At 41.4% G+C, this 288,358-nt stretch overlaps 8 protein-coding genes and 1 long non-coding RNA gene across 15 annotated transcripts; 3 read left to right on the top strand and 6 right to left on the bottom strand.

Moving 5' to 3' along the window:
* The first annotated feature begins 25,840 nt into the window (after positions 1-25,840).
* Positions 25,841-26,510, top strand: LOC134208065 (protein lin-32-like). Its single transcript, XM_062684161.1, has one exon. The coding sequence runs from the start codon at positions 25,841-25,843 to the stop codon at positions 26,330-26,332; it is 492 nt and encodes a 163-aa protein (XP_062540145.1). The 3' UTR covers positions 26,333-26,510.
* Positions 26,511-90,762: 64,252 nt separating this feature from the next.
* On the bottom strand, positions 90,763-92,043 carry LOC134208064 (protein atonal). The gene has a single exon (XM_062684160.1). The coding sequence runs from the start codon at positions 91,899-91,901 to the stop codon at positions 91,131-91,133; it is 771 nt and encodes a 256-aa protein (XP_062540144.1). The 5' UTR covers positions 91,902-92,043; the 3' UTR covers positions 90,763-91,130.
* A 16,501-nt stretch (positions 92,044-108,544) lies between these two features.
* Positions 108,545-109,123, bottom strand: LOC134208063 (uncharacterized). Its single transcript, XR_009978483.1, has 4 exons — positions 108,957-109,123; positions 108,809-108,900; positions 108,665-108,733; positions 108,545-108,607 (listed from the first exon to the last, which is right to left on the bottom strand). It is a non-coding gene; the product is annotated as an uncharacterized LOC134208063 (long non-coding RNA).
* Positions 109,124-109,328: 205 nt separating this feature from the next.
* Positions 109,329-110,498, bottom strand: LOC134205940 (uncharacterized). Its single transcript, XM_062681643.1, has one exon. The coding sequence runs from the start codon at positions 110,496-110,498 to the stop codon at positions 109,329-109,331; it is 1,170 nt and encodes a 389-aa protein (XP_062537627.1).
* Positions 110,499-113,728: 3,230 nt separating this feature from the next.
* Positions 113,729-115,748, bottom strand: LOC134205939 (transcription initiation factor TFIID subunit 11-like). The gene is made up of 4 exons (XM_062681642.1): positions 115,587-115,748; positions 115,439-115,530; positions 115,295-115,363; positions 113,729-115,237 (listed from the first exon to the last, which is right to left on the bottom strand). Exon 4 carries the CDS (start codon positions 115,136-115,138, stop codon positions 113,729-113,731), a length of 1,410 nt encoding a protein of 469 aa, XP_062537626.1. The 5' UTR covers positions 115,139-115,237; positions 115,295-115,363; positions 115,439-115,530; positions 115,587-115,748.
* Positions 115,749-145,441: 29,693 nt separating this feature from the next.
* On the top strand, positions 145,442-146,074 carry LOC134205938 (uncharacterized protein K02A2.6-like). Its single transcript, XM_062681641.1, has 2 exons — positions 145,442-145,911; positions 145,987-146,074. Exons 1-2 carry the CDS (start codon positions 145,442-145,444, stop codon positions 146,072-146,074), a joined length of 558 nt encoding a protein of 185 aa, XP_062537625.1.
* Positions 146,075-148,175: 2,101 nt separating this feature from the next.
* LOC134208062 (phenylalanine--tRNA ligase beta subunit-like) lies at positions 148,176-150,511 on the bottom strand. Its single transcript, XM_062684158.1, has 3 exons — positions 150,279-150,511; positions 150,001-150,214; positions 148,176-149,721 (listed from the first exon to the last, which is right to left on the bottom strand). Exons 1-3 carry the CDS (start codon positions 150,334-150,336, stop codon positions 148,221-148,223), a joined length of 1,773 nt encoding a protein of 590 aa, XP_062540142.1. The 5' UTR covers positions 150,337-150,511; the 3' UTR covers positions 148,176-148,220.
* A 7,526-nt stretch (positions 150,512-158,037) lies between these two features.
* On the top strand, positions 158,038-288,074 carry LOC134220753 (ankyrin repeat and KH domain-containing protein mask-like). Of its 5 annotated transcripts, none has more exons than XM_062699867.1 (19): positions 158,038-158,824; positions 219,259-219,297; positions 241,220-241,355; positions 241,418-241,591; positions 256,379-256,445; positions 256,714-256,870; positions 256,954-257,253; positions 258,117-258,531; positions 258,596-260,037; positions 260,108-260,210; positions 267,910-268,334; positions 268,396-269,236; positions 269,302-269,438; positions 269,503-269,790; positions 269,857-270,150; positions 270,221-275,272; positions 275,335-276,654; positions 276,723-276,887; positions 285,190-288,074. In XM_062699867.1, the coding sequence occupies exons 1-19, from the start codon at positions 158,207-158,209 to the stop codon at positions 285,217-285,219; spliced, it is 12,003 nt and encodes a 4,000-aa protein (XP_062555851.1). In that variant the 5' UTR covers positions 158,038-158,206; the 3' UTR covers positions 285,220-288,074. The 5 variants fall into 5 exon arrangements, with proteins under 5 accessions (XP_062555851.1, XP_062555844.1, XP_062555861.1 ...); XM_062699860.1 differs by having other exon boundaries at positions 256,693-256,870; XM_062699877.1 differs by lacking the exon at positions 219,259-219,297 and having other exon boundaries at positions 158,039-158,824.
* Positions 195,271-197,306, bottom strand: LOC134220791 (uncharacterized). 3 transcript variants are annotated; one of them, XR_009982062.1, is made up of 3 exons: positions 196,063-197,306; positions 195,459-195,997; positions 195,271-195,377 (listed from the first exon to the last, which is right to left on the bottom strand). XR_009982062.1 is itself a non-coding variant. In XM_062699901.1 (3 exons), exons 1-3 carry the CDS (start codon positions 197,300-197,302, stop codon positions 195,607-195,609), a joined length of 1,569 nt encoding a protein of 522 aa, XP_062555885.1. In that variant the 5' UTR covers positions 197,303-197,306; the 3' UTR covers positions 195,388-195,606. The 3 variants fall into 3 exon arrangements, 2 of the variants coding, with proteins under 2 accessions (XP_062555885.1, XP_062555877.1); XM_062699901.1 differs by lacking the exon at positions 195,271-195,377 and having other exon boundaries at positions 195,388-195,626; positions 195,689-195,997; XM_062699893.1 differs by lacking the exon at positions 195,271-195,377 and having other exon boundaries at positions 195,388-195,997.
* Positions 288,075-288,358: the final 284 nt, after the last annotated feature.

Below are 288,358 nucleotides of genomic sequence, written 5' to 3'. Positions count from 1 at the left end.
ATCGTAGATTATTGTCTAAAATATGTGAACTACTTGTTTTGCAGGTCATTATTACTTCTAAGGTCTCCAATTTCCCTGGAATACAGACCTTTGATCTCTATGGAATATATCCCTTTTATCTACGAATGTACCATGTACACAGCAGTCTATAGATGTGTATTTTATTGCAGCGCAGACCTGTAGAGTTCAAACTAGAAAATTGTATACTGTTTTTATGTGAATTGAGTTGTACAGATGTTCTAAGTTGCACAAGGACTCCGTCAAATACAGGCCATTGCATCTACATACGTAACAGGTTGTCTTTGTAGGATTTTTCAGATTGGTTCAGGCTCTTAACCCGTAAAACAAGTAAAGGGAATACAATATAAAGCCTCTATTAAAGCTAAACGAACTCCATGCAATAAAAGCTTCAAGATATATAAGTATACTGCAACAACATTTATTTATTCATTATGTACATGAACATCGTTGGCTCAACCAACAAAATCATCATTTATTTCTTCAAGATCGATTAAAATATCTGCTATGGCAGCGGTTCTCAACCTTTTTCCTGAGAGGTACCCCTTCGAACTTTTGCATTAATTTAGGTACCCCCTCTCGAAAGTAGGCTTCCAATCCTCTTGAAAAAATAATTCCAAGCCCTTTGAAGCTCCTTTCAGCTTTTGAATCCCCTTAAAGTAGGTTTCCGTGCCTTAATTAAAGGATTCTGAGCCTCTTGTAGATAGGCTTCCGAGCCTCTTGAAGACGATTTTAGAGCCACATAAAAGGAGGCTTCCTTTGCATCTTGAAAGGAGGCTTCCGAGCCTCTTGAAAAAAAAAATTCTGAGCCTCTTGAAAAAGAATTGCGAGCTTCTTGAAAGAAGGCTTCCGAACCTCTTGAAAAGAGGCTTGCGAGCCTCACGAAAAGAGCCTTCCGAGCCTCTTACAAAGAAGCTTCAGAGCTTCTGAGCTTCTTGACAGAAGCCTTTTGAGCCTCTTGAAAGAGGCTTCTGAGCCTCTTGAAAGAAGGAGGCATCTGAGTCTCTTGAAAGGCGGCTTCTGAGTAGGCTTTTGAGCCTCTTGAAAGGAGGCTTCCGAACCTCTTGAAAGGGAATTTTGAGCCTTTTGAAAAGAGCCTTCCGAGCCTCTTGAAAGGAGCCTTCTGAGCCTCTTGGAAAGAGGCTTTTCAGCCTCTTGAAAGGAGGCTACTGAGCAACGAAGCAAGAGCTTTAGTGAAAAAAAAATCATTTTGTTCATTCGACGTTTTGTTCGTTTGATCTTTTGTTCCGTGCTGATTGATTTGACATTGTGGAAGGCAGGATTCAATTGGGATTTATTGAACGCATTGCATATTATGTAAAATATAAATTTTTGAAATTAAAAATACGCAATTGTCAAAACTTTATCAATAAGTTTTGATTGGAATTATAATACGTCCGCCATTACGCATCTTTGTCCGAGGTACCCCCTAGGACCAGCGAAGGTACCCCCAGGGGTACATGTACCCCAGGTTGAGAACCGCTGTGCTATGGTATATTTTTCTGTACTCGAATCTGTTGTATTGCAAGAAGTTTCAGTCACTAAAAAACTTTGAACATCTTCTGGATATTCCAGATTAGATTTATTTTGATGTCGCTTACCTAAGTTGAGGGAGCTTATCAAAGGATCCGACGAGTTCATAGCACGAATGAAAACGTCATGTAAATTTTCTTCTCTTGAGGCTTTCCTGGCATGATGAGTCCGACTTTTTTTTAAGTGCTTGTGTTGACACTCAGCTGCTTTTTCACCCAACATTCCAAGTGGTGCTGGTGAATGAATAATTATATCCCCAGCATGGGCAAGGACTTTATGCACCGTAGCAGGAATTTTATACCAATCATACAGCTGCAAATATAACCGGTAGGTTGCTTTACAATAACTGTCTAGCTTTTCAGGATTGATTGGCTCTTGGCAGTTTATCGCGATCAGAATGTTCCAGAACCGGTGAATTAGCTCTTCGTTGACATTTAATGCTTCACTTAACAGATTTGGATTCGAAAACGCTCGTCGACAAATGTTTCCAGTTGTACTTGATCCTGCTCCACCTTGCCTTGGCTGGTCGACTCTCACACCAAAGCTATCATAAAGCCTTTTCTGTATAAGTTGTTTTCTCTTCAAGTACGCTTCCTTTAATATCTTTGATACCTGCCACTTTTTAAAATCCATTCGGTAAGATATGTGAAGAAGGCACTCGAAAAATCGCATCCATGCATGTAATGGAGATATTCCATAAATAAGTGTCCCTATCTCTGGTGTATATCCTTTTTCAAACTCCTAGAATATTTGAAAAACAAAACAGTTTTTAAAAATGTACAAGTATTTCTTTAAAAAAAATAATACCTCTAGGCTTGTCATTACATTTGGAGTGGCTTTACAAATTGGGCAATGTGCTTAGGTACAGACATTTTTGCTTCTTGTATTCACATATTGGATTTTAATTAATATCAAAATTTTACTTTTTATGAAATAATTTCAAATGAAGCCTAGAGTATTTTCGTAACCCTCAAGAGTATATTGTTTTTTTTTTCATATTTATTTGCTTGATACTTGATAGATAATGAGTTGCCTCCTCTAGATGAGCCTACGCCAAATGGAGTATCATATAGCTGCATAAGCTATCGTGTACACGGCCTACCAAGAAGCCTACGACACTTTTCGTGTTATCTACTATCTCTATTTTAACTGTTCTTGATGCTCTTTTGTCATACGCATGGGATTTGTATCCAGCCCATCACAGTCTGCCGTGTATTATGAGAATAATTACATTTAATGTTTCAAAATTAATGACTTTTTTTCGAAAAAGTGATCGGAATCGCAGATTTGCAGCCATAAGCAGCTGGAATTTGTTTTAATGCCTTCTGGGAGGTCCAAAGAAAGTCGTAGTGGTAGTCGCTAAGCGAAACTTTGAGAAACTTTTTTTGTATGGAACTTTTCGTATGAAAAAAAAATTTTTTTTCTTCGGGTCATTTTCGGATGTTTCACTACCTATTTTCCCATAACTAAGCCGAAGATATTGACAGTTGAATAATGCATTGATTTTTCAAGAACTAAAAAGTGTCTGGCTCTAATGCCTATATCTTGATAACCATATGGCTTAGAGTGCTAATATGCTGGGGTTTAATGCTCCAAAGCATTAGCATTTAGTAGGTCAACTTGAATTACGAATCAGAGAAAGTCGATTTTTTTATTTTCGGCCACCTGATTCCCCATTGTGCTGTGGCAGCGTTGTGGCTTGCTTGTTCCGCTTGGCATTCGTGGTGGGTTCTTTCGCGTTAGTTTATCAGTCGGTTCACCTGCCCGCTGGTAGAAGCAAGTCGCATTGGACAGGGTTCCCGGTAAGCGGGCGCGAAACCGCACAACCTTACCAGGTCCTTATCCTCAGTAACAAGCGTGCTTGCCCACACACCGCGTGTGATCCTGCGAATTGGCTTCTGGGTCTCGCTAGTCGTGCCGGTGACTATCCTTTGTTCGTCATCCGTCATCCGGATATCCTTTGTTCGTCACTTAGTACCCATTATGTTGACCGAAAGTTAGCCCGGTCGCGACTTCCCGCCGACGGATGCTAAACGCAACAGCGGGCACGAAAGCACACAACATTACTCGGTCCTAACCTCAAAAATGGGCGTCTAGCAGTCACATGACGTGCGACGTGCGACCCTGCGAAATTGGCGAATGGTACTCGCTGGTCACTGGCAAGGAATGCGGAGACGAAACGTGCAGTAATCCTCAAACTGGAACATCACTCCACTACCGGATACGAGGGTGTAAACGGACTTCAATTCATACGCGGTAACGTCCCGGAATAACGCTCCACTCATCAACGCCAACAAGACCAAATCATTGGGTGTGAACAACTCCAACTCCACGGTAGTCTGATTAACAGTAGAGAAGGTAGAAAACCAAAGCCAGCCAACGTCGGGTGGTGGACCAATTACTTGGAAATTCAATCGGTCCAGGCAATGCACCAAACCTCGCAACGCAACTCTAACGTAAAATCTGTGATGTTATACGCCAGTGAGACTTGGTGCATATTAGCAGAGATCGCATAGATTTGCAAGTATTCATCAACCGATGTCTGCATTTTACAGCTCGGGCCTGTAAAACAACGACCCCACAACGGGATCCCGAACGCTGAGCCCCATCGACGATGCCTACGAAATTCGATATGATCAGCAACCAAAGTATGATTGAACGTAGGCCGGCCACACACCACACACACACACCTGGCGACGAAACCCTAAAAGAGAAATGAACGAAGTCGATAGGAATCTGACTTGAGCCCAAGTCATGGATGAAGAAGATGCTCAGAACACAAGAGTGAGTGTCTGAGACTTGGATACCACTTAATGTAGCATTGTACATGGATGCTGAGAAGGAAACCAATCATAATGCCTTATGTGTTGTGTAACTTTGATTTGCTATTTTTACAAAGTAATATAGATTTATTTTATAAGTTGTTCGGAAATTTTTTTTGTTACCCTTTTTGGATTTAATTTACAAAATGATTGTTTGGACGATAAGATCCCGACATTCAAGACATCATCGTCGATAAATACACCTATGCCTGGCGTATTGTAGATATCGTATTGTAATCGTCGGTCTTGGGCGATGTTCCTCCAGTTTCCCCGAACGTTTAGAGTCCCCAGGTCTGATTCCACCGCGTGTAGACAAAGTGTTCGTGGCCTTTCGCAAAGTCGACGGCCTCTATCTGGTTCTCTGTTGAATATTTTTTTCACTATTCTTTCTTCCGACGTTCACACTCAGTGACCAGCACACTGATGTCTGCCGTATTTTATACGATTCACAATATTTTCTTCTTTGCATACTTGATACAGCTCATGATTCATGCGTCTGCGCCACACATCATTTTCTAGTTTCGCTCCAAGTATGGAACGCCGCATTTTTTGCTCGAGAACCCCGACAGTTCTCCATTCCGCCTCTTTTTTTTGGAAACGACAGCGCAGCGGGCCGGTTTCACACTCAAACAACCGCTCGGACAGACCTGTTCCGAAATTCGCGTGATGCGAAGAAAAATACTTAAATGCGGAATTCGTTTTTCGACATCTATTAACTTTCTATACGGTACGGACTATTTATAAAACTATACATTAACAATTATACATCATCAGTCAAAAGATATTATTCTACACGCATACATTAATAAGTACATTCATAACACAGTTACTTCATCATACCAGGGGGCTGTCAGTTGTCACTACTATATGCTAACACTTTTAACGTCCATGATTCGTGTCCATAAAGGGCTACTGCAAGAATCAGAGTTTTATATAGAGCAAATTTAGTTCCCATCTGCATGTTGCGGGACCTAAGCTGGTTAAGTAATCCGTAGAAGGCCCTATTCCCACGAAACCAGTACGCTAGGCAGGTGCTTTCCCTACTAAGCTACGAAGGACCTCCGTCGTCCTCCGCAGCTTAGCGGGTACTGATGAAATCAAATTCCCAGCACCGGGCACGTAGCCGAACTCTCGCAGTACATTTTCAGAACTAACTCTCTCATATGTATTTTTGTACAAATGCCAACCAAGTAGGATGAGTATTTAGTATTGTCCGGCTCCTACACACTTGCTTCATCAGCAACGGCGCTTAAGGAATTAGGGTTGTGTGAGGTTGTGCCAGTTGGTCGTCAGATACCAACCCGACCACTTACTAAAGTTAGAGTTAGTTCTGAAAATGTACTGCGAGAGTTCGGCTACGTGCCCGGTGCTGGGAATTTAGTTTCATCAGTACCCGCTAAGCTGCGGATGAACACGCGAGTACATTTAGTTTTGGATTCCGGGAGACTTGTCCTAAACTCCACAGTTCACCCAACAATAAGCAAACGACAATCTCGAGTGGCAAAATCTATATACATAAAAATAAAGTTCTGTCTCCCTTACAGACTCGGAAACTACTGAACCGATCGACGTGAAAATTTGTATGCAGAGGTTTTTAGGGTCGGGGAAGGTACTTAAGATGGTTCGAGACCCTCCCTCCTTTGGAAATGGGGAGCTCCCATACAAATGAGACACCAATTTCATCATAACTTGAGAAATAATCAGAGAATAAATCAATTTTAGGCGAAACAAAGTTCGTCGGGTCTGCTAGCTTTAAATAAATTCAAGTAGGTCATTTTCTGCATCTTTCTACTGTCCATCAGGGTTCTTATACGTCTAGTCTATCCAGGTCGACACCACCGTCACTCAAGTTAATGTTAATTAATTTAGAGCAACATCAAGATCATACATTTTCTATTCGAATATTCCACAAGTAAAAGAGATTTACTACTTTTAATACAAATCATTGATCAAGATTCCGTTTGGTGCAAAACATCGAGAACAGTTTCTTGACCTGTGCTCCTCAAGTCGATACTGGGCTTAAAAAGAGAATCTGATTTCCCTAAATTTTAGGTTAAACTCGACCCGCGCGAACAATCGCAATCTGACTGCCACTGCCGGCCAGAGAGATAATCTTTTCCAGGGAAGGCCATTCACTGACTGACGTGCTAATTGGTGGCAATTTTACCTCCCGATCGAACGGTGTAGACTTTTGGACTACTACCCTACCATTTCTGGCACAGAAGTTGCACAGCAGTGCTCTTTTTTGTGCACTGGTGCATCGACGAACTTACTATTACAGATTAGACTGTGGAATCGGAATGGCTATTTCGTCTAATTTGCCATGTGATGTAATCCAATGATTTACCTGCATATCGCACCAAACGGCCTACTCCGGTCCGATTAATGTCTTCGGTATTCTTTTGCACGTCGTTCTACCATCTGTGGTCACAGATGGAGAGGGCACTTCATCAATCCATATCAGAAAAAGGACGTGGGCATAGAAACGTTTAGGAGTCCGCTCCGTTTTCGAGTGGCGTTTATATTTCTGAAGGATTTTGCGCATGCCGCCGCTCCTATCGGTCGAAGCTCGGTTCGCGTGGCCTGAGCTACCTGCTCCTTTGTATACGTAGGCACTTATCTATTCGGGCCAAGATCATTTAGCGCCGTCATAAATTTTCCTATCATGCAATAGACAAAACAGACCTTGATGTTGAATCCTCCTCTTGCCAATTGAGTTTTTCAAGCATGTGTTGCAGCTAAAACATGACGTTGTGTTTGTTTTCATAAAAGCCCGATATCATAGTAGGCTTTCTTTATACGAAGGCGTTTCCAAGGAACTATCATTACTGTCAATTTGAAGGATGTGATCGACAGTAGTAACATTCGCTTCTGAAGCAGCGATTCGCAGAAACGTTTATATTCGCTTGTGATCTGTTTTCTTTTGATGTAAGTAAAACTGAAAGTAAGTAAAGCATTCAAAAAAGACATTTGAACAAATTTCTGGAATATCACTTTCTTGCAACATAATTGAAAACCCGATCGATGGCGGCATGGAAAAATCCTTAGAAAAAAGTCAAATGTTTTCCATGGTTTCTGAGCAGCCTTATTACAGTAATGAGGATCCAATTATATATCCAGGAGCTGCTTAGGAAATACAATGCGCATAACCTTATCCGTTGGTGATGCCTAATTCTTTTTGTTTCAATCATAACAATCATCAATGGAAATGGACTGTTTTTGCAGTTCGAATAATTACCTGCTGTGCGCACGCCGAAAACTCTCGGGAGGAGCCCATGAATACTACATTGTAATTTGGCCCATTTCCAGAGGGCCAATTAACGACGCTGCAGCCAGACCTCTGGAGTGCGGCACGAGCAGCACCAGCTCATCGTATGGGTAAGCCGTGTGCAAATCTTCATTGGCTTTCAAAAGTCATTACGAATACATTTCAATTTCTGTGTCCGAGGAATTGGCCCGATGGAAACGCAGCAGACAACACGAGGTTGCATGACGTGTAAATCGGGTTCAAGCCAAAACGCATGGCATGCCGCTGGGGTCGTTTGTTCTATTGGGGTCATTTATAAATCACATCAACAATAAATACAGTCCGAATCTGGAGAAATATAGTACTAGAGCAAAAGCTCCAATAGTCGTGGGTGTTCCTACAGTTGCAGTAATGTAGTTTTTACAGAATCTAGATCAAACGTACAAAGCAATCTACAACCAAAGCAATTAGGTGAACTTTCATTATCGGATTCGCAACTATAGGAAAACGAATAATAAACCGCAACTATTGGAATATTGTACCAATAATTGGAGGAATGATTTTAGGCAACAGTGATAGATTTCCAGAGCCGTAGCGTAGACTCCCGGCGCCCTTGGCGAAATCTTTTTTGGGTGCCCCTTTTTTTCTAAGGACAAATTTGCAATATTTTACACTCCAATAACAATTAAAATCCCACCTTAAAGTTTTATAAATTTTTATTACGAGATTTTCTTCTCTATGTTGGCTCATCTTGTAGAACAATAAGATTAAAAAGTTTAGTGGATTGAAGATGCTTCATATAACAAGCAGTATATTAGGCGGCATGTCCCTGGACAGTTTTTAAATAATGTGAGCTTTTGCACTAATTTGCAAAATATGGTAAGATATGTTAGGAACTTGGCAGAGTCGTGGGCATTTATGGATCCTCGTACGGAATCTGTTGGAACATTGTTAAGTTATTTACTTACAGCTCATAGTGTCCTAACGGCTTTTTCTTGCTCTTAGTGGAATGAACTAACGAACATGCCACTACACAGCAGAGAAAAGAGATTTGAGAATCGTGACAAATCATATACTAATGTCAAATGGTTGGAACAAGAAAATCCAACTCTGAAGTGGATCGGTCGATGATCGAAATCGGATTTCGGATCAAGAAAGATATAACATAAGAATGGGTCTGTCACTGGTTTGGAGGTACTTTGATGGGTCAATAATATCCAACTTTGAAGTGGTCGGAATCGACATCGGAAGCAGGAGGGCCATGTGGTGAAATGAGGCTATGAATGCTTTGATAGCACATGCCTTGGCACATGTTGTATGTATTGCGGATAAACTTTGCTAATCTACGAGAGATTTGATAAATGATAACTAAAGTAGTCATTTAAGCAAGCCGCATTATAACTGCTTACCGTAATCCCGCCAGGTCAAATGCGGCCATGATGATAATTTTTCGAACTAAAAGAAGTTTTTCTGAATGAAATGAGCAAATTCGTCTTAAATCTACACCATCCTTACCCTTACCCCTACCCGATATAAGTCATTAGCGCAAAAGGTCCTTCACAATTTTAGTCAACATCTGTGGCAGTAATTGTGCTTGAAAATCCGGTAACAACCCGATCTTCTTCTTCTTCTTCTTCTTCTTCTTCTTCTTCTTCTTCTTCTTCTTCTTCTTCTTCTTCTTATTGGCATTACATCCCCACACTGGGACAGAGCCGCCTCGCAGCTTAGTGTTCATTAAGCACTTCCACAGTTATTAACTGCGAGGTTTCTAAGCCAAGTTACCATTTTTGCATTCGTATATCATGAGGCTAACAACCGATAACTAACCCGGCTAACCCGATCTACAATATTCAAATAACTTTTTAAATATAAGTTTTCTAGACTTGTCCTTAGCCCCTTGTAACCGGTTCCGAAAGTCTCAGAGAAACCGAAATGGCAGTCAAAGTTAAGACCAAATCATTCGACTTGTTTATTTAAGATAGAAGAAAGATTAGATTCCTTGAAATATCACCGCCATAGATCTTTGAACTTTGTCGGTTTGTTATTATTTGGTCATGTAACGAATAAAATTGTTCTGTTTCCCATACCGTAAAGCCCCAAACGCAATACAACGGAACGGCGACGGAAACGGAAAATTTGACAGTTAGCCCATATATTTTCTGTCAAATTTGCCGTTTCCGTCGCCGTTCCGTTGTATTGCGTTTGGGGCTTAATTCTTGATTCCGGCGCCCCCTGATGGCTGGCGCCCTTGGCGGGGGCCAACCCGGCCAACCCCACGCTACGGCGCTGTAGATTTCTAAACGGTTGGGACATATTCTGCAAAAAATAGTGTTAATGAGCTTTTGTGCATTCAAAAGGTAAGCTGCAATATACAATACCGATCAGGTGTAAGCGATTAAAAAGTGCTTATTGCCTCCCTATTGGATATATTACCCTACTAGGTGAATAAAACAATTGTGAAACTACAAAAAACCAATAATGATCAGAAATGTAGAGTGAACCTACCCTAGCAGCACAAATGCGCAATCAAGTTGCTGCAACCAGATTTGCCTGACTTGTGCTGTTCGGGTAGACTCACAAAAAACTATATACAGGTCACAAGATATCTTTTTCGTACCAATATTCCAATGCGTCAAAATTAGAACGCAATATATGATCAACCCAGAAGCGCACACCATCTTCAAGAGTTCAGCTGATAACAGTCGAAGAATCCTAATGATGATTGATTATTGAGAGAAGGAAGAATTTGCAAGGAAGCAGTCGAGTCGTTTGCAAGTCGTTTTGTCAATGTGTTCTAATGACAGTTTTTTTCGCTTCATATATAAAGACATTTGCTACATGGATTGTCCTTGAACGCGTTTTCCGAGCAATAATCACTGTATGTACGGTTGCGTGTAAACCGAACCAAACTGCCATTATTACAAGTCTCGAGTTGTTCTTAATGAAGAGACCGGCACAAGTAATGACTAATTTTCAGCCAGCCCTTCTAAATTATAGTGCTGAACTTGTTGTAATTGTGAGTACGAAATATGTTCCACGAAATTCAAAGCTGCGGACAAAGCAATCCTTGCTTTTCTGTAAGCAAGGCATTCCGACCGATTAAAACCTTTTAATGTCAATCACGTGGTTCGCCGCCTTACAAATTACATCATCGATAGCCTAGATTTCTTCCTATCTATCTCGAAGCGCCTAGTTTCCGTAACCTTTAGCCTCGCTGCCGGTGCGAGGTTTCCCTCTGCTTTGTCGATCTCTATAATTAAACCCCACATTAAGTGGACACATTAATAGCGAAAACAATCCAATTTCGAATCGTTTGATTCCGATCGGTTGGCGCGCAACTGCTTTCGGTTGTTTTTATTTTCCAGTCCCAAAGTGAGAGTCGATTTAGACGTTTATCAGAACAAATATGCCGAAATTACCACCTCGATGAATCCTTTTCCATCACAGGATCAATTCTGAATTTCCGGTGTCCTCCTCGGAACCGATCGTCGGGATAGATTTTTATTGTCCCACCAAATTGGATTAGGCTGCTAGAAGGCAGCGGAATCGAATCGAAGAGAATGATGCTAGCGGATGATGCAGACAAAATATCAAATCGAATTTTCTGCCCACGTCTCAATATAGGATCGTAGCAAGCCGTGCATCCGATGGAAGGAAGAGAACAAAAAAATAGCAACCTCATCGCATGATTGGATCATCAGGAAGTTAAGCTTAATGTGATCGAGTGAATTTATTATTAAATATAGTGAGATGATTTTGTTTTCTTTTTTTACATGATTATCAAAATCTTATGAATATTTGGTCATTTGCTCCATTGGTTATTTACTCTACTGGGCAGCTCAAAAAATCAACGTAGTTGCTGTTATTACCTGCACGGGTTAACTTTGTAACAATTGGCGTGTGATCATGATGAGGATGAGATTTCGCTAGTACCAAAGATGATCGCTGAACGAGTCTTTTTTTAAGAATTGTAACTTACATAAGTTACTTTCGAAGTCGAGTCAAGTACGAGATACTGAAGACGACCACACAGTTGTGGTCGAAATACGTATCTGCAAAGATAACGAAAATTAACTGGTGGAATTAAATGGACAGTACTTAATTCGTCTTAGACGGTTGAATACATTCCACTAAAAGAGCTTTATATATTTTTCTGATGTGAAAATGGATGGATCTCTGAATCCATCCAATTCAGACCCAACGATACCTACCCATTAACAAATGTCCCTTCCTGTTATTTTTGTTGAGACGTAGAGGTAAACACGGTCGCTTAACATCACAATTCACCTACTAATGTTTCTTTCTTTTTGCCTTTCGCGTATACAAAGTATACGTAAAGGCTATAGGATCACTCCAAAACTGAACTTTTGATAGAAGGCTCGGAGACCCATAGTGTTATATACCAATCGACTCAGCTCGACGAATTGAGGTGATGTATGTATGTGTGTATGTATGTATGTATGTATGTATGTGTATGTGTGTGTGTGTGTATGTGTGTGTGTGTGTATGTGTGTGTGTACAAAAAAATGTGAGACACACTTTTTTGTACTTACCTTCATCCGATTTGCTGGCAACAGGTTGCATTCGACGCGGAATCCTTCCTAATTTTTTGCTATTGAACATTAGCCTAATCGGTCATTGCGTTCCGTAGTTATTAAAAAAACATTGTTTTTCCCTTATTTTTCCCTAAGGGTCCCCCTTTGGGAAATCCCCCAATTTGAAAATCGAAAAAAAAAATTTTTTAAGAAACTGCTGCAATGCATTCAAATAAACGCAAATACATGTGAATTGATGGAAATAACTGAATCTATCCCCCTAAAGTGCAATTTTGACCTCTCTTATGTGCTTTTCTTGTTACTATTATGAATTTTCTTGGTTTATAGTACACGAGAAAGGCACCATCACCGCTAGGTGGATTATTCTGGGTTTTTTCTAACTGACCGTATGGTCGTGGCTGGCACCGTTATTGGACTTTGTGTTCATTTAGTTACAGAAACTTGTACTGTTGATCGAATGATTGACTAATCCTAGTAAGCCGTTCAGTTTATTCATTGTGCAATTTCACTAATTCTGGTCAATCTCTGAGTAGCAAGTGCAGTCAGTCAAAGCTAAGCTAAGCTAAAAAGCATTAAAACCATTTTAGGCGCAATTCATTGCTAGCACACGCAAGAGTAGGGGAAACGTTCATTTTTTTAAATACATCGAGAAATGTTTATTGGCGCACTCGAGCACGTGGAACGGACACAATAGAGGCACATTCCGAGAGATTCATTGCACGCACTCAGCCATCAAACGCATCCCAGGACACTAGAGCTCATACACGTTCCTGTGGCAGGTGGTGAACCAATGCAGATGTAAGAGTGGCAAAACGAGCCTCACGCTGTTTGTTAGGACGTCGCGAAAGTTAAAGGCCTTCGAAAGAGGGCCTTTTGTTAAAGCCTAACTAGCCACCATCACTTGGTGGATTAGCCATCCTAAGGATCGCGAGGAGCAAAGAGTGGAAATACTCGAGTGGCTAACGAGATAGGCTCTCACTCTGCGGATCGAAGTTCGATTCCCCATGTTGGCAGTTTTTTGTCCCGCTGCACTGGGGATTTAGATACTTTTGAGCAGTGTGTAGCGGTGTAAATCTGGTCATATCATCAGGAGCACTTCAGTGCAGCTAATAATATGGCGTCCCTTCACCCCTAATCCTATGGTATCAAGCGACCCGTTCCAAGGGGATGCATGGTCTGAGGTGAAATAAATAGCAGGCCGCTAACGGAGCCTGTGGGGTACCTGGGTATTGCGGGTACCACAGTATAGCGTTCCCTTACCACGTTATTGCGGAGCTCTTGCGTGGCGGATGTTTATCTCGCGCGACTCGTGGGACCAAAATGTTGACCAAACCAAAAAACAAATTTTAGTGGAGAGAAAAGCGTCTAACGAAAGGGTGAATCCCTTCGCCAGACGAAGTGGTCTTAACAGGTGGCCGATCGCCAGGGGCTAGCGATACTTAAGAGCGTGGCAGATCGGAGGAGCCGCCCATTGAGATCAAGATATACGGAGCTCACCTGACCAGGTGAGAACGTAATCATGTCCTTTCTGGACAACGACTGGAAGTACAGCAAGGACCTTAAGAAGTCCGTGCTGATGCTGACCGAGGAGAAAGAGTTGGCAGTGAGCCAAGCGGTGGAGGAGGAGGTGGAGAAAAGCAGCTGGCAGAAATCCAGACTGCAGAACTCCGCAGACGCATGGCTGTTACTGGAGCGGAGCAACTCCAAAGCTCAGTAAGGTCAGTATTGCATCCTACCTGAATAGAGCTAGCGCCAAGCCGGTATTGCACGAAAAAAAGGCTACTAAAATCCGTCGGGAGAAGGTTGCCGGTCCTAAGGAACAACGGAAACCAATTCTTTCTCCTTCTACGAAGACTACTGCAGTTGAGTTGTGTCCGGAATAGTGACCATTTGGACTTGCGGGAGGTACCCCATCTAGGAGATAGTGCAAAGGTAAACGGATTTTTTGCAGCTGCTACTGTCCTCCAAGATGGAGCATATAGCAGTATACTAGGGTGTTAGATAATCTTGTAGCGAGATTAACTGGTCTTAAACCATTAGTTGTAGCAGGTGACTTCAACGCATGGGCAGTGGATTGGGCATCTCGGTTCACTAACGCTAGAGGTCATGTCCTGCTAGAGTCTCTAGCGGTATTGAACGCAGTCCTGCTGAACGAGGACCAAGCGTCAATGTTCAGAGGACCGAATGGCGAGTCATGCATCGATGTGGCCTTCTGCAGCGCGGGATGGATGGTGTACCCTGAATGGAGGGTTCACGAAGGGTATGCTGCTAATGAGTGACCATCAGGAAATACGTTTTATGGCCAGCTATACCGCCAACAGAAGCACTAGCTGTTACTTTATTTCTGATTGCGATGGATGGCATTTTCGGAAACATTCCCAGAGGAATTAGGATCTTCCTCTATGCAGATGACATACTTATTTTGGTTACCGGATGACATCCTAAATCTACCAGGAGGAAACTACAATCAGCAGTTTCAGCGGTTTACCGTTGGGCTAACGCTGTCGGTTTCGACATAGCGGTGGAAAAATGCGTTAGAACACATATAATGTAAAGCAGCACATCGCCCACCTACCAAACCCATCAATATCAATGGCTGCCCAATTGCCACCCGTAAAACATTGAAAATCCTCGGGGTCACCCTGGACCGCAATTTAAATTTCCAGAACCATTTTAACGGGGTGAAAAAGAGCTGCAAAACTAGGCTAAACCTTTTACGAATTATTTCAAGCAAAAATACCCGAAGCGGTCGGTATGCTAGACTGCGGGTGGCTGACGCCATTATTACCAGCCGACTATTATATGGGGTCGAAATTTCTTGTAGAGCCGAAGCTGAAGCAAGCCTGGGTAGAACGTTTACAATCCAAATACCACCTTGCAGATATCCGTTTCTCGGACGCCTTTAAAGCCGGCGGAAAAGTTGGTATTGAAGTCTTCAAACGATGTGGCGACCAAAGCTTCAGCCTACTGCTAGACTGCGTGTCAATATTCTCAGCCGAGGCAGCTGCTGCATTCCAAGCTGCCATCAGCCTCTCCAGTTACCGCACTTTGATAGTGACAGACTCAGCCAGTGTCATTGCGACACTTATTTCTCCTACCAGCCGTCACCCGTGGGTTCAAGCCATCCAAGACGTGGCAGATAATTTGGAAAAGTGCCCCATCACGTTCATGCGGATTCTAGGGCATTACAACGTAACTGGAAACGAGGCCGCCGATGCTCACCCAACCACCTCATAAGAAACGTTCCCGGCACCGATGCCAAAACTTGGCTAAGAAACATCATAAGAAACCCTGGGGCTACCGAGCGGCATAACAACCGAACGCTATTTATCCGAAAAATGAATGGGATAACGACTCCCTGTAAGGGCCGAACCAATCGAAGGGAGCAGGTGGTACTCTCCAGATTACGTACTGGCCACACCAGAATCTCACACAATTTTGCTGGAGGTCCCTTCTTTCGACAACGCTGCGACACCTGCGGAGGGCCTAATAGTGTGGAACACTTTCTCGCGGAATGCCCAGTCTTCCTTCAATCAAGAACAAAATATCAAATCAATAGCATTCGCGACGCCCTTAGAAACGATGAAACCGGTGAGAAAATCCTAATTTCATTCCGGAAAGATACGGTACTCTTTCCATCTATTTAAAACCACAGGTAACACTTGATGGAATCCTATGGAACTATCTGACATCAACGAATGAGACTAAACGGAACTTACGGAAAAACAAATCACTTCCCTCATCCTGGAACATGGACTCTTCCATAACGAGACGTAAATAATTACTTACTTAACTAGAAGACTTTAAGACAAAAATTGCCAGCATTTTTCTATGTATAATAACTGTTATATCTATTTGTAACCACGCTCTTGTAATTGGCGAGGGTGACCCTTAAGGCCCCTTTCCATTTTCTTTAATCCCTCAATGAGGAGAACCAGCCAAGGGCTGAATCCTCTCTAATAAAGAAATATAATATATATATATATATACAGAAGCACTAGGCGGGTCAGTAAGGCTGATCTAGGATGGCGTACCTCGCAGTTCGACCCAGAACTGCTGAAAGAATCACTACGGTGGGAAAATCGGACTCTAGGCCTTAGTGGTGATGAGTTATCCGATGTCCTAACACGAGCAAGTGACTTGACAATGCCCAGAAGGTTTAGGGTCATTTGGCCGAACGCCATTTGGTCGAATAGTTGAAAAACGTTTCCTTATTAAGTGTGAAGTGAATAGTAAGAAGTAAGTAAGTAAGAAGGGTTTATAGAGGGAAGCACGAAGTGAGAAGTGATAAGTGCGATAGCGAGTAACAAGGTAAGAGGAAGATGAATGAAGGAAGAATCAAGGAAGAAGCATAAAAAAGGAGGAGAGAAGAAGAAAGAAGAAAGAAGGAAGAATGAAGGAGGAAGAAAGAAGAAGAAAAAAAAAGGAAGAAGAAAAGAAGAAAAAAGAAGGAAGAAGAAAGAAGACTGAAGGAAGAAGGAAGAAGAAAAAGGAAAAAGGAAAAGGAAGGAGGAAGAAGGGCGTAGGAAGAAAGAAGAAGGAAGAAGAAAGAAGGAAAAGGAAGGAGGGCATAGGGCATAGGAAGAAAGACGAATAAAGAAGAAAGATGGATGAAGGAAGAAGTTCTCTGTTCTCACTTCTGAGTTCACTTTTCTTTTTTCACCTTTAACTACTCATTTCCTACTTTTCATTTCTCACTATTCACCATTCGTAATCTGAGGTCAATTTTTTTAACTTTTCGGCCAAACGACCCGTTCGTTCAAACGGCATTCGGCCAAATGGTGTTCGGCCAATCGGTATTCGGCCAAATGGCCTGACACCGCCCAGGCGGACTATGCCAACCGGCAACCGCAAACCGGTGCACTGCTGGATGAGCACGATAGCTGATCTTCGCAGAACCTGTCTTAGAGCTAAAAGAAGGTTGCGACGTGCTTGAACCGAAGCGGACAGGCTAGAAAGACGCCGGGTGTTCCAAACAGCGAGCAGAGCTCTGAACTACGAAATCAAATGTAGTAAGAGAGCCTGCTTTGAAGAGCTGTGTAGGATGGCCAATAATACTCCATGGGGGATGCATACAGGATAGTGATGGCTAGGACCAACAGCACACCTCCTGAGAAATCCCCGGAGATGTTAGCCAGGATCGTTGAAGGTTTGTTCCCGAAGCATGACTCATCGGACTGGCCCGCCACACCGTACGAGTCAGTGAACGTGGTACCGCTAGTGACTAACGATGAGCTTATCGCCGTTGCAAGAAAACTTAAGCTAAACAAGGCACCAGGGCCGGATTGTATTCCTAACCTGGTCCTTAAGCACGCGATTCTTGCCGCTCCAGATATGTTCAGGAGCTGCCTCCAACGTTGCCTGGACGAAGGAAACTTCCCAGATCGTTGGAAACGGCAGAAGTTGGACCAATTTGCCTACTCGACACAACTGGTAAGTTGTTAGAGAGGGTGATCCTGAATAGATTGACGGACTATACGGAGTGTGCTGGTGGCTTATCAAGCAACCAGTATGGGTTCCGTAAAGGCCGTTCTACCATCGAAGCAATTCGGTCGGTAACGGAAACGGCTAAGATAGCGCGTGGTTTGAATAGGAGAGGTATTAGGTACTGTGCATTGATTACACTAGATGTAAAGAATGCATTTAATAACGCTAGCTGGGCAGCTATAGCTGATTCCCTGCATCGCTTGAGAGTCCCGGATTATCTGTGCAGGATTCTGAAAAGCTATTTTCAGAACAGGATATTGTTAGTTGACATCGTCGCTGGGATCGATTCTCGGACCAGTTCTGTGGAATATCATGTATGACGGAGTATAACGCTTAAATCTCCCGACTGGTATGAAAATAGAAGGCTTTGCAGATAATGTAATGCTAGAGGTCAAAGGTCACAGTGAAGATCGCTAATAAGTTCAATTGTACGAGCCACGTCAATTACGTATGCCAAAGGGCTTCATTGGCAATAAAATCTTTATCGCGAATAATGTCCAACGGATCGGCGGTGCAAAGTCAGGTGCAAAAGCTTATAGCGGGGGTATTATTATTTATTTAATCAGACTAAGGCCAAAGTGGCCTGTGCGGTATATAAGAGTCTTCTCCATTCGGCTCGGTCCATGGCTACACGTCGCCAACCACGCAGTCTACGGAGGGTCCGCAAGTCATCTTCCGATCCACCTTGCCCGCTGCGCACCTCGCCTTCTTGTGCCCGTCGGATCGTTGTCGAGAACCATTTTCACCGGGTTACTGTCCGACATTCTGGCTACGTGCCCGGCCCATCGCAGTCGTCCGATTTTCGCGGTGTGAACGATGGATGGTTCTCCCAACAGCTGATGCAATTCGTGGTTCATTCGCCTCCTCCACGTACCGTCCGCCATCTGCACCCCACCATAGATGGTACGCAGCACTTTCCTTTCGAAAACTCCAAGTGCGCGTTGGTCCTCCACGAGTATCGTCCAGGTCTCGTGTCCGTAGAGGACTACCAGTCTAATGAGCGTTTTGTAGATTGTCAGTTTGGTACGGCGGCGAACTCTATCCGATCGGAGCGTCTTGCGGAGTCCAAAGTACGTACGATTTCCAGCCGCTATGCGTCTCTGAATTTCTCTGCGGGTCTCATTTTCGGCAGTCACCAGTGAGCCCAAATACACAAATTCTTCTACCACCTCGATTTCGTCACCACCGATGCAAACTCGCGGTGGGTGGCTCACATTGTCTGTTCCTATCATGTACTTCGTCTTCGACGTGTTGATGACTAGTCCGATCCGCTTAGCTTCCCTCTTCAGTCTGATGTAGGCTTCCTCCATCCTCTCAGAGTTAAGTGCCATAATATCTATGTCGTCGGCGAAGCCAAATAGCTGGACGGACTTATTGAAAATTGTATCACTCGTGTTAATCCCTGCTCTTCGTATTACCCCTTCCAAAGCGATGTTGAATAGCACACACGAAAGACCATCACCTTGCCGTAACCCTCTGCGGGTTTCAAAGGGAGAATGCCCCTGAAACTCGAACTACGCACATCACCCAATCCATCGTCGCTTTGATCAACCGTGTCAGTTTATCCGGAAAACCGTGTTCGTACATTAGCTGCCATAGCTGGTCCCGATCGATTGTATCATATGCGGCTTTGAAGTCGATGAATAGATGATGTGTGGGCACTAGAGTGATTCAAATTTTGACTTTTTTGCCCCCCGATGCTTAAATGATTGCATTTGCCATTTTTATAATCCTCCTAGATTTTTAGCAAGTTTGGATGCAATTTGACTGTGCACACGTCATTTGAAGTTTGTATGGAAATTACTGTGAAAACTGATCCTTATGTGGAAGAACATTCCGCGAGGTGGCCCATGAACTATTTAAATATAATCAAAACATTGCCTACACAGAATACTTCTCAAGCTGAAAGGCAGTTGTTGTTGCGAAGCGATTTCTCGTTTGGAACCAAAGTTATGAAGAAAACAAAAATGCTCATTATTGATATTGATGTTATTCTTTTACGTGTTAAATTGAATTTCCCACGATTCAGTATTTCCTTAATAACTTTTCTTACAAGCATCAAATCGTTTCGCAACAAAGACGACCTGTTTCCTTGTAAAATTTCTTATGTTGCCGATGTACTCATATGTTGTTAGAGCTTAAAGGGAAGCGTTAGGGAACGGTTTTCCATGAAAGTTACTGTTTTCATAGCAATTTTCATACAAACTTCAAACCGCGCGTGCTCACTCAATTTACATCCAAATTAGCTAAAAATTTAGGTGGGTTAATAAAAAGGCAAATGCAATCGTTTAAGCATCGGGGAGCAAAAAAGTCAAAATTTGAATCACTCTAGTGGGCACGTTGTATTCGCGGCATTTCTGCAGTACTTGGCGAATGGCGAACACCTGGTCCGTGGTGGAGCGTTCGCCCATAAAACCCGCCTGGTACTGCCCAACGAGCTCCCTTGCAGTTGGTGCTAGTCGACGGCATAAAATTTGGGAGAGTACCTTGTAGGCGGCGTTCAGCAAAGTGATTGCGCGGTAGTTGCTACAATCCAGCTTATCGCCCTTTTTGTAGATGGGACACACGACACCTTCCATTCACTCCTGCGGCAAGACTTCCTCCTCCCAAATATTGGTAATGACCCAGTGTAGCGCTCTAGCCAGTGCCTCACCACCGTGTTTAAATAGCTCTCCTGGTAGTTGGTCAACCCCAGGGGCTTTGTTGTTCTTCAGCCGGCCAATCTCCTCCTGGATTTCCTAGAGATTCGGATCCCGTAAGATTAAGTCCTGCGCGCGTTCTCCCAGGTCCATCACCATACCGCCATCTTCGTCTGCCGCATCACCATTCAGGTGTTCTTCGTAGTGCTGCCGCCACCTTTGGATCACCTCACGCTCGTTGGTAGGAAGGTCCCGTTTATGTCCTTACACATATCAGGCTGTGGCACGAGGCCCTTACGTGAACGGTTCAACTTCTCATAGAACTTTCGTGTGTTATTAGCGCGGTACAGTTGCTCCGTCTCTTCACGGTCTCGATCTTCCTGCTGGCGCTTTTCCTCCGGAAAATCGAGTTTTGTCTGTTCCGCGCCTGTTTATATCGTGCCTCGTTCGCCCTCGTGCGGTGTTGCAACAATCTCGCCCATGCTGCATTCTTCTCTTCCACTAACTGCTCACATTCGCCGTCATACCAGTCGTTTCTCTGATCCAGGGCACCGTGCAAGTGCAGCGGTCGCGGTGCTACCAATGGCGGATCGAATATCTCTCCAGCCATCTTCAAGAGACGCTGCGCCTAGCTGCTCTTCCGTTGGGAGTGCCACTTCCAGCTGCTGCGCGTATTCTTGGGCTAGTTTACCGTCTTGTAGCCGCCCAATGTTAAGCCGTGGCGTCCGACTTCGACGCGTGTTGTACACCGTCGAGAGTTTTGAGCGCAGGCATACTGCAACGAGGTAGTGATGACGATTTTGGCGTCCCGCAGTGGACATCCATCGTATGTCTGCTCCAGCTGTGCGTAGAACGCTTCTTTCTCGTCGTCGGGTCTCCCTTCGTGTGGGCAGTGCAGTTGTAGCAGTAGTATACTTGATACAGCTCATGATTCATGCGTCTGCGCCCCACACCATTTTCTAGTTTCCCTCCGAGTATTGTACGCAGTACTTTTCGCTCGAAAACCCCGAAAGCTCTTCAGTCCACCTCTTTTAACGTCCATGCTTTATGTCCATAAAGGGCCACTGGTAGAATCAGAGTTTTGTATAGAGCAAATTTCGTTTCCGTATGCATGTTACGGGACGTAAGCTGGATACGTAATCCTTAAAAGGCTCCATTTGCAGCAGCAATACGTCTTTTAACTTCACGGGAAACGTTATTGTCACATGTCCCAAGCGTTCCAAGGTAACGCACCAACTCCACTAGGTCTTCCTCTATCTCCACCTGCCGCCATGTACTTTGTCTTGGTAGAGTTAATAGTTAAGCCTATCCTCGCCGTCTCCCTCCAAAGCTTCCACTACTGCTCTGCGATCGATTCCAATAAGATCGAAGTCGTCCGCAAAGCTCAGGAGCATATGCGACCGTGGGATGATAGTGATGTTCCTCTGCACTCCAGATCTCCTAATAGCGCCTTCGAGTGCAATATTGAACAATAAATTCGAAAGTACATAACCCTGCTCCAATCCGTTAAAGGTCACAAACAAGGTTGACACTTCTCCGAGTTTGAGAAGCTTGACCGGGATCTCGTCCCTCCCAGCAGCTTTACTGTTTAAATTTTTCTTTACCTCATCCAGCGTTGGTGGTTCCACAGCTTGTCCGTCGTCGACTATATCCATGCTTCTCCTTAATACACCTTCATTTTCACCGTTCAATATATCTTCGAAGTGCTCCTTCCACCTGGCTGCCACCATAGTCTTGTCTGTCAGCAAATTCCCCTCTCGGTTATTGCATATGGAGGGCACTGGCGCAGTCTTATGCAACGCAGCATTGACAGTTGCATAAAACCTATCACAGCTATCACACTCCCTTCGTGTTGTTTTTTTCTGCGGTGGATTCGTTTCTCTTCTGCCCTTGCTACACTGTACCGCTCTCTGTTGGAACGGGTACGAGCCACTAGCATTCGACTCCTAGCAACATTTGTCTCGTCCGTCATTCGCTGGCGCTCCTCATCAAACCAACCATTTCGTTGGCGTCGCTGTGCAGTGCCTATCACATCCTGGGCTATTGTAGTCATAGCTTCGTGGATATTTTCCCACAATCTGTTGACGTCGCCAGATCCGGTGGCATCTCCTATCCGCTCGTCCAGCTTCTGGTGGTACTGTTCAGCAACACCGTCAACTGACAAGTGTGGATATTGAAACGCATCGTTGTTGTTTCGTTGTTTCGTGAATTCGTGACGCTGGAAAGTCGCTCCCGAATTTTTGCAACTACAAGGAAGTGATCCGAGTCAATGTTCGGACCTTACATCTATAACATCCGAGAAATGTCGTCCGTCGATCAGCACGTGGTCTATCTATGAGCAAGTGTCTCCACTCGGATGTTGCTAGGTGTGTTTGCGGATATTCTTACGTGCGAAGTAGGTACTGCTTGTTGCCATCCCTCTAGCAGCAGCAGTTACAAGTCGCAGACCATTATCATTGGTAGCGGAATGAAGGCTTTCCGTACCAACGACAGGGCGAAAGAAACTTTCTCTTCTGAGGAGAAAGTCGGGGAGTCTTAACACGTGCGGGTTCATTTAAAGCTCTCAAGATCCGACTTTCCAATCATTGTTCTTTATTCGTTTACGGGTCTGCTGCCGTTAAATCAATCCGCTTGCTCTACTTTTGCCTTTCTTGGTAACTGTAGAATCTTCGGCTACCTTACCAGGTTTGCGCTACCTACAAGGGGCTGCCTTCTTGATGCTGACACGATACAGCATGATTTGCATAGTTTTGTTTAGAGTCCCTCGCTAACACTCGGACGATGATCAGCCGTCCTTAACATGGGCAACAGACGCTGTTGTAAGCCGCTCCTAACATGGAAAACAGACGCTCGATCAGATTTGCACCTCCGGAGAGGAGCAAATCTCCCTTTCCTGTTAGCATACGATCATAGTTCCAACCGGGTTGGTTACCTGATCTTCCCTAGGGTTGCTCGTATTCCGGCCAGCACCACCTGGATGAGAGGCTAAGGACCACGAAATGGGATCCATTTTATTCCTTCAGGTACGCGAAGTACCAATGGTACACTTTAAAATTAAAACGCGAGAATTGAAATGTATTGAATTTGTTCTAGAAATAGCATCAAAATACTTCAATACACCCCCCAATAAAGTAGCAACAAGAAACTTACGTGTTGGCACTTTTAGTGATGAACTTTATTTTCAATTTAAAAATCACTTTAACAAAGATTAAAAAAAAAACGTGTTTGCACTCTGTGGATGACTTCAGAAATGAACACTCCTGTGAAGTCACATGAACGGTTGAACAAAAAGTTTCCAACAGAATAACAAGAGCATCATTCAGAATCAGTGTAAGAAGATCTTGCGCAACTTTATAATCAGAAACTTTGTTTGGAAGCGTCCACAAATTACGTAACGCTTAGAGGGGGAGGGGGGTTGCCCAAAGTGTGACGATTCATACAAAATTTATAGATTTTTCATACAAAAAGTGTGACATAGGGGGGAGGGGGGGTCGAAAATGCCCAGTTTCTGCGTTACGTAATTAATGGATCTTCCCTTTCTGACAACATCGAGCTAGCGAAAATTACTTCGACTTAGAGAATATCGAATAAGGAAGATATCGACTTGCAGACGTAGTCCTACGTCAAAAAAAGCAACTTACATATCCCCACAAAAATTATCGTTCACTATCGTTCATATTCGATATATTCCACATATAAGTTTTGAATGTTCCCTCGTTGCATTTATCATTTCTTTCGATGAATATGAAGGAGCACATTTGGTTTCTTCAAGTGTTATTATTTATTACTCCACTTTAATTACACACAAACAGCGACTGTTAGATTTTCCAATGTATTAGAACCTACCAAAACCTGTATAAGAACTGGGCATATGGGAAATTGTTAGATTTTTAAACAAAAAATTTAAGCTCTAAAACAAATACTTTAAGAAAAGCATGAAAAATTGAAAGGTTTCATACAATATTTGTATAAGAATCTAGATTTTTCACATATTGTCAGTTCTTATACAGGATTTGTTAGGTTTTGACGTAGAATACGTCTTTCGGGAAAACATAGGGGGGTCATTCTGCAGAATCAAATTTGAGACCGTCACGAAAAGTGGTCAGGAAGTATGGGCTAATAACTCAACCATCTTCCAACCGATTTTGATGATTTTTGTATCAATCGATGGACAAACTCTTTAAGATTTTGCACAACTATTAATAACAATTCAATAAAGACGCTAAACTATTGAAAAATTGAATTTCGCCAGGCACTGTTAAGGCAAGGCACCTGTTCTGCGTCGCTGCACTCTAATTAATGCGTAATTCTACGTTTATTTCTCTACTTCTCTACTGTCTTCTCTGATTCTACTTGTTATAATAAAATTGTTATCAAATCTAACAATCACTGGTTGGGCGTATAACTGCGATATTTTCCATGTTTTAGGTTCAATGCATTGCCGGCTGAGCGATATAAATCAGCAATATATTGGATACAAGCAGATTAGTTTGACAATATTTACCAAACTATGTGTCAAATAAAAGTAGTCTGTTCGTCCAATATACTTCGAGAGGTAAGCTACCGCTACCACAAACACTACAAGTGGTCCATATCAAATCCACCACCCTAGCGCAACGGTCGCATCCACCTGTCCACAAAATTCTCACATTCACATGACTCAGCCGGCTCGTGCACTTTACTCCTCGATAACCCTCATCAATATTTATGCAAATTGGTTCCCATTGTTTCCGTAAATGCGATAAATACGATTTTTCCCACATGCTCTCCGCACCAGCACCGAAAACTTGGATAAGCAAGGTGCTTCGGCACGCACCAAAAGCGCGCACTTCAACATTCCCCCACTTTCAGTCAAAGTCCCCTACAGTGCAGAGGACAGTGGGACAGAGTGCGCACTCATCCAAGCAATCGATGTGACACATATGGCGGCGTTCGGCGCGGTGGTGGTGGTCGTCACCTACTACTTCTCTTTGCGCGCGTTCCGGTACATAACCTGTCTGCAATAAAAACAACGGAACGAGCACCGGCACTCGCCAGCAAAGAGCAGAGGAGGGTCCTCCCCAATGGCAGTGTGTAGTCAGTCGGTACACAGAGTGGGCTCTATATGATATTCCACTTTTCTCATTGGTCGCGTGGCACGTGTCTGATGGATCGCACTATTCTTCATATACCAGTCATCATGTGTGGATGCCTGTTTCGTTCCTCGTTTCATCTCAACGCCTCTGGGCTTCGGTTAATCCCCCGCGAACGATGGATGTCCGATGGGTGAAGCGAGTCCGATCGGAAATGTAATATGTATAAGGATATGAGGAAAGGACTAGTGCGGTCGTTCCATCAACCGTATGTTCCACTTTTTTTTGCGTTGCTTTACTCGATGATTCAATGGAATGAGGGACCTCAGTTGTTTCCGATCCTTTCGGAGACGGGAGAAACATGGAAACGTAAGAATGACAGAATTTTAATCGATAGGAAATTACTTCCACGAATTGATAGAGCTTTGGAGGTCAGTTCACGTTTGAGACCGGTGACGAGACGACAATGTCGGAATTGTACTACTTTCCTTCGCCTCCGTACAGTGACGATCTGCGTTCTCCCAGCCCAAGTGCAAAAGTAACAAAACCAGCGTCATGCCCACAATATATTCCGCTGACCGCGTTAGAGTACGTTCGCAGCTTGACCTATTCTCAGCGAGTCAACATCAGTGTTGAGACTTGCGAACGGATTCCCACCCCCCATTGGATCCACCGAAGTAGCCCACGGAAAGTGTCGTCATCCTCGTCGTCGTTGCCGAAGAAAGAGAAAACAAAACAAACCCCCAGTAGGCGAAAGGTGATACCACCGGTGATTCGGAAAAAGCGACGCCTGGCGGCAAATGCTCGAGAACGGAAACGGATGCACGCCTTGAACGAGGCGTTCGACCGTTTGCGACAATATTTGCCCACGATAGGCAACGATCGACAACTGTCCAAGCACGAGACGCTCCAGATGGCCCAGAGCTATATCACAGCGTTGAGCGAGCTACTGAAATAGACGCGGAGGGTAATTGTACGCAAATAGTGGATCTTTTTTTGTAACGTACTGATTAGGTTGTAGATTAGCATAACAATTGATGTAAAGTGAGGATGATATGAGGATGGTCAAGATTCTACTCGGTTCGATGTTTGGAAGTCAAAGAGCACCAAAGAGAGAAATAAATGTTAAGTTATTGAACCCGCAAAAGTGTTTTTTTTTGTTTTCGTTCGTGACTCAAGTGTGTGAAATTCATTGATAGTAGAAAGTTTGTTCATTACCTATAAAGGCACTATTTTTATCTGAGCAAATAATACCGCAATAACTGTTGAAATGGTGAACAACATTACAATCAGGACAACATCAGCACAAACATTGCATATAGTATATGACGAATTCGCACAACAAATTTTTGCCTTTCTCGGATTTTTTTGTCTATCTTGGATACTTGGTGTACCAAAAAGCTAAAGAATGATCAATTAAACAAGCACAACATGAAACAACAGTTCCCCATTGTAATAGCCCAAATTGGCTCAAATAGTATGGAAAATACTATTTTTTATTAAATACATTATCGCTAGGTGGATTAATCAGGGGTTTGCTACACTGTTCGAACAAAAAATCAGTCAATAATCGATTCTAAATGGCTCACAACGGCACCCGTTGTCAGATTTTCATTGCAACTGAGGAGCGCCACAACAATGCGGCTTTTGTTACTCTCGGGATTAGATTCCTAAATTATTGCATTCTTTTGTACTGTGGGTGGTAGACCCAAAGTTTCCTTTCGCGTGATAATTATTTTCGCTGGGACAAAGAAACATTCCAGCCGAGAATCCACATGAAATAAAGCGATAAAATTTGCCACGGTCCACCAGCGCAGGAGAATGGTTGATCCTTTCGGATTTCTCACCTTTTTCTGTAGGACACAGTCTCTTTCGTTCGTTCGAAAAAAAAAACGATCTCATTGCGCATCAACTCCCAACAACAAAAGCCTACTTTGTGGGCGATCCTTCACGTGATGTGCGCATCGGAAAAAATAAAGCAGGAGATCATTGGCCATTGTTATGATTTACGCTCGGCAGGAGAATTTTCCCACTTGATTAAGTTTGGAAGACAAAAGCCGGCATCAACCACCAACGAACGATCGAACTGAAGAAAGCTCTGCGCTGGTGGCGTTAACCGGCCAGAACGAGCCAAAATTCACCTTACGCCCAGAGAAAAAGATTTCACGCTTGTCTGCATCGTCCCTCTACTTCTTCCATCGTCATTTCAAGCACTTTTGGATGGCGAAAAATCCTTACAAATTGGCTTACGACTCCCGAAAGTGTGTAATGTGTAAGCAAGCATAAAAGCCGGAGCAAACAATGTTCAAATTTGTTGGAGGAACAAAAAAACTGCCAACAAGTCAATTTTCGGTTGTGTAATTCAATATTTACCCACCGAGACGTCACAACTTGCAAAGAATTGTGGATCGTCTTCTGACCTGCCTCTGAGGTATAGGACTGTTACTTCAAAGGTGGTCTGTGAGGATGGCGAGACATCGCGTTAGGAAAAAACATCATTTCGCTACCGTCTTCTTTCGTTGTACACGTGTTACTTCTATTTGCCAAGCAATATGTCTATTTTTTCTCGCTATAGTTTTATGTTGTACAACAGATGTACTCAGAACACTGCACACGAATCGAAGCCCAACACCGGTAAAGGATTGATCCTAAAGCGAAAGAAGCTGATCACTGATCAGTCATCTTGATATGGATTTCTCCCGCAGCGCTTGGGTTTAGTAAATGAGAGCACCCTTTCCCAGTAATCTAGTGAGCATTGAAATCGCCCAGCAGGCGGCGTTTAATAATTTCATCTCACCGCGCCGCAGTTGGCCATGCCTCGAACGAAAAGGAGAAAGGCAACAAATCTCACGCCGGATTACAGACGTTTATGGTGCGCGTACTTCCGAAAAAAAGTTAAAATCGACGTGACGACCGGAAATGGAAGATGTAAATTTCGTGCCTCCTTCGTTGACCTTTCCTTCCGGCAACAGGATTAATTCCAAAAACAATTCATGCTGAGCATCTTTCATCCACGAAAGTGCAATAAGAAAACTTTATAAGTAAGTGCAAGAAAATTAATGTTTCCTTTTTAAGGCGTAGCGTTTAATGCTCTCTCCTGCGACCAACTCATCTAGTTGAAGCATGAAACGCATGAATTTACAGTTAGCTGGACCGGAACCAACACGGAAACCACCACCATGATCAAGGGGTTATGGGTCAATCGTACCTCGTGCCATCTGACGACTTCGAAACCACTCTGAGCCCTATAATACAAAGTAGTAGTCCATCAACAGGTAGAAAATAGGGCGGTAATTATAATTCCACAGGATTGCTATTAATTTGTGTAAGGGTTGAATGAAGGCAAATGGTCCCTTGCAAAGGGTACAACTGCACAGGTACACATGCCTACCGTGTAGAGGGCATCAGCTGTTGCGGTTTCAAGGACATTTATCGCTAAGGAGGAATCTAGGGCATCACGTCCGAATGCGAATGCGGTGCAATGATGCGTGTCTATGTCTGTCCACTTGATTTACAACGCGCACTCAGAATCTGGAACATGCTTGGATGGAAAGCACGTGTTCTGTCATGTGGTTGAATTCTGTGCCTTTAAACGTTTGTGCCTATTAATGAAATGGCAATTCTTTTTATTATTTTCCAAAGCTCTCATAGACCGCAACGCAGATTGATGTGGCCAAATTTTCAAACCTTACTAAGGTATTTAATAGATTACAAATGATCGGTTTTCTGCGAACGGATCCACATCTCTTACCCAGTACACCAGACGGCAGTGTTCAATCCCGATCATTTTCGATTAGGATCAGTAAAAACCATTTTTGTTGATCCCAGCGCATATGTTGATAGGTTTGATATGCGGAGATCACTTGATCGAATAATCAGCCTTAAGTTTGGCTCGTGTTCAAATCTCATTCATACAATGTTACGAACAGATTGTCTTTTAATTCAAAAATTGGCATCTTTCCTTCATAATTTTTTCACACGACATGCGAAATATGTTCTGACACTTTAAACACAGAGCAATCAATCAAACGATATTCCGCCTATTTATCATCACTGTGCTCGGGCCGCAGATTCCGCTGCTCGGTGGCCTGGCAGTTGACCGACGGTTGCCTGTTGGCACTTGGTTAGCCCATTTGACACATGATGACCACCACGAACGGCTGGGCCGGTCCGAGGAAATGACCCTGAGATGGAGAAAAAAATCAAGGAGTCGCAAAATGAGGCATCATTAGCCGAAAATTGCCGTGATTGCATGGTGGCTAACTAGAACCGGATGCACCGATCGATGAAAGTGACAACGAAAAGAGAAAGAGAGAGTGGCCGGTTCTAAGGACCTGCTCTGTAGTGCGATTCATGCAGAAAAATAAAAAATAAACTCACCTATGGAAGACTGAAATCTCTCTCATAATAATAAAGAAATTAAGTTCAATTGAAATAAACAAAAAAAACAGAATAATCCACCTAGCGGCAGGCTTGGAATATACTCGCACAATGAGCTCAATGAGCAAAAAAAGTTCATCAAAAATGAGCAACCAAACATCACGGACATGATCAAAACATAGAAAAAGATGCTCTTCGTTGTGGGAAAAATGAGGAGCGGCTCTCTTTGAGAGAAACCGTTTGTCTCAATGTGTCTCTTTGAGGAGCATCATTTTTGTTGTTCTTTCCAACTGAACGTACAGAGCACACTTCTGTCATACCAACGCTGCCAGCACAACAGCCTCGCACATTCGTACCTTTATGAGACCAGCATGAGAATAGGAACCGTGTATAGTATCCATGAACGGGTAGAAAAGAACACCATTCTATGTTTACATTAATTATTTACTGCTTCTAAGCAACAGGCAGCTTTATGTAGCCAATTCTGCATTTATCTGGTTAGCAATTACAATTTGAAATGCAAAGAGATTATTGACGAAATTATCTTATACCTACTAGGTGAACCTGCCCGATCTCGCTCGGGTTTTATTAGTGATATGTCAATCATTTAGTTGATTGAGGCGTCGCACTCTAGATCGATTTCAGTTCGAGCTTGATGGCTTTCTTATGAAACCGTTGCATTTAGTCAACTTCTCAACTTTCCCCGGCAAATTGACCAACTATTAGTATGTACAAACACAGCTGATCCCAAGACGATTCGATTAGTGAGAAAATCTTGCAATCAGTCCATCCGTTCGTTCTCAAACTCGCAAACTCATTTTAATATATTATAAATTCAGTGCAAATCCGAATTATAGCCGCTAACAAAGTTGGATTTTTCTCACAATTCGTACATTAAACCTAACTTCGGAAGTGGTGCGCTGTTTTTATTTGGTGATGTGCTATACAGCGCACTACTTCCGAAATTAGGTTTAACGTATAGATTGTGAGAAAAATCCAATTTCAATAGCGGCTATAATTCGATTTTCTACTGAATTTATAATAAAGACTAGTCGAACCTGCCCGATCTTGCTCGGGTTGTTTTTATTTCAACCTAACTGTCAACCGATTAGTTGATTGAGGCGTCGCCCTCTATATCGATTTCCGCTCAAGCTTATAGATTTCTTCACAATAACGTACTATTTTTACATTTGTTCAACTTTGCCAGCAAAATGCTCTATCTTTTCATACATATAAACACAGCTGACCTCAAAACGTATCGATTAGTAAGGAAATCTTGCAAATCGGTCCATCCGTTCATGAGTTGCCTCAAAGGAAATACAAACTCATTTTTATATAGATAGATGAAGATGATGATGATGATTAAAGAAGATGAAAAGGTAAGAGCCAGGGAGCGATTCCTTGATCTTGATCATAAAGGCACCAAGACCTTCTTAAAAATATTGTGTAAACGCGTTATAACGCGTGAGACTCAAAATCCGCATAAAAAGGAAGCCATATCATATCAAACCGCATGAAAAGCGACTTCAGTGTATACCGTTTTGACCAATTAATACAAGATTTGTTCGACTGCTTCAATTTTGAATGAAAATTAGTAAGTTCTTTCAATGTCTTCAACGTGTAAAAACTAAATGGAACAGTCCTAAACACGCATTATGACAGTGATTGAATTGTTTACTTTTTACTAAGCAAACACGATAAATACAATAACTTACTGGTTACCGTTAGATTAGCCAACTAATTATCATAAATTTATTCGCCACCACCAATTCCATCCTTCGGAAAGAGGCTCAAAGATACTCAATGAGCAACTTTTTCCTCACCTCACTGAGTCAAACCATTCAGTTATCATTGAGAAATGAATATATTTCGGAGCTACCCGAAAAAGAGAGAAACGCAAAAGTGCAAAAGAGACGAGCAAAGATTCGTGTGTCGAGAGCAGTGAGCATTTTTTTTCTTCTCCTGATTCGCTCTGAGGAGCATTCCATCCCTGCCACCTAGCGGTGATGGTGCCTTTCTCGTGTATTATCAAATGTAATGAGAAAAGCACATAAGAGATATTGAAATGACACTTTAGGGAGATAGATTCAGTTATTTCCATCAATCGACAGTAATTCGCGTTCATTGCATGCATTCAGCATTGCAGTAATTTTTGAAAAAAAAACCAGAATAATCCACCTAGCGGTGATGGTGCCTTTCTCGTTCGTTCAAAAGGTTTGGAAAAATCTCAAATACCACCAATATGTGGATAGGTATTATTTTTCATATTTGTTTATATGCCTAAAAAAAAATTTCGCCAAACACAATTTGTTGCAAACAAATCGGATGAGCATAAGAGCAAAAATGGCATTTTATTTTGTAGTTTTGAAATTAGTATTTTCGCCATAACTTTTGACTCAATTGTACGATCCGGCCAAGTTTCTATAGGAAACAATGGGACAAGATTCTGTGTCGAATGCAATCTATTGCGAACGAGCGACCTGAGAAGCACACATATTGCACATGTATCACAGTAACTTATATATGACCGGATTCAGTCACAATATGGTTACTGCAACCAGATTTGTTGAACTTGTGTTCCTTGGGGATGAAGTCTAAGTGCTAAAAAAGTGAGCTAAACTTTTTTGAACTTTTTTTCACAATAAATAGTAATTTGACCATAACATCTAAGCCCATAGTCCGATCTGGCCAATTTTCAATAAGAAAATATGAGACATTCTGCGTCGAATGCAATTTAATGCGAGCAAATCGGTTGAGGAAAAGTGCCTGAAAAATGAGTGACATTTTTTACGCGATTTTTTTGTATGAATTTGAATGCAATTTGTTGTGAGCAAATCGGTTAAGGATATGTGCTCGAAAAATGGATGACATTTTTTACGCGATTTTTTCGTATGAATTTGAATGCAACTTGTTGCGAGCAAATCGGTTGAGGATAAGTGCCCGAAAAATGAGTGACATTTTTTACGTGATTTTTTCGTATGAATTTGTATTTTGGCCATAACTTTCGATCCCATAGTCCAATCTGGCCAACTTCAAATAGGAAACAATGGGACAGGATTCTGCGTCGAATGCAACTTGTTGCGAGAAATCGGTTGAGGATAAGTGCCCGAAAAATGAGTGACATTTTTTAAGCGATTTTTCGTATGAATTTGTATTTTGGCCATAACTTCGGATCCCATAGTCCGATCTGACCAATTTCAAATAGGAAACAATGGGACAGGATTCTGCGTCGAATGCAACTTGTTGCGAGCAAATCGGTTGAGGATAAGTGCCCGAAAAATGAGTGACATTTTTTGAGTAGTTTTGCGCACACACACACACACACACATACACACACACATACACACACACACACACACACACACACACACACACACACACACACACACACACACAGACATCACCTCAATTCGTCGAACTGAGTCGATTGGTATATAACACTATGGGTCTCCGGGGCTTCTATAAAAAGTTTGTTTTTGGAGCGATCATATAGCCTTTACCGTATACTTAGTATACGAGAAAGGCAAAAATAATGACAAATGAGTGACATTTTTTGCGTCGTTTTGTGCGCACACACACACACACACACACACACAGACATCACCTCAATTCGTCGAACTGAGTCGATTGGTATATAACACTATGGGTCTCCGGGCCTTCTATAAAAAGTTTGTTTTTGGAGCGATCATATAGCCTTTACTGTATACTTAGTATACGAGAAAGGCAAAAGGTATTTTGGCCATAACTTCCGATCCTATAGTCCGACCTAGCCAATTTTCAAATGGAAACAATGGGAAAGAATTCTGCGTCGAATGCAATTTGCTGCTAGCAAATCGGTTGAGGATAAGTGCCTGAAAATGAGTGACATTTTTAACGCGATTTTTACGTATAAATTTGTATTTTAGCCACAACTTGCCATCCCATAGTCCGAGCTGGGCAATTGTCAACAGGAAACAATGGGAAAGGACTCTGTGTCGAATGCAATTGGTTGCGAGCAAATCGGTTGAGGATAAGTGCCCCAAAAATGAGTGACATTTTTAACGCGATTTTACGTATAAATTTGTATTTTGGCCATAACTTCCGATCCCATAGTCCGACCTAGGAAACAATGGGAAAGGATTCTGCGTCGAATGCAATTTGTTGCGAGCAAATCGGTTGAGGATAAGTGCCCGAGAAATGAGTGACATTTTCAACGCGATTTTTACGTATAAATTTGTATTTTGGCCATAACTTCCGATCCCATAGTCCGACCTGGCCAATTTTCAATAGGAAACAATGGGACAGAATTCTGCGTCGAATGCAATTTGTTGCGAGCAAATCGGTTAAGGTTAAGTGCCCGAAAAATGAGTGACATTTTTTACGCGATTTTTACGTATAAATTTGTATTTTGGCCATAACTTCCGATGCCATAGTCAGACCTGAACAATTTTTAATAGGAAACAATGGGAAAGGACTCTGCGTCGAATGCAATTTGTTGCGAGCAAATCGGTTGAGGATAAGTGCCTGAAAAATGAGTGACATTTTTTACGCGATTTTTACGCATAAATTTGTATTTTGGCCATAACTCTCGATCCCATAGTCCGACCTAGGAAACAATGGGACAGGATTCTGCGTCGAATGCAATTGATTGCGAGCAAATCGGTTAAGGTTAAGTGCCCGAAAAAAGAATGACATTTTTAACGCGATTTTTTCGTATAAATTTGTATTTTGGCCATAACTTCCGATCCCATAGTCCGACCTGGCCAATTTTCAATAGGAAACAATGGGAAAGGATTCTGCGTCGAATGCAATTTGTTGCGAGCAAATCGGTTGAAGATAAGTGCCCGAAAAATGAGTGACATTTTTTGCGTCGTTTTGTGCGCACACACACACACACACACACACACACACACACACACACACACACACACACACACACACACACACACACACACACACACACACACACACACTATGGGTTTGGAAGAAAACACAGGGAAGTTTAAGCGGCGACGAACTGGTTGCGGTTCTGTCACGAGCTTGTGACGCGACCATGCTGAGGAAGGTGCGACCACGGAACTGCAGGCCACAGGTATACTGGTGGAGCGATGAAATTGCAGCCCTTCGAGCAGCCTGTCTCCGGGCTAGAAGAAAACGCAAAGGACACGCTCGGCGGACGTGAGGGAGGAACGCATCGAGCTATTCAAAGCGGCGAGACTGGCCCTAAACAAGGCCATCAAAGAAAGCAAGAAAAACAGCTTCGACAGACTGTGCAAGAGCGCAAGAACCCATGTGGGAAGCCTATTGGGTGGTGATGGATGGCTAAAACAAGGGGGGCACTGGCTTCTCTCGAACGATGTCCAACGAGGCTGAAGACTATAATCGAGGCACTATTCCCGCACCACGGCCCAACCCACTGGCCGCCAGCAGCGAGGGTAGCAAATGATGAAGCGGTGGAGAGGGTGACGGTAGAAGAGATATTGACGGTGGCAAAGTCCCTCGACCCGAGTAAAGCACCTGGTCCGTACGGGATCCCGAATATGGCATTGAAGGCAGCCATAACGACTAACCCGAACATGTTTAGGTTGGCCATGCAGAAGTGTCTGGACGAGAGGACATTCCCGGATATATGGAAGAGACAGCGTTTAGTCCTGTTACCGAAACCTGGCAAGCCACCAGGAGACCCCTCAGCGTACAGACCAATCTGTCTTATAGACACGGTAGGGAAGCTACTGGAGAAGTTGATTCTGAACAGACTGTCGCCGTACGTCGAGGAGGTGGGAGGATTGTCGAGCGCGCAATTTGGCTTTCGGAGAGGACAGTCTACTTTAGGTACAATTAAATCGGTGGTTGACACTGCAGAGGTCACCATCGAATGCAAGTGGCGCGGTAAACGTTACTGCGCAATAATAACACTCGATGTACGGAATGTGTTCAACAGTGCGTGCTGGATGGAGATCGCGAACTCGTTGCTTCGGCTGGGAGTACCGGTAGGGCTGTATAAGATTCTGGGAAGCTACTTTCAGAATCGATTATTGATCTACGAGACAGACGAAGGCTTGGCTACCGCCCCCATCACGGCAGGTGTCCCACAGGGATCAATTTTGGGTCCATTGCTGTGGAACGTGATGTACGATGGCGTGCTGCGGTTGAAGCTCCCGCCAGGAGTCAAGTTAGTGGGATTCGCCGATGACGTAACCATGACCGTGTACGGAGAATCCGTCGAAGAGGTCGAATTGACTGCAGCCTATTCGATCAGCCTAGTGGAGGAAATGGTTGCGCAGCAAGAAGCTACAGTTGGCGCATCATAAAACGGAGATGATAGTCGTTAACAATCGGAAATCGGTTCAGGAGGCGACAATTAGAGTCGGCTGCTGCGACATCACCTCCAAGAGATCTCTGAAACAATTGGAAGTGTTGCTCGACGATATGTTGAGCTCGAAAAGTCAAGTCAACTATGTCTGCAAGCGCGCGGCGACGGCGATGACGGCACTATCGAGGATGATGGCGAACAACTCTAGGGTGTGCTCCAGCAAGCGCAAGCTGCTGGCAAGCGTGGCGGTTTCAATACTACGATACGGAGGACCAGCTTGGGTGTCAGCGTTGAGCGTAAACTGCAACGTGCGAAAGCTGGAGAGTACTCATAGGCTAATGTGCCTGAGAGTTATCAGCGCATATCGCACCGTATCTCGCGAAGCGGCATGTGTACTCGCGGGCATGATGCCTATCAAACTGGTGGTAGAGGAAGACGAGGAGTGCTACGCCCTCAGGGGCACCGATAACGCTCGAAGGAATATAAAGGCAGCAACGGTAGCCAAATGGCAGAGAGTGGGACAACTCGCCTAAGGGAAGGTGGACCCATCGCTTAGTCCCAAGTGTGTCGGCATGGATTAGCAGACCTCATGGGGAGCTAAACTTTGGCTTGACCCAGTTCTTAACAGGCCATGGATGCTTCAAGTGGTACCTACACAGGTTTGGTCACGCGGCTTCTCCCACCTGTCCGCAATGCCCAGACGTGACAGAAACGGCTGAACACATCCTGTTCACATGTCCTCGGTTCGAAACGGAGAGGAGTGCGATGTTAGGGGCATGCGGAACGGACACCAACACCGATAACATCGTCATAAAAATGTGCCAGAACCCAGAACAGTGGAGAGCGGTTGCAAGAGCGACGTCCAGGATAGCCGACATCCTGCAACGAAGTTGGCGCATAGAGCAGCAGCAGGCAGCCGTTACGGATAGCGGACCATGAGTCGTGGAAGTCGTGAATATATATGTCGATAATGGATGGGAACGACAGCGTCGCAACTGTATTCAGCTTGCGGCGAGCGCGTAGCCGCAGAACGTGGCGAAACGGCCGGGTTCGGAGGAGCTCCCGCTTTCGGGAACTTCTCGTCGGAGTAGGTTAGATCCGCCGTCGGGGACTATCCGAGTCGTTCGCGACCGCGATCGAGGCGGGAGCTAAATGGCTCAATGAATAAGATGAGAGCTGAATGGCTCAAGGCAAATGAAACTCGGTTATCGGAGTAGGCTAGGTCCACCGCCGGGGATCAGCTGAGTAGACCGTGGCGTGCGAATGTACCGGCTTCGGGTCGTCAGGGGCACCATTGAACTGGAAGTTATCTCCACCCGGAATCTTTGGATTGACCTCGGCACTCGCCCGGTCACCCGTTGAGACGGGTCGTCGGTTACGGGGAGCTTCCGACGTCGGGGAACTCCCTGTCGGAGTAGGGATTGATCCACCGCCGGGGACTATCCGAGTAGTCCGCGACCAAGGTGAGAGCTGAATGGCTCATCGGTTAAGCAAGAAGCTAAAAGGCGCAGTTGATGGGAAATCTGTTAATCGGAGCAGGCTAGGTCTACCGCTGGGGACCAGTTGAGTAGATCGTAGCGCGCGAACCGGCTTCGAGTCGTCAGGGCACCGTTGAACCGGAAGCTATCTTCACCCGGATCTTTGGCCTGACCTCGGCACTCCGTCCGGTCACCCGTTGAAGTGAGAATGTGCGTAGGACTTGAGCGGATCTATGAACATGCATACCAGGTGAATGTGTAGTGTTGGTAATGTAACAGCCATCCACGAATGCGGGTCGTCGGTATCGGGGAGCTTCCGCCGCCAGGGGACTCCCCGTCGGAGTAGGGTAGATCCGCCGCCGGGGACTATCTGAGTAGCTTGCGAGCACGTTGAGAGCTAAATGGCTCTAAAAATAAAAAGGAAAGTAGATGCGTTGCTGAATGGCACAAGGAAAAAAAGTAAAGGGCTTAAGGGCCCACGCTTTTTGTGTGCTTGCTGGCACCAATAAGGGAGCCAAAGGGCTCAGACGTACGACAAAACATCGAAGAGAGGCACTGTGAAAGGTGTTGTTTTGGGAGGAGTACTTTGAGTAGTGCTTTTCCCCACGGAAGTAAGACTGAAAGGGAGTCCCGGGGGGGAGTGAGCATTAGAAGAGAGGGTAACTCAAGTAACCTTCTGTTACTTGGGTGGGTTCAGTGGGTCCGGCGGTCTGGCCTTCTGCCTACCGCATCAACCCCACTCCCTGAGTGATATTTTCAGGTGTCTGTATCAGTGTTGGTAAAAACTCAAAATCTCAAAACTCATGGATGATTCAAATCAAGCGTGAGTTGAAACGCACCCAACTCAGCTCCTAAAAACTCATGGATGAATTGAATCATCCATTTGAATCATCGTATGTTTTCTTTTGTTCTCCTTCGTTAAAAACAATGAATTGACGTTTGTCGCATAAAATATTAGACACTCTTTTATGTATAAGCAATAAATTGCCCCCAAATTGATTTCAAATGCGTTTTAAACCAAAATGATTTTTTGGCAAATGAGTGAAATGATGCGTTTTGGCATGAAAAATTCAAGCGTGATGCATTCCTTTAAAATCGCAGACGATTTCGTTCGCACGGGAGCGCTCGTTGATTGAGATTTATGAGTGATTTTACCAATACTGGTCTGTATGCAGATTTGCCTTAATTCCTCTATAAAAAAAAAAAAAAAACACACACACACACACACACACAGACATCACCTCAATTCGTCGAACTGAGTCGATTGGTATATAACACTATGGGTCTCCGGGCCTTCTATAAAAAGTTTGTTTTTGGAGCGATCATATAGCCTTTACTGCCTTATTTTTTTTCCAGTGAGAACCCTGGGGAAAAATGGAGAAAAAAAACAATGTTTTTTCAATAACTTCGGAACATAATGGCCGATTGGGCATTTTTTCCGAAAAATAAGGCAGGATTGCGTGTCGAATGGAACTTGTTGCAAGCAAATCGGATAAGGCTAAGTACGAAAAAGTGTGTCTCACATTCTGCAACCCAGGTTACCACTTTTGCCTTTCTCGTAATAAGTATACGTAAAGGATATCGGATCACTCCAAAACCAAACTTTTGATAGAAGGCTGCAAGAAACGACGAAGATAGACGGAGATTAGGCGACAATGTTAGAGAGGTGTGAGGCCCGCCAGCTGACTTTGTTGGAATAAATTGTTAGAGTTTAGAAGGGAACTTAAAACCCGGGTAGAAGGTCACTGGGAGGGGGCGGGGACTTACAAGCTTGGAAGAATCTAAGTTGAGCCCGAGCCCAAGCGAAAATCTTATCCCGCGATTACCCTCGGGATGCTCGTTAAGCAGTTTGTAGTAGATGTGCCTGTATAATTCCTCATCTGTGATACTGACTGCATCATCCGAAAACGCGTCCCTGACACTGGCCGGTATCCCATAGATAGTAGAGTAGTATAGTATAGTAGTATAGTCCCATAGTAGTAGTTTTCGTTTGCCACTAAGCGTATTGACTTTACCTCAGATTTCGGCAACGGATTGCGCCGAACTGACCGGATCAGGGAAATCCTTCGACTATTTCCTCTTGGCTTCATATGCTTTTCTTTGTAGACCTGAAGGATACTTACCTTATCAGGATGATCATAGGAAAGTCTCCGTAGCACTCCGACTCCGACGTCGCCCTCTCACGTCGATCAACCGCGTGACAGGCGAATCCCAAGCAACACCGACTGGTAACCCACGAAGCAAGCCGAAGCACCCGACAAAGCTCGACCCAACCGCGGATGAGCGAACATCATCATATCTTTCCCCCCATCGCAATCCTTCGCCGGCCGGCCCAACCACACACGAACACACACCCAGCCTATTGTAAGTACCCGAGAAGAATAATAAATACTGTGTTCAGAGGGCCACAACTGGTAGCGGAGCTCAGAGAGAGTCCCAGCAAATAATAGATTGTGGCGCGTTTTGTGCAAATGTGCGTCGGAGGTGGAGGTCATATATGCCGCCCAGTCGGTGGCATCGTAGCGTCATCTAGGTCTCCAGGTGATGTCTGGGGGAGGCCTAGACGGTGACCAAAATCGGAAAGTGGTTGCTCCCGATAAGTCTGCACTTGAGAGCGAAAAGAATATATGGGAGAACGGTCCAAAATGCACCCTTTAAGTTTTTGACGTAGGACTACGTCTGTATTTTATGTATCCAGTTTTCCGCGAACGGTAATGGCCGCCAGCTTGCCTGCGGGTCAGTCTCTGATTTGACGTTTCTGGAGGTCAACTGCACCCACCGCTCCGATAATTTTGGCCAATGTTGCATTTAAGAAGGTGCTGATTCAGTGAATTCAAGCCTTCTATATACCACAGAAATGTCAAATCAGAGACTAACCCGCAGGCAAGCTGGCGGCCATTACCGCTCGCGGAAAACTGGATTGGGGTACACTTTGCGATTGCGAAAATCGGAGACCGTCACGAAAATATGATAGACTTTAAACTTTAATATCTCAGCCGTTTCTCGATGGATTTTTAATTTTTTTGGACCATTCGATCAAGAATGAGTCAACGCTCCTTTGTATTCATGCGAAAATACTGATTTTTCACTATTTATTATTCACACATAGAAAATTTGACCGAACTCGGTTGAACTTGAACCGAGTTTTTATCTGCTGATCGCTCGGTTGTCGGCTCGATTAATAAAAGACAACCGATCACTCGGTAAACTCACTTTGATTTGTATTTGTTAAATTTACCGTAATTACTCGGTTGGTCAGAAATAATTTTAACCGATAATCGGTTTGTGGATCTCACCGAGAGTTGTCGGAAGGAATCGACTGAACTGTAAAAATTGAGAAACTTCGGTCCTTTGTAACACAATGCTTTAAAACGTTTGGCCAAGAAAACACTTTGAAATATTTTTAAAGTTCATTTTTTTATTATTTAAATATGGAACTGCAATTCAATACTCATGGCTCACGTATAACATAAGACAAATTTAGTTTGGTCCTCCAATATGATGATATGGAAATGCTAATATCATCTTCCAAACTTGGACGTATATGTTCATGATAGCATTAGAGGCGAAAGTATAGAATTGATAGTTCCGTTAGGATACGGCAGGCATGAAGAATGTTTTTTTATAGAAGTCGATTTGAAAGCGAGCGGAGGGCAATATTTGTGATGGCATATATCGCACGACCTTCCTTCTGCCAAGCTCCCGTATGAAGGGGGAGGGAAGAATATCAGTGTGGAAGCTGATATATCTCCACTGGCAAAAGGAAGGTGGTTTGATTTGCTCATATGCCATCGCGTGCGGAAGGATTTTCTTTCGACGAGTACTGTCTCCAAATTTCTAATATGATATCAGCATCTAGTCGAATAGGATTTGTATTGCACAGTTCTGTTTTCTCATTGCGTCCGTCTCGTCGCAACCAACTTGGCTGCCTCGGAGAGAACAAAGCAGAGAAAGGCACTGCTGCTGTACCGTCGACCAATAACAGCTGAATTGATGGGTGCCCCCACCGAGGGTAGTACACTAAATTAATGATTTCGTGTGTGTTACTTCTACGTGAAGTTAAACGATTTACAATGATATGGAAATGCTAATATCATCTTCCAAGCTTGGACGTACATGTTCATGATAGCATTAGAGGCGAAAGTATAGAATTGATAGTTCCGTTAGGATACGGCAGGCATGAAGAATGTTTTTTTATAGAAGTCGATTTGAAAGCGAGCGGAGGGCAATATTTGTGATGGTATATATGGTTTTTTTCTGCAGACCAATATCGACATTGGTTGGGCAATTTGAATGTTTTTTACCGACAACGAAAGACAAATACAATGGATCGATTTGTAATCAAATTGAATAATGTTTACCTTGTAATTCATTCATTTATTTAGTTCACATCTGAACAGATAACACTGAATCGACAATTTGACGCCACAATACACGGTTCGAGGCCGCATCTCTCCATCCTCGAATGCGCCCACGCTCGCCAAGTCGTTTTGCACCTGGTCTGCCCACCGCTGTTGATGTCCGGCATTCTGCAACATGCCCTGCCCATCGTACCCTTCCGGCTTTAGCTACCTTCTGGATACTGGGTTCGCCGTAGAGCTGGGCGAGCTCCTGGTTCATTCTTCGCTGCCACACACTCTCTTCTTGCACACCGCTAAAGATGGTCCTAAGCACCCGTCTCTCGAATACTCCGAGTGCTTGCAAGTCCTCCTCGAGCATTGTCCATGTTTCATGTCCGTAGATGACAACCGGTCTTATTAGCGTTTTGTACATGACACATTTGGTGTGATGGCGAATCTTTTTTGACCGCAGTTTCTTCTGGAGCCCGTAGTAGGGCCAACTTCCACAGATGATGCGTATTCGTATTTCACGACTAATATTGTTATCATCCGTTAGCAAGGATCCAAGGTAGACGAATTCCTCGACCACCTCGAAGGTATCCCCGTCTATCGTAACACTGCTTCCCAGGCGGGCCCTATCGCGCTCGGTATCGCCCACAAGCAAGTACTTTGTCTTTGACGCATTCACCACCAGTGCAACTTTTGTTGCTTCACGTTTCAGGCCACAGTTCTGCCACATTTGCAAATGTTCGGCCGACAATGCCCATGTCATCCGCGCAACAAATAAATTGACTGGATCTGTTGAAAATCGTACCTCGGCTGTTACACCCGGCCCTCCGCATGACACCTTCTAGCGCAATATTGAACAACAGGCACGAAAGTCCATCACCTTAGTTCCCGGCATGATTCGAACGAACTGGAGTGTTCGCCCGAAATCTTCACATACAGTTTTGCACACCATCCACCGTGGCTTTGATCAGTCTGGTAAGATTCCCAGGGAAACTGTTCTCGTCCATTATTTTCCATAGCTCCTCGCGGTGTATACTGTCGTATGCCGCCTTGCAGTCAACGAACAGATGGTGCGTTGGGACCTGGTATTCACGGCATTTTTGAAGGACTTGCCGTACAATAAATATCTGGTCCATTGTCGAGCGACCGTCAACGAAATTGGCTTGATAACTTCCCACTAACTCATTCACTAATGGTGAAAGACGACGGAAGATGATCTGGGACATCACTTTGTAGGCGGCATCAAGGATGGTGATCGCTCGAAAGTTCTCACACTCCAGCTTGTCGCCTTTCTTGTAGATGGGGCATATAACCCCTTCCTTCCACTCCTCCGGTAGCTGTTCAGATTCCCAGATTCTGACTATCAGTTTGTGTAGGCAAGTGGCTAGCTTTTCCGGGCCCATCTTGATGAGCTCAGCTCCGATACCATCCTTACCAGCTGCTTTATTGGTCTTTAGCTGTTGGATGGCATCCTTAACTTCCCTCAAGGTGGGGCTGGTTGGCTTCCATCGTCCGCTGAACTGACGTAGTCATCTCCTCCGCTGCCTTGACTTTCACTGCCTGTACTCTCAGCGCCATTCAAATGTTCCTCGTAGTGCTGCTTCCACCTTTCGATCACCACATGTTCGTCCGTCAAGATGCTCCCATCCTTATCCCTGCACATTTCGGCTCGCGGCACGAAGCCTTTGCGGGATGCGTTGAGCTTCTGATAGAACTTGCGTGTTTCTTGAGAACGGCACAGCTGTTTCATCTCCTCGCACTCCGCTTCTTCCAGGCGGCGTTTCTTCTCCTGAAAAAGGCGGGTCTGCTGTCTCCGCTTCCGTCTATAACGTTCCACGTTCTGCCGGGTACCTTGCTGCAGCGCGAATCTGTCTGCACTCTTCGCCGAACCAGTCGTTCCGTCGACTTCGTCCCATATACCCGACGTTGTTCTCCACTGCGTCGTTAATGGCTACTTTGACTGTATTCCAGCAGTCCTCAAGAGGGGCCCCATCGAGCTCACCCTCTTCCGGCAACGCTGAGTCGAGATGCTGCGCGTATGCAGTGGCGACATCAGGTTGCTTCAGTCGCTCTAGGTCGTACCGCGGCGGTCGTCGGTACCGAACATTGTTGATGACGGATAGTTTTGGGCGCAGTTTAACCATCACCAGATAGTGGTCAGAGTCGATGTTAGCGCCACGATATGTCCTGACGTCGATAATGTCGGAGACGTGCCGTCCATCAATCAGAACGTGGTCGATTTGTAATTCTGTCTGCAGTGGTGATCTCCAGGTGTACCGATACGGGAGTCTGTGTTGGAAGTAGGTGCTGCGAATGGCCATATTCTTGGAGGCGGCGAAATCAATTAGTCGTAGGCCGTTTTCGTTCGTCAGCCGGTGAGCGCTGAACTTCCCAATAGTCGGTATAAACTCCTCCTCTTGGCCAACCTGAGCGTTCAAATCTCTTATGATGATTTTGACGTCGTGGCTTGGGCAGCTGCCGTACTCACGTTCCAGCTGCGCGTAAAATGCGTCCTTCTCATCATCAGTGCTTCCGGAGTGCGGGCTATGGACGTTGATTATGCTGAAGTTGAAGAACCGGCCTTTGATCCTCAACCTGCACATTCTTTCATTGATCGGCCACTACCCGATCAAGCGCCTTTGCATATCGCCCATCACTATGAAAGCTGTTCCCAGCTGGTGCGTGTGTTGCCGCAGCTCTGGTAGATTGTATGATTACCTCTAAACGTTCGCACCATTGATCCCTTCCAACAAACCTCCTGCAGCGCTTCGATGCCGAATCCACGGTACTTGAACACATCGGCGAGTATGCGTGTGCTCCCGATGAAGTTGAGAGATTTGCAGTTCCACGAACCGAGTTTTCAATCGCTAGTCCCTTTTCGTCGCAGTGGTCTTCGCCGATGGTTCCGGTCCGTACTCTCTTGTTGATTGTTCGTTGCTTATGTTTTTTTTTTGCTGGCTTGCAGGGCCTGACACCAAACCCCCTAAATTTCCGGAGGACCATTCCTCCTTATTTCCGGTGGACCATGGTGCACAGTTTCACTTAGAGTCTCTCGCTGGTGCTCGGACGATGATCAGCCGCCCCTAACATGGAGAACAGACGCTGTTGTGAGCCGATCCTGACATGGAGAACAGACGCTCAATAAGATTTGCACCTCCGGAGAGGAGCAAACCCCCCCCTTCCCTGTCAGCATACGACCATAGTTCCCACCGGGGTTGGTTACCCGATCTTCCCTAAGGTTGCTCGTATCCCGGCCAGCACCACGGGGAGGTAGGGATAGGAGTTGCTGGGTAAGGACCGCGAGATGGGGTCTATTTTATTCCTTTAGGTACGCGAAGTACCAATGGTACGCTTTACCCAGCATTTGCCGTGCCATTTGCCTTGTAATAATATATTCGAATATTAAATTCCGATAGCGTTTGTAGAAACTGTTTGAAACTAAATGAAAACAGTACATAAGGGCTGGCTAACACCACATTGTTTTTCCCCGAGGTTCTACAGTTATAAACGTCAGGTTGGCTTTGTTAAAAGAATGTTCGGGTCTACGAATCAGATTTACCGAGCTTTCTCGGTCCTGGAATACCGAGATCATAAACAAACATAATTAACCGTACCTTTCGGTTCAATTCGCTTCCTCATCTGTCAATTTTCTCTCACTACGATAGTCGGTTTCATGTGGCATAATTTTATTTATTCAGACTAAGGCCGAAGTGGCCTGTGCGGTATATAAGAGTCTTCTCCATTCGGCTCGCCCCATGACTACACGTCGCCAACCACGCAGTCTACGGAGGGTCATCTTCCACCTGATCGATCCATCTTGCCCGCTGCGCACCTCGCCTTCTTGTGCCCGTCGGATCGTTGTCGAGAACCATTTTCACCGGGTTACTGTCCGACATTCTGGCTACGTGCCCGGCCCACCGCAGTCGTCCGATTTTCGCGGTGTGAACGATGGATGGTTCTCCCAACAGCTGATGCAACTCGTGGTTCATTCGCCTCCTCCACGTACCGTTCGCCATCTGCACCCCACCATAGATGGTACGCAGCACTTTCCTTTCGAAAACTCCAAGTGCGCGTTGGTCCTTCACGAGCATCGTCCAGGTCTCGTGTCCGTAGAGGACTACCGGTCTAATGAGCGTTTTGTAGATTGTCAGTTTGGTACGGCGGAGAACTCTATTCGATCGGAGCGTCTTACGGAGTCCAAAGTACGTACGATTTCCAGATCATGTGGCATAAAGCTATATTTTAAACGAAGTGTTCGGAACTTTGGTATAAAGCGATGCGGTTCGGTTGGAACAAAAAACCGTATTAATAATACGTATCAATAATACGTATTTTGAATAGCTAACATTTCATAACCAAATTCAGGATTGGTCCGCTCACTGCGGAATCCCGATCCCGATCCCGATCAAAGCGTCTGGATGCAGTTAGTTATTGGAAAAGGCGCATTGGGAAAAAAGTAGAAGGTTGTATTAAGGACACGATGTTATCGGTTTGATGTCAGGCGTAGTTGACCTGGTAGATCAATTGAACTCAGCTTCCGGATAATTTTGGAGACTCTGCGTACATCTGCGTTGGACTTTTTTGACTGGTGAAGCATTCACAGGGGCTGTAGGGACTTATATGGGAGTAATTCTCGCTGAAACCGGGCCACTATTTGCACGAGGTTCTTAAAAATGCCTAAATTTATATTCTTTCGAAAGCTTTCGGCAAGTATATTAAGGATCCGAGTCAAATTCTTCAGAATCCCCTCGTTAGTTATACACGAAATCATTTTTTATTTATAATTTTATAACTTCATCTTTCTGGAGAATTTAACTCGGATCCTTAATATACTCGCCGAAAGCTTTCGAGAGAATATAAATTTAGGCATTTTTAAGAACCTCATGCAAATAGTGGCCCGGTTTCAGCGAGAATTACTCATGGACATGTTGGATTACAGTAGGTTCAAATAAAAATTTCATTTATTTAGAGCAACGTCATCACAATCTTCCAGAGGTATTGGAGGCCTTATGATAGTTCTTGTTACATTATTTGCACAAATCTCATACAATCGAATTATATTGAAGAGCCCTGTTCATACGGGCTGATAAACGAATCATTAAATCGACAAATATGACCAGTTCTATATATAATTGCCAAAAAGAGCTGGAATCCAGCCGAAAGAATGAGCTGGATGAAGATGATGGAAGACGTATGTATGACTTACAATGGAGTGCCTGGGAGGCCTCAAACCAGAATTTTTCTCTAGAAATTTTTCTGAAATTCTTTCAAGAACTTTGCAGGTATACCATCAAAAATGTTTTCCGAGAATATGTACCTCCGAAAACTCATTCTGGATTTCCTAAATACATCTTCCGAAATTTAATTCAGAATATCTTCCTTGAATTTCTCCAGAAAAAAAAATCGTGAAGAAATTCTAGAGTTGGGCATTTTAAAAGAGAAGGCTTAAAAGAGCTCCACCACCATGGCGAACTGATAGTCAGAGCGCTTACACATCACTATCTTATGCAAGTAATACCGCTCGAAGAAACATTGTAGGAACTGTCTCAACTTTAGCTACCGAACTATATGTAGGTTTGCTTTTCAATCTTTACCCAGTATTCTCACATTGACTTCATTCTACATCAAACCATCACCAAGTGCAACCTTCTAAGGACTGTATCGAAAAAAAGTTATCCACTTTCAAAGTGTTACTGCTCAGAAGCTCATGAAGGTATTGGTTTGTTTTACCCTGCATTCGATGTATTCATATGTTAAGTATCAAATCAAAATTAGTTTGATTGTTGAATATTTGATGTTTCCGATGTATCGCAAATTGAAAGTGATATTAAAATTCTATTTTTGGACACATGGCTCCGTAAAAATGGCATCGAGATGGATAATTTGACCAAGCATTTCGCTATTCACCCCGCAAAGGTAAAAACTCATTGTCAACAAGCTTGGGGAATAATACACGTTCACTACCCTGTTAGAAAAAGAAGAAAATCAAAATCAAGTGGAATGTGGACCAGAAAGTAATCATGTTATAAAACGAGGCAATTTTATACCGATTCGTGATTCGTGCAATTTTATACCGTGCTTGAATAAATGATGGAATAGTGCAATATTTATTCAGTATTATATTTTTTCATAAAACTTAACAAGCAGAATTAACATATATCGCTAGACAAATCTTAATAAATTTTTAAAATTTATCCGGTTTTACTCGAATAAAATAATGTGGATAACTTATTTTCCATACAGTCCTTACTCAATCGTTTGAACCAAGACCATAACCCGTCATTCTCGCGAACTAATACGACATGCAACCCGCTCTGAGGGCAGATGCATTTTTTATTCGAGTAATAAACTTGACTTGTCATAAGACGAGTTTGTACAATCCCATTGAATTCCACTACTTAATTGTATCTTGACAGATACGTATTTGTATTATACGTACAGATACGACTCGAAAGTCGAGTCAAGCACGAGACACTGAAGACGGCCTTATTGTTGAGGTCGAAATACGTATCTGTCAAGATACAATTAAGTGGTGGAATTCAATGGGATTGTACAAACGCGTCTTATGACAAGTGAAGACATTCCACCAAAAAGCTCAAAATAATTTTCTTAACAAAAAATAAACTTGTACCACTCGCGAGAAGTCAGATATACTCGAATAATTCAGCTAAAAACCAAATATCGTACCTTTCCCTAAATTTAGCAACAATAAAATAGAAAACTTACTTCGATTCGAATGGAATCCCCTAAATGCATCGGAGCTTGCGTCATGCCTTCGACGATCATTGCTGCTCAGGACAGGATAACAGTTGGACCAGCGCGTTTTCCACTTATGAAAGCGACCATGCAACATGTGGCCTCCAGTGGAAGGAAAATGCCGGAACATGAAAAAACGCGGTTTTGGAGGTCGTGCCGAGTGCACGTGTTTTCACCCTAGGGCGCATCAGACTCACAACAAACACCGGGGGTAACCGTTTGAGAGCGGTCCGAATGCAACCCTTTTTCTGTATGTAGCATTTTTTTAACTGCCTTACTATGCAGGAAGGACGCATTGATGAAGGGGTTAATAATCAATCAAATAACAGTTATTAGGGATGTTTCTGTACCCTCTGTTTGAGGATTTGTTTGATCTTAAACGAACAAGTGCTCAGTGTTTCAATCTTCTTGTTGCTATTTTTTGAATTCAGAATTTTGATCGAGTCCTAGAATCATTTTTCAAAATATCGGACCAACCGGGATTTTTGTTTTGCTCTTGACGAATAGGCTGCCCAGGGGGTTGAAAATCGGATTCGGTAGCCCTCGACCAAAAGCTGACCGATATCTTCGCAGCGTGTCGTCTTGGCACTGAAAAAAAATCTAAAATCTAAAGAAGCGCCATTCATTGCTGGAGAAAGAGATTGCAATTTTTCAACTTGATGTTCCACTTCCAAACAATTGAATTAGAAATAGATTAATTTTTACAGCTTCCGTAAATCTTTTTTATCCCAACTGAATTGCCGCAGGATAAAGCGAAGACAACAACGAAAATAATAAAACGACGATCTAAGGAGTCATGTGCGTGACTTCCAGCGCCGTCGTCGACAGAATGTTACACAAATCTAGGTGTGCTTTGGTTTCCTCGCCCGCTTTCGAGTGGATCGCCTCTGGAAGCAGAAAAAAGGACGATCTTCTTGCGAGATACGAAATGAAAATAATCATCAACAAGGAGGTAGGCACACGACCCATCGATGCTGCTTCGTTTTCCCCCTTCTGTCTGTTCTGGTTTATGCGCCGCCGATGAAGTGCGCCTCAGAGCCCAGCTCACAAAGTCGCACAGATGTGATGATCCTGATCGCAGCTGACGCCCAGCGAGGAAACTTGAACTAGGAGTATGTATTCGAATCGATTCTACAGGCAACGATACTCGTTGATTTCGTCTCCAAATATGAGCACACTGTGGTGACCCTACATAGGTGGTGACTAAAGTTTTGGCATGCGTGATCGTAGTGAGCTGCACCAAAGAACGCGCGTGTCAGCCACGCTTCAAAATTATGCAAAATATGGGAAAATCATGCCCATAAGCTGACCGGTTGTACAAATTATTCTCCTTTCCTCTGATTATGGGTTTCGAGTGGAGGATGAAGAAGAAACTAGAGCTTTGCTAACAAATTGTTTTGGACGCGCGCGCTCGCGTTCTGGCTCCGTCTGGCACGGAACGTGCAAAGGAAACGAACAATTTCCGAATTTGTGGTTCATTTGTTTCATTTGTAAGTAGTTAAACCCCAAAATAAACGGGCACATGTGTCCGTTACGACTATTGCGATAATTGGTTCCATTGTGCATCCTAAAAAAAGGGGATTATCTATCTATACCAACCTCTTGGGTAGATTTTGATTCTGACCCAAATTTTGTTTTTTTTTATAAAACTGGAGAAAGTTAGCGATCTGATTTTTTTTTTGCATACAAATGTCAATTAAGTCGTACTCTACATATGGTCTCAATTTTGTTCAAAAGGTTGCCATCCAGAAACAACCTCACCCAAACTGCATGGGTTCTACACTGCCGCGATTCGCATAAGAGTCCCATGTCGATTTTTAACGATTTTGATTTTCTTTCAGAAATAAGCTTAAAATTAACTCATCTTTGAGAAAAACTGATAAAATAGGCTTTGTTCTAGAAATTTGAAAATCAAAACCCACTTGTGTTGTCCCATCTGGCTATTCATTCGCATAACAGTCGCATTCCAGATTTTGATACATTTTAGAACAAAAGATAAATATAATTATGGTCCATTTCATATAGAATTATGGTTCCATAGCAATGTATAGGGGAAGGTGGGTAGACTTGATCCCCGGGGAGACTTGACGGTCTCTTATATTTTAGTCTTCTTGCCCTCAGGTACATTCAATCTCTTCTACAAGCATTCTAAGTACTTGAAACAGTGACCCATTCTCACCCCCATTTGACCCATTATTGTCACCCCCGACGACGGTATTTGGATTTGAAGTTATTGCCTCAACATGGGGACACTTGATCCCATACACAAATTTGACGAAAAAATTCAAAAAAAATATAAATCTAATCTCAGGCTTCTAATTTTTTGAAGATTTGACAGATTTGATGAAGGGTTGTCAGGAAAAAATATTGATTGTGCAGATATCATAAAAAGGGGATCAAGTCTCCCCAAATAATAAAATTGCATGTGCTGTCGAATTCAAGAACAAAAATCATTCACGTATACGCACAGCATTTCGAAAATTCCGCGTATTTTGAAGTAAAAATATTTAAAAAATCTGAGGGCGCCTTTCTAATTTTATCAAAGCAAGTTCTTGGAGAGGGATCAATTTCCCCCGAATATTTTAAAAGTCAATTTTTGACAGCACTCCAAAAAATCGATTGTGTATCAATATCAACAATAATTTAAGGACTGTCATAAAGTTAAATATTATTATTCTTAGGGAGTCTGTTTGGAAATCGCGCATGTTTATTTATTTTTGGCTGTGATACATCGGATATCAGAAAAGGGATCAAGTCTCCCCAGTCCCCCCTACAGATAAAGAATATTATGCCAAATTTTCAGGTTTGTTTTTCTTCATGTAAAACGAGTTTGAAAAATTCAACGGCATATTTCTCAAGTTGTTCTATTTGTTCAATTTGTTCCATTTGTTCTATTTGTTCTATTTGTTCTATTTGTTCTATTTGTTCTATTTGTTCTATTTGTTCTATTTGTTCTATTTGTTCTATTTGTTCTATTTGTTCTATTTGTTCTATTTGTTCTATTTGTTCTATTTGTTCTATTTGTTCTATTTGTTCTATTTGTTCTATTTGTTCTATTTGTTCTATTTGTTCTATTTGTTCTATTTGTTCTATTTGTTCTATTTGTTCTATTTGTTCTATTTGTTCTATTTGTTCTATTTGTTCTATTTGTTCTATTTGTTCTATTTGTACTATTTGTTCTATTTGTACTATTTGTTCTATTTGTTGTATTTGTTCTATTTGTTCTATTTGTTCTATTTGTTCTGTTTGTTCCATTTGTTCTATTTGTTCTATTTGTTTTATATGTTCTATTTGTTCTATTTGTTCTATTTGTACTATTTGTTCTATTTGTTATATTTGTTCTATTTGTTCTATTTGTTCTATTTGTTCTATTTGTTCTATTTGTTCTATTTGTTCTATTTGTTCTATTTGTTCTATTTGTTCTATTTGTTCTATTTGTTCTATTTGTTCTATTTGTTCTATTTGTTCTATTTGTTCTATTTGTTCTATTTGTTCTATTTGTTCTATTTGTTCTATTTGTTCTATTTGTTCTATTTGTTCTATTTGTTCTATTTGTTCTATTTGTTCTATTTGTTCTATTTGTTCTATTTGTTCTATTTGTTCTATTTGTTCTATTTGTTCTATTTGTTCTATTTGTTCTATTTGTTCTATTTGTTCTATTTGTTCTATTTGTTCTATTTGTTCTATTTGTTCTATTTGTTCTATTTGTTCTATTTGTTCTATTTGTTCTATTTGTTCTATTTGTTCTATTTGTTCTATTTGTTCTATTTGTTCTATTTGTTCTATTTGTTCTATTTGTTCTATTTGTTCTATTTGTTCTATTTGTTCTATTTGTTCTATTTGTTCTATTTGTTCTATTTGTTCTATTTGTTCTATTTGTTCTATTCGTTCTATTTGTTCTAATTGTTCTAATTGTTCTATTTGTTCTATTTGTTCTATTTGTTCTATTTGTTCTATTTGTTCTATTTGTTCTATTTGTTATATTTGTTCTATTTGTTCTATTTGTTCTATTTGTTCTATTTGTTCTATTTGTTCTATTTGTTCTATTTGTTCTATTTGTTCTATTTGTTCTATTTGTTCTATTTGTTCTATTTGTTCTATTTGTTCTATTTGTTCTATTTGTTCTATTTGTTCTATTTGTTCTATTTGTTCTATTTGTTCTATTTGTTCTATTTGTACTATTTGTTCTATTTGTTCTATTTGTTCTATTTGTTCTATTTGTTCTATTTGTTCTATTTGTTCTATTTGTTCTATTTGTTCTATTTGTTCTATTTGTTCTATTTGTTCTATTTGTTCTATTTGTTCTGTTTGTTCCATTTGTTCTATTTGTTCTATTTGTTCTATTTGCTCTATTTGTTCTATTTGTACTATTTGTTCTATTTGTTATATTTGTTCTATTTGTTTTATTTGTTCTATTTGTTCTATTTGTTCCATTTGTTCTATTTGTTCTATTTGTTTTATATGTTCTATTTGTTCTATTTGTTCTATCTGTTCTATTTGTTCTATTTGTTCTATTTGTTCTATTTGTTCTATTTGTTCTATTTGTTCTATTTGTTCTATTTGTTCTATTTGTTCTATTTGTTCTATTTGTTCTATTTGTTCTATTTGTTCTATTTGCTCTATTTGTTCTATTTGTTCTATTTGTTCTATTTGTTCTATTTGTTCTATTTGTTCTATTTGTTCTATTTGTTCTATTTGTTCTATTTGTTCTATTTGTTCTATTTGTTCTATTTGTTCTATTTGTTCTATTTGTTCTATTTGTTCTATTTGTTCTATTTGTTCTATTTGTTCTATTTGTTCTATTTGTTCTATTTGTTCTATTTGTTCTATTTGTTCTATTTGTTCTATTTGTTCTATTTGTTCTATTTGTTCTAATTGTTCTAATTGTTCTATTTGCTCTATGTGTTCTATTTGTTCTATTTGTTCTATTTGTTCTATTTGTTATATTTGCTCTATTTGTTCTATTTGTTCTATTTGTTCTATTTGTTCTATTTGTTCTATTTGTTCTATTTGTTCTATTTGTTCTATTTGTTCTATTTGTTCTATTTGTTCTATTTGTTCTATTTGTTCTATTTGTTCTATTTGTTCTATTTGTTCTATTTGTTCTATTTGTTCTATTAGTTCAATTTGTTCTATTTGTTCTATTTGTTGTTAAGAAAATTATTTTGAGCTTTTTAGTGGAATGTCTTCACTTGTCATAAGACGAGTTTGTACAATCCCATTGAATTCCACCACTTAATTGTATGTCAAGATACAATTAACTATTTGTTCTATTTGTTCTATTTGTTGTATTTGCTCTATTTGTTCTATTTGTTGTATTTGCTCCATTTGTTCTATTTGTTCTATTTGTTCTATTTGTTCTACTTGTTCTATTTGTTCATTCGTTCTATTTCTTCTACTCGTTCTATCTGCTCTCTATATTCTATTTGTTTTATTTGTTCTATTTGTTCAACTTGTTTTATTTATTCCATTTATTCTATTTGTTATATTTGTTCTACTCGTTCTACTTGTTCTCTATTTGTTCTATTTGTTTGTATAAAATTGTTTGCGTTGAAAACTAGATATTTTTAAAATTTATTTCGCAATTTTCTCATCTATCTTCTTTGTTTGCTAACTAACGTTTAACTAAAATAGTGTCGTGCAACTTGAAATTCGTTGACGTCTTCCACACGTTATTCCGATTCTACCTATTTTTGGATAAAAAGTCGCTCAGCTAAAAAGGGAAGCTACCTATTTTTAGGTAAACATACTTCTACCCAAGAATGAGTAAACGAGCCTATTTTTCTGGACTAGGTAAAATTACCCCAATCTGATGGATCTTGGATTATGTAAATTTGTTACAAATAGAAAGAAAAATACAATTTGCTGACCGCATTTCATCCATCGAACGCAGTAGGAATTGCTCCATCAAGTGATTCACTATTTGGATTTTCATCGCGGAGCATCGATTTTCCGCCATGTTATCAGAACCGAAAATGGTGAAGTCCAATTTACCCAAATTTTGGTCCAATTGACCCAGATTCATTTTGACATTTTTATCCAGAATTTGAAAATTCCTCAGAAGCCCCAAAAATGGGACAAATCTAGCCAGTCAAAGGGCTATGGAATAACTGTTGAGCAGTTCCACGAAGTCGAATCTCCTCAGCAGGCATGTCTCGAAGCGATCATCAATCCAACGCATCGTTTATTCCACGACTTTGCACTCGCGCACTGTATTCATCCGCGTTTCTTGATATGTCGAGGCTTTCATAAAAGCATCAACCCAAGCTAAGATTTACTGCTACTGTAAGAAGCGGCTAGCTCAGGGGTTCTTTCCAATAGGGTCGGCGTACTCGGGAAGACACACAACCAAGAACACACAACACTTACCAAGAACAAATGAACAAAGTGGACCAAGACCATCTATCAAAATAAATAAATTGAACACGGCACAGAACCAATACTTTTGAACATAGTTATATTAACTTAAATAGTACATGGATTTAGGGGTTAGGGAAGGGACTGAAGGTGGCCAGCTTGTGAATGAAGGGGCTGTCGCACTGACTGGGTAGTGGCGTCCATCTTGGTGGGGGCATGCAGTCGATAGAGAGAGTGGGAATCGGGTTACCTTGGCCATTGGAGGTAGGCTACAGCTAGCGATGTGGCGTTCAGGGGGGATTCGGGAGCTTTGTCCCGACGTTCCACGGGCTCGAACACGGGGTAGCGTCTCATGGGATATTGGGTACTAGTTAGCGGGGAAGCCCGCGGACCTCACAAGCCCCTAACCTCCAAAACGTCCACCACTACTATCCGTGCCGTGTGGCCTGGCAATGACGTACGGCTCTAGGACCACCAGCTCGGGACTCGCCGGAACCTTCCATAAAATTGTCCTCACTTGTGGTTCTGGTGATTGTCGAACTCTATTCCCGGCACGAAAATTCACTCTTCTCCTCGCAGCTTTAATTCCTTCGCCATCTTCTGTCCCGATCTTTCTCCCTCACCCTCCTCTTCTTCTCTTCCTTCCCTTCTTCCATTTCCCGTCCTGTCACCATTTTTTCTCTTCTCATCCCTCTTGCATCCAGACAGGCAACATTTACGAATAATCGTGGAAGGGATGGGATGCGAATGGTTTTAATTTAAAAGGACATTTTTTTGAATCGATCGTTTTTTTTTTGTTTTAGAGTATATTATTTAAATAGAAGTTATTAAGTTAATCTAAATAATTATGATTTCAAATATCATGATCTCTAAGATCACATTGTTTACCAGTTGTTGGTAACAATTACCCCACGTATCATAAAAAAATTGTCAAGGTTGCTGGTCAAACTTGGCCATTTTTCATCGTTGAATGAATGTATGGCTTGCCGTTCATATGTCTGTTTACTAGACAAGAGTCCGGATCCTTCAAATTTGTGGATTATAATTTCCACCTTTTTTTTATCGAATAACCATAACTAATTTTCTACAAACAGCAGGGCTCTCGGAGCACCCTCTTCTCGGAGTGTTACTTAACTTACTTATGGATCCTGTACACCTCCGGTGGTGCAAAAGGCCTACTTGAAAGATCTCCATCCTGAGCGTTGCCCGGCTATCGCTTTAACCTGTTGCCAAGTTAAATTTCGATCGACTTTTTTTATTTCTTTATTGAGGCTTCGCCGCCATGAGCCTCTGGGTCTGCCTCTGCTGCGATGTCCCGCTGGGTTCCAGTCTAATGTTTGTTTACAGATTTCGTTTCCGCCCCTACGTAGAGTGTGGCCGACCCAGCCCCACTTCCGATCCCGAATTTTTGTTGCTATCGGCATCTGGTGACAACGACGATGGAGCTCGTTGTTCGAGATCCAGTTGTGAGGCCACCAGGCCCGAATTATATACCGCAGGCATCTGTTAATGAACACCTGCAGCCGTTGAGTGTTCTCCACTGATACACACCATGTTTCGCTAGCGTATAACAGCACAGATTTCACGTTGGTGTTGAAAATTCGTATTTTGGTGCGTTCACTTATCTGCCTGTTTTTCCAGATATTTCTTAAACTCGCAAAGGCAGCCCTTGCTTTCTTGATCCGTGCGCCTATGTCGATCTTGGTACCGCCGTCTGACGCCATTTGGCTACCAAGATATTGGAAAACAGACATGGGACGCTTATGCGAATTGGGACAGTACATGTCACGAAAATACACGGCATTTGGCCTTTTTGCCTTTCACGTACATTAAGTATATCGTTTTGACTATGAAAGCTTTGAAAAATCTTTTAAATCCCAAATTATAGTAGCGCATTCAGTGCTGCACAAAATGGGTTGTACTGCTCCCTATGTATATTCGGATTGTCCATTCCGATTATCCATCCGCTTGTAAAGCGAACGTGTAGCCAACTACGCTACGGGACTCCCTAAACCCTGGCAATATGAGTATCAAAATTCATGAAATTGTTTCGGAAACATGATCTGATAAGTAATTGGACCATAGCATGGTTTGACAACGACCGGTCATTGTCAAACAGATTTCCGTGGGGCCCCTCATTTAGAAGAAACCCTGGCTATCTTCTTTTCCTCCAATGGTCAATGGACAACTAGAACATGACCTTCCTTACAAAAATTCTATTAGTATATCCACAGTAAATCAATTGAAAACTTTTCTATACCGTTCAAATGCTTAACTATGTGTCTTGTATGATGAGATCAAAGGATACACTATGCCCAGAGAGTTGAGCACATTTCCCAATCTAAAGCAACTTAGATCGAGAATCGAACTTGGCATCTGGCAAACCTTCTTGAAGGCCAATCAGCTTATAAAAGCATGCTTCCGGAACAGTTTCAAAAATGTTGATACTTATCCAGTTTTCCACGAGCGATAACGGCCGCAAACTAGCCTCTGGATAGTTTCAAGTTAAACGTTCTAGGAGGTTTTTTTCTTTTCACTCTTCTCTTTCCACGTTCTACTTTCCACTTCTCACTGCTCACTTCTAATTATTCACTCCTCACTTGTCATTCGACCTAATAACCATTTGGTCTAATGTCCATTCGGCCTAACGACCCAGCATCAGTCCCACCTTCTTGGAAAAACATGTTTCCGAAACAATTCCAAGAATTTTATTGCCAGGGTCTCTTCTAAATGAGTTTGTGGCCACTAAAGGCCCTTCGGGAACTTGTGTTCCAGGATGACTATTCCGGTTGATATTCATCCTATGGTCTCAACTATTTGAAAAACATGTTTCATATAAAGCAGACCCCAGACGAGGTATATATTGACAATACTTTTCTCATCAAACTTTCTTCAATATTTTCACTGATTAGCCGGTATGGCCGTAGCTGAAGAAAAACTCATTTTTTTCTTGAACTAATACTAATCAAATAGCGGTATGATGCACAAAACACGCACACACTCAACTATCATCGACTCCTGTGGGCAAACTGCGGGGGGAGATGAGGGAAAATATTGAAAAGATTATCAAACTTTTCTGATTTCCCTCAATATTTACTTCAATATTTTGGGTTCGCACTCACACCATCAATCTTTTTCTTCAAAAATCAAGAGTTTGTCAAACTTCTCCCGTAGTCTGGGGTCTGCTTTAGCGGCCAACTTAGAACAGAATACATTTTAGATAGACAGAATAGATCTTTTTTTGGTAGTACTTAAACATATCTCAAGCCCTTCAGTTGATATTTTGGTGCTGCAAACTTAACGTTTCAACAATAAACGCGAGCTAATCCACGAAAATGTGATTAGTGAAGACATAAATTCATGTTCTGCCAGGGCCTGCTTTTTTCACAACCTAAACTCATTTAGTGGGGCCCTCCTGAGCCGTGCGGTAAGATGCGCGGCAACAAAGCAAGACCATGCTGAGGGTGGCTGGGTTCGATTCCCGGTGCCGGTCTAGGCAATTTTCGGATTGGAAATTGTCTCGACTTCCCTGGGCATGAAAAGTATCATCGTGCTAGCCTCATGATATACGAATGCAAAAGTGGTAATTTGGCTTAGAAACCTCGCAGTTAATAACTGTGGAAGTGCTCAATGAACACTAAGCTGCGAGGCGGCTCTGTCCCAGTGTGGGGATGTAATGCCTATAAGAAGAAGAAGATATAAAAAAATAATGGTCAGTGTTCGTATCCGCATAACTCGAAAACGGCTGGATGGATCATTCCTTCAGCAATAATAACTGTGTATTTTTTATATAGAAGAAAATAAATGAACAAATGGAGCTAGCTAGTCAAACTTTGCTAAACAATGTTAATTTAACCCCTGAATCAACACAGAAAATTTGGTGAAGATCGGTTGAACAGAAAAAAAGTTATCCTCAAAAATGGGGTGTACCCATTAATTTTTTGCACTTTCCGTACAACTATGAAAAGCTTTGAGGTATGGTTTCTCTCAAAGCCGTTGAAATCCAGACCTTCTTCTTTAATGGCTCTGCATTTCAACTGGAACTTGACCTCCTTTTCAACTTAGTATTCTATTAGCATTTCCTCAGTTATTAATAGAAAGCTTGTTAGTGGAATGTCTTCACTTGTCATAAGACGAGTTTGTACCTTCCCATTTAATTCCACCACTTGATTGTACCTTGACAGATACGTATTTCGACCTCAACAGTAAAGTCGTCTTCAGTGTCTCGCACTTGACTCGAAAGTCGAAAGTCGTACTTGACTGAAAGTCGAGTCAAGTACGAGACACTGAAGACGACCTTACTGTTGAGGTCGAAATACGTATCTGTCAAGATACAATCAAGTGGTGGAATTAAATGGAAAGGTACAAACTCGTCTTATGACAAGTTAATAGAAAGCTTTTCTATGCTTGTCATTGCATGAGTATGTATCTTGTGTGGTAAGTACGATGGATACACTATGCCCAGGGAGTCGATCATGTTTCCCACCCGAAAACATCCTGGACCAGACCGGATTAGCAATCCTACGCCTTTGATCGCAAGGCTACTGAATACCACAGGTACACTTTTCAATAAACCATTTCATCAGAGATAAGTTGAAACATGAAAGAATTATTTCATGTACAAAATTTGTTTTACACACAACGGTAAACAAGATATTCTAATCCCCAGTTTGTTTTCGGCATCTGAACATGTCATCGATACTGCATGCCCAATTGTATTTCCCCTGCGCCTAAACAAAAAGCGCAAAACAAGACCGACAAATCAGTCACGCTCAATCGAAAATATCAAACACAGAGTCGGTGCAGGCCGTCCGATCTGAATCCGAGATGCTAACGATATGACCGGCCAAAAGGTACCGCCTCAGCAGGCGATGATCTTCTCATCTTCCACCGCGCGTCTGCCGGCGTCGGCTCACCTCACTGGTTGACATAGTGATCATCTTATCTGCTTTTGTTTTGCTTCGAACGGTACCGCCTACTTGTCTGATTTTCGCCATTCAAAAGAAAATTCGGAGTCCTCGTTCAATCATAAATTATTTTGCGCAATAAACAACAAACCACCGCACCGGGAAAATATTGTGCCAACTCACCGCAACGGATCGACACAAATATTGATTTGTGACTGGAACTGAATATTACGAGCGTCTGACCGTCGTCGTCGGTGAGAAGCATCATTCTCGGTGGCGCCACGACAAGTGATCCCGATCGACGAGGGTCACAATGACGTATCAGTTCTTTTCGTGGGTTGGGTTGGGTTCTATGGGTTCCCATACTGATGACCGCTGAATGACAGCGCTCTATGGGTCTGTGGGTACACATTTTCGGGAAAAAAGTGAAAATTAACCTATCCCACCGTCGCGTCCTCGTATGCATTTGTTTCTCATCCTCATCACACCGGTCGTTCAACGTAAAGCACTGCGTTATGCCCAAGATCTTGACCACTTGACTGGTCCCCGCGACTTGAGTTGGGCTTTGACGAACGACTAAAAAGAGCCTATATTATTAGCATACTCACTCCAGCGTCGCCTAACAATCGACGACGGTGTGAAAAACGGATTTTTTCCCCTCATTATCTTGAGTGGGTGATAAGGCTCCGTGAGATTGGGCTTCCACGGCTAACTGACCCGGGAGCTCTCGGTCGGTCGACACCGCGCACTCATCCAGCCTCTGCTGTGGGAGCAAAAGACGTCTTGAGGTTGGAGTCGAGCGTGCGAATTTTAGCTTTCGGGCACTCCATAAAACGCTTTCAAGAGTGTAATTTGAGAAGGTGCTTGAAAGTGTACTAGTTAGCATCGCTTGAGAAGAGAGTCGTTTTTTCCTTCAATTTGCTTGACCGTACGTATCAGAACCAACGTTTCTAAAATTCTGCTTGGAAAATATCAGATGCGATCAATTTAACTGCATCAAAACCATGACGCGATCAAGTATCGAGCCAGTGTACACAATATAACAAAAATATACAACAAAAGCTTGATCAAGAGTACCCTTTTCAAAATAAAAGCAAGACAAGGGCTTACTTTGGATTCCGGGTTAATCGTATCTGCGGCCAACTTGGCATGATGATCGCAGTAAGATCTGGATTTTTATTGGATCTAGGGCTGCTATGACCGGTCAGACTGGGGTTTTGTTTATACAAGTTTCGAAGTTTGTTTATCTAGCGCAGAACTGACAGCATCTGGCTACTGACCACCATTTCACCGACTGACCATCTGTTATCAGTTATGTTTGACTTGTGACCCCGTGGGAAGTAACGAACTCAGACGAGATCTGTTCTTCTTACAAGATAATTCTTTTTCGCGAATGAACCGGTAATCGTTACATACTTGGCTGAATTAGTGACGACTCATTTGGCAGCTAAACGAGCAAAACCACACACGGGTTAGCTGAAACTTGACACAGCTTGGACATTTTTTTTTGGTCTCCGTTTGCGATGGCTTGCCGTGTTGGGTTTTACCTGTTTTAGCATTTTGTCCTACTGCGGTAAGATGCGCTACTCTTCGATAATTTGCGTTGAGGATGAAACTTTGACGTAAACGTAACAAGCATAAAAGTACATAAAAAAGTAAATTCAAAAGTGCTGATTAATCCACCTAAACCAATCGAAATTTTGTTTTTCAAGTGAAAGTATAACCATTCCGTAAAACTCTGTCGACAAAAGCAAAAAAGATCGTTGGAATTCTTCCAAAATTTTCTCGAAATTCTTCTTCCATAAGCCCAACGCTCTTCAGAGCTTAGATCGACGAGTGGCTCATTGAACTTTTATCCGAGTACTCGATTTGAATTTAAAAGGCTCCGAGGCTGGACCTTCATCCATCGGCAACCAGATCGCCAGTGAGTGCGCGGCGTAAAGAAAACAAAACCAAATAAAACTGCGATCGAGTGTGGCCGTGACCATCCAAAAACGCAACCCGGTACAGTTCCCGTGGGGAGCTCCCGAAAAAAAAATGATCCACTCCCAGACTTGCGCATCACAATCACATCATCGCACTGCTCGCTCGTAAGCCCATACCTACGTTCAAGGGAGATTCCATAGAGTTCAAGTGCCGAATCCGTCGAACTAGGCGATCGCACTCCCGTATACCACCGCAACGTCCGAGGAACGATCCAACAAGTGCGTTCAGCGTTCTCTAGCTACCAAAGAATAACAATGAAAATAATCACAACAAAACTAGATGGGTTGAAAGGTTTCATCTCGCGCCTCATCAGCACAGGAACATTCCGTCCGGGGTCCACTCGTCTTCGGTTCAATCTTCGTGCTACTTCTTGCTGATGGTCAGAGATTATGTAAATTCATTCTATTATGCCCGAATTGTTTGGATTTTCATCGTCTCCGCTTTGTTCGCCGACTATGAGATGGATCACGGTAGGCCATGATCATCATCACGTTAATCGCCGCACAATGGCGATGGAAAGAGGTATATTTGACGTTAATCATCCTCAGGAAGCCATGTAATCGCTCCAATAAAACTCATAAATAGGTGATAATTGGATTAAGAGCGCACGCATTGAAGTACGTACTCCAGAATGACATGTAGAGCAGTTTGAACAATGTATTTGTGGGCTACCTGTTCCGCCTGAAAATGGGACCGCCCGGGCGCGCCCGTGTGGGTTGACTCGGGAACAAGATTATTCCCAGAAGGAACCACACAGAGTAAATAGAAAATGAGGAATTTGTCAAACCCCTTTTGCTGAATGGCTGACATTTTTCTTCGGTGTCGGATCGGATCGTTGCGATAAACCTAGTAGGCGATCGATCATTTTGATGGGAATTTAATTTGTTCAGCGCCTACTGCCTGCCGAGACTTCCTGTAGCGGGTGCTGAATTATTGCATCACATCTGAAGCGATGACATTTTATCGAAGAAGGAGATACTCAACGCCTTCTCCGACCCTAACTTATGATAGGTGAGGCGATCAAAACAAAGCATAAATGGATAACTACGAATAAGGCACCTATATACGGCATGAGAAAAATAATCCCGTCCTTTCTCGGCTAAAGCCTTACACAATCTTGTTCCTGTTGTTTAACGTTCGTATCGAACTTAAACCGAACGGATATTGCAAGCGTATGATATTAATAAGCAGAAAATTTTGCTTCCTGTTATGGTTAATAAGTAACCTTTTTTCATCAATTCACTGGTAGTGCTTCTCCCGTTCCGAATATTACAGATTCCGGATGGGAGCTCAAGCATAAAGAATGTTTATCCATCGATGAAGTGGCATACGGATCGTTTGGTTAACGGTTCTGATGATGCTTTTGTGATCAAACCATGCGGTAGAATTATTAGAATTAATTCGATTTGCATCATTAAATTTGTATCGCTGCGTTCTACAAAAGATTCCTAATCTTCTATTTTTTTTTACAAAAAAAAATAAAACGTATTCAAATTTAGCAAAACAAATCAATTTGTTTTATTTCGTTTTTGCTTATTACAAAGCCGTTATAACTTTTTGTCGGGCTAAGAAAAGGTGAGTTGACGTATTTGTAATGACGTCTAACATAACTCTGGTCCTCACAAATTTCAATCTCATTCAAGCGTCATTGCAAGATAACCAGTTAATAACCTTATCGGATTAGACAAAATCACATTTTCTTGATAAACTTACACAAATGAGAATCGAAAGATTCTGAAGGCAATAAGCATTTGTAAGCACCACATGAAAAACCTTGGCCAAAATAGGTTTAATAGGTATTTCCGGCAGGGTCCCATTTTCGGCATAGGCTCAACAGCCAAAGATAGAAACATTATTTTGTCAATTGTTTCCGTGAGTTATGCTGGGGCACGTTACCCACCAGGTCAAATATATTCTCTAAAATTAGACAATAGCTGTACGACCGTAATCAGTTTAAATTCAATTTTATTGGCATATCGGTCTCGATGCTGCTCGTATAGAGGAAGAGAGCAGCGTGTGTGCGAAAGCAGATGGGAAAGAAACGGAGTCCGAATGTTATCGCTAGGCAGCGACAAGTGTGAAAATGGTTTGAAAGGTGTTGAAGTATGCGAGGGCCATTATGCCAATAAAATTGAATTTATTCTCTAAAATTTAATTGTATACGCCAACATTGTTCTGAAAAAAAAAAATTGATTTTCCGCCAATTTTTATTATCACTGGCGGAGTTAAGCTGGGGCACGTGACCCACCAAATCGAATATTTTCCTTGAAATTTTATTATATACATCAAAATTATTCTAAGAAACTGATTTATCAATTATTATCTAACCAACCATCCAACCAATATTTCAATTATTATCCAACATCTTTATTTTAAGAGGCACATTTTATAGAAACTTAGCCAATGCATACAATTCATCAACTAAATTCATTGTTTTTGTCAATTCATTGCCCATTTCACCCGCATACTTTTAAACCGGGACTTTTTTATCCTGATTTTCATTGTCATAAAAATCACAAAATCTAATTGTTTTCCACTAAATTGACTTTAAGCTATCGTAGTGCTTTGTTTGAAGATTCACGTATGTGATTTAAGTCACAATATTACATATTGTGAAAATGACGCGAATTCTAAAGGTGTCCATGTAAAATTCCATCGGAAATTCCTTCGTAAATTCATGTGAAAATTCCTTCACAAACACCTCAAAATCTTTACAAAAATTTTGGAAATTTGGAGAATTTGTTCGCCATTCATTCCCTTTTAACATTCTTTTCCAAAGATTTCTCCGCAAAATCCTCTAAAAAGGTCTTCGTGAATTCCTCCGGAAATTCCATGCGAACTTCCTTTTGCTTTTAGTAAAACCATACAAAGGAGGAATGTTCGAAGAAACCTTCAAAAAAAATCTCCTAATTCAATTTCGGCAGGAATTCCTAAAGCAATGTTCAAAGGAACTCATAATAGGAATTCTCCTGAAGGTATTTCGGAAGGATTTCCTAAAACAGTGTCCGTAGGATACTTAAAAGAATTTCTGAAAAAATTTTGGAAGGAATCCTAAATAGAATTTGTAAAAAAAATTTGAAGAAATTCTTAAAAGAATTTCCAAATGAACTTCTGGAGGAATTTTCGAAGAAATTTGGTATTTCCGAAAATAATTCCTTCATAACCGATACAACACCTACGGAAATTGCTTGAGGAAAAATATTCCGAAATTTCTTCTACTTTGGGAATTTCTTCGGAAATAGATTTATGAATTTCTTCGGAAATCTGACAGTACGTTCTCAAGAATTCCCTCTGGAAAGAAAATTCCTTCGATATTTACCTCACGAATTTCTTTAGAACTTCCTACAGAAATCTTTTCAAAAATTCTTATAGGAATTCCTTCGGTCATTCCTCCAGATTTTTTTGGCAACTCTTGCAGATTTTTTTTTAGAACTTCGGAGATTCCTTTCGAAGTTCCTTCGGAATTTCCTTTGTGCATTCTTGCAGGAATCTTTTCACAAAATTCTTTTGGGAATCCTTCGCAAATTTCATGAAAATCTTAATTCATTATTCCATAATTTTCCGAAAGAATTCTTTTAACAAAATTTCCGGAATAATTCCTGCAAGAATTTTGAAAGGACTATTACCTTGTTTTACTAAAGGAATTGTAGTTCTGAAAAGAACCGAATTATTCTCCATAAAGCGCCTTTCCGAACACTAATAGCAACAAAACCAAATCAGTATCTTGAAATAAAACTTCACATTACTGATACTTATGTCATCCATGCGGCAGCATCTCCCTCCGACGCGTGCTACGGACGACAACTTTCTGCGATTGCCAAGCAATTCATTTTCACTTTGAACCAAATTCTTCCTTAACCTTCCCTTTTATAGAATGTTGGGTCCTGAAAAGAACCGAATAATATAAATAATGCGCCTTCCGAATCACTAACAGCAACCACTCAACAGTCCGATGCGCGCTTGTGATTCTGCTGCCGAAGTCAATTTCCGCTGTGGCCAAGCGATGATGATTTGTCCTTGATGAAAATGTTTTCTGCTCAATCTTTTCTTTTGGAAAATTGGGATTCTGAAAAGAACCGAATGATTTACAATAATGCGCCTTTCCAATAAACTGCAACAAATCCAGATCCCGAACCATGCAAGAAATTTTCACTGGAGTGCCGATGACGCCGACGATAGTCTGTTTGCCGCTGAGCCGCTACAGATGCAGCATACACCGCCTTCACTGCCATCGTTCTGTCCGCGCTCCATGGATCCTCCTACCGAAATAACGCGCGGGCGCGAAACACAGATACCCAGAGAAAATGAAACGTTGGGCCAAAAGGCCCGTGACTTATATCATTCTGATGTCCGTGTTGGGAATGCATGAACATGATTTCGTTACGGTATCCAATTTAAGATTCTGATTTAACACCCAGAACCTTCGCGTAAGACGTTGTCCAACGTCAAAAGAATTTCTGAACGAATTTCTGTAGGCACTTTTTCTGAAGATACTAAATCTCCAAACAAATACCTATTGGAACTTTCATATAAATTTCTAGATTTCTACAGGAATTACTTTGGAATTTTCTTCAGAAACTTGTGCATGAATTCGTTCAGAAACATCAGAAGGCATTCCTTCGGTAATTCTGCCTAAAATTTTTCCGGGAATTCCTCTAAAAATCCGAACAGTAGTAAAATAAAACTCTGTTTTGAAACTGGAATTAAGACTTGCAAAAAAAACAAAAATATCGGGATTGCAGTCAATCCTTCATCATACTTCTTTGGATATTCCCAAAAATTCCTTGGGAATTTATTCAGGAGTTGCTTCGGAAATTTCTCCAGTATTCATCCAGGTGATATTTCATAAATTTATTCAAAAGTTCGTTCGAAAAATCCTCCAGACATTTTTTCGAAAAAAAAAATACCATCTGGAATTAATTCGATTAGTCATCCAGAAATTCTCACGGAGTTTCCTCAACTTCAACCGCAAAAGAGTCTATAAATTCTAGAAATTATTTAAGTTATTCTTTCAGAAATAGCTTTCCTTCAGGAATTCTTTTAGAAATACTTTCAGAAATTCGTCCAGGTATTTCACCAGAAATTCAGGAGTTTCCAAACGAATTCTTCAAGAAATTTCAGAGAGTCGGCGGAAAATTCTTCGGAAAAACCTACGGAAATTGTTTCAGGAAGACCTTCCGAAAATCCCTTGGGAAAATTCTTTCGGAAATTTCTTTTTGACTTCTTTTGTAAATTGTTTTATGGATTTCTACGGAAATTTGTTTAGGGATTCCTTAATTTTTTTTAATTGTTGCAGCAATTATTACAGGAATTTCTTAAAGAAATTCTTCCAGTTTTCCATAAGAAATCTAGGAATAAATTCTTTTTGGAGTTTTCACAAAACTTCATTCCTTTGGTAATCCTTATTAGAAATTCCTTGATGCCTGCAGATTTTTTTTGTTGGAGTTGTTTCAGAAATTCATTCATAAAATTATTTTAGAATCATTTGGAAATTACTTTTCCGAAAATTTCCGTTAGAAACTCGTTAGAAAATTCCATTAGTATTTCCATTTTATTCTATTCAGGAGAAGATCGATGCGACTTTCCGGCGGCAGCAAGCCGGATTCCGTGCCGGAAGATCCTGTGTAGACCATATTGTCACGCTCCGCATCATTCTGGAGCAGGTCAACGAATTCCAAGAGTCCCTTTTCTTGGTATTTATTGACTACGAAAAAGCTTTCGACCGTCTCAATCACGAGAATATGTGGGGCGCCCTGGGACGCAAGGGGGTTCCTGAGAAAATCATCGGCCTCATCGAAGCACAGTACGAGGCCTTTTCGTGTAGAGTGCTGCACGATGGGGTCCTGTCCGACCCTATCCGGGTCGTAGCTGGTGTGAGGCAAGGATGTATTCTATCACCGTTACTGTTCCTCATCGTAATCGATGAGATTCTGGTAGATGCGATTGACCGTGAACCAAACCGCGGGCTGTTATGGCAGCTGATGACGTTGCAATTCTCGCGCAACGGCGCTCTGATATGCAGAGTAAGCTCAACGACCTTGCCGAGCGCTCCTCTTCGGCAGGTTTAGTAATCAACGTCAACAAAACCAAATCGTTAAGAAAATTATTTTGGCTTTTTAGTGGAATGACTTCATTTGTCATAAGTCGAGTTTGTACAATCCCATTGAATTCCACCACTTAATTGTATCTTGACAGATACGTATTTCGACCTCAACAGTAAGGCCGTCTTCAGTGTCTCGTACTTGACTCGACTCGACAATATCCAATATCTTGGTAGCTTCCAATATCTTGGTAGCCAAGTAGCGTCAGACGGCGGTACCAAGATCGACATAGGCGCACGGATCAAGAAAGCAAGGGCTGCCTTTGCGAGTTTAATAAATATCTGGAAAAACAGGCAGATAAGTGAACGCACCAAAATACGAATTTTCAACTCTAACGTGAAATCTGTGCTGTTATACGCTAGCGAAACATGGTGTGTATCAGTGGAGAACACTCAACGGCTGCAGGTGTTCATTAACAGATGCCTGCGGTATATAATTCGGGCCTGGTGGCCTCACAACTGGATCTCAAACAACGAGCTCCATTGTCGTTGTCACCTGAGGCCGATAGTAACAGAAATTCGGGATCGGAAGTAGGGCTGGGTCGGCCACACTCTACGTAGGGGTGGACACGAAATCTGTAAACAAGCATCAGACTGGAACCCAGCGGGACATCCAAGCAGAGGCAGACCCAGAGGCTCATGGCGGCGAAGCCTCAATAAAGAAATAAAAGAAGTCGACCGAAATCTAACCTGGCAACAGGTTAAAGCGATAGCCGGGCAACGCTCAGGATGGAGATATTTCAAGTAGGCCCATTGCACCACCGGATCCATAAGTAAGTAAGTAAGTAAATTCCTAAGGAATATCCGAAGGATTGTCTTTAGAATTTCCTGAAGAAAATTTACAAAGGAATTTCCAATGAATTTTTTTAGGGTAAGACGGTATAATGCGCCCCACCTGGCCAAAACGCCCCACTTTGATTTCTAGAAAACTATAACTAACTAAGGGTCAAATTCAGTTGGTACCTATAAATATTTGTAAAACCATCATCCTATGTGAATATGGGAATATTTTTGTATTACTTAATGAAAATATTTGCAAAATACAAAAAGTCACAGTTTTGATGTAACTTTTAATGTTTGTTTGCTGAACATTCTGGAGCGACTCTGGCATACTGTCCGCAAAACTTACACTGGAACACTCAGTTGGGCAACAAAATTACTTTTCTCAGTGGTTAATATGATATAAAATTGCCTCCATCTTCAAAAATGTAACGATTTTCAAAAACATGTTTCACTGGCCAAAACGCCCCAGTGTAGGCAGGACGATATGCCCTTACCAACTGGACACAAGCGCAGCGAGCCTGCAGCAGTTGCTTCCAAATTGTATGGACAATATTGAAATGTAATTCACACCTGCTTAATGGACCTATGTTGGTTTTTTAATGTCAAGCGCATGAGGATTTGTAGCCTTTTTATTATGGGATTGATAAAATACTAATGAAGGGCTATTAAATGATTTTGGTTGAGGTGGGGCGTATTGCTCAGGCACTTTTTAAATTTCATTTTTTTCACGACTTTTCAAAAAAGCTTTATTACGTGTTATCTGTAATATTTTTATGTGACTACTCACGGGCAATGCATTTGTGACTTCCTGCACTACCAAATAACACAAAGTTTGCATAAATAGCGTTGAAAAGTAAAAAGTTACCAAGGAGTTGCCTTAGGGGGGGCATATTATACCGTCTTACCCTAAATAATTTCTGTAGAAACTCCTGAAAGAATTCGTAAAGGAATTCCCGAAGAAATTTTCTAATTTTTCTTAGAATTGCTTCTTTGAATTTCTAAATATTCTTGACGAATTTCCAAAGGAATTTCTGGATTTATTTTCAAAGTGATTCCCGGAGGAATTCTTGGGGAAATTAAAAAATTTCAGAAATGCATTCAAGAGAACCCATATAAATAAAAATTCTGTTAGGAATTTGCTCGGAAACTCTCAAGGAAATGCCTGAAATTGTGGAAATTATTATTATTGTATTAGTTTGTAATGTCCAAGTCGTGGTCCAATACCCGAAAAATAGACAATTAACTTTAATTGAATTGTGTTAGTGTTGAACTTAATTTCTAAATTTAAAAAACACGTTCACAAAATTTTAAAAAAAATTGTGTTGTATTTTATAGACAATAAAGGAATAAAAATTTCATAACAAATGAAACCGCCTGAATATTTTATTTAAATTGATTTATCGCTTGACTGATTAACGCCTCTAAATATAGTTCTTACTACTGACGCCAAATTATAAATGAATTAATTACGCCAAAAATGCTGGTGCCCCACCATCACCAGAGCTCTGGCGCTGCAGGGAATCGTGTGAGCATTCCCTATGCAACTAGGAATTCAAGATGCAATTGGTGCTTTAGAGGGGTGTACCGAAGTGCAATAGCCTGCCGGGAATACTTACATTTCCTACACTTGTCCGGGAACGTGCGGTTTTCCCAAAGATCATTGACGAGTTTGAGAAAATGGTCCTTAGCGACCGGAGGGAGCCATTCAAGCATGGAGTATCCCAACTCATTCGGCTCGGATGAGTTCCCGTTGCACTTAGCAAGTCCGCGGGAATTAAGGTGGCATTTAGATGTGAACCACGAGAAGCAAAGTATTCACAAAAGCAATATATTCACAGAGGCAAAGTATTCACCGAAAGCGATGATAACCTGAGCCGGAACCTGGGTCGGAAATTTCGCGGTTGCCCTGATCGAGGTGAATGGGAACAGCTCTCGACAGCTGATTGTGTTTACCTGCCTCCACAGTTCGGTGGAGGTCTGAGACGGGTTGATGCTGTCGATGAAATCTTCCCACTGCCTAGACTTGCACTGTCGGTACTTCTCCTTGTAGCATTTCAGGGTGTCATGTCTGAGGGGGTGGTCGGTGCTGACCTTTCTTAGTGCGCGTAAGGCCTTGTGCCTAGCTTCGACTGCTTGCCGAGTTTTCTCGGTTCACCATCGAAGTGCACGATGGCCGGGACGACCAGTGGACTGAGTGGCAGCGTGGATCAGGTTGGTGAAATCGGTACTGGATTTCCAGGAGAAGTGTGGTAGGACGGATCGGAAAAGGGGCGGTGTCCGTCATTGGTGACCTTCCTGGAACGCTTCGACTAAAGCAGTGCCTCAAGGTTCGGCCCTGAACCCTCCCCACATAGGATGATGAGCGTTAATATCCTCAAAGAGGAGCATGGGGGGGTTACGTTCTGGATCAAATTGCTTACCTTCCTTCTGTGGCATCAAAATAATTTTCAATAAAAGACAAGAAATCGATAATCCACATGCCTCCAGGTGAATTTTCAAAAAAAAATCAGGTGCACCTCGAACTATGCAAAGGTCTGAAGGGGTACTACTGAAAGAAAAGGTTGAGACTCGCTGCCTTACGTAAAGACTATATTCTGTGGCATTTTTTTTTTCAATTGAAAATCAGCCAAATCTAACTATGGTATCAAAAAGTTATGCCCAAAATACTAATGTCAAAACTTGTATAGGGAAACAAATTACTTTTTTTGGCGCTTATGCTTATTCGATTTGCTTGCAACAAGTTGCGTTCGGCAGGAAATTTTATAATGCTTATAAACAAATGTGAAAAATTGGACCAATCCACTCATAAGTGTTATGTTAGATTTTTCTTATATGTTTCTCAACTGTTTTGAACGAACGAGAACAGCATCATCACAGCTAGGTGGATTAATTTTTTTATCACTTAAAGTTTTCTAAACCATGGTTGCAACAAAGTATGTCATTAGCAGGGGGAGATCCTCTATTGTCGGACACATCTTCTTCTTCTTCATTGGCATTACATCCCCACTGGGACATTGCCGCCTCGCAGCTTAGTGTTCATTAAGCACTTCCACAGTTATTAACTGCGAGGTTTCTAAGCCAAGTTACCTTTTCTGCATTCGTATATCATGAGGCTAACACGATGATACTTTTATGCCCAGGGAAGTCGAGACAATCTCCAATCCGAAAATTGTCTAGACCGGCACCGGGAATCGAACCCAGCCACCCTCAGCATGGTCTTGCTTTGTAGTCGCGCATCTTACCGCACGGCTAAGGAGGGCCCCTAAATAACCCATTTAACGAAAAACTCTCTAATTATCAGGATTATGTTTTTTGTATACACTGCGTTGCGCGTTGCGTTGCGTTGCGTTGTAACGGAGTATTTCGTAGATTGCAAACTGATAGTTGTCATGTATATTCTTTATCTTTCTTACCCCAATTGCTTATGGATTTCCATTTGGGATTCAATGGAAATCCAAATATATATTTTTTTTCAATAAAAGTATGTTTATTTATTTGCTTTGATTTTACATCTAGTGTACATTGTAAGTGTTTGGCCACACGGCCCTTCATCTTTGTTATTAGTTTTTTATTATTATTATTATTTTGAAAAGGAAGTAATTTGAAAATTCTCTAGTATGTCATGGAAGCCTATTGCAGGCATTAGTTCATTTTGAAAAATTTGATAACCTAACTACTATGTACACTAATATTTACAATAAAAATTTGATAACCTAGATTGGAACTAGCGCCCTAATTGGAGCCTGATCCGAATGCAAGCAACGGACCCTAAACTTTTCTTTACACTCACCAAAGCGTTCATGTAAGGTTTTTATCCCGGCCAGACGGTGGACCTCGGATGTTCTTGTCCTGGGAGGGGTGTTGAGGATCATCCTCAGGAATTTGTTTTGGACCCGTTGAAGTTTGAGGTGGTGGGTTTTAGCGCAGCTCTCCCAGACCGGCATGCCATATTCGATCACAGGGAGGATGATTTGCTTGTAGACAGCAAGCTTATTTTCAGGGACAATGACGACCGGCGGTTGATCAAAGGGTACAGTAGTTTCAACAAAACGTTACACTTTGTCACCGTTTTGTCAACCTGTTGCCTGAAAATAAGCTTGCTGTCGAGGGTCAAGCCAAGGTAGCCGGCCTCAGCGGCCCATTCCACAGTCGTGCCATTGAGGATGATTTTACAGTCCCCAGGCGGAACAAGTTTAGGGGATTTGGAGTTGGGGAAAATGATGACCTGGGTCTTCGCCGCGTTAATACAGATTTTCCAGCTGGTGAGGTACTCTGTCAGGGCATCCAGGCCTCGTTGGAGTTTTGCCACTAGCGCTCTGATCACTCTACCGTTGTAGACGATGGATGTGTCATCTGCGAACAGAGACAGAATGCCGCCTTCTGGAGGTTCTGGCATGTCGGAGGTGAACAGATTGAAAAGCAGGGGCCCGAGGATACTGCCCTGGGGGACGCCTGCGACGATGTTGTGCGCATTGGAACTCGCTCCGCTGATTGAGACCCGGAATGTCCTTGCCGACAGGTAATTGTTGATGATTTTACCAGGTAGCTGGGAAGATTGTAGCGTTGTAGTTTGTACACCAGGCCATCATGCCATACATTGTCAAATGCCTTCTCGACATCGAGTAAGGCCATGGCGGATGTTTTCGAGACAAACTTGTTCCGTCTGAGGATGTTGGTAACTCGGGTCAGTTGGTGTACAGTTGACCGACCACGTCGGAAACCAAATTGTTCCTCGAGCAAGATGTTGAGATTTTCGGCAGACTCAAGTAACCGATGATGAATAGCTTTTTCGAATAGCTTGGATAACCCTGAGAGAAGGCTGATGGGTCGATAACTTTTGGGGGAGGAAGGATCCTTCCCAGGCTTCCGGATGGGGATGACTTTCGCTGACTTCCAGGACGATGGGAAGTAGCTGAGCCGGAGACACTGATTAAAGATCAGCGAGAGGTGCTCAAAGAACGGAGCACTCATGTGTTTGAGCTCGAGATTCAGGATGCTGTCGAAGCCTGGGGCCTTCATATTCTTCGATGATTTGATATAGGCCGTCAATTCGCCAGTTGAGATCTCCAACTCCTCCGAGAAGTCGTTGGGAATCAAATGGATGTTGTTAGCATGCTCGTTGACGGCTGCTTCGTGTGGACTGACGATGTTCTGCCCAAGATTGTGTGAGCTGACGAAGTGACGACCTATTTCAGCGACCTTCTCTGCAGGAGTTATCAAGCGATCCTTAGAGCCATTATTGTCTAGTGGGATCAAAGGTGGAATGGGCCGAGGCTTTGATTTTAGTATTTTGGTCATTTTACAGAACGGCTTAGCATAATCTGGGAGAGTGCGGATCTTATTCGAGAAGTCGTTATTTTTGAGGTCCACCATTCTGGCCTTGATAATTTTTGTGATTCGATTGCAGCGTGCCTTAAGCTCAGGCAGTCCTGTACGCTGGAACTGCCTGCGAGTGACATTCCGCAATCGAATCAAATCTTTGGTGAGTGTATCGATGTTTAAGGAGTTGCTTACCTGCCGAGCCTTCGGGACATGCTGCTCCCGGGCCACCGAGATTGCCTCTTCGATGGCGCACAGCTGGCGGTCGATACTTTCTGGCGTCTCCGGACGCACCTCATAATCGACGAAGTTGTCGACGCACTGCTGGAACCGCTGCCAGTTCACTCGATGGTAGTTTCGCCTTGTTATCTCGTGCCGATTTACTGAAGATCCAACCTCAGCCACCACCGGATAGTGGTCCGAGCTCAGTTCTTGGAAGACGACCGGCTGGGAAACGTGATCGTACATGTTCGTGATGTAGATGTCGAGCGTAGCATGGGCCCCGGACCGTGCCAACCGGGTAGGGCTGTCAGGGCTCAGGATGATGTAGTGGCCCTCTAGTTCGTCGGTGGACCAGACGACTCCGTTCCGGTTGGAGACGGTGTTTCCCACGATTGGTGCTTTGCGTTCAGGTCTCCGGCGATGATGAACTGCCCTGCTGCCGAGTGAGCTTGACTATGTCCTTCGTAGCTCAGCCGACGAGCCATCGTCGACTTTGGCTTGTGTGGGACAGTAAGCCACGATGAGAGTGACGACTCCGACAGAAGTGGTGACTTCCACTCCAACGGCTTCGATGAGTTTGAGCTTGAAGTCCGGCAGCAGGCGGCAGGCGATGTTGCTTCGCAAGGCGATTGCCACTCCTCCCCCTCTGGAGCTTGTTCGATCGAACCTCACCAGCCTAAAACCCGGAATTGTTGCACTTACCTGGGGCTTCAGGTGGGTTTCGGTGATGAAAGCCGCATCAATCTCCTTCTCCTGAAGGAAATCGCTGAACTCGATGATTTTGCTCTTTAGTGAGCAAGCGTTCCAATTGACCAGACCCACCCTAGCAGCCATTTTCAATGACGAACATGCCCAGGGTGAAGATCTGGTCGAAGAATGTTTTGCAACCGCGAAGTCGCGTTGCCAGTTGGGTGAAAATCGGAACCAGCTGCTCCGATGTGTAGAGCGGTGGGTCGCCCTCGGCCGGAAGGAGCTCATTATCCTGACGACGGAATCCAGGGGAGGAAGCGGGGCCAATCGCTGGTGGATGATGTTGGAGCTTGAACTGATGCTGCAGCAGCCGCCAGCCGTTTGTGTGGATGCAAAGGTGGAAGAATTGGTATCGCTCGCCGGGGAGCTGGATGGTCGGAAGGTTCACCTCGTTGCAAGCAGCTACCCGGTTCTATTTCGGCAGGGGCCTGGTGGAGGCCTTTTTCCTGATTTCCAAAAACGCCGCCCGCTTTGGACAGTCCTTGGTTGTAGCCCGATGCTTGTCGCCACAGTTGGCGCATTTTGGATCAGCAACCTCCATCTTGTCGCACTCATCGGTCGGATGGAGCTCGCCACATTTGTTGCAGCGCGGCTTCATGCGGCAGTTCCTGGTGCCGTGCCCGAAATTGAAGCAGTTGGTGCACTGCGTGACGTCGCGGTGCACTGGCCGATATCGCTCCCAGTCAACGACGGTGTAATTTATAACACTGACCAGCTTCAGGTCCTTCCACGTGGTGGAGCCGTGCTCCAGGTGGACCAGGTAAAGCTGATCGCGATATCTCCTCGTCTTGTCGTGACGAGCGATCTTGTGCACGGCCACAGGTTTCAATCCGCAACTTTCGTGCGCAGCTTTTGTCTCCTCTTCCTTCATGTCGTGGAGCCCTCGCAGCAAAGGCTTGAGCAGCTTCGTGCCGGGGTGCTCATGAGTGTAGTACTCATACTTGTGGACCTCGAGGAACTCCACGACGGATTGATGATGGTCCTTGTTTGCCGGCATCACTTTCACGCCCTCGCTGAAGAGCCGAAAAGTACATTTCAGACCCTTAGCGATCAGCTGGCGAATTTAAATCCGGCGGATCGGCCTTCAAAAACACGGGCGGGCACTTCTTCTTCCGCTCCGGTTGCACCTGCGGCAGCTGCGATTGCTGCTTCTTCCTCTTTTTCGGCGGATTGCCGGCATCATCAAGTGGCAACGGAGAGAACACGTTGCTCTGCAAAAGCTGCTTGGAGGGGTTACCCGCGCCTCCAAGAGCAGTGCGCTTAGGCACTTTTCCAGCGACCGAATCGGCCACCGAGTCTCCCATGACGGGTCCGGGAGAAAATAACGCCAACGCGACAAGCGAAAAACGTAAACAGCTAACGAACGAGAAAAAACACTTCGAAAAAATGCGCGAGCAAAAAACACGTCCGTACGTGTTGCTGTCTCGAACTGGAATGAATAGCAACCCAATTGGAGGTCCAAAATGATAAAGCATGAAAACTACCATTGCCAGCCACGCCCATCTTCTCCGTTACTAGGGAAGGGAAGGAAATGATGACATGACATCTATTTAACGAGAGGCCAGAGACTCAAATGCTACATCAATTGCTAGTTTTAATTGATCGCAGATGTCTAAATATTTTTCCAAATTTTCATTCGAATTGTCTAGTTTGTAATTTTTATGTAATTTTTGTTTGCGATTCCTTAAATTTTTTATCTGTCTATTATACCAAATTGGATATTTCAATTTCCGTTCCGCCTTTTTTTCCTTATTGGAACCTCTTCAGTAATAATAATAAAAATGATGTTATAAAAGACATCAACGGAAGATTCGATATTCCCTTCATTCTCTAAAATTTGCTTCCAGTTTAATCTACTTAGCTTATGTCTTATGTTGTCATAGTTTGCTTTATGGTAATCAAGGACTTTTTCGAAGTCTCAGTCGCTGGATTTTTGATAATCATGAACAAACAGAGAGTATTCAATGGCTGTGTGGAATGTTTCGTTTTTCCATAAGGGATTCAATGATTCTGACACACAAAAATCTTCCTGTATATTCGTTAATAGAAGGTCTAGGTAGCAGTTCTGTTGATTCTTAATACGATTGATTTGGTTAAGCCCTAAGCTGGCAATTCTATCAAATATAAACAGTAGTGTTTCATTTTCCCCAAAAACTGGAAGTAGGATTTCCTCATTCACTGAATCCGGAATAAAGTCAGCGGTGCGTTGATTAAAATCTCCATAAATATGTACTTTGACTTCAGGTGGAAGTTGCGATAAAATTTCTTCCGCAGTTTTTAAAAAGCTTTCATAAGAAATTGTTTGCGCATGGTCCGGTGGAAAATACACAGAAGAGAAAACATGGGTTTCTCCTGCAATATTAGATTTCACCCAGACGTGTTCAAAGCTCTTGTATTGTTTGGTGGTTATTATTTCTGCATTTGTGGAGATTGCAATTAGAACTCCACCGCCAGACTTTTTGTTAGATTCTGAGAAATCGCGGTCATCCCTGAATACATTAAAGCTACTTCCAAAAAGTTCTTCATTCCTTACGCTTTCATCCCAGCTGGTTTCAGTTGCCAAAATAACCGAAAAGGACGAGCTTAAAATTTTATTATGAATTTCCTTAATTTTGGCGCATTCTGTTTTGGTGAAGAAGTTTTTGGAAGTACGTCGGTAGTGAAAATATTTACCTCTTTCTCGTCGAAATGAGTCGTTACTTTTGAAAATTTGGATTGTGAAATTTATTGACGCTGTCCCTTATGTGTTGCAGATGTTGTATTCTCAGGTTACTAAGATGACGACGGTAAGATTCCAGATCATCAATTGTCGCCTTCTTAGAAACGCCATACTCCGCATGCACATCGAAGAAGATTTTCCGAAGTTCCTCATCTGTGGTTGGAAGCCCTTGTGATGCCAGGTTGATTTTGATGCTGATGGGTGTCATTCCTTCATGGCAAAATGATGACTCCTTGTCATACAAATATGTCAGATAAAGACGCACGATATACATTATTTTCGGGTCCCGTAGTCGAGCCTTCAGGAAACGTCCGTCTCCGTCAGCTGATTGTTGAGTCAGGCTAACTATAGGTGGACGCATTGGGTCAATTGACCATGCTGACGCTGAATTTGTCGTTGTTGTGGTTGCATCAGCAATTTCCATTGGTAGCTGTTCGAGGTTGTTGTCATTTGAAATTTGTTTGTTTTGCCGGTATGGATTTATAGTCTCGCCCTTCCTGAAGTTGATGAATTTGGGGATCGAGAGGCCTGCTATTGGATGGTCGATGGTTGATGGAGGACCTGCAAATTGTTTCTTTGCATTGGCCAACAGTTGTTTGTCCGAATCATGAAAGCGTCCGTTAAAGTGGATTAAGTTAAAAGTAAAATATAGTTACTACGCCGCGCTACTGCACGAGTGGTTACGCGGCGATAAAAAAAAAATTAAATAAGTGCGGAGGAAGTTGGAAACACAACCGCACTCGTCAACCACTCGACGCCCTCATAGATGTCAAGGAGTTGGATGGTTGGTAGGGAATTTGTTTTAGGAGTATCATCATAAGCAAATGATATCATGAGTTTGAACGGACGTTGGGAGTGGCCATGCTAAGAAAATTAATGTCACTCCATCGATGATTGTCCTGGGATGGGACGAAGCTATTAAACTTGTCCTGGCTAATACGCCTAGGTTTAAGCGCCATTGTTCGCTCTCTGAAACGAGAAAGAAAGTAAAATATATCAAATGACCCTACCCACCATTTGTTTCCAATCGGACTTAAAAGTTTTGCTTCACTGTATTTTTCCTATAGACTCACTAAAAATGATTATTTGAATTCCTCTAGATACTGAGTTAGAGCTAGACCTGTGCGCCGCCGCCGGTGGTTTTACTCACGCCGCCGCCGCTGGCGATTTTGGGTCGGCGCGCCGCCGATCATAATTTTGCCACGCCGATGACTAATCGCAATAAAAAAATCCATTAACTTGAGTCGAGTCGAGTAAAATAGAGACACTGAAGATGGCCTTACAGAGATGAAATACGTATTTGTCCTACACTCTGTGCAAAAAATTCTGCTCTATGATTTTACTCCATCCAAACGATATTACAATCTTAACTAAGTAAGTGCAACTAATAGAAGGCTATTTGAATTTTCTAAATGTCCATCGTTTAGATAGAGTAAAATCAAAGAGCAGAATTTTTTGCACAGAGTGTAAGACAACACTGCCTGTAGGTGACTCGCAAATTATGTTTGTTGTGGCACATAAGCTTTTGTGAAGGCTTGAATACATCCCTAAAGCGCCAAAACCACTTGGTATATTTCCTAGTAAATTCCTCCAGATATTCCTCCGAAAAGTTTCAATAAAAAACCTTGGAAAATTACTTCATGTATTCTTCCGGAAATGTCTTACAAAATTTTTCCGAAAATTCTTTCAGAAATTCCATTACGGATTTCTTCAAAAAATCCTTCACGAATTTCTTCAGGAAATTCTTTATGGAATGCATACAAAAAAATTGTTTCAGTAGTTTCTACGAAAATGTTGTTAAGGATTCCTTAGGAGAATCGTTAAGGGATTCCTTCGGAGGTTTCTTTAGCGATTCCTCCGGATATTTCTTAATAAATTTCTCAAGAAATTCCATTTGGAGTTTCTTCAAAAACTGTTTAGCAACTCTTTATTTTTTTAAAGGAATACCTCCTCATAAATTTCTTCGGCAATTATTCTATTAATTCTTCAAATAAATTCTTCCCGAGATTGCATAAGGGATTTCTTCCAAATTTTCCTAAGGAATTTCTTCAGAGCTTCTGCCAGCAATTTCTTTAAAACATTCTTCGAGAATTCTTCCAGAACTTCCTGCAGGAATTCCATCGAAAATGCCTCCATGGGTTCTTTACGAAATTCTTTCAGTAATACCTTCGGATTTTTTCAGTGTTAGTTGTTTAATTTATTTATTTTATTTTTTCAAAAATTCAATTAGCAACTCCACCGAAAACTATTTCATTATCTAATTAATTTTCAATGGATTTCCTGGAAGAAATCTAAGAAGGAATCCGGGAGGCTTTTCGAAGAAATTTTTAAGGAAACCCCTGGTGAAATATCCAAAAGAATTCTTGGTGGAGTTTTTTTAGATTATTCAAGGGAATTTTTTTTAAGAGCTCCCAAATGAATTTTCGGAGAAGTTTTTGAAGAAATTCCTGGAGCGTTTTGTGCAGGAATTTCTAAATATATTTCCGAAGGCATTTTTAAAAGAGAGCCTGAATGGATTTTCGAAAATAATTCCCGTTTGAACTACTCTAAGAGATTTTGAAAGTATTTCTAAACAACTTTCCACAAACCACGTAGGCCGAATTTTCACATTTTCAAACCCACCCCCCTTTCCCCCCTAGTAGACTTTTCCAAAACCCCTTCCCCACCCCCTTGAAGTCTACGTAGACTTTTTTTAACAAAATGTTGGAAATCAACCACGTTTTCAGCAATTCAGATATACAAATTTCAAACCTAACAAAATCAAACTGAATTAAATCCAACTCAATATCAATTAAAAATTCAAAACGAAATCAAATTCAATCCTCTGACCATAGCTCGTGAAACCAAATCTCGAAGCCAATTAATTTATTTCTGTTGGATTTGATTCCTCCTAGAGGTGTGCGCCACCGCCACTGCTTAAAATCTGTCACGCATCTGAATTATAATTTTGCATGCCGGTTCAAATTTGTAGAAAACCCAAGAATTTTCAGAATTTCGAGTTGAAATTCCGGGAACGTCAAGTCTACAATCCAAAAAGTTTGTAGTAGAAATTCCGTAGAATTTCCCGATTGATAACCTTCAAAGTTTCCAGGTAATACTCCAAAGAACTCTCCGTGATAATTCCGATATTTTTCTTGAAAATTCCATTCCGTTGAAATCTCAAGAATTTTTTCTAAATTCCAAAAATTTCCCCCTTAAAATGTCGAGTAATTTTCCGTGAAAATTTTGAATTATTTCCCGTTGAAACTAAAAGTTTGCTACGATATTTTGACATTTCTCTTGCAAAGTAGAAGCGATTTCCTGAAGAAATTTAAAAAAATCCTATGGACATTCCAAAGAGTTTTCCAGATAATTTTCGGTGGAAATTATGGAGGATTTCAGTTGAATTTGTGGTGAATTTATCGTAAAAAAATAGAATAAATTTTCATGAAAATTACTAATGCTTTCTTACAAGAATTGCAATAACTTTTTGTGAAAACTCAAAGAGTTTTTGGTGAGAAATTAAAATAATTTCTCGTGAAAGTTTTCAAAATTTTTTTTTCCATCGATAATTCCAAAGAATTTTCATTAGAACTGCCGAAGAAATTGCCGTTAAATTTCAAAAAATTTCGCTTATATGTATGTCAAAAGAATTCCTTGCTTTCGCAAGAATTTCAGAAATTAAGAAAAATTTCCCGGGGACTTCCCAGAAAATCTTCAGTGGAAATTCTGAAGAATTTCTCACGGAAATTTCGGAGAATTCCCCTTGAAAGTTTCAAAGAATGTCTTTTGGAAATTCCAAAGACTTCTTCTTGGATATTCCAAAATGCTTCCTTTGTAAATTCTAAATAATTTTTCGTCGAAGTGCGATATAATTCCCCGTGGAAATTCTAAAGAATCACTTGTAGTTTCTAAAAAAGTTCCTGCCGAAAATCAAAAGATTTTTTAGTAGAATCTACAATGTAATCAATGTAATCCAAGTGGAAATTTTGAATTTTTTTCGAAATCTTTTATAGAATACTTTGGAGAATTTTCTTGCTCAACACAGAAGAATTTGCTGTTAAAATCATGATATTTTTAAGCCGTAGTTTAGACTATTACTTCAGTGAAATCCATAAGAGTTTCGATAGATTATTTCGGTAAAGTCTTGCAAAAAAAAAACGGAAAAATAGAAACAAACAAGTGAACTTCGCACAAAGCTGCCGTATGAAATGTTTTCCGAAAAAAAAAATAAAAAAAGTCTACGTAGACTTTTCGTATACCCCCGCCCCCCTTCGTAGACTAACGTAGACTTTTTCGAACCCCCTCTCCCTCAAGAGTCTACGTGGTTTATGGACAACCCCTAAAGGAATTTCTGAAGGAACATTTGAAGGAATTTCCGGAGGAATTCTCAAAGGAATTTATGAAGAAATTTCTAATAGAATTTCAGAGAAAATGCCTACTGGTATTTCTGAAGTAATTCCTAAAATTCTCCAGAATTTTTTTGTAATTCTCCAAAAAATCCTATGGAGATTCGTCCAGGAATTCCCTCAGATATTACCTCAAGAAGTTCTACAAAAACTCCTCCGGAAACGAATTCCAGAAAGGCTTTCGAAAATTCTCTCAACTATATTCGGAAATTTCTCTCAGGAATTAGTTCGGAAAAAGTTCCTTCAGAAATTTGTTTAAGAAAACCTTGGGAAAATCGTTAAGGTGTTTTCCCGAAAATTCCTCAAGAAATTCTTCTAAGAACTCTTTTGAAATTCCTTGAAAAGTTCTAGGGCGAAATTTCCTTAAGAATTCCTGAACAAGTTCCTGAAGGAATATCCGTAGAAGTCCCCGCAGGTTTTTTTCTAAGTAACTCCTGAAGAAACTTCTGACAGTCTTAGATACCTCCGAAAATTCCTTTGGAAATTCTGTCAAGACTTCGTTTAGAAATTCGGATATACCTTCTGAAAATCCTTCTTTTTAAATATCTACAGAGAATGTTTTAGGAGTTCCTCAGGAAATTGTTTCAAAATTCCAAATCTCTAAAAACTCCTTCAGAAATTTATTAACGGATTACTTCGGAAATTTCTGTCAGCTTCGGAATTTTGCTTTGGAATTTCTTTGAAAATCAATTTGATATTCCTTCGGATTTTTTTTAGTAATTCCTCTAGGAGTTCCTTAGCAAGTTCCTTGACAATAATTGTTCCTGAAATTCCCATAGGAATTCTTCCAAAACTACTTTAAGCAATTTAATATAGAATTTCTCGGGGTAATCCTTTGAAAATTCCTCCAGAAATTTTTTTGGTAACTTCATGACGCTACCTACAGACACTGACAAACCTAGCTCTGTACACATCGTTGATTCGTCCAGTCGTCCTGTACGGCCATGAATCATGGACGTTAAAAAATGCAGATTATCAAATTCTTTAAGTGTTTGAATTAAAAATACTGTGCTCAATACTAGGCAGCGTGGTGGAAAATGATAAATGGAGCAGACGAATGAATGAACCACGAGTTAAACCAAGTATACAAAAATGCAGACATAGGCAGGTTGCTAAAATAAGGCAGATTACAGTGGGTTGGACATGTAATGCGTATGCAGGAAGAGAGACCAGCAAAAGAACTTGCAGAGACCCTGGAATAGGACATTGGCTCTGGGGTGTGCAATCGAGGAAGATGCGGAAGCAGCCGGTGATGCATTTTGGAAATACTGTTAGGAATTATTCGAAATGTCTGTGGGGATTTGCTCAATATTTTCTTAAAAGGTTCCTACTACACTTTCCAACACTACTTCAGGAATTTTCTCGGAAAGTTCTTTAGAAAATTCTCTTAGGAATTCCATCAGAAAATAGTTCATTCTTTAATAAATTTCAGAATGAATTCCTACAGGAATATTTTATGTTTTACTAAAGGAATTTCCCAAAGAGAACCTGAATGGATAATTCTTTCTGAAATAAAAAAAATTCTGCAGACATTGTCATAGGCTTTTAAGAAGGAATTCCTAATGAAATTTACTGAGAAATGCCTGTAGAAATTTAAAAAAATCATAGTTTCCTCCAGAAATTCTTTCAGAAACTTCACCAAGAGCTTTGTTGGCATATTTAGGAAAATTTCAGGAAAATTTTAGATTTTTTCTGAAACTTAGTTATTTTGAGATCAAAACGACTGTAATGTATCTAAATCCTAAATTGAAAATAACTTTTGAAAAAAGTTATTACCAATTTGTTCTATGACACCGAAATCTAATTCCTAACACTTTGGGGTCACGAAAAAATTTATTGTTAAAATTTGATTAATCAAAATCAAAGTAACAAAATAGTGGTAATTCAAATAACATTTTGAAATCATGTATTGATTAGTATCACCGGCTATTGACTATTTTGAATGTGCTGTTTGATGATCGGCAAACGCAGAATATTGCAATTTTAATCCACTGAAGTCGGTTTTTATACGGGCGATTCCTACCGTGTGAATCAAACCGCGTAAATTGATTTTTTCAGCCATTGATTTTTTCATCCACGCCGGTTCACGCCGCCGCCGCCGCCGCCGGGGCAAAAGTGACCACCACGCCGCCGCCGCCGATGATATGACCGGCGCACAGGTCTAGTTAGAGCCCTTTAGTTAAGCCAGGTAAAGGATTTTGAAAACCGTAAACTTTCAAAAAAAAAAAAAAAATCATGAGACTCAATTTAATAATTAAAATGGTAATATTTTGAATACTTTTTAAATAACCACCCTAACTAAAAAGATTTATTCTATCAAACCATATTGCAGCTCCCGCAAACTTTTTAATTCTTCCACTGCATCGTCACCAATTCGTCATTTCACACAGCGCGACGGAAGCATAGCATAGCATAGCATAGCATAGCATAGTTACGGTGTACTTCGTAGATTGGACACTAGTGATACTCATGTTTTTCTTTTGAAATCCTTATTCAGATTGCTATCAGAAATCAAGGTGGGTGTGGTCCTTGATTCCAATCTAGGATAAAATCACAAAAGCATGAGGATTATTACTCTTGGCCACCCTCATCTTCCACGTAACTTGGGAGGGGAAGGAAGTGCTGATGTAGTACTTACTTAATGAGAGGCCCCGATCTCAGCAACACCCTAATAAGTACCACGGAGTTGATTATTGGGGAAGGTATTCGTTGGTTTAGGATATGTCTGTAGCTGACAATGTGACCATGTCAGATCTTACACCGTAACACACCACGCAAAGGTATCTACCCAGCGTTACGGGGAATTTCACACAGCGCGACGGAAGCCAGCCAAAACTGCTAAACACATTTTCCTCGCACTAAATCCACATTTATCGCAAGCTGGACATCAACTTTCGAACCGGTGCCATAAACATACATACAATACTCGATCGGATCAAGAATCACACAAAATGTCACATTCGAAGATTATACTCCCGACAAAAAGCTCATTATGTTTTTTGAATTTAGAGAATATTGAATTTACTCAAATTTGGGTTATTGGGCTGAGCAACCTCTGTGAGGTGTTTGCATCTTGCTCTAGTTTTGATATAGCAATCATGGGAAAGAAAGGGAAAACTACCCAAATTTGGGTAAATTTTTTCTACTATATTCTCATAAGTGCGTATATTGAACTCAAAGTTTCGGTTGATTTATCTGTCCGTGTATACTATAGATAGTGGAATATATAGATGAGCGAAGATAAATCCTCTGTCTCCAAACGAACTGTCAAACGTGTCTCCAAACGAGCATGACATCACAATTTCAATGGAAACGTTAAGGGCTGTGACGTCATATGCGCGTGTGCACGGGCAAAAAAATCGACTCAGCCATGCTTTCGCTCATCTATAGATTCTACTATCTATAGTGTATACCATATACACAAAATATGATCTTTGATTTTCGATTTTCGACGATATTGTTTGTGTCTTATTATTAATTAAGTAAACATACAAATTTGCACAAATCGATCTTTCCACTATCGAATGATAATGCCAACTTCGTGTTATATACACAGATGATGAAGATTTGAAATTATCATACAAATGTACAAAAAACCATTGCATCAAAGAGAATGGATTTTGATTTCATTTTTCCAAATGAATTATTGACAGTGGCTGATTTTCTACCCGCCGTTTCCACATTCTATCGTATATACACAAATAGCCAGCATGAGTTAACCTCCAGAAATTTGTATGGCGAAAGACATCTAACGCTGGTTTTCTCAAAATTAGGAACTTTTCATGAAAAACAATTTGATACCAGTTATGTAGGAAGGTGTCTGCCACTACGCCTACCAAATATTTTTTCGATTAGGGTGATTATTTTTGAGATATTAAACTTTAGATGCATTTCGCCATACTGATTTCTGAAAGTTAACTTCTAGTGCGCCGCTCCAAGTAGGCGATTCATTTTGCGAAAAACCATTTCATATAGAAAAAATAAGTTTTGATCATTAATATATTCGGTTTCATCATAACATTTTTCCTCGTAAACAGAAGAAGAAAACGAATATAAATTAGCAATAATTGGGCTGTCTATTCTTGAGTGATGCGCGATAGTACAAATGCCAACTTTGTTTCACATATACAGGGGATGTCCAAAATAACTGGGATAGGCAAATTTTGGGCATAATTAGATGTGTTGTAACTATGTCAATTATTATCCGATTTTGACAACTCAGGGATGCCTGAACTAGAAATTTAATGTAGTCTCACCATATGTTCATGGAACCGACCATGGCCATCGGATACCGGAGATATTCCGGGTTTTCCGAAGGTAGGTTCAGAACCGTAAATTTATGGTGTGTATTAGTATAAGTTGTGGTTAAAACAATAATATTAGTAATCACAAATAAAGTAAGGCTCTTTCTGATTGGAACCATATGTTGAAATTCGAAATCGAACGAGAATCAAGTGAGATATGACCATTTGTTTAGAATCGGTGCCGATCGGGAGTTTTAAAAGGGACCAGGTCACAAATTCATTTGAATCAAGCTTTTTGACCAATCTTCCATTATGATAACATTCCAAAAGTCTTCTGATACGTCAATAATGAAAAACCAATTGAAAAGACGGATCCCAAAGTCGCTGGGGTGCCCCCGGGGAACCTGTAGAAGGGGACATTTCAGTTTTAGCGCCAAAACTGGTCATTCGACGGTTCGTTTTTCATGGTTTTCTATCAGAAAATATGAATATGGACAACTGACGGATTTGACCGATTCCGGGACCTACGGATTGTCCCCGGGGAATATTTAGAAGGGGACATTTCAGTTTTAGCGCCAAAACTGGTCATTCGACGGTTCGTTTTTCATGGTTTTCTATCATGAAGCGAAGTATGAATATAAAATGGACCACTGACGGATTTGACCGCTACCGGGACCTACGGATTGTCCCCGGGGAATCTGTAGAAGGGAACATTTCAGTTTAATCGCCAAAACTGGTCATTCGACGGTTCGTTTTTCATGGTTTTCTATCAGGAAGCGAAGTATGAATATAAAATGGACCACTGACGGATTTGACCGATTCCGGGACCTACGGATTGTCCCCGGGGAACCTGTAGAAGGGGACATTTCAGTTTTAGCGCCAAAACTGGTCATTCGACGGTTCGTTTTTCATGTTTTTCTATCATGAAGCGAGGTATGAATATAAAATGGACCACTGACGGCTTTGACCGCTACCGGGACCTACGGATTGTCCCCGGGGAATTTGTAGAAGAGGACATGTCAGTTTTAGCGCCAAAACTGGCCATTCGACGGTTCGTTTTTCATTGTTTTCTATCAGAAAGAGAGGTATGAATATAAAATGGACCACTGACGATTTTGACCGCTTCCAGTGCTCCAAGGAAATCTGTTGAAGGAAACATTTCAGTTTAAGCGCCAAAACAAGTCACTGGACGGCTCTTTTCCATGGTTTTCTATCAGGAAGCGCAGTATGAATATAAAATGGACCATTGACGACTCTGATCATTTCTAAGACCTACCAACTGTCCCAAGGGAACCTATAGAAGAAAGCGTTCCTGTTTTAGCGCCAAAACTGATCATTCGAACGCTGTTTTTAATGGTTTTTGATCAGGAAGCGATGTGTGAATATAAGATGGACTACTGACGATTCTGACCGCTTCCGAAACCTACAGATTGTTCCAGGAGAGCCTGTAGAAGAGGACATTTCAGTTTGAGCGCCAAAAGAAGTCATTCGACTACTCTTTTTGCATGCTTTGCGATCAGCGAGGAATGAACATAAAATGGATTATTGGCGATTCTGATAACTTCCGGAACCTATGGATTGCTCCAGGTAAACTTATAGACGGGGACATTAAAGTTTGGACGCCAAAACTAGTCATTCGACGGATATTTTTTTCATGGTTTTTGATCAGTAAGCGAGGTATGAATATAGAATTGGCCATTGACGATTCTGACCGCATCCGTGACTTATGGATTGACCCAGGGAAACTTGTATAAAATGATATTTCAGTTTTAGCAGCAAAACCAGTCATACTTCGTTTGGCGCTAAAACATAAAGGTCCCTTTCTACGGGTTTCCCTGGAGCAATCTGTTGGTCCTTAAAGAAGCATATTCATATCTCGCTTCCTGACAGAAAACTATTAAAAAAGAAACGTTGAATGACTAGCTCTTGCGCTGAAACAAAAAATCATCCTTCTGCAGGTAACCCTTGGGTAATCTGTTGGTTCCGGAAGCATTCATAGTAGTCAATGATCTATTTGATTCATACCTCGCTTCCTGATAGAAAACCATAAGCAACGCGCCGTTGAATGACTAGCTTTAGTGCCAAAACTGAAATTTTCCCTCAACAGGTTCCCGGGGACAATCCGCAGGTCCCGGAAGCGGTCAAAGCCGTCAGTGGTCCATTTTATATTCATACCTCGCTTCCTGATAGAAAACCATGAAAAACGAATCGTCGAATGACCAGTTTTGGCGTTAAAACTGAAATGTCCCCTTCTACAGGTTCCTGGGGACAATCCAGGTCCCGGAATCGGTTGGAGCCGTCAATGGTCCATTTTATATTCGTACCTCGCTTCCTGATAGAAAACCATGGGAAATGAACCGTCGAATGACCAGTTTTGGCGCTAAAACTGAAATGTCCCCTTCTACAGGTTTCCTGGGGACAATCCGTAGGTCCCGGTAGCGGTCAAAGCCGTCAGTGGTCCATTTTATATTCATACTTCGCTTCCTGATAGAAAACCATGAAAAACGAACCGTCGAATGACCAGTTTTGGCGCTAAAACTGAAATGTCCCCTTCTACAGGTTCCCCGGGGACAATCCGTAGGTCCCGGAATCGGTTGGAGCCGTCAATGGTCCATTTTATATTCGTACCTCGCTTCCTGATAGAAAACCATGGAAAATGAACCGTCGAATGACCAGTTTTGGCGCTAAAACTGAAATGTCCCCTTCTACAGGTTTCCCGGGGACAATCCGTAGGTCCCGGTAGCGGTCATAGCCGTCAGTGGTGCATTTTATATTCATACTTCGCTTCCTGATAGAAAACCATGAAAAACGAACCGTCGAATGACCAGTTTTGGCGATTATACGGAAATGTCCCCTTCTACAGGTTCCCCGGGGACAATCCGTAGGTCCCGGAATCGGTCAAATCCGTCAGTTGTCCATATTCATATTTTCTGATAGAAAACCATGAAAAACGAACCGTCGAATGACCAGTTTGGCGCTAAAACTGAAATGTCCCTTCTACAGGTTCCCTGGGGCACCCCAGCGACTTTGGGATCCGTCTTTCAATTGGTTTTCATTATTGACGTATCAGAAGACTTTGAATGTTATCATAATGGAAGATTGGTCAAAAAGCTTGATTCAAATGAATTTATGGCCTGGTCCCTTTTAAAACTCCTGATCGGCACCGATTCTAAACAAATGGCCATATCTCACTTGATCCTGGTCCGATTTCGAATTTCAACATATGGTTCCAATCAGAAAGAGCCCTACTTTATTTGTGGTTACTAATATTATTCTGTTTTTAACCACAACTTATCCTAATACCCACCATAAATTCACGGTTCTGAACCTACCATCGAAAAACCCGGAATATCTCCGGTATCCGATGACCATGGTCGGTTCCATGGACATATGGTGAAACTACATTAAATTTCTAGTTCAGGCATCCCTGAATTGTCAAAATCGGATAATAATTGACATAGTTACAACTCATCTAATTATGCCCAAAATTTGCCTATCCCAGTTATTTTGGATATCCTGAGATTGTTAGCATAACCGCAAGTCGAGCACATCTGTATATGGAGGCCCATGTACAGATGTGCTCGACTTGCAGATAACGGCAGTATAGATCATGATCGTTATTCAAAATATGGTTAATATTGACCATCTCCATATAAACCAGAATAACATGAAAACATGAAAATTCTTAACATTTTTGCTCAAATTCAAATTTTGTAAAAAGATTACAAGAGGATCTGATATTCCCTGCAAGTAAAGGACTTTTCAAAAACTTTCTCTTGTACTACATAAGATGGTGGAGAGACCTCTACAAATGTCGTTGAAAGAAGTGTCCGGGGAACCTCCCATACATATTAGGATTTTTTTTATTTTCCAATATTTATTGTTTGCATTTCATTCGCCAGGCAACAAATGGATAATATTATAATGAAAGCTTTCCATCAGGCTTAACCAAAAGACGCAAGGCAACTAGGGATTGTTTGGTAAAAAAATGTTCAAACCAAATTCTCCAAGTCAGAACATTTGCTGCTTTAAGGGAAGAAGCCGGTCACTAGGAACTCCAATCTCAAACTACTTAATCCATTCGTAGATTTTTTTATAAATTTTTGTGGCGCCTTTTTAAAGTGATTTTAGAAAACATTTGTTATTCATTATGCTCATTTAAAATAGTAATAGATCAAAATCGTGATCTTTCTACAACGAACAATTATAATAACGAGTCTAGTTATAATAACTTAGTTTAACACAAAACGTTGAATGTTGGAGATTCTGAACTAAAAATCGTGGAGAATGTGATATTATGTTTTTACACGACAACAGTTATTTATTTTGATATTACTTTCAACATTTATTATGAGCTAACAAAAATCGCAGCCTGTACATTTTTCATTGTCGATAAAATAATTTAAACTTCTTGTTCAAACTTAACCTCTAAGCTATAATACAATCAGTTCCAAAAAGTAACCTTACCAAACCTAACGTAAATATCTACATCATAGTACATACAACTCAACACTGGCACTGGAATTAACGAAGCGATTTCGGAATCTAACCCATCAGATACGAGTTCCATCGCTCGTAAAACAACTTTACCTAATAAGCCTCTTAAAACTTTTTGTCACTTTAACTGTCTCATAGAAACAAAATGTACACTTTGGGGAGAAGCAACTACTGACTAAGAACCACTCGTCTTCTGCAAAGCACCGTGCGCGAGCAGCGCGGTCCATCACTACTGCAGCAGCTCGTACAGGGCCGTGATGTACTGCTGCGCCATCTGGAGCGTTTCGTGCTTCGACAGTTGCCGATCGTTGCCCAAGCTGGGTAACCACTGCCGAAGCCGATCGAAGGCGTCGTTCAGGCTCTGCATCCGCTTGCGTTCGCGTGCATTCGCGGCGAGGCGGCGCTTCTTCTTAATCTGCGGTGCCACCGGCTTGCGTTTCCTCTTTCCGGTCGTTGCGGTGGCGGCGGTAACCGTGGGGTCACTCGAAAACATCAGCGCAGCGCTGCAGGAGAGCTCCGTAGTGGGTGGTTGATGAGTTTTCACGGTGATTGGTTCCTGTTTGATTTTGGGCTGTCGCCGGTATTGGCGTTTTTTGACGGGAAGAGCCGTGGGGGTGGAGATTGCTGGAACGGATGCGGATAACAGGTTCGGTGGCGAGAGGGGCAACTGGGAGGCCTGCTTGAGTAGATTTTCTTTACACTCTTCGACGTCGATAAAGGCCGGAGAATTCATTGAGTAGTAGTCAGGACTTTCCGAACCGAAACTGGACGGAGAAGGTGTCATCCAGGATTCCGGGTAATTAGTTAGCTGGGACTCATAGCTCGGAAGCATCATCATGTTCGATAGGTTCAATCCTTGGCCACTTAGTGCCGGGAAATTTCCGTAGTAATCGTCGCTGTTGATGTGATGCTCGATTTGTTCCATTTTAACGTTCACGTTCGCCGCTTCGGGTGCCGAATAGTAGTAGTACTGATGGTGACGACTAAAGTCTGTAGTCATTTTGATTCACAATTCTGGAGATCACTCTCACTCACTGGCACAAATTGATGAATTTTGGCAAACACAGAACAAACTCAGAACTTCTTCGTCAAATTATGGCTTGAAACTAAACCAGAACCCGGCCCTCCAGGTACGTTTTATAGAGTTCTCAGGATCAGCCTGTTGTTTTTACCCCCACCAGTGCTGTAAAGGATCATGATCGTGGTTTCAAGTTTTGCCCAATCTTCTTGAAAAAGAGAGCATTTTTTCTCGCGGAACCGAGTTCTCTCGTACTCACACGTTAAAGTTTATCGACAAACGGATGAGCTTGCATCTTTGGACAAAAAGGACTGCACTCTGCGTCTTGAATACGCTCAAAACATAGCATCTTCGTAAATTTAGGCATCTTTACTAACATTAAAGTAAATATGATAAATGACCATCTAAGTATCACTATTGCGAATGTGTGAATCAAACGCAATGGAGCATTACCCGTGTTTAGCGTGCCAATTAGGAAGGAACGAAGCGAAACGTGAACAATGAAACCTCCCAGACGAAGGCAGCGGAGAAAAAACGAGAGAAATCCTACGCATGCTCTCAGGTGCGCCACACTGAGCGAGCGTTCAGTAATGGTGCGCAAGGGGAAGTAGAGCCACGTGCCATCGAACCAATCAGAATGCAGCTCACAGCCTACTATCTACTTCACAAGACATTGGGAATGACAACAGCTGTACATAAACCGAGTTGGGATAACTGCCTATCAGGTATCTTGGCAGCATACGTGGATGGATAGGAAGTGAAAGGATGAAGGGATATAGCAATCCTTTCGCACCCAAATGGGTTTACATCAAAACTCATTTACATTTAGAGAGACTACTTGTTTCTTGCTATGTAAAATCATTTTTTTTTTCTTTTTTTTTAATTTTGAAATTAATTAAAATACATTAAGGATTCACACGTCGTATTTTTTAAATTGATCAACGTATCCCTTGAAAAAAAAACAGAATTTTATCAAAATAATAAACAAATCGAATTAGACGCTACAATTTTCTAAGATCAGAATACACATATGGAAAATCTACATCTTTTCAATTGGTTTCACTTAACAATACCCTTCTTTCGAAAATGCAATAGAACTACAACAGTTGGAGCTTCGTAGTCACACTCGATACGACCATGATCAGACCCGTCGAGGCTCAAAAGTTAAAAACGAAGGGAAGTTGGCTTAATCGATATACGCTCATCCAAAAACTGACAAATTGGAACACTTGTTCAGGTATAGGAAGGATGTGGAAGAAGGTGAAGCAAACGGAGGGTTGTATAAAAACAATTTTTTCATGTGTTTCCGATCATTCGTGTGCAGAAAAAAAAGCCAACAAAAAACTATTTCCGATGGAAGGCATTTTTTGTTGTATTTATTTTTTGGAGGCCACTTCCGAGGATACTTCTGAGTTGTGTAAGTTACGCAACATATGGCACTATTTTATACTGGAAAATTTACTCAAGCTGAAGATTTAGTAATCATGATTTGCTTAACAGCAATTCGTTTATTTTCTTATTTGAATTAATTTTTTTCATAGTTACAAATAAAAATTAAACAGAAGCGATATTAGATACGTGACTATCGAAGCAACCTGACAATGTTTTTTGTTTTGTTGACCCAATCCAAAAGCCCACAGGAGTCACCATCTGGCACGCGCATCTACCGAAGGTGCTCTGAATTTTCGGTGAATAGGACCCCGACTATGTTTTTTTGCTCTCCGGTAATAATATTTCGACGGTCGGCAAAGGTGAAGTTGTTGTTGATGGTTTCTAATGATGTCTCGCCAAGATCGAACACGTGTTCGTCGTCTTACAAAAGCATATAACACCGGGGGAAGGGCAAACTGATTAGTTCTACATAGTCGTGCAAGCTTCAATAATTTCACCGTCTGTGAGGTATTAGATTATTGAGTTCGCAACTGTATTTTTCGGGCGTTAAAATGATTATTTTTAAACAAAAGTAAAGAAAACAAATGGAAATGGTAAAGAAAATTTTGATAGGGGGTGGGGGATATCCACAAATTACGTCACGCTTAGAGGCGAGAGGAAGGTTGAGGAAAGTGTGACAATCCATCAGAATTTTCGGTTGCTTCATGCAAAAAGTGTGACATAAGGGGAGCGTAGTGGTTTGGGTTTGGAAGGGGTTCAAAATGTTCAATGTTTGCGTTACGTAATTAATGGATCTTCCCTAGGTATTCTAAAGAAGATTTAAAAAAATTAAAGTAACAATATGATTCTGAAATGGAATTAAAGTAAGTACCTACCTTATTCAAAATAGAAATCAGGAATTCCATAGCAAAGCTAAATAAATTTTAAATTCTATAATAGAATTGAAAAAAAAATTATTAAGAATTAAATCTCCCAAATGCAGTCTTGAATTTTCAACATAAGGCTTGTACGCGACAAAATCTGGACACCTTTAAACACGTATAACTTTTGAAATAGCTCATCAACGAGTGAAATATTTCGTAGATTGATGAATCTATGTCTGTACTTTCTGAAAATATATTTCTTATGAGTGGTACAAGTACGTAGTGAATAATGGCGTCGAAGGAATTACAGGTTCGGAAAGCAATTGTGTGCAGTCGCAATTAATATTCAGGACTCTCGATCCGAAAACTGGCTGAAAATCTTTTGTTTTCTTGTGAACACTGCTCTCAGCGTTTTATAATTTGTTGATGCATTTTTATCAATATCTAACACGTTGGAGAGTGGAACAAAACGGATATTATGAGCCACCAGAAAGATACGAGCTCGAAACAAATTCTACTGAGGATGCCAGATCATTCGGCACGTATTATTTCTTAGAAAATTCAAATGTCACCAAGTTTCGTGCATACATCGAAGCATCGATAAGGAATGAAGCCATTTGAAGTGAAAAACGTACCGAATTAAACCAACAGCAGTTTATTTTTATTCTTAAAGTTATGTGTCCAGATTTTGTCGCGAACAAGCCTTAAAACAATTGGGATTTAAATTTTCGGGTTAACCGTTATTTTAAAATTATTCCACTTAATCTTAGAAGTAAGTGGGGAATATTATGGGATTCCAAGATTAAATTTCCGGTTTCATAATCCAATAAATGTCGGGGGGTCCCGTAGCGTAGTTGGCTACACGTTCGCCTTATAAGCGAAGGGTCATGGGTTCGATTCCCGGCCCCTGTACCAAACACTCCTCAGTCGCCGGATTCACAGCCCGTACGGTAGCGTTTTAGGGTACGCCCCTTACCGTCATGAGGCATTCCATTCTCGGAGGCATTCCTCCAGCTTTACCAGGATTACCCCTTTCAGGCCCTCGGGGAAATATATGACCTCAACACAAAAATGGATGTATAAAATCTTACGATGGATAAAAGTAAACACTGTCTTCAGCAAAATTGCTTGAAATTAACTCCCCTATCAAGGAAAAATATTAGGCATGGGCAGAGATGCATCCGGAACAGAAAATGAGCCAAGAGCGTACCTTGGTGTTATTATTTTGTGTTCCGTGTTCCGGTACTAGCCGAAAAATGTGTAGCATGCCGTCGTTTGAATTTGTTTTCCTAGGATACAAGTTGCCCAAGTTACTAAGTTAGGGTCTGTTCAAATATTACGTAACGCAATAGGGGGTGGGGGGTTGTTTGATTTTTGTTACGCAAAATATAGGGGGTGGGGGTCCTTCGAAATATTGTTACGCGTAACATGTTATTTTCATAGAGAAAATATTTTTAAAAAATCAAAAAATATTCATTATCTTTAAAAAAAAAGCATGAAATATAGGGTAAGACGGTATAATATGCCCTCCCTAAGGCAATACCTATGAAAACTTTTTACTTTTCAATGTAATTTATGCAAATTTTGTGTTATTTGGTAGTTCAACAAGTCGCAAATGCATTACCTGTGAGTAGTCATATAAAAATATTACATATAACACGTAATAAATCTCTTTTGAAAAGTCGTGAAAAACTGGATTTTAAAAAGTGCCTGGGCAATACGCCCCACCGTAATCAAACACGTTTCATAGCCCTTTATTATTAATTAATCTATCCCATAATAAAAAGGTTACAAATCCTTATGTGCTTGACATTAAAAAATCAACATAAGTCTATTTAAGCAGGTGTGAATTACATTTTAATATTGTCCATACAATTTGGAAGCAACTGCTGCAGGCTCGCTGCGCTTGTTGACAGTTGGTAAGGGCATACCGTCCTGCCTACACTGGGGCGTTTTGGCCAGTGAAACATGTTTTTGAAAATCGTGAATTTTTGAAGATGGAAGCAATTTTATATCATATTAACCACTGAGAAAAGTTATTTTGTTGCCCAACTGAGTGTTCCAGTGCAAGTGTTCCGGACAGTATGCTAGAGTCGCTCCAGAATGTTGAGCAAACAAACATAAAAGGTTACATAAAAACTGTAACTTTTTGTATTTGGCTATTATTTTCATTGTGTAAAAGAAAAATACTTCCACATTCACATAGTATGATGGTTTTACAAATATTTACAGGTTCCAACTGAGTTTTACCCTTAGTTAGGCATAGTTTTCTAGAAATCAAAGGGGGGCGTTTTGGCCAGGTGGGGCGCATTATACCGTCTTACCCTACAATAGGGACACGGCAGGTATTTCCGTCCATCGTCATAGGGGCTAAAACCAACGAAAGCAACGTACATTTGCTAGAACTCCACTATAGCAGAACGTTTCTCCTGAGCTTACGATTTGGTACGTATGAGTTTTACAAAAAAGTGTCTCTTTTATTGGTTTTCGAGACTATGACGAACAGACGAAAATACCTGCCGTGTCCCTACATAATAATTTGTTGCACCGTCCTTCAAATCCTACCAAAATTAAGATCAGAAAAATATATAAAGCTCTTTTAGTGGAATGTATTCAACCGTCTAAGACGAATTAAGTACTCTTTCGATATCTTTGCAGATACGTATTTCGACCACAACTGTGTGGTCGTCTTCAGTGTCTCGTACTTGACTAAGGGGCAAGCCAGAGTAAACGCGACGTGCGATGCGACGCGACGCGACTCACGTAAAAGAATAACAATCATTATCAACAGGCTGTCAAATTGCAATGTCGCGTCACGTCGCATCGCACGTCGCGTTTACTCTGGCTTGCCCCTAAGTCGAGTCAAGTACGAGACACTGAAGACGACCGTGGTCGAAATACGTTTCTGCAAAGATATCGAAAATAATTGGTGGAATTAAATGGAGAGTACTTAATTCGTCTTAGACGGTTAAAATTAAGATGTTTTTCAAAAAATAGAATTTGTTACGCGTTACGCATAGGGGTGGGGGTGGTTCCGAAAATTGTTACAGATTGTTACCAGGGGGTGGGGGGTTCTTAAAAACAACGTTTTTCGCGTTACGTAATATTTGAACAGGCCCTTAGGTCAGCGCTCTTGAACAGTGTGCAGTGTTCAGAACGTTTTGAACACGAAAACGCGTTCTCGTGTTCAGATGCATCTCTGGGCATGGGCGATCATGGCCTTACAGCAAGCTAGAACGTCATGAACACGGTGAAGTTATTATCAAGAAAATAATTGGTTTATTGGCAGCGGAAGGTACTGTTTCAAGATAATATTTTTATTCAAACGTATCCATAGAGTTACCGTGATATATAATAAACTATGTTTAATCTTCCTTGGCCATCCAAACTATTCTTGAGTTCGGGACTTGAGATCTACAGCTGCGTTGAAGCTTTTTTCGGTCCTCAAAGCTTCGATATGCATTTAATCATATCTATTACACCTCCTGGAAGGTCAACGGATATCGTAAAACAGTTTTGATATATTCCCAGGATATCCTAAAACGATCGTACCATATCTCTTTCTCTTCTGGAATATGTTTTGGGCATAGTTGACTACATATCCAAGCTTCTAGTGACGAAAAAAGCTACTGTCGTTGCCGTAGATCGCAAGTTCTGAACTGAACAGAAATTTCCAGTTTAAATATCAAAAAACCGTGGCTGGAGCCCGTCTAGTTTATAGTTATTTTACCGAAAATGTCATTTGGTGGACCAGTTCTTTCGATCGAAAAAAAAATTGACCAAATAGTTTAACCACAGACAAACAGACGTAACACTAGAAAAAATACCATCGACCATGACTATAACGATCAATTTGAATTTGATCGGTTGCGCGTTTCACAACTAGAGGCGTTAGCGTCGTAATCCTTCGAGTTTGACATTTCACTCCAGCGCCTTCTGGTGACAATGTCATACGAAACAAAGTTTCGTGTAACATGCTCGCAAGATGGTGGTAGAAGAGTTGGGCGACGGATTTTTCAAAAAATTATTCAAGCTGTTACGTCTGTTTGTCTGTGGTTTAACTATCCGAAATGGTCGTGTGGCAGGAAGGGTTATTTGATCCAAGATTTGACCATAATGCTGAAAGGGTCGGCTGAATTTCTGCTAAACGACCATTTCTATCAAACTGCATTTTCAGACAAATGGCATTTTTAGCCAAATGAACTGTTAGAGCAAAAAAGTTTTTCTGTCAAGTTACTATTTCGACTGTTTGTCGCTTTCGGCCATATGTCATTTTCGGTCAAACCATTTTCGGTCGTTTCGGACAAACGTTCTATCTAGCTTAATGGAATTTGACTAGATGATGCGTTATTCGGCCTAGTAGCATCCGATGGAAAGCTTGTTGCTATGAAAAAACATCAACAAAATAAATGTCATCACTTGTTTTTTATGTGTTTTTTATTGTTCAAAGAGGCTCTAGTAGCCAAGAAAGATGAATATATCGACATAGGGAGAGAGAGAGAGAAGTCTTGAAGGCCATGAGAGTTAATGACAAACTCGCTGGCCTAGGAGAGGATGTCAACTGCATCCGAAGGACGCGGAGAGGCGAGATGATTCTCGTCTTGAAGCGGGATGCTGCTCAGAAGAGTTCTGAGTACAAAAAGTTGACGGAGGAAGTCCTGGGTGATGGGGTTCAAGTAAGAGCCCTATGTCCAGTTTCGAACATCCAGTGCAAGGGCCTGGTTGAAGTAACCGAGGCTAAAGACCTGGTTGACGCACTGAGAGATCAGTGCAATGTCGAGATCCAGGAATCTACGGTTCGGTTACGCAAAAGCTATGCGGGAATGCAGGTTGCCTCATTCCAAGTATCTCAGGCTGAAGCCACGAAGGTAATGGATAGGGATAAACTGAAAGTGGGTTGGTCGGTATGTGCACTAAGCAGAAGCCAACCACTTCAGACCTGTTTCAGGTGTCTTGGCAACGGTCATAAGTCTTATGACTGTAAAGGACCTGATCGCAGTAAGCTATGCCGTAGGTGTGGAGCTGAAGGCCACCAAGCTCGCACCTGTCAGGCTGCACCAAGGTGTCTGATCTGTCCCCCGGGTACAGACAACAGACACCTCACCGGTGTCCAGGCTTGTCCGGCCTCTAGAAGGATCCAGACACGCAGGTAACACAGCTTAACCTGAACCACTGCGAGGCAGCTCAATTGCTGCTACAACAGTCGGTTACTGAGTGTAAAGCTGATGTAGCCTTGCTGTCCGATCCATACCGCATCCCTGCCGGTAACGGTAGCTGGATTGCGGATAAGTCTCAGATGGTGGCCATCTGGACTTGCGGGCGATATCCCATCCAGGAGATAATATCATCGCCTGACGATGCTAGAGACCCTGCTAGAGTCGCTAGCGGTATTAAACGTAGTCCTGCTGAATGAAGGCCAAGTGCCAACGTTCAGGGGACCGAGCGGTGATTCATGCATCGATGTGACCTTCTGCAGCGCGGGATGGACGGTGGAGCCAGAATGGGAGGTTCATGAGGAGCATACCTCCAGCGATCATCAGGAAATTCGTTTTATGATCCGGTTTACCCCCGTAGCAACCACAGGACGATCTAGGATGGCGCACCTCGCAGTTCAACCCAGAACTCATGGAGGAATCACTACGATGGGAGACGCGAACAACGGGATTAAGTGGCGACGAGTTAATCGATGTACTAACCCGTGCATGCGATGTGACGATGCCTAGGAGGACCAAACCTCCCGGAAACCGGCAGCCGGCGTACTGGTGGACTGACACAATTGCAGACCTTCGTAGAACCTGCCTTAGAGCAAAGAGAAGGCTGCGACGTGCCAGAACAGACGCTGAAAAGGTCGAGAGACGCAGGGTGTTCCAGACAGCGAGCAGAGCTCTGAACTACGAGATCAAATGTAGTAAGAGAGCCTGCTTCGAGCGGCTGTGCAGGATGGCAAACGACAATCCATGGGGAGATGCATACAGGATGGTGATGGCTAGGACCAATACCACGCCACCTGAGAAATCTCCGGGGATGTTGGTCAAAATAGTCGACGGGTTGTTTTCGAGGCATGAATCATCGAACTGGCCCGCTACACCGTACGAGTCACTTGACGTGGTACCGCTAGTGACTAACGAAGAGCTTATCGTAGCCGCAAGAAAACTTAAGCTCAATAAGGCGCCAGGCCCGGATGGTATTCCAAACCTGGCCCTTAAACACGCTATTCTTACCGATCCAGATATATTCAGGAGCTGCCTCCAGAGATGCATGGACGAAGGAAACTTCCCAGATCGATGGAAACGGCAGAAATTGGTGCTATCACCGAAGCCTGGCAAACAGCCGGGGATCCTTCGGCATACAGACCAATTTGCCTACTCGACACAGCTGGAAAGCTGCTAGAGAGGGTCATTCTGAATAGATTGTCGGCTTATACAGAGTGTGCTGGTGGCTTATCTAGCAACCAGTATGGCTTCCGTAAGGGCCGTTCTACCATCGAAGCAATTCGAGCGGTAACGGATACGGCCAAGATAGCGAGAGGTTTAAACAGAAGAGGTATTAGGTACTGCGCGTTGATTACACTTGATGTAAAAACGCGTTTAACAATGCTAGCTGGGCAGCAATTGCTGACTCCCTGCACCGATTGAGAGTTCCGGATTACCTGTGCAGGATACTGAAAAGCTATTTTCAGAATAGGGTGTTGTTATACGACACTGATGCTGGTCAAAAGTCGATCGTAGTGTCCGCGGGTGTTCCACAGGGATCGATCCTCGGACCGGTTCTGTGGAATATTATGTACGACGGAGTATTGCGCTTAAGTCTCCCGGCCGGAGTAAAGATAGAAGGCTTCGCGGATGACGTAATGCTAGAAGTAGCAGGTGACACTCTCGACGAAGTCGAACTGAAGGCTTCATACGCGATTGGCAGAGTGGAGGAATGGCTCAACTCGAGGCGGTTGTCCCTTGCACATCACAAGACGGAAGTCGTGGTAGTGCATAACCGTCATGGGCTGCAACAGGCGAGAATAAGAGTAGGGACCTGCACAGTTAACTCCGTGAGGTCTCTCAAGCATCTGGGCGTGATGATCGATGATAAGCTCAATTTTACGAGCCACGTCGATTATGCATGTCAGCGGGCTTCATTGGCGATAAAATCTTTATCACGAATGATGTCCAACAGATCGGCGGTGCATAGTCAAGTGCGTAGGCTGATAGCTGGCGTAGCATTGTCTATCATCCGTTATGGCGTGCCGGCATGGGCCGTAGCACCGAGTACAATGTAAAGAAATTGATCAGAGTACACCGGCTGATGTGTTTACGTGTCGCGAGCGCATATCGCACCATATCATATGAGGCGGTGTGCGTTATAGCTGGAATGATGCCGATCGACACACTCTTAGAGGAGGATGTGAGTGCTACAACGAAAGGGACTCGGTGCAAGTGCGACGTGTCAAGAGAGCAGCTTCGTTGCTCAAATGGCAAAGAGCATGGGACACCGCAGTCAAAGGTCGTTGGACCCACAGACTGATTCCAGATGTGTCCAACTGGGTTGATAGGAAGCATGGTCAAGTCAACTTCCACCTAACACAGGTGTTGTCTGAACATGGCTGCTTTAAGAAATTCCTACACAGGTTTGGCTTCGCAGATTCTGCGGAGTGTCCTGAATGTGTAGGTGAGGTAGAATCGGCAGAGCATGTGATGTTCGCATGCCCGCGATTCGCAGATAGAACGCAATGCCATGCTGCTTATTAGTGGTATGGATACAACCCCGGACAACCTCGTCGAGAGGATGTGCCGGGAAGAAGCTATATGGAATGCGGTGAACACAGCATCTCAACAGATTATGTCGAAACTGCAGCGGTGGTGGCGTCTTGAACAAAACCAACGAGTGCAGTAAGGGCACCTGTGATGCAGTGAACACTTTGCTCACCCCGACAACCAACATGTCGCGGGTAGGCTGCGGGGACCTCAGTATGTAGATATAGAGGTCATTGCGGTTCACGCGCGGTGGTTGTTGTCGGGGTGCTCGTCTCCAACGTGAGATTATGATACGGACCGTTAGGTTACTATCATAGCTTGCGATCGACGGGTATTGACGGTATTGACGTCAAGTGCGTTAGCATAGGCGTGAGCGTTCTCAATAGTCCCCCCCTGATGTATTGCTTAATTGCGGGCCGGGGGTACGGACTGGCGAAAGGGTTTTGGTTTTAGTTTGTCGGGTAAGAGTTGCATGACATACCCATCCCCACACTACCTGAGTACCTCCTCAGGTGTCTGGTTGCAGATTTCCGTTTACCCTTGCTCAAGAATTAAAAAATAACATAGGGAGAGAGAGAGAGAGAGAGAGAGAGAGAGAGAGAGAGAGAGAGAGAGAGAGAGAGAGAGAGAGAGAGAGAGAGAGAGAGAGAACTCTGAACAACATATAAGATATTGAGATAGTGAGGTTATCGAGATGTAGAAAGCCCAAATGTATGTAAATTGGAGGGACCAGCTGACTTATTATATGTTGTGTTTAGTTACCAGATAAAGATTGTCGCTTTGGTTCCCATTGTTCTGCTGTCCGAAACATGTGTGGTACCTAACTGTCAAATCGTATGTATTTTTCCTTCATTGTGTAACGTTTTACGTTTTTATTGTTGTTAATTAATTATTCGTAAACTGAAAATATTATAAGAATAAAATAATAACTTTAAATAAAAGCTAGTGTTGATAAAATCGAGCTATCTCTGTGCTCAACTCGCGTACATGGAACATGTTATAAAAGCTCTGCTTTTATAGCATGGCGCTAGCTTTAAAATAAGCGGTTTAAATTCGCCATGCTTCTCGGCGCCATGCAAATCATTTGGCGCGATTTTCAAATAATGCATTCTCCTAAACAATAGTTACAGAATAGTCTTTTAAAATATTTGAATAGGGCTCAAATTTGAAAACACAGTTTCTTGGCGTAGCTTTTTCATCCGCTCGATCATTTCGCTAGAAGATCGGCTGGAAAGCAGAAGTACGCGATTAGAGATACTTACGTTTTGAGAATATCTTGTGTGATTTGAAGTACAAGTTAAAGGTAACATTAGTGAGTGAGTTTATAAAAATGATAAGTGGCGTTAAACGTTTTGTGTTTCTTTCTTTGTTTAGTGGACTGAGGTCCGTTGTATCGCAAATTCTGCTTGAATTTTTTATTAAATCTACTACTACGAAAAAAGGTAATTATACTCAATTATGTGAGCGATTTAACTTATACTAAAATAAATTCGTGCTGGACACGCAGCGCGCTGCGCTTTTTCGTACGGCTGGAAATTTCCGTCGTCTTGTGGCGACCGTCCAAGGTTCCGTCGTGGTGCGAGCCACGAATTCCGTTCAAGATCATCGAGACCCGTGTGTACCGTGAAGGCCCGCCTCAAGTAGGTAGTTAAACGGAGTGTGTGAAGTCGTTCAAACCATCGTAGCGAAGAATCTCCCATCGGTCGTCCATTACCGAAGGTAAGGTCCTTCTCCGTCAATTTCTGTGGACCGGAGCCATCCGAGACCGCGTGTTGTCCATTGCACGCAGTGAACCCGATCCGAACCGAAAGATAGAGGTTTCACCGATCCACGCTCGGTGGAACGGAAAGGTACGCGAAGCCGGTCGCTTTGGGTACGTGTGCCTTTATCTGTAAGTGTGGATCGCCCAAGGGATCGCCCCGGGGACTTTTTACGCCGCCATTGCTCTCGCGGAAGCTTCCGTTCCAGCCGCCACTACCTCCGCATCTCTAGTTCGGCCATAACACACACGTGGGCCATCTGTACGTTGCGCGCCAAATCACAGCGTGAACATTCCGGTGGCAGCCATCGCATCACCGCCATCGTCGAGGTTTTCTCGAGCCAGAAGCTGCCAGATTCGTCGGAGTTCGTCGGGCCCCATCGATCATCAAAAACCTGCACAGGTACGTGTTAGAGCTTAGTTACATGGCCATGTTTGCTCTTATGTTTCCATTTCCGTTGAAAAACGTCCAGCACGAATAAACCATTCTAAAAGTAAAGTGATTTAGCTTAATTACGTTTAACGTCAGTTTCTTAAATAAACGACTCACTAATTTCGGGAGCCAAATACGTTATTTCTTGGTTGTATGGAAACTTTTTGCGGTCCCTAAGGTCTTGCGGTGAATGAATGGGAGGAGATTTAGCTTGCGCTTGAGAGATTTTGCCAATTTCGCTTGATAACCGTTCTAGAGTTTTCCCTGAGCCAAATAGTCTCAAAAGGTCGGGCAAATAAAACGTGACCGGTGGTCTCTCGTTGAGAGTGGCGCTAAAGCCGCCGATTAATTAAACTCAGTAAACGTGAACGGTTATAATTGACATTTAGATCCCCTATCCTCGCCAGCAAAAGATGTTCCGGACAGCAACAATCTTTATCTGGTAACTAAAATATCTTTTGCTGTTACTTATTATTTGACTATGTAACCAGCGACATAGGGAGCGATATCCAGTTTTCCGCGATTGCCAAATGTGTTCGAAATGTTAGATGCATTTGAATTAACGGTTGTGGTTTACACACATATGGTATACCAGCCTAAATATCTGTTATCTGAGGTTATAGGTTTAACCCAAATCCAAACTTTTGCTAGAAAGCACGGAGATCCATACGGGGATCTGATGTTTTGGTTGTGTTTTCGTAGTATAGATGCAGTCTCTTTTCTTCTGCTTTTTGTTTATGGAACTGTCAGTGTGGATCACACCTAACTCTTTTCTTCCCGTGACTATCCTTATGGCTGTCAGTGCTGAATTTTCAATGTTGACTACGAAACAAACCGTAGTGGAGGTATACAAGTGTCAGTCCCGTGGATCCATAATGTTATATTCAAAATCGACTCAGCTCGACCACTTGACCTTTCCCGTCAAAAATTGTATCTTGTTTTATTGTCTTAGTTGATTCTTTGGCTTATTTAATGTCAACTTTCCCAAAGAACCCATATTTTTTTACACTGTGATTCGAAACTATCCAAAATCAAGATAAAAAGTGCTCAAATTTAAGTACTTTCTCAACACTCCCATTTTGGATACAATTTTGTTTTGGTTGATGGGTGCTTTTAACTTAATTTCAAAGTTTACCCCCAACACTCCCTATTGAGTTATTTTGTTTATACGGAACTATCCAAAATGAAGTTTTGGAGCTATACCTGATTTTGGCTGAAAATTCACTTGCAAACATTTCAACGACGCTTGATTCGTTTGTTAAGATTTTAAAATGTGAAATATTCAACTGAATTTGATGATTAAATTGAAAGTGGAAATGGAAAATGGAAAGTCCTTCGCTTCGGGAGAGTTATCTCGTGAGTTACAATCGATTCCTCATCAATAAATAAAATAATACAGTTTTAGGATGAAAATATAAATAGTTTCCATCAATCAACGAGGGAGACGCGGACGACAATTCCGCTTTTATGAGGAAAACAATCCCACAAATTATCTGTTTGATTCTGCCACACGTTCCACAACGTAAGTACAACATTATCAAAACTATTTTTCACATGTAAATACATATGCCAATAAATGTAAACGGCAATGCGTTACCTAACCTCGAAATATTTAGTCATTTGCTTTTAGTGGCATAATCCAATTAATTTCGATGGTTTCTTCTCATGATTGATTCACCAATGTTTCTTCTCTTTTACAGATCGAAACCTTTCCTTTCGTGACAGCAGCGGACATCTTTACACCTTGCTGAATCCTCGACTGAATAATTAAAAATCATCAATTCATCAATTCATCAATGCCATTCATTTGCCAACAGAAAATTTTTCTCATTTTACGATATTCTGGTAAAATAAATATAAACATGTGGATATTTCTGGGTTTTGATAAAAATATGCGAAACAAATTCCAGCAAACTTTTAGCTTAAATTTGGCTACATTGGAAAACCAGCTTTTTTAGTACTTTTCACTCAAAGTCGACTCCTTGACAAAAAGTAAAATTCACTCAACCAAAGGTTTTTCAAAATAACTCAAAATTGAGTTCTTGCTGAAAAACTCAATTTTGAGTGGTTGCACTTTGCTGTCAAGTTGAGTGAAAAAGACTTAATTTTGAGTTGTTTCGCATCTCCGTGTAAGCCTCTAACTATTTTTAAATATATATACATACACACATACAAACTTTAACTCAATTCACCTTTCCCGTCAAAAAATTTTATTCGCTCAATCGATTCTATGGTTTATTGAAGGTTAACTTTCCCAAAGAACACTTATTTTTTGAAGCCTCTAAGTATTTTAAAAATTTAAAACAAAAACCCAAAAAGTGCTGCACGTGTGAACCGGCCTGAAAAATTCACCCGATGTTCGTAAAAACTCGGGCCAATCTTGAAAAAAAACAGCACGTTTTCGATTTTTGTTTTAAATTTTTTAAATACTTAGAGGCTTCAAAAAATAAGTGCTCTTTGGGAAAGTTAACCTTAAATAAACCATAGAATCGATTGAGCGAATAAAATTTTTTGACGGGAAAGGTGAATTGAGTTAAAGTTAAAGTAAAGTGTATGTGTGTATGTATATATGTTTGTGTGTGTTTTTTTTTAACAGACGCCTGAAATTATCACTCAGGGAGTGGGGTTGAAGGAACGCCGGACCCACTAAACCCACCCAAGTAACTGAAGGTTACTTGAGTTACCCTCTCTACTAATACCTTGGTTCCCCCAGGAACTGCCTCCCAGCATTACTTCTGGATCACTTAATGTACTCGCTCATTCACGCTCACACAGGCACTCATCCCGTATGTGGCTTACTTGGGTGCTCTCTCTAACATACCTTCTGACACACCTTGACACTCTTTCTGACGCACCATATGAGTCTTACTTGTATGGTCACCACTGACATACCCCGTAAAGTCTAACGTGGGTGCTCACCCTTTAAATACGCACCATGTGAAAATAACTTGGAATCTTACACTACCACCTGATTCACGCTCTAGCACACCAACCTGAAACTTATTTGGGTGCTCACTCTAGCATACCCTGCAGTTCCTCCTGACATATGCTCTGACACACCATGTGGGACTTACTTAGGTTCTCACTTCTGACATGCCATGCTAGGCTGACTTGGGTGCTCGCCCTTAACATACCATTTGAGTCTGACTTGGATGCTCACTCTACTCTCCTCTGTCATGCCTCGAGGTGTCGATGGCGATAGGTATCAACAGTTCTACGTTACGACCCTCCTACCTCGGTATGTCCAGTCCATACTAACACCTATGCGTTCACTCTGCCATGCCTCGTGGTGGCGACTGCGGTTGCCACCCGCTGCGACACTCTTACCTCGACATGTGCAAACCTCTCATTCATTTCGTCGCGCTTAGCCTGTTTTCGTTCCAACTAACCAATCACAAGTCAGTCATGCTTGTCGACTGCTGCTCGGTGCGCCAGATTCTCTGCAAGCTGAAGGCAATCTGAGTGGTTGCAGTCGTAACTGCGTTCCAACTCTCCACCGCATGCCACATCCTCTGGATAAGGGTATCCGGCGTTGTGTCCCGACCGCAAACGTCTAGCATAGCTCTTCTTTTGACGTCGAAACAGTATGTGCTCTGCAGTTTCCTCAACACCTGGGCAATCAGGGCAGACTGGGCTCTCCGGGTGCCCAAACCTGTGGAAGTGAACTTCCCCATGGTGTCTCCCCACCCTGCTCGATATGTTAGGTATCAGCCGGTGGGTCCACCTACCTTTAGAAGAGTCATCCCATCTGGCAACCGAAGTCACCCTGATGCGTTTGCGGGCTCTTCTGGTGCCACGTAGCTCGAAACACTCCTCGTCTTCCCGGAGGATCAGCCCGACTGGCATCATGCTCGCAATTACGCAGGCTGAATCGTGTGATGATCGTGTGGTAGGCAGATATCACTCTGAGACACAGCAAGCGGTACGTGCTCTTCAGCTTCCGCAGGTAACTGGTTTCCCCCAGTACTCTCTCCCAGGACGAGCCGCCGTACCTAAGAAAAGATACGGCAACACCTGCCAGTAGCCTACGTCTACTGGCACACACCTTGGAACTGTTGGACATCATCATCGATAATGTCGCAACAGCAGTCGAAGCCCTCTTGCACGCATAGTCGACATGGCTGGCGATGGTCAGCTTGTCGTCTATTACGACCCCATGGATATACAAACTCGACTTTGATGCGATCGCCACTTCACCCATGGAATCGCTGAATGTTGAACCGACATCCAATCATCCACCGTGGTGATCGCGTGTGCTGCAGTCAGTTCTATCTCGGGAATTGACTCCCCGTAGACCTCCAAGGCTACGTCATCTGCGAAACCGACAATCTTAACACCAGGAGGGTACTTTAGCTTCAGAACCTTGTCATACATAAGGTTCCATAGTACCGGGCCCAGTATTGAACCTTGCGGGTTTCCTACTTTAATAGGTACTGTTCGGATTTACCTTAATAAATGCACCACCGTTTTCGAGCGGCTCTTAGTAGCAGCTAAAACTATAGTTTTATTTTAGTAATTAGTTCAAATAACGCTTATTTTATGGTTCAACTTACAATTGATAGTTTGTTTTAAGGTCCTCGTGCTACGACAGATTTGTAGGGTTCGCGTGATGGTAATCTAGTCTGTACATTTTTTAATCAAATTTTAATTAAGGTAATTTTTAAGTTTGTAGTTCGTAATAGTTCAGTTTTACTCACATAGTTGTACATAGGCTAATTTAGATGCTTTGTCCTTAATTTTCAACCGCACTAGTTTTAAACCATTAGCTTTTAGTTTTACAATCTAATCCCTAGAATAAATTCCATATTATTGCCTTGAAATGAGCTGTAGTTTTAAGTATGTTACCCTATTGATGTTTGTTAAACATAAACCAAATTAGGCGTTTCAAATTCACGTATTTTCGATACGATATTATTTTTAGTATAGAATAAAATATTCTTTATGGACTTTAGAATAATGAAATTTCACGTTAGGCCGATAGAAACTTTAACCAGTTTGTTTTCATTTCTACCTTCGCTATTCACACAAGCCAATCCATCAACGATCTGTCCTATCGGCTAGACCGTCCTGATGGGCGAGATGCCCAGTGACTGCTACGTTGTCGGACTGCCCAGTGGGAATTCTGCACACCCCAGCCCGTAACTCCGGTACCGGCTCCACGCCGGTGTTGCAGAATTCATCAGGAATCTCAATAACCGCAAGGTTATCCACAGCTTTCTAATTAACGCCTTGAGATGTTCGGACACTCACCTGTCGATTTCTAGCGCCTCTGCCTTTGAACAACTCCTCGACGATTCCTCGAATCCAGTTCCTTTGTTGTCTATCGTTAACGACGAACACTAAGTCCCGTACCTGTATCTGTCGCTGATCGACAACCCATTTGGAACGACTGTTGATGGTCGGCAAGTATTCTCTACACCAGCGTTGCCACATTTTTTCAGCTATATACTGTGACCGTTTGTAAGTGTTCCGCAAGGCTTCTGCAAAATCTGCTGAACCATCTACCGACAAATCCGCATCCTTAGTAGCACCACGAAGAAAATGGTTTGGTGTTATGGCTACGATCTCTTCCGCATCTTGTGGTAAGTAGACCAGGGGACGAGTGTTGATTGCGTCCTCTGCTTCGGCTAAAGACGTTAGCAATATCTCGTCAGTGAGTTTCTGACCATCGTTCAGTACCTTCAATGCCTCCTTTACCGATCGCACCATTCGCTCCCAGACACCGCCCATGTGCGGCGTACTTGGAGGAATGAAATTCCATTTCAATGTGGAGCTCGTGAAGCCTTCTGCACAATTTTGGTCGATCTGCTTCATCTTTGCCAATTCGTTACTGGCTCCTTTAAAATTGGTGCCATTGTCAGAGAAGAATTCGTTTGGCGCACCTCTTTTACAGACGAATCTCCGAACCGCCATTAAGCACGCTTGAGTATTTAGATTGTGAACTACTTCTAAATGTACAGCACGCACCGCTAGACAAGTGAAAAGAGCCACCCATCTTTTTTCCCTTCGGCGGCCCACAGTCACTTCGATGGGTCCTAGATAATCTACACCCACAGAGCTAAACGGACGAAGTTGTGGAGATACTCGTTGCACTGGCAGTGGCGCCATCATGGGAGTTAGTGGCTTACATCTGTTGACACGACACCACATGCATTTTTTTACAGCCTGTCGAACCTTCGGGATATAGAACCGCTGACGCAGTTCATTGCACACGGTCTCTCGATTCGCATGACCAAATTTTTCGTGGTACTGCAGGATTAGCATGTTGGTTATAGCATGGTCTTTCGGAAGAATAACTGGGTGTTTCATATCAAATGAAACGAATTCAGCCTGCTGTAGTCTACCTCCGACCCGTAGAATGCCTTCGGTGTCCAGAATAGGATTCATTTTGTAGATCAAGCTCGATTTTGTTATTCGGCCCGGAGAACCTTCACATATTTGATTTCTTTGTAAGGTTCTTATCTCTTCCGTAAATCCATCATGTTGAACCTGTTTCCACAATATCAACTCCGCAGCGTGTAACTCGTTTTTGTTGAAGAGGTTGTTGAATAGATTTTGGTTTCGTTTTTAACAAGCATTCTTGACCCGGAGTAGCTTTGGAAACAACAATCGGATTTCCTGCTAGTTTTCGACGACAGTTTGCAATAAACCGAACTACGTTGGCTGTACTTCGGAGAAGACGAACAAAACGATTCGTTGAATTAGCATTGATGATTGATCCGATGTTAGAGACGTCGTGATGTAAGACCTGAGCCCTCATTTCTTCACTTATATTAACTGCCGGAAACTGTCCCAGTGGCCACTCATCTTCGGACTGCAGCAGAAAATATGGACCAATGAACCATGGGCTGTTGGATTGCAGGGGAGGCCCTTGCCCCATTTTGTAAGAACGTCAGCGATGTTCATTTTGACGGGACCCAGCGCCAATCGGAGATATTGGTGTTCTCCTGAATTTCCCCGATGCGAAAGGCCACGAACTGCTTGTATTTCAACTGGTCTGAACGAATCCAGCTGAGAACCGTTTGAGAATCCGACCATAGAAAGTATTTGTGTATTGGGAGGAGTGATGTGATTGTACCGTGCGCAACAGTCGTGATCCCAGAACTGCCGCCATCAGTTCCATGCGCGGAATCGATTGTCGTTTCAAAGGCGCTACCTTCGAACGAGAGGTTATCAGAGTAATCTTGGCCTGACCATTTGCGACCGCCCTGAAGTAGGCAACACAACCATATGCGTGCTCACTTGCGTCCATGAAGATGTGCAGCTGAAGTGAATCAACTTCTGATGAGTAGCAATCGCCGATGTAGCAGCGGGGAATTCGGATAGCGGCTACTTGCGGCAACAGGCCTACCCAACGGTTCCATTTCTGCATCGCACTGTCGTCTATTTCTTCGTCCCATCCGCATCCCGTTCGCCACAAGTCTTGGACCAGCATCTTTCCATGGATCGTGAATGGCGTCAGAAGTCCAAAAATCCCATGACGCAACTTAGCACCAATCGTTTTGTGGGTCGTTGAATACCTTTGAGGTACGGCTCTAGCGCAGAACGGTGGTCAGTGGCGAATGAGAAAGTGTCTTGACTTGGACTCCAGATAATCCCGAGGACTCGCTCGTTCTCCGTAGTTTTATCGACGTTGAAATGCACGTCTTCCGCAAGATTTTGCTCTCCAAGACTGCGGAGAACTACAGAGGAGTTCGACACCCAATTTCGTATCTCGAAACCTGCCTTTGAGTGTATGAATCGCACCTCTTCAGCACGACGAACTGCCTCCTCGACCGTGTCGACACTATCATAGTAGTCGTCCACATAATGCTTGTGGACTATGGCTGCTGCTGCTTCCGGGTACCGTGACGAGAATTCTGACGCATTTCGATTTTTGACATGCTGGGCCGAGCACGGAGAACATGTTGAGCCAAAGGTAGCTACGTCCATGACGTACACACTTGGTTCAGCGTCCTCCGGATTTTTCCTGAACAAGAAACACTGCGCTTGCTTGTCGGCATCCCGAATTCGTAGTTGGTGGTACATTTCACGAATATCTCCACCAAAGGCTATTCGTCGCTCTCTGAAAGGCTGAGAACCGCTGTTAGAGGCGTCAGCATGTCAGGTCCCTTTAATAATTGACTGTTGAGAGAAACGCCACTGACTGTTGCTGCAGCGTCCCAAACCAGACCAATTTTGTTTGGCTTTTCGGGTTTTGTACGTAATTCAGTGGCAAGTACCACCTCTTCTGCGAATCGGTTTCCGCTAGCTCCTTCGATGTTGCTAGATGGGCATACCCTTTAGCCTGGTAGTCTTCGACCTGTTTCCTGATCTTGTCGTACATTTCTGGAGACTTTTCGAGACGTTGTTCCAACTGTTTTAGTCTCCGACGTGCCATCGGAAGACTGTCGGGAAACATACGATCATCCGATTTCCACAGCAACCCCGTTTCGAAGCGGTCACCGACACGAACGGTTGTTCGTTCCAGAACTTCACGCGCCCTTTTCTCATCTTTTGTTTCTTGCGATATTTCGACTGCCGATTCCTCCAAAGAGTAATGCTTCTTCAGCAAATTGTAGAGGTCGTCATTACTGATTCCGTGATGATGGTTGACGGATATTGTGCTATCTGTTTGCCCTGAAGTAGGACCATACACCGACCAGCCGAGTTTTGATCGTACGGCTATCGGCTCTCCGACTCTCCGTATTTTAGCTTCGATTGGCGCAATCGTGTGAAGATTATTTAGGCCAATGAGCAGACCAGGCTGTTGGTCCGAATATGACGCTAATGGTAGATTCCGCAGATGGCTATACTTAGCGGAGATTTCAACCGCATTTAGCGACTGTTTCGTAAGTAGCAACTTATGAACCGTCTGAGCAGATTGGAGGAGGAGTTTCTCTTTTTGTCCCACGGCAGAGATCCATAAATTCATCATCCTTGAATCAGGTTCTTCCCTACTAATGTCAGCAGTCCATTTTATGGTTAGCGGCCATTTCACTCCTTCAGCTCGTAGTCGGTTGACGAGCGAACATTCAACAAGTGTAATTGACGATCCTTCATCGAGGAAAGCTAGCGTTGTGACGTTTTTTTCTTTGTGATGCAATGTCACCGGAATCATGCGAAACTGAATAGCGCTAGATGCACGGATGTGTGTGTTCATGACAACATGGTGTCCACTCGGATGAAGTAGTGGATGGTGTCGTTCGTGACATTGACCAACGTTGCAGCGAATCTTAAATTTGCATAAAGCGTTACCATGATCATTCAGACATATTTTGCATAATTTGCCTCTCTCCACGATCTTGACACGTTCAGCAAAACTCATCGCTTTGAAGTCCTGACAAAAGCGGAGCCGGTGATCCGTTCTTCTACAGGTTATGCATGGTTTTAGCTTCTTCTCGGCTATGGCGGCATCATTTGACGGATTCACGTTCGTACTATGGGGAGTAAACGGCTCCTTTTTCCTTGGCTTTTCCTTTACTTGCGTGTACAGGTAATTTTCCCTGTACCCAGGCCGGTTATCAAGGCTCACATTTGCTGCGCATGCTTCGGTTACGATTTTGGAGATGAAATTGGAAAATGTTCTTAATGTTGGCGTCTTCCTTTTACTTCGGTATCAAACCCATTCTCACTTATCACCTGCCGGCAACTTGTCCACCAAATCTTGGATGAGGAGCGGATGGATCAAATGCTCTTTCAACCCATAATTCTTCCACCACATTTCCGAAAGGAATGAACGTTTCCAATCTATCTGCTTTCGGGGGGTCCAATTGTTTCACTTTTCCCAGATGGAAATGCAAAAGTTGTTCCGGACGACCGTAGAGCTGCCGGAGTTTGTTGATCACCTTCGGTACGGACTTTGGCAACAACAATTGTCCACGAACACTATCCAAGGCCGAGCCTTTTAGGCTGTCCTGTAGGCGAACTAAGTTCTCTACATCGTTGAAACCGCATGCTTCGTTAGAGGCTTCGTAGCTTCCGATGAAAAGAGGCCACTCTTCGGGCTTGCCAGAGAAAATGGGGAGTTTCCTGGAAATTCCATTGCGTGCGGCCAATTGAGCTTTCGTTGGACCTGCTATGCGACGCCCCAGCCCGTGTGACATTGCCTTCTTCCTCCGTCGTAGTTCGCGTTTGGTCAAACTCGATTCTTCCGATTCATTCTCCGATTCTTCGTTTGGCTCTTCTCCCGATGACGGCTCCGAATTGTTGATATTTTCGTCGGATTCTTCGTCGTCGCTGTCGTCAACGGAATCGTGATCTTCATCTGACGATAGTTCCGATACCTGGAGTTGTTTCCGCTGCTTTTCCGAAAGTGCTCTTAGCGACACGCCTGGATTGCGCAACGGCGTACTTAATGCCTTCTGTAGTTTATACGAACATCCTTCTTCTGCAGCCGGAAAACGTCCCGCGACTTCCGCTTTCTCAAGCTTTGATTGTACGACGACTGTCTTCGATTTCACGGTCATAGTCTTCATGTTTTCGATCGCATTTTGATACGATTCTCGCATCTGCTGCATACGATCAGCATGGACCTGCTCCTCGTGAAGTGCCTTATCGAGCATTTCCTTCTCCAGCTGCAATTCCTTCTCCCTCAGCTCATTATTGATCTTCAACTGCTTCTCCTTCAAGATTCTATCCATTTCGATCCGCTTCTCTCTCAAGATTTTCTCGATTTCCATTTCTTGTTCTTTGGCCTTCTGTTCTCGCTCTAGCGCCTTCAACTGTTTCTCCAGCGATGGAGCGGATTGGTGATCAGATTTAACACTGGATTCCGATTCATCTTGTGTCCGTGACTTCGTTCCCTTGGACTTCACTGCTTTCTTGCTAGCATTCGTCTTCTTACGAGTTTCTTCCGCCACCTTCTGACAGGACTCTGATGGACAGAACCACTTGTCTACATCTTCCAAGAGCTCTTCCGAAACTGCAACGCATCGGAAGTGAAACCAAAGCTCGCAAGCGTCGCATCCGACCATGCCTTCGTTGGTTTCTGATGCCTCCGAACAAACACCACAGGGAGTTAACGTAAAGCTCCCAGCTTTCACCATCGTGTTTGAGGTTAGATCCGTTATCAATTTTTTAGAATGTTCGGATTTACCTTAATAAATGCACCACCGTTTTCGAGCGGCTCTTAGTAGCAGCTAAAACTATAGTTTTATTTTAGTAATTAGTTCAAATAACGCTTATTTTATGGTTCAACTTACAATTGATAGTTTGTTTTAAGGTCCTCGTGCTACGACAGATTTGTAGGGTTCGCGTGATGGTAATCTAGTCTGTACATTTTTTAATCAAATTTTAATTAAGGTAATTTTTAAGTTTGTAGTTCGTAATAGTTCAGTTTTACTCACATAGTTGTACATAGGCTAATTTAGATGCTTTGTCCTTAATTTTCAACCGCACTAGTTTTAAACCATTAGCTTTTAGTTTTACAATCTAATCCCTAGAATAAATTCCATATTATTGCCTTGAAATGAGCTGTAGTTTTAAGTATGTTACCCTATTGATGTTTGTTAAACATAAACCAAATTAGGCGTTTCAAATTCACGTATTTTCGATACGATATTATTTTTAGTATAGAATAAAATATTCTTTATGGACTTTAGAATAATGAAATTTCACGTTAGGCCGATAGAAACTTTAACCAGTTTGTTTTCATTTCTACCTTCGCTATTCACACAAGCCAATCCATCAACGATCTGTCCTATCGGCTAGACCGTCCTGATGGGCGAGATGCCCAGTGACTGCTACGTTGTCGGACTGCCCAGTGGGAATTCTGCACAGGTACACTTCTCTGACCGGCATCGGTTTCGTATAATGGTACACGGTTCTGGAAATAGTTTTCCAAAATCCGGTACAAGCCCACCGGCAGGCTAATGTAACGAGGGCGCTATGGCATCCCAGCTTGCGCTGTTGAATGCGTTCTTCACATCAAATGTCACTAACGCACAGCATCGAATACCTCGCTTTTCTGTTGAACTGATATCTTGGCGGTCTTTACCACCGAGATTATAGCGTCTGAAAACCGAACTAATTACTTGACAGGCCGTCCGTACCCTCTGAGTACGGGGTCAGCCTGTTGAGGATGGTCCTCTCCAGCAACTTTCCCGTCGTGTCAGTTAGACAGATTGGTCTGTACGCCGAGGGGTTGCCCGGCGGCTTCCCGGCCTTCGGTAACAGAACCAATTTCTGCATTTTCCATCTATCTGGAAAACTTCACTCATCTAAGCATCTCTGCATAGCTAGCGAACATGTTCGGGTTCGCTATGATTGCTGCCTTGAGAGCGGTTTTCGGAACTTCATCAGGCTTGGAGCTTTGTTTGATGCCAGGGAGTTGGCCCCCATGTAACTTTTCGTTCGTCACCGAAGCCACCATTTCGACCGTACCTAAGATGCCGTACGATGCACGAGACCAGGGACGTGTGGGACGGGATAGCAACAGTACCTCGATAATCCTCTATTCGGGGACCGCTATCTAGCCAGCCTATCCGGGGGGGGGGGGGGGGGGGGGTGAAGAGCCCTATCTGGCCTTGGCCATCACAATTCTGTAGGCGTTACTCCACAGATTCTCGTTGGCACACACAAGTTGTCGAAACACGCTCTCTTGCTGCTCTTAATGGCCATGTTGAGAGCCAATTTCGCAGCACGAAACACTTTAGGCTGATCGAAGATTTGCAATCTCGGTACTCCAGTATACCGGGCATGTACCATTTCACGACAGGGCTTTCCTCGGCCGACCTTCTGATTCCTCGGCATGGTGGCGTCGCACACACGTGATAGGATAGCTTGCGTATCTCCGCTTAGAATTAATGTTAGTGTTTGCCTCCAGTCCCATGACTGCTGCGGATGCTGCACATCATAATTGATCTTAAAGCGAATTGCTTAATGGTCACTATGGGTGTAGCCCTCATTCACCCTCTAGTCCATGTCTATTGCTAGATCAAGACTGACAAACGTTACGTCAATATACGATTTGACCCCATTGCTGCGGAATGTGCTTGTGAAACCATCATTGCCTAACACTGCGTCGAGCTTCGCTAGCGCCTCTAATTACGCTTGACCCCTACGATTGGTGCAGCGGCTGCCCACTCCACTGCCCAAGCGTTAAAGTTTACCGTTATGACGAACTATTTCCGACTTAATAGGTTGGACGATAACCTATCGACCATCTTGATAACTGTTCTAAGGGCCACCTTGGTGGAGCATGCCAGCTACAGTAGAACACACCGTTGATTTAAGCTATCGCGACACCCTTAGCGGAGGAGTGTACCACCCTTTGGACCGGGTACCGTCCCGTCGTGCAAATAGCTGCCATCTTAGACCCGTGCGCCACCCAATTGCCGTTATCGACAGGGACGTTATACGGGTCGGACAGCAGGGCGACATCGCTCCTCGACTCCGAGACCGACTGCCACATCAGCTGCTGGGCAGATGCATAGTGGTTAAGATTCAGCTGTGTTACCGGCTTCTTCTTATTTGTCTCTCCGATGGGACACGAAGGTCCACCCATAACGTAGTTACAGGCTAGCTTTTTGCCGGCGTAGATGGGGCACTTTGGTGTCTTATCGCATTCCTGCGCCTCGTGTCCTTCTTCACCACAACGACGACACATGTTGCTACGGTCTAGGGTCTTACAGTCGTAGGACTTGTGCCCCGACTATAAGTAGCGATAGCACTGAAGGCGGCTGGAGTTTGCCTACTGGGTATACTGACGATCTTCAACTTCCCTCGCTCCATTACCTTTTTGAGTTCCGCGACCGGTATCCTAAGGTATGATACTTGCGTGCCAAAGGAACCGCCCCTTAGGCGTACAGAGGTCTCCTCGATCTCTGTACCGCACTGCTCTCTGATGGCAGAGACGATGCGTCCAGTTACTTGCACTGAAGAGTAACTTCCGCCCCCAACGACCTCACCTCGACGCCGTCACCCAAGACCTCTTCCCGCTAGCTAGCGTTCCGTGTTTCAGAGCCAAGACCATTTCACCGGTCTTAGTGCGTCTGACGCTTCGCACGTCCTAACCCAGCGCCGAAAGCTGGCTGCCGCATCGATTTAAGGACTTCGGCGTACTTACCCTTATCAGTATCCACAAACAAGACCTTGCTTCTGTCCTTAGCTTTCTTTGCGGGTCGAGGTGCGCTCGACTTCCACTTTGCCCTACTGACCAGCTGCCAGGGATTTTCGGTCCCTTGTGCCGATGGGTACCCTCTTGCGGCCCGGTGACTTGCGCTGGTTGGTGCCTCTTCCTTTTTGGGCTGAGAAGTAACCTCAGGGCTCCTCTGCACCCTGATCTGCTCCGTCCAGACGACGTTTGGCTTTTATGGTCGCACGTCGTTTGGCTTTGCTCTGAGCGCCTTCGCCGGATTGCTGCCTGAGCCGTTTCGGGTTAGGCGCAGTCTTTTCCTCATTGGTCGTCAGGGCAAAATCAATCGCGTCTTGCACCATAGTCGCTTCTCCAAGGAAGCAGAAGGCACCTGTTTCGTCGAATCGCTGCATTTGGCAACGCTGTCCAGAATAACATTCCAGCTTTTATTATTATTGTTATTTTTTCTTTTCAATAGTCAGTCGAAATAAATACATCAAGTACAGTCCACGCGTTTTCTTTTTTCGCAGTGAAGAGAAACATTTTAGTCCTACATCGCCGGATTTCGAAGTAGTTTCGGTCGTCACAATAGCGGAAAGACCCACCGGTCGAATGGATGGGTAAATGTCGTCAACTCCCGTGAAGAAACCGGAAAATAAAGTGGAAGTGTTTAGCACGCCAATCGGAGAACGCCAGCAACAGAAAAAGAAAATGGCGGAAGAATTTCAAGCAACTATTCTGCAACGCGGAGCTGTCAAAATTACACGGATCAAAAATGTTCTGTTCCGGCACGGACAATCGGAAACAGTTCCGGATGAGTTTTTGTTGCGCACCCAGTTGAAGACGATTGACGCTGCCTACGACGAATTCAACCAGTTCCAGAACAAAATTTACGCACTTTCGCCTGTTCATGCTACGGAGCAGGAAGATAAATACGTTGAATTCGAGGAGCTTTACAACGATGTTCGAACCAGGGTGTGCAGACTGCTGGAAGGAGCGAAACAAGAAGGAAAGCATCAACCTCAAATGATCGTCCAAACAGCTCCGGTTCAATCCCAACCAGTTCGAGTACAATCCGCTCCATTACACACTCCACTGCCCACGTTTGATGGAAAACCAGGAAACTGGTTTAAATTCAAGGCAATTTTCACGGATGTCATGAGCACGGTGGCGAATCGGATGCGACGAAGCTCTACCACCTCGACAAATGTTTGGTGGACGAAGCTTCCGGAACAATCGATCAACGAAGGCAATTTTTCAGCTGCCATGGAACATCTAACAGCACGCTTCGAAGATAAAAGGAAGATTGTCGACATTCACGTAAGTGGCATTCTTGGCCTCAAATCAATGACATCCGAAAGTGGCAAGCAGCTACGGGAGCTAGTTGACACTTGTAAGCGGCACGTGCATGCACTCGAATTCTATGAATTTGAAATGGACGGACTATCGGATATAATCGTCGTCAGCATCCTGGCGTCAAAGCTCGACTTAGAGACGAGAAAATTATGGGAAAGCAGCATCGATCATGGCGACATTCCTCAGTATAGAGACACAACCAAGTTCCTCACTTCCCGGAGTCAAGTGCTGGAGCGAATCAAGCCAACAAGCAAGCCCAAAAAGTTCAGCAGCATCGCAACCACGAAAATTCTTCCGCTGAAAGTAGCATCTCTGGCAACATCCATCGAGTATCGGTGTAATTTCTGTGAAAAATCCCATCCTAACCATCAGTGTAGGGATTTTCTCAAACTTAATCCGAAGGAACGCTACGCGAAGGCAAAGCAACACGGAGTTTGCTACAACTTCTTGCTACTCTACCATGTCATGCAAGGTTTGTAAGAAGCGACACCACTCTACTCTACATGTGAACTCTACGCCTATGGCTGTCGCTGCCGAATAGACTGCAACTACGGTGCCATCGGCACAATCGAAGGAAGGCTGTATGACGCCTATTACTACGAACGCTATCAGTGCTTCTTGCACAATTCACCAGCAACAGGCGCTGCTTTGCACCACGGTTGTGAATGTATATGATGATAGCGGAAGAGCTCAGCCGTGCCGCGTTCTGCTAGATTGTGGCTCGCAAGTAAACCTGCTAACGGAAAAGCTCGCTTCTCTACTACGATTGAAGCGTCAGAGTGTAAACGTTGAAATGACAGGTGTGGATGGTACAGCGACTCGGGTCACGACCTTGGTACACGTCAACGTGCAAGCACGTAACTACAACTACACTAGTATCATTGAGTGTCTGGTGATCAACAAAATCACGTAACTACAACTACACAAGTATCATTGAGTGCCTGATGATCAACAAAATCACTGGGATAATACCAGCCAAGTACATCGATATTACCACATGGCCAATACAATCCGAAATGATTTTTGCTGATCAGGACTTCCACCGTCCTCAGCGGCTGGACATGCTGATTGGTATTGGCCATTTCTTCGGTTTCCTGAAATCGGGTAGAGTCAAACTAGCCGAGAATTTGCCGTTTGTGCAGAAGACAGTGTTTGGTTGGGTGGTTGGTGGTCTAGCCGACACTACTAGCTGGAGGTACGATGTGAATCGCTGCAACGTTGTGGTACGGGAAGCGGATTTAAACGATCTCGTCGAACGTTTTTGGGAATCCGAGGCGGTACCAACCGCTTCAAGTTTGTCAGTTGAAGAGACGGCGTGTGTGTGAAAGTTCTATCAGCAAACCTACAGTCGCGACGCATTGGTCGTTACACAGTGAAGCTCTCTTTCCGTGACAATGTCAACTTGGCGACTCGAAGCAGCACGCTCTACTCCGATTCTCTTACCTTGAGAAAAAAATTGCGAAAGACGCTGAACTCAAGATGGCTTACTGTGCGTTTATGGAAGAATACAAGCAATTAGGTCACTGCCGAGAGATCGATTCATCTGAAGAAGAGGCTGGTGGATTCTACCTACCCCACCACGCTATACTCAAGCCAAGTTCGTCTACAACCAAGCTAAGAACAGTATTCGATGCTTCTGCACCATCAAGTTCCGGTCTGTCCTTAAATGATACTTTGATGGTGGGCCCTACCATACAAGACCCGCTCATCGATATAGTGCTCCGGTTCCGAACACACGCCTTCGTGTTCACGGCTGACATCTCTAAGATGTACCGTATGGTTCGAGTGCACGACGAGCATACTAAATTCCAACGCATAATATGGCGATCAGATCCTACAGAACAATGCAAGACACTCGAACTATTGACCGTCACTTATGGGACGGCATCAGCACCGTATTTGGCTACCCGCACATTGAACCAATTAGCTCGCGATGAAGTACAATCCTATATACCCGCGCGCAGCCAAAATAATCAAAAATGATTTTTACATCGACGATGCACTTTCGGGTGCCGATACACTGGACGAATTGTTGCTGGCTCGCGTAGAATTGGAGGAGGTAATAGACAAGGGTGGATTTCAACTGCACAAATGGTGCTCAAATTCTGTCGAATTCCTCGATAACATACCAGAAGATCGAAGAGAGCAACGAGTGTCATACGAACTAAATGGCGTGAACGACATGATTAAAACCCTTGGCATACTATGGAACCCTACAAGTGACAAACTGTTGTTTCGGATAGCCCCCACTCAGCTAACGCAGCCGGTATCGATACATTTTGTCTGAAATTGCCAAATCCTTTAATCCATTGGGTCTACCGGCACCGGTTTGTGTCACTGCTAAACTCATATTGCGTCAGCTGTGGAGAAGCAAAGTGTCATGGGACGAAGAACTCAGCAATGACATCGTGGTGAAGTGGAACAAGTTCCGTGAAGGTTAACAAACATTGATGGATCTACGAATCGATCGTCGAGTCATCGCGCCGTGCCGAATTGCATTGGAATTACACTCGTTTTCAGATGCGTCGCAGGAAGCCTATGGCACATGCGTCTACGTGCGAAGTATTCTTGCGGACAACACTGTTGAAGTTCATCTGCTCGTCAGTAAATCTCTGCGGCTGCGAAATGGTGAGTTGACATCCGGGAAGGGGCGCCTAACATAGCTCTGGTCCTCACAAGTTCCAATACTCACGCTTCCACGGGTCTTCCGAAGACAATTGACCGCCAGCTAAGGGTTGCGTACTTAGCTGGTAGTGCAGCCTGGGCACTGTTGTCCTTCTGACATCAGCTAGAGTGAGAGGGTGCGTCCTGTGGGGTCTGCCTAGGATGTGGTGGGGTTCGACAGTGGGCTCTGTTGAACTTCTATAAAAAGCTGCATGTGTCCCCAAGCAGGCCCTATCAAAGCGACCGTGTGCCGCTCAAAGCGCACTAGCCTAGTCCTGGTGTTGGGTAGGACTTTAAACAAATTTGACCCGACTGATCGAGCGTCTGTCCACCAAGGAGGAGCGGCTCCAACAGCGTCTGTTTTGGCATCCAGCGGTTGAGGAAGCTATACCTAAGATGGCAGCCCCATCCCGGTGGATAGGGAACCTTGGGCCAACAACCTACTGTTCCCGAAACATCAATTTGTTCGAGAATCCGATAATGAAAGAATACGGACTGATTTTACGGCGACGACTCTTAGCGCAAAACAACGGACACGAATAGGAACATGGAACGTTTTAACCCTAGCCCAGCAGGGTAAATTGGCACAACTTGCCAATGAGGCACGCCGCATGAAGCTTGAGATCCTGGGACTGAGTGAAGTCCGTTGGCCAAACTTTGGAGAACACAGAACGCCGTCGGGACAAGTTCTGCTATACTCTGGTTTACGAGGTGAACACGCTCCCCGGCAACGCGGAGTTGGCTTCCTACTAAGCGCTCAGGCACACTCTGCGCTTATGAAGTGGGAACCTATAAGTGAAAGGATAATCGTTGCCAGATTTAGAACACGGGTCCGAAACCTTACTATAATCCAATGTTATGCGCCAACCGATGCTGCCGATCTGCAAGACAAAGAGAACTTTTACAGTCAACTCAATGCCGTCGTAGATAGAATTCCGAAGGGTGATATCAAGATCTGTTTGGGCGACTTCAATGCGAAGATCGGATCCGACAACTCGAACCATGAGCGCATTATGGGACGCCATGGTCTCGGAGAAATGAGCGAAAACGGAGAGCTGTTCGCAGAATTTTGTGGTAATAACGACATGGTGATCGGGGATCGCTCTTCCTCATCGACCAGTTCACAAGGTCACGTGGGTCTCCCGTGACGGCTTTACAGAAAATCAAATCGACCACATCTGCATCAGCCGAAAATGGGAACGGAGCCTTCTTGATGTACGGAATAAACGTAGTGCCGATATCGCGTCTGATCATCACCTCCTCATCGGCGAAATACGCCTGCGCATTGCGCGGATTCGTCGGCAGGAGGACAGAGTTGGACGACGATTCAACACACGCCGACTGGAAGATGCCACGGTGAAACGGTCCTTCGTTGAAGAACTGGAGACGCGTGCTGCAGATATTCCGGAAGGTGGCAGCGTGGAAGACCAATGGACCGCCATCAAGAATGCCTTCATCGCCACCAGCGAGAACAATCTGGGCGAACTACGCACCCAGAGAAAACAATGGATCACCGATGAGACCTGGAGGAAGATAGAGGAGCGAAGAGAAGCCAAAGCCGCGATAGAGCGATCGAAAACCAGAGGAGCCAAAGTTCTAGCCCGCCAACGATACGCGGCTCTTGAGAAGGAAGTAAAACGCTTAGTCGACGGGACAAGCGAGCGTGGGCAGACTCTCTGGCCGACGAAGGAGAGAGTGTCGCCGCAACCGGTGACATTCGCCTCCTCTACAATATCTCACGACGCTTAAGCGGGGCGAAGATGAATGCAACGATGCCTGTGAAAGACGCGAATGGTCAGTTATTGACCGACCCAACTGACCAACTGAAACGCTGGTTCGAGCACTTCGAACAACTTCTTCAAGTGCTAGCCAGGCCATCACCACCTCGGCATGGTCTGCCTAGGATCCGACGTATAACACGCGTCAATACCGAAGCTCCATCACTGCTAGAGATTCAAACAGCCATCCAAAGCATGAAATCGAATAAAGCCCCAGGGGTCGACCGCATATCAGCCGAGATGCTCAAAGCTGACCCCATGACATCCGCTCAACTACTGCATCGTTTATTTCATAATATCTGGGACACCGCAACTTTCCCGGTCGACTGGATGCAAGGTATCTTAGTAAAGGTGCCCAAAAAGGGTGACCTGACTGTATGCGATAACTGGCGAGGCATTATGTTGCTGTGTACCGTTCTCAAAGTTCTGAGCAAAATTATCCTAGCCCGGATTCAGGAGAAGATCGATGCGACTCTCCGGCGGCAGCAAGCCCGTTTCCGTGCCGGAAGATCCTGTGTGGACCATATTGTCACGCTCCGCATCATTCTGGAGCAGGTCAACGAATTCCAAGAGTCCCTTTACTTGGTATTCATTGACTACGAAAAAGCTTTCGACCGTCTCAATCACGAGAATATGTGGGGCGCCCTGAGACGCAAGGGAGTTCCTGAGAAAATCATCGGCCTCATCGAAGCACAGTACGAGGCCTTTTCGTGTAGAGTGCTGCACAATGGGGTCCTGTCCGACCCTATCCGGGTCGTAGCTGTTGTGAGGCAAGGATGTATCCTATCACCGTTACTGTTCCTCATCGTAATCGATGAGATTCTGGTAGGTGCGATTGACCCTGAACTAATCCGCGGGCTGTTATGGCAGCATATAACCATGGAGCATCTAAACGACTTCGAATTGGCTGATGACGTTGCACTCCTCGCGCAACGGCGCTCTGATATGCAGAGTAAGCTCAACGACCTTGCCGAGCGCTCCTCTTCGGCAGGTTTAGTCATCAACGTCAACAAAACCAAATCGTTGGATGTAAACACGGCGACTCCTTCCAGTTTCACAGTAGCCGGGCAACCAGTGGAGAATGTTGAAAGCTTCCAATATCTTGGTAGCCAAATGGCGTCGGACGGCGGTACCAAGATCGACATAGGCGCACGGATCAAGAAAGCAAGGGCTGTCTTTGCGAGTTTAAGAAATATCTGGAAAAACAGGCAGATAAGTGAACGCTCCAAAATACGAATTTTCAACTCTAACGTGAAATCTGTGCTGTTATACGCTAGCGAAACATGGTGTGTATCAGTGGAGAACACTCAACGGCTGCAGGTGTTCATTAACAGATGCCTACGGTATATAATTCGGGCCTGGTGGCCTCACAACTGGATCTCAAACAATGAGCTCCATCGTCGTTGTTACCAGAGGCCGATAGCAACAGAAATTCGGGTTCGGAAGTGGGGCTGGGTCGGCCACACTCTACGTAGGGGCGGAAACGAAATCTGTAAACAAGCATTAGACTGGAACCCAGCGGGACATCGCAGCAGAGGCAGACCCAGAGGCTCATGGCGGCGAAGCCTCAATAAAGAAATAAAAGAAGTCGACCGAAATCTAACCTGGCAACAGGTTAAAGCGATAGCCGGGCAACGCTCAGGATGGAGATCTTTCAAGTCGGCCCTTTGCACCACCGGAGGTGTACAGGATCCGTAAGTAAGTAAGTAAGTCAGTAAATCTCATTTGGCACCAAAGTCTACAATACCAAGGCTCGAACTATGCGGCTTCCGTTTGATGTCAAGGCTGGTGACAAGGGTCGTCGAAGCTCTAAAGATGAAATTCGATGGTAAAGTATTGTATGTATATCGTAAGTATTGTATTGTATTGACGACATCTCCTAACCAGCTGAACACATATGTTGCTAATCGAGCGGCATACGTTCAAGGACTTACACCTCCACCAATCTACGAGTACAAGTGCGTGCCTAGAAATCACAATCCTGCGAACTTTGTTTCTATCGGTCTCTATCCGGAAAACTTGATTGGAAATTCCTTCTGGTGGCATGGACCACAGTTTCTGCAGTAATGCAACTACGAAGAAGAAACAATACAGGAGGTGATTGATCTTCCGGAAGAGAAAGTTGCTGCGGTGGTGACCCTGAAGAACGTCAACGAATATTCGCCTATGTGATTCGCTTTATCAACCGAGCTCGAAAACGATTCCCTAATACGACACAAGAAGTACGTCCTACTGTTGCTGAATTACGATCATCGCTGCAAGCTATAGTTTACATGATGCAACAACAACGACTACTACAAGATATTCATGAAGTTCGAAAGAAGCAAGGCACAAATGAAAGATACATCGGAAGACTACGAAGCCCCAATCCATGGGTCGACAGTAGTGGCATACTACGGGTTAACGGAAGAATCAAACACGCGAACGTATCATATGAGCAACGGTGTCTGCACATAACATAAGTGTAACTTCGAAGAGAAGTCGTAGCAAAAAGTTGGCCCCCTTTTGCTTCTCGCCAAAGTTGTATAACTGGTACGGGGAACATCGTTCTGTCATCTGAGAAAAGCGACACGGAACTAAAAAGTGGTATAAAAGTTAAGCCTTGCACGGTCTAATAAATTAACCCAAAATTTGAATCATATTAATTGCATATTATTCGGCGATTCGGTCGCACGAAAAAAAAAGTCTGTTATTTCACTTTGTATGCGGTACGTAGCCGTGTTTCGTTTTATTTTCTCATTGAATTCAATGAATTATGAGATAAAATATATGGTATTTTTAAGGTATCAAAATGATTAATTTCACCACATTAGGCATCCATTAGGCAACATAAATGTTGTGTTGAACGCTTTTGAGATTTATTCAGATCAAGGGCCTATTAAGTTAGTTCATGTTGATAGAAATACAATCTGACCTTGACCTTGACCTGTGCTCTTGAGATTGAGTGAGCATTACGAACACTGGTGAAGTATACAATTTTAATACCAACATTTGAAAAGGATTTTAAAAATAAATTTTTCAAATGAACGAGGATGAACAACACTCTTAAGCGATCACGTATCCAAATACACTGGATTTTGTTTTTACACGATTTACACTTTCTTAATTTTTCACCCATCCTAAATGTTTAACGCATATTGTAATGCAAAATAAACGACATGTAAAATGAACGTAAATTTACATTCTTACTTAACGTCAAATAGAGATAAAATAAGGGTTGCTGAATAACATTAGCTTTCCGATTACTATCAATTATTTTCAATCCCGTTTCTTTTTTACTTTTCTTACGTTAATGAAATGATAACGCGGGCGCCCAATCCGAAATTCAAATGAACAATCGCTCACTTTGAGCGATTGATTGTTTATTCTCGCGAAGAATGAACAATTGAAAAAATTAAGGAAATGCTAATACTGCTGTGTAGAAGTTTCATAGGTCACATCACTTTCCATGGTGAATCCCGATCTATGTTACTGATTACCCCACCCACCTAACACTACTTCCTTCCCGTGGTAAATGTGGAGATGCAGAGGTATTCTCGGTCTCTAGTAGCAACAATTACCACACACTCACATTCCTCCCTTTCCCAACTGACTGTAAGGACTTGGCCGGCACCGTTATTGATCAATATTTGCGAGCTGCTGAAACGTGCACTTCGAGAATAGTTGGTAAATCCCAACCACTATTTACTTGGATCGTAGTGCAATTTGCACCAGTTCTGATCAATCACGGAGTAGCAACCATTGATATGTACAGTCAGTCTAAGCTAAGCTAAGCTAAGCTAAGCTAAGCATCCTAAATGTTTAACGCATATTAATTACAATGTGATTTTTCTTTGAATTATTAGGATTTTTTTGAAATATGTTGCAAAGATATTGGTGACAAATTGGAGTCACACGATCAAAAATACGAACAAAAAAAATTTGTGTAAAAACAAAATCCTGTGTAATCAATTGAAATAACTATAATGTTTGATTTGAAAGCACCCGCCACAGTCTGACTAAGCACCTGCCACTAAGTCAGACTGAGCCCCGGTGACTCATTACAGGAAAGTCCATCGTGGCAGCTGGGCTGAGTCAAGTACAAGACACTGAAGACGGCCTTACTGTTGAGGTCGAAATACGTATCTGTCAAGATACAATTAAGTGGTGGAATTCAATGGGACTGTATAAACTCGTCTTATGACAAGTGACCACAGAAATGCTAATAGATTACTAATTTCCAGTTGGAATACCGTGAATAATCAAAATTCGGACACACTCAAACTTCGGACGCTTCAATTCGTATGGGAAATTTTCTGAAATATTTCATCGAAATGTTTCGTCAAGCTGGATCGGAAAGACTAATAGTTTTCGCTTGTTTAGTATAGTTACATTTTAATAAGACATGTTAAATCAATGCGACGAAATGTTTAAAAGACAGTCTGAGCTGTGCAGTGCAAATTTTTCTTAATCATTCTTCCCGATACTGTGTAATCAGGTGTCCAAAGTTTGAATCTTTGTGTCCGAAATATGAATCCAGCCCCGCCGGTGTCCGAGGTTTGAATCAAACAGAAGCCGGACATTTTCATAAATTGCAAACATTCTTCGCAAAATCTTGCACATATTAAATACGTAGTTCAAAGATGAATACTGTACTTAGTGGTTGCAATGGTGATTTAAAATGTGAGTTAACAGGATTATTGTATTTCAGAAAGTGCTTAAGCGTTCGAAGTTTGAGTTTGCACGGTATAGTGATATAAAAGAAGAAGCTTGCGATGTACTTACGAGATCGACGAATTTACCGAAACCGTCTGCTAAACTATTAGCAATTGTTCAATAGCAAATATTATCATACATCAATATTGTATGTAACACTAGACTGATTCAAATTTTGACTTTTTCGCTCCCCTGTGCTTAAATGATTACATTTGCTATTTTAACAATCATCCTAAATTTTTAGCTAATTTGGTTGTAATTTGAGTGAGCACGCGCAATATGAAGTTTGTATGAAAATCGATATGAAAACAGTAACTTTTGGGTAAACCGTTCCACAACGCTTCCCATTAAGCTTCAGAAACATCGACTACATAGCATACATCGACTACATAGTAAATTTAGCAAGGAAGCAGCTCGTCTTTGTTGCGAATCAATTTGATGCTTACAAGAAAAGTTATTAAGGAAACATTGAATCGTGGGAAATTTAATTTAACACGTAAAAGAATAACATCAACATCAATAATGAGCATTTTTGTTTTCTATATAACTTTGCTTACAAAAGTCAAATCGCTTCGCAACAACAACTGTATTTCAGCTTAGGAACTGTTTAATGCAGTCGACGCGTTTATTATATTCAAATAGTTCATGGGCCTCCTCACGGATCGATCTTTTACATCAATAGCGATTTCCATAGTAATTTTCATACAAACTTCAAATGACGCGTGCACAATCAAATTACATAAAAATTTGCTAAAAATTTAGGAGGTTTAATTAAATAGCAAATGCAATCGTTTAAGCATCGGGGTGCAAAAAAGTCAAAATTTGAATCACTCTAGTAACACACTGAAATCGGTTTTCACGCGGAGGATATGGGCCGCGTAAATTAAAACAACGTAAAATCCGCGTAAATCCCAAAATATGTCTGAATGACCAGCGGAAATCCCAAAATTTTAGTGAAAAAAATCCCATAAAATACGATTCGTGTAGAAAAAGCCAATATAGAAAAGACAGACGTAGTTCTACGTCAAAAGAGTGACTTTTTCACGGTAGGAATAATATTAACTTAAATACAGTACCCATTAATGGGTTAAGTCATCTCATCGTGTAAGGTTTGATTGTGTTTACTACAGTGACTATAATAACAGTGTCGTCAAGTGTCAGAATTGGAACAGAATCGTCTGTCAGTTCCATACAAATGCGCGTTCCAAACGAGCAGGAGACCTGTCAAACGTGGCACATGACGTTACTCTTCTTATAGGACTCTAGTGTTTACTATATTTTTTTCCGTGTTTTGAAAGTGAACTGGTATAATGCCTTTGACATTACGATGTTCTCTATACCACCTCTGAATCTGTACTTGGGTACAACTTTTTGAACCCGAGTTACACATATGTTATGTGGTGTCTGGCAATACTACCAGCCGATCATCACGTCACACTAATTCAAGCTATCCATGATGAAAATCTACACGTTGGCCCGAGTGGAACTCTTTCGGTTTTAAGGCAGCGATACTGGATACTCAATGGACGAAGTGTGATTTGCAAACAACTACGAAAATGTCTACCATCCTGAGACTAAGCTTTTCATGGGAGATTTACCCCACTGCAGGGTAACCCAGGCTCTTCCATTTGAGCGAACGGGCGTTGACTTTGCTGGGCCAATTTTTGTGCGCAAAGAAAATCCGCGCAAGCCAGTGTACTGTAAGGCATATGTGTCGTTATTTGTATGCATGGTCATCAAATGCATTCACATTGAGCTTGTTTCTAATTTAACGACGGCTGCATTCGTAGCAGCTTTGCAACGATTTGTTGCCCGACGCGGCATTCCAACAGACATGTACAGCGATAACGCTACAAATTTCGCAGAGGCAAATTCGGAGCTTCACGAACTCCACAATCTACTGAGACAAGAGTTAACCTTGGAGGCCATTCAAGAGTTTTGCCTGCCCAAGGAGATTAATTGGCACTTTATCCCTCCTCGCTCGCCACACGTGGGCGGATTATGGGAGGCTGGCGTAAAATCGGCTAAATACCTAATCAAGCGCACTGCGAGAGATGCGAAGCTAACCGAAGAAGAATGGAACACACTCTTGACGCAAATTGAAGGGATACTAAATTCACGACCTCTGGTACCGCAAACAGCAGACCCAGACGACTACAACGTTATAACACCCTGTAGACGCGAGGTAATTAATTTCGAATGAAAATCAGAACGAACTGGCAAGTTCTGGTCCGGACTAGATGCAGATACAGTTCTTAAGAAAATGAAATGAAAAGTAGAGAAAAAACGAACCCTCTCCTTTGCATAACATTTTCTATGCTAAGCAGATGTTAGTTTGAGACAGCGCATGAGATAAGAAAAACACGCCCACGCAATACACACGCGTGCATAAATTATCCATCTCTCTTTATCCTTTAGCAAGGATACGTTAAGCTCTACAAATGTGTTGCAATCTTCTCCTGATCTGGAAATGCCATAAGCAAATAGGAAAATGATAATAAAATTTAGCCCTTATGAGGCCATAGTATTATTTTTAGATTACAGTAGGAAATAGACTAAAAAGCTGGTATTGAAAGGGATTCGGAAAAATACCAGCTGAAATAAAACTCATTATTTAATATACATATCGATGTTACACCATGTAGTATTAAGACCCATATTGTACATATTGCCTCAAATAAATCAAGTTCAAAACTCACTCCAGGGTTCTCGTGAATGAATCCGAACAACTCCCGACTAAGTGCAGGTAAATAGTTCAGTGTTAATAGAAGGTAATTAGTTCATTGCTTAAGTGAAAACTTCTCTCCTTGACTGGAGAAAAAAGTAGCTGAAAGCAATTCAAAAGGTCGCCGGTAGCGAAAGTGTTCTCCTTTGGAAACCAAGTAACTACTCGAGATCATTCGGCGACAAACGTTGGCCCAGGAGCTTCGATAGGCCTTGTCATCCCCAGAGGAACGGAATCAAAGGCCTTAGGAGAACGGTGGCGTCGACATTTTGGTGGCTCCAGCAGAGGAACCTTTGGAGGACGGTCATTAACGAAAGGAGAGGTCCGTCTAGGAGTTGCGAACTTCCAGTCAGTTGAAATCTGACTGTTATAGTGTAACCAAGCTGTTAGTGAAAATCGCGTGAACAATCGCGAACTTCCAGTCAGTAGAAATCTGACTGTTCTAGTGTGGCTTAAGCTGTTAGTGAAAATCGCGTGAACAATTGCGATCTTCGAGTCAGTAGAAATCTGACTGTTCTAGTGTGGCTTAAGCTGTTAGTGAAAATCGCGTGAACAATCGCGAACTTCGAGTCAGTAGAAATCTGACTGTTCTAGTGTGGCTTAAGCTGTCAGTGAAAATCGCGTGAACAATCGCGAACTTCGAGTCAGTAGAAATCTGACTGTTCTAGTGTGGCTTAAGCTGTTAGTGAAAATCGCGTGAACAATTGCGATCTTCGAGTCAGTAGAAATCTGACTGTTCTAGTGTGGCTTAAGCTGTCAGTGAAAATCGCGTGAACAATCGCGAACTTCGAGTCAGTAGAAATCTGACTGTTCTAGTGTGGCTTCAAGAAGTTAGTGAAAGCCGCGTGAACAATTGCGAACTTCGAGTCAGTAGAAATCTGACTGTTCTAGTGTGGCTTCAAGAAGTTAGTGAAAGCCGCGTGAACAATTGCGATCTCAGAGTCAGTTGAAATCTGACTGTTCTAGTGTAGCTTCAAACCAAATAGTGAAAATCGCGTGAACTTTGCGAAGGATTTTGTTTCGTGGAATAATCGCGAAAATAGTTCACGAAGAAGAAGTCTTGTGAAAAAAAAATCAACTCACAAAAACAAAAAGGAAGAAGAAAAGTGATTGCGCATAGTTCGCTAAAATAACCAGCGTCCACAGAGGTCAGAGGAACGAGCACCGACGAAGTGGAGAAAATTCTGGAACTGGTGACTATCATCTGGAGGAATATCCGCTGCTGCAGACACGGTTAACATTTCCGGGAGATCGTAAGCCGATGCAACAAAAGTAAGTCGTAACAAAAATTCCAAAAATATATATTTATGCATATTTTGTGAATATTCAAAATTTGAGAGAAGCACTAGTGAATAATAGTCAAATTTTCCTTTTCACAAAGAAAGTTAATTGATAGGGTTTCCAAACACGTTCAATCCAGATCAGGAATAACAAAATTACATTTGGTTTAGAGTTTGTGTATCCTTAGAGAAGATGGATTTTAAATTTACCATCAACAAAAATGGGCATTGTCGTCTTTGCCAGGACAAAGATGACAAGAGTTGTATGGTGGCCTGCGATGATTGTGATCGCTGGTTTCACCTACACTGTGTTAATCTAAAACATCGTCCAACAGCAGAAGAGCCATGGACATGTTTCAAATGTGGTAAAATTAAAGCCGACTATCAGGCACTTACACAAAAGGTCGCATTATTGAGTACTAAATCAAACGACGACCCTCAAACTTCGCAAATAAAGGCTCTAGATGCTATTGTGAACAAAGTTAATAGTATAGATAAAACAGGGAACGTCACTGTGGAAAGACACATGGTAAGACAGTCTTTAATGGACTTGCCTTACTTTGACGGAAATTACAGAGTGTGGTCTAGATTCAAACAGATTTTCTCGAAACAACTAAGCGAGGAAATTTCTCAGATTTAGAAAATTTGAACAGACTACAGAAGAGTCTTAAAGGAGAAGCATTGCGTTCAGTGAATGCACTCCTTATAGATTCTTGTAACGTGCATTCAATTATGGAAAGACTAGAAGACCAATTTGGTAACATTGAGTTAATATACGCGGGTCTTTTTACAAGATGTTCTAGCTTTAAAAACCCAAAGTTTGATTTTCCTCAAACTATGATAGATTTTATTTCTGGGATTGAAAACTTGGTCATAAATATGAGATGCCTCGACCATGAGGAATATTTAAACGACCCCAGATTGCTCAAAGATCTTGCTTGTAAGTTACCACCTAGTTTGCATCAGAACTGGCTAACTAACTTACACGAACAAAAGGAACTTTCCTCTTTAGCAAATCCATTTAGAGCACCAACAATAGGAGACTTCTACGACTGGTTGAAGCCACAACAAAATTAGCAACAATGTTGTTGGCAGAGAAAGGTAAACCAATCGAAAGAACAACAAGATATGATAAACCAAACAGAGTAAACTTCCTTAACGAAAGACGAAGAAAGTGTCTGAAGTGTGGTAAAGACCATAAATTATCGACTTGTTTTGAATTTAGAAAATGACTGTTGAGAAACGAAGACAATTTGTTGCCGATAAACAGCTTTGTTTCTCGTGTTGCAAACCAAATCATTCGCTGAAAACTTGTCGGGAAAAAAGACCTTGTAATATTGAAGGTTGTAATAACCATCACAATCGCTTATTACATTCCAATTCTGGGGAAAGTAAAAAGTCAGAAGTGAAGGTAATAACTGGTAACGTTAATTACCATTCGCAAGGTTGTAACAAAGTTTATTATCAAATCTTACCCATTACATTAATTAATGGCAATCGACGAGTAAGAACACACATGTTTCTTGACTCTGGGTCATCTGTAAGTTTGATTGATAAAAATATGTCGGAACAACTTAATGCATCTGGAACTAACAAATCCTTGACCCTAGCTTGGACGAATGGAGACATTCAAGAGGAGAATAGCAAATCAATTGAGGTGAAAATATGCAGCACGGAAGGAAAGTCATTTAAGTTGAAAGATTTGTGTACAATGAAAGAACTTTCGTTACCTTCCCAAACAATTGATTACCAATCATTGAAAAGGCAATATCCTTATCTTGACGGGATTGAGTTGGAGTCTTACGAAGAGGCAAGTCCTACGATATTGTTAGGACTGCCGCATGCATATTTATTCAAAAGCTTAGAAGAGAGGTCGAGAGGTTTTAATGAACCAATAGCTTCAAAAACTCGACTAGGTTGGGTATTGTTTGGCAATAGTCGAGCTCCACCTAATCCATTCGGACGACCAGAACGGTTGCTGGTTGTAATGGAAGATGTTAGCGAGGAGAAATCTATAAGACAAATTATGTCAGATTACTTCTCCACAGAAGCATTCGGAGTTAAAATACCTCAGAACGAATTAATATCAAAGGTTGATGAACGTGCTTTAGCAATCATGAAAGACACTTGGAAACCAAAGGAGAAAGGATATGAAATAGGTTTGCTTTGGAAAAATGATAAAGTGGAACTCCCTAACAGCTTTCAAACCGCATTAAGTCGGTTTTTGATGCAGGAAAAGAAGCTAGAAAAGCAGAATGACTTGAAAAAATGGTATCATGATAAAATCGATGAGTACGTAGCAAAAAGAAGCCTTAAAGAAACTAAGCCCTGGGGAATATATGGTTGAGAACCTCAAAACGTTCTACTTGCCACACTTCATAACGATAAACAAGAATAAGCAAAACCAAGAATGGTGTTCGATGCAGCTGCTAAAATAAACGGAATATCATTGAATTCACAATTGCTTTCGGGACCAGATATGACTGAATCATCATTAGGAATCAAAATTAGATTTCGGGAAGGCCCAATAGCAGTAACCGGAGACATCCAGGAAATGTTTCACCGGGTAGCCATTAAAGAGGAAGACAGGTTCGCGCAAAGAATCGTCTACAGGAAACAACCCAATATTCGAGTAGATATATATGAAATGCAGGTCATGTCATTTGGAGCTACATGCTCACCAGCCTGCGCACAGTTTGTGAAAAACTCACATGCAGAGAAATACAGAAATGATAGCCCAGATGCAGTAGAAGCAATTATCAAGAATCATTATGTAGATGATTACCTAGATAGTTTTCATGATCTGGATAAAGCAATCAAGGTGACAACGGACGTCATACAAATACATGATGCAGGTAACTTTAGGATGAGAAACTTTATCTCAAACTCCAAATCGTTACTGAAACAAATACCGAATGACAGAATCTCTTTGCTATCGGAAGTTAGTCTTGATGACGAAGACGAATCTTACCATAAGGTTCTAGGAATGCATTGGAATACTCTGAACGATCAATTCATATTTAAAACAAATAGTTTGGATGAAATAACAATACCACCTACAAAAAGACAAGCTCTTTCTTTCATAATGAGTATTTATGATCCCTTAGGATTGATCGCTCACCTCACGATCGAGTCAAAAATCATTATGCAGGATATTTGGCGGTTGGGAATAGACTGGGACACGAAGATCCCCAAAGCCATAGCTGAGAGATGGGAAAATGGATAGGAAAACTTTATTATCTCAATTACCTCGAAGTGCCGAGATGCTATTCCTATTTGAAAGCGGTGACAAAAAGGGAGATTCACGTATTCTGTGATGCTTCGTTAAATGCATTTGCTGCTGTTATATACATGAGGACGCTAAGTGAAAAGAGTATTGATGTCACGATCGTAGCCGCAAAATCAAAAGTTGCTCCAACCAAAATTATATCAATACCTCGCTTGGAACTGCAAGCCGCTGTATTAGGGACTAGATTGTCAAACACGATTCAACAAGAATTAAGACTAAAAATAGATCAGGTGACATACTGGTCTGACTCGAAAACAGTGTTGAGTTGGATTACGTCAGAGCTAAGGAAGTACAAACAGTTCGTTCAATATCGAGTAAGTGAAATACTTGATAGCACCTTACAGTCTCAATGGCGCTATATAAATACAGCATTAAATCCAGCTGATGAAGGAACCAAAGTCATCAACACTAAATCCATATGGATACAAGGCCCTGCGTTTTTAAGACTACCTGAAAAGGAGTGGCCACAAATGGAAAAGGAAAAGGATGTCTCAGATCGTAACCACGAAGAGCTTCGTCCTGTGTTCTCCATAAAGAAAATTAATAAACCTAATCTGGAATGGATGAACATCGAATGGTGTTCAGATTGGACACGCCTAAAAAGAGCCGTTAGCCTAGTTGTAAATTATGTGAGGAAACTTAAGGCAAAAGTAAACAATAAATCGTTCGACATGAGAGTAACCGCAATTGACATGGAAAATGCTGAAAATCTATTGATCCAAAAGGCGCAATGGGAAGAATTTCCGGATGAAATGACAGAACTGCTCGTTAAACGTCAGGTAGACAAAACCAGTAGAATACGAACACTTACACCCTTTTTGGACTCAAATGGTACGCTCAAATCAGAAACCAGATACAAGGATGCAAAATGTGTTCCTTATGCTGCACGTTATCCATATATACTTCCAGCACGGCACCACTTGACTAATCTCATTTTAAAAAATCAACATGAACAATATAAACACAAAAGTTGAAGGCAGCGATAGCAGCGGTTCAACAGAAATATCATGTAATAAATATAGATGCCGGAATGAAACGAATTAGGAAAGCATGTCAATATTGTAAAATGAGAGTGCCAAGGCAAACATTCCGAAAATGGCTCCTCTACCCGAATGTAGGCTACAGCCATATGTAAAACCATTTACACATACTGGTGTAGATTATTTTGGACCATACAACGTTTCGATCGGTAGGCGTACCGAAAAACGTTGGGGGCTCTGTTCACCTGCATGACGACGAGAGCAATCTATTTGGAGTTAGCCCATGATTTGAGTGCTGATGCGTTCTTGTTATGCCTGAACTCTGTACAAAATAGGCGAGGTAGAATTAAACACCTATATAGCGATAACGGTACGAATTTCGTAGGAGCGAACAATGAGCTACAGAAAATTGAACATCGGTTAGCGTCACGTGGAATCGAATGGCACTTCAATCCTCCTGCAGCACCACACTTTGGAGGCGCATGGGAAAGGCTAGTTCAAGAAGTTAAGAGCTTATTACCCAACCAAACTGTACCCGAACATACTCTAAGGTCATTGCTAACAGAGATCGAAAATATAATTAACAGTAGACCACTTACCTCTATATCGCTAGATGCTACGGACGACGAACCACTCACTCCTAATCACTTTTTGATCGGTTGTTCCGGAGGAGCAGAACCATCATTGAATGATGTCTCCAAAACAGAAGCCAATAGACATCAGTGGAAAAGGGTTCAATCCATGGCAAAAAATTATTGGGATCGGTGGTTGCATGAATATCTTCCATCTCAAGCCAAAAGATCGAAATGGTATGATAAAGTTAAGAACATCAAAGAAGGAGATATCGTTATGATTGCTGATGACGATCAGAAAGCTAAATGGAAAAAGGGTATTATAACCAAAACACACTTATCAAAAGATGGTCAGGTAAGATCAGCTGTTGTAAAAACAGCTACCGGAGAATATACTCGTCCGGTTGTTAAGTTCGCTGTTTTGGATGTAAAACCAATGGAGTATGAAGATTTGGAAGCAAGCACTAATGACCAAACATGTAGAATAAAACAAGCCTTGAGTCAACAGAATGGTAATTCCCAAAACCAAAGCCAAAATAAACAAATAAAGCAGCAGAAAAAAAGCAAAGAGCATGAGCCTAACATTAACAAACAAAGCGGTGCCATAAAACGAAGGATGAACCTACAAGGTAAAAATACCACTGAACCAAAACCAAATAATTTTGTGGGAATGGTACGAGAAGAAGACAGAAGGAATGTTCAAATATACGAATACGGTAAACGACAACGCATTGACATAGATAAAGTAAAGCAAATTGCCGCATCCCTGGCTAGACCGAAGCCCATAAAGAAAGGACCACGGATAAGACCAGTAAACTGGTTTAACTGGATGGCGATATTGTATATAGCATGCGCAATATTTGGAAGTGCATTATCATTTGAAGGATCCGGACTGATTGCATATGATTGCGGAAACCCTGAAGTAAATCTTACAAGTTATTCATTGTTGGATGTTGCATCATGCATTCCCCAACTAATAATCTCTCTACTAGTGAGATCCAAATACAGGTTCTACAACGAAGTGTCAAAATGAAATACCAGCCTTTCAATGTAAAGTAATAATAAAGCGACGTATACAACATTGTGGGATGCACTCTCATACTTCAGAATATGAAAGAAGTTACGAATATATCGTAAAGACTTTACATCTGAAGAGTGTCGTCTGTCGCACCAACTAGGAATAGTAAAGTTGACACACGATCATCAATTGCGAGAACTAAAACGCAATGGAACCACCCGTGGCGAAACTTTGATTGTAGGATCAGTCTGGGGAAGTAACTGCAAAGGAGGGACATACAGAACACCAGTATATACATGGGTTGACGCCCTTGTGTTCTACGAATATGAAATAACACTTCGAGATTACATTGCAACTGTAGACTATGAAAATGATATAATTCATTTAAAAAATGGATTGACTTGTGTTCATTCTCAAGGGAGATGTCTAGACTCAGAAGATGGGTATATAACTTGGAATATACACACTTAACTCATTTTACAGTATTCGGTAAATTTTACCGAATTCTCAACAGCAGAACTGTTCGGTAATTTTTTTTTACAATTTTTTTGTAATTTTTTCCATTGCTCAACTGTCAAAATCACCGAAAATCAGTAAAATTATTTACCGAACAGTTCTGCTGTTGAGATTTCGGTAAAATTTTACCGAATTCGGCGATTTATTTTAAGTGTGTAGTCCCGAATAATAAATGCGAAGATACCGAATATGAAGTAATTTTTGAGGGTATAGTAAACAAGACAAAAAATGAAAACAGCAAAGAGAACGGTAGAAAAACTAATGTGGTTTATAGCACAGTTTCTAATACACATCTGTTTTCAATTCGAGCAAGAGAACCGACAAAAATTTGTGGCCATGTAGGATTTACGACCGACCATCCTCGAATTCTTATTGTCGAAGTCATAGGTTTCAATTCTCCATTTAGAAGAAAATCCATAACAGGAAGAAACTTTGACTTGTTCACATATTTTAACTCTAAAATTACCCTTGTAGAAAATTATATCGGCCAAAGTATGTCAGAGCTCTATAATACAGTTATGACAGAAATGTGCAAAGTCGATAAGACATTAATGGAGACGAAACTCACGTTGGCGCGTCTCAATCCAACGGAATTTGTGACCAGCATAATTAAGAGATCAGGATATACAGCGGTAGTAGCAGGAGAGGTGTTACATCCTAGAATGTAAACCTGTATATGTAACACCAAGATCCGATGATAATTGTTATCAGGAGATACCTGTTAACTATAATAATCAATCCGTGTATATTGCCCCAGTAACTCATATATTACAGACAAGAGGTACGCAAATTGACTGTACACCTCTGTTACCAGCAAAATTCCAAATAGGTGGAAGATGGTATACAACAGATAGTCGTATCAGGGAAACCACTTCACCATTAAAACTTTCGACAGATATACTAACTTCCTGGACATATACACATTTACCTAATCTAATGCAAAGTGGGGTATACGACGCAGATAGTGTCATAAAAATGAGGAATATGATATACGAGCAAGGAGACAGACGCGTTGCGTCCAATGTCTTGCATAAAATCTTGATTGGACAACAACCAGAATTTCAAGGCTTCCGTTTCGACGCACTTGTATCCAATAAATTAGTCGAAGACGTCATAGACAAATACTGGGATAAATTTATGTCGTGGTCGGCGCGTTTGGGAAACATAACGTCAACATTCATAGGTATCTATATGATTGGTCGGATTATAAAATTCGCGATCGACACAATAATACATGGACGCATTTTGTACGACATATATGGTTTGGGTTGGCAATTACTAGCGTCGTTTTGGGACTCAATAACTAATTTTCTTTCGCATAGAAATAATATGCAAAGATCAACGCAACATGAAAATAATATACAATCTCCGAATCAGGATGAAAAACTTTCGCAAGTAGTGGAACCTTTAGCACCGTTATATCCACAATTATACTCGCGTACTGACGAAAGGGTTTGAGTAAACTAGGTGTTTACGGGCTCCGGGATGTAGACGCGAGGTAATTAATTTCGAATGAAAATCAGAACGAACTGGCAAGTTCTGGTCCGGACTAGATGCAGATACAATTCTTAAGAAAATGAAATGAAAAGTAGAAAAAAAACGAACCCTCTCCTTTGCATAACATTTTCTATGCTAAGCAGATGTTAGTTTGAGACAGCGCATGAGATAAGAAAAACACGCCCACGCAATACACACGCGTGCATAAATTATCCATCTCTCTTTATCCTTTAGCAAGGATACGTTAAGCTCTACAAATGTGTTGCAATCTTCTCCTGATCTGGAAATGCCATAAGCAAATAGGAAAATGATAATAAAATTTAGCCCTTATGAGGCCATAGTATTATTTTTAGATTACAGTAGAAATAGACTAAAAAGCTGGTATTGAAAGGGATTCGGAAAAATACCAGCTGAAATAAAACCATTATTTAATATACATATCGATGTTACACCATGTAGTATTAAGACCCATATTGTACATATTGCCTCAAATAAATCAAGTTCAAAACTCACTCCAGGGTTCTCGTGAATGAATCCGAACAACTCCTGACTAAGTGCAGGTAAATAGTTCAGTGTTAATAGAAGGTAATTAGTTCATTGCTTAAGTGAAAACTTCTCTCCTTGACTGGAGAAAAGTAGCTGAAAGCAATTCAAAAGGTCGCCGGTAGCGAAAGTGTTCTCCTTTGGAAACCAAGTAACTACTCGAGATCATTCGGCGACAAACGTTGGCCCAGGAGCTTCGATAGGCCTTGTCATCCCCAGAGGAACGGAATCAAAGGCCTTAGGAGAACGGTGGCGTCGACACACCCGGTCACTTGTTAATTGGCCGTCCTCTCACAGCTATTCCCCTATTATTATAAAAGATCAATAGCCAAGATTGCACTGCTTCCGTTGGACGACAGGGAGAAGGCGGATACGTAGTATTGATTTCCCGGAAATCCAATGGCGGGGGAGGATGTTTCGTCGAATCGGTGCATTTGGCAACGCTGTCCAGAATAACATTCCAGCTTTTATTATTATTATTATTTTTTCTTTTTCAAAAGTCAGTCGAAATAAATACATCAAGTACAGTCCACGCGTTTTCTTTTTTTCGCAGTGCAGATAAACAGCATCGGTTTAGGCACCTTTATCGGCCTTATCTTTTCCCACCACCCCCCTGATAAACGAGTCCTGTTCATGTCTTGCGACTCGAACAGAACGGCGGAGCATCTGAAGGTTCTGTTTCAGTTAGTGTTACCAGACGTACTCTTTTAAGAGTACATACATGTACTCTTTTTGAGGCAGAAAAATTATGTACTCTTCTTTTTCGGAGAAAAAGATAATATGTACTCTTTTTAAATATTGTTAGTACCAATTTGATTTTCAAACTTAACATTGCAAGTGAATTCATTTTCCTTAGTTTGTACAAATAAAGTACGATAAGATTGTGTATGTCACGATTTGGTCGCCAGTTTTTTTTTTGAGGGAATTTGGAAAGCCAACACGATCACATCAAACATGACATGGGATTGAATCCAAAAGATAATGAAAAAGTCTCTCACTTATCATCTCTGTATACATATACGATATGTAGCATACCGTGAGAGACTTTTTTCGCAAGCTGTCATGATAAAGAACTGAGGCTACACGTCATGATAAGTTTCTTTTAAAAAGCTCCAAACGCGGGGAGCACTGGCTCTGATGACGCATTTCAACTTGTTCTACACAGCTGTGCGGTCTCCAACACAAAATGAACGAGAACAAAACGAGAATCATCACTGCATATCCGATTCTGTTGTTTCGCACTTGAATACTGGTTTGATAAATTTGTTATCATGGCTTGTTAGAATTCGGAACAGTGTTTGCCTCTCTTTTATCGTTGTTCGTTATCTATTGAGAGCGCCTGTCATAAGACGAGTTTATACAATCCCATTGAATTCCACCACTTAAGTGGTGGAATTCAATGGGATTGTATAAACTCGTCTTATGACAGGTGAAAACATTCCACTAAAAAGCTCAAAATAATTTTCTTATTGAGAGCGATTTCTGCAAACCCTGAACATAGCACATACCACCAAACCTAACAAACTCTAAGTTGGACTAAGAACATTATCGTTCGTTCTCATACTACAGACTGTGTTCAATCAAGCTTTTAAACCTAATCCTAAGATATTAGACACTCTTTTTCCTATGCAGAGTTGATTTTTTCAATTTGCTCAATAAGTTTGTAAATATTAGATAGTTTCACAGGGTTTTATTATATGAATACTTCTACTTCTTCTCTTATATCTAGAAGATTTTTTTCAAATACTCTGTGTTTGATATTCATTTTTTTATTATAAAAAATGTGTTGAAAATAATGAATTGAATACTTACACATTCAGCGATACAGTTTCATGCTTCAAATATAAAAGAAATATTCTACAAAATGAGTCCATTCCTGAACTCGTAAGGGGGGTTGCTGGTGGGCATCCCCTCGTTGCTTGTCGACTTTTCATTCCATAGCATAGCAGAGTGTGATTGATTCACACTCTATACAAATCTGCCCAGCCCGATGCGGGGGGCATAGTGTGTGATGTGAAGTTCTCGATAATGAGCAATGTGGACTCGCTTGACTATGGATATACAACAGTAAAGCATCACATCACCCGGAATAGCTGCTGACTCCTCAATCGACTGCTGACCAGCACCGGTATCATATAAAACAGCGGTTCTCAATATTGTTCTTTAGAGGTACCCCTTCGAACTTTTGCATTTATTGAGGTACCCCCTATTATTTTTTCGCTGTAAATAAAAATTAGCGTAACCCTCAAGATATATGCAAAACGGACCTGAAAACTAACGGGATATATGGCTCTCCAAAAAGTTGTATGAAATGTTCATTATTCCGTGAAACTTTCCAATTCAAATTACGTTTACACATCAAGCTTTCTACAAGACGTTGAGGACTTTTTGAGCCTTAAAAGATGACTTCCGATGTTGTATTGTATAATCTTTTATTACAGTGTATCATCCCTCACATGTAACCACCTTGACTCCCTCTCTAATTTTCATCAGTTGAATAAAGCTATTAGTAAAGAACAGACGTACAAGCCTTTTCACTCTGAACCATATCCGTAACATGGTGTCAGAAGTGGGATTAAAATACGATCACCTCTGAAAGCTAATCCGTCTTGGGTAGATAATTCGCTTCGATACTTGTAGAAAATTTTGGCGGCTGCAGGAACTCGCTCGATGGTGTTAGGCCAACCGTTTCGGATATAATCTATTACAACTTGCAAAGCTGCATCCTGCTCCGTAGCCTTAATGATGCTATCCAAGCAACTGTCGGAAATACTCAGAAAGCTGCTCATATTACAATCCTCTAGTTGTCTGAAGATTTTGTAGATATTCTGTTTTCGATATTCGTTGTGTTCGGTTGAGTCATCATAAGGTGCACGCGAAATAGCATCCGCCACAACATTCTCCTTTCCGGTTACATATTCCAGGGTGAGCTGATAGCGTTGCAAATTCAACAGCATATGTTGCAACCTTTTCGGGGCTGTGAGCAATGGCTTGTTGAATATGTTGATTAGAGGCTTGTGATCGGTTCTTACAGTTGTACAGGGGTTCCCAACGATCAGTTGATCAAAACGAACGCATGCAAACAGAATAGAGAGCAACTCTTTCTCTATTTGAGCGTAGTTTTTTTCCGTTTCGGTCAGTGTTCTGGACGCATAGCCAACGATTCCATCTTTTTGAAATATAGCCACTCCTAGCCCGAAGCAGCTCGCGTCACACTCGATAATCAGTGGTTCATTTACGTCGTAGTACCGTAATGTTGCGATGTTGGATACGAGCGATTTCACTCTAGAAAATTCCATATCTTCTTGGTGTGTCCATTGCCACGTCTCCTTCTCCGAAATTAGTCGCCGTAGGTTGGAAAAGCTGGCACTAAGGTTAGGAATGAATCTGCTGAGGTACGTGACCATCCCAATGAATCGATGTAATTCTTTCCTGTTGACTGGGACCGGATAGTGTTCAATAGACGAAACCTTTGTATAATCGGGTTGCAATCCTTCGGCAGTGAGAACATGCCCGTAAAATTTCACGGACGTTTCACAGAGTTTAAGTTTTGATTTATTGAGTTTCACGTGGTTTTGCTTCAGTCTGACCAGCAGATGCCTCAAATTAGAATTATGATCACGAAGTGCTTCTTCTATTGTTGAACCTCTGCCAAAAATCAGAACGTCGTCCGCTAAACATTCGATACCTTCGAGACCCTGGATAATCTCCTGCAGCTTTGACTGGAATATTTCAGGGGCTGATGAGATACCGAAAGGAAGTCACAACCAGCGGTAACGACCAAAGGGTGTCCAAAACGATGTAAGCTTGCTACTTGGCTCATCTAGCACTACGTGCCAAAAACCTTTTCGTGCATCTACGGTTGAAAAGACTTTCGCTTGACCTAGCTCCGGTAAAATTTCATCCAAAGTAACAAATTAAAGGTTGGGTCTTTTCAAAGCTTTGTTCAATGGTATAGGGTCGAGGCATATGCGGATGGATTCAGATTCCGAAGATCCACGCTTGACAATAAGAATATTACTCACCCATTCAGTATGCCGATACTCTCTCGTAATGATGCCGTCCTTTAGCAACTCATCTAACTCTGCCTTCAACTTTGGTCGCAGTGCGATCGGGATTCGTCGGGGTTGCTGTATCACTGGAGGAACACTGCTGTCGATCTCTAAGCTCACTTCTCCATCCATTTTATCATATCCACTTCGCTGAACTGTTCGATAATTTTCTCTGCTTCGATGCGATATATCTTCATGACATTTTGATCACTTTCTTCCGGCTTTCCATGATTGAGAAAGTCCACGTAAGTCACAACGGTATTGAATCGACTCTGAAACTCGCCCGAGAAAACATGTTTTGGGCCAGGAATGAGCGCGCAAATTACGGATGTTGTTAAGGAATGCATTATTTGCGCCAAATTTTCTCCGAGTCAGCAGAAACCTCCGATGAAGAATCACGCAATTCCAATATATCCGTGGCAAACTGTATCGATGGATGTATTCTTTGCAACCTATCACGGCAAGAAGCATCAATTTCTAGTAACCGTAGATCATTATTCAGATTACATTGAACTTGATCTACTGAAAGACATGACAGCCAAAAGCCTCGTTGAAAGCTGCAAAAGGAATTTCTCCCGCCATGGAACCCCTCAGATCGTCAACACAGACAACGGGACAAATTTTGTTAACGAAGAGATGAAGGATTTGTCTATAAAATGGGACTTCAAGCACTCGACGTCTTCTCCTCATCACCAGCAAGGTAATGGTAAAGCTGAAGCAGCGGTAAAAATCGCGAAACGATTGCTACAAAAAGCAGAGGAAACCGGGCAGGACATATGGTATGTTTTGCTCCACTGGAGGAATATTCCGAATAAAATCGGAAGCAGCCCAGTAAGCAGAATTTTTTCGTGTAGCACAAGGTGTGGTGTGCCTGCATCGTTTGAACAACAGAACAACACCGTCAGTGACAGCAGTGACTACTCCCGCCACCACAACAGCTGATTCGATGACTTTGATGACAAGTGACAGTCGCATCAGTAACACACCACACGATGGATTTAACCGTGCAGCAAAACAGACCACAGATGTGACGAACAGACCAAAACGTGACAGAAAATTGCCAAGCAAATATAATGACTTTGTAATGGAAAAATAATTTGAGAAAAGAGAGGATGTTGTATTGTATAATCTTTTATTACAGTGTATCATCCCTCACATGTAACCACCTTGACTCCCTCTCTAATATTCATCAGTTGAATAAAGCTATTAGTAAAGAACAGACGTACAAGCCTTTTCACTCTGAACCATATCCGTAACACCCGAGCATGTCGGAAACGCTTTTTTCCCCTTGAAAGAAGGGTTTCAAGCCTCTTGAAAGAATTATTCCGATACTCTTGAAAGAAGGTTTCCAAGAAAGAAGGCTTTCTAGCTCCTTGAAATAAGACTTCTAAGTCTTTTGAGAAAAGGTTTCCGAGCCACTAGAAAGAAGGCTTCCGAGCATATTTAAAGGAGGCTTCCGAGCCTCATGAAAGGAGGCTTCCGAGCTTCTTGAAAGAAGGTTTCCGAGCTTCTTCAAAGAAGGTTTCCGAGCTTCTTGAAAGAAGGCTTCCGAGCCTCTTAAAAGGAGGCTTCCGAGCCTCTTGAAAGGAGGCTTCCGAGCCTATTGAAAGGAGGCTTCCAGGCCTCTTGAAGGAGGCTTCTGAGCCTCTTGAAAGGAGGCTTCGAGCCTCTTGAAAGGAGGCTTGAGGCCTCTTGAAAGGAGGCTTGAGGCCTCTTGAAAGGAGGCTTCTGAGCCTCTTGAAAGGAGGCTCTCCGAGCCTCTTGAAAGGAGGCTTGAGGCCTCTTGAAAGGAGGCTTTGAGCCTCTTGAAAGGAGGCTCTGAGCCTCTTGAAAGGAGGCTTCTGAGCCTCTTGAAAGGAGGCTTGAGGCCTCTTGAAAGGAGGCTTCTGAGCCTCTTGAAAGGAGGCTTCTGAGCCTCTTGAAAGGAGGCCTGAGCCTCTTGAAGGAGGCTTCTGAGCCTCTTGAAAGGAGGCTCTGAGGCCTCTTGAAAGGAGGCTTCCGAGCCTCTTGAAAGGAGGCTTCCGAGCCTCTTGAAAGGAGGCTTCCGAGCCTCTTGAAAGCCGGCTTCCGAGCCTCTTGAAAGCCGGCTTCCGAGCCTCTTGAAAGCCGGCTTCCGAGCCTCTTGAAAGCCGGCTTCCGAGCCTCTTGAAAGCCGGCTTCCGAGCCTCTTGAAAGGAGGCTTCCGAGCCTCTTGAAAGGAGGCTTCCAAGCATCTTGCAATGAAACTCGCAAAGCTTTCCAAAAAAGGCCTTCATGTCTTTTATATGAAGGCTTTTGCTTTTAGATTCTTGATTTTAAATCAGAAATATATTCTCAACAGATTGTTCAACATGTTGTCTAGATCAGGTAGAATACATTGAAGATTTTTAAAATTTGTTCATTCGCCGTTTTTTCTTTTGAACTTTTGTCCCACAGCCCTTCACACTATGCTTGGGATAAAATGGATTGAAATTCTTTGATTTACTTTATCAAAAAGTTTTTATTGAAATTTCTATACATCCGCCATTACGCATTTTTGTCCGAGGTGACCCCTAGGGCCAGCGAAGGTACCTCCAGGGGTACATGTACCCCAGGTTGAGAACCGCTGATATAACGAGATCTTATTCTTGCAAGTGGTGTAGTGCGTCAGCAATAGCTGCCCAGCTTGCGTCAATAAAAGCATTGTAATTAATGCCAAATACCTACCAAATACCTCTTCTATTCTAACCACGGCTATTCTAGCCGTATTCGTTATCGATCGAATTGCTTCAACGGTCGAACCACCATGGATGAAATTCAATTGAGTTACCTGGATGACCGAACCCGTTTGGAAGCCGGACAAGCCAGCACACCGGATAGGTGTTTGTTGTCTACGCCAGGAGCGCAGATCAAACACCTCCGGCATACCCTACTCCGATCTGGACCCCTGCGGTCATGACTTATGCTCAAAATCAAAGCACTTAAACCAGGCCTGGCGTCAAATGTGGAAGTTCCAGTTAGCAAATGATTGTATTTCTTGAACTAAATAAAATGTGATTCATCACGAAGAGAAGTAACCATAGCCTTGACTGTTCGATCCGTTTTATTGTACAAAGTTCCATAATTTTGTTCAAACAAACAACTCTATGTCAAACTCAACCACAGAACAGGGCGTAGTAATCTCAAACGCATGCAATACCGTCGGATGTAACACCCCAATCCGGCCGATGTCCATCCCTTTGTGGACAATGGAGGCACATCGACCCGGGAAGTAGGCCGGATCATCAACGGCCTTTAGGTAGTACCCATTTTGCTTATCCCAGGGCACCTCCAGCAGTTGCATAACGCGATCCAGCAGACCATGAACGACCTCGAATCCGGCCGTTTTGTTGCAGTTCACAGCACAGACACGCCGCTGGTTACGAGCACCGACTTCCGATTCAGCGTCTGCCAGGACAACGTCGGATACTTCGAACAACTTTAGTGGCAGCGGCATTTTTCGGTTGGCCGCCAAAGTCTTCAGCAGTCCGGGAATCAAAGAAGTTCGAACGACTTGGAATTCCAACGTTTTCGGGTTCGCAATGTGAACCGCGGGGAGTTCTTCGATTTTCCGGTTTAGCTTAGTGGCGATGTCGTCCCGGGAGCACAGTGTGAATGTCAGACCCTCGGTGAATCCAGCTTGGGCGATTTGCTCCCGCAGCTGCTCTGTAAGTTTGTTCAGCGGATATTGTCTAGCAATATGCATTGTTCCGGGAAGGGTCTTCGGGATACGATTGTATCCATAGGCAATAGCCACGTCCTCGTAGATGTCACAAGCGTGTAGCATGTCGTGTCGAGTAGGAGGAATCAAAACCTCCAGTTGGTCCTTGTTCGCTACGCTCTGAGTGGTCGGAAGCAGACGATTCAACATTTTCGCCATCGATTCCGGCGATTCCTTTATTCCTATGAGAGCATTCGCCTTATCAACGGAGACGGTCTCCTTGCGAAATGCAAGTTCAGGGTACTGGACGGCCTCGCCGTTCGGATTGATTACGTCGACACCCTCAACCGTGAAAGGCTTCGCACAGTGAGTGGAGAACATGCAGACCAAAGTGTCCAGAACGATCTTGGCCTTGGTCAAATCAGTCGCCGTACATTCGATGAAAACGTTTTTCGTGTTCAGCTTAATCTTGGAGTGATCGCCGTTGATGATCGGAGGAAGGGATAGAACTATTCCATTCGAATCGTAGATAATTGGATAAACCGGCGAATCGCGAATAATTGGCAGATAGCTTTTGAGCTGCGCGTGAGTGGAATAAAACTCCATCAGCTCTTCTCCGGTCATCGCCTTCTCCTGATTCAGCGGAACGAACTTAATATCCTTCGGGGCCTTTGCATCGAAAGTAAAAGGTCCCTTCAGCGTATCTAGATCGTGAGTTCCTATCGCAACTAGCGCACGCTTGCGGCAAATATTTTGATGCAGCTTGTCTTGCAGGTCGATGAAACTGTTGTACGAGTCTTTCGTGAAATTTACATTCCTCAAAACGGCAGCAACAGCAAATGGACGAATTTGCTTGGTAGCGTCTGTGACAACCATCCTCTGGGCAGTCCCTTCTACTGGGGCCACCTTTGTAAATTGCGGGAAAGATATCCTGGAAAAGGAATTTCATTTAGTGCTTTTTCCTTTTTCAAATTGTTTAAAATATTAAATCAAAATCAAAGAATTTAAAAAAAACATATTCAAAAAGTAAGAACTGTATTAGAAATTGTTTAAAATAAATTAACAAGTTCTTTGAACTCAATTTCGTATGTTACGACCAAGATAAAATTTGGCAAGTCTTTGGTATGTTGTGCACTACCAGCCCTGCCACATTCCCCAATATAAAAATTAATTTTCTTCAATCATTAATTTTATCCGACATATTACTTACTTCCCGAGGAACACCTGCAATCCAAGTACCAATCCTTCCAGGCACAGCAAATCGTACCGATTAGCCGGTATGTCGATCCGGTAGATGACTTCCTCCGATGCATCCTTGGCCGCCTCCACTTCTCCCTGCTCCTTAGTGATCATCTGCTTCTCGGTGGTCACCTCATCCAGTTCCAATCCATACTCGAAGCATAGCTTCTGGAACTCATCGTCGGCTTCGGAAAACATTAAAAGACACAGATTAGCGGTTCCCCATGGAAAACCAGAGACATAACCTACTGTAGGATTTTCCAAGAGCTTTGAAAAGCAGGTCTCGTTTCACTCCGACGGTCGGCATCACTGGGCAGTTGAGCGTAAACTTATCCTCCGGACTGGATACACTTCGGATTGAAATCGGACTATGAATGGAGATTTACTTCCACGGAATCACTAAAACACTGCCACGCAAAGTGAAAATTGCATCCGCATCAGAATTTCGTCAGCCCGAACGAAAACAAAAACGTGACAGATGCGATGACATCAACAACTGTCAAAACATTCAAAATAAATCCTTTATAGCAAAAATGGGATTGGAGCAATTATTATAAAACCCGTTGCTATAAAAATTGAAAAGCCGAAAATGATTTCAATACCAAATTTTCAAAACGACTTATCTGCTTTTGTAAACGAAAACTCAAACGTCGATTTGACGAATCTGCGAGCACTCCCACGCAAACCACGCGAAGTTACCATCGGCCATGACTTCAACGATCAATTTGAATATAATTTATTGCACGTTTAACAACAAGAGGGGCTAGCGTCATATTCCTTCGAGTTTGACATTTCACTCCAGCGCCTTCTGGTGATAATGTTATAAACATTGTTTCACTGCCAAAAATATTTATATAAGAAATATGTGTCCCCGTTATACATTTTTGCAAAAGCTCCACCCTAATATAATCGATATAGAACCACAAATTAAATAATTGCTATTACGAGATCACACATAAAGTTTTTTTTAGATACGGATATATATTTTATTAGTAGTTCGTGTGGAGAATTGTTATGTGTTAGATTAGATACAGCGGATTGTCAAAAGCAACATCGTGGTGTGCCAAGCGGATGATTTGCAAAATGCCTAACTATTACGATGTCTGAAACTCGATTATGCATATGTACAACATGTGATAGATCTAGTTCGGAAAAGGTATTGGAGGGTAACCGCCCCTTCGGTGGGCTTTGATGGAACTGTAAGTTAGATGAAACTTAACATAAATACATAGAGCTAGAGAATAACGTTCAACTACATTGCAGGACTAGCCCAAGAATACGCGCAGCAGCTGGAAGTGGCACTTCCAACAGAAGAGCAGCTAGACGCAGCGTCTCTTGAAGAAGGCTGGAGATATATTCGATCCGCCATTGGAAGCACCGCAACCGCTGCACTTGACACGATGCCCCCGGATCAGAGAAATGACTGGTATGACGGCGAATGTGAGCAGTTAGTGGAAGAGAAGAATGAAGCATGGGCGAGATTGCTGCAACACCGCACGAGGGCGAACGAGACACGATATAAACAGGCGCGGAACAGACAAAACTCGATTTTCCGGAGGAAAAAGCGCCAGCAGGAAGATCGAGACCGTGAAGAGACGGAGCAACTGTACCGCGCTAATAACACACGAAAGTTCTAAGAGAAGTTCACGTAAGGGCCACGTGCCACAGCCTGATATGTGCAAGGACATATAAGGGAACCTTCTTACGAACGAGCGTGAGGTGATCCAAAGGTGGCGGCAGCACTACGAAGAACACCTGAATGGCGATGTGGCAGACGAAGATGGCGGTATGGTGATGGACCTGGGAGAACGCGCGCAAGAAATAATTTTACCTGCTCCGGATCTCCAGGAAATCCAGGAGGAGATTGGCCGGCTGAAGAATAACAAAGCCCCTGGGGTTGACCAACTACCAGGAGAGCTATTTAAACACGGCACTGGCTAGAGCGCTGCACTGGGTCATTACCAAGATTTGTGAGGAGGAAGTTTTTCCGCAGGAGTGGATGGAAGGTGTCGTGTGTTCCATCTACAAAAAAGGGCGATAAGCTAGATTGTAGCAACTACCGTGCAATCATCAAAGCGACGATGGATCGGGTGATGTGCGTAGTTCGAGTTTCTGGGGCATTCTCGAGTCCCTTCGAAACCCGCAGAGGGTTACGGCAAGGTGATGGTCTTTCGTGTCTGCTATTCAACATCGCTTTGGAAGGGGTAATGCGAAGAGCAGGGATTAACACGAGTGGTACAATTTTCAATAAGTCCGTCCAGCTATTTGGCTTCGCCGACGACATAGATATTATGGCACGTAACTTTGAGAAGATGGAGGAAGCCTATATCAGACTGAAGAGGGAAGCTAAGCAAATCGGACTAGTCATCAGCACGTCGAAGACAAAGTACATGATAGGAAGAGGTTCAAGGGAAGACAATGTGAGCCACCCATCGCGAGTTTGCATCGGTGGTGACGAAATCGAGGTGGTAGAAGAATTTGTGTACTTGGCCTCACTGGTGACTGCCGAAAATGACACTAGCAGAGAAATTCGGAGACGCATAGTGGCTGGAAATCGTACGTACTTTGGACTCCGCAAGACGCTCCGATCGAATAGAGTTCGCCGCCGTACCAAACTGACAATCTACAAAACGCTCATTAGACCGGTAGTCCTCTACGGACACGAGACCTGGACGATGCTCGTGGAGGACCAACGCGCACTTGGAGTTTTCGAAAGGAAAGTGCTGCGTACCATCTATGGTAGGGTGCAGATGGCGGACGGTACGTGGAGGAGGCGAATGAACCACGAGTTACATCAGCTGTTGGGAGAACCATCCATCGTTCACACCGCGAAAATCGGACGACAACGGTGAGAATCTATGACAAAAGGTCGAAAGGACAAAAGGTCGAAAGACAAATGGTCGAAAAATCAAAAGGTCGAAAGGACAAAAGGTCGAAAAGACAAAAGGTCGAAAGGACAAAACGTCGAAAGGGACAGAAGGTCGAAAGGACAAAAGGTCGAAAGGCACAGAAGGTCGAACGGGACAAAAGATTGAAAAGGACAAAAGGTCGAAAGGGACAAAAGGCCGAAAACGACAAAAGGTCGAAAGGGACAAAAGGTCTACCAAGAACAAGTTGATAACTGTATTGCAAAAGAATTTTTGAAACGCATTTAACTTCATGCTGAAATAATGCACTCATCTAATAAATCAAAGTTGAAGAATGAGCAATTTTCAAAGAAGGAGTAATTACTATAAGACAATATTATGAACATCTAGATAGTTCAGAAAGAGATAAAAAAGATTGTTAATAAGAAATGAATAAAGATTGTATTTCGCGAGACAGAGTTGTCCTATACAGTTGATAAAAAATGCTCTATTATTTTTCACTTTTTTTAACAATAAAATAAAATTCATTAAAATTCATCCAATGAGTGCCAATAATACATTAATATCTAGGTTTTCTGAATGTCACTTCGATCTGTTAAAATAGTGCACGCCGCAGCCATGCAGGCGCACGCATTGAAAATACACCGCCGTATAATACACGCCGGTGTATTTGATCGAAGTGACATTTAGAAAACTCAAACATCCATCTATTAGTGGTACTTATTGAATGAATTTTATTTAATTGTTAAAAGTTATAAAAGCAAAAGAACAGAGTTTTTGCTAACTGTGTAGGGCAACTCTGGTACGAGATTGATTCTTTACGTTTCAGTTTCTTGTCAATTTCAAACTTATCTCCCTTTCGACCTTTTGTCCCGTTAGACATTTTGTCTTTTCGACCTTTGGTATTTTTCGACGTTTTGCCCTTTCGACCTTTTGTCCCGTTCGACGTTTTGTCCCTTTCGACCTTTTGTCCCTTTCGACCTTTTGTCCTTTTCGACCATTTGTCCCTTCGACGTTTTGTCTTTCGACCTTTTGTCCTTTCGACCTTTTGTCTTTCGACCTTTTGTCCCTAACCCCAACGGTAAGCCGGGCACGTAGCCAGAATGTCGGACAGTACCCAAGTAACACCGAAAACATCATTATTAACGAAGATCTAATAATAATGTTGAATAATGGTCGAGAAAATGAAATACAAAACATGTTATGTTCAAGGAAAGCTATGAAAAGGTTTTCGCAAAACAAAACAAAACAAAACAGCAATTTGATCATTGAAGATGTTTCATACTACATTCTTACAACTTGCTGATAACATGTTGTTTTTTGACATTTGTTTGGTAATGTGATATGTTTCGTTTTACATTCTCACGACATAAAACATATCTACAGGAAGATTTTACGAACAAGGTCATAACATGTTCACTTTTTGACATTTGTTTTGTCAGAATATATATCGCAATGATAGCACTTTAGCTAAAATATGCATTTTGAACGTAATTTCAACATCTTTTAAAATCAATGCAATGAACGTTCTTCGTTGACCTTGTTGTTTATCAGGAACTCGCCATACTGTTTTTCTCTTGCAGATTCGAGATATTGTTTACATATCAATTGCAAAAAAAATATGCTCTGGCTTAGTCAAATTTTTCTCCAATCATTGGCGCATGAACTTAGGAGAAGTAAAAAGAAAAGTTAGCCAATGAAACATGAGCCGCATATAATGTTTCGACCGAGACTTGGAAACAAATTTGATTGATTTATTCACTATGGATATTTTTAATAATATTAATATTAAAATGGTATTCGTCCGTTTTGCTTGTTTTCATTCGTTTTTTGTATAAAATTTATTTCTTTGAACGTGTTGGTCAACATTTTCGTTTAGGTATTCAATTTAACAGAACCATGTTGAAAGTGGGTCATTGAAAACATCATTAGTACTTAAGTTTAGTCTTGTGAATGTGCAATCAAAAACAAGGTTGCGACTGGAAGATGTTGAAAATATCGATAATTTTTGCGCTGTTTGGGTCGTGTGAAAGTAATGAGAGCTGGTTTTTATACCAAAACGTAACAAACTATATGTTCGAAAAATGTATTTTTTACACTCATACAACAAACCGTGTTACTTGGGTAACCCGGTGAAAATGGTTCTCGACAACGATCCGACGGGCACAAGAAGGCGAGGTGCGCAGCGGGCAAGGTGGATCGATCAGGTGGAAGATGACTTGCGGACCCTCCGTAGACTGCGTGGTTGGCGACGTGTAGCCATGGACCGAGCTGAATGGAGAAGACTCTTATGTACCGCACAGGCCACTTCGGCCTTAGTCTGAATAAATAAATAATAATACATTGCAGGACACAGTTCATAGTGGAATTAAAACTTAGATCTCTGAAGTGTCTTAGAACATTCTTGAGTAAAAGGTTCTTATTCTATGCCTATATCAACGACCAGATATTAAAGATCGATCTATTTTAAAGTAGTTAGTTCATGTAGGGTTCTTCCATTTCGCAATGAAATAAAGAAAACACTATTTCTTTTCATTCACTCTAAATCTTTTTTTCTTCTATTTTATTCTCAAACTTTTTTTTAACACTTGCCACTTCATACTGCTCACTACAACGTCCGTCACAAAACTGAGTTCGCTCAGCCCGATGCAATCTGTCGCTTGACGAAAGTCTCGTGTTTCGTGCATATGAGAGACATGCCATTGAAACTCTCCCGCTCTCGCAAATCGTCATGGATGTAGACACGAGAGTAATCGAAAAAGCAGTATGATTCTTCTTTTCTTTACTATAATTTTCAAATTATTTTAAGCTTTCTTGGATACAAATTAATAAACTGGTTTTCTCAGGTAACTGACATTAGCATCTTTACAAATATCTGATTGAACTCAACAAGAAGCTTTATACTTTTTAAATATAAATTGTTATCTCTACAGTTCAGTCTTAGGTGATCGGGTTGAGCAGATTGGAATCAGAGTAGATAGGACACCGAACGTATAAGTGTTACGAAACAACGAAATTTAACCTAAATAATTGCAAAATATACTTATAGTTTAAAGCGTTCCCTCATACAACCAATCGTGTTTGAGTTGCTGAAAACCCGGTGACCGATCCCAAGTTCTGCTCCCCGAAAACACAACTTTAAAACGTTCGCCATGAATGCGTCGAACAGGACTAGAACGCCAGAGCCTACCAAACAGGGAGACTGCGTACATTGCTCGTGCCCCAATACATATGAAAATTTTGTACAATGCGATCAATGCAATTGCTGGTGGCATGTGCGCTGTGCAGGTGTAACCGCTTCGATAGCCGAGCGACCATGGACTTGTCAAACTTGCTTGCCTTTGAGCGTGGTTACATCGACATGGTTACAGTACGTCACGAATCGCTTTACGATTGCAGCAGCTAGAGGAAGAGCGCGCTATCCAACAACGCGAATGGGAAGCCGAGTGGAGATCTTTACAGATGGATAGAAATGCATTGCAAGAGAATTACCATCTTTTGGAGCAACAGTTAGAGGAAAATAGAGGAAACAAAACCAATCGTAGCCGAGTGAGTCATCGATCCAATCAGCAACGTATAATCCAGTGGGTACAAGACCACATCTCGGAAGGAGCTGTAGGGGGAACATTGCATGGTGCTGAGGAGCTAATGAACAAGCATGGAATTGAAGAGCAGAATGGTGGTACCCAGCTGACAGTTAACTCTGCCTTCATCGCCAACGAGACGACAGTGGTGCCTCATGTTGCAAAGGAAGACAACACGAAGGAACAACCCTTGCTCCCAAGTACCACAGATTATCTGCCGCCAATCGATGTGAATCCACGGCGCATGTTAGGTGCAATTCCTAAAGCTAATCCGAAGAATCAAGTCTCGTCACACATTGGTTTGAGTTTGAGACCAGGAGCAGGTAACCCTTGTAAAGTTATCTATTAAACGACCAAGCCACTGAGTTGTTTCAGGTTACCGTGTCGAACGACAATTTCGACGTCGATTAGATGGACCGGCTATTTGAAACCGCCGGGTCCTGTCTTGAATTCAACGTAGAATATTTTCAATTCAGTAGAAAACTGAAATGGGTGACTAGCGAAGTTGGATTTTTCTCACAATCCGCACGCTAAACCTAACTTCAGAAGTGGTGCGCTGTTTTCATTCGGTGATGCGCTATAGAGCGCACCACTTCCGAAATTAGGTTTAACCTGGGTACTGCGGATAGAGCCGCTTTTCTGCTCTCAAGCTAGTAGAGGAATATTTTGAAATCACTTCCATAAGCAAAATTATTTTGCAGCTACTTGGCTGTCAAACATTTCCCGGTCTTCAATTTTTTCTTTGTGCTTGAGGGCGCACAAATGCGCGAGACTCTTCTAGACTTTACGATGGTTTACATACAATCTTGCTGCAATCAGCTGCTGAATCTCGTGAAATTTCGTAACGAGTGCTTTTTAGTTCCATCCCTACTAATTTTCTACTTGAAATATAATGTGAAAATATTTGTTACAAAGAATACAAAACTCAAACTAAAGTTATTTTTATTTTTTTCCCAAAAAATAATAACGATGCTTTTCAATATTGTCTATCCGGAAAAAAAGTTAGACCGATTTTTATACCGAAGTTGGATTTTTCTCCAGATACAGTCAACTTTCGTAACTTCGGAAGTAGTGCGCTGAATTCGCCTAAAGATGCGCTAAACAACGCATCAATTAGTTTGACTGGTAGAACTTCGGAAGAAAGTTCGGCTCGGAAGTCCCGACTTCCGAATTCTAAGTTGCTGCTACGCCGACAATATAAGATCTAAAACGAACATAACCACAATCTTCAATGTTTGGTTCCGGCACAATAGAAAATTTTGATTTCAGTTTGCCAACCAAATTGGTTCTGATCGCACTACCCAGGGTATAACGTATATGGATTATGAGAAAAATCCAACTTCGCTAGTCGCCCATGTCGGTTTTCTACTGAATTGATATTTTTTGACTTCCAAAATTACAATTTTCCCACTGTTTTTATATCAACTGAACTGTCAAATTTGTTCCACCCCTCGATTTCCGATTTCCGGATGTGACGAATGGTGAGAGCGAGATAGCGCTACATACCGTCTCGCTCACCCTTTCGTGTCAGTCAGTGGAAAATCGAATATGGCGAAAAATCGTCGACCAGCAGCAAACGAACAACTGCGACGGACTGCGACGGTGTTCAGCTAGAAGTGCGTTTTTTTGCGAGCAATTTCCGGGCTAAAGTGAGCCCCAAGCGGATCGAAAAGTGCGTCAAACGCGAGTTGAATGTGTCCGGCGTTCGGAACCGGTGCCGGACAAGATGCAGAATGCGGAACAATCCGGATTAAAGAACCGGGACAAATCTAGTAGAGGAAGTAGCAGTAGCAGCAGTGTGAAGAAATCTTCGTCGCTGGTGAATCAATCGAAATCGAAGCAGGCCCTGCCAAAGCAGCAGCAGCCTACTTCGTCATCCAACGGTAGTGGTAGTGGTAATAGTTGTGCTAGTGTTGGTGGAAGCAACCGCAGTAGTGGTAATAGTGGTGGCAACGGAGTTTCAGTGGGTAGTGGAACTGCTGCTCCCAAAGGGAAAAATCCGAAACAACAGCAGAATAATTCGTGTCGTGTTCAGCAACCGGAAGTCGAAGTAACGACCGGAAGTGCAAATTCCAACAATAATCGTGAAGTGGCAAATAATGCAAAGTCGGCAGCAATGTCCACAGTAGCAGCAGCTTCGGCTTCGACAGGAAGTAACCAGAACTCCAGCTCCTCCGGAACGGCAGCGGCGACTAGTGCCGGTGGGGGTGGTGGTGGAGCAGGAGGAAGACAAACCAACAGCCAGCACTCGTCCCCGGCCAAGTCCGATACAGAGACGACCTTTTCCGAGTTTCAGCCCCGTGTGTCGGACTCTTCGGAATCGGACGAGGAATCGGTATCAGAGGTAAAAACAAAAATATTTGCAGCTCATTTTCATTGATAACAATCCTGGTTTTACGGCTTGAGATATTGAAACATATCGGGGTTTATCATCATAAATCAAGATCAAGCTTTGAATGTTTTATATAATACATGAGATAGAACGGAGATAGGGACATCCCGGACAGAATTGACACTCCTCTTGTTTTGACGAGTTGGTCCCAACGGTCTCGACACTTCCAAGAAAACAACATACATTCCATTACTTTTATGGCCCGTCACAAGGATTTTTTGTTGTATTCTATTTGCAGAACAACAACGTCAATTTCTAATTGTGGAAGATTGAAACGAATGAAATTGTTTATTTACTTAAAAATAACAGGAAATATAAAGCGGAATGATTTATTTTGTAAATCAATTTGCTTTATTAATGCCTACACATTGTTTTGAAGTTTGAATACGTTCATCTCTCACAAAATTGTGCAGTTCGCAAAGGATTCAAAATGATGGACTGAAACGTCTGGAGAGATCTACTTTGAAGCACCTAATATTTGCTTCCCCTATTTATAGTCGCATTCGCAAATAAATTTACCGTACTTGAAAATTGACCGTGGTACTTGAAAAAATCTATCCAGTAAATTCTAACAATTTCCGTGGAAAATCAAGAAAAAATTGAGTGGAACTTTAAAAAAATTAAGACATTCTACTGAAATTTGAAAGAGTTCCTTTTCCTGTAGAAATCCTAAGAAACTGCCACGGGAAAATTCAAAATTATTTCCTGTAAAAAATCTAACAATTTTTGCATGGAATCAATCCCGTTGGGTATTGCGGATCTCTTGAAATTTTTCCATTTTGCGGATTCCGTAATTAAAGTTCTTCCGCATGCCTGAAAATGTTTGAAACACTGAAACAAAAACCTTATATTTGATGTTGTTAACATAGTAAACCATGGAAAACAACAGAAAATAAAAGCGTAAAGTGACAGCTGCGGTAGTTTATTAACTGAACCGGAAAAGGAAAAGATTTCTATGGAATAGCAATATATGAATTTTCGTAAACCAATAATAATGAACTCTACCCAACAGAATTTTTTTTAATTAAATTAAAAAAATCTGTCTGTCCACTTTTGAATGATGCGCAGCCAACGTTGTTTCAAACATATTTAATAAACACCAAAATCTTTAAAATCAGTTGAAAGACTGCTGAGTTATTAGCCCATACTTCCTGACCACTTTCGTGACGGTCTCAGACTTGAATCTGCAGAATGACCACCCTATCTTCCCGAAGGACGCAATCCTACGTCAAAAAAATAAGAAGATACATTTTCACCATCAACAAAATATTATCTATTATTGACGGTTCCAAGGCGATTTCTTTACTTGTTTACAATGATTATTTATTTTGACATTCTTTCGTGAGTTACTATGCAAGTATTTTTATTCCTCTACAAGAGGAATGTTTTTATTACCGTTATATTTTCTTTCAATACTTTATTATTTTTCACATATTTCTTTTTTTCAAAGTCGTTTCTGGTTTTGCTAGGTGTTTCTGGAAAGCTCATCAGTAATAATTAGTGAAACTCTTTGAGCTCTTTCTTACGATATTTATTTCTGATTTTTGTTTATGTTTATTTTTGTGAAGATGTTTATCAAAAAAAAATCCATCAGGAAGTTTTTAGAGTATCGATGTTCCTTCACTCTTTCGTTCTGATGATATCCGTTTATAAACCAGCTGAAATCATCTGCAGTTGTTGTATCCGATAGTATTTCTCTACTATTTGAAGAGATGCTCGAGCACATTACTCTTACGTTACTATTTAACTTATCACCCTACGAAATGGTAATTCTCATACATATTCCCAGTTTAAAAAAATTGTGACAAAATAAACGTTGAGGATATTACAGATATTAGTTCTTAGTGCTTCTGGTTCAAAATATTCTATAAAAATTACACCACCACATCTTAGCATGGATTTTACTCCCAGAGGGCAACAAATTTCATCGAGTTGATCATCTCATCTTTTATTTATGTATTCTTTAATAAGGCCAACTTACGCTTTGATTCAATTCCAAAATTGCAAATGAGTTTTAAGACCCACTCGGTCGCTCTACTGGTCGCAACATGTATTTTTGCAGTGTCCGGTGGGGGTAGCTTGATGGTTAGCTATATTGGATCAACAAACCCTGAAAATAATGTCTGTACCTACAGGATCACGTAAAACTGAATGAATAAAATAACAAATTACAACAAAACTGAAAATTTCCAAAGAAGTTCGTTCTTGCGACGCTTACCTTGGCGAAATTAGGTGAATCTGTTCATACGCAAATCGTTGTAGACTGAGAGGGATTGACACCTTGGAAAACCAACGTCGAGTCGCACAAATAACCTTCACTGCAAAATTATTGACCGGATTTCTGGACTCTCCAGAAACTTTGCGTTAGTTCAGTCTTTACGCACCGGAACGAGTATGGCGGTACAGCTCACTTGAACCGATCTATGCAATGGTGGCATTTTTCAACGATGTGTGTACGCTGAATTCCACTTCGACCTTTCCTAGGCATCATCATTGATAGGATATGAATTGATTAGTAAGATTTACTCATATAGACAATACTCTGTCAGATGAATGTATAACGTGGTATAACATACAATAAGAATTTCCAGGCAGGCCGCCGAACCGATGTTCTTTATTCCAAGTCGACTGTACTGCGATGCTAGGTTCCAGTTTTGTTTTGTTCACTTTATTAAAGTGACTAAATTCCAGTTGCTATGTGCTTGTTCACAGATTTCGTTTCCACCCATACGAGAGGTGTAGCCGATCCAGTCCCACTTTCGGTCCCGAATTTCAGTTGTTATCGGCCTCCGTCAACGGAGCTGAGCTGGTGCACGGACTAACCTAACTAAATATTTATACTTCAATTTAATTATGTTCACCAAAATTACGCGTATTATAATAATCACTGAAGATGCTTCCGCAAGAATTCCTAGGAAATTTACGAAGGCATCCCTTACTTTGAACACTAATCCATACACTTATCTCGATATATAGTAAGCCCGGTGATCAATACATCATGAGTGAAACTCACTCAAAAGATAAAAATTATCCATAATTTTGAATAAATGTTCCAATCAAATCATACAATTAAAAATGTATTGAATATTTATGGATCTATGGGACATTTTGCCATCTTCAATAGAATGCCTGAAACATTCTAAAAGCAATTCCTGCAGAGATCTGTGAATTTATTCTGGAAATCACTTAGGAATTGCTTTGTAATTTTTTTTTGAGAATTCTCTTAATAATTTTTCAGGTACATATTGAAAAAAAACCCTAGTGCCTTTCTCATGCAAAAAATATAGATGAGTATATTTTAGCGTTTTTGGGCATAACAAATAGTATTTTGGCCATAACTTCTGATCCCATAGTCCAATCTTTAATAGCAAACAACAGGATTCCTCGTCGGATGGTACTTGTTACGAGTAGTTCTGGCAATGCTAAGTTCCAAAAAGTGTGTCTACGTAATTTTGTGCACATATGCACTAGGGTGTCTCAAAAAACACTTTTTCAAATTTTTTGATGGGCCGCCCTCTTATGTGGGCTCTTACAGCGGCCCATCAAAAACATTGAACAAAGTTTTTCCCATACTAATTTGAGCCACCCTAATATGCACATATGACATCAATTTGTCGAGCTGAGTCTGTTGGTATATAACACTATGGGTCTCCAAGACTTCTATCAAATATTTGGTTTTGGAGTGATCATATAGCCTTTACGTATACTTAGTATACGAGAAAGGCAAAATATACAAAATACTTCTGGATCAATTTTCAAAGGAATTTACCGGAGGATTTTCCTAAGGAATGACTAAATACACACTAACTTTTGTTTTTCGAGCTCGACAAAATCGGGCACCGTTGTAGCTCAGTAAATTTTGAAACTGAACTTCGACAGAAAATTTCGTTTATTACTTATTCTCAGCAAAATATTTACCGTATCTCAGCAACCGACGTAACTTTTACTGAGATCTCGGCAAAAATCATGTTTGCGAGGTGCCCACCTCGGGAAATGATGATGATGATGATGATACTACCATCTATTGTAGCAAGGCACCTGCCGATAGCACTGGCCATATCTGACAAACGATTTGATCATGATTATACTATTGTTTGTATTTCATCAAACTCCTGTATGAAGGGCCAAAAATGGGTGGGGTGGTTCCATAAGCAGATACACTTATGCGAATCCACGGGATGAATAGAGAATCTCCTTCCAGAAGAAAGTTCTTACATACAATAATATAATCTAGCCCTCGTTTCCCAGATTGACCCAATAGATGGGGAGAAGAGCCCGCCCTTTATCCACGAGATGTTAACAATAGGAAGTTGGCGATTCCACTCTTCCTATCCAAATCGCTTCAATCGGGTGCCCTGATGGCTTTTTTTTTAAGTTTATAATCATATAGTTGCAATATAATTTGGTAAAAATATATAATGGAATTCTCTCACCAAGTTTCAATTCGTTTGTCCTGGATGACCTTTCTTCAACAACAGCTAGTTTTAGATTTATGCTGTCGTCAGAGATGGAAAACCAATAGTTCCTGGTTTAATTCGGGGAATATGCTTCATTCTGGCTCAAGAATCGAAAAAAAGTCTTCTTGATTTCTGAAAAGATGAAATAAAAAAACGGAGAGCAGTATCACACATAATAACATGAGCAGATGTATAAAAAAATAGATTATCATAAAAAAATTCAAATGAACAAACATACTTTTTATACATTTAAAAGAGACAAATGAAATATAGCTATATGGACAAATAACATAACGATGAAAATAAACATAGGAATATATGAATTCTCGTAGTATCAAAAATCCACTCTACATAGTTAACTAATCAATCGAATGCTGAAAATTATACCAAATTTTTACTTACAACATCTCCACATTTTCCGTGCTTGGAAGCGTTTTTTAATTTTTCCCGTCAGAACACAATTTATTAAAATTGCTTACCACAAATTTTCGCGGATAGTGAATGAGTAGTGAAAATGAAGGAACGGAAGAAAAAATCATCAAGAAAGCCGATTTTCCTTTATCTCGCAGGTTCATTCAAGAGAAAAGAGGAATGATTCAAAGATGGTTTTCACCACAAACTACGAAACATTCTCCATCGACCAGAAAATTGCATTGATACTTCGGCGGTACACTAGTCGAAGAGAACTGACGAAAAACTACGCAGAAGAAACTTTAATTCTCGCTTATCCAAGGACCCAAGTAACACTCCTTTCATGAATCAATTTAAATAGCGCAATCAACAGAACAACATGAAAGCTATTGATTGCAGTATTCAAATTAATTCATGAAAAAAATGTCACCTAGGTCCCCTTAAAAAGTTAAGCGAGAATTAATTCCTCGTCCGATTCTGAAACTAGGTATGGTGATAGGTAACGATGATAACGGTGATCTGCAGGATCTTTGTGCGCATGTGGAACCATTCGGTTAAATGCACGAAAATGTTAAAAATAGAACTAAAATGAAGGACACGCCAAGTTTAAATGAAATCACAGAAACATGATTCAAAATGTTTTTCAATGTAAGCAAAAAACTACATTACAGTGATTACAGGTCTAGAAGAATGATATGATTTAATTTCGGAAATCCAGGAAAACATTGTTACGGTGGTCAGGTTCAAGTTGTTTCAACAAAAAAAAAATTAACCATGCCGAACCCTTCTCAGTTCATATCTATTGAAGCTCCAAATGGATACTGAGCCGCATGTGCCTAAGTGCCTACCGAGCTATAGTGAAATTACTATGTGATGAGATGGCGGATAAACCTTATTGAATTTAACATCTATGCAACTTTTTTGATATGACAATAATTCTAACAGTGCCTGAAACCAACAGCTTCAATGAATGAAGATCACTTCTTTTTCCATGAAAGTTGTTGGTTTAGATCACTTTCACAGTACATGGCTAATATGTCTGCCGGGCCGACTAGTGTATAATAATAAATTAAATGAAAATTAATTTCAAAATTGTTTTTGGAACCCCAATATTGAAATAATATGTATGTATGTTAACAACCATCCTGACTCAAGTCTTATTCTGCATGTGGTGTCATCCAACAGCACAGTCAATTTTACATGCTGCCTTCAATTCTATTAAAAGTTCCAAGGAGAGGTGAAGATGGTCTCGTAAACGAAAAGGAAGCATCTCCTTCAACAGTGTAACCCAAAAACTAACAAAAAATACGCTGTACATGGGATGGTTTGTTTGGAGCATGAGACATTTATTACAGCTGTGAGGAAAAGTACTTAGTCGTAACTTTAAGCCCCTTCCAATCAAATTACATAACATTATTTGCGTTTATTTTTAGAACGGTTAAGAACGGTGCCAGCAAAAGTGGTACATGTCACATTGAGTTACAGGAGACGCATTTTCCAGAAAACTTCAACTAATAAATTCAAATTGACAATGCAACTCAACCATACCAACATGTAATTAGTGCTGTGCCTCTTTAGTGAGAAAGTTTTTTCACACATTTCAAGTTTATTGCAACAAAATGCATATGTAATACTGCCCACTATTAATGGGAACAAAACGCAACAGAAACCGAAAATCGGTGCCGGTAAAAGTGGTACATGTATAAATTTTTAATATTATTCTAAACGGTAGTGAACCATTATGAAAATCAGAATAGTGTAAAATTCTGTTGCAAACACCTGAATTTATCATTTTCATTTTTTTTAATTAGCTAATTTTAGTGAGTACAACTGTAATTGTACCACTTTTACTGGCAACCGCAGTTCATTTGATACTCATATTTGTTCCTGTTTCCAAATTGAGAAGCTTGAGAAGAAGAAGAATTTCAATTTTGATTACTTACATCTCGTCATCATCATAACGGGTGTCCTTATTCGTAATAGTGCAGGTAACTCTTATCGAAAATATTATTTTAATATTTGGAATATAATTTTGTAGTTTAAATATAATAAATAAAACGACTGATATGAAAATGATGAATATTATGATTTTGAACAATTTGATATATGCAATTTTACAATATGCAGAACAGGTAGAATGAACTGAATATTTAAAATCAAATCGATGCTAAACCACCAGAAACATTATAGCGGATATGGTTGTTCTTTTGAAACCTCATACAGCACTACAATAAGTTTTTGTTGGGGTTTTCTGATTGGATAGATAAAAAAGTTCTCGACATCGTTCGAACGGTAGAATATTTTAAATATGGATTATTGCTCTTTGTTACCGCTTTTAAAGCCGCTTTTTTCCTCGAAATCCAAGCTTTCTTAACAATCAAGCCCGTCAACATGAGCATCAATTATATTAGTTACACTCTGTCTCAATGAACAATGTCATATAAGCACAATGAATATCAAAATATTTTTTTTTAAATTCATGTAAATCACATTTCGCTATGTAAAAAATCATTCTAAAAGAAAAATTAGATGGATCTTACTTGCATAGTAGCTGTCGACTTTACTTTCCCGGGAGAGTTGTTGAAGACTTGTACAGGACGTTCACTGTTGTAGTGGGCATCAGGGCGTTCGCTTTGATTTGGCTTCATTGGAAAGTGCTGGGTACACCGGACTATTTACCAGTTTACATCGCGGAATTCCACTATGGTACCTCCATAACTCTTCATTCCTGTAATAGACGGCGGTTGGTAGTAGTTTTATCCAGTTCGACGAGCATCTGTTGCGTAAAATTCTCCAGAACTGGGTCCTTGGGCGGGGCTAATGTAAAGCAAACTTCGTCCAGCTGCTAACTTCAAAATAAATCCGGTTCATTTCAAGATCCTCATTTTAGCTTATTTTTTCGTGCTTTCAATTTATGCAGCACTTTTGACGGGAGCAAACGTTTTCACGTTCGTATTCATGCACAGCTTCAAAGTGCCTACCTCGGGAAATAAGCAAAAAATGCTGAGATCTAGGCGAAAAAAAATTAGTGTGTTTGAATTATAATGTATTATTAGTTTCTAAATTATTCCTGGAGGAATAACCAAGATGAATCCCCGAAAGACTTCCTGAAAGAATTTCAGGAGGAACTACCGAATGGATTCTTTGAGAAATTCCCGAAGGAGAACCTGATAGAATATTTTTGAGAAAAAAAAGTAAATTGTGAAGGATTTTTGCTAAATGAATTTTTGCATGGATAAAGCAATTCCTAGAAGAATCTTCAAATGGTATTCTTGAAGGAAGTTTTAAAGGATTCCTCAAAAGGATTCTAAAATTAATTTCTAAGTAGATTCTCGAAGGAACTTTGAAAACAATTTCATTGAAAATTTTAAAGGAATTTCCGAAGGTTTAAAGATTTTTTTTGGAAGAGTTGCTAAAAGAAATTCTCTAAGAATTTCCGGAGAAGTTACAAAGAAATGCCTGGAACAATCTCCTTCAGGAATTCCAGCAATAATTTGAATTTCCGAAGAAATTTTTGTAGGAATTTATTAAATTTCCCATAAAAATTCGTAAAGGAATTAACGAAGGAATATCTAAAAACTCGTAGGAACATCCGGAATAATGTCTAAAAAGAATCCCCAAATAATTTTCTGTAGGAATTTTCGTGAGAAATTCTGAAGGAATTCCCAAACAAATTCCCAAACTTTTTTTTTTGAATAATTTATAAGAAGTTTTTCAAAGTATCTTCAAAGAAATTACCGAATGAAAATCCGAAGGAATTCCCAAAAAAATGAATTTTTTGAAAAAGGTGGTTATACAACAAAGCCACAAATCGGCCATCTTGGAAACCACGTGCTTTTTCTAGTGATTTTTCAAGAGCATGAATTGAGAGAACCACAACGTCCATGGCGATGAAACATCCGTAGATCGTTTGCTTACTCATGCTGATCAATCGACTTTAATTTCATCATTGTACGAACATTATTACGCTAGATTTGAACTTTTAATAATAGGAGTAGAAACCCGTGTGGTGAATTTGAAATTCACCACATGGCCTGATTGTATAATCACCTTAAGGAATTCTCGAAGATTCAGGTTTTGGAATTCTCACTCATATGAATCAAAACCTGCGATTAATCCATTAAGCGGAGTGTGATTTTTCATGTTCCCCTGTGAGGAAGTATTCTCACACAACATATTTATCCGGATAGAATGGCGGGTGATAAATTCGTGAGCGCCGGCTCGCCGGATAAGTACAGATCCAATAATCACGTAACGCGAAAATTGGCCATTTCAATCCCCCCTCTCTGTGTCATACTTTTTGTATGAATCTTTGAAAAAAATGTATGAATTGTCACACTTCGGTCAAAGGCAGCACCCCTCCCCCCCTCTGAGCGCTGCGTAAATTATGGATGCCCCCTAATTTAATTGTACTTCAAAATTTTTTCCTCGTCTCTGCAGATAAATTTTACAAGCATATTTTCAAAAAATTAGGACCGCAATGGGATTCGAATCCAAAACAATTCAAACATGTTTAGAGCGCCCACTATAACTACGCTACAACATGAATTGATTGAAAGCGATGGAAAAAAACTGCTGTATTGAACCTTCTGCTTATCGAGGCGCATCGTCAGATTCAATCAGTTTGGAGACGCAGAGTTAGCAGCATATGATTTTCGCGAATCATGGAAAGAAAGATAACAATTTTTCGCACCGTTGTTTGTGGTGGAGTTTATCGCACTGTAATTTATCCGGATAAAATGGATGGTGGAGAGATCTGTTGTCGCGTGAGTGAGTGAAAAATCCGAACCCTGCGAAGAATGTTTAAATAGTTGAAAAATCTCAAGTATTTTACGAAGGTATTTCCGTGGGATTTTTCAAAGCAATTTTCGAAGAAGTTACTAAAGGAATTTTTGAATGACATGCATCCAGACGAAGCTCCAAAGGAATTCCTGACGGAAATTCCGAGCAATTCTTAAAGTTCACTTAATTTAATTAATTTTCAAAGGCTGGGGTAATGTCAAATAGTTTCTGGAGTGGTAGAAGCCGTTTCTGATCACGAAGGAATTCCCGGAGGTATTTTCTTAAGAATTTGTAAAGTAATTTAAAAGAAAAAAAATTGTGACCTGTAAAGACACCAATATTTTTGTTTTTGAAACACGTTTTTCGAAATATTTTGATTATTTTGCTGCAAAAATCTAGGTGAACTGCTTCTGGAATTCATCTCATGGCTTCGATATTCTTCTCATAAAAAACAACGCAATGGAAAGATTCGTTTCTTATTTTCGTGATTTTTTTCAGCATTGAGCACGCATGTTGAAAAAAAAAGTTGGTGCTGTATTTCTTTGTTTCGCGATGAGATGAATATATCTAGACCAACATTTGAAAAGGGCGTAACAGCCAAAATTTATTCCTTCTGATTCCTCCTCTACATATATAGCTATTAGGGTGGTTCAAAAAATCGATTTTGCTCCACAGTGCTAATCTGATTCTTTATCATGTTCTGAGTGTCCTCTGAAAATTTGAGCTCATTTGGATTAAAACTGATTTAGCACAAGCGATTTCAAGTTTGCATGCAAATTAGTATGGGAAAATTATTTTTCAGTGTACTGTAAATGACGCTTCCGCATTATGCGCAGGTAAAAGAAAACCTACATAGCTAAAAGGAATACTCAATAGCTTTCACCCAACGAAAACCGCATGTTGATTGATCGCCCCAGTAATTAGTAATCGATTTTAATACAGGTTGCGAATCTTTAGTCATGATCGTTAAACTTCTTTGAGGGCATCACTGAAATGTGCAGTGCAACATAGTAGCCTGAATTTGTGTGTGCTATCTTTCGCGCCACGAGCAGCAATGTTGCCTGTTGAGGAGTTATGCAATTAGCTCCAGAAAACCATGGTATAGATTAAATTCGATTACTAATTATTGGAACGATCAATTAAGATGCGGTTTTCACTGAGTGAAAGATGTTGAGTATTCCTTTTAGCTATGTAGGTTTTCTTTTAACCTGCGCTTAATGAGGAAGCGTCATCAACAGTATAATGATAAAATAAATTTCCCCATACTAATTTGCATGCAAACTTGAAATCGCTTGTGCTAAATCAGTTTGAATCCAAATGAGCTCAAATTTTCAGAGGACACTCAGAACATGATAAAGAATCAGATGAGCACTGTGGAGCAAAATTGATTTTTTGAACCACCCTAATAGCTATATATGTAGACGAAGAATCAGAAAGAATAAATTTTGGCTGTTACGCCCTTTTCAAATGTTGGTCTAGATATGTTCAGTGAGATGGAGATCGAAACAGTTCTCCTATATTATGGCACCTTTATTTTACCTGGAAAATCATGTAAAGCATCTTGAAAAACCTGGAAAAATCAAGAAATTTAATTTTACAGATGAGTAGACACTTAGTAGGGGAAAAGTTGGTAAAACCGACACCTTAAGCTACTATAAAGCTCCCCAATTTATGAAGCAATTTTCCGGAAATTTCATACAAGCATAATTCCATCAGTCCATCAGCATCAGTCCATGAGGTCTCACGACAATATTTTTCGATAGAATTTGATTTCAGGTGAAAATACGAATAGTCTATTTTGAAGCTGAACTGGCTGAGATGCGGGTAAGATCGACACTCTGTGAGGGTGAATATCGACTCGCAACACACCAAGTCGGGATGGAATCAAACATCAAAACAATTTCCACATAATTGAAAATGTTTAATTACAGCCTTTTAGTTATAGATAGGTCGAAATGCGTATCTGTCAAAGGTACAATAAAGTAGTGGATATAAACGGAGTTGTACAAACCCGTCTTATGACAAGTACAATGGTTCAGAGATAGATTACACATTGAAAATCAGCAAACTATTGTCGGATAAGCTTATACACCGAAACCAAAATTTTAGATAACTCATCTCGTCAATGGTGATCAATGCTATTTTTGGTTTATTTCGACTATTACGCGTCTCAGCCAGTTACAAAATGGCTAGAAATACAAGAAATCGAAAGTTCATTCAAAGTGTATCAACCTTCTGTTAGATGATCACCTGAAATCAGAGATTTAAAGTGGTGTCGGTTTTATCATTCTGCAATCCTACTACCGAGCCATCCCGAAAATTCGCTTGGGACAGTATACCGGCACAATGGTGATCGGGCCAACACTTTTCTGGGCCTCAACTCTTATGGCTTGCAATGTTGGTCAGCTTAAAGCTCGACGCTAGTTGGCATATTGCGACACAGCGATGGGCACAATCCGTTCTCAGGACCCCGGAGTCGAACCGATCGAGCCGCACTACACTAGATTGACTCCAGACCCAATATACTTGCTGAGAAAGTCCATGACCAACATTGAGGCTGTTTTGATTCGGTCGTCCTTTGTACGACAGCTGCGCAGCTGATCAAACAAGCACTGGATGAGCTCTGCTTTTTGCTGCAATGAGTTAAGTGTGGAGGGAACCAGTTGGTTGAGCAGAGGACGCACTGAATGAGAAGAATTCTGCACCGGCGAATTTGCAGCGAATGTCTGGCGGGAAGCTTGTCATTGAAAGGAACTCATTCAACAAAAGCGGGGATCGTCGTTCGTATGCATCACTGTTAAAGGTTGGGTAGAGGCCTTCATCCGGATTCCGATAAATTCCTATCGCTTGAGGCCGCTACGAAAACTACTTTCGGGCTTATCGCCACAGCTGGCGCACTTTAGTTCTGCGTATTCATCCATGGATTCACACTTGGAAGTGTGGTGCAGCCCACTTGCTATAACCTAAACCTTCGGTAACTTGCACTTTACTGCCCTTCTTCTTCTTCTTCTACATGGTTCTACATTCCTACTGGAACTTGGCCTAGCTTTTCAACTTAGTATTCTATTAGCATTAAGGGGCCCTCCTTAGCCGTGCGGAAAGACGCGCGGCTACAAAGCAAGACCATGCTGAGGGTGGCTGGGTTCGATTCCCGGTGCCGGTCTAGGCAATTTTCGGATTGGAAATTGCCTCGACTTCCCTGGGCATTAGGTATCATCGTGTTAGCCTCATGATATACGAATGCAAAATGGTAACTTGGCTAAGAAACCTCGCAGTTAATAACTGTGGAAGTGCTTAATGAACACTAAGCTGCGAGGCGGCTCTGTCCCAGTTTAGGGATGTAATGCCAATAAGAAGAAGAAGAATTCTATTAGCATTTTCTTAGTTATTAATTGAAAGCTTTTCTATGCCCGCCATTGCATGAGTATGTATCTTTTGTGGCAAGTACACTATGCCCATAGATACTATGGATACATTTTGCCCAGGGAGTCGAGAATGTTTCCAACCCGAACACATTCTAGACCGGACCGATAATCGAACTCGCCATCTCCGGATTGGCAATCCTACGCCTTTGCTCGAAAGGTTACTGGAGACCTCCTTCCCGGTCAATTTTCCAAATACTTGTTGGATATCACCAGTGTAGACAGTTGTTTACAGATGATATCATTCGCAGCCGCAACAGTCTTCATCACACAAATATTTTCGAGATTCTAAGAAATACTTGAATTCGAAAGTTATAATACACAATCTGGTGACTAACATTGACCAGGACCAATCATGGTGATCAATATTTTTGAAACTTTGGCTTGTCGTATAAAATTATGTCAAGAATTTCAGTAAGATTTTGTTAAATCGAGTCAAGTACAAGACACTGAAGACGGCCTTACTGTTGTGGTCAAAATGCGTATCTGTAAAGTTGTTTCAATCAAGTGCTCGAAATCAATTTAAAACATTGATCGTCTTATGACATGTTAGATTCAGTTAGTCTGGAACCAACGCTGAATACTTTTTTTTGTTTATCTCACACCTAGTCCACTAGATTTTGGAAAGTCATCGTATTTGTGAGAGCATTATTATTAATCTAAACACCATTTTTTACGACATAAACGATCTCACGGTTATTAGGAATTACAAATTCATTGAATGACTCAATCGTTATGGAAATTTCCGGCTGAATCATCACATGCATCAACTCTGTTGCTGAATGCTTTTCGAAATTCAAAACGATACGATCATTATACTTGGCAACATCGGCATAAAAAATCTGAAATCTAAAGGTCTTACCCAGAGTTTGAATCCAAAGGAGATCTCACCTTATATTGCCTTCCTTAAAACACCCGGAGATGCTCCTCGCATGGGTTTTCAGTTTGACTTGTGAGCGAAAGCTTTGAATTTGGTAATCCAGAGAGGGTGAATATGATCCTCGAGCCGATCTACGATTTGGCGGAATTGCGGTACAGATTCCCGGCTTCCTGATTATAGTGTAGCAGACATAGTTTGCCTTCGATTATACATTGTGGTAGTGCTTTTAAGAATACTAAATTAAAGCAAGGTGAACTTGTATGAAGAAGTATGTATCCTACTGACATTGAACATTACTGAGTCCCTAGATTTCTCTATGTTCTGTTTTTAGATAGCTGACGGGGCTGGAAGTCATTCTGAATAAATCGTAATTCTATGAAGCTTAGGTTGGTTATAAATAATCTGTTTGCAAAAAACATAAATAGTTCATTATTATTCTAATTAAGACAACAAGACAGCCAAATGGCGCTCAAGTTTGCCACAGATTACCCGCACGATCCTTTATTCTATCTCGCGTTGACTAGAAAATGCAATAATCATTATTCGTTTGTTCATCAAAGCATCGAACTAGGGCACTGCGCTATTGCCAACATTATCCATCTGCTGCACTGCTTCGACCGCACAGTTCCAGTAACTTCTCTGAATGCGCTACGCGCACTGCTAGCTCTAATTGTTCAAACTGTTCGTTCGTTCGTTGGTTGTGCGCTCCTAGGCTTTGGCTCGGCGATTCCAGCAAATTTTGCAACTCTCCACCTGGTCGGTGCTCAAGTCCGTCCCACCCGCTGCAATTATTTCGTTTCACTGTACCTAATACTGGGAAGGACCGCAGCATCGACCTGTAGGTCTTAATCCAAGACAGATAATGGAAGAAAGGTAGGAGTTTTTTTTTCCCTTTCGAAACGGTGGAAATTTTACAACCATGAGACGACGAAATGGCAGTGTTGTCTTCGCCTGTTTCCCGTCCACTTTGTGCAACGAGATGGGAAGACCGATTCCACTGCTGCTCGCCGTCCGCAAATTCGTATTGGTGAAACACAGCGAACATTCCATCTGTCTATCCTCAATCAATTCGATGGGCTCTCTCGGTATCAGTGAGGCACTGGTTTTGGTGGAGCTGTCACTTCGATCGAACCAACACCGCGACACGATGGATACGGTACGGAGATTGAAAACAGCAGCCCGTGTATTGTTAATCGAATGACGGGTCGAAGTAAATTGAAAAGCACCATTGGTAGAAAGCATGAAATTGGGAATTATTTATTTCTCGACAGTTCTTTGTCATTGTGAGATTCGCAGCAATTTCTCGCTTACGCGAGCTGCTGTTTTCTCTCGGTGCCAATGGTTCACGTTGCGAAGAAAGATTCGCCAATCGATAACGAGACGAGCATAAAACCACATTCCATTCAGCTCTGTGAATTTCTTTGATCGTAATCGAGTGCTCAATAGAAACGACCTTCAGCAGTGTTGCCAGTGCCTGATGTCGGCCCGTGGCCCGTCCCTTCAAGCTGCGCTGGTGGTAGTGTAGCGTATTTTGGAAACCACACCGCAGTCGAACCATTCAGTCGCCTTTTCCGCCAGCACCCCGCACGTAGGCATATCCGAGCGGGTGTTAATGCAGTGAAAGACAAGAGTCACGGCACAAAAATACGGCTGCGCTGTATTAGTAGCTCTTTGTAGAAAGTGCATGGTATGCGCAGAGCTGTTTGTGATTAGGGCGAATTCCAATTCGGAAGGTACAAAATTAAAAAAAAAAAGAATCTTATTGGAATACTAACACATGTCACTAGGTATTCGTACGAATTACTGTTTGGATTGATTCTTGACAGTAAAAATAATCTGTTCAACAAAAGGAGAAGTTGGAAAATCAAAATAATCGCCAACAATTTTGGGACAAAATTTCTCTACATCGCATACGCGAAATATCATCAATACGCGTTCTGCTTTGTGCGAAAGTAAAAATTTGTGTCGAGTCCGGTCGTGTTTTCTTCAGTAAGCAAAACGATCGGTCGATCATCGAAATTTTGTTCTGCTTTATGCGGGTTAGTAAATTAATAAGAAAGTAAAAATTTGTATCGCGTCTTTTCGTGTTTAGCAGAACGATCGGCCGGTCATCGAAATTTTATTCTGCTTTGTGCGGGTGAGTAAATTAATCAGAAAGTAAAAATATGTATCGCGTCCGGTCGTGTTTTCTTCAGTAAGCAGAACGATCTGCCGGTCATCGAAATTTTATTCTGCTTTGTGCGGGTGAGTAAATTAATAAGAAAGTTAAGTTTCGTGTCGAGTCCGGTCGTGTTTTCTTCCTGCTTTAAAAACAGAAATCACATCCACCATATACCGAACAAACGTCATCTTCTGAAGAAGGGATCAAACCCACCATTGCTGTATTTCGGGCAAACGTCTTACTTTAAAAAAAGAATCATATCTACCATTGCCTTACCACCACTTAGTCAAAAAAATAAAAAAAAATACAGAAAAAAATAAGCCAAATGACTCACTTTTGACGCTGTTCAAAATTATGCCAAATGGCCTTTATGCCAAAGGGATAAGGAGTCGTTTAGCCGAATGCCACTTGACCAAAAGCTATTTAACGGAATGCCCTTTGAATAAATGACAGTTCAGGTTGAAAGTCATCTAGCCGAATTCCATTTGGCTAAAACGGTTACTAAGCCGAAAACTATTCGGTCGAATATTTCGATCAGTCGAATAAGGCGTTTCGCCGAAGACGGCATTTAGTCAAGGAGATAATTTAGCCGGAAGAGGTTTGGCGGAACTGATCGTTCCGTGAAAAAATGTCGTTTCGCCGTACAGGCCATTTGGCCAAAAATGGCACTGAGTCGTACAAGTAGTTTGGCTGAACAGGCCACTTGTCCAAACGGATCATGAGTAATGCATTGGCAGTACGACTGTACAAATCCTAGTTGCTAGTTACTAAATTATTGATATAGGAGTCTTTTCACAATATCAAAAATAATAACAATACACTCGATTCTGTTTTCAAACGATTTTTTTTTCATGGCCGTGTTAAAAAAAATCCGTTGCCAAATTTTTGCAAAGTTGCTCTATTCTACATAATTTGTCGAGAAATTATAAAACTTTTACTACGCGGAATTTCAAATTATGAACTGAAAACTTTTTTTACACGGAATGCATCCTCCATGCAGAGGCGACTCGTCCATACGTTCTACCTGTTCATGGAACAGGTAACCATTTTTAGGTCAGAAGTAGGAAATTAATGTCATGGCAATTAATTATTAGGGCAAATAATTTACTCAGTAAATTTTTTAAACAAAGTTTCGCGTAATATTTCCAATGATTTTAACATCTAAACATCTAAAGAAACAAAATATTTCGTAGGCAGATCAAGTTAACGCCACATGCTTGGCGTACAGTCAAATTGCAGCTAAAAGTGTGTTTCCCCGACACACCAGACCCCATCACATAGAAAGCTTTTGCCAGTCGTACGATCCATAATGAAGAACCAATAGCAGCGCTGCCAGAAGTCGAATTTAAAGTTTTGCGCCATGACAAATGATTTGAAATAATTTCCTTCTTGGTATGCTCACTCGTTCTCTGCGCGCAGAGAACCAGCGTGAGCGTTGCCAGCTTTCTCTGTTTCCTCGTATCATCCTTTTTCGCATTCGAAACAAGCACGTTTAGATGCAAGTTCTGCTATGCGCGCAGCAGGAGTCAAACCCGTTCGACGCGCTGCGAGAACAATCAACGACGCGATGCACCTTCGGTTAGACTCGATCGTAGTGTCGGGCTGTGCTTTGCCGAAAGGCGCACCGCGCACGCTTTCGTTCATACTTCGATGATTGGAAACAGTTTGTTTTTCTTTTTTATTCTGATGAATATGCAATGCATCAAGAACAATATTAAACTAATGTTTGCGTTTTCAAAAGAGACATTAAATAATGTTTTTTACGAATACTCAAAAACAATCAACATAGAGAAAAAGGTATAGTTTTCACTAAATTTGAAGAATTAAATAACTGGAACACATTTCAACTTCTAAATGTGACTCATTGGTCGTCACAATCTGGGGTCGCATCAAACAATAATTGTATAATTTACAATGTTGTGAAAACTCATATGTGAATATGTACGTTCAGTACGCTAGACTATTCACATATGATTTTTCACAACATTGTAAATTAATGTCCAAGTCGGGTGGTTTAATCCCAGGAAATAGGCAACTGAACTGAATAACTGTATAATTATATACTATTATACTATTATACTAATCAGAGGCGACTCGTCCATACGTTCTACCTGTTCATAGAACAGGTAACCATTTTTAGGTCAGAAGTAGAAAATTAATTTCTTGGCAATTAATTATTAGGGCAAATAATTTACTCAGTAATTTTTTTTTTAAACAAAGTTTCGCGTAATATTTCCAATGATTTTAACATCTAAACATCTAAAGAAACAAAATATTTCGTAGGCAGATCAAGTTAACGCCACATGCTTGGCGTACAGTCAAATTGCAGCTAAATGTGTGTTTCCCCGACACACCACACCCCATCACATAGAAAGCTTTTGCCAGTCGTACGATTCATAATGAAGAACCAACAGCAGCGCTGCCAGAAGTCAAATTTAAAGTTTTGCGCCATGACAAATGTTTTGAAATAATTTCCTTCTTGGCATGCTCACTCGTTCTCCGCGCGCAGAGAACCAGCGTGAGCGTTGCCAGCATTCCCCGTTTCCTCATATCATCCTCTTTCGCATGTGAAGCAAGCACGTTTAGATGCAAGTTCTGCTATGCGCGCAGCAGGAGTCAAACCTGTTCGACGCGCTGCGAGAACAATCAACGACGCTTGCACCTTCGGTTAGACTCGATCGTAGTGTCGGGCTGTGCTTTGCCGAAAGGCGCACCGCGCACGCTTTCGTTCATACTTCGATGATTGGAAACAGTTTGTTTTTCTTTTTTCTCCTGATGAATATATGCAATGCATCAAGAACAATATTAAATTAATGTTTGCGTTTTCAAAAGAGACATTAAATAATGCTTTTTTACGAATACTCAAAATCGATCAATATAGAGAAAAAGTATAGTTTTCACTAAATTTGAAGAATTAAATAACTGGAACACATTCCAACTTCTAAATGTGACTCATTGGACGTCACAATCTGGGGTCGCATCAAACAATAATTGTATAATTTACAATGTTGTGAAAACTCATATGTGAATATGTACGTTCAGTACGCTAGACTATTCACATATGATTTTTCACAACATTGTAAATTAATGTCCAAGTCGGGTGGTTTAATCCCCGGAAATAGGCAATTAACTTTGATTGAACTGAATAATTGTATAATTATATACTATTATTATTATACTAATAATGGTTAATAACATTTCTTTCATAGCAACAAAATATGTGAGAGTTTAAATATTAGCGGCGATGGGACCCGTGTACCCCGAATGGTGGAATGAGCCGATGTGAAAGATCTCTATTCTGAGCAATATCCAGTTATTGCCAACTGTTATCAAGTTAGATTTCAGACGATTTGCGAGAGTTTAGAATTTCAAGTGCATCTAAATTTAAAACAAAAGAGATTAATAAGCTATTTATTGTTTTGTAAATCCTATCTATTTAAATTGTTTTTTTTTCTAATATTGTACATATAGTTGTACAAGAAAAGGTTGTAATATTAGATTAAATGCTCAACTTTTATTCGAAACCACTCAGCTTGATGAATATTTTTTATTAGCATGGTAGAACAGGTGTAGCAAAAGCCCACGAGACGCCTCTGATACTAATAATGGTTAATAACATTTCTTTCATAGCAACAAAATATGTGAGAGTTTAAATACTAGCGGCGATGGGACCCGTGTACCCCGGATGGTGGAATGAGCCGATTTGAAAGATCTCTATTCTGAGTAATATCCAGTTATTGCCAACTGTTATCAAGTTAAATTTCAGACGATTTGCGAGAGTTTAGAGTTTCAAGTGCTAAAGTGCTAAATTTAAAACATTTTTGTAGCAAAAGAGATTAATAAGCTATTTATTGTTTTGTAAATCCTTTCTATTTAAATTGTTTTTTTTTCTAATGTAGCGGGCTTGGTAGTCATATGGCTACTGCTTCTGCCTCATACGCAGGAGGTCGTGGGTTCAATCCCAGGTCCGTTCCATTCTCCTACTTTGTATCTATCTCTTTATTTCTCATGTTCTAGCAATCGCTAAAACTGGAAATGGACTTCCATACCGTTTCCATTACTATTCCTATACCTTCAACTTGAGTATTCTAACAGTAATCTGCTAGAATTGGAAATGAACTATAGAGCTCGTTTCCTATATCCAATTAGAAATTCCATCAGTTACCTTCTCCTATCTATCACATTGGCAGCTCGTTAACCAAGACGGACCTCTGCCTCTCCAACCTAACCCAAAAATTCCAACAAATTCCGCATGAACTCGTGGCAAGTGCAGAGGTATATTCGGCTTGCAGTGGACGAGTGATTGCATCATCATTTCCTCCCCCTTCCCTACATTGACTTGCATTCTGACGTGGCAGGCGCCAGTATGACGTAACAAATTAGATCGCCAGTACTTGTACATTGAAGATGTGTGCTAGTCCCAAGCAAACATCTGTTGGTTCTCTGTGCAAGAACAGCTGATCTGGTCATAATGGAGTAGCAACTACGAGCAGTCAATCAAGCTCAAGCTCAAGCTCTATTTAAATTGTTTTTTTTTTCTAATATTGTACATATAGTTGTACAAGAAAAGGTTATAATATTAGATTAAATGCACAACTTTCATTCGAAACCACTCAGCTTGATGAATATTTTTTTATCAGCATGGTAGAACAGGTGTAGCAAAAGTCCACGAGACGCCCCTGCCTCCATGTAAAAAAAGAATAGGGTTTATCGAAAATTTGCGCCGAAAATTCGAGTAGCAAAATATATTCTACAAATAAGAACAAACTAATACTTCTTAAAATGGATTACTTCCTTCAAACAGCATAAATGGATCTCATGATATTTTAGTGCAAAATATAAATATTGCCATCTGATTTTTTTTACGTAAACTATGTCTAAGAGGAAGACTCGGATACAGGGAGAAAAACGGAAATTTCAAAATTGGGGGTCGTCACGAAATTATGAAAGATTTTAAACATTGATAGCGCCTTTACCTTTCGATGGAACTCTTCAATAATGCACTATGGTCCAGAATACAGATATACGCGGAAAGATGCATTTTACGCCAAAACTATATTTTTTTAGAAAAAAATGTTATTCTACAAAATTGTTCGAAATAGTAGGACCATCATTATGGTGCTACCAAAAAATAGGGTGGCCCATTAGAGTGATTCAAATTTTGACTTTTTCGCTCCACTGTGCTTAAACGATTGTTTTTGCTATTTTAATAGTCCTCCCAATTTTTTAGCTGATTTGGATGTAATTTGATTGTGCACGTGCCATTTCAAGGTTATATGAAAATTACTATGAGAATTTCCACTTATGTAAAGGATCGTTTCGTGAAGCAGCCCACAATCTATTTGAATACGCATCGCCATCATAGAAAAGATCCTAAGCTGAAAGTCAGTTGTTGTTGCAAAGCAGTCTGACTTTTGTGAGCAAAATTATAAAGAAAACAGAAATACTCATTATTAATATTGATGTTATTCTTTTACGTGTTAAATTAAATTTCCCACAATTCAGTATTTCCCTAATAAATTTGTTGCCAGCATCAAATCGTTTAGCAGCAACGACGATATTTTCCCTTGTTAAATTTTCTATGTTACTAACGTATTCATACATTTTTAGAGCTTAATGGGCAATGATGGGGAACGGTTTTTCACAAAAGTTGCTGTTTTCATAGTAGATTTCATATAAGCTTCAAACTGCTTGTGTTCAGTCAAATTACATCCAAATTAGCTAAAAATTTAGGACGATTATTAAAATAGCAAATGCCATCGTTTAAGCATAAGGGAGTAAAAAAGTCAAAATTTGAATCACTCTAGTGGCCCATCATATAAAAAAAGGATTTTTGTTTTATTTCTCGGAATACTGACATGTTATGTTATGTTATTCTAATAAATTCTGCTAAAAAAGCTATTTCTGTAGCTCTTAAGTTGGCTGATTTAGAGCAATTTAACCTGAGGGTGTACCTCAAAAAACAGAATTTTTGATATACTTTTTTTGTTTTAGATTTCTCGAAAAAGTTTAAAGAGTTTAAAGAAATGCAAAAAAAACTTGAGATAAAAAATAACATATCTTTAATGTGTTGACACAATGAAGAATATGAATTGTTCTTTCAAATGCCGTGTAAACATATTTTTTTGGTCTGCCCTAACCGGAGATATCAACCTTTGAATGAAATTTTAACAGAAAAACAATTATAACTTTTGATCGGAAAAAGATATTGAGCATATTTACCCACCAAAAGTTGCATTTCTTTGAGCTCTAAAAGTCACCCAAAGTCACCTTTTTCAAGAAATCTAAAACAAAAAAAGTAGATCAAAAATACTGTTTTTTGAGGTACACTCTAATCAAATTAGGTAAAATTGCTCTAAATCAGCCAAATTAAGAGCTACAGAAAAAGCTTTTTTAGCTAAATTTATTGGAATGAGCCGCACTAAAATTTTTTAGAACATAACATGTCAGTATTCCAAGAAATATTTCCAATTTTTTTATATGATGGGTCACCCTATTTTTTTGGTAGCACCATAATGATGGCCTTACTATTTCAAACAATTTTGTAGAACACCACTTTTTTCTATAAAATATTGTTTTAGCGTAAAATTCATCTTTTCGCGTAAATCTGTATCCTGAACCATAGTGCAATGTGCCAGTTTTATTGAAATTTTTGATCGTCAACATTACACTTAGGCAATTAACTTTGGGATACTAAACCCAGTTCTGTTCGAAACCAGTGACACAAGTATTTAAATGAATTATCCTTAACATTCATGCATGATGGCACTACATCCCTCAATGCACCAAACTATTTTACGTAGTTTACGTCGGGTGGTCGTTTCTTGTACATAACACATCTGATTTTTATTTCTTATATCAATCATGTCCATACTTCATTTTACTATCAAATCATAGGAAGGGAATTATTGTTGGGCCGACTACTAGACTACTCCGTTGCTTTTAGAGACCAAGTATACCTTTGCCTCTGAACGATTGTCTTGGCATAGCGTATGGTGTTAGTTAGGATATTTTATCTATAGTCACTCCAGCAAGCGATGCAATCTATGGGATGGGATATATTAACACGAATTTTAAAATTTTCTCACGTTTCCATAGAACTTGCGTGCCAAACGAAACCACGATAAATCAACTTACTGGCCACACAAAGCAGAACAAAACTTTTCGGATAGTCGCGCGATCGTCTCGCGTGTTATTCAAAACACGATCAAACGCGCATCAATCAATTTACTTTCCGGCCCCCAAGAGCAGAGCAAAATGCTTCCAAATTTGGCGGATCAGCAGAACAAATTCTATGACCAAGACCAAACATTCGACCAAATAATGTGTTCGACGGAATAGGCCATTTCATATTGAGTCGTAAATGTTGTTTAGTCGAAAGAATCAATTTGGGCAAGTTACTTCACTTCCGCTTAGCGCTAAAAAAAATTCTAACGAATGGGACGTCTTGCTTCTCATTTCCCATTTCTCATTGCTCATTTCTCATTTCTTATTATTCTATACTTGTTTACCACTTTTCACAGTGTGAGCGATTTTTTCTACTATTCGACGGAACGACATTTTGACCAAATGGCCCTCCACTACCTAAAAAAATCGATGCTAACACTAAGCGGTAGTTCGGATCTAGAATCTCAAATTGGTTATTTCCAATTTTGAAACTTATGATCAGAATCTAAATTTGTCGCGTCGCATCGCATCGCTCGACGCGTTAGTTTGCCATCGCCCTAAGGAGAATGTAAATTATTTCTAATTTGGTTTGATCTATCGTGTTGAATGTTTTGCAACACTTATTATTAATGTTTTCTAATTTGTAGGAGTTTTATATTGACGCTAATGAATTCAAAAGTATTTTTCGGCACATTTTACCGTTATTTTCAATTCTCTTTCAAGCAGGAAACTGATGCATAAATTCCAATTCGAATTTTTTTATCTACAATCTTTTTCAATTATGCCCAAATCGCAAACTGCTCTTGAAGATTTTGTGTTCCCCGCCGTTGGTGTTGGTTGACTTCGAGCAGATGCGGCACAGTTACACTACGCTCTCGCCTCGCGCGTATGCGGCGTGTTTGTGTGTTTCCTTTCAGACTACGTATTGTTCAGTGCGGAGCCGTGTGGTGGTGCGGCATCTGCTCAGCTTTCGAGAGTTGACCGATAGGAGGAATACACCGACGATAGTACGCACACTGGAGATGTAGGCGCAGCACCAGCGACGACGGTGCGAAGATTTTGACGTCGGTTCGGGTTCAGTGGATTGGGGTCTATTCGCCGAAACGGTCCCGGGGACATGGCATAACAATCAGTTCTGCAGGGCACTTCTCGGGGACGGGGATACTCAGCTCGGTTCGTAACCTTTCTTCCGTGGCATGAAACCTACACTAGCGCAGCGCACGAGGAGGGCGTATGAGTCACATATTTCCCATCAGCAGCAGTGGCAACATTAGCAGCGCCAGTCGATCGTCGTCTCTGCAGACAGCGGACTGTATGTATGTGGAGTTTTAGTTTCTCGACGGACTGCAGAAGAAAAAGAAAAACTACTACACAGTGTATAGTGCAGTGATTTCGGGGTGCCACCACCTGATTACGACGACTTCGACAAGTTTGTAGAATTGCAATTGCAACGATTAGTTATCGAACAACGAGAAAAAGAAACCGTCCATGGGACGGTCTGTGTACTACCGACCAGCCGAGAGCAGACCACAGGAGTAACCGAGAAATGAGAAAAACGAAAACTGGTGTGAATTTGGAACGTAGTGGAACTCACTAGAAAATGGCTTCCACTTATTAGAGTAGTGTACCGTGTGCTCGAAGCGAAGAAAAATCGACGGAGAACAGTGAAGAAAAAGTGTGGTTTTTTCTCTGTCCAAAGATCGATTGGTGAAACGGTGTTCAGGCGTGAAAAATATGTGCTTTTCTGGTGAGGGCTACCGCTAGTCATCAACGGAACCGTGCAAAAGTGCTGTTACGTACGTCGGAAAGAACAGGAAAAAAGCAATTATAAACCAACAAGGACTGTGACAAAACGCGAAAATTTAGTGCATTGTGTGGCGAAATCGAACCCCCCTTGGTTCAAACGGGGGGCAATAGTGCAAAAATTTTCAAATCGATCGAGACGATACCAGCAAAGGAATAACCCAGAAAACTGCAGGAAAAAGAAGAAGAAGAAGAACACACAGGGAAAGAGGAAGAAAGGCATCTCTCTCATCGGTGTCTGGGTGGTGCTTTCCGATGAGCGATGGTGAACCGATGTGAAAAAGTGGAGCTGCTGCTAGACAAGGTGAAGACCAACACGGACAACAACAACAACAAAAACGGTTTTGCGGATTACAGATCGGAGAAAGGATTACTCACAACTTGCGATGAAATGGGTTTGGCAATATATGTATAAAGTGGGAAATATAGGGAGGGGTGCTAACACGAGAACACAATCTTGGCAATCTTGGTGATCCAAATGTGAAAATTTCGTACAGTGTATCGAAATGCGCTCAGTGCACGAGTCTAAAACAGATCAAATGATCAGGCTTGATCGAGCTTTGTTTTTGGGTGTTGTTTGGAAAAGAAGAAAATATAATATTACACTTTTCGTGACAAACGTGACTAATAACTAGATTTTGAAAAACAAAACATTGGAAATTTTTCAATTCTAGGGGCCAGTGGCTCAAATATGTGAATATTTATTTTCATTCCATGAATAATTGTCTATTATTGAAAAATATCACGTGTTTTTGATAAATGAAGAAAACTTTCAGTGAGAATCATTCAAATTTGAATTTTTGGAATTACTGGTTCGATGAAGAAGAATCTCTATCATTAGGTTTTGACAAAACCCGAAATGTGGTCTAAACGAAGTGGTATTCATTATTCAATAGAATCTCGATTCCATTGCTTTTAGAATGTCGTGGTTAGTATCATTAATTAGCATTAGTGATGAAAAACAAATTTCAGAAAATACTGAAGCAAGCAGTCAATATTGATCCGTCTTAAAACTGTACCACCCTAAAATCAAACTCCAACCTTGAATAATAATTCTAGTACCCGGGGTGAAATTGCTTTTGAATTAATTATTCCAATGCCTGATTGATGGTCTCTAGTAACAACGAAAGCCAAACCATCAATTCTTGACTTTCCTGATGGAGCAATTTTCTGATCCACAATTATCATGATTTTTGGAAGTGTGATGTGAACTTTTTTACGATTGTTTAATAAGTTAGGGAACGGCAGGTATTTCCGAAGGCTATTGTGCTTCGATTCACCTCAAAACTATGATCAACCCATCGGATCATAGATTCGAGCTATCTCCGTCCTCCGATAGTATGAAGAGTTTTGTAATTTGCTTGTGGTCATGTAGTCCAAGGATGTGAATAACATTGTAAACGCCATGTTGCTCGAAGGATACCTGCTTCTCGCGTTGTTCTTCGGGATTCGATGCTAAAAGTTCTGAAAAGTTTGTGTACCATTTGTGTAATTCCAATCCACCTTTTCGTAGTAGTCGCAGTTAATTCTTCGCGCACCTCATCAACTTTTTCCAAGTATCGGCTCCCGACAAGACGTCGTCGATGTAGAAATTTTTCTCCAGTATCTTTACTGGTAAATGCTTCACCTTCATCCTGCGCCAAATGCTGTAACGTCCGTGTTGTCAGGTAAGGCTCCGATGCCGTGCCGTATGTGACTGTTGTTAAATGTGCTCGAGGATCGTGAAAATCGTTAAAAAGTCCGTACTCCAAAACACTCGTAGAAAGTTGGTTTGATCAGGACAAATCATCCTGTACATATTCGAGATGTCGCCAGTAAACACGATAAAATGAATACGAAACTGCTCACATATGTCAATTAAAGGATCTTGAATAGTTGGGCCAACTATCAATGTTTCATTTGGGGACAATCCAGGGTTCGACTTTGCGGATGCATCAAAAGCAGGACGTAGTTTGGTTGTAGACGACAAGAAAGAAAGTACCCAAAATGTGACATTGACCAAGTCGAATGTACTCCGCGATGAAATCACAGAAAACTTTTTTAAGTTTCGCATTATTACAAAAAATGTAGCTTCACCACATAACGTCCTTCGGCGTCCCTCTTAGTAGTTTGTTTGTAGTTCTCCACATGCAACCTCTTCAGGTGACACAATTTTTCCACTAGCTCTGCCAAATCATCCTGTTGAAGGGTTATGGAGTCCACCAACCTCCCATCCGAGCAGATCGTTAGCCAGCTCGCACTTACCCGGCTTTAGGAGATTGAAAAAAATAGACCCGATGAACATAATGAATCTAAGTCAATTGAACAGCAAAGCAGTCAGCCTACAGCAAATTATCTGCTTTCGGCCATGTATCAATGTCGACAAAACTTGGAGGAACTGTTCCAGTGATCCTCCTCAACATTATTGTTAACTGCTTGAACAGTAACGTTTAGTGCTGCCGTACTCTGATAGTAGCACCATCAACACATTTAGCGATTACCGTTTCACTTAAAGCAAATCGACTAGCTTCTGAATGGCTCTGCATGGCTAAACCACTCCTTTACCGATAGAATTCACGAAAGTTGTGCAAAGCAATGCTCACTGTTGGTAGATGGCACAAGATCATTGCACAAATTCTCGAATTCGATGTATTTTGCTTCCTGTTTGTCTGCGTTTGTAGGCGCCAGAGCATAGAGCTTGTTTTCGAAGCCATCGAACTCTACGAAGGCTGCGTCGATTGTTTTCAGATGCGTTCGTAGCAGACATTCATCCACAGCAGCATTTTCCTAAAATGCTGCTTTTCTACGAGAGAACGCTTCTGGTTTCCAACCCGGTGTGCCGAAAACCTCCGTTGCAGAGGTAAAAGTCATGCGCGAAAATTCGACTTGTAATACGCACAAAAACGTACCGAGCATACTCCGAATCTTTTTCGTCGTAAACGTAGAATAAAGTTGTGAAACGCTGCCAGTATCATCGTCGCGTTCTAACAATCTTCTGGGGAAGTGCATATTTAAGATTCAAAATCCCGGCGCAATTTAAATCAGTCAACTGTCGTGACATGTAAGCAAGAATAGGATAGTGATACGCCCACCAGGGTTGAAAATAATCGGCAGCACTGGATGAAGGTGATGTTTTTATTTTCTTCCTGCTTTGAAATCAACCTCACATTCCCGGAGAGGCAGAAAAGTAAACAACAGAACTCACATCACCCGCTGCGCCGCAAAGATGAAATTTACCACAGCAAAATGTACACATTCACCCAGCAAATTGAAAAAAATCACCACGCGTTTAAATGGGCCACTCACAGGCATACGGTAAGGCGCGAACTGAGCAGCCTGTCAGAGCGACTTGTGAGTGGCTGAATGCGAAATTGAACTGTCGGTGTTGGAAATGATTTTTCGGCTGCACCCAGTCGCACTCACCACGACGGCGATGAAGGCGACTGCAGATTATACTGAGATCCATGTTTTCACTGCATTGACTGTGAAATATTTCTACCCTGACGCCCACTACTAACTTTTCAGTGTAAGAATACAGCAATGAGAAGTGAGACGGCAAACTTCTCACGTTTGCCTTTACACAGTAAAAAATGATGAATGAAGTACGTCAAGTAAGTATGTAATGAAAATTGGATAGTGATGTGTGATTCTTCGCTCACTCAATTTTCAACTCTCACTTCTCATTTATTTCTAATTTCCCACAATGTGAGGAAATATTCGGAATCATCCTGAATAGATGAGAGTGCCGTCACCGCCGATGATTTTCTTATGCCGATGCCGTCAAAAAATTTATCGCAGCATTTTAAGAGGGAATCCGTGTAAGATTTTCTAAAGAAAATCGCAATTGAAATTCCATAGAAATTTCTGGAAGAATTCCTGTGGAGTTGGAGGGAGGTAGATTGAGGGAAATTCCTTTTAAATTTCGTAAGGAAATCAGAGGGAATATATGACGAGTTCAGACGATGATCAAGAGCTCTTGGAGGATTTTTTGTAGTAGCTTCAGGAATAATTTCCTAAAGCTAATTTCTGGTAAAATTTCCGAGGAAGTATCCTCGAGAAATTCAAAATGAATTTCCAGGCAATTTTAGTAATTTTGAAGGAATTTCCATGAAATCTACAGGAAATTCTTTGTATTGTCCATATTGTTCGGTTAATTGTTCTAAAACATCGAAAAGATCGTGTGGCCAAAAATGTCATTAAGCCACAATACCTTCGTCAAACGATCATACGGCTGGAAATTTCATCTGCTGAACGGGTAATATGGCCACAAATGTCAACCCGTTAAGCCAAATGACATTTTCGGCCAAATGGCTCTTTCCGCCGAACGACCATTTCGGCCAAATCACTTATTCGGCGAGACTACTGTTTCGGCCAAACGGCAGTTTCGGGCGTATGTTCATTTCGAAAAAAATGACATTTTCAGCCGAATAATCCTTTCTGCCAAGTATACATTTCGGCCAAATGCCTCTTCCCGTCGTTTGGCCGAAAGTCATTTTGTTTTTTATTTGTTACCAGACTAAGGCCGGAGTGGGCTGTGCAGTACACAAAAGTCTTCTCCATTCAGCTCGCTCCATGGCTGCACGTCGCCAACCACAAAAATCGTCCTCCACCTGATCGATCCACCTTGCCCGCTGTGCACCTCGCCTTCTTGTTCCCGTCGGATCGTTGTCGAGAACCATTTTCACCGGATTTCACCGACATTATGGCTACGTGCTCGGCCCACCGCAGTCTTTCGATTTTCAAGTCATTTTGTGACAAGCCATTTGTTCGAGAGCCACTTGGCCAAATAACACGAGAAACCGAAAGTCATCTATCTAAATTCCATTTGGCCAAAACAGCGACGTACGGCTGAGAGGGACATTATACGACCAAACGGGTTTAGCCAACCGAAACTTTAATTTGGCGTTTGACCGAAAATTTAATTTGGTTGAGATGGTCGTCATTGGTAAAAAGGGTCATTAAGCCGAAAATGTGTTTTGCCGAAAGAGTCATATGGCCCTTTCGGCCAATTAACCTACTCGTCCAAACGTCATTCTGGTCATTATGACCAATGCTATCTTTACTTTCGGCCATTTGTCCATTTTGGCCAAATTGCCCTTCCTGTCAAACGACCATTTCGGCCAAACGGCACTGTCGGTCAAATAGTATATTTGGCCATAAGACTTTTTCGGCAATATTCTTAGGGAATTCTTTAGAGCTTTCATATGAAATTTTGATGCAGAATTATGTCCTTCGGGAAAAATAGGGGTCAGGTGGTCAGGACGTATGGACTAATAACTCAGCCGTCTTCCAACCGATTAGTTGATCGAACGATCAACGAAACTTTTTAAGATTTTGCCAAACTTTTAAAAATAATAGATTTCGGCTATTAGCCATCCGGCGTGAGTATGCACGCACATCTACAAGTTTGGCTTATAGATCAGCGGCATGACAGATTTGGAGCGAAATCGTGCCGATGCTAAAAAATATCGTGAAGCCAAGAGCTCGGTGGCGACGCCGCAAATCTCTACCTGGGAGAACTTCCGGAGCATTTCCTGGAGGAACTTCTGGAGGAGTTCTTGGAGAAACTGCCAGAGATATTCTTGAAGGAAATTCCTCACAAATTCATGGAGGAACTTCCGACGGAACTTTCAATTTCTGGAGGAAATTACTGAGGTATTCTTAGAAGAACTTGCGGAAAAATTCTTGGATGAATTTCAAGAGCAAATTCTGGTTGAATTTTCTGATAATTTTACGGAGAAGTGCTTGCAAGAGCTTCCGGAGAAATTCCTGGTGGAACTACAGAAAGCATTCCTGGTAGGAACTTCGAAGAATTTTTAATACATGAAATTAGTTCACGTCGATCTACGCAGTCGCTGAATAAAAATAATTAACTGCGTCGCAGCCCAGGAAATATGGCGCATAAGCCTAATCCGTTTGCCTGTATTCTGCCAAATAACCTCAAACCATCAGGTCTAGGAATTATCGTACAAACTTAATTTTTTTTCGCCGAGATCTCAGCATTTTTTGTTTATTTTCCCGTGGTGGGCACCCCCGAGTTTCAGCAAACATGATTTTTGCCGAGATCTCAGTAAAAGTGACGTTTCAGTTGCCGAGATACAGCAAATATTTTGCTGAGAATCAGTAATACCGTGCTGTGCCCTTATTCCGTTCACCTAAGACAATGAGCTATGTCTAAAAACTTATAAAATAGTCATTAAGTATTTTGAAGCTGCAATTTCGCTACATAGTGCCATTTTCCATATACAATTGAAAATAAAATATCTTGGGATGCATTCATAGACTTAGAATCCAATAGTGAAAACAAACTTGAGGTATTTTGTGGCCCTAATTCCAATCATCTGAAACGGCATTGTTCCTAATTCCGTTCATTCGTGCTCCTAATTCCAATCACCCGAAAAAAAACAATTGATTTCTTGGAGATGTTAATATCAGACATAATTTTTCTCACAAATTCATCTTTTCATTCATTATTATTGCAAATAAAAAACTTAAAATATTATTTTCTTTCAAATTTAAAATACAATGAATGATATTTCCTTAGTTTAGCCAAGTTGGCTGTTTTTTCTTTTGTTTCATTTATCATTTGAGTTCAACATGAGCATTAATGCTAGCTGCCCAGTAGCATTAGGTACCACAGATAAGGACAGATACGATTCACTATCGGAGTTTTCCACTTTATCCTCAACGTAATTTTGACTTGAGCCTGGATACTAGGCCTTTAATTTTGACCTGAATCTCGCAAAACAATGTCTCTGTTTGTTTGGAATTGTTCGTATCGCTGTTTCGTTCAAATTGAATATTCGTTTAGTATTCTTTAAAACACCGAAAACCCTACTTCTTCAAAGTATTCACGGATTTCGGTAAAACATAATCTTATTTGTAGCTCAAAGACGGCAGTATTTTGATAGTGGACTCGAAACTCGCCAAGAAATATCCGGATAAAGCTAAAGAACAAGAACGCCAGAATAAAATGGGTTGTGCGTTTAAAACTGTCCGTGTTCTTCCGAAACCCTTTCCCAGCAACCACTTGTCAATAATTTGTCATTCACCATCAACTGAAAAAAGCTGCGTTTTCCCGGCATGAGTTGAAAAACGTTCCCATAACCGTTTTACGTAAAGTCGTAAACGGAGTTCCTTTCGGTTTGAATGCATGCAGGATAGTATTTCTAAAGTTCATCATTCGTACGGTTTCCTTCATGTACGATGTACCTTTTCTTACTCATAGATTATATTCTCACGAATAGAATTTTCAGAATCCATTCTTTTAACCCAAAGAACGGAATAAGGAACGAGTTAATTCAAATGTACCCTTATTCCGGTCAAATTCTTTTTCACTTTTCAGTATTTTATATCAGTAAAATACAGACAACGATTAGGTATTACTCTACAATATTACCTGTTATATCTTGTTATGCTGCTTTGTTTCAAATGCAGGGCAAATGTTCAACTAAAAATGCTTAAATATTTTGACAGACATTCTTAGCAAGTGGTTTAATGAAAACAGTCAAAATGGCACCTGCAGTGACGACCAACAAATTTTGTTGAAATTTTACTCTTAATCGCTAAAAATGACGCTGCTTTTCATTTAATTTCATTAATATATAACCATAGAAAAGTACAAAAATATGTTTCAGTTATTTTTATACAAAAATTCTTCATTATTTATTATTTTGTCTTGCGTGAACGGAATTAGGCGCTGATTGGAATAAGGGCACAGCACGGTAAACAAAATTTTCTGCCGAAATTCAGTTTTCAAATTTACTGAGCTACAGCGCTGCCCAATTTTGCCGAGCTCGAAATAGAAAAAGTTAATGTATAACTCTGTGGAGAAAATCATATCAAACAAACACCCAATGTTCCAAAATAAGTATTGTCTGAAGGACCGCTGTATCCAGCCAATTATGATACGTGGCTGTGAAACAGGATTCCGATCTGGGTGAAAAATGTTAACGACTTTCCTGATCAGGAGTATCCGAGCCATACATGATTAGCATTAGCATTGAGCAATTCTCACAAATTCGTAGGTGGTACAAGCCAAGACTATTGTATGAGAGTAACATAGCTTTCTTCCGTTACCACAGATATTGATTTGGGACTAATCACTATCTCTTAGATGGAAGCAATGTCCTCTCCAATAGTCGAGATCTAGCCTAGCCCACGTCCTTGCGAATGCTGAGGAAGGGGAAGGATGGTTAGTTGGACACCTACTTAAGAAAGATGCAGACCTCTACGACCGCTCATAGGTGCCACGGAAGGTTTTGGGATTGTGTGGAAGATTATAACAGTAGGAAGCTCGTTTTGGTAGAACGTGAAATACAGAAAGAACTAAGATAGAAATACATAGTTGGAAAGGGACGAGCCTGGAATTGAACCCACGACCTCCTGCTTATAAGACAGAAGCGGTAGCCACTAGACCACCGAGCTTGTCATATGAATATCCAAGCCTTACATGATATACAAATATTCAACACAATTGGATATTTCGACATTGTTGTTCCATAAGAGCGAAAGTCGCAAATGTAAACATTGATTTCTTCCGCTGATTGTATAGAGATTCGGGACTTCTAGAGGCGATTTTCACTTCCATTTGGTAGTTCTAATAGTTTCAATTGATTGTTAGCAGGAAAAGGTTTCAGTTGTTGAGAAATTTGCAGGAAAAGGCATTGCTTACATTTGCGACTTTCGCCTTTGTGAATGTGGATAATGTGGATTTGTATAAAAAATCTGAGCACACTGTTCTTAGTTTGTTATTCTGTTTCGCGAAATTTTCATTCAAATTATGAATAAACTACATAATCCGTAATTGCATCACTCCATAAGAATAACAAAACATGTATACATGTTTTTTTATTCTTATCAATCAATTGAAACTATTAGAACTACCAAATGGAAGTGAAAATCGCCTCTAGAAGTCCCGAATCCCTATACAATCAACGGAAGAAGTCAATGTTTACTTTTGATATATCACGTGTTCGAAGATTTGAAGATATCTTAAAACATTAATATTTTAAATCCGCCATAGCTTGATCAATTTCCTAATCTAAATGGAGTCAACTGCGAATCTCATAAGAATTACAAGCCATTGTTGCCACGATAGATTACAAAATTCATCAGCAAGATGGCAATACTGCTCGAGTGGGGCACGTAAAAAAGAGATCGTAATCTTTGTCTCGCATCGAAATAGCGACGTCCAACGAGTGAGTGTACGGCAAAGGTGGAATTATGCTGCGACCTTCTCTTTTTTTCCCCAGCCCTAACAACATTGTGCTCTGCTCACCACAGTTCGATAGCTTTAATCCGGCATCCGGTCAGTTGATTGGATCTCGCTGGCTTGGGCTGGCCTCCGTCTTCGGCGGGCTCGTTCAAGACGACGACGTTCGACCACCGATGGGGCATTATTGTCGGTTGATTGGGTTGATGGAAAATAACAAGCGAATGAATTATGGATTATGTTTAGCGCACCAGATGTTTGTGTGGAAAATGCCATCTAGCTGTTTGCTATGTATACTGATAGCAGTTGATTCATGCTACTGTTTTGCAATTCAGTTAGAAGCAGTCATCAAATGTTAGATAATCGAGTTTTATGTAAGTTCTTTCATTTACGGGTAATTATTTAAAGCTGCTATAAATCCGTAATAAAACTTACGGAACCTTATTGAGTGATGTTACTATGGAACCTTATTGAGCTTTGCTTAGGTCTGTTGTTTTCCAAAACAATCGCTTTGTCCTACTGAACTTCGCTTCAACGTCCACGGCGACAAACGACGATCAACCAGCTAATCGCCTGCTTTCCACTTACGGTTCGTTGTACTTCCGAGTGGGTAAAACAACAAGCGCGCAACACGGTTAGTGATTGCTAATGTGCCCTGCCCGACTGTCCACAATCATCGGATCAGAGTTCACAACCACCGTGTACATACTACTCGACCGGCTGCTGCCACAGTACTGCTCGTTCAATGCGCTGCAGTCAGCCAAGGTACACGGTTCGCGACAAACGATCCATTTCAATTGCAATTGTTTTGTGGCGACCTACAATAGAGGCGGTTTTCCCTTTTGGTCCAATTAGCTTTCCCCATTATTGACTGGCAGGCATTGGGGGGAAATCGATTACAACAGCCGCCAATATACGTCGTTGACATTGGATATTGATATCATGCTGCTCTTAGAACATTCGAATGAGACAAGGTCATTTCGAGGTTCAATTTCCTTTCAGATGTTTTTCAATGTTTTTTAGAATGCTTCAATCCGGTCACTTTTTTTGCATTTTAAATAGGAATTTTAGTTATCAGTATCATTTGGCTAAAAAAGGTGAGCTTGTTCCATTTTTTCCTAGAATTATTTTATCCATATTAATCTTTGGATTCTGGTCTTTTTATTTTGCATTTCAATAGAGAAACAACTTTTGTGATGGTTTTTTAAGGCCTCATGGTTTGAACCATCTATCCCCAGTACACATAACAGGTGCAATTTAGGCAATTAGCGCTTTGTATCATCACTTGATGAATTTGAAAAATTACCAAAATTGCATTTACCTGAAGCTTTATTTTACTTAGACGATTATCTGCCACTAATATTGAACTGCATTGAAAGCATGAATAGAGTTATTTAAGCGTTTTAGGAAAATTGTTCCATTGTCCATTGTACTGAAACAATTTCATTCCATCGCGAAGTAAAATAACGCCTTATAAATACTTTATTTTTGCTTTATAAATACGTCTTTATTACAAGATTTATAAATGCAAACTTTACTTTTCCTGTTGTTTATAACTGTTTAACTACATTGTCCAAGTTAAAAAATAATGTCAAGCCGTAGATAAATTCCGCAAGAAACGAATCCAGAAAGATATTTCATTTCTTTTCAAAACGGTGAGACCAAGTGTGTCTAGTCCAGAGTGACATTAATTGAGTAACTACAGAACGGTTCTTGGTGCTGCCTTTCGCTGGAATCGAATAACAATTGCACTCGACGACCTCTCCATGCATATCGTCTGCCTGCCCTTCCTCAGCTACTTGAATCGCAAATCGAGGTAAAAAAAAGTAGAAGGTTGTATCCGAGACACGACCGCCAATTGGACGTAGGATTACGTAAGTGTAGAAGATTTTATTTTGAAACTCTAAATATGTTTCTTGGTGCTGATTTTTGAAGATGGGGCTGTATATTCAATCTGGGTTGGAATATCCTCGACATGTCGCATATCCTGGAAATAAATGGGCGAAAACCCGATTGTTACTATAAACTTATTTCGGTTTATAACTATAAGCAGAGTATTAAAGAAACAGAAGATCGGTAAACAACAGCCTCAACAACATCTTCCTCCATGAATATTTGGTGGCCCTGAAAAGGGCCGTTTGTTTATGTTGGCTTGAAGCCTTTTGAAGTGATGTACGCCGTGGTCCTGATGAATGTTAAAGGATGCATCAATCCACTGTTGGGCTGAATCTGTAGAAAACAAAGAAAAGAACAAAACGGAAAGAATGTTTCATATTAAATACATTATGATCTAAATATAAATTTAATTACCAAATACTCAAGTTTCATTTTCAGGATCAATTATCTATTTTTGCTACGGACTGTCCGGCTGATGTCAATGATTGGTCATTCTGGTTGAAATCGAACGTTTTGGCAGATGAACTAGCGGACCAACGACGATCAGTGACGTTAATTCACTTCACTGGGATGGCATCGGTTCTAGAATAAAATAACATAACTGATGAAGAGAACTATGTTTAATTCTAAATCATTAGTTTTACCTCGGGACACCGCAAGAATCGACAAAATAGGCCGGTGGTAGGAGAAGTACGTGCAGTATCTCCTGCATTCCACACTTACGTTCCGGGTGAACGTTAGATCGAGACATGTGCCACCCAGAGTAGTCGCTATAGTTGGATCCGAAGCACAATCCAGATAGAGAAACTGCTTCATGAACCAGATGAAATCTCTGTTCTCCTCTTTCGTCACATCAATATTAAAGTCTCCCGACACTACCACGGGCATGGCAACATGGGTGTACTTTATGAGGTTGCGCACTAAGAAATATTTCTTTTGCTTCAGGGTGGTACCTAGTAAATATTCAAAATTTAATGCAACACACTTAAATACAAACACAACTACTATTTGATTATACCTGGTGAAATATATACCGCAAACAGTAACGTGCGGGTTTCCATGATTGAAACCTCTGCAGCACAGCAGTCCCCATATTCGTCTGCTACACTCAATGCTGGGTCATAGCTTTCATTGAGCTTCGTAATGGCGTGAGAAACGGCCATAGTCGACGAACCAGCACGTTCAAATATTGCCACTCCTCCCGCTCTTGTTCCGTCACGCTTCTCTTGACAAACACAAAGGTATCCATTGATGTTTGTGGTTGTGCCGTTGTCAAGCCAAGTTTCGCTCATTGCAAGCAAATCAACGGCGGTAAGCACCCGATCTGTTGCAATGTCCGACGAGTGTGCATTCAAACTTTGTACATTGATGCTCATCAACGTACAAGCCAACCTGTTTGCGGTTATAGCTTCCATGATATCGTCTGTAATGGTGCGCATACGATGGTTACTCAAACGTTCAAGTTCCGTCCGAAGGTCGTTCATTCTAGGGGTCATAGAACCCTTTCCGTGGTGGAACCGGAATGAGTTACTGGCATTCGTCAGATACAATCCGTCGATTGATGTAACCCTGGAAAGACCAACGTAAACTAGCTGCTGTTCCTGACCCTTATCGTAATTATATACGACTTCCGAGAATGTGCCTCCCTGGGACTTATGGACTGTGAGGGCACACGCACTTACAACGGGAAACTGAACTCTTTTACACTTAACACCACCGTTAAGGGTTACGTTCGCCGATCGTTTGACGATTGGAGTCCAGCCTGTTTGTAGCACCCCAGGTCTCGAATACACCAGCGGTCTGGCCTTCACTCTCAACATCTTCCCAATGGACTCATTTTCGAATGCCATCCAAAGCCTCGTGATTGCCTGTTGCTGCGAGTTTCCTTCGTTGTACTCAACATGCATGAGCTCTCCGATCGCTCCGTTCACGATGCCATCTTCGACATCCACGTTGGTGGTCAGCATATAAGGTGTACCAAGAACAAGACGCAACAGATACGGTAAGCCACCAGTCTCTACTACACTCATCTTATGCACCTTTGTGCGAGCACTGGCCAGCTGGGAATTGTCCTTATAACCAGAGTATAGGTCATCTGCAGTACATTCGACAGCCTCTCGATCCATCAACGCCACAGAGTTATACCGTTCGACATCAGCGTTCCGATGGAATAACCGGATCCCTCGAGGGACATGCTGCCGACACCACTCCTCCGTACGGAACCTGCTTTCAATAAGCTCGATTTCCTCAGACGACATCCGCTCACCGTTGCCAATTTTGTGAGAATGCCGGAGAACTGCTCGTTGGTTTGTCGCATAACTTGAACCAATGGGTAGAAGTCGAGAGATTGCCATAAAACGGCGCCATGCATGGAGTTTATGCTCGGTTTAAACACCGCCCGCGCATTGACCGGTGGCAATTGACGAAGATCGCCGCAAAATACGATCGGCATTCCACCGAATGGATCGTCGTAGTTCCCCGTGATTTCTTGAAGCCGGACATGTACTGTGTTGAGGACATCAGCACCCAGCATGCTTGTTTCGTCGATAATGATGAGCTTCACGTTGGCGAAGGCGTTCCGGTACAGTTGTAATGCCTCGAAACTCAGCTTTGAGCTTTGCCTACGCGACATGCAAATCCGGAATGCGGAATGCACTGTTGTTCCACCTATTGCAACCGCTGCTTTTCCAGTGGATGCGCATGCTACATAAGCGTTGTGCTGCTTATTATGAGCTTTGCTGTACCGGTTCACTGTCTCCATTAGAATGCGCAAAGTGAACGTTTTGCCACAGCCCGCCGGGCCAGTGAAGAATATTTGCACTGGTTTGCAGTTTTCTTCAGAGGAATGCAAGCTGTGGATTACTTGCACAATCAAATCCCGCTGCTCTGCATTCGTGGCACGCACCATTTCACAATATTCTTGCTTTGACAAGACATTTGATCGCTGTTTGACGACAGCTGCCAAGGGTCCTGTTGGCAAGTTGTGAATATCGTCATCATTCGGCTCCATGACGATCGTGCGGACGAACTCATCGCGCTTCTGGTCGGCAATCACCTGCTGCTCGTCGTCTTCGCTGCATATGCGGATGTATTCCTCCACAACCTGATCCAAGTTCATTTCGCAGTCATACTCCTTGTGCTTTGCCAAAATGGCGGCCTCGTTGTCTTCATACAACTTCAGGAACTTGTTCCGATCAAGTACATCGCAGACTTCATTCCTGAACGGTAGGAAGAGGAGAACCATCTCACGCTTATAGTCGACCATTTCCGCCATACTGTATGAGCACCAACGCAATACACGGGGAACTAAACGGAGTCTATATGAATGCTTCGTGGATCTTTCTTCCGAATAATATGCTGCGAAATCCGCCAAGCAGATATCATCCATTCCTCGGCGCAGTTCATACCGTTGGATGATGTTTAGCGTCCACACATCGGTGGAATTGTCGTCGAGATCCTCTTCGTCCATCTGTTTGTTCCGCTTCTTGGATTTTATTCGCTCTTGTGGCCACATTGTCGCAATAAACTCAACCTAAAACGAAATTGAATTCTAAATTGTGAAAACTATATCATTTGATGAATGGTACCTTGCGGCTGGCTTCTGACATCGGTTGCCGAAGCAAATACCAAGCAGCCTCCTGGGCAGACATTTCCACGGAATTTAACATTTTATGCTGACCTTCTTCAACAATCCATTGTAGTCCTGGTCTGGATGCTCTTCCTGGAGCTTTATGAGGTCACGATGTAAACTACTTATGCCTCTGTTGGTCTTGTTTACGTATTCCACAACATAAGCAGCACATGAAAACTCCTCCAGCACAAACTGCAAATCCATATTGGATTTGAGCTTCTCAGCGATCCAAGGATTGAATGGATTGGTCCAAAGCTGCTTCATGGAACGTTTCAGCAGAACTGTTGGTCGGCGAATGGAAGAGCGAATCACGTCCAAGTAGTAATCGTACGTGCAACTGCTATCAACGAGAAACGCGTCAAGGCTATCGTAGACCTTTCGTTTCAAGAGCTTCCCGCATTTTTGCTGCCTTTCTGTTTAGCTGTTGAAGTCGGCCATCCCCGGCTGTAATGGGGATCAGAATTCTGGTTTGATCCATTGGCCAGTACGGAATATTAAACCGGCAACGTTTATCGTTTCGCTTGAAACACGTAAACGTGTGTTTATGAACCTAAAAGGGTTTGACATTGTGAGTGATTACTTGCTAGAAACTATGCGAAATTTAAACCCACCTGATTGCCATAGGTCTCAGGCAGATCTTCCGATCTGATGGAGCACAGAAAATCGATCAACTCAACAGTAGCGGGCATTCTTTCGGAAACATCCTCACGGGGATCGTTCGCCAGCCAGAGCAGAATATGTGCATGCGGGCTGCCACGATGCTGGAACTCGATCCTCTTAAAATAATCTACAACGTGGTATTTGCCGAACGGGCTCAACCTGGTCGATGACAGAAGGCGCAGAAAGATGTTTACCAACTTGTGAAAATATGCACAGCACGTGACAGGATCTTCGCTGACAAGTGTAGCACGCTGGAGTGCAGACAACTGTTGCACAATATCGTCCATTTCCGCAATGTTAGAGCCACCAGAAAGCTTCCGCAGAATGCTTAGTAGGTGAGGCCATCTAATTTCATTTGCACTCATCGTCAAAAACATCGTGGGTTTCCCCAGCTGCCGGATCATGGCGAAAACATCCCGTTTTCTTTGCTGCCAATATTGAACGGAGTTCGGAATAGATTTCAGAAAAGAGAGGTTACGCTCAATACAGCTTTCCAAAATTCCCGATCTTGCAACTGCGCCCTTGTTATGTTGGCCGTGCCCATGCATTTAAAGGTATTGTTCAATCCTTCCGATACCCGCAGCCGCATGATTTTCATGGCCATATACAAAATATGCTCCGGTCTCGCGCCCCGCCGATCCCGACGTCGCACCTCGCTAGTAGCCATCATGAACGCTGTCACATGGACTTCACGGTTGAAGCATCTCGGATGACCAAGATAAATATCGGGAAAGACAGCTCCTCAGCAAACTCATCGTAGATAATGGAAAGCGGTTTCTGATTTTGTGCCGGTGCAAGTTCCAGACACTTGTCTTCATTCCACATGAGCGTATGTTGTTGTCCAATCATCATTTCTACCTCGTTCATCTCGTCGACGACTTCAAGGTCTACTGCCCTACGTTCCTCCGAAATATCCGTCTGCTCTGTTTGTCCGATCGCAGCCAAGTTTTCTTCATTGAAAACAATTCCATTCCGCCTGTAGAGCGGTGTAGTAACCAGATAGTTCAGCCATGCTTTAACGGTACCTTTCTTCACGTAGCCGGACAAGTAACTTGATTTGTGTATGAAGTGTTTCTTGATGCACACGTTGATAGCATAGTCGTCATCCAGGTGGCGGGGAAGTTCGCCTACCATCTGGGCCACGTCGACTGGAATGTTGATAATTTGGCCGATTATTGCCAAACTACCTGTTGCATGTTAATGAAAATAGGTTAGGAAAATCATATATTTATTTGATGTAATACATTTTAAGTTAAAATAGCTTTTCCACAAACCTGCAGTATGCCGCAAACGACGAAACTGCATGAAATTGATCCTGGGAGACACCAGTCTTGTGGTGAGAGGGTCTAGCGGAGGCAAATTGGACGGAAACTTGGGATATGTAAAGCCATTCGATTGCGACAATGTGGGAATTGATCCGCGGTTCAGGCTTGTTCGACATGTAGCACACGCCAAAAATCCTTCCACCGTTTCGAAATAATTTGTCGCCAGTAACACGGCAGCATTTGAGTCGGAGATTGGTTTCAAATCATTCCTGAACCAGATTCTAGCACACATCACAAGCGCAACTGAAATCGTTTTCCACGAAACGTTTCTGGAATTCCTGATCAGCCCGATCGAAATTGGGTTTGTCTTGTGTTAAAAGCGAAGAAATATGTTCGCCATCATCATCGACAGCAGACACGTTTTCTTCAAAGTCACCACGCTCATCATCGACATCTGCTCTTGCGGACTGCATCACAACATTTTCACCGGCGTCGGAATCTTCATGATCAGAGTTTACGACCGTATCAGCACGGATTAAGTTGAATTCTACTCGAAGAAATTGTAACACGGGAAGATTAATCCTTATTGACAGACAGATATACATAATTGACAGATGCATTCGCATTTAAAATGACTGTACCAAGTACAATAAGACATTTAAAAACATAAAAGATGAAATGAAAAATTATTGCCAAGCGTACTATAAACAACAATAGCATAGTAATATAAAATTCAAGTAGCATGTGTTTAGGATATATTTGTACAAAACACACTATCCAAAAGTTTAAGTAAATCTTAACTTTATGTCATAAAAATCTATTTGTTAAAATTTTGCGATTCGCTGGAATCTAATATGTTATTGTTCCAAATATTAAATTCAAAATTCAATTGAATCAAATAATAAACAAGTAAAAGACACCGTAGATTTAATACGACCCAATAATTCATTAAATAAAAATAATATTTGAGAAGCTCCAACTATTTAATTCAAATTTAATCCGAATCATACTCAAATTCAGAACAATTAAATAATATGTCCGAAAAATATATCGAAATTCAAACTCAAGACAAAATAGAAATTCGGTTCAAATCTTATCCATTAATACATGAATGCAAAATTCAAACACAATCGATTTGCAAATTTAATTCAACACCAAATCAAAGGACCAAATCTTACCGATTGTGTGATTTCAACTCTACTGGCAGGCTAATGTAACCTACCAAGTGAATGAATTCGGAACTATATTAACAAATTGAATATCTAAGAACTTTTGGGCTTTTGGGATTGGAATTATATTGTTCCATTTATCGTTTAGCGATTTATAAAACCCAACAAACAATTCAGGCTAAATAAGCTAATAAGTAAACATTTGCAGTATATATTTCGAAGTACTTGAAGAACTTCAGCCGTTAAAAGTACTTACCATGTTGTCAATGCTACATTTATTGAAAATATTATATAAATAATGTGTAATAACAATGTAATACATTCGACGACAAGCAAAGAGAAATAGAGGTATTCGTAATAGAAAATAGGTAATAGAAAATATTCGTTGATAATTTCACATTTATAGATAAATCTGCTATATAAAATGATAAAATGCAAAATTTCTATACTGTCATCATAGAATTTGAAGATTAGTTCACATTATTGATATGTATTTACACATTTGCTGCTAATAATAACTTCCTACCTCGAGTTGAGGGCCCTTCGCCAGCGTCCCAACCGGTAGCCGACGACGTACTACCCTTGGCCGCTTTCAACTTGGCCCGATAACTCCGTGCCCGTTCAGCGTCCGTCCTTGGAAGCTTTGAGGGTGCGTCCGATTGTTGATCCCTTTCACGCTTCCTGGAATTGCGTTTATACTTCGCTGCCAAGTATTGCGACATCGCACTGTATTCACTAGTATCGAATAAACTTCTTCTAAGCACAACTAATGTTTCTCACTTCACCGATGTGATACGAGACACTAACTGTATATCGAAAAAATATGAAAATTGCATCACGTTAGCTATTGAAAAGTGATGTCTGTGCTAGAGAATGCATGCATATTGAATGCCAAGTTGAACCTGGTGAGAAAATGTTTATTTCAAGAATACCCCTGTTTAGTAGGTGCTGGGATTAGAGATGATATTCGATTGAAAATTTACTCAAATGTTAGCAATTTTCATATTTATTTAAATACGGCGTTGTTCTGTTGCTCTCAAGCAATTATGAATTGCACTTTGCAGAAAATTCGTCTCAGCTCAAAATACTCCCATGTAATATGATAGTTATTATAAGAACCAATTTGTTTTCCACAATACGCCTATCCAATCACAAGCAGCAATAAAGCTTATGATTTGTACTTTAAAAACCTTTGTCTCGGCTCAATCTTCTCTCGTGTGAAATTATGATTCTGAAAAGAACCCATTTGTTTTCAGTAATGCACCTTCCCAATCACAAGCAGCAACAAAACCGAAGCAGAATCTAGAAAAAATTCATTTCATTGCTACCGACCCCAATGTCAGCCACTCGATAAGTTACCGCTAAAACGCGACATACGCCATCATGCGAATCAATTTTCGCAGCATCCCCTCCGAAGAGCGCTTGCGCTGCTGCCGACGCCAAGCGATTGTAATTTGCACTTTAAGAAGTAAAAGAAGAAGAAGAAGAAGAAGAGTCGCTGGTTATGTTCGAAAGCACTGGCATCGAACGAACGAAAGGCGGAGCAAACAAGCCGATGCCAAGCGATCATAATTTGCAATTTGATTTGTAAAGAAGAAGAAGAAGAAGGAGAAGAAGAGGCCCTTGTTATGTACGAATGCATTGGCATCGAACGAAAGAAAGGCGGAGCAAGCAAGCCGATGCCAATGATACGGCGCTCAAAGGGCGGGGCCTCGAAGTCCATGCAAACGTATTCTGACCAGCCGAAGTCTGATTTTCTCGGAAAATCGGCAGGACAATTTATTACTCGGAAAATCGGCAGGACAATTACATCGCAGCGCCGACCAGAAATCACCGGCGGTGAAAAGGCTGAAAAGAAACATCATCAAGGGCGTCTCATCAGTAGTAATAAACTACTACTACTACTTCTCGGAAATTCGGCAGGACAATTACATCGCAGCGCCGACCAGAAATCACCGACGGTGAAAAGGCTGAGAAGAAGGGCGTCTCATCGAAGGCGTCGAGTATCTTCGTGCGTGTCGAGCTGGCCAAGCCCGCCGTTTCGGAGGGTTCCAAAGTCGTCACCAAGTAAGTCAGCTCCTAATGAATGAACGAGGAAGTAGCTTCATTTAAAACGGCCCTTTTCAGGGCCACAGTCTCACTCAAAGAGGAGAGGAATTTTCGTACCGTGCACGCCGGAAATCAAAATTTTGTAATGAATTTCCACTACTGATGCACTGTCAGCCAATTAAGAATTTGCCGCTGGAACACGATAGAAGTCATCCATCCTAATACATTGTTTTGGAACGTCTCCATGCAAGGAGCGCATCGGCTGCTACAGCCAAAGAACTTTGCCCGTCACCAAGCGATTATGATTTGCATTTTTGCAGATTTTTGTCTCGGTTCAACCTTCTCCCGTGTAAAAGATGATTTTGTTTCCAATGACGCGCCTTTCCAATAATAAACAGCAAGTACGCCGAAATCAGAATCTTGGGAAAATCTCATTTGACGCAACTCAATGATGTGAGACGTCATCATTGTTTAATTCCCGCACTTTTAATAGATAGCAGATTCCAACTTTCTACCGTCGCCAAGCGGTTATGATGTGCACTTTGAAGAAAATATTTTGGCTCTACCTCTCAATAGTACATTTGCCAAGAATTGATTTTGATCCACAATGCGCCTTTCTAATCAATCATAGCAAACAAACGATAGTCCGTATCTTGCGTAAAAATTTCACTTTTCTGCTAAATAGTCACTATTAAGAAAACATTTTCAGTGACGCCACTGGTATGCGGGGACCGTAATCGCTGCCATTTTTGCAATCAACTCTATCTTCTAATAAAATTTTGGTCCTGAGAAGAACCGGGTTTCTTTCCAAAATGCGCCACTAACAATAACTAAACGATAGTCCGAAGATTGTTGCTTTTAGCGATGGCCTCTCGATGTTCCACTTTCTGCTGAGACTGCTCCTACGGGCGTCATCGTTGTGCCCGCTCTCCGAGAAAATTTAGTCGAACTGAGGATTGGAGTCGAGCCCGTAGGTTGCACGATTTTGATGTCTGTGCTTGCGATGCACATCGCGATTGGTTGGTTTACCGATTTTCAGTGCCTAGTAAAATTCAATTTTTCAATAGTTCAGCACTTTGAATGCATTTTTTCGATAGCTGAGCAAAATCTTAAAGAGTTCGTCGATCGATTAACACCAAAATCTTTAAAATCGGTTGAAAGACGGCTGAGTTATTAGCCCATACTTCCTGACCACTTTTCGTGACGGTCTCAAATTTGAAACTGCAGAATGACCCCCCAATGTTCCGGAAAGACGTAATCCTACGTCAAAAAAACTTCACCAACTCTGCATATTGCCACTAAGTGCCGATGATGAAGATGAGTGAGACGATTGGCACTTGGAGAAAACGTGCTCATTCCGTACGGCGCACAGCGCGTAGTGGTGATGTACTTTGCGGTGAAATATTACTCGATTTCCATCTGGCAAACAAGTACAACCGCCTGCAAAACCGAAATCGCGGCAGTTTAGTGTATTTAGTTACTACCAGTTGCTCCGGTCGGAGGCATATTTTTGGACAAGCATGCTCCACGCCGCAACGACGGGCGGATGATGGAGAATGGGCCTGTGCTGTGCATGCACGTACGTACGTACGGTTGAAACCCGTAAACCACTATTGTTGCGTCATCATAATCATCACCATCATGGTCGGTATAACGGCGACAAGAGAGAAAAGAAAACTAACTAATGAAACTAGCGGAGAAGTGTATTAGCAAACACGCAGACACACACACATATCATATGGTGGTGGCTCGATTTACGACAAAACCACAAAACATGCGGTACTACTGCCCTTCACCCGCGTGGACTTGAGCTCTAGCTCTTTCTTCCGATGTTAGGCATTGCGCAGACTGCTTGCGGCAGTGGTATGCAAGCGGTGGTGACAACCCGTGGAAGTGCAGGGATTCAGCAAATGACGTTCTTGCATCAGACCTCTCCCAAAGGTCCTCAATGCGCAGCGGGGGGCGATCAAGAATATCGAACCCCGTGCGAAGCATGCCTTTGCCATCTCGATTAATTTTGCTGAACCAGCAGCACGAGCACACTCGTTCTGATAATCAGATTGTTGTTGCTTCGAGAACATTTCACGCCGTCGTCGTCATCGACGATGAATGGGGGCGAACAAGGGCGCAAGTAATGTCGCCTCGCCGTGTCGCGTGGAGTGTCGGTTGTCAGCGGCAGAAGCGTCGACCCTGCATGCCTTCGCTTCTTAGTAAATCGATACAATGTTTTGATTGCTGTGTCTGCTACCAGATAGTGTAGTGATGTCTGGGTCTGGTTAGCCTCAATAGTTTGTCTATGAAGGCATCTATATTTGTGTTGCCACTGGTTTGAATTGGACGTGAATGGCGCTCATTATTGATCACGTCGCAATCGCTGATGGTGGTCTAATAGTAATACCGCGTGGAAGGAGGCCATGGGTAGGTCTGATTCGGTCATTATATCCCGGCTGTGAAGATCCTATCATCAGTTTCTCGTGCAACGAAGTTGTATCGAAAGGCTATTATTTCACATCAAAAACGAGCTTTCTATATGACCATCCAAGAGTCAAGAGTTTTGTATACCAACCGATTGTTTTTGATGAATTGAGACAATGTCTGGGTACATGTAAAATAGCACACTGTTATCGAGCACTTAACCTTTGTCAATTATTTGCGCAGCAAGTTGCATTCGGGGAAATCAATTTTTGCAATCGGTTGTTGATTCAGAAATTATATCCAAAATGGTATTTCAAACAATAAAGTTTTGTTGTCACTTACCATCAACTAATTCCTATGGATACTTTGGAGATGCACAGAATTTCCTCCGGACTGTAATAACAACAGATTCTACAATAATATTAGTGGCCGTTATTAACTGAAATAGTTGTATTACTTAGCGTTACACAAAGCTACTTACAGCCCCACTTACAGGCTAGTATTTTCTCCGTTTTAGAGAATAAAATACAACATTGTGGTTTTATTTCTACTTCATTCCCTTATTGGATTTCCACTCCACATTCGCAGAGTTAACCAACCATGATGTGGCATCGTAAACTCCTGCCTCGAATATTACTTCGTTTCCGTCTTGATGTAAGTCTCATCATCCATCTCGAGGCTCCTCGGTATCGTTAGCCACCTTCGCTTTAGCTTCCTGGCGCGGGTGTTGACCACGTGTTTATTTTGTTGTTCCAGTGCGGTGCCTTCTTTTCCTTCCTGACCATGGTCGGGTCAGTTGTCAGATTCGCAGATGCATCTCGATCCATCTGTGTTGGGACGTAATTCGTTCAACACATTAGAAAAGACGAAGAAATAAGAAGTACTGTCGTCGGTGGTGACAATGGGTCTGGGAGGTGAGAAATGGGTCAGCGCCCTCATCGACATTCTAGAGGCCGGATAATAAAATCTTTCAAAAAGGTCTCTTATAATTCAGAACTCATGAAACATTAATTTCTACATAATTCAAGAACTAATCAAGCAATTGGAATCAAATTTTGGCATGTGAAGGTTTTTGAAACCAAGAAATGTTTTCTGGTTGTTCGAGACCCCTTATGTAGCAAAGCTCGCCGTTAAAAAGCTGGTCCTGAAATAAAAGCAATACATTATCTAACGGCCGAGCCTAGAAGCGCTGATTGACAGGTCACATAAGTCGCTTTCTTTCGTAAAAATTTACCTTTTGTCATTATTTTTGGAGTAAATTTCCTCATAGTTCAGGATGCAATGATAATGAGATTGTAATAAACTTTATGTTTGTCATAAGACGAGTTCGTTCAATTCCATTTAATTCCACCACTTGATTTTCAAATGGCCTGACACACACTGTATCGAAGTAACGCTCGCTTATTAAATTTTTAAATTATTAAACAAATTTAGAAATATGCCTCAGAGCTCTGTTTGACCTGGACCTATCGAAACGGCTCGAAATTTCGAAACATACTCACTCAAGAATTAACCAAATGCCTCGAAGTCCTTCAACGAGTATGCGTTGTTTTGTCGAAAGCCATTAGAACGAATGCCACTTGGCTGAAAAGTTAATTCGAACATCATTTGAAGAAGAAAGTTGTTTGCCTAAACACCTGAACATATAACCAAAATGGTTGTCTGGCAGAAAGGGCCATTTGACCAATAATATCGTTTGGTTGAAAAAGTCATATGACAAAAAATGTTATTTGGCCGAACGAGTTATACGTCCATGTCGTCAGACAAAAGTGAACGTGAAAAGTGAGAAATTTTTATGTTTATTAAAAAGTGAGAAGTAAAAAATGAGAAGTTATTTCTCTTTCCTTATTTCTCGCTTCTCATTTTCTGGGAAATGCCATCTTCGACCAAATAACCTTTTCTACTAAAATAACCCTCCTTAGCCGTGCGGTAAGACGCGCGGCTACAAAGCAAGACCATGCTGAGGGTGGCTGGGTTCGATTCCCGGTGCCGGTCTAGGCAATTTTCGGATTGGAAATTGTCTCGACTTCCCTGGGCATAAAAGTATAATCGTGTTAGCCTCATGATATACGAATGCAAAAATGGTAACTTGGCTTAGAAACCTCGCAGTTAATTACTGTGGAAGTGCTTAATGAACACTAAGCTGCGAGGCGGCTCTGTCCCAGTGTGGGGATGTAATGCCAATAAGAAGAAGAAGAAGAAGAAGAAGAACTAAAATAACATTTAGGTTAAATGACATTTTCGATCAAACAACTTTTTCGGCCAAATGACCTGTTCGACTGAACGACATTTTTCAACAAATGTGTTTTCCCAACCAACTGACCCCAACTCTGTTTCACAGATTAGAAAAGATCAAGGTTCGGATTTCTCACTCACTCACGCGACAACAGATCGCTCCACCATCCATTTTATCCGGATAAATTACAATTACGGACCTACATTTTTGTGAATATGCTTTCAAAACTTATCTGGAGAAGTGGCGAGGTGGAGAATTTGGAGGCCCAAAATTAAATTATCCGGCAAGCCGGCGCTCGCGAGTTTATCGTTCGTCTTTCTATCCGGATAAAATATTGTGTGAGAACGCTTGCTCAAAGGAGAATATGGAACAATTGCACTCCGCTGTTTGGATCAATCCTGGGTTTTTATTCATATGAGTGAGAATTCCGAAGCCTGGAAAAGATCCATTAATTACGTACCGCAGAAATTGGACTTTTTCAAACTCCCTCCCCCCTATGTCACACTTTTTGTATGAATCATCTGAAAATTTGGTGTGGATTGCCACATTTCATTCAACCCCACTTTCTCCCTCTAAGCGTAACGTAATTTTGGACGTTCCCTTTCAATTGCTATCGATTTCTGAGAATACTGACAACGTCCCTCGGTCTCAAATTCCATTTTTTGGGACTCTACGACACTACCCATAATTCCATTACCCATAATCCCATTACCCCGAAGGCCACAACTCCGAACGTCATTACCCCGAATGCCATCACTCCGAATGACCCACTATCCCGAATCAGTCCAGATTTCAAGTTTATAGTTTTTTGCATTGAAAAAGTTAATTATTGGAAGTTTGTTTATAATTCATGTGAATAATTAATACTTGTTTTACGACTTATTTAATAGCAGGGCGACTCCAGTCGAGTAAATTACTCAATTTTTTCGAGCCGATAGCCCTTTACAAGAGTTACCGTGTTGGACTCGCGATTTTTTCATCATTGTTTGAAAACAATATAAAACTAATAGTAATCGTTCCATAAAATCCCCTTAAACATCATATGTTTTACCTTTGAAGACTGTTAAAGCTGAGGAGAGAATTTCGCAGCACCTTCTCATGCTGAATGCAGGGAGCTGGGGAAACTTCAGGCCACAACAAAATAAAGGCGTGGAAAAGTTGCTTCTAAAATTTGCGGAATGCCGGCGATACACCTTACTGTGAGAAGAGGGGCATGGCGAAAAGACCCTACAGGGTCCGGCAATTGAACTGCTACATTATTTCAACAGTCATATTATTTACATTATATCTTGGCTGTCAGTGGATGTATGTATTAATTTTGTAATCAAGTGTTATTCAGAAAAAATGGATCTTGAACAGAAACGTAGTGCTGTGGTTGCCTTGTTCCAAGCTGGAAAACGGCAGAAGGACATAGTTCGTCAACTGTCCAATTTACGTGTGAGCAGAAGTTTTGTATACCGTACAGTCAAAAGATACTTGGAGACCGAATGTACCAAAAAACGGTATGGTGGGGGGCGTCGAGCTACTGTGGTGCCACTAAATTGGCGGAGGATCTCAACATATCGGATCGAAGTTTCCGTCGGATTCTGAAATATAAACTTCAGACGAAGCCCTACAAGATCCAGAAAGTTCAAGACCTTTCGGTGAAGCAGAAACAAGAACGGGTCAAAAGAGCGAAGGCGTTGCTAAAGAGGGCCGCGGAAGGAAGGTTGGAGAATATCGTGTTTACCGACGAGAAACTCTTCACCGTACAGCAGTTCATAAATAAGCAGAACGACAGAGTTTGGGTGCCAGAAAGATCACGAAGCTAAGCCGATTTGCTTACAGCCACCAGGCGACACAAACCAGCATCGGTGATGGTTTGGGCTGGAATCACCCGTGACGGCCGGACTCCGTTGGTTTTTGTCCCTGAAGGAGTGAAGATCAACCAAAATACATATCGGGAACTAGCTCTACAAAACGTCGTGGAACCGTGGGCACATCATCATTTTGGTTACAGGGCTTGGGTTTTCCAACAAGACTCGGCGCCGGCTCATAAAGCGAAGAAAACCCAGTTATGGATTGCGGAACATTTTCCTGGGTTCATTTCTCAAGCTCGGAGTGGAGCTCGGATTTAAACCCTATGGACTTCGCTGTCTGGAGTATGTTGGAAGCCGAAATCTGCTCTAAAAAAACATTAAAGTGTGTTAGCTCTAAAGCGACATCTAACGGCAGCGTGGGATAAAATATCACAAGAGCACCTACGGACCTCATACGATGCGTTTCTCGATCGTCTGCGGCGAGTGGTCAAACTAAAGGGCGAACAAGTTGAACTTGGCATGTGAAGTTTTAAAAGTGATCTATTTCCAAGTGAAATTGAAATAATTTGAAATAAAATGTTTTTGTTTTGATAAATTTATTTGTATTGAAACATACATGTAGCACTTCAATTGCCGGACCCTGTATAATGAGAGGATCTCTTCTACTCGTAGAATATGCTTGTTTTTCCCGTAGCAAGGAACAGGCATAGTTTTTTTATATCTTGCAAACGCGATCATTTAAAGAAGGTGTTATCTCTTCTGTTCGCCTTATACCGGGCAAACGCGTTTATCAAAAGCAGGCATTCTCAACTCTGTTCATCAAAAGAAAGTATCATCTCCAATGTTTGCCCTAAGCCCGGCAAATGCGTTCATTTAAAGAAGGCATTTTCAAATATTTTCGCCTCGTATTGGGCAATGCATTTATTCTCATCTCTGTTCGCCTTGAACCGAGCAAACGCATTCATTTAAAGAATAATTCATCTCCTATGTTTGCCTTAAGCCAGGCATATGCGTTCATCTAAAGAAGGCACTATCAACTCTGTTTGCCTTGACGTACATGTTTCTGATTGAATTAGAGGCGAAGGTATAGAATTGATATTTTCGTTAGGATACGGCAGGCATGAAGAATGTTTTCCCTTGCGCCACTGGCAACTTGATCAGAAATCCCCTCACTTTTGCCCTGCGGAAATCATCTGCATCTGATAGTGTGACATCCACGTTAAATGTATATTTTTTTCGACATCCAGAGCATATTGTGAAATTGTACTTCGTTCAAGCATACGATCGTGAAGGTCGTGAAATGAAATTCCTTAAACCGCGTTTAAAATCAGCTTAGGGAAAAATGGGATTTTTTTGGAAATGATAAGCAAGTTGAAAATGAATAGTGAGAAATGAGAGGTAATAAGGGAGTACTGAAAAATGAAAAGCGAGAGATGATAAGTGAGAAATGAGTAACTAATAAAGAATAGATCTCTTATACTACACACTACCAATACTACTACAATACCATATAAATAACTAATTTTACTATTATAACATAATTTGTTGTTGGGATGCTATTTTACGTTATTTATAAATAACATAGGAATAACTAAATCTGATATCACAGCAAAATTTGTTATTATTATGTTATTTGTTTGTTATTCACCTCTAACCGGGATGATATTACGTCAAATACCCGGAAATGCTCGTAATCTGAATAGGCTGTAATACTACAAGCGTTTAGGAGATTTTATCACATAGTAGCAAGCCTTTGTATCAGTATTGAAGAGTACAAATTGGGTTTGCTTCGGTTCTGAGATCGAACTCAAGAGCTGCTTATGTATAAGACCGCAAAGGTATTCACTGCAAAGATTAGTCACGAATCACTTCGCCTTTACGTACAAGACATCTTTGAATTTCAAATTATTAAAAATTAAATGTTCGTGACATATAGTGAAAAACCATTTTTTTCTTATTTCTGCTGTTTAGAAGATATCAAACAGATTTCTGTCACCTCCCTGAATATTGTCCATAAGTCCATCAAATGTTACATAGTTGGACACAACTGGCAGTATTACCCCTTTACCACTTGTACATCGGTAGCTCTCGCCGTAAGGCAAAAAAAAGTATCATGTTGTTTATCACCGCAGTATCATCATCATCCGCGAAGGCGTGAACCAGTCAACTGAAAGCTGTTTTATATTTACTCCGAACGTGCGAATGTCGTTGTCCGTACATTCACAATGCCGAGACAACCGGAGTGTCCGAAGCTCATAAAAATTCGATCATGTGTACACCTTCCCTAAGTTCAAACGAACCAGTCACTTTTAACGCCTTGCACTAACACACCTTTCTGTTTTTTGATTATTGAAGCAAAACATTGTTTTTTCAATGGGAATCTATCAGATTTTTTGCTAATAAATACATACAAATAATGATGAATCCACATAAACGCTAAGGCCTGTCTTATTTCCCGAATTAAATTTAATTTAACTTTAAAGTGACGTTCGGCCATAAGAATGGTTGGTACTACCCAACAATATCAATAAGACATCTATCAAAAATTATTCGGTATCTGTAAAATGTAATCTAGCTCTGCGAGCTGGATTATTTGATAATTTTCCAACTTTTACTTTCAAGTTTAATTTGAGTTGAAGTCGGGAAATGACAGACCTTAGAGCAAATTAGTCTTGCTTGAGTGTGCTAATGACAATCGGAAAATTAAACTTGATCGGTCTTCAGATCCTCCGATAGAAAACCATTTTCTCACAGTCATTTGAATACCCTTCGTAAATGCTTTAAAAGTTGGAACGTAGATAAACGAAGCTTTGATCATTATAGCTTAAAAAATAAACCACTACCATCTCGACCGTCCGTCGACACGACGGGTTACGCGATTCGCGGGCTGACTGATGTGTTTGTCCATTACTTCTTGTACTTTTTCGCTACTGCTGCTGTTGTTGCTGGTGGCTGCTTCGATAGGAGGTTTTGCGAATCACGATTTGAGTGCAGCAGCAGCAGCGGTGCCTCCGCCAATCGATGGCAGAAACGAACGACACACAAGAGAGCAGAATGAGGTGGCGCAGTTTTTAGTTACCACCGCACCAGTCAGTCCGTCGGTGGATGATGTAGATGTGGAACGAATGAGCGTATCTAGATTTGGCGTGTGCATTGACCAAAAATCTCGGCACCGCCGTATCTGATGGTGCCGCGCTTCGTATACGTATCGGTCCGGCCGGATGAGATAGTGTGTGGAGCGCAAGAAATGTCAAAAGTACGTTGAACTCGATCCAGTGTACGATTTTTTTTTTGCGATTCGTTAATTACGTTTGAATTAGCAACAAATATACATACATACGAATAGAGCGGTACCTAAGTGCCCGAAACCAAAACATTCTCACCTACCGCCAGCTTGGTAAGCAGCAAAAGTATGCAATTTGTTTCGTTTTTTTTCCTCGAGGCTGTCCGATACTTACGTTATCTATTTCTTCAGATGAACCACCAAACGATTCAAGCAGAGCCCAATCAATGCAGTTTATTTAAAGCGACTCTCCGCAATTTATTTCTAGTGGTGCTTTCGTTTCCAAATTCGGCGGCGATAGTCTGCTAACTCGGGGTGTTAATTGTTGAACGGGAAATGCAAATGATAATCAAATGCAGTATTTTTTTTATAGACTATGTGGGGGTTGATGGGGTCTAATAAGTAAAGGGGATGGATGATTTCAGAAAAACAAAAATGTTTTTAAACTGATGGCTATACATTACTTGCCTCAAATGTTCAATACGACATATGCACCTTATAAAATATTTTGAAAAATAATTTATATCGGTTTTTTTCTTCTTATTGGCATTACATCCCCTAATGGGATATTACCGCCTCGCTGCTGAGTGTTCATTCTGCACTTTCACAGTTATTAACCGCGAGGTTTTTTTTATGCCCAGAAAAGTGTCTAGATCGGTCCCAGGAATCGAACCCAGCCACCCTCGGTATGGTCTTGCTTTATAGCCGCGCAGCTTACCGGCTAAAGAGGGCCCCAGTATCGGTTTTACTATCTTTCAAATATGAAATTCGGGGTTAACTAGTGAAAAATAATATCGCAATAATCTAGTTGTTCTTGAGTGTTTTGATTCCCTTTCCTCGACATTTCGCGGAGAACCTTATGTTGAACTTAATGTAAAATTTAAAAAAAAACGCAAATAAAGACATAAAAAAAACGTGGGGGAAAGGCTCCCAGATTTCTATCATTACTGAATTATTGATAAAATATAATTAGGGGAACAGACGGCTTTGGCAGATTTTGTTCTATTATTGGCAGGGGGTTTTTTGTCGACCGAATTTTATGAAATTTGGCCACAATATTCTTTGATATGCAAAGAATGTTTAGGTCAAATTTGAGCAAAATCAGTCATAAAAACCCCCCTGACAATAATAGAACAAAACCTGCCAAAGCCGTCATTCCCCCTATTTATATTTAGAAAATAATTAAATTTCAGAAGCCGATATCAGCAGATACCTCTCTCCGATAAGTTCCGTTTCTATTTAAAATTGCTTCGGTTTGATTGACTGACTGTATCAATAGCAGTTGTTTTTTCATGCTTGGTCATTATGAATAGAATTGCAAACTGAATAAAACGGATGCAGGTTGAGATAAACAGCTTATTCAGAATAGAACAAATAAGCAAACAAACAAAAATAATTCTGAATGTAAAATAGAGACTTTTGTTCACATAAATAGCGGTGCTACACTGCTAAAAATAACTATATATAGTATATGTGTCGCGATTATACATTTTTGGAATAGCGCCATCCTAATATAATCGATATGAATCCACACATAAATCAAATTTTTGCTTATTCGTGACCACACATAAAGTTTATTTCTATATGTATTTTATAAGTGGTTTGCGTGAAGAATGGTTATGTGTGCGGTACGATACGAAACCCTCATCTTATTATTTTTTTCTGTTTTTGATAGAATTCGTATAAAAGTGTATTAGCTATCCCTTCTATTTTCACGAGCAAACTCGCTTCTTATGTGGTTTTTCTTAATGGCCAACTACCGTCGACATCTCAATGTCCTATAACTCGATATCTCTCCCTATGTCGATGGCTTTCTCAGTCCCTTCAATCTACATACACTTGGGCTTTCTACATCTCGATAATCTCCCTTACTCGATGTGTTCTGATCAGGCTTGTCATTGATCACCGTCCATAGTCATAGTCAAACAATAAATACCAACGTTTCACTTGCAGGATCATTCAATCGCAATAGGCTCGTTTAATTACAAATCCGCGTTGTCAGGACGGGAACATTATTTGTTTGTCTCTGGTTTAGTTACCTCCCAGCCCATGTGTGATAAGACTCTTCGCTGAATGAGCCCGTCTCGTTACCATGGATGGCGAGAACGATGTTTTTCAGAGAATGACCCTCTCTGGATACATAAAGGATGGTCGCGAAGCTCAATGCAGTGAATAGGTAACTTACGGCATGAAGGCTTTATCTGTGGTTTATTTGTCATATCATAGCTTTATAGTGCACAACCTTCACGGATCTGAAATGACACAAATGCTAGCGTTGAAGCCAGCTGATCTTGAGGTTCTGAGTTCGATCCTCCAGTATATTTTTAATCAATATTTTTGCTGTAATCATTTTAGTTTTTAATTGATTCTTATCTTTATATATATATATATTAGTTTTTGTATATATTGAATAGTTTCTTGACGAATTGAACTAGTGCGAGCTCTAGCAAAAGTGTTTACATAAGCTATAAATAGATTGATAAAAGGTGGAGAACATATTGGTCGCGACCATCAAACTAACAACGGTCAGAGCCACTGAAGGTCAAGGAATGAAAAAACTTATTATGGTTACCAGTGGTTTCTTGGTCGCGATGTTATGGCTTTTGGGTATGAGATATAGTTGCTAACGTTGGGATTGGCGACGACGATCAGTAGGAGAAAAAACTAAGCATACCAATGACTGTCATGACCAATGCCAAGCCTGGTTAGCATTAGCATTTAGCAGTTCGCACAAATTCGTAGGTGGTACAAGCCAAGACTATTGTATGAGAGTAGCATCACTTTCATCCGTTACCACAGATATTGATTTGGGACTAATCACTAACTCTTAGATGCAAGCAATGCACTCTCCAATAGTCGAGATCTGTCCTGGCCACGTCCTTGCGAATGCTGAGGAAGGGGAAGGATGGTTTGTTGGACACCTACTTGAGAAAGATGCAGAGAACTCTACGACCTCTCATAGGTGCCACGGGAGGTTTTGGGATTGCGTGGAAGGTTATAACAGTAGGAATCGTTTTGGTATAACGTGAAACACAGAAAGAACTAAGATAGAAATACAAAGTAGGAAAGGGACGAGCCTGGAATTGAACCCACCCTCCTGCTTACAAGGCAAAAGCAGTAGCCACTAGATCACCGGGCTCGTCGGTACATGACCAATGCCAAGCCTGGTTCTGATCATATTTTGTTCTGGATTCACTCTCCTTATGTCGATATGTTCAAATTTTTAGGCTACTAGACCATCTTTGGACAATAACAAACACATCAAAAACAGGAAACGACATTTGTTTTGTTGTCGTTTTTCATAGCAACGAGCTTTTTTTGGATCTAGCATCCATCCATTTCAATTTTTCTTCCATTCCTCGATCTCTCCCTATCTCGATGGTCCCTTCAATATCGACTGTAGTATATATAGCGACTGTAGTTCGAAGCTCCGATACAATTAATGTTTTCCGTTTTGGTTCGGTGATAAGATACACAATTTAAGACAATAGCGCATATTGCATGTTTGTCACATAAAGGCTTTTCCCAAATGTTACATCTGACTTGTGTCAGTATAACAAATCGCAACTAACTCCACACGTCGAACGCTAAAAAAAACGACGCATTAGCGTACACAAAAAATGGGTAAACCAAAAATTGGTGATTTTGACCCACTTCGTGATAAGCGAAATAACCCATAAAATGAGTAAAACGCTTTTACCCATAAGTGAGTACGAACCTTGTACGTCAAAATAGATGTGCATTTTTTACCTGTCTTCTCGATTTTACTTTTGAATTTTTTTGAATGTGTTTCACATGAAGCAAAATACGTGAATGGAATCCGTAATTCCTTGTATAAAAGTGAAAATTATCAATTTTGACTCAATCAATTTGATTATCAAATGAGTAGCATTTGACGATTCTCGAGTAGACGAGTGGAAAATGTACTAAGGTACTGTTCTCCAAGGAGCTCACAGAAAGAGCAACCGAAAAAGAAAATGTGCATCAAATACTGCAGCAAATTTGTCAATTCGGGACCGATTTGCGATTTGGGCGTAACTTATTTTGTTAACAAAACTTAAAAGGCGAATTCCTGCTAAAGTAAGCATTTTCTGAGCAAACCACGGTACTACCGTAATCTGAAAAAGTGACGTATCCGCCAAATTACAACATGCAAGTTTTCCATTTTTCTATTAATGAGCTCGATCAGTACTACTCGTTAACACCATTTTTGGAAAATGGCGTATACGTCACTTTGTCAGATTACGGCAGGGTATGCATCCAACAGAATAGGCTTTCCTCTGCTAGGTAACGGAATTAGTTTTGGAGAAAAATCCGTAGTCCGTAGAACAATGTTTGTTCACAAAATAAGTTACGCCCAAATCGCAAATTGATCCCGAATTACTGTTTGTTGTCATGAAATGTAAACACCCGTTCCGAAATAAAGCCTGTCCACGTTGAATTTCGTACACCAATGCGATTTCCGTTCAAATAAAAAATTGTATTTTGTTCATTACTTCCATGGTCCAATGTATCCAATTTTCAATAGGAAACAATGGGACAGAATTCTGCGTCGAATGCAACTTGTTGCGTGTTAATTGGTTGAGGATAAGTGTGCGAAAAATGAGTGACACTTTTTTACGCGATTATTTCGTAAAAAAAGTATTTTGGCCATAACTTCCGATCTCATAGTCCGATCTGGCCAATTTTCAATAGGAAACAATGGGATAGAAGTCTGCGTCGAATGCAACTTGTATACAGGTCCTACCTGTTTGCCCAGTTCAAGGTACTCACAATTGTTTGTGACCTCCAGCGTCTACAGCCCTGTTATGACAAATATTGTTCAAAACTAATAACAAGTTATTCAACACTGACGAACAAAGCATCTGTGATCGATTCGCCTGATAAATGGCGAGATGATCTCCGAAATGAGTGTGACCAAATGTTCATTTAGTGGTTGGACCAATAATCAACTCGTCTTTTATCAATTACTTTGAACCTGATTAGAAATGATGAATAGGTTTGATTCACCCCCTTCTCCTGAATAGAAAGATTTTGATCATGCAAATTCTTTGCTTTTGTATGAAGAGGATGAATATGAATAATATCACAGATGAGAACGAAGTAATGAATGTCTGTTATGGATTCATAACAGTACCTATCAGAATTCAATGGAAATAGTTCGGACGCATCTCCTAGGCTGGAACAGTATAGCAATCCTGTTAACAATAACATATTATGGTCAACGAACTTATATTCTTATTTAGTTCAAACGCACAAAGTAGTCTATCAGCAACATGTCAGTTTGTTCATATGGCGTTGGCATTTGCTATCGCTCTAATATGTCATTGGTCTAAATTTACATCATCGTTCTGGCGTTCTATCTTCAATGGCTTCCCAACAATTACCTAATTTAGATAATTCAATTTAATATAGTTTCTAATGACCATCATTCCGAACCGCTCTCGATCCCACATGTGCTAACAGACAGACGGTAATGTAGGTTGCGCATTTTTATCGTCCCTGGAACGAACCAGTTCTCTCCCCATTGCCTTGTCTCATCGAATCGAATCATCTCTTCCATACGGTCAATCATGTCACCAAACCATAACCTCATCAATAGTGAACCAAATTTTGTCTTTATTTTCTCCCGTGTCTTTTTTTTTCTATACCTACGGCATATACATATTCTTTTTCCGGTTCTTTTTCTTTTTCCCATTTCTTCTAGATTCTGCTGGCTTGTCTCTGTCTAAGGCCAGATCTGCTGGTAAGTGTGCCAACAGCGTACCGTGCCTCAGCGCCTGCCCGCCATGCCACATTCGCAATTACATTCATTCAGTGTGTCAATATCAATCGAATCGATTTTGTGTTTGTTTCGTTTCCGTTTTCAATTGATATTCGGCTTTATCGTTTTTATTTTTGGTTTCTGTTGCTAATCGTATTAGACTTTATACTAATTTATGTCCCGCATTTATCCGACGCTACCTTCATATCATCTGTCCCAACCGCACACATATCTCGTTTCGCCTGTGTTTCTTATTTGATTTATATCGTGTTTGTATTCCAAAATTGTTTGTTGTTTTTCGGTTTTCAAAATTGACGCATCTAACCTGCCATGTGAGTCGCTCACTGACGGACATCGCCCTTCTCAGCATTTCTGGCCTTGGATCAGCAGACGGCAAGAGAGCAGAATTAAGAATGCACTAACGAGCGGGCCCGACCCAAGAGTCGAGGTCTACGACTACCGATTAGTGACCGCCGCCGCCATGGCATACAATCTAGCGAAGGGTGGACTATGCCAGTCTGTTTGGTTTTCAGCTTTCACAAAAAAAATATGTGCTTTTGTTTGTGTGTCCATGATTTCAGAATCCTGCCGTTTTCGTATTCGTTCGTACGTGCCTGAGAGTGTGAGCTTGATGGAAATTCAGAAGATTCGGTTAACAACTCCTACTAATTGGTTTGCTTAAAGGCGTGTCATTAACATGTTTGCTAAATTAAAAAAGATGACCACTTTTAAATATCTTTATTAAAAAACCAACAACATTCCTTGTTCATAATCGCAATTAAGTATTCCTGGTTGGGTATCATTTTATCGAGGCAGTTGCTTAGAATTCATTGATTTTTAATAAGTATTACAGTGATTCTCCTATGTTTTCTATAGAAAATGTCTGGAACAAATGATAAAAATCAAAAAGTTACAAAGTGAACTATTCCAATATTAACCTTTGATGAATTACCTGCCATGCAAATGTCGAATGTTATAATCTCACATGTTTGGGCAGTAAACGTAATCAGAGATGGAAACAAAACAACGATTTATCAAACATAACCTTGCTCCAAAAAGTGACCTTTTCCACCAACGAATGTAAATCGTTGTTCAACCGTCGACGATCATACGTACGTGTTCCACCGAACAGTCATCGGAACGAATAATTGCTGATGATGACCACACTCTCCGCCCATATAGCCACGTATTGCGAGGGCTGACCAGCCAGCAGTATCTAGACTTGCTGTAGCTATGCATAGTAGGGTTTAGCAGCCGCAAAGTCTACGCCATTTGAGGTCGAATTATATTAATCAGCCCAACAGCAGCAGTAGCAATAGTAGCAGCACGCATACTGCACCCCATTGTCGACGGTCATTTCTGACTTTCTCGTGCAGAATGGTAATATGCTTTGGGTAAAAAAATCGTATTCCATGTGTTAGCTTAATTGGTCAAACAAATGGTAAAATGGTGAGTCGTGATATTATTAAAATCCAAACAAGCCTAGTAGAATAAGTTTGCGACAGATATGTACATGTCATGAGAGAAATATTGCGTCACTGATAGAGCGCTATTCTCGTACAACAAAGTTACTGTGGATTATAATTATTATCAATATACTCTAAAAGATCCTATCAACTGTGGATTGGAGGCATGTGTTTCTTTACATGAATTAATTACAACTGAGCTCAACCAACTAATAACAATCGATTTCTGTATTGAAAGTTACAACCAAAATAGTCCCATTATCCACAGAGTATCTTGTCCTGTCGATCTATGAGACGAAACAGTCTTCCACCTAGATGGATCAATCTTTTTTTTCATTCGTTTTATCTATCGATCGCACTCGCAATGTTATTATAGTGCACCATCTACCATCGAGCTTTATTCGACTATGAACGGCACGGCAATGGAGTGATATTGGAGCGGACACCAGAGCTTGCCTGGTACAGGACGAGGTTGAGGATAAAGTTCGGAAAAATTAGTCATCACTGACGACGACCGTCTGTCGACGTTCTCTGTTCCGAGTTCCCACCCCCACCCCGAGGACTTTTCCACCCGAAGTACGCCAATGATGACGTTGGTAATGATAACTTGGCTGGACACGATATGTTTCGTACTCGAATTGTTTCTACTGTGCCCAACCTTTTCAGGTAACCTGTAATTTCGGTGGGTGCAGTCCGTCCATTGAATGACAATTCACCTCTACTGGTTGAGTAACAGATGATAGCTTTTACCAGAGCTTTAGCCGGATTCCAGTTATTAGAAATGGTATTAACGTTATTGATACACAATACCAGCTCAAATGGCGTAAAACTAGTTTTTATGCCATTTGATAGAACGTCCGAAAAATAGTTTTGGAATATTCTTATACAAGAGTTCTCGAAGAGTTCTTTCCGACTTTTGCTCTCATTCGTATTTTTATGTTCATAGCTGAAACTTATCACATGAGAAATTTGTCTATGACTTCTAATAAAACCAAGTTTGGGAATAAAACTTTCGTATATTTATGGTTACCATATCCTAAATCGATTGGGGACTAGTCGAAGAGCAAGAATAATTCGATTTGAAGGTAACTCTGGATACGTTTCCCAGGAATTTAAATGCAGAGGATTCCCAACACCGCAAAGCACTAGCTAACGTGTACGAGAGACTATTGGTCTTCTGATGGATAACAACCAGCATTGCCTCATCAAGCAAGATTTGAGAAGATTCGATTGACCATTTCGAGAAGGCAGCCCGTTCGTCCAAGGAATCATATTTGAATAATGCGATTGGTATCATATTTGCATTTGAACTGGTCTAAGTTGTCTTTCAAAATCTGACAACATTCGGCGACGGCTAAATAACGACGGGTATATAACGAACTGACGTTCAAGTTGACAGCAACCTAGTTTATCAATAAGGTGACAATGCAAGAAAACTACACCGAGCAAGTTCTGAACAATTCACAGCGAGCCAAGACTCCTAAAGAACTGCTGTTCAACGCATAACTGTCCGATGTTACCATTGATAAAAAAAAAACTAGTCAATTTGTGTCACTGATTTCAGATCTAAAAATTTCATCAATATTTTTTGGAATATCAAGAGCGTAGGCAACGCTTTTCCAGAACATAAAACGGATCACTATTTATGAAGACATGTTCCACTCTCTATTATCGTCAAACGGCAACTTCTTTTATTTAGTGGAACAAAATGACTCGAATCTGCGGTTTTTTCCTCAATTGTAACGTGTATTCGCCCAGAAAAGCTATCAGCAAACAAATTTGGCGATACGTCAGTGAAGCGTTTCTTTAGTCCATTTATGACCAAATCATCTGTAGGTGAACAGAGAACCAACAGAAAGTTTTTAATAAAGTTGATGTAATTAGTCAGCTGCATTCGAACCGAAATACTTGATGTGAGGTTTAAAAATTAAGAAGATCTTTTTTTCCTAAATCTAGTTTGTGTTGTCACTAGATCATGCTTAAAATCGATGCTTTCTTATCCTAGAGTGTGGATATCATTTTCGATTGATATATACGCAATACGAAGGATCAAATTTTAAAATATTCATCTTTTTGTTGAAAGTATTTAACTTTAAGTTAACCTTCTAATGCTCAATCTAGAGGTGTGCGCCGCCACGCCGCCATCAGTTTTTGGCACGCCGCCGCCGACGGCATTTTTGCATTTTGGCGCGCCGCCATTTAAAATTTGTCACGCCGCTGATTTATAATTTTCCACAGTGGAAATTCCATTGATAGAATTTTCTGATTGATCACTACCAAAGATTTTCTTGAAAATTCCATTCAATTTCTTATTAAAATTTCCCAAAACTCCGTAAAAACTAAAAACTTTCTTGCTGAAATCCAAAGAATTTCTCGTTTCAATTGAATTTTCGAACGAAAAAGAGTCGTGTGAAAAAAAGCCATTTGGCCGAATATCATAAGGCTGAAAGTTGTTTGGTTGAATATATCGTTTGTTCGAATAGACCGTTTGGTAGAAGACTAAGTAGCCTAAAGTTATTTGGTCGAATAGTTCATTTGCCTGAAAATATCGGTTGGCCTACTAGCTCAATTGGCCGAAATGGTTGTTCGGCAGAAAGTGCCATTTAGCCGAAATGGACATACGGTCGATAATATCGTTATGCTGAATTGGTCATTTTGGATATGTTGTAGACATCAACGGAAAAATCCCTTGAATTTCGCGGGGAATATCTGATCTACTTTCCCAGAAAATACTTAAGTTGTTGCAGAATATTCATTTGGAAATTATTCTCAGATTTTCCACGGGAGCTACCTTGAAGTTTCGAGAATTCTTTGTAATTACCAAGTGGAACTCTTTTGATTTCCCAAAAAAAAATGTTAAGAATCTCAGCGAATTTTTTTTCGGATTTGAAAAAAAAAACAGAAACACCGCAGAAAGTTCATGCTGAGTTTCTGTTGAGTACTCTTCAAAATTTACACAGAAAATACTTCATAAATGTAGGAGCTTGTGACTGGAAGAAAGAATACTTTAACATTGACTTTCTCAATCTAGATTAATTGAGACGACTAGTTTGGCATCGCCAACGTTAAAACAGAAAATTCTTCGGAATATCCGCGGGAGACTCCTTCGAATTTTCACGAGAAATTTTCCGGAAGTTCCGTGGGAAATTCTTCAAAGTTTTCGCGGAAGATTGTTCAAAACTTAGACTTGAAATTTTTTTTTTGTTTTCAACGGAAAATTGCTCTAAATTTGAAAAGATTTTCTTTGGATTTCTACAGGAAATTCTTTGTTTTGTCCATAAGAAATTCTTGGCGAATTCGATTGGCCGGAAGCACCAGACGACCAAACTGGTAATTTGGCCAAGAAAGCCGTTTGCCCTAACGTGTCATTTGGTCGAAACGATCGTTGGCCGCAGAAGTCATTAGGCGAAAATGCCTTTTGGCCATTTGGCCGAAAATGTTATTTTCCATACGGTTAAATGTTACTTAATGGATAATATGGTCAAAAATGGCCACTCGTTTGTCCCCTTTCTACTTTTAAGCCGACACTAACCTTTAAGCCAAAAGTCATCTAGCAGAATTCCATTTAGCCGAGCTGAACTAAACGTTTATCTGAAATTGTTATCAAGTCAAAAATGATTTGAGCGAAAATGCAGTTTTGCTGAAAGCTACATACAGTCGAAAAGAACATTCAACCGGACAGGTAATTTGACCACATTCAGCCAAACTACATTTGCAGACAAACAATTTTGGACCTGATAACAGTTTCGGATATACGTTCAATTCGGCTTAATGAGATTTGGTTAGATCATTTTTGGCTTAAATTGACTTACAATGTAGAGTGGCTACGAAATGTCGGTCAATGATCCTTTGACAATAAGGCCATTTCATTTGGCCAAACAAGTTAACATTTTTAACCATATTATCCGTTCAGTAATTCACATTTGGCCATATGACTGTTGGCCTAAATAACATTTTCGATCAAAAGGCCCATAATGGTAGCTCATTTCGGCGAAACGGCATTTCGGGCTGATGACCTATTCGGCCAAATGACCTGTTAAGGAAAAAGTATTTTTCGGCCAAATTACCAGTTCGGCCGTATTTTGCCAATGGATTTTTTTTTTCATAATTTCTTATAGACAATACACTAGTCGTTAGATAACTGCAACATGTTTACATTTCAGTCAGCGAATGGCGTTCGATAACTGTAACGCATTCTAGGCATCAAACGTTTGTCAGTAGACGTCAATAATCCGCTACATAATTTCGTATTTGTTGAATGAGTGTTTGTGTTATTTTTCGATGTTGCACAACCACAATCACAATTTCCCTAAGCACGGAAAGAGACAGACGACACAACGCCGGTGGTAAATCATTCAGAAAGCTCTTTTCATCGTCCATTTTTTCTTGAGCCTTAACATCGTGGGCCCTCCCTAGCCGTGCGGTACGATGCGCGACTACAAAGCAAGACCTTCTGAGGGTGGCTGGGTTTGATTCCCGGTGCCGGTCTAGGCAATTTTCGGTTTGGAAATTGTGTCGACTTCCTTGGGCATAAAAGTATCATCGTGTTAGCCTCATGATATACAAATGCAGAAATGGTAACTTGGCTTAGAAACCTCGCAGCTAATAACTGTGAAAGTGAACACTAAGCTGCGAGGCGGCAATGTCCCAGTGGGGGATGTAATGCCAATGAAGAAGAAGAAGCAGAACATCGTTTTGAAGTTCAGCGGTCCGATAACTGCAAAACTGTTGCAAATATCGAATTGCAGTTATAAAGCATTGCAGTTGAATGACTTACGGTTATCGAACTCTACTTTACAAAGAATTTCTCTTAGAAATCCAAAGAAATTCCTTAAAAATTTCGAGCATTTTTCCATTAAAAACCAAAGATTTTATTATTGAAATCTACATTTTGAACAACTTTCCGCGGAAATTCTAAAAAAAATTGTGAAAATTTCAGAGAATTTCCCTTGAAAACTCGAAAGAGTTCCCCGCGGTTATTCTGAAGACTTTTCTGTTATAACGTTGGTCATACCAAAGTAGCCGTTTCTAGACTGAGCAAGCACCCATTCGACCAACCACACTGTTTTACAATGAAGAATTTTCTGTGTAAATTACGAAAAATACTCAACAGAAACTCAACAGGGTGGATATTCCGAACATTTTCCTGTAGACATTTGGAACAATTTTTCATGTAAATTCCGAAGAATCTCCTGCTGAAATTCCAAACAATTTTCTGTTGGTAATTCCAAAAAATTCTCGAAAGTTCAATGTAGTTCCCGTGGAAAATCCAAAAATAATTTCCCAATGAATATTTTAGAAATCCTCGAGGATTTTTTGTAGAAGTTCATCAGATTTTTTATGCGAAATTCAAAAGATTCTTTCCTTAATATCTTGAAAATATCACGAATAAAGGCAAAAAAATCTTAAAGAAACGCAATAAAAAAAATAACCATGGCGATTCACGTCGCCGCTGCCACCGAATAAAATTCTGACCAACGTCGCCGCCGTCGAATATCGCACCGGCGCACACCGCTCTCAACTGAGTCTCATTTTTAGGCGAGGTCTTCGTGAAAAAAATTCAAATGTACAAAATTAGAAAAAAAAAAATTGGCGTATATACATTTTAACGCATGTTGAGTGGTTTTAAATGATATTCAAAAATTCCGGAGACAAACCAGCCTCGGGCTGAAAGTCTCCCTAATAAAGACAATAAAAAAAGATATTTAAAATTCTTCAAAAAAGATATTTTTTGATGCTCCGTGTTTTTGTCCGTTATTTTTTAAGTATGATCTTTTTTAATGTCTATCATAAAAAAATATTTTCCAATGTCTATTATAATATACAATAGGATTAATGAAATCATTATTAAGATTTCCAAAAATCTTTTCCAAATTATAGGATCTTTAGGAGCACCTTGGGTTTTTCTCTTTAACCGATATTCGGATTACATTTGTGAATGTTTCAGAATTATAAAGCTCTGTCTCTTTCTTCGATATTCTATATTCGGATTACATTTGTGAATGTTTCAGAATTACAAAGCTCTGTTTCTTTTTTCTTTAATTGAAAAAGTATGAATAGTCCTTACCTGCCAGATCAAGATTATTTTTGACGAACGTGAGATTAATTTTGACTTATTTGTTTTAAAAAATCACTTGAATCAAAAACTTTTTGTTGAATTTTCTTAAACGCAAATCTCACGAGTGGTCCAAACGAGCAATATGAATGATTTCTACCCAGGGCTATTGCTAGCTATAGCTTTAACCACTTGGTAAATTGGATTTTTATTAACATTAGCATTGTTACGGTGTAATTCGTAGATTGGACACTAGTGATACTCATGTTTTACTTTTGCGATCCTTATCTAGAATGCTATCAGAAATCAAGAAGAGGAGTCCTTGATTCCAGTCTTAAATAAAAATAAAGGCATGAGTATTACTATTCCTGACCACGCCCATCTTCACCGTAACTAGGGAGAGGAAGGAAGTGTTGATGTGGTACTTACTTAACAAGAGGCCACCGACTTAGCGACACCCTCATAAATACCACGGAGTTGGATAATGAGGAAGGTATTCATTGGGTCAGGATTTGCCTGTAGCTGGCAATGTAACCGTGGTAGATCTTACCCCGTAACACATCACGTAAAGGTGTGTACCCAACGTTACGGGTCGTTGGTAGATTGGATTTTTATTGTGCAGAAACTCCTGAAAATTTTGTGTGTTCTTCCCAAAAGCAATTCCTGAAGGAATTTTTTAAACAATTCTAGGAGCTACACATTAAAGCATTCCCGATGGAAGTTATGTTAAATATGAACTACGACTACTGCTCCTGGGCTTCATCTCATAGTTCCGATATTCATCTCATGAAAAACAAAACAATGAAAAGAATTTTTTTTGTTTCTTATTTTTGTAATTTTTTCAGCAGTGAGCACGTATGTTAGCACAAAGAAGCGACAAAACGTGTGCCGTATTTCTTCGTTTCGCAATGAAATGAATATTGCGAAACAGTTCCCCTACTACAAATAATATAGAAGACAGAATCACCGTCTTCGACCAGAGGTCGTACAGACTGAACAATTAACATGTAGCATGAGACAACGTACAGGACATTTACACAACACCCAGTGGACCAGTGGAGAGCTTTTCGCTTTACGAAAAGTTTTCTCCTTACCGGGGCGGGAATCGAACCCACACTCCACATAATTCAAATAATATTAGAAAAAATTTCCGATTTTTTTATTAAAAATAGTTAATCCAAAGAAAATTAAAGTAATGTCTGAATTGTAAGGATTTATAAAAAAAAACTTTTACTGTGTTGAAACATCAGAGGCTTGGAAAAAAAATCTGGTGGATTGAAATAGGAATGTTAAGATTTCTCTGAGAAAAGCTAAACAAGTCTTTGTAGGTTGTTCGAAGGAACATTATCCTGGAACAACTACTTCATAAACCCTCTAATGCCCAAGTCTGCATTTGGACGAGGTAACTTTATCCATAGTGACCTAATAAGATTGAAGGTTATGGTGGTGAAAGATACACTCCAAAATGGTTCTCTAACCTATTAAACGAAAAATGATAATTTTAGTTTAGAAAAAATAAGTTCTAAATCTTTTAAAATTCCAATATGTCAACAGTGAATATGAATTTTCTTACGGTTAATATGGTGAAAATCGGCTATATGATGAATTGATTTAGGAAATTATTTCATTGAATGAAAATTCTAAATATTCATATAATAAAATTGTTGTGCTTAGATTGATTTTAGGCTACAAAACATTGATATAAGGCGAAAACAATAAGTTGAAATTTAGACTGTTAGGGAACATTATAGAATCGCCTCACCACATCTCGATATTGAAGGGACCATCATTCAATGCAGAAACTCATTCGCATATTCATGAAATACTTTCATCGATAACTCCAGATTGCTTTCAGAAACTTCAAATCCCGCTCGCGACTGTAGCAATGCCAGAAAATCGAATCCTATAAATTCAATAAGTCCTTGATTCATAACGAGAATTCTATTCCTAAGAAACTCAGGAAATCTCTTGTCCTGTATATATTCGATTAGAATTGCGGTCACAGCTTTGAAACCTCTGACCTACCAAGTGGCGATGCGGTCACGTACAGCGGATGATGGGAGTGAAAGTTGTCGCAGCACTATTGTTGTTATGTGCGTTCGCTCGACGTAAGCTCGTAATAATGACTGCGGGCGCGATATTACACTGCACTACTGAAAGGAATGGGAAGCCCGACTAAGCTCAACTTCCTCTTGAGCGACACTTCATACATCCTCCTTCGTCGGTGCACGTCGAGTGCAGTAAGTAATGGGCACTTATCCGCGTCACCAGTGTTAATGCTTAAGGCTGTTAAAGTTTGCCTCTCAGTTCGCAGCTAATTTTTTGTAGTGATTTATCACTATTTTTTTCAATGGTGATGCTAATCATTCTAAATTTGCTGAGTCGTATAATACGCTACAAAAAATATGGAAAAGAACGATAATATGTGAACATCCACATCAAATTGAATTGCATGACGAAATAAAAATACATCGGGATTAAACATATTACAAAATATCTGCTTCAATCATCAGCCACTTTCACGCACAAGTCTGCTTCGAGATGAGGTTTTGCAAAGCTTGTATTATGAGAGCAAAATTTGAACTAAACCTATTTACCAAATGTTGCGAATCCATTCAATGCTATACGAGCGCTGTGACATCAAATGTCACTTCAGATTAGACTGAATTCACCACCAATTGCGTCATTCGCGTTGGTGACATATTGGTGCAATGTTTTTTTTCTTTTCTGTTGTCCGTCCCCGATCAAGAATGCATAACAAAATTGTAACAAGGGGAGTTATTTATTTCAGAAAAATAATGTAACAAAATGTGTTATAAAATTGGCTGGTTAGTTGTTAAAATAACAAAAATTATATCAAAATTCCCTCTAGCCGTAACATAATTATATCAGAGGTTGTTACCTTCATTTCAACATTATAACAACCGTTGATATGATTATGAGGTACAATGATAATTGCCTATATCACGTATAAAAATGTGATACGCTACAACGCCGGATTTCCATCCATAATGTAGGCAATTAACTTTGTACTAGCTATTAACATCGAACATTGATTCAAGTTATACTGGAGGTGATTACCTCCGCTTTTTTCCAATATCAAAAAATGTAGGCAATTATTTCGTGTAAATATACATAACTAATGTTGTTATAATTTTGATATGAAATAAAACTGACCGAAGACACATTTTTATCGAATTATCTAATTATAACACACGTTGTTTTAAATAACAACCATTGATAGAATTGAGTTATAATTTTGTTATGTATTCCTGATCGGGTCCCCACCCATTATTTCAAGTTTCCGCCGAAAGAAGTCCTCTATGTACCAGCAAAACTAAGTTCGGTATAATGCATTGCAAAGTTGCTGTTGTTTTGCTGCGGTAGCAGTTGTTGTTGTTTCTGAGACTTGAGACGGTAATGCAGAAACGTGTTAGCTATTGCGCATTTTCTCCTTTGCTGAAATATATCCAACTGCTACAGATTTGGCCGCTCAATGAACCATAAATGTCGAATAGAAAAGAATCAACTAATTTTCAACATTTCGGTTACAACCTAGCAAGCCAATTCTGTAAATGAAAGGATTTAAAGTAAAATTTGAGAATTTGGATAACGGTTTTTCTGATCTGAAATGAAATGAATCACAATGAAAATATAATTCTGAACCAGTTTATACCTGTAACAATCTAACTGAAATCAATCTGAATAAAAGAGAATACTACACTACACATTTCGAATATTCTACAAACAATTATGATAAAACGTCGTATTTACTTATTACTGATTTCTTGTAGCATGTTCTGGACGCTGCTAGTCATGTGATTTACTACTTTTTATTCATACTACCCAGTGGTGATAATAATCAGTGGTGCATACAGAGGTAGGGCACATCTCGACGCAATCACATCATTGTTTTCGAAGCCCATTGTTTTCGCACCGAGATCATAATTCTGAGCAGGTGAGAATTTACGTACTGAGGATAATTCAAACATTCATGGATTAAATAGGTGGGTAGTTGATTGGCGTTTGACAGATGAGCGGACGATTTCGTTGAATGTTGTAGGCCTTTTTCTGCTCTAGTGAAAAGAAACTGGAATTCTGTCCTTATGGCATCTGTAGGTTGCTATCCATATGAAAGCTAATGCCTCTAAAGATAAAACTGACATGAATAAATCAATAAATTTTTATTTATTTATTCCAAATACTTGCAGAATAAATGGTAAATCCTTATAATATTCTACAATTCTTGTTGCACGGGCCACTTATTAAAATATTAATCGAATTCAATACTTATGAACATTATTTCCACACAATACTTAGGGGAAAAGACGGCTTTGGCAGGTTTTGTTCTATTATTGGCAGGGGGGTTTTTGTCGACCAAATTTTATGAAATTTGGCCACAATATTCTTTGATATGCAAAGAATGTTTAGGCCAAATTTGAGCCTAGTCAGTCATAAAAAACCCCTGCCAATAATAGAACAAAACCTGCCAAAGCCGTCATTCCCCCTATAAACACTATTTCATAAATTATAATATCCATTATCTATCACTCATTCCATTTAACAATTGTCTCCATTCAACTAGCTCAAGCATACGCCGAATTCCATATCAACACCACACTGTTAAATCAAGCTGCTAGTCCTGGCACAACATCATAAAAACCATTCCATATTTCCATCGTTCTAAGAACCGCTGACTCGACTCCCTAGAATTCCTTACATCAACAAATTTCCTCCCGATGGGTAACATGTATCGTCAAACACGGTATGGCCAGCATTGATTAGTCGAAATGTTGTGGATCAGAAATCGTGACAAGTTCTGTACTACTTAAGTATTCTATCAAGCTGGAGCCTCTCAGATTGATATTCCAGCTAGGCTGGGTCATCTTCAGAAATTCTCTGTTCTAGAATTAGAATCCACAAAAAAATATTTTGGATTCCGATTTCTTCTATTCCGCATGTGACAAAACTGGAATTGATTGATACCCTCTAATACAGCGGTTCTTAACCCCTGGGGGTACCTTTGCTGATCTCTAGAAGTACCTGAGACAAAAATTTGTTATACAACATTATTATAATTTTAAAAAAATGTTCTGAAATTTTAAATGATTAATATTTGTTTATTCTGTTTATTTCATTCCTGCGACTACCAGATAGAACGGAATCTTTTTCCCTGTTGATGACATTTGTTGTCCTAAATAAAGAGCACAATCTTAGTTTTTGTCTCGGTGAGATTGGACAATCGCTGTTCAAAAGCAGAAGGTCAAAATTTATTATTTAGAAAAGTCCTTCAATTAATATATTGAAAATTTATTTTCAAACATAATGAGCGTGTTGAACAAATCATAATTTCTACTTTGTAATTGGCAAGAGCTAGTTCTGCTCAGTAAAGTTTGGAAGAGATTCTATAACATGCATCACGTCTTAAAGGCAACTACCTTCTGGATATCTTGTGACAAACCGGGCGTCAATGTTGACATACTATTAGAGAGCATACATTTGACATACTATTGTAGCGCAGTTGTTTTAAAATTGGAAACATCGACACATTTGAATGACGGGTTGTCCATAGTAGACCCAGAGTTCATAGAGGTTGCACACTAAATACGAAACGGCTTGGGGGAGGGTATTACCATTGTCTCACGCTTCATGGAACAAGATTGTACTTGTCATAAAACGAGTTTATACAATCCCATTGAATTCCACCACTTAATTGTATCTTGACAGATACGTATTTCGACCTCAACATTAAGGCCGTCTTCAGTGTCTCGTACTTGACTCGACTTACGAGTCGAGTCAAGTACGAGACACTGAAGACGGCCTTACTGTTGAGGTCGAAATACGTATCTAATCTGTCAAGACTACAATTGGGTCCTAAAATGAAGAATCGATATTCGATTTTCTTTCAGGGAACGATGAAGGTAATCATTCTAAACGTGTCAGTTTTTCTTTAGACTCAAAAATCGAAAAGAACATTGTTTAATTTGAAATTGAAAAATAGATGAAAAATGCTTCCTCGACATTTTCGGTCTTGTTTGACGTACAGATTCAAACGCACTAGCAAAACACCGCAGAGCACTTGACTCAACCTTTGACAGTTATTATATGGGGCTGACGTTTTGGGCTGATGGTTCATTCATTCTGAAATGTTGCACAGCCCAAAATTTGCCTTAAAATGTCTTAAACACAAATATATTATTTTTACTGATTTAGAATTTTACCAGAATTTTTATAACAACGGTACAAGTATTCTTGACCGATGCACTATCGTTTACAAACATAAACGAGGTAGGGCTTTAGGACCCAATTAAGTGGTGGAATTCAATGGGATTGTATAAACTCGTCTTATGACAAGTGAAGACATTCCACTAAAAAGCTCAAAATAATTTTCTTATCACAAGATTGTAGGGTGTTAAAAACCCCAAAAACCCTTATAAAATTAGAATTAAACGTCGCGTTTAAAAGTTGCCACATTTAACGTTATATGATTTTGATCCATTCCTTTTTAAATGTAGTCATTACTACTTACAAAATAACAACGGTACCGAATGAGTTTGAGCTCAGTGCCCAGGCACACTGAAATGAGAAGCAGGTATGTTTACCACTGAACCAATAACGCGGTTATTTATTTTTAAATTATTGGAAACCATTATTTTGCAGTTCCAGTTTCAGAATTCTTATAGGCACATCGAGTTGTAAATGAAAAACCCCACCTAGCGGTAATGGTGCCTTCTCGAGTATTATAAAAAAAAAGAAAACACATAAGAGTAACAAGAAAAGCACATAAGAGAGGTCAAAATTGCCATTTAGGGAAATAGATTCAGTTATTTCCATCAATTCACATTTATTTGCGTTCATTTGAATGCATTGCAGCAGTTTTTGACCAAACGACGCAGAAATTCTTCTTCTGATATCAAATTTCAAAGCTTCGCGAGAGGGTGATTACAGAAACATTTTCGAGAAAGGATTTTCGACCTGTGAAAAAACGTTTTCTGTGTCCGATGGTTCTGGTGTTATCAAAATCTTAGGTTTAATTATTTAAACTTAGGTTTGTTGAGTTTCGTCAAATTTTTGCCTGTCTCAACTACATACATATTTGACTTCTCTAGGCATAAAACATGACTAGCCCCCCTTCTCTCGATATCAGTAACTTTCTGTATGCTTTGTAGGCCTGAACTCACATCGAAAAACGAATATAGACCGGAACGGGAATCGAATCCAGCTTCGTTCACCAAGGAAGAAGACTAGACGTGTTGGGAAATTTTCCTATTCAAAAGATGAAACATCTTCATTTTGTATCCTTTATTGGGAGTGTCTAAAATTTCATTTTGTATTCGAATTCGTAACGCATTTGTGTTATAATTAAATTGAAACAACTTGAAGTTAATTAATTTTAATATGACAATTATTATAATATTACCAAAGTTAAAACAGATAAGTACTTTGACATAAATCCTCGTACGTAAATTTGTCGGAAGCCCAAGATTGTTTTTTTTAATTCAATCATTTTGATAGAAGCCTAGGGGGTACCTCAAGCCATGCAATGGTCTGAAAGGGTACCACTGAGGAAAAAGGTTGAGAACCGCTGAAATAGGACATAGTCAAAATTGATTAGTGCGTTTTCCCAGTGATATGATTTGATGATTTCAAGTACAGTGTTGACCCGATTTTGTCACTCCCCGATTTTGTCTACCCCCGATTTTATCACGTTTTCGACCCGATTTTATCACGTCCCGATTTTGTCACGTTTTCGACCCGATTTTGTCACCCCAAAAAAATTTGTTATTCTTTTTATTTTCGTAAATAATACCAAAAACAACATTGATTTTCATGAAATAACTTTCACCGCCTTTAGTTTATTACGAACGAGTTCTGAGTACCTGGGAAATATTCTGTAGACAATTTCGACAAGAAATAACGGGTATCATTCACGCATTTGGCCTTTCCAAGGCATAAAATGATTCATATTTGTGGAATGAATTAAAAAAAAGAAAATATTTTTTTTCCAATTTTGTCACATACCCTGTTTTATCACCCCAAAATTCACCGGGGGGGTGATAAAATCAGGATATTACTGTATGACCTAAATCAATCCACATCCGTTGATGGGATGCCGAGTAACATAAGCTTAGCAAGCACAATTCCGTGATCCACAGTATCGAATGCGACTTTCAGATGCATATACACTGCATCAACCTGTTGTTTTTGGAGTTGAAATATTATTCATCTGTTGAAGGGTACGTCGTTGAAACTTTGCCCACGGTTTCGTGTGGCGAGTGGCTATCGTTAGTCCTGCCAATGGGATTTCCGAAGCAGTACGAGTCAATGATCATGGGACTTAACGACTCAGAGATCAAGCTCAAGGGGATGTGATAAATTTTTAAATATTACTAAATGTCAATATCAATGCTCTTCCCATGTTAGACTGCGCAGTAGAGGCATTTATCACTTGTCAAAAGGAGGTCCAGTGAAGAAAGACAAGTTTAATGTGAAATGCTCCAAATATAATAGGCCAAAATCGAAACCGGAAAGTAGATTTCTTGGAAAAACGGTGTTGGTGAGTTGGTGGCTGACAAGAAACCGAAGCTAGAATTTGATTACTGGATTTTGAATTCGGGAGCAGGACGTACATGTTCAAATCAAAACAGATGATAATAAGAATGAAAGATTATAAGATTATGTGATACATGTGATACGTTTTCGAAAATGTTGTGGCCTACACAACTGAAGTGCCTGTGCCAACCGTCGGCCGTGTCAAACTGGATTCTACTACTCAAACTATTTGTTTCTGACCTGACGGTCAATTTGCTTGCCGTTAGCTGTAATTGCAAGAAAGGATATCGCATTAATGTTTCAAAGATTTCTTGTGAAGTCGGCGAATCTACTGGTGAAGTCTTTGCATATGAACAAGTTTAATCTCAAATGGTTAATCCTGTCGACAATTTGAAGCTGTAGCATAGAGGGCACAAGAAGTAAATTCTTTAGCATCATATCCAATGATGAACCAGTAGAAACATAAGCTCTAGAACACTAGTGGCGCTATAGTCATTGAATATATTTTCCCAAAATAAGATTTCGGGACTAAAATACGCCCAACATATTTTGTAAACAAACATTATTTTGTGGATTCCGTACAATGCATGTGTTTTTATTCTACATTTATTCCCTTATCTGATAGAGGAAAGTTTATTCTGTCGGATGCATATCGTGGTTTTCTCAGGAAATGCTTGCTTAAGCAGGAATTCGCCTCCCAATGTTTTTTTTACGAAATAAGCTACGCCCAAATCGCAAATAGGTCCCGCTTTAATAATCGAAACTTGGACTTATATTAGGTGACATCAGTGGCGTCGCGTGGAATAATTGGGAACCTGTTCAAAAATGTTCAACAATCAAATATCATTCTTAATAACCCTTCAGCACGTGCGCGGTGTGGCGCCACTCGTCGCTAGCACGCTTTGTTGCCAAAGGCAACGTTCTTGCAACAAATGGTGCCCTACCAAATAACTATGACTGGCGTCACCAGTGACCATCGGAAAAATATCTTTATAAAGCTCACTTTTCATTGTTGGCCGTTAGCAAGGGAAAAGCATCATGCAACCATTTGATAACCAATAAGTTTTCATTGAAAGAGTAAGGTTATGCACATCATTACAGCTATATTTGAGCCACATATGATACATCCACATGCAGAGACATCCTCGAAATATATGAACTTGAACAAACAATATTGAAATAGAAGAGAACTACGTTCAAATAATTATGCTGAACCAAGCTGCTCCCCACGAACTAAGTCAAATATGTAACTGTTGTTACTACTGGCATTCGTATCATCTGTAGTTTTGTATTCCGCGCATAGTTGAACGACAGAAGAACGACGTTCAAATTTGAAGTTGAACGAGTTGCAACGAAATGTGAGAAGGCGTCGATATTATGCTCGCAGTGTGTTGCAGCACTTCGTTCCCAAACAGACGAATAGAGAGAAAATTTTCCTCGCAATTCTCTCTCATATTTTCTTCTTTGTTCACGTCGTAAACTTGAACGAACTGCGACGCCGTTTCGTTGCAAGGTTTGTTGCATCGCTTCGTGTTCTACATGTAGGCGGGCAAAGACAAAAAAAACACGTGTTTTGATGCAGGAGTGTCTTTTTGTGCATTGGTAGGATACACACAACCAAACGCCTGAATACAAAAAGGAAAGCTACATGTTTGTCTATATTTCAAATGTGTTGACTGGTTCAGAAACAAAATTGAACGTAGTAGTAGTAGTAGTAAAATTCTTCTTTATTTAATAATTTTCTGTTTTACAATTATTATTTTTCTACATATACAGTGTTCGGCCGGCTTGGCCCTCCAACTTCAATTTTAAATTTTTATGTTTACATTGTTATTTAAGTGTTTATATGATATACTGTTAATATGACGGCCTTTAGGAGGCGCTGGTGTGTTTTTTAAAATTTGATAACCTAACTACTATGTACACTAATATTTACAATAAAAAATTTGATAACCTAGATTAGAACTAGCGCCCTAATTGGAGCCTGATCCGAATGCAAGCAACGGACCCTAAACTTTTCTTTACACTCACCAAAGCGTTCATGTAAGGTTTTTATTCCGGCCAGACGGTGGACCTCGGATGTTCTTGTCCTGGGAGGGTATTGAGGATCATCCTCAGGAATTTGTTTTGGACCCGTTGAAGTTTGAGGTGGTGGGTTTTAGCGCAGCTCTCCCAGACCGGCATGCCATATTCGATCACAGGGAGGATGATTTGCTTGTAGACAGCAAGCTTATTTTTCAGGGACAATGACGACCGGCGGTTGATCAAAGGGTACAGTAGTTTCAACAAGACGTTACACTTTGTCACCGTTTTGTCAACCTGTTGCCTGAAAATAAGCTTGCTGTCGAGGGTCAAGCCAAGGTAGCCGGCCTCATTGGCCCATTCCACGGTCGTGCCATTGAGGATGATTTTACAGTCCCCAGGCGGAACAAGTTTAGGGATTTGGAGTGGGGGAAAATGATGACCTGGGTCTTCGCCGCGTTGATACAGATCTTCCAGCTGGTGAGGTACTCTGTCAGGGCATCCAGGCCTCGTTGGAGTTTTGCCACTAGCGCTCTGATCACTCTACCGTTGTAGACGATGGATGTGTCATCTGCGAACAGAGACAGAATGCCGCCTTCTGGAGGTTCTGGCATGTCGGAGGTGAACAGATTGAAAAGCAGGGGCCCGAGGATACTGCCCTGGGGAACGCCTGCGACGATGTTGTGCGCATTGGAACTCGCTCCGCTGATTGAGACCCGGAATGTCCTTGCCGACAGGTAATTGTTGATGATTTTCACCAGGTAGCTGGGAAGATTGTAGCGTTGTAGTTTGTACACCAGGCCATCATGCCATACATTGTCAAATGCCTTCTCGACATCGAGTAAGGCCATGGCGGATGTTTTCGAGACAAACTTGTTCCGTCTGAGGACGTTGGTAACTCGGGTCAGTTGGTGTACAGTTGACCGACCGCGTCGGAAACCAAACTGTTCCTCGAGCAAGATGTTGAGATTTCCGGCAGACTCAAGTAACCGATGATGAATAGCTTTTTCGAATAGCTTGGATAACCCTGAGAGAAGGCTGATGGGTCGATAACTAAATTGAACGTAGCTGTTGCAACAGCTCTCTGTTTTCTGCCAACCGGTGCAACTATGTTTTTGTGTGTGTATGTATCTTCAATCTAACTCCCACTGTCTGGCAGTGGTATTATGGAAGAAAGCTGACTATAATAAAGTCAGCTTTAGCCCGGGAGTTAGAAGGTGTTAGCTCTATCGCAGCTCCAGTGACCCATTTCAGACTGCCTGGTAACTCACGTCCAGTCCGAGGCCACTTTCACTTACAATAAGCCCCGCCTGTTTATGCTACCATTATCAATTGGATAATGGATTCATAAACAAACTTCCGGATTTTTAAATCCAGCGCGTATTTAGTTTTGGAATCATATAAAAACATATTGAAACAATCTCACCAAATAGATCCAATTCCGGTTCAATTGAGTTCTCTAAGCGCAGTTTTTCGCACACTAACGTCACTGTATAGAATATATAAAGTAAAAGTGGGTGGTAATCTTGTTGCGGCAAAAATATCATGAATACTTTTGGAGGAAGACAGCACATATTGACAGGAATACAGCGAAGTCACGCACACCTCCATTCATTTGGAGAAGTCAATGAACTGAGGAAACGATGATCATTTCTAGTGTCCACAAACAATTCACTTCACTCTTCCAGTTCTATTCTGAGCAATGTATGTATGTTCATGTATTTCTGATATTATCACTCAGCCACACATATTGCACCAAGGACGTCCCCGTATACAAATTCCTCAAACGATTTCGCGCACTCAATTAAGAAACACACTTCATTAAAGGTAACCAAACGCGTAAATTTTAAACTTCAGATCACATCCGGTGCAACTATGTTTTTGAACACAAAATCAAAATATAATCTTCATTAGTTGGCCTACCTGTGCAATGAACAGGTTGAACAGGCCGACCAGACGCCACTGGGTGACATTAGCAATCTCCTACTACATCAACTGGTGTAATATAATATTCGTTATATTCCTGGAGTACGGAGAGTATGTCGATACCCAGAACAATCAAAAGTTTGCAGACCGACATTGGAACCGAATAATGTCGGAAATAAGTTTTAATAGATCGAGATCCTGAAGAAATGCGGAAACAGTCACTAGACTTACATTCCGGATAACTGAAGAACGTGCAAGATTTTTGCTCTTTGATGCGAGTTTGATGAAACGATTCTGGACTGAGGCGTCGTCTTCGGCAATTTACATGATTATAACATTGTCAACGAATGGTAAAAAGATCACACCGATTGATGGAAGCCAGATCTTTCAGTAGCTGCAGTGACAATTCTGGATCTCACCGGATCGCAGTAAAGAGCATTTCAAGACAAAACTTTCAAAACGACTTATCCGCTTTTGTAAACAAAGATTCAAACGACTGTTTGACGAATCTGATAACTCTCCCACGCAAACCAACACCACCAATAGGTAGGTGTAGGTTTCCACTACCTGTTGATGGTGTTAAATTGCGTGGGAGAGCTATCAGATTCATTAAATCGTCGTTTGAATATTTGTTTACAAAAGCAGATAAGTCGTTTTGAACATGTTGTCTTGATTTTTAGATGTGGATAATACTATAATTATGTTCCATTAAATTCAGCAGATATTTCTACCAAACCGTCATCGAACACGGAGTTGATCGAAGAAATAAATCCTCAATCGACTTTCGTGGAACAAATTGCATTCGATGAGGAATTTTGTCCCATTGTTTCCTTGCTATTGAAAATTTTCCGGATCGCATTATGGACTCATAAGTGCCAAATCACTTTTTTATAATGGGCAAAAAGGCAACATTATTGCAATAAAATTGTGTCTTTGTAAAAGAAACACAAAATAACAAAAAAAGGACAGTAGAATTATTTAATTTAGTACCTACTTATCCTTAAAAAACTTGATTGCAAAACGTATTTTATCATATAAGCTGCTGATGAAATCGAATAAAATTCCATCTTTATCCTCTTCATGTAGAGATGATGACACAATTGCGAGTCTGCTTCCATGTTGGTTCTAAGCTTTGTCAGACGCAATTACGCTTCTTCGTCTACAAAACATAATCGATTGCACTTTGTTCACTTCCAGAGCAAGGACAAAGAAAACTTTCGTCTATCTTTCCTTATACTGGACGGGCGAGAATCTGCAGTTGGTCTTGTATTGAGATTATCGTTCACCACTTTTTTCCAGGCTCTGCTCTAGTCGTCAGTGTTTGGACGGAACTGTTGTTTTTCTCTGCATCAAAGTTTTAACATTTTCTTCAGTTTTCCTTCTACCCAGCGTTCAGCTTCTGGGACTTATAAAATTCAATTTTTATGATCCTCATGCTTTCACCTGATTATCCTCTTATTGCAGAGGTGGTGGTTTGAGGTGTTTATTCCGAACGTTTTTCGTTCTCCTGTACAAAGGGGTGGTCATCAGAACGACCTTCTTGACCATCATCGTTGGTTGTAAAGAGCGCAATAAAGAAAATGATAGTCAAGAGAATTTCTACCGCTACATACATTTCTGGTGTTCTTTCAGGAGGTCTGGATTAATTTGTCTAATAAGAAAGAACCATTTCTTGCATGATGAATTTTGGAAGAGTAAGTCCAAGAGATGTTTTGCACAGACTGTCTGTGAATTTGGCTATATGTACTTCACAAAGTAAGGGAGCAATTTGCCTAAACCCGTACTGTAACATTTATTCATCGCAAATCCTTATACATATTATGTCGTTTCATATTGCTTATTTACTAACAAAAGCCACTCTTTCCCTTATTTCCCGTTGCAGGTTGATTCATTTCCACTAGATCAGCAATCGATCGAAATTCCAGAGACCGAGTGCTCCGATAGTTGCGAAAACGACGTCGACATGGATGAGTCGGACAGCTGCGACAACGATGCCGACGACAATGACGATACCGAAGGTAAGGATAATAATTCGTGTATTTCCGCAACAGTATTATTAGATGAACCATTTCTCCGCCAGACGATGACGAGGACGACGACGATATCCACAGTACGGTCGTGACGGGGAAGCTCCTGCTGGAGAACTACGACGACATGGATCACGACAGTGGTGGTGGCGGTAGCGGGGGTGGCGTCGGAAGTGGAGCCAGTCACGACAAGAAAGCCCGCCTCGAAGCCCTGCTTGAAGCTGCGGGTAAGTTCGGGTAGATGATCATAACTTTTGGTGAAGGATGCGTGCTGCCGGGAGGCACACGGTTTCCTGATAGGTGGTCGAAGGCAGCATACGATTGATGTCACCGCGGGGAATTAGATGGATTCGGACGAAGTTGGGATTACGCGGGCGGAAGCATTCGGGGCAGAAGGGCTTACAGTAGCGACAGATGGCGTCCTTTGTGGCCATCGTAATCGGGGACTTGCGGGCAATGAATTGATTTTCCTGAAGAAATTACATAAATTAGAACCAGTGAGTTTTTTACTTCTCATCGAAGACTTCATACAGAATTAGATTCTTCAAGAGGGTGTTTCATGGCAAGTGTTTTCTTCCTACAGACATCCATCTGGAAGGTCGTGTTGAAATAATGGTCTATCATCATCTGCTCGAAGAATGCGGGTTTTCTGAGACAATCTATTGAGTGGTTACAATGCATAGTTGCCATTGTAGGGGAAGGGCACATTAAACTGTTACATGATTTACATAGTCTGTTACTTGGATTTTGAAAGTGTTCCTGAGTTGTTGTGCGCCACATCGCAATTTTGTTTTTTGTAAAATATTAGTCAAATTGGTAAAGCCTACTACGTTTAATGTGTTGATGAAAAAACACGGAAAATTGGGATTCTGTGATAGCTCCGGCAGAACCCGACTACAGCAACATTCCGACATTCGGAGTAGGATAAGAGTTATGGGCCTAACACAATGGATACGTTTGCGTACGCTTTGACAGTTTTCCCATGAGAAAACTGTCAAAACGCACGCAAACGTACACATTGTGTTTGGTCCATTAGAGTAGCTGTTGATCAACAATGGCTGGATCTGTGTGCAAATTACAAATCGAATTAAGGAAACGGCTGATTGATAAGAAAGCTTTGCAGCTCTTAAGCAATGCGGAAATTTGTGCAGGCTGCTGTTGGGGATTATGATGCCACTTGGAGGAATTGCCGTAGCTACTTATTGTGGAGAGGCCGGGAATGTATTGCTCATAACAGGGGCGATCGGTAAACACATTATTCTGAAGCAGAGGTAGAGTAGATTATTCTTTGTCTCGGCGTTAATTTGGTTTTCATGGTCAGCCGAGTCAAAAAAAAACATAAATCTTTTTTCTAGCTTGCACGCTAGAAATATAAACGACTGAAAGTAGTTAATAGTAGGGGGAATGACGGCTTTGGCAGGTTTTGTTCTATTATTGGCGGGGGGGTTTTTTATGACTGACTAGGCTCAAATTTGGCCTAAACATTCTTTGAATATCAAAGAATATTGTGGCCAAATTTCATAAAATTTGGTCGACAAAAACCCCCCTGCCAATAATAGAACAAAACCTGCCAAAGCCGTCTTTCCCCCTATATTTCTTAAATTGCAAATTATTCATTCAAATCGGTAAAGCGATATTTTACCTTTATTTGGCCGAATTGGACAATGATCAATTTGGTCACGTCAACGTCGGGGGTGGATGCTCGCCTTTTTTGAAGTAAAGTCGACGTCAACATTTTATTTTCTTCTTCTGCCTTCTCCCCTTCAAAATTTTGTGGCCAAAAAATTTAAAGTATTGTAAAAGTAATAAAATGTTGAACTTCTAATAAATTGGTCACAAAATTTTGAAGGGGAGAAGGCAGAGGAAGAAAATAAAATGTTGGCGTCGACTTTACTTCAAAAAAGGCGAACATCCACCCCGGCGTTGACGTGACCAACTCGACCATTGTCCAATTCGGCAAACTGTTGCTCCGTTGGTAAAGGACAAAATTTAAATACTGCTTCAATACTCCACCGGAAGTACGAATCTTCAATACTCCACCGGAAGTACGAATCTCCACCAGTCGTACTAATCCATCGCTTCCCGAGTGAAAACTGACAATGCGACCCATTGCCCACTAAAGAGGCGGTGAACTATCCTTCCCAATTATGACCAATTGTCCCACATATAAGTTTGATGACAATCGGCGGTTTTTCATCCTTTGTTGTAGATTGTTCAGATATTCCACATGAAATCAATATTCATTGATCGTAGCACTTGATCTCGCTTTAATTTGAATTCTAGTTTCGAAAACATAGATAGGGCGTACTTCTTAGAGTCTCCCAGCACATTAGTATTACTCCCTCAAGGGCAGTTGCACCATGAATGGCCATCGCTCATTTGCACGCTTTTGCGTTGTTATTTGCCGATGAGTCTGATTTTCCAGCTTCCATAACATTTCCACATTTGCATCATCGTAGGTACACAGTCGCTCATTTTTACCTATTGGTGGATTTTTCCCGCAACGACGAATCCGAACTGGGTGTAGGAAAATTACGGCGAACAATTGGCTTCCCAATAAGAATGTCATGGAATATTTCTGCTCCACTTCAATTCTCGCTGGCTTTTAGGCATTAGGATCCGCTAACGCCAAATCCGATGCGAGATCCAAATCGGAAGGATTGTACTTTCTCGCTGGAATGAGTTATTTGTCGATGACTAAGAGCTCCAGCTGTACGGCGAAATTGTTGAATCGAGACTTGATTCTGCAATTGTTCCGCCAATTCCTTGTATCGACAAACGTTTGTTGTTGGGCTGCAAGCGAAAAGTTCTCGCTAATCTACTGTTAATGAAACTTGTTTGGGATCCTGAATCTAGCGAAGCGCGACACGGAATCTAATCTCTTTGATGATCAGCAATTAAAACAACAGCCGTCGCTAGTAGAATTTGAATCAATGAAGTTGTTCGTCAGGAGTTGGCGGCAACAGTATCGCCAGGTTGGTCGATGTGGATCATGGTATTGTGCTTTGGACCGCATTTTGACAGCAACGAGCTTGGCAATTATTGGCCATGTAGTTGGATCGCATGCAACTAAAGCAATATATCAATTCGTCCGGTTGATGATTTCCTGAGAATTTCGGACATATGAATAGTGGATGGGACAACGGACACTCCAACACACAAGGCGGTAATGTGCCGGCATAAGTAAGCATCGACCGTGTAGTTGTACGGATTATTGGTTTTCTGCTTCCAATGTATGACAGTGTCTTTCCAGAAAACAGTTCATATCGTCCAATGAAGGCAATACAGTTGGATTTGTTTCACTCTCCCATTCCTTGTACGTTAATGGATTCAGCTTTTGGGACATCTGATTCCTTCGACAGTACGAGTAGGGCAAAAAGGTCTTTTCCATCAACACTCTCTTGTTCTGGTAGGTCGCACAGTTTCCCGATGTGGTTTCTAATGTTTGGATCATTTCCAATGATGATCCTTTCAATGATGACTTCAGAAAGTGAAATTTCTGATTTCTGAAAAAAAAATCCTTGATTATCGTATCACAGCGGTAAACGAATCGCTAAACGGGAGCCATTGCATCACATCGCCATGATTTTTTTAATTATAATTTTGTATAAATAATTTTGTAGTTACAAAATTTAAGGTTTGAAGCTATTTTTTTAATGTTTTTTTTATATTTATGTTTACCAAGGCTTTTATAGGTATAACTATAGCATATCTACATTAATAATTTGAGGACATTCACAGTAATTATGATCTATAGTATATACATCTTTGGATATAGGTACGTCGACTTGGGGCGGTATTGCCAACTGTATTAGTAACAAGGTCAGTTCCAGGATTAAGAGTCACCTAAACCTTAAATGAATTTAAAAATCATCAAAATAGTTTCTACCTGAATCAGAGATGATTTAAACATCGGGTATGGTTTTAATCGTAAAATTTATCTTTAAGCAAATTCAGATATTGTCTTGGAACTAGAGGTCAACTAATCAATATTGAATACGACATTTTCAAGAGAAACATAATTTGAACATACCGTCAAACGGGGTGACTTGCAACACTTTTCAAGTTTCTCGCTCAATAATTCTGAATTAAAAGGATTTCATTCTACTAGTACATGATACTTTTAATGAGTCCTAATATTAGTGATTAGACATATAATCAGATATACAACAATAATAAAAATATGAAAATAATATCAAAATGATGGGTGTTGTAAGCCACCCCTACTGCGGGGTGACTTGCAACACATCATCGAATTCAATCATAACATGTTTTAGAACAACTTAATCATACATAGTGATTTTTCATCCTGGGCCATTCTTCATCACTGCCAATGCAGGGGCCTTACTTGAGGGATCCCCCCCTTGATATTTCAAAAACAAACAATTTTATTATTTTATAGTTTTTGCGGAATTACATACCTTATTAGGTACTGTAACTGGAGAGGGGATCGATTTTGGTGAAATTATTTTCAATTTGCTACACGAACTTACGATTTACGACGTTCGACTTTCAATTAACGAAAATGTTTCACAAAATAATACAAAAAAACAACAGTGAGTAATATTTTCACCTAAATACCAACTAGGCACAACAAATACAATGTAACCTAGGGATGCGTGACGAAAGTTCGATGTTTGGGCATATTTTTATTGTAAAAAAAACAAAAACTTGTGGCAAACCCAAGTGTTGCAAGTCACCCCGCTGTTGCAAGTCACACCGTTTGACGGTAATCCCTACAAGTGCAACGAATGTGTCAACCGTTCTAAATAAATTCAGCACACTTGTAATACAATGTTTGATCCTCGCTTATCCACCTTTTTTTAAAACCAATTTTTAAGATACTGAACCGTCATTACTCAAAGTGTATTGATACTTACGTCAAAGGCAGGTCATCATAAAGGTGTTTCATGGACAAATCAGCAGTATTCGTAGGAGTTTCACTATTTTACATAGATTATCGCTTAAGGTGGCCAGCTTGTCATACTTTCACCTAACTTAAAAAAAGATGTTCTATGGAATGAATAAAAAAAATGAACATGTTTTTCAAAATTTAAAAAAACACAATTCTCACGAACAGTGACTGGAGCATAAAAGTGATGAAACGAAAAAAAAATTCAACAAGTGTTACGGTGGCTCGAATCCGAGGTGGCCGTTTCGGAATTATAATGAATTATCGCGACACGTACGATAAAGTTATAAATAAAAATAGAATGGTACGGAGAATAAAACAATACATTCATTGATTTACTGTGCTCGGTTATGAAATTGTGTGTAATGAGGCGTCAAAGGTTTGACAGCTGAACTGTCAATCTTAAGCCAAGTTACTGAAGTTGTCCAATTGATAAGTTTTGAACCACATGATTTCATTTATCCTGTGCTTAAAAACGTGAATACAATCTTCACGTCACATTTACCTGAATAATTCTGCCGTAAAGCAATTGATGAGAAACGATTTTCTTCAATACATCCATAGCTGCCTTGACGAAGCAAGCGGACTAAATTTTGAAGCGTCGATCAGCAAGCGTATTCCAGATGCGATCCTGGAAACTGAAACAACGACCATTCCTGACGATCGGAACGAGGAAGATGCCTACGAAGGGATTAAGGCTAAGTACTTGACACAGATTTTTGACGGCTTCGTAACCATCCGTCCAATTTCGGTTGAACCAGAGAGGGGATTCTCATTCAGTACTGCTAGTTTTCGTGACTGTCATGTGAAAGCGAAAACAGTTGCATTTTCATTTTCAAGAGACCAAATGAAAATGTAGCCATATCCCGGTCACCTGTCACATTACAAGCAGTCATGATAGGAATGTGCTTTGTTTTGAAATCTAAATTTCTAAATAGTTTTAATAAATCTGTGTAAATAACGATGACTAATCGATACAATAATTGTATTCTTTTTGATTTTTGAGTTAGAAGTAACAGTTTTGAAGAAGAAACAGCTTGTTTACAGTAGTTTGAAGCGCTTTCATGAAATAAAAATCTGTGAAAATTTAGCAGAATTCCTTTCAATGTTTATGTTTTCTATGAAAGCAGGAGAGAATAAAGTGTAAATATCGCGTGACCACTCTCAATGAAAATGAAAATCTCAGTACTGTTCTCATTAGTTGGCAACATTGTCAACAACATTCAATGCGACTCAATATACTAGATTTGTCGCCTAGTATGTTGAGTCTACTCAAGTTTCGGTTTGCGCAGCTCAACAAATAATAATAATTTAACATTTAAAGTTTGTAACAAATATTGTTTTTTACCCAAAAGTCCAAATCAAAAGCTTTTCATGTAATACCTGAAATTTTCACAAAAACCGGTATTTTGACTCCACCAAATACCGAATACCGGTATTTGTCAAAAATGGCCAATACCGACCACCCTAGGTGAACCTGACGTGATTTCTACGTACTGGTTACGTGAACTTTTAGTGAAAGCTACATGGCATCAGGTAAATACTGCATGGTTGGAAACATATTGCAAAATTGTTTTTTTCCCTTATGAATCCATAATAAGTTAGTCCGTAAATAGGAGACCTCTGCGCCTTGTTGCTGCGCTTGATGCGTTTAAATGCATTTGATGCAGAATGATGTTTTATCATAAACATTCGGCCCTTGCGCTTCGGAGACATCACAAAAACACTGTTGGAGAACAATTCAAAGCTACTGACGTCGAATGAAATTTATCAGATTATTATCTAGTTTGTTGTTGCTATTTCCGCTGTTAAATCAATCAAAAAGCTGTCCACCCTTGGAAGTTGAAATCTGGAATAGATATTCTATACTAACGCTACCGGAAAAAATGCAGTTCTAGGGTTCATGCAGTCAGGGTGGCCACCGAACCGGGAAAAACGGGAAAACCGGGGAAAAGACGGGAAATTGAAGTCACCGGGAAAAAAAGCGGGAAAAACCGGGAATTCAGAACATGAACCGGGAAAAAAATATTTTTTGATGACTTACATTCAAAATTCTTCAAAGTTTTTAATGAGGTTGATATAAAAAGGAAAGATTTTCTCTTATGTTCATGTGTAAGGTATGAAAAATAAGTCGTTTTTTTCTAGATCTAATTGTCTCTAGATCATTTTGATTCCAATTTCGAGGAAGCGGCTTTTTGACTGATTTATGATATTTTGTACGTAAAAGGAAAACGGAAATTATTTCAAATCAATTCATGCGTACTTTTGTTGTAGGATATCCTCAGTTATTGGGTTGATAGATATCTTATAGCGTGATCCTATATGATTTGTGATCAATTAAATCTGTTAAACAAAAACTTGGGCAAAAATATGAGTTATTTTCTGGTGCTTGGTGTGATTTGGTAGAACCCCGGCCATATATCATAAATATTATGTTATAAGGCATAACAGCATAGAATCGAATATCGACATATTCATTCTTTCGAATGATTTTTTTCCATCTTCAAGTTATTCATCTAATATCCAAGTTTGCCTTTGTACTTCTGTTATCTGTATGTAATTTCCAATTGCACACAATTCGAAAAATAAAATATGATGAATTATTATTTGAAAATTCTACAAATCATTGAAAATGGTAATTTTTTAATACTTCGTGAATATGTCTGTAATATTCTAAAAAGTAAAATATATTTAGCTACTTAAAGATAGTTTTCTAATTTGTAACACTGAATAATAAATAGGTTCCCAAGCTAAGAACATCTCAATATACTAATATTGAATGGGGACGTTCAAAGTTTTCAAAAAAAAATCCAAGATTTTCTTTCTAGACATAATTCTAGAAATTAAGAAAATAAAGTTGAATTAATTACGAATCGAATATGTTTTGATTGCCTAAAAGGCGTTTAAATATTTTTTAGAAAACTGAATAATTATTTTGATCGGAAACGAAGATTGTCTTCGGATTAAATCTGGGTTCAAATTAGTTGTTTATTTTTTTTTTTTAGATTTTTAGAAAAGTGAAATCAATCACCATAATGAGGTTATACAGTGCTTTACTTATTTCATCGCTAAATTCCTAAGTTTAAAACTGTAATTGAATTTAATTTACTTTATAAGAAAGAATTGTGTCTTTCCTCACCTTATTTTGCGATAATTTAAAAAGCTCCATCAGTTAATCAGGAAGGTATTCTTTGAGATAGTCTGATTAAGATCAAACCGTGAGCTATAACTTTATTGCTTTCTGTGAACATTATGCTCTAAGAAGGAAGAACCACACTAGACTGGCATACAATTTCCATTGGCACTGTCAGAAACTAACGAAAGCTTGCATCCTATAAAAAAATACGAATGTTTTGCAACTAAGAAAAAAATTAAATCATTGTAATTAAGTGCCAAGGTAGAATTACGATTCGACATTGATGAAATGCCGGTTAACACTAACGACATGACAACGAAGCGCACATTTTCAGTGTGCCTTTTGATAAAACCATTTTCGCATAACACGTTGTTGGTAATTTAATGTAACTATTTTAAATGTTCGTTACAAATTAACAGTTGCTTCGATATAAAACTGACCTCCACTTTAATCTCGTTTTTTTTTTCAAGTTAATTTTAAACCGGGAAAAGCGGGAAAACTGTTACGGTTCATTTTATCTTACATGTTAGTGACAAACGTTTTAGTGGATTTGTGTATGTTCCATTCCTTAATGTTCTGTGTTTGGGCCTGAAGATAGGCAATTAATATTATAAATCGAGGAATTCCCAGACACAGACTTTATATTGCTGGTGCCACATGGCACAAAATTCTTCTAGGTGCCCAAATAGGATCTGAATCCTACACCAAATAGAGCTATGTATTCAACAACTTATCTGTTGTAGACAAAATGCAAAACGCAATGAAAACACATTTGCGGGATTTGACTGATGGACAAAAATCTTATAAGGAAACCTCGTCATATCTCGCAATGGGTAACAAATTGGACGTTTCTCTCGGGGCACAGAGAGATCGTCAATCATTTTAATTTGTTGAATGTGTTTATTGTTTATTTTGTATATTTGTAAAACTTTTTATTGTAACATGGCTCCCCGACGAAAAGTTGTAACTCAGGTGTTGAGGACAGGATTCTTCACTTACCAAGTTTGGTGTTATCTTCCTGTTTTCTGGCATCTATGTGTGATGCGTCAGGAATTATTTTTCGTTTACCGTCTTTCGTTATCGTTATCGTTACCGTTACCGTTAGCAATGCTCGAAGTTCCAAGTATACAACGGGCTGTTGTAAACAAAATGCAAAACGCAATGAAAACACATTTGCGGGATTTGACTGATGGACCAAAATCTTATAAGGAAACCTCGTCATATCTCGCAATAGGTAACAAATTGGACGTTTCTCTCGGGGCACAGAGAGATCGTGAATCATTTTAATTTGTTGAATGTATTGTAAACTGTTTATAATTGTATGTTTGTGAAATTTTTATTGTAATAAAACACCGGGAATTTGAAAATCGAATTCCAGTGGCCACCCTGATGCAGCTTCATCTTCTTCCATATCACTTATCTTCGAATCTTATCAATTTCATCCGGCTTCCGTAGATATTTTTCCGAGGAGGGAACTGCAGGCTTGGAAAATCTACACCTAGTTGCACCTGAAATATCTCTTATAAGATAAGGTATACCTCTGCGAAGCTCAATTATGTTTAGGTTATGTGTCATTCATTCTTACGTGAGTTTCAAGTCACTCTCACGTGAAAAGTATGGTGGATGAGAACCACACCCGTTTTCAGGTAAACCCGACGTGAAGATTGTTTACGATGCTGGTTTTCCGCAAATGCCGAAGCTGCGGTCACACTAGCATTTTTTACGAGTACATACAAACATATTCACCAAGATTTTTGGTAAAAGTTACGTGAATTTCAGGTGAACATTACTAACGTCACGTAACAGTCGTCGTTTGTTCAAGACAGATCAGTTACGTGAATTTTCACGTGAATATGACGTGATGATTATTTAGAGTGTAGGAATTCGTAAAAGTTTATGATTACTACACTAGGAAAATTCTACACTTGTTTTCTAGAAACACCAGAAAATGAATTAGGATTAGATATATTGTATTTTACATTAGTAACTGAACAACCGGAGCCTGTCATATAGACCGGAGCTGCCACATGGTTTGGTGAAGAAGTAGGATGCGATGACACAGATGCAAACGAGGTGCAGGAAAATTCTACGCATCTAGCAGAATGTCAATTGACAGTCTAGAAGGATGTGCATGGGCTCGGTGCGATAGTTGGTTTCAAAGCGTACGTGAGCGTACGAGTTTTTGGTTGTTAACAACAGAAACGTTATACATTACGCTTCCAATTCTCTCCAAAATGATGCCAGGTGCCTAACGCCAGGCTTTGCAAAGCGAGATCGTTTCGTTGATAACTGCGTTTTACGTTGGAATTCTGATTTTGCACGGTTGTACTTCAACTCGACCACAATCTTTGCACATGTTCTGCTTGTACGTGCAATCCCGGTGGAAGTGCATTGCTCCACAGCACCAGCACGGAGTTGACGGTACTGTCTTATTTTATTTTGCACCTGATCCAGTAGGCCCGGAAGAATTACACATCGGTGGAAATTTGTTGAACTGCTTCTCTTTCTTCAAGAACTGTACTGCTGCAGACTGTAGTGCTTCTATCATTGCCGTGTTATGTGAAGAGATAAGGAGATGAAATCCTCATTTGATTGCTTTGCAGTTTGAAAACATCGATATCGTTTACTAACGGCAGACTCAATAGCACCGAAAAGTGTTTTCAATTTTTGATCGGTCTCATCGAATATATTTTGGAACTATTGGTAAGATTAACCTTACTGTAGTTAAGGTTACTTATTACCCTTACTTACAAGTAGTCTTCATGTTCCACAGCTCCCAACTTGCGCATGAGCAACCTAACTTTAGCCTTATCGTCGAGGCGACCGGATTCGGAGGTATTTGATCTCGAATGGATGACATTGCTTGATGGAAAAGTACTTCCTGCTGCTGCATGAATTCCTGCTGTTGCTGCATGAGCTGATGTGCGAAGGCTTGTTGTTGCTAAAATAGGTAGGCAAAAATCGTGTCGGATGATGTTGGCAGCTCCTGCTGTGGAATTGACTGCGGGGGAGGATTGACGACGTGTGGCTGCTGATGTTGGTTGTGCTTTCACTGTCACACACAACAAACAACCAATCAGGCTCAAATACTGGTGATTGTTGGACAGTTCCGCATGATTGCTTGGGCGGAGCTTGTCGATTGCTCCAAAAGCTTGTGCGCCATATTTGTGGTCTCCCGGTATTGAGCTGGTACTCGTTCCTTAGCACTTCGAGTTAAATGCCGAAGGGGCAGTTCCTCTATGTTTGAGTTACCTTTGATCATCGTCGTTTTCTAGAATATCTTCACACGGTTAATCGTAAGATGAGTAATGTGTGCTCATCCTGAACCATCTTAGGTAATGGTAACCGAGCCGTCGTACCCTCGGTATGGTTCTTCATTTCCACAAAATGAACATCACGACTGATGACTACCTTCTTTGTTGCTTTATCGATGACTTCAACTCGTAGTTAATTTCTCTGCCTTCGGCGCCAGCTTGTTTCGCTTTTCAGTGAGAATACGAAAAAGCGCAGTGCATTCGAAAACATGCAATGATGGAACTTAATGACAGCTATTCTGCAAATAAACGGTCGTAATCTACCTTCGATACAGCACATGCACGTGTGAAATACGCTATATTCCTTAGCAGTCTTCAACAGACACAGTCCGCCAATATTCTTCGCCACTATTACTTCTTGCTCCTTTTCTTCCACGTCTTAGCAAATTGGCGCCCTAAACCGACATCTTTTACCAACGTCTTATCCAAATCGGCCAGCGCGATGGAAATTCCCGAGCCTGACTCTAGCTAACACCGCCATTATTGGTGGTTTTTCTTTCAGCTCTTGACGCGGCACTCCCGTTTCATATGTGTTTGTGGCAATTATGAGAAACAGTGGGCTTCTTGTCATTCATAAGAAGAATCAATTTAGATTGATGCCTTATCCAGTTTGATTTTGCGTTTGAACCAGCAGTTTTCGCTTGCCAGCTCTATGAACAGGACGCGAAAGGTCATCAGGCCATGTCCAGGGTGGCCACCGAACCGGGAAAAGCGGGAAAAAGACAGGAAATTGAAGTCACCGAAAAAAACCCAGGTTGATCCACCTAGCAGTGATTGTGCCTTTCTCGTACATAATTATTCAATCCAACCCGGAATATTAGTTTAAATGCTGAGTTATTTGTGAGTTTATTTTCAAAAATTCCAAGTAAAGTATTATTAGCGTGTGCGTTTTATTCGATCTTTTTTTATTATGCTTTAAAGCTGCAGAAGCGTTATGGCGTTATGAACGTAACTTGCATGCTATCAAAACTTGTGTTGCATTTGTTGTACTCAAGTCTTGTACTAAAGCGAGCTTGCATGGGTTGATTCTACAAGACATTTTATAGCATGTTATGACTTTTTCACAATATATCATAACCATTTGAATATTTAGAATTTTTTGAAATGTGCAATCGTTATGAAATTCAATAGTGATCAACTACGCTTTATTCTTTGTCGATTACAACTTGTTGTGAGAGAATCGGTTAAGAATTACTATGTGAAAAATTGGCTAATGTTTTTTATGGCACATGTGCACACACACACACACATACACACGGACAGACAGACATTTGCTCATTTCGTCAAGCTAAGTCGATTGGTATATAACACTATGGGTCTCTGAGCCTTCTATAAAAAGTTCGATTTTGGAGTGAAATGATAGCCTTCCGGTACAACTTTGTTGTACGAGAAAGGCAAAAAACCGGGAATTCAGGACATGTACCGGGAAAAAAAATATTTTCGTCAAGTTACTCTCAAAACTCTTCGAAATTTTTAATGAAAATGATATAAGGAAAATAATTACTCTTTAATGTTTAATCATCAGTCGCATTCTAACTGATTTTATTTGATTTTACAACATGGTTTGCATAAAAAAACAAACAATAAGTGGATATTTATCCCAAATCCAGTTTGTGTTGTTACTAGATCATTTTGATATCAATTTATTTTGATGAGATATCATAAATATTGTGTTAAGATTCTAGGTGGTACAAGCCAAGACTATTGTATGAGAGTAGCATCACTTTCATCTGTTACCACAGATATTGATTTGGGACTAATCAAAATCTCTTAGATGGAAGCAATGCACTCTCCCCAATAGTCGAGATCTGTCCTGGCCACGTCCTTGTGAATGCTGAGGGAAGGGGAGGGATGGTTAGTTGGACACCTACTTCAGAAAGATGCAGAGAACTCTACGACCTCTCATAGGTGCCACGGGAGGTTTTGGGATTGTGTGGAAGGTTATTACCAGTAGGAATCGTTTTGGTAGAACGTGAAACACGAGAACTAAGATAGAAATACAAAGTAGGAAAGGGACGAGACTGGAATTGAACCCACGACCTCCTGCTTATAAGGCAGAAGCGGTAGCCACTAGACCACCGACCTCGTCTATATTTAAAAATTCTACAAATCATTGAAAAATGGTAATTTTTTGATACTTATCTGAAATATCTTTAAAAAATTTCAGAATCATAAGCTGTTGTCATTGTTAAGATCAGTACTGCAATTTCTCATTTCTATGAGAAATATCACGCGATGTTTACATATTTCCCCCTTTATGTTTGATCGAGATGTAGAAAGTTGACTGTAGCTGTTTTATAATTTTGTGAATTTTTAGAACACTGCTTTACTTACTTCATTGCTAAGTTCTCTAAGTTAAAAACATCGATTTTATTCAATTTACTTTATAAAAAAAATTGTGTGTGTCCTCACATAATTTTGCCAAAATTTGAAAAGTTTTATCAGTTACACAGGAAGGTATTCTTTGAAATAGTCTGAATTAGATCAAACCGAGAGCTGGACACTAAAAACATTTCGTTTTGCTTAGACTGGCAAGCAATATTCATTGGCTCCGATAGAATCTTACGAAAGTTTTGCATCTAAGAAAAGAATCAAACCATTGTAACCATTGTAGGGGCTTATGTTGTATTACCATTTTGATTAAATGCCTGTTGACACTAGAACTTCATGGCCACGAAGTGCAAGATTTCAGAGTGCCTATTGATTAAAGCATTTGCATAACACGTTGTTGGTAATTTAATGTTCGATACAAGTTATTAGTTGCTTCGATATAAAACTGACCTCTGACCTCAGAAAATAAACACCTAGTTTAAAGTTCAAAAACTCTTACAATATTTTATTTTAAGTTAAATAAAACCGGGAAAATTTGAAAAAAATCATCGGGAAAAACGGGAAAAAACCGGGAATTTGATAATCGATTTTCAGTGGCTACCCTGCATGTCGAAAGAGTCGAGCATATACTATTTAATAGCGTCGCCACTTTCAAACTGTGCTTATGAATCTGTCCAGGGTTTGCGGGACATGCCAGCAATTTCTCCATGTGGAACATATGGCTCTCCATATCCAATGAACAACTTTTCCAAGCACGACACGCGGGTGTTTCTTTAGCTTTTCCGAGATCTTCTTTGAGGTATTACAGCTTCGGATAGGTGAGTGTAGGTATAGGCTGTCCAAGACAAGTTTCGTTAACGATATGTCCACTGATACAAACACAAAAGTGTGAAACCGTGTTCAGCATCCGCCACAATAGATCCAACCTTACGAGTGTTGCTTTTCGCCTTTCCTATTTTTTTGTTTCATTATTAAAGTGATTTTTAAGTAGGACAAAGTTCATCACTTTTTCGCCTTTCCCATATGTTCGAATGTAGTTCTTTTTTTTTCAATTTCTGCGCTAACTCCGCACGTTAAGTTTCATCTTTCGAGGATCGATTAACGGTCACTGTGGGTATAAAACCGTGTGATAAACATACATATAACAAGGCCTAGTAAGACTTTCAAAGCTAGATCGAAAATCTGAAAATTGGCGTCCGTTAATTTTACAAGTCATGTATCGAGAATTAATAGCTCAATGATTAATATGTAATAAGCGATCAAAGTGCTTAAAAATTATTCAGAGTGAATTAAATTAGTTTTCCACTTTCCCCGCTTTCAGATGAAGCAGCTCAAGCTCTCACCCGCATGCGTTCCAGCGAAGGGGGTGGCAGTCCGCGAGACAAGAAGTAAGTATTCCCTTCTAGCAATGCCGGAAATCCGATCTGTGATTCTTTTATTTCTTTCTCTTCTTTTTTTTCGTTTCTCCTATTTATGTTTCGATAATTCGTTTATTTCCTGACCACTCTCTCTTAATTATTATGATTATGATTCGTTGCTTCAAAATCAAAAAACCAAAAAAAAAATTGTTACCCGTTTTCATTGACACCAACCAACATTTGTTTTGCTTCTTCTTCTATTCCGTATAACACGCAGAAATGCTCTTCGTAATTTCAGCTTGCTCTCGCGCTCGCTGCTCGCCGCCTGTACCGATAACGATGTCAACACCGTTCGGCGGCTACTGGGCGAGGGCAACTCGCTGAACGAGGCCACCGACGACGGAGACTCGCTACTGTCGTTGGCCTGTTCCGCCGGGTACTACGAACTGGCGCAGGTAATCTTCGATCTCTTCTACAGTGGGTCCTTGCCGATAAAACTGACGCATTTCTTTCCCACATTTTACAATTTTTAACGCAGGTTCTGCTGGCCATGTCAGCCCAAGTTGAGGATCGAGGTCACAAGAACGACCTGACGCCGCTCATGGAGACGGCCTCGGCTGGCCACGTGGACATCATAAAGTTGCTGCTGAAGCACGGTGCCGACGTGAACGCGCAGTCATCGACCGGCAGTACGCCGCTGATGTTTGCCTGTGCCGGGGGACATGAGGAGGTGGTTAGGGTACTGCTCGACAACGGAGCCAACGTCGAGGATCACAACGAGAACGGGCATACGCCGCTTATGGAGGCAGCCTCGGCCGGACACGTGGGAGTTGCAAAGGTACGGGGCACATTGTCTACTGAATTGTGATTTTGGTTGAGGTTGAGGATTGTGTAGCATATGATTAGAACCGAGAGCGGAGTCCAGTAGTTGATAATTCTCGGACGGTTGGGTGGTTCATTGAGGCTCTTCGTGAGCTTCTGTGCCTCCCAGTTCCCAGAGATACTCGACCCGGGCAATGATCCCAATTTGATCTTATCTGATGCGTACGTGTAGACACTTTAAATCGCTAGATGGTGGGTCGCAAGCAGAGCTGTAAATATTCGATTATTTTTTATGAAGCCCACCGGCCTTCTTTGTCACTTCACTTCTAAACATATTCATATTCGACTCTGCACCGTCAATTTTCAGAATGAATATGGGTCAGTGAGTATTTATTTGAAAATCACAAATTATTAAATAATCGTAAAACTGAACACATTTTTGATGATTTAAATAAATACACGCATAGATCTAATCCCGACATTCAATTGAGGGGTATTTCTAGCACCAAATGTCAATATAATCAAGGCTAATTTTGTTTTTTTCGTGCGCAGTTACCATACTCAGTGGTAATCAATTGAATGAATTTATGAAGAAGTAAACTGAGTAAGTCATTCTATGTTTTGAATAATCAAAACACGAATGTCAAAAGTCAGAGTGAATGTGCTTCATGAAAGTGAATATTTCATGCTCTGGTCGCAAGAGCATTTATGAATAAAGTTTCAGCAGCTTTTCAAAACCTCAAATTTGTATTAAAACTAGACGTCTTACTAGACATCTTCTTGCGACCCTTCTTTCTAAAAACTTGAAAACCATCGTGTTATATTCAATCTCCACGAATATATAATCGAATTTCGATTGGTCGGTTTTTCCGTCCGCAGATCCTTCTGGAGCGTGGTGCCGGCATCAATACGCACTCGAACGAGTTCAAGGAAAGTGCACTGACGCTGGCCTGCTACAAGGGTCACCTGGACATGGTCCGGTACCTTCTGGAGGCTGGTGCTGATCAGGAGCATAAAACTGATGAAATGCACACAGCGCTGATGGAAGCGTCGATGGACGGTCACGTGGAGGTAGCCCGGCTGCTGCTGGACTCAGGCGCGCAGGTTAACATGCCCAAGGATTCGTTTGAGTCACCGCTGACGCTGGCGGCTTGCGGTGGCCATGTGGATCTGGCGATGCTACTGATCGAACGGGGCGCCAACATCGAGGAGGTCAACGATGAAGGATACACACCGTTGATGGAAGCGGCGAGGGAGGGTCATGAGGAAATGGTAGCATTACTATTACAACAAGGTAAGTACGATGCCGGTTTCCGGCAAGAAAATGTATCTAAACAAGCTTTTTACACTTCATACAGGTGCGAATATTAATGCTCAAACTGAGGAAACTCAGGAAACTGCCCTGACGCTTGCATGCTGTGGAGGCTTCGTGGAGGTCGCTGACTATTTGATCAAACATGGAGCCGACATTGAACTCGGTGCGTCTACACCGTTGATGGAAGCTGCTCAGGAGGGTCACATCGACCTGGTACGCTTTCTGTTGGAGAACCGAGCCGATGTGCATGCGCAAACGCAGACCGGAGATACGGCATTGACTTATGCTTGTGAGAATGGTCACACGGAAGTAGCGGATATTTTGCTCTACTACGGAGCAGAGCTAGAACACGAATCGGAAGGAGGCCGAACGCCTCTGATGAAAGCGTGCCGTGCTGGACATTGGTGTATTGTCAAGTTCCTTATCGAGAAGGAAGCAGACGTAAATCGGCACACAACTAACAACGATCACACTCCGCTGTCCTTGGCATGTGCAGGTGGTCACCAAACCATCGTGGAACTACTTCTCAAGAATCATGCTGATCCGTTCCATAAGCTGAAGGACAACAGCACGATGCTGATTGAGGCCGCCAAAGGAGGTCACATTGGAGTCGTCCAGCTTTTGTTAGATTTCCCTCATTCGTTGATCAGCGCCAACAATGCTGCCCAGCAAAATCTCCTAAACAACGGTCAAATACAACTTCAAGCTCAACAGCAGCTTCAGCAACAGCAGCAGCAAGCAGTCCAGCAACAGCAGTTGATCATCACCCAGAGTCAACAGCAGCAGCAACTGCTTGCGGCGCCTCCAGGTCTACATGAGGTTCCGGAATCGATCCGTGTTTCCAACAAGCAACTGTTCCAGCAGCACCCATCCAAAGAAGGTCTTGATCAGCAACAGCAACTGCTTGCCAACAACCAGATGCTAGCCAATTCGAACGTATTCCTCGACGGTAACATTGCTTCTACCGACCCCTCAATTCTCCACCAGATGCGAATGATTCAAATGCAAGGCTTCAAAGACGGTCTAGCGCAGGGTCTTTCGCGAACCCCTGGTCAACAACAACAGCAGCAGCAACAGCAACAGACTATCCTCTCGCAGCAAATCCCATCCCACTTAGCGGCTGCCCATCAGCAGCAACAACACCAGCAAATTATCCTTCAAGGAACCAACAATGCCACCGTTGTCACTCAACAGCAGCAAACCGCTGGTGTCGCGGGTGTTCCAGTAGGTAACAAGCAACAGCGGAGCTTGCTGAGGAAGAAGCAACAGCCGACATCCACTGCGACGGCGGCAACCGTTTCCCAACCTCAGCAACCATCTCCGTTCGAAGCGAACCTTACCAGCTCGGAAGCGCAGCAAGTGCGAAGCGAACCCATTGGCGAGGACAACGGCGGTGGCGGCCAGCAGCAACAACGGGCAAGCGTGGTAATGCGGTCCGATTACGAGGCGCAGTACCAGAAGCAGATGCGAGAAATGTACCAGAAGGTTTGTTGAACATGCGCTGTCAAATTTTTTATCTATCCGATCGAATTGACACGGGTTTTTCTCTTTGCAGTCACAAAAAGCCAATATTCAATTCATCAGCGACGCGAATGGTCCACCCCCAACGCTGTTACCCTCCACTGGAACCTACATCGATATCATCACCCCGGCTCAAGGTAGGTAGCGACTGTTACATTAAGTACCATCATTGTGGGAACTGATTGGGGGAATATTTTCTATTAGCGTTACACTCAAACCTCTTTTTACGGCGCTCTTTTTTTACACGTTACTTCATTTTACGACCTTCTGCTGATGTGAACGCATGAGTGATTCAGATCCTCGTGACGCGATTGTTCGATCATTGGCGATGAACAATCCGATGAAGTTGTTCTGTTGGGTTGTTTTTGTGGTGATTTAACATGGCAGTAGGTATCTGACTAGAACTCCTGATTGCTGATCATGAAATAACTTTCACTGCCTGTGGTTTATTGTGAATAATTTCCGAGAACCTGTCCGAAAATCTGTAAACCATTTCGACAGGAAATAACGGCAACCGTTCCAAGGCATAAAATGATTCATATTTGTTAAATGAATAAAAACATTTGAAATAAAAAAAATCCGATTTTGTCACATTTCCTATTTTATCACCCCAAAATTCACTAGGGGTGATAAAATCGGGATATTACTGCAATCTACTTAGTGTCTCTCAGCACCTGGTTTGAAAAATTTAATACTTAGTTTATGAAAATTTCAACATATTTATAGTGCACCCCAATTTCAACTCAATCGGCAATTGGGCACTAAGTTACAGCTCGTCAAAGTTGGCCATTTTGCATGAAAATCAACCTCCTCTGCTATTATTATGAACACGGTGTGCCTTTTCGATCAGCTTAAGCACCAAGGCGTACAAAATTTGCACCGAATTAAGCAGAGGCTCCCGGAGGGTAAGTACAGCATGTACGGTGATCCAGGTGTACATGGACTTCGGTTGGTCCCGTTGTCGCACACGCAATTACTATCCAAACTCCATGAGTAGCTCCTGCTGGCAAGAGGTGGCTCAGCGTGGAACAATCCTGTGGAAATCGCTCCAAGCACCATCCGGCAGACTCCGCAATGGCTATAGCCCCAACCGGTACTGGTGAACTACCGCCGACGCTCGGATATCATCCCTGCAAATCAAGCCTATCCACCATATGGACCTTGGTTAGTCTTTGCCAGCGTTTGCAGAAATCGCTCTCAATAGATAACGATCAACGATAAAAAAAACCTCTTCGAATAACAATAAACCATGAAAACAAATGTATCGAACTTGTTTACAACTGCGAGAAAAACAGAATCGGATAGGTTGCCCCCAAGAGAAGCCATGATAAAACGCTTCGTTCTCACTCATTTAACGTTGAGGACCATATTTTTGCACAGTTGTTTAAAACAAGGTGAACTGCATCATCAAAACCAGTACCCCCCGCAATTGATGCTTTTATAAGGAATGTGTCATGAGGCAAAAGCTTCCCGAATCAGATTCGGGGATTCAATCCCTGGTCTTTGCTGATCCCTATGAAAAGTTCCATGTAATAAGGTTTGGCCCCAATGTCCTTATTTTCCCGGCCTCTTGCGCTGGCTGCGGCGATACAATTGCCTCTGGCAAACCTCTGAAGAAAAGTACACCTTCATTGAATCTCACGTCCATCACCTTTGTTGCCCCGTCACCTCCCCATCTCGCCGGTTGTTGATTCCGGACCCTCAGCACCAATCACCAATTCAACGATATCCCAAGCCCAGTCGCAGCCACATAGGTCCAGTTCTCGAAACATGACGCTCGGCCTCCAAAACAATCTGTGTGACCTGGAGCTGCTGGTCTCCATTTCTCACCCAAATTGATTGCTCTCCACGAAATCCGTTGGAACAGGCCCTAATGTTGTGGTCAAAGTAGATGAAAACGTCTACCAATCGATTGCAGTAGGAGTATTGGAGGAGGTACTCTTTTTCGAGATTGATGTTGATGCCGACATTCCAATAATCGCGGTTAGGATCCAGTGGCCCTTCTCCATAACTGTGGCTTTCATATTGTTCGGAGATATGCGTCAACTTTCCTTCCCCTCGATTAACCAACGCACCCTAATTATTTTAGTCACCTTGGCTTGCGCAACGACCACGCCAGCGCCAGGAGTAGAGAAAAAATACTCAATCACAAATCATTACTTGTATTTGAATAGCGAAGTAATAAACACCAGTGAACAGTTTGTCCGTATTTTTAATTCGCCATCCGCCGGTGGAAAGTTCTTGCTCGTCCGAAAGTTCATCCAACCTCGTCCTGGTGATCCAAGTTCTTCTTTGTTCTCGCGGCTTCGCGTCCGGTTTTCGTACACATATAAATCCTCAACGGAATGTTCCCAGATCTGCAACAGGCTACAATAAATTATTGAAATACTGCTGTCACCGGCTATCATCCTGGGCGACGTGAACGGCTACCACCACTCCTGGGGTAGCCGCTCCAACAACATCAGAGGCAATATTGTCTTCAGTTCGTCAAACGATGTTGGTCTCATCATACTGAACGATGGATCACTCACCTTGCGTAGAGAACCCGTGGTGTCAGCCATTGACATCTCGATAGCCTCGAGTTCCGTCGTGGGTAGCCCGTTCTGGTCCACAGACGGTGACCCTAGAGGTAGCAATCACAGTCCGATCTTCATGGAGCTCGACAGTCATTCGACGGAGATCTTTCGCAGACCATGGTGAATCTGTAACCGAGCAGACTGGAGCAACTACCTGTAGGAAATCGAACGAGAAGTGGGCCAAAAACCACCAACAACGGTTATCGAGCTGTATAAGGTAATACTTCGGGCAGTCAAGAACTCCATTCCTGAAACCAACTCAAACCCAGGAAGAGAAGCAGTCCACTGGCGCTCAAAAGGACCAAGAAGCGGCTCTTACCTGTGTAAATAGCATCCGTTCCGAGCATCAAGTTGCCCGAAATGAATGGCGGTAAATGATCAGAGAAGCCAATGAGAAATCGTAAACTAAATTCCTGGACGGCATGAACAGCGAGCAGTCAAGCTGTGGCGGCGGTAAACTACTTCCAGGGCAAGAGACGGGTGAAAGGGATTACCTCTCAACACCACGTGACCTGGTGACCACGTGACCTGGCTCTCGTAGCGGATGCTTTGACTGACTCTTCCATCCTACCAGGAATACTCTGAATCATTCCGGAAAAATAAGCTCACTGGAGGAGCTCGACCTCGAGTTCGCACTGCAAAAAATCCGTAGATCCAGACAATATGGGATATTTCCTGCTCGTCCGCTCGTTCCTAGTCCAACTCGGAACACACTTCCCAAGAGTATGAGCATGAGCATGATTGACCGCCCACGGTTGCTACTCCGTTATTGCCAGGTCAGCTGTAATTACACAGAGAACCAACAGATTTGGGACTAACATCGTCTTCAATGTGTAAGAACTGGTGACCCAAAAATAAGCAATACCAGCGCCGGCCGTGTCCGAATGCAGGTCAATTAAGGAATGGGTAGGAGAATGTTGACATGATACTCGCTTTGATAGAAGCCGACGAGTCATCTGCACTTCCACGAGAAATCACTGGAATGTTGGATATATGGGATAGGAAGTGTGACAGGGTTCGTTTTGGTAAACGGTATGCCGTGTATAGCGTGTAGTTTAATCGATAAAAAAAACTAAACATTTTATTTTGAAGGCCACACAAAGCAAAACAAAATTTCGGTAACCAGCCGATCGTTCTGCTCACCGCACAAAGCAGAACAAAACTTTGATGACCGGCCGATCATTCTGTCTACTGAAGAAACATGTCTGGGCGCGATCTAAACTTTTACTATCTAATTAATTTACTCCCGCACACAGCACAACAAAATTTCGGTGACCGGCTGATCGTTTTGCTTACCGCACAAAGCGGAACAAAATTTCGAATACCAGCCGATCATTCTGCTTACTGAAGAAAATCGTTCTGCTTACTGAAGAAACATGTCTGGGTGCGATCTAAACTTTCACTATCTAATTAATTTACTCCCGCACACAGCAGAACAAAATTTCGGTGACAGGCTGATCGTTTTGCTTACCGCACAAAGCATAACAAAATTTCGAATACCAGCCGATCATTCTGCTTACTGAAGAAAATTTTTCAGGACGCGATCTCTGATCGTTATGGAACACACTTCCCAAGAGTATGAAGGAGGAAAACCAAGGTCATTCAAGAATCCGTGATCGAAGTAAAATTAAGTCTGATGGTCATGGAAGCACAAACAAGGCACGATCGATAACCTGGATAAGACCAGGGGTAGTGACGGCTCAAAGTACTCCACCAACTGTGCTAAAAACTTCTCAAAAAAAAGGCCCCCAAAAAAGCGAATCAATGACAAGCAATTTAGCAGAGTTTGGCGAGTGTCCTGCGAAAGGCTGAAACACATAAGGCTGAAATCTTGAAAGTCTTAAATTATTAAGGTGAAATGAATTCCAACCATACTAGTAGTTGATACCTACCATGTTGAGTGGTTGGATAGTGAATAATGAATAATGAATAAAAAATAAATAATAAATAATAAAAAAAGAATAAAAAATTAAAAGAAAAAGAATAAAGATTAAAGATCAAAGATTAAAGATTCAAGATTCAAGATTAAAGATTGAAGATTAAAGATTAAAGATTTAAAGATTTAAAGATTCAAAGATTTAAAGATTAAATAATAAAGAATGAAGAATAAAGAATAAAGAGTAAAGAATAAAGGATAAATAAAGAATAGAGAATAAAGAATATAAAGAATAGAGAATAAACAATAAACAATATTAAGAAACTTTTTTTGAGCTTTTTAATATAAATTATTAAAGAATAATGAAAATATAAATAAAAACCCTGATTAATCCACCTAGCGGTGTTGGTGCCGTTAGGTGGATTAATCGCGTGTTTTGCTCATAAAAATAAAATTTTGGCCATAACCTCTGATCCCATAGTCCAATCTGGCCAATTTTCAATAGCAAACAATGGGACAGGATTCTTAGTCGAATGGAACTTGTTGCGAGTAATTCGGCCAATGCTAAGTTCCTAAAAGTGTGTCTACAAAATTTTGTACACATACACACATACATACATACACACAAACAGACATCACCTCAATTCGTCGAGCTGAGTCGATTGGTATATAACACTTTGGGCCTCCGAGCCTTCTATCAAAAGTTTGGTTTTGGAGTGATCATATAGCCTTTACGTATACTTAGTATACGAGAAAGGCAAAAATAAAGAATGGAGAATAAGGAATGAAGAGTGAAGAATAGATAATAAAGAATGAGGAAAACAGAATGCACGGAAGAAAAGGAAGAAGAGGAAAAATAGAAAAAGGGAGAAGAAAGAAGTGGGAAAAAGGAGGAAGACACGATTTCCAGCCTTTCGAGTTTCAGACTTTTGTTATTTCCGCCTTAAGTAAGATTTTTACTTTTTCCACCTTTCGTGTTCAGCCTTATGAGTTTTTAGCATTATGTGATTCAGCCTTATGTGGAAGTCCCACACTCTGAAAAATCTTCACGTCATGTTTACCTGAAAACAAATGTGGTTCTCATCCACCATACTTTTCACGTAAGAGTGACCTGAATGACAAGTAATCTGAACAAAATTTAATTTCTTTGAGTTACGTGATTTATCCGGTGACTCTGACTGGATCTTCCAGTACTATTTACATGAAACTTGAAAGTAGTTACGTGTTTGATCAGGTGAACCTGACGTGATTTGTACGTACTGGTTACATGAAATTTAAGTGAAAGCTATAAGACAGCAGGTAACCACTACATGTTTTAAAATGTATTGCAGTATAGTGATTTTGGAATGAATGCAAAAACGAACAGGGACTGCTCATAAAAGGGAATATTTTTCGCCTTGGTAATGCATTGATACAGGAAATGCCGTAATTTGTTCATTGAGCTTTGGAGTTATTGCAGAAACACTGTTGAAGAAAAAACAAAGTTTTCGGCGGATGTTGAAATTTATCAGATTTGTTGAGAAATGATGTCAATGAGAATCGCTGAGAATTTGAAACCAGTTTCTTGCTCGAAAATTGCTTATATTGCCGCTGTTAATAAACCAAAAAGTAGTGGAACCTAGAGACTTCCATGCAGCTTCTTTTTCTTTCACATCATTTTTCAACGAATATAATAAATTTTATCCAAACTCCGATGATTTTTTTTCCAAGGAGGAAAAATGCAGACACAATAAATATCCGAAAATATGCCCCTGAAATATCACTTACCTCCGCGAAGCCGCATTATGTTTAGGTTATCATTCATTCTTGTTTGCAATGCAGGTCTTCCGCAAATGCCGAAGCTGCTATCACACTAACACAATCTCACTTAATTTGTTTACGTGGATATACAGTCATATTCACCAAGATTTTAAGTAAAAGTTACGTGAATTTCAGGTGAGCATTACTAACGTCACGTAACAATCGTCGTTTGTTCAAGACAGAACAGTTACGTGATTTTTCACGTGAATATGACGTGATGATTTTTGAGAGTGCAGTTTGACAATTTGGTTCTAAGTTCATCATTGAATCCATAAGCATAGATTTGCCACAATCCGGTAACGACTCGAAAGCGGGAGGTAAGGTAAAAATAGGCATCGGAACCAGTGAAAACACAGCAGCTTCCCATCGTCTGCCGGACATATGTTCGGTTTTCTCGGCAGAGGCCGCAGCGGTCCTCCAAGCAGTCGTTGAACCAAGTAATGGTCCTACAGTCGAAGTGACGGATTCGGCAAGCAGAACAGGCCTTTGCAACCATTAGCTACCCCTTTATTTAGAAAATTCAGGAGGCGTTCGACGGAAACATCACCCTGATGTAGGACCTTGGACATCCTGGCACTCATCCTGCCGCGTGGTCCCTGCTGATAACGTTAAACTCTAAGCAAAGCACGAAAATTCTGCGGCATGGGCTAATGAGTGGAAGAAACAACGATTTTGTTTGCAGAATGGTCAAAAACTCCATCGAGGCGAGGATCTTCCAGACCGCCGAGATCAAACCATATATTTTTTAAGGATTGCAAATTGCAATCTATTTGAAACCATATAAACCCGGCCACGAACCATGCTAACTTATTGAAAAACGCAACACAAAATAAACCCTGCTTTGAATCTTGGCCATCGGATCCTACACCAACCGTAATTCGAAACTATTTTTTTTAGGTTAATATAATAATAACTTGAATCGGTACCCATCTGGACCGACTATCTATACAAGAAATAACAGATTTGCATCGGCATTCGCCACCCGATCATATTTTTGCGGTCCGATTTTTCAAACCAATTTAACAAATTTGCATCGATACTCCTCCAGTCGTACCATACAATATTACTCACACTCTGTAAACCACATCGTCAATGATTTTTTTTATAAGAGGTGAGCCAACCCAAGGCTCTCAATAATGAAGACACACAAAAAATCTTTGGAGTTCAGGACTTAATGTCTACACGCGTAACCAAAGGGCTTTTCTCTCTATTTAAAAATGATGCATGCCCTTTGTAGTCTCCAGATTATCCGTAATCCAGATTAGATTACGCATGGAGGCTTGAACTCCAGGAAATTCTTGGAAAACTTGGAACATGTGATGATAACTATAATTTGTATCATATTTAAAAGTGTACCAAGATCAATGAGTTAAGGGAAAAATGCGGAATTAAGCTAAAATTACGCTAAGCATTTTACGTCCCTCCAATAAACGAAGTAAAAAGAGGTTTGGGTGTAGTAACTTTCCCAAAATTAACACATATCGTAGATTAGTCGACGATTTCGGGATTTTGACAAGAGCTGTAACATTTGTTTGTGTTGTCGGTTCATTATATTTAAAAATGGCATGTTTGCAAACCTTACAGGAGCAAAGACGTCCGATAGTGGTCTAGTAATAGCTTCATCATTGCCAACCGCACTACAGCAACAGCAGTTGCAACTAACAACGACAATAGCAGCGTCAGCGGCTTCCTCAAGCACGATGGTTCCTTCAGGCGCCGTAACGGCACCAGCAGCAACAACAATGGCGAACACCGCTTCGTCCGGAAGTGGAACTCTACTGATCGGACCGTCGGAGGTTTCCCAGAGCACGGCTATCAGCGATCGACCCAAGGTGAAGCCAGTCTCGAAAAAGGATGCCAAAAATAATCGAAAGTCTGCGGCCGCAGCGGCAGCAGCTGCCGCCGCCAATGTCGCAGCGCAACAGCAACAACAAGCCCAGAAATCGATTTGGCCAAATACGGCGAACGCTCTGCAGCAGAATCAAATGGTGTCAATTTATAACAACTTGGTAAGTACCTCATTGGAGAATCTTATCCAACTATTGTTCACTACAACGATACACTTTTCAGTCTGTGATTCCAACCTCCGAAGTTCAAGTGCTTCAGCACTCACTGTCGAACCTTAGCCTCCAGTCACCGGCAGCACCGGCTACGGTAGGTCCAGCGAGTGGCTCTGTAGCAGGAGGTGTCCAACAGCAGCAGCAGCAGCAATTAACCATTTCAGTGTCACAGGGAAGCACCAACAGCACCCAGCAGCCAATGATGGCCGGCAACCGGATCAGCCTTGGCTCGACAACATCAGCGTCGATTCCTTTAAGTAACAACATTGTTCCTACTCCCAGTATGGTGATTACCAGTGGAACGGTCACCTCGGTGCCAGCGAATGTAATTCAAACCCGAAATAATCTAATCCGGCTCGATCAGCACGCCCTAGAACTAGCAAATTCCGCTTCGCCGTTTGCAACCGCTACAAGCACCGCAACCAGCAGCGCCGCAAGCAGTCAGAGTGGCGGAACCAGCTCTGGAGGCGGAAGCAGCAGTAGCAGCGCCAGCGGCAGTAGCAGCAGCGGAAGCAGCAGTAGCAGCTCTAGTTCAAGTGGAAGTGGTAGCACCACGACCACTACTAGCAGCAATAACAGCGGTGGTACGGCCGCCAGTGGAACTGGCGCCGAGTGTGGAGCAAGTGGCAGTGCTGCTGGTGGAGGTGCCAGCTGCAGCGATAACAGCTCCGAACATGAAAACCAACTCAACCAACTCGCCCTCAACACCTTATGCAATCAGAAAATGTTGCAGAAAATTGCCCAACGCTTCATGGTGGACCCGAAGTCTCCGCCGGATACACCTCCGCTTAGCTGCGCTAATCCGGACGGACCATCTTCGCCACCGCCCAGTGGTAAAGGACTAGCAAACAGTAAGAGTGACACTATTTTAAACCACTTTATGATTGCTTTCATTCACACCTCACTTCTATTTCAGATGCCGAACTCGACGACTTGTCGCGAATCTTTAGCGAAGTTATGCACGACTTCCGTTCCGATCTGCTACCCACGCCGGAATTTGTCCAAGTGCATCAACATGTGTCCAACATAATCCAGCACAAAGCTGGCAGTAATGTGAGTTGTTCGTCTCGTTCATCGAGTCCTTCGCATAATATCGTTGCTTTTCCTTTTCAAACAGCAAATCAAAATCAGCGAAAGTGACAGCCACCACCAGTATGTGGAGGACAATGACGACCACCTGCAGATGTTCAACATCGACGATTCGGAGAACGAAACCATGTCCGAGTGCGTTGGCGGAATCTACCCCACGTTGGATGAATCGTTGGAGACGTTTAATCCTGAAGACGGATCGGTGGTTGCCGCCGACGGTTCGAGGGAGACGATCTACAACTACGAGTGGGTCGAGTGCATCGACGAGGTGATCCATGCTCTCAACGGCTGCACTGACATACCGGTCGCGCTGCAGGTGAGTACACGCGAATTCATTGATGAAGTGTCCCGGAAGACAATCGACAACTTTTTTTCCCAACAGGAAATGGCGGCAAACTTAAGCTGCCAGGACATCGATGCGTACGCCAACCTGATCGGAATGAACTCGTTCTGTAAGAATCGCTGGGCCAGCAATCAAAGTCAGCTGACACCGTCTGGCACGTCTTCCCCGATCGAGGACGACGGCAGCACCATCAACCTGGCGCAGGCGACCGCAGAGCAGTGCGCTTTCCGGCAGGGTATCGCCGTTGGACAAGCGGTCGCCGGTCAGGTAATGGCGTTCGATCCTAACCAGCAGATTTCGCTCGACCAGCTGCAGTTACTCAGCCAGTTGCAGGTAGGCATATTGGAATCATTCTTTCATGCCATTACCTTCATATATAAATCAATTTATTTTTTTTCTGCAGGCGTCCAATACTGCTTCGGGAACTACGGCCCTGCATCACGCGGTTACGGCGGGAGGAGCACCAGATGCACCCGGGACCACCACGGCCGATGACATGCAGCCAAAGTTCGTATTCAATGTGGACGCAGACAAGGCATCCCAGGTGCATCTGCTGTTTCAAATGCCTGCCGGGCAACAACAGCAGCAGCAGGAGCTTTCATTCGATCCGCATATATACGCCAAAGGTTTCGCTGCCGGTTTACAGCTACGGCGGGAAGAAGAAGCAGAGCAGGCACAGTTGCAACAGCAAGCGGCCAGCGCAGCCGCAGCGGCACAACAACAATTCCAGACGCCAAATCTCGTACACCCCAACTCTGTAATTCTGGCGCAGCAACAGCAGGCTCAGTCTGCGCAACAGTTGCAGCAATTGCATGCCCAGGCCCAGGCAGCACATTGCACGCAGCATGCGCAGGTTCAGGTTGCAACGCAAACACAACAACCCCAAACCGGGGGTTTGCTAATTCCGCGCCAACAAAGCCCTCAAACTGTGGACAGTGCAACGTCCACCAAGAAGAAGAGCGACAAATCACGAAAAGAGAAGAACCGAATTGCTGGAGTACGCCAAGCGCCAGCTGGCCAACAAAGTGTTGCTGCCGGGGGATATCAATTTGAAGCAAGTCCAACGCCGGCGGCGATCCAATACCCAGCAGGAGTACCAACGAATGCGGTCCAAGAACGTCAAATTGATGTGGATTCGGAAACTGATTCCAACCACGACACTGCCCTTACTCTCGCTTGTGCCGGCGGTCATGAAGAACTGGTCGAGCTTCTGATCAGTCGAGGCGCCAACATTGAACACAAGGACAAAAAGGGATTCACCCCATTGATCCTGGCCGCAACGGCTGGTCACGAGAAAGTAGTAGAAACGCTGCTTCGACATGGCGCCGAAATGGAAGCACAGTCGGAACGTACGAAAGATACGCCCCTATCCCTTGCTTGCTCCGGTGGACGATATGAGGTAGTGGAATTACTTCTCAATATGAACGCCAATCGAGAGCACCGTAATGTGTCCGATTATACCCCGCTGAGTCTGGCCGCTAGCGGAGGCTACGTCAATATAATAAAACTGCTGTTAAGTCACGGGGCAGAAATTAATTCTCGAACTGGAAGCAAACTAGGAATTTCGCCCCTCATGTTAGCGGCAATGAACGGCCATACGGCAGCGGTAAAACTGCTCCTGGACATGGGATCCGACATCAATGCACAAATCGAAACGAACCGGAATACGGCCCTTACGTTGGCCTGCTTCCAGGGACGTCACGAGGTTGTCAGTTTGTTGCTCGACCGCAAAGCGAACGTTGAGCATCGGGCTAAAACCGGACTGACCCCGCTAATGGAAGCCGCTTCCGGTGGGTACATTGAAGTGGGTCGTGTTCTCTTGGACAAAGGGGCAGACGTGAATGCCGCTCCGGTTCCTTCTTCGCGTGACACGGCGCTCACGATTGCCGCCGACAAGGGTCACCTGAAGTTTGTTGAATTATTACTGTCGCGTGGTGCGGCCGTGGAGGTGAAGAATAAAAAAGGTAATTCGCCTCTTTGGTTGGCGGCAAATGGTGGCCACCAGAACGTGGTGGAAGTACTTTGCAATGCCGGAGCGGATATTGACTCGCAGGATAACCGAAAGGTGTCCTGTCTGATGGCTGCTTTCCGCAAAGGTCACACCAAGGTGGTCAAATGGATGGTCAATCACGTGACTCAATTCCCCTCGGATCAGGAAATGACGCGCTACATCAACACGATAAGCGACAAGGAACTGCTGGAGAAGTGTCATGACTGTGTGAAGGTGATCCGTGCCGCCAAAGAACAGCAAGCTATCAAGGCGAGCCACAACGCTTCAATTCTGTTGCAAGAGCTCGAACTGGAACACACTCGAGAGGAAAGCCGCAAAGCAGCGGCAGCCAAACGTCGAGAGCGAAAAAAGCGCAGGAAGGCCGAAAAGCGCGAACAACAGCGCAAGCTAGTCGAGGGTGACAAGCAACCGGGCGGAAACAGTGATAACGAAGACGATAACGACGATGACAAAGATGATGATGACAATGACAGCGATCGAGATGATGAAGAACTCATCACGACCATGGCACATCAAGCATCGAATCGTGCTTCTGCTAACAGCAGAACGCAGCCTCGTCAGCAGCATCATCAAACACCCGCAACATCAACCGCCAATACCGCCAACAATGCCGCCGTCAACTCTAACAGCAATGACAAGGAGGAAGGCGATTCCGGCATTGATGCCAACAGTCAGGGCTCCTGCTCCAGTTCAGACGTCAAATCATCTGCACTGATCGAACAGCAAAAACGCAACAACAAGAAACGCAAACAGCAGCTTCAACAGCAGCAGCAACAGCAACAAGCACGAATAAATATAATCAAACAACATCAGCAGCAGCTGCACCAACAGCAACAGCAGCAGTATGCCAGTAACCAGCAAAACCGACAAAGTAAGAGTCCAGAGACAAGCAACAGCAGTTCTGTGGTTCAGGATAAAAACCAACAGATACAAATGGAGAAAGAAAAATTAGTTTCTGCCCAGCAGCAACAACAACAACAACTGCAACGTCGCCAACAAATGCAGCAACAGCAGCAGATGCACTACGAAAACAAACGTGAGAAAACCGTCGAAAAAGAAAATGTGGCCCCGAAAGAAGCTGTCACTGCCAAGGTCGAACCGAAAAAGGATCACCACCACCATCATCCGCAGCAACAACAGCAACAGTCACAATCGAACCATAGTCAACAACAAGGAAACCGTAAGTCCATTATCGTATTCGGTAATCGGCATGCCGTAGCTGCCGAAAAGGAAGAACATGACACCAGCGAATCGACGACCTTCTACAGCCAACTGAAGAAGGCCCACGCGAACAGCAAAACTACGTACTATCACAGCGAAGATCAGCAGAATCAGAAATCCACCAGCCCTACCAAGCAGACGAGTAGCGGCGCTCAGCAGCACCAACAGCCGGGTATGATGTTACCCAACAGCGTGGTATCGGCGGCGAAACGTGAAGAAGGTTGGAAAGAGGTCGTCCGCAAGAGCTCCGTTCAACAGAGCCAATCGGCGTCGGTCATGGAGTGCAAAAAAGTTCAAGTTCCGGTGCATGCAATTTCCCGCGTAATCGGTCGCGCCGGAACCAACATCAATGCGATCAGAGCCGCTACCGGTGCGCACATCGAGGTCGAAAAGCAAGGCAAAGTGCAGGGAGATCGATCCATCACAATTAAGGGCTCGCTGGATGCCACAAAGCAAGCTCACGCGCTGATCGCCACTCTAATCAAAGATCCGGATGTGGACATTCTGCAAATGCTTTCGAAACATAACACTGCCACAACTACCACCAGCAAAACCATTTCTTCCTCTTCCGCTTCTTCAACGTCATCTTCATCGTCCTCGGTGTTGGCAACGGTGTCTTTTCCCGTCACAGCCAGCATCATCCCGACAGGATCCACCGCTCCTACGCTATCTTCAGTTGTCGCTTCCGGTGGTGTGGGACCACTGGTAAGTTCTTCCGGAACTCCTAAAGGAAAGAACATTTTCGCCACCTCCAATCAGAACAAGCCAGTCACCGCTTCCGCTGTGTTGGCTGCGGCCACAGGAAAGTCCGTAACAGGTGGAATGCCTGCCCGACCGCCAGCGGCAAAGAATCTATTTTCCGGAAACACCGGAAATGCTTCCCAAATGTCGAGGATTATATCTTCCAACACCTCAGCCGCTTCGACGCTGGTTGGACTCAGCAAAGATGGGAAGCGATTAACCTCTCTTCCACCCAGCAATGCTTCCTCTTCAAAAGCATCGTACACCAACATAATGCAATCGTTGAAAAACACTATGAAGAATTCGTCCGGAACTGTAGCCGGCACCGGCGGTAACACTGGTGGAACCTTCGCAAAGTTAGTTGCCGATAGTACTCTTGGCATGAATCTTGCCACATCGAATGCTATGAACAACCAGAAGAAATTAATTCAAGCAGTCACGCCAGGTTCTTTGATGAATCTAAATCAAGCACCAGCATCCAGCAGCAGCTGTCCAACGAGTGGCGTTTCTGGTTCGTCTATAACGGCAAGCGCACCGACCACCATACGTCCAGTGCAAATTCAACAATCCCCAGCCAAAGGACTGCCTGCTCCGTTCGGAACCTCGTCGTCTATTCCTACTAGTACTAACAACAGCGGCAGTGCAATGACAAGCATTGCCAGCACCACCTCCATTTTATCTTCAACAGCGGCTCCATCGTCGACTAGCCAGATCGTTGTTGCTGCCACCCCAGTAACTGCAGCAATGCCGTCACAGCAACTTCCAGCCCAGATCCAGGCTCCAACTAAGTCAACTTCCAGTTTCATGCCGCCGACAGTCGCCCCGACTTCTTCCGTGAGCAACACAATACCCACTACCAGCAGCAACTGCAAAATTGCCCCTGTTGGAACCGGCTCCGGTCGATCCATCACCCCTATCGGACAGCCACCGGCTCGTACCAACATAACTCCTTCACCGTTGCTCCAGCCGTTGGTGGCGTCATCTTCGTCGCCATCATCCCATTTGGATTCGGTGATAGTTCCGGGTATTAGAGTCAATGCCACTTCCACCAGTCCCATCGGAAGTGGTTTGACGACAGTAGGATCCTCATCAGCAGCCGCGGCCGCCTCTGCCATCGCCCAGCTGCAATCGAAAATCAACAACAATCTGCATGCAAATGCGCAGGCGCATGAGTATTCATTGTTCAACGATTCGTATGGCAGCAGCCAGTGGGGCACTAACACCAGCACAGGGGCTGGTCCCGGTAGTAATGCTGTTGGAACCGTTCATGGTCCCCACCATCCGCAACAGCACCATCACCAGCATCCACATGGAGGCCATCATGGTGGTGGCCACCACCACCCTGGCAGTCATCACGGAGTACTTGGTTCGACAGGTGCTGGTGCTGGCGTGTTGGATACCGCTCCCGGTGGAAGCAAAACCATTTACGGCAATCCGCACAGCGCCGGTTCGTCGTTCATCGAGAATGAACCTCCACTGCAGGTGAGTTTCTTTTTCACTCAAATATAATTTCAAACTAACATGTTTATCTCCTTCAACCCCAGGTTGACGCTTCCAAAGCTCCAGGCTATCGTGGGACAACAGTGTCCTCCCCGGTCAGTTCGAAAACCTCCAGCAATTCTGTAACACCACCATCCGGTTCGTCATCCGTATCGCAGCAGCAACACCACCAACAGCAATCGCATTTGCTCTCTGGAGGATCGTCCGCCGTCGGTGGTCCACCGAACAGTAATACAGGTTCATCACTTCAACAGCAACAGCAGCAAATGGTGGCTGCCCAGCAGCAGCATCAGCAATCTCAACCGGGTCCCTTCCCCTCACCGAACGAGCAGAACGTAATCAAGCCTCCCCAGCCGCAGCAAACTCCTCCCAGTGGGCTCGCCGTTCAGCGCCCCATACTAAACACCTCGTCGCAAATCCGACCCATCGGACCCGTTTCCTCGGACTATGGCGGACTGGTCAATTCGCGGGATCACCCTCCACCACTTGTGGGAAGCTCTCGACCCCCACCATCGATGTACGATGCTCTTCAACAACAAAACCAGCATGTACTCAATTTCGCCCCTGATCCAATGCAATCTTCTTTCCAAAGCCACATGGGTCTTGGATCGGGAGCCGGTGGTCTACAGATGTCCCGTCTGAATCCTAAAGCATCCGCATTCTCGGCGATTCCTCCCTCTCACAGCCATCAATCTTCGGCACCTGGAAGCAAGCTCTCCTCTTCGAATCAATTCGGTAACATGTTCCACCCGAATCAACCTTCTGGTCCCATAGGAAAGTATCAAAATCTGCCTCCGAATGGCGGAGGCCCTCAGCTGGCTCCTTATGGACCTGGGCGTGGCAATGCTCAGTCCCACGGTCAACATGGACCTGCCCCGGGTCCTCCTGGACCGCCCGGCAGCAATCGAGTCGGTAGTGGAACAAGCTGGTTCTCGGATTTAGCCCATCTGCAGGCCCGCGATAACCTCATGAATATGGAGAATGGTCTTGCAATGGCACTCGGAGGGTCTCCTACCATTTCACCGAACAACAATCAACCGACAACGAATGGCGGAGGGCTTGTAGGGGGACCACCGGTTGGAGGACTACCACCGCCACCCGATGATGGTCGTAAAATGGCACGTGCCATCGGTTCCGAACGTGCCAGCTGGAAGTTTAATTACGGTTCTAGCGGCGGGATCGGTGGCATGGATAACGACGCTTTGTCCGCGGCTGCCGCTGCAGTGGTCGCTGCCGGAACCGGTCACTGGATGGTGGATAAGAACCTGACCGCCATGGCCAGTACTGGCGGCGGACCCCAGCAGTGGATGGGCCCTCCACCGAGACACTTTATGGAGGACCTGCACCTGCCCGATCATTTTCCGGTATGGCTTTCGAATGTGGTGCGAGTGGGAAAATACGTTAATTTCGTTTACCTAATCTACCGTTTCAGATGGAGTACCACAATCCCCTGGGTGGCACTGGCGGAGGTAGCGGGCCGAACCAGCCCAACATGAATTTTATGCAATCGTTGCAGTATCAGTTCATGCCGGGTGGGCCGAACGATATGGGCGTCAACGATGGGCCGCTGCAGCAACCGTGGGAGCATGAGAAGCATGTAAGTGGTTTGCTAATGGTATCGTATGCAGATTTTTTGTTCGAAATCAGTTCGTGATTGGCCAAATTGGGACATCATTGCACATCCCGATACGACAGGGCATTTGTACAACAGTTTTCATTGATTCACTCGTTCCGAGTCGAGATGCGCAATGCAACCCCTGTTTTTAATAGTTTTTTAGGCTTTAAGGAATGCTTTCTGAAATGAACCGAACTGCGTTCAGGATGGTCCTGCAGACACTATCGATGTTGCGGTAGAAATGTTTGAATCATTAAGGATTTCTTTCGGATATTCCAGGATTCATTAAGGATCGTCCGAGATTTGCTTCGGGTCGTTCTTAATATTCTGAAATCCTCGTTGGATTTCCCGGGGCCTCCGAGATATGTTTAGATGCCTCCAAGGTCCGCTTAGGATCATCAACCTAGGAACGTCCAAAATCCACAAAAGACTTTGAAATATGCTCTTTTGAATATAAAGTATTCAAATATGACTTCAAATGAGTACGCTCTTTCGTGGGACAATGGGACTACACACAAAAAGGAATTTTTAAGTCTTTATTAAGGTGTTTTTTTAATCTACAGACTAAGTTCAACACCGCACAAATGATTAACTTTTATGCATAAAAAAAGAAAAATGTGTAAAATTTATGCCTTTTATTCGCCAAATTTTACTCATTTTGTGGGTGGTCCCATTCTCGCGCAAAAGAGAAAGTCTACAATCTCTCGTGATCCGCCTAAGATTTCCCAAGATTCGCCTAGGATCGTATAAAATTTGTTTGTAATAGTATGAAATCTGCTTTGGATCTTCCGTCATTAGCCTGAGATAGCTCACCATCTGTTTAGGATCGCTTGTAAATGTTGTGTTATCACCAATTTCGGAAATAATGCAAATAATGTTCAGTTTAATTAGTTTAATAGAGACGCTGTATTTATTATATATGAATTTTTCACTTACCATCTTTTTTTGCTCGGCAGATTCCATCTTTCAGTTCGAACATTTGCTCGCTTTAAGGCAAGGAAATGTATGATTCCTTCTTTAAAGGAATGCTTTTACCCGGCAGAAAGCAAAAGACGATGTGGTTCCTTCATTTCATTCATTCAGGCATTTTCGCCCTTTATGACAAGTGGCGGAATGATTCCTTCTTCCGAATGATATTTGCCCGGCGGCAGAAGGTCAGAGAGGATATGACTTCTTGTTTCAATTCAAGAATTTTCTCGGTTTACGACATAGAGAGATAATCCCTTTTTTCATAGAATGCATTTTTCCGGCAGAAGGGAAGGTAGAATATGTACCCCTATTCTTGTTTACGGACGAACGAAACTTTCGAACGAATGCAGCTCGTTCGAATCGTTTGCCTATTTGATTTTGCGGGCGTAAACAATAATGCGCATCAGCTTTCGTTCGAAAGAGCATTCGTACGTTAACAAGAATAAGGGTGATGATTACATCTTTGCGAGATGCATTTTCCCGACAGAAGGCAAGAGAAGACATAATTCCATTTATCATATCAGGCATTCGCTCGGTTTAAGATAAAGTCAGATGAGATCCCTTTTTTTCATAGAATGCATTTTTCCGGCAGAACGTAAGAGAGGATATGACTCCTTCTTTAGATTCAGACATTTTCTCGGTTTAAGGTAAGGGAGATCTGATCCCTTCTTTGAGGGATGCATTTGCCCGGCAAAAGGCAAGAGAGGATATGATTCCATCTTTGAGCGATGCATTTGCCCGGCAGAAGGCAAGAGGGCATATGATTCCATCTTTCTTTTCAGGAATTTTCGCAGTTTAATGCAAGGGCAGATGTAATCCCTTCTTTCAAACAATGCATTTGCCCGGTAGCCGACAAAGGAGGATATGACTTCTTTCAATTCAGACGTTTGCTCGGTTTAAGGCAAAAAGAGATAGGATCCCTTCTTTGAGGGATCCAATTTGCCCGGCAAAAGGCAAGAAGGGACATGATTTCATCTCTTATATCAGGCGTTTGCTCGGATTAAGCCAGGGGCAGATATGATTCCTTTTTTCAAATAATGCATTTGCCCGGCAGAATGCAAGAGAGGATAGGACTCCTTCTTTCAATTAATGCAAGGGGAGATATGATCTCTTCTTTCTAAGAATGCATTTACCTGGTGGATGATAATGTAGGATATAAAGCATACGATGCCTACGGTGAATAAGCTCGAGCTCCATGTTTACAGGAACTTTCTTTATTCTTTATGCGTCTAATTATCATCTATTGCTCTCATAATAGAAACAACGCAGCTGAAAGGCTTATTCTTATTCATCAATCGCACAGCTCTAATAACATCTATGCTAAATGACCATTATTACAATCGAGCATTATGCCAAATGGGGTAAAATCCGCAAAAACCGCTTCACTGACACCAAATCATAGGCCCTCGCACGCGAAATTATTCGGTTCGATATTATCTATCGCCTTCCTCACGGACACAATTATAAATGTGCATAAGCTGACAAAAACAAAACTAGCCGAGCAAAGCAACAGTTTCATACCTTTACCGGCTTCAACGCAGACCACCGTGAGCTGAATATCCCCACGGCAAGCGATGGGAATGAAACCGACATCAGCCTCGACGAGCAGCATAGGCCAAGATGTGGCAAAAAACTTCGTTAAAAGGTTAAAACTACGGAGACGATACGAACAAGGAGGTGCTGTTCTAATGTCTCAACAGTTACAACATGCCGCAACGAAAATGCCGATCAATATTGCCTTTCTGCAGAAAGGCTTATCAGACTTATTAGAAATCGACATGGATTTCAGGCTGACTTGACAAATATTTGTCATCATGACAAACAGTGTACTGAGGGCTTAAGATTGAGATTTAAAAAACACCTAAATAAAGTAAAAAAAATAGTCCTACCTGGCTACAACGTCATCTGCAACGTATGGATCACGCTATAGAAGAGTCTCGATGGGCAGCTAATCGCAAATTACAACACTGTGCAGCGTCTACGCGCCATCTGGCACGAGACAACACCGAGAAATACCAAAAACACTCATTCAAAAAATGCGGTCAACGATGTCAACACGATCTGTCTAGGATTGAAAATCAAATAGAATAAATAATTTTAATTATAACAACATGAAATGTAACTTTTTCTATGAAATGTAATTTTTCCCTATTCTGCACGAAGGCATTATAAAAACAGAACTAGATTTTCCCGAAAAAAAAGCAACAGCAGGAAAAGATCTGGAAGAAACGGACCAACTGTTCCGCGCAAATAACACTCGGAAATTCTATGAGAAGTTAAACCGTTCCCGAGCATGAAGTGATCCAGAGGTGGTGACAGTATTATGAAGAGCACCTGACGAACCTGGGAACACGATATAATCGATCGAGATCAGCTGTGGCAGCTAATGCACGAGCACGGATTTCAGGATAAACTGATACGGTTGGTCAAGGCGACGATGAATCGAGTTTCAGTGGCAATCTCGGACCAGTCTTTTCAGTCTGCTATTCAACATCGCTTTGGCCGGTGTAATACAAAGGTCAGGGTGGTACCTGACTGGTACGATTTTCATGAAGTCCGTTTAGCTGTTTGGTTTTGCCGACATCATTGATATTTCGGCACGCAACTTTCAAAATATGGAGAAAACCTACATCAGACTGAAGAGGGAAGCTGAGCGTATTGGACTAGTCATCAACATGATACATAGAGACTCAATAGAAGACGACGAAGGTGAAGAGATCGAGAAGAGAAAAAAACAATCGGAAACACATATTTGCAGGAAATCGTACGTACTTCAGACTGCGCAAAACGCTTCGATCGACTCGAGTTTACCACCGTACCATACTAACTACATATATCAAATCTATGTTAGGCAAAAGTGTGAGTGAAAAATATGACGTTTTGAAACGATGTGGGGCCTACTTCAACAGTAGAGTGATTCAAATTTTGACTTTTTTGCACCCCGATGCTTAAACGATTGCATTTGCCATTTAAATAAACCTCCTAAATTTTTAGCTGATTTGGATGTAATTTGATTGTGCACACGTAACTTTTGTAAGCAAAGTTATGTATAAAACAAAAATGCTTATGTTAAATTGAATCTCCCACGATTCAGTGTTTCCTTAATAACTTTTCTTGTAAGCATCAACTCGTTTCGCAACAAAGATGAGCAGCTTCCTTGCTAAATTTTCTATGTAGTCAATGTATTCATACGTTTTTGAAGCATATTGGAAAGCGACGTGGAGCGTTTTGCTCAAAAGTTACTGTTTTCATATTGATTTTCATACAAACTTCATATTGCACGTGCTCACTCAAATTACAACCAAATTGGCTAAAAATTTAGGATGATTGTTAAAATAGCAAATGTAATCGTTTTAGCACAGGGGCGCGAAAAAGTCAAAAATTGAATCAGTCTATTCAACAGCTTTATACGGGGCCACCGTTAAATAAACACTTGTACATCGTTCCATGGTTGTCGTGAGGGCGACAATAAACATCACGACTTGCTAGAGGTTGAGGATACTTAAAAAAAGGTTTCTACTCCAAAACCAACGAAAACACCCACGGCATCGTAAGTGAAATCCGGTTAAACGCCGGGAACCGGTAACCGAGCGAATTCGACGACGACTACGTGTGTGCAACTAGTAAAAATATGATGAATCAGACTTTGCTTTCGACTGCTGTGGTATTGGTCCATCCTCGACTTCCTGAAACTGGAACCTGCTAACGACATAGTTAGTGAGCTGACCGGCATTTCACACACGAATTCGCACCACTGCAAAGTCCTGTCACGGAGGGTCACCACTTGGATTCACTGATTACTTACCGGTGAAATCTTTAGATGTTTCGGACTAGCCTATTACGAGTAAGCAAATGTTAGCTGATCCGAAATTCAACAAAAAACGTATGGATTGACGCCGAATACTTCTGGGAACTGCTGGATAATGGCCAGATTGATCTTAGTCCGATTCTACCAGCGTTTACATACACCAAGTGACAAAAGTTTCCGCTCAGCTTCTGAGTCGTGCGGACATGTTTTCGATTTCCGATGGCGCTCTTGGAAAATCAAGTGATTGATTTCAGTGGTTAAAGTTCGATTCCGTCCGTGACGCGTCGCGCGTTTTAGTGATCCGCGATGAGGCGAGAAAACACTTCGTTTTGACTACTCGAGTTTTCCGGTGAAGCCTTCATTCGAAAAGGTTCACGGCCAACGAATAGTGCAAAAACATTATGAAACATGAAGTGGAGCACAAGCTCTCGCATCAGCATGGAGAATGGATTTGGTAAAGATGAGGATTGTATGTCATACCCCAGAAACCCATTGCCCAGAAAGTGATTCCCCAGAAATTAATTCCCCTGAATGCACTACTCCCCAGAAAACCATTCCCCAGAATACCACAATCCCCAGAAAGACATTCCCCAGAATGCCCCTATCCCCCGAAAGACATTTCCCAGAATGCCTCCATCCCCCGAAAGACATTCCCCAGAATGTCCTAATCCCCAGAATGCACCATTTCCTAGCTTAGACTAAATACTTCGTAATTGCTTCATCCCGGGTAAATGCGTACTTTTATAGAATGAGTCATCTACTCTTTTGCCTTATTTCGGGCAAATGCATACTTTTAAAGAAGGAGTCATCTACTCTTTTGCTTCATCCCGGGCAAATGCGTACTTTTAAAGAAGGAGTCATTTACTCTTCTGCCTTTTTTCCTGGCAAATGCATACTTTTGAAGAAGTAGTTATCTACTCGTTTGCCTTTTTCCGGGCAAACGCATACTTTTAAAGAAGAAGTCATCTGCTCTTTTGCATTATCCCGGGCAAATGCGTACTTTTAAAGAAGGAGTCATCTACTCTTTTGCATTATCCCGGGCAAATGCGTACTTTAAAAAAATGAGTGATTTACTCTTTTACCTTTTCCGGGCAAATGCATACTTTTGAAGAAGTAGTTATCTACTCGTTTGCCTTTTTCCGGACAAACGCATACTTTTAAAGAAGGAGTCATCTACTCTTTTGTCTTATTCCAGGTAAATACATACTTCTAAAAATGGAAATCGTATATTCTTACGACCCATTGCATTTCATACTCTTTTCAACGATTGTATCTTGTAACATAGTTTCTTGAACTGTTACCTTTTTCTGGGGAACGGGTCATTCTGGGTTTTTGGTTTCTGGGGAATGGGTCATTCGGGTTTTTTTTTTGGGGAATGGGTCATTCTGGGGATTTTTTTTCGAGGAAATGGTGCATTCTGGGGAATATCATTCTGGAGAATTGGTCGTTCTGGGAAATACCATTCTGGGGAACTGATTCTGGGGATTGGTATTCTGGGCTTTGACATACAATCAAGATGAGGACGAGGAAAAAGTGCATGACCTGCCAGAAAACATCCCCGAAGAAAAAATCGTGGAATTTTTAATGCGTTCGCTGCGATAGCTAACATGGGAAGATAGGTTCGAGTTCGGTGGAATACCTCTAGGCATTTGGTCGGCCCGAATGCTAGTCCATTGGAACATCGATTCGTTGGTTATGATCGATGGTCAGCAAGCCTACATTGTTCACAAGGGACAAATCCTCTCTTGTAAATACTGCAAAGAGCAATCGCATACTGCCATATCGTGTGACCAGAACAAAAAGCTACTAGTCCAGAAGACTTATGCGAACGTGGCGAAGCAAACCTGGACTACGACAACCACTGAAGAAGGCGAAGACCCCCGAGTGCCAAACCGGTCGGTCAGTGATTTGTCGCTCCACCAGCATCGGTGGAGACTTTTTCCGAGCTGCCACAGCCGTCGCGTCAGACCGAACCGTATCAAACCCAACTGCTAGACAATCTGCTGCTCCAATTACACGAACAGTGTCTCCCAGCCTATTACAAGCACAAAACGCGCGCAGCTCATCGTCATCGTTGCGCACACAATCACAGACCGCTGAAGTGGTCTTGGTTGACATATTCAATAAGCCAGCAAACGTGATGCGAACGAAAGATTCGAACCGCCGGGGACGATAACGTACGATTCGTCCACATCGATTAGAAGTTTTCCAAGCTGAGGACGCCCGCCTGGAAAGAAACAGCAATGCCACGACGGTGTCGACGAGCAGGATGTGGACTTTCTTCCATAAATGGCTCTCACGGCATACAGCCTCGCATCCATCAACATTGAAACGATCACGAACCCCCACAATACTCAATGCACTCCGAACCTTCAGCACTGCACAGCGCGCTGCAAGAGGTGATTTCTTTGATGGAACACTTGCCTATTACCTCCGCCACCACATCGAGAACGTCATCGTAGCTGGCGATTTATTGCGTGCTGCTTGCATGCGATTCGTTCAGCCCGAAAACCAATCCCTTCCTCAATCAAAACCGCTGTTCAGCAGATGATTTACGGGAATGCTGTGCCCATGTGATGCCGGTCATAAATATGTCTGTTGAAACGCGCGATCTTGACTCGATCGGATTTACGTGAGCCGTGGTCTTCGCGACAACTTGCAGTCTGCCGCATTCTGCCACGTCTGTTGTTTCAGCGATCACAACGCGTTAACGCTCATCAGACTCTGGGACACGAGCCCGGACGCGTTTCGTCTCCGGATGTCCCCCATGACTTCGTGGAGGACGTCATCGTGTTAGTGAAGAAGAAGGGAAAACAATTACACTTAGCTTGGATGCGCTGCTGCACAGCAAATGTGGCTGCAGTCTTTGCGCACGCTACTTTCCTACTTTCTTCGTCATGCATTCTTCTTTCTTCTTCCTTCGTATATTTTCTTTTTTCTTTCCTTCTTCCTACTTCTTCCTCCTTTCTCCCTGCTTGTTTTTACTTCTTTCTTCTTCTTTCCTTCTCGCTTCTTTATTATTTCTTTTTTGCTCTTATGCTTCCTTCCTTTCTTCTGTTTTCTTCTTGTGTCTTCTTTTTCTCCTTCTTTTCTGCTTCTTCATTTCCCTTCTGGCTCCTTCCTTCTCTCTTTTTCCATCTCTATTTTATTTTTTTTTCTTTCTTTCTCCTTCCTTTTTATTTATTTTCCTTTTTTCCTTCTTACTCCTCATTTCTTATTTCTCACTGTCACTTGATCTAATGGAAATGAAATCAACTATTCGACCTAATGGCGTTTTTCGATAAGTTTGGGTTAAGTTTGTCCGAGATCTGCCAAAGATAGTCTGAGATACGTCAGGATCGTCAGTCAAATATATGCTTTATATGAAATCTATTCAATCAAGCCTCATTAAAACCTCTTACAACTAATGTATAATTGTAACAAGTAAAAGAATGAGTGCTCAATAATACTCGAGACATTAACACCTAAATATTATCTTAAATAAATTATTTTATATTTTTTTTTCAGGGCTGGCCTACCAAGTGGAGTGGACACTAGGAGAAAACAACCGATCGTGAATGTTCTTCTGCGTTACTAATGTTTCGAATTGGCTTGATGAACAACAAAACCATCATAGTGCAGATTAGATGCAGCTTATCATTTTGATAGTAACCATCTGTCCCCCCACCCCACATACAAAAAAAAGTAAACAAACACTCTCACACATACATACACAACCTTTCTATGTATACTAGAAAACAAAATCACATGAATAGTTCGCGCTTAGTGAAAGATACATCGCTTTGATTAGTGAGCGACACCACAGCTGCTATTTTGTTCGGTAGGCATAAGAGCGATGATAAGAGCTAGAGAACAGTCAGTGTTGGACACGAGAAAAGGAAAGGAAGAAAGTGAACTTTCTTGATTTGCTGCCTTTTGTATACTATTCAACTATATAAACGCCTTTCGTTTAGTTTATGATTAGATTTATTTTTTTTTTGTTTCGGAGAAATTTGGATAAACAGTTTGTCGCATAGAAATTACGTTGTTTTTCGTTGCTGAAATATAAAGCCGCGCGCTGGTAGAGGAATGTTCTCTGGACAGTCTTTCAATTTTAAATCCGTTCGTGTTCTATTTTGTTTCGGCCTGCAGATGGATTTTTATAATCTACCCTGGAGACGATGGTTCTATTGTGGCAAACAAATTGTTCTTGGGTGTAGACATTATTTGCTTACCTTTGGATATGCAATTGATTTGTCCTTGAAACGCAAATGATTGTTGTAACAAAAGTAACGGAAATCAGAAAGCAATAAAAAAAAACACTAGAAACAGATCGATATGAACGAATTGGCATCTTTCAGTTGAATACATGTTCGATACACATAACCTACTAGCGCCATCTACTTAAACGGTACACTCCCAGGTATAATTGAAAGTTTTATCACGGTTTTACTTGGATAAAACCTAAATCCTACTTGGGCCCACACTCTGATACAACTAAGATGCATTGATAAAACGGAATAAAGTAAATGACAAAAAGATATAGTAGCAAAAGTTACTCTAACCCAAAATTAACGTATTTCTAAAACAAAATACAACACGTATGAGCATATGAAAAAAAACTACTTACATTTACTCCGACATGTTCTCATTAAAATGGTCATAGACGGAATATGCTGTTTATTCAGCGCACGTTACACGGAATCCTTTAAACCATTGTAGGTCATTGAACGAGTGAATAACGACTCAAAACATATTACACTTAAAAGAAATCATTTTCTGATTATTTAAAGCTCATGTGGTCCTTTTCCACTCATTTGTTTAAATTTATTCCTAATATTGGAAATCATTTTGGTGAGATTATTGATTAAAAAAAATTCAAAATTAAGTTTTTCCTCCATGATGAATTTGTTTTTTTATACATGACCTACAATCGGATATTCCGCAATTTATTTAACCTTCAGTTTTATTATTTGTTATACATTCAAATCTACGGACTGGAAATCTCACTTCTTTATAAATGGTTTGTGCTTGACAACTCCCTGCTGCGCGCCTGATAATGCAACTTAATAAAAAAAATGAACAAAACCCGCGAAATCTGTTTCTCCTAACAATCTTAACCAATATTACAAGCTGCTAATCACAAAAATGGTAAAACTATGACATAACGTTTAAATCAAATAATGGAAAACAATGATAACAAAACAGCAAAAAATTGAAATATCTCGCCTAAAACATTGGTGTGTGTGTACTCTTAGGATTTTTCACATTCTCCTATTGATAAACTGCTTGGTGATCGTTATTTGACCGGGGCAAACGCGGAATCCTTATATACGAATTGGAACGGCGGCGATGAGACGCGGATACGAAGAGAATTAGTGCTAATCTAACTTACTCTCCCATATTGAAATGAATCAAATAGAGAAAAAAAAGATAAACACGCGAGAAGCTGGTAGCGGATTAAATTGGGCTTTAGTATAATAAAATAAGAAATATATCGCAGAAGAAACGCAAAAATTGCAGTAGAACAAACAATAGAATGGCAGTAAAATGGTTCTATAACTACAACAAATGCGCTAGGTTTTATCCCTGTAATCGCTATAACCACATTCTTTGTTTCCTTTCGTGCGAATCCAGCAGTAGTAGGATAAGTGCTGACGATGATTATTTTCCGACCTCCAGTTGGCTTGGGTTGGACAATTGAGCAAATAAAAAAAACGGTGTAGGGACATGACGATAACGCAAAGCCGAAATCGATTAAACATCTATCCTAGCACGCACTGCGGTTAGTGTGCCACCGTGCGCCTGGCCCAAGTTCGAACGGTGGGTGAACTCAATGGGCCTGAGCCGATCCTGTGCTCAGTAGAACGGAGGGCCGTTGCGCACCCGCCACATTAGCCATCGAGCGTCGCCAGGAGAAAATATAAACAATGGATCCCTTGTCGCTTCGAAATTTTGACTACAACGCGCGTTGTGTGCATGCATTGATTCGAAACAGGAATACCACTAGTAATTGTAGTCGTTATCGATGAAGATATAAAACATGAAACTTTTTTTGCATGCATAACAAACATGATGATGACTTGACTCATGATACAATGCAGTAAATATTGAAAGAAAAAAATCTTGATAGTTACAATAAAAAACAACAAGTAATGGAAGTATGATAACAATTGCATTAGCGTATGATTAAAAATATATATGATGATGAAAACAGAAAAAATATGACGAAAAAAAAACATTAAAACATGATGCAAAAAGAAAAACATTTACTGATTATTAACTAATTAATGATTATTATTATTATATATTATTATTATTCTATAAATTATATATTATATTTGGAAAGTAACCATATAAAAAATGAAAAGGAAAAATATAAGTAATGACAGAACAAATAACCTGCAATGGAATTGGTAGTTTATTATTTATCCGAAAAAAAAAACACCCTGACCAGAGTCATCGAATCAGTGATGAACAACCACGATGAACGCGTAGGCCAGACAATGGAGGTGATCACTGATGAACTTCTGGACAATCGCGTTAACTACAGCAAGGATCTGAAACTCTGAAACTACAGCAAGGATCTGAAAAAAAAACATGCGCATTGCGCTCTGGTAGTGGAGGCGAAGTCCGAGTGGAGAACCCCGCTAGAGGCCAGTAAGAAGGCGAGCGCAAAATCCGCACACTTACTGAA

The sequence above is a fragment of the Armigeres subalbatus genome, chromosome 1 (genome assembly GCF_024139115.2).
Source record: "Armigeres subalbatus isolate Guangzhou_Male chromosome 1, GZ_Asu_2, whole genome shotgun sequence".
Taxonomy (NCBI): Eukaryota; Metazoa; Arthropoda; class Insecta; order Diptera; family Culicidae; genus Armigeres; species Armigeres subalbatus.
Note: the sequence above shows the minus strand (reverse complement) of the source record. Positions and strands in the feature narration are given on the sequence as shown.

Excerpts from the sequence above, each read along its gene's own strand:
- LOC134205939 (XM_062681642.1), bottom strand. The coding sequence starts at position 115,138 with ATGGTGAAAGCTGGGAGCTTTACGTTAACTCCCTGTGGTGTTTGTTCG.
- LOC134205938 (XM_062681641.1), top strand. The coding sequence starts at position 145,442 with ATGAGCGCGCAAATTACGGATGTTGTTAAGGAATGCATTATTTGCGCC. Across the intron at positions 145,912-145,986 it reads GAAACCGGGCAGGACATATG|CACAAGGTGTGGTGTGCCTG; the intron begins GTATGTTTTGCT and ends TTTTTCGTGTAG.
- LOC134220753 (XM_062699860.1), top strand. The coding sequence starts at position 158,207 with ATGCAGAATGCGGAACAATCCGGATTAAAGAACCGGGACAAATCTAGT. Across the intron at positions 257,254-258,116 it reads GACACGTGGGAGTTGCAAAG|ATCCTTCTGGAGCGTGGTGC; the intron begins GTACGGGGCACA and ends TTCCGTCCGCAG. Across the intron at positions 258,532-258,595 it reads AGCATTACTATTACAACAAG|GTGCGAATATTAATGCTCAA; the intron begins GTAAGTACGATG and ends CACTTCATACAG.
- LOC134205940 (XM_062681643.1), bottom strand. The coding sequence starts at position 110,498 with ATGAATCCTATTCTGGACACCGAAGGCATTCTACGGGTCGGAGGTAGA.
- LOC134208065 (XM_062684161.1), top strand. The coding sequence starts at position 25,841 with ATGTCGGAATTGTACTACTTTCCTTCGCCTCCGTACAGTGACGATCTG.
- LOC134208062 (XM_062684158.1), bottom strand. The coding sequence starts at position 150,336 with ATGCCGACCGTCGGAGTGAAACGAGACCTGCTTTTCAAAGCTCTTGGA. Across the intron at positions 150,215-150,278 it reads AGCTCTTGGAAAATCCTACA|CCGACGATGAGTTCCAGAAG; the intron begins GTAGGTTATGTC and ends TGTTTTCCGAAG. Across the intron at positions 149,722-150,000 it reads TTGCAGGTGTTCCTCGGGAA|GATATCTTTCCCGCAATTTA; the intron begins GTAAGTAATATG and ends TTCCTTTTCCAG.
- LOC134220791 (XM_062699893.1), bottom strand. The coding sequence starts at position 197,302 with ATGTCGTCTGAGGAAATCGAGCTTATTGAAAGCAGGTTCCGTACGGAG. Across the intron at positions 195,998-196,062 it reads TGCGGTATATATTTCACCAG|GTACCACCCTGAAGCAAAAG; the intron begins GTATAATCAAAT and ends AATATTTACTAG.
- LOC134208064 (XM_062684160.1), bottom strand. The coding sequence starts at position 91,901 with ATGACTACAGACTTTAGTCGTCACCATCAGTACTACTACTATTCGGCA.